The sequence below is a fragment of the Periophthalmus magnuspinnatus genome, chromosome 1 (genome assembly GCF_009829125.3).
Source record: "Periophthalmus magnuspinnatus isolate fPerMag1 chromosome 1, fPerMag1.2.pri, whole genome shotgun sequence".
NCBI classification, from domain to species: Eukaryota; Metazoa; Chordata; class Actinopteri; order Gobiiformes; family Gobiidae; genus Periophthalmus; species Periophthalmus magnuspinnatus.
Window position 1 is genome coordinate 34732692 of NC_047126.1, and position 274856 is coordinate 35007547.

The 274856-nt window shown below is 41.5% G+C and overlaps 11 protein-coding genes across 16 annotated transcripts in view; 4 read left to right on the forward strand and 7 right to left on the reverse strand.

Annotated features, from left to right (window-relative positions):
* The window catches only part of pkn1a (protein kinase N1a), a 74015-nt gene extending 50221 nt beyond the window's left edge, over positions 1 to 23794 (reverse strand). The window contains exon 1 of the mRNA XM_055224508.1: positions 22980 to 23794. Coding sequence (XP_055080483.1) covers positions 22980 to 23000 — 21 coding nt within the window. The 5' untranslated portion in view covers positions 23001 to 23794. The remainder of the gene's footprint in view (positions 1 to 22979) is intronic.
* Positions 23795 to 30674: 6880 nt separating this feature from the next.
* On the forward strand, positions 30675 to 36481 carry c1h19orf67 (chromosome 1 C19orf67 homolog). The gene is made up of 7 exons (XM_055221796.1): positions 30675 to 30813; positions 32276 to 32468; positions 33082 to 33193; positions 34976 to 35085; positions 35154 to 35321; positions 35397 to 35504; positions 36361 to 36481. The coding sequence occupies exons 1-7, from the start codon at positions 30675 to 30677 to the stop codon at positions 36479 to 36481; spliced, it is 951 nt and encodes a 316-aa protein (XP_055077771.1).
* Positions 36482 to 40405: 3924 nt separating this feature from the next.
* prr36a (proline rich 36a) lies at positions 40406 to 69839 on the reverse strand. The gene is made up of 6 exons (XM_055221802.1): positions 69691 to 69839; positions 52803 to 53433; positions 52629 to 52722; positions 46263 to 46462; positions 43278 to 45620; positions 40406 to 41652 (listed from the first exon to the last, which is right to left on the reverse strand). The coding sequence occupies exons 2-6, from the start codon at positions 53356 to 53358 to the stop codon at positions 40406 to 40408; spliced, it is 4440 nt and encodes a 1479-aa protein (XP_055077777.1). The 5' UTR covers positions 53359 to 53433; positions 69691 to 69839.
* Positions 69840 to 72889: 3050 nt separating this feature from the next.
* Positions 72890 to 96198, reverse strand: mcoln1a (mucolipin TRP cation channel 1a). The gene is made up of 14 exons (XM_033967203.2): positions 96044 to 96198; positions 87352 to 87638; positions 83641 to 83808; positions 83405 to 83561; positions 82282 to 82363; positions 82082 to 82178; positions 78892 to 78991; positions 78705 to 78811; positions 77890 to 78039; positions 77120 to 77221; positions 76399 to 76521; positions 75234 to 75440; positions 74732 to 74862; positions 72890 to 74650 (listed from the first exon to the last, which is right to left on the reverse strand). Exons 1-14 carry the CDS (start codon positions 96063 to 96065, stop codon positions 74614 to 74616), a joined length of 1770 nt encoding a protein of 589 aa, XP_033823094.1. The 5' UTR covers positions 96066 to 96198; the 3' UTR covers positions 72890 to 74613.
* Positions 96199 to 96287: 89 nt separating this feature from the next.
* trappc5 (trafficking protein particle complex subunit 5) lies at positions 96288 to 100445 on the reverse strand. The gene is made up of 2 exons (XM_033967215.2): positions 99993 to 100445; positions 96288 to 97847 (listed from the first exon to the last, which is right to left on the reverse strand). Exons 1-2 carry the CDS (start codon positions 100260 to 100262, stop codon positions 97551 to 97553), a joined length of 567 nt encoding a protein of 188 aa, XP_033823106.1. The 5' UTR covers positions 100263 to 100445; the 3' UTR covers positions 96288 to 97550.
* A 2206-nt stretch (positions 100446 to 102651) lies between these two features.
* Positions 102652 to 107491, forward strand: LOC117370595 (N-acetylmuramoyl-L-alanine amidase-like). Its single transcript, XM_033966058.2, has 4 exons — positions 102652 to 102842; positions 104189 to 105049; positions 105622 to 105832; positions 106363 to 107491. The coding sequence occupies exons 1-4, from the start codon at positions 102755 to 102757 to the stop codon at positions 106664 to 106666; spliced, it is 1464 nt and encodes a 487-aa protein (XP_033821949.2). The 5' UTR covers positions 102652 to 102754; the 3' UTR covers positions 106667 to 107491.
* Positions 107492 to 109823: 2332 nt separating this feature from the next.
* LOC117372374 (lysozyme g-like) lies at positions 109824 to 116814 on the forward strand. Of its 4 annotated transcripts, none has more exons than XM_033968172.2 (7): positions 109830 to 109959; positions 110213 to 110250; positions 111072 to 111099; positions 113031 to 113102; positions 113379 to 113575; positions 114989 to 115139; positions 116241 to 116814. In XM_033968172.2, exons 1-7 carry the CDS (start codon positions 109956 to 109958, stop codon positions 116375 to 116377), a joined length of 627 nt encoding a protein of 208 aa, XP_033824063.1. In that variant the 5' UTR covers positions 109830 to 109955; the 3' UTR covers positions 116378 to 116814. The 4 variants fall into 4 exon arrangements, with proteins under 4 accessions (XP_033824086.1, XP_033824063.1, XP_033824079.1 ...); XM_033968188.2 differs by lacking the exon at positions 109830 to 109959 and adding an exon at positions 111628 to 111771 and having other exon boundaries at positions 110212 to 110250; XM_055224620.1 differs by lacking the exons at positions 109830 to 109959; positions 110213 to 110250; positions 111072 to 111099 and adding exons at positions 111461 to 111499; positions 111628 to 111771.
* Positions 116815 to 117517: 703 nt separating this feature from the next.
* On the reverse strand, positions 117518 to 127906 carry LOC117370604 (zinc finger protein Gfi-1b-like). The gene is made up of 6 exons (XM_033966069.2): positions 127829 to 127906; positions 124081 to 124268; positions 121912 to 121994; positions 120041 to 120160; positions 119029 to 119194; positions 117518 to 117801 (listed from the first exon to the last, which is right to left on the reverse strand). Exons 2-6 carry the CDS (start codon positions 124262 to 124264, stop codon positions 117623 to 117625), a joined length of 732 nt encoding a protein of 243 aa, XP_033821960.2. The 5' UTR covers positions 124265 to 124268; positions 127829 to 127906; the 3' UTR covers positions 117518 to 117622.
* Positions 127907 to 132297: 4391 nt separating this feature from the next.
* Positions 132298 to 178186, reverse strand: evi5l (ecotropic viral integration site 5 like). 2 transcript variants are annotated; one of them, XM_033972157.2, is made up of 20 exons: positions 177872 to 178186; positions 162097 to 162413; positions 160556 to 160745; positions 158016 to 158240; positions 155871 to 155945; positions 155216 to 155341; positions 154481 to 154624; positions 153827 to 153916; positions 153591 to 153688; positions 153019 to 153079; positions 152862 to 152915; positions 149073 to 149105; positions 145765 to 145905; positions 140192 to 140308; positions 139330 to 139470; positions 138514 to 138672; positions 138251 to 138397; positions 138060 to 138155; positions 136726 to 136821; positions 132933 to 133226 (listed from the first exon to the last, which is right to left on the reverse strand). In XM_033972157.2, the coding sequence occupies exons 2-20, from the start codon at positions 162324 to 162326 to the stop codon at positions 132933 to 132935; spliced, it is 2517 nt and encodes an 838-aa protein (XP_033828048.1). In that variant the 5' UTR covers positions 162327 to 162413; positions 177872 to 178186. The 2 variants fall into 2 exon arrangements, with proteins under 2 accessions (XP_055080492.1, XP_033828048.1); XM_055224517.1 differs by lacking the exon at positions 149073 to 149105 and having other exon boundaries at positions 132298 to 133226.
* Positions 178187 to 180121: 1935 nt separating this feature from the next.
* Positions 180122 to 188634, forward strand: LOC117372230 (ATP-dependent RNA helicase DDX39A). 2 transcript variants are annotated; one of them, XM_033968000.2, is made up of 10 exons: positions 180122 to 180232; positions 180808 to 181009; positions 181105 to 181232; positions 181845 to 182121; positions 182495 to 182613; positions 186532 to 186663; positions 186759 to 186868; positions 187356 to 187500; positions 188140 to 188287; positions 188378 to 188634. In XM_033968000.2, the coding sequence occupies exons 2-10, from the start codon at positions 180808 to 180810 to the stop codon at positions 188392 to 188394; spliced, it is 1278 nt and encodes a 425-aa protein (XP_033823891.1). In that variant the 5' UTR covers positions 180122 to 180232; the 3' UTR covers positions 188395 to 188634. The 2 variants fall into 2 exon arrangements, with proteins under 2 accessions (XP_033823891.1, XP_055080549.1); XM_055224574.1 differs by lacking the exons at positions 180122 to 180232; positions 188378 to 188634 and having other exon boundaries at positions 188140 to 188362.
* A 42-nt stretch (positions 188635 to 188676) lies between these two features.
* LOC129456554 (CCN family member 1-like) lies at positions 188677 to 205383 on the reverse strand. Its single transcript, XM_055224586.1, has 6 exons — positions 205344 to 205383; positions 202086 to 202299; positions 197815 to 198062; positions 190841 to 190934; positions 190570 to 190763; positions 188677 to 189821 (listed from the first exon to the last, which is right to left on the reverse strand). Exons 1-6 carry the CDS (start codon positions 205365 to 205367, stop codon positions 189516 to 189518), a joined length of 1080 nt encoding a protein of 359 aa, XP_055080561.1. The 5' UTR covers positions 205368 to 205383; the 3' UTR covers positions 188677 to 189515.
* Positions 205384 to 274856: the final 69473 nt, after the last annotated feature.

Genomic DNA, 274856 nt, shown 5'->3' on the forward strand with positions numbered 1-274856 from the left:
TTTTTTTAATTTGCATTTTATGTGAATAAATAACAAAAAAAATGGTACATAAGTGTGAAGTAGAAATAAAATGATACATCATTTCCAGATTTAACAAATATAAAACTGAAAAGTGCCCCTCTAAGTCAACTGCTTTTTGCTGATTGCCCTGTAATTCGCACCATCCATCTTCCCATCAACTCTGACCAGCTTCCCTGTTCCAACTGAAGAAAAGCCCCCCCCACAGCATGATGCTGCCACCATTGTGTTGGACTGTGAGGATGGTGTGTTCAGAGTGATGTGCAGGATTAGTTTTCTTCCACATGTAGCATTTTGCTTTTAGGTCATAAAGTTCGATTTTGGTCTCATCAGACCAGAGCACCTTCTGCCACATGTTTGCTGTGTCCTCCAAATGACTTCTAGTGAACAGTAAAACGAGAGTTCTTATGGATAGTTTTCAACAATGGCTTTCTTCTTGCCATTCTTCCATAAAGATCAGATTTGTGTAGTGCACGACTAATAGTTGTCTCGTACCTGAGCTGTGGATCTCTGCAGCTCTTTCAGAGTCACCATGAGCCTCGTGGCTGCATCTCTGATGAGTGTCTTCTTGTTCGTTCAGTAAGTTTTAGTGGACGGCCATGTCTGGGTAGGTTTGCAGTTGTGCCATACTCTTTCCATTTCCGGATGATGGATTGAATAGTGCTCCTTGAGATGTTCAACACTTGGGAAATCTTTTTAGATCCAAGCTCCGCTTTAAACTTCACCAGAACTTTTTCTCTGACCTGTTTGGTGTGCTCCTTTGACTTCATTTTGTGGTTTGCTCGCCAACACTCTCTTAACAAACTTCTGTGGCACAGCTGCATTTATACCGAGACAAGATTACACACAGGTGGACTCTTTTTGATTGTTGATCTAATGACTAATCTTTTCAAAATCATCAGGCAACTTCTAAATGAGATTGGTTACATTCAAGTAAAAGGGAACTGAATACTTTTGCATGCTGCACTTTTAAGTTTTTTTTTTTTTTTTTTTAAACATTTGGAAATCTTGTAAAATATTTCCTTCCACTTCACACTTGTGTGCCATTTTCTGTTGCTCATTCACATAAAATGCTAAGAAAATGTATTTAAATTTGTGGTTGTCGTGACAATATGTGAAAAGGTTCCAGGGGGATAAATGCTTTTGCAAGCCACTGTATACAATCTACAGTCTGTGGTTAAACAGACACTTTGAGATGGGGATTAGGCTGCAAATGTAGATTTTTTTTACAATACATTTTTTTTCACAAACAGGGTAGGTTTAGAGTTAAAGCCAGGGTTAAGACTGGGGTTAGGACTGAGGGTTTGGACCATGGTTAGGATCAGGGTTAGAACCAGGGTTAGGACCAGGGTTAGGACCAGGGTTAGGACCAGGGTTAGGACCAGGGTTAGGACCAGGGTTAGGACCAGGGTTAGGACCAGGGTTAGGACCAGGGTTAAGACAAGGGTTAGGACCAGGGTTAAGTCCAGGGTTAGAACTGGGACAGGTTTGTTCAAAGTCTTGGCAAAAAGATCTGTAATTTTTAGACAACCTTAAAATGTGCTGTAATCACATCTGCCAATTATGAAATAAACTGTCCCCTGAGAAAACAAAGAACACAGCAGTTAGTTAGCTTTGATTGGCATATAATGCTAAGCCCCACCCCCGGACAAAATGCAGGGAATTTAAGGAGTTCCCAATCACAAGAGCTAACACAATGAGACTGTCCTCAGGGTGCCCAACGGGAGCTGACATCGCTGTAAACGTCATCACAACAAAGCCTCACATGCTGTCAGCGCCCTCTATGGCTAGCTGCACATCACACTAAGCAAGCAGCCCTTTTTTTTTTCATTTGTATCAAATGACTACGCAACGCTGCCAAATCCTACGAGTATCATCAATTAATAAAATAAAACTGGAGAAGGAAGTGCGTATGTCACAGTGGGCGCGTACCGGTGAACGTGAAAACGGGGGTAGATCGGCAAAATCGCGTTGTGAAAATAAGAGATATAAATAAAGATTACTCAAACATGAATCACTTCAAATACAACTTCAGAGGCTCAATAAGAAGAAACGGCTAGAACATGGTTAAAGATCTGAACAGAACAGTCTGCAGAACAGGTAAAAATAAATGAAATACATGTATCTTCCAGGTCGTTTTTCACAACTCCAGCTCAAGTTAAAATTGAACTGATCTGACCTGATGGAGAGAACAGAAAATAAAACCCAGTTTAATTCGTTTTTGATTGAAGCCATTTACAGAACTCAAAGTAGGAACAGGCAGGACGACGTTTGACAAAGGAATGCACTGCTGTCACCAAAGATCCAATGTGGAAACATTGAGCCGTTTTTAAACTAAACACAGCAGTCATCTATGGGAGCATCATGTCACATTCTCTCTATCTGCTGCCTGTGGTCAGCTCTTGTGATTCAGATCAGTGTGAGCGCCGCTTATTGACTTAAGAGATCTTCTAGACTTTAACTTATGCAACACTTGGTGCAAACAAGCTATATACAGTCATTATGAATTTGCCTCATAGGGTTTCATAACGGGATGAACCTAAAACCCATCACTATCTGTGAGAAGAGAACAAGACTGTATAAATGTATTTAAAAAATGTCTGACTGACTCAATATCTCACCGGTTTGATGAACTTTGATACAGGAACATTTAATAGAAGATCTCATGATTGTTTATGAGGAGAGAGGGAGGGGGAGTGAGAAAGAAGAGAGGAGAGAGGAGCATTGGGGAGAGGGGGAAGAGAAGAGGTGAAGAACTTTTAATCCAAGATGTCATGATTGTCTCCGTCTAAAAACTGGCCGCACTAGAACTGAAATGGAAGGAAAAGCTTTTGGTTTTTTTACTTCCCAAAAATGGAAACCATTTGAAGGACATGTCAAACTGGACAGAGCCACTGCAGCACTTTAATAATGTGGAGGTAAACATTTATAATCACAAATACAGAGAAATATCTTGATAAACAATAATACTGAAACCACTTAATGCCACTGATTAAGATGCAGCCAAAACAAGATAATCCTGTGAACATTTTAAATAGACTGTTTTATTAAAAGGGACATATTCACCCCTCCACAGCTCCACAATCTCCCCATTTTTACAAAGAAAAAGCTTTGATACATAACGATAAATTGATATAGAGATTATGGTGACAGCTATACAGCCGTATATGTTGTACAAGGAACACACACCTGAATAGTGTGTATTTGCATGTCACACGGGTTCACAAAAATGTGAGTTTCTAAAGTTTCTAATCCAATAGGCCCTGTGCACATTAGCAAGATAGCAAGCTCACTGTGTCTCAAAGCTCACAGCCACTTTTATTAAAATCAGAAAACATAAAATAAACAACTATTTAAATTAATTAAAGTAAAAAATACCCAATTGGTGAAGTATTCATTTTGTGTAGTGTTTTACATGTTGTCAGTGACATCCACCTGCAGCTCCCTGTCCACTGTCTGACCCTAACCCTTTAACCTCTGACCCACCTGCAACTCCCTGTCCACTGTCTGACCCTAATCCTCTAACCTCTGACCCACCTGCAACTCCCTGTCCACTGCCTCATCTTTAAATATTTATTCATTGTTATAAATACATTTTAGCATAACTCTGAAAAAACCTTATAGAAATAAAACTTGACAAGTAGTGACACCAACAGTGAGGTTGAGGGTGCCGTTGTGCACAGAGAATAGACTGTATATAAAAATGGACATAGCTAACCTGCTAGCCACCACGTTCCAAACAGGAAGTGATCGACTATTGAAAAACTGTGGTCCCTCTCTCTGTAACTGCTGCTATCAGACTCATCATTTTAGTCTTAAATGTTCGTATCAACTCGCTCTACATGATTCTGGGGTTTTTGTTACACTTTTGCGTCTGTAAATCAAGATATGAACATTGAACATTAATAACAGACAAATCAGGCACCTTCTTTCCCAGAGGTCACTCTCGCTAACATTAGCAACAGGTTTGATTGACAGCATTTCTAAGCACTCACTGCTAAATCAGTGGCCTGGGCGGGAACAGCCTCGCTCCGGATTGGCTCCATGGTTGCCATGATAATAGCAGCTGAAATTTCAAATATGGAACTCAGTTCTAAATTGGCCCCTATAACTGCAGGCCTCAATGAGCTTCTTTATACAGCCTGTGGCATACAGCCTATAGTGCAGGGGTGTCAAACACATTTTCACCGAGCAAAATGGCTGCTCTCAAAGGGCCAGATGTAAAATAAATCTAATAAATTTTATAACTTGTTAATTAACTGTTTCTGTATTTATTACTTATTCTAGTTACACATATTGCATATGCATTTGCCTAGATGTAAAAATATGGCTGTGTAACTGTGCATCTCATGATAAACTGAGATTTTAAGACCATCATACCTTTTAATTTACCCTGTCGAGGGCCACATAAAATGATGTGGAGGGCCACATTTGGCCCGCGGTCCTTGACTTTGACACATGTGCTATAGTGGAAAGGAAAAGGAAAAAAAAAAAAAGAACTGGCTCTTTTGAAATGATTCAACTATAACAGCTCTGAATGAAGGGCCAACACTGACCAAAGTCTCAGATCAGCCATTTCCTGCTTTTGGCAGAAGCACCTCCCACTTACCCTAATGTCATCTGTGTAACATGAGCTCTGGGCCATTCTAATGAGTTTGTGTGGAGGCTTTAATAACACTCAAAGTCTATTTATGTCATTAAGTCACGCCCGCTGAGAGTGACGCACACACTCAAACCACACGGATCAGATCTGACAAAGAGCTACTGTGCAGCAGGAAGCCGACACTGATCTGTTATGATGATATTTGACGAGACAACGCAATAAACCCAAATGTGTCACACATAACCGGACAGTGATCATTAGCAGGTATTAATAATCACTATAACAACTCAATTTATGAAAAGTAAAATTATGTTTTTAAGGCTTAATAATATCGCGTGTACCTTTTCTTTGCAGTAGAGAGGCATTTTGTTTTTGAGCTGTAGCTGGTTGAGTAATTAGCTTCTATGACACATTATAGACACTAACCATAGACTGAATATATAAACGGACACAGCTAACCTGCTAGCCGCCACGTTCCAAATAGGGATGGGACAATATTAAAATTTAGACTCACGATTATTGTGGCCAAAATAATTGTGATTATTGTGATGTTATCACGATAATTATTAACCTGTTAACGTTCCCCTACTTTACAACACTACAGCAAGGTACATATACTTCTGCGTCACCCACACATCTAATAAAAGCTACGGTGTTCGTCTTTCTGAATATGTAAACCATTTTCACCTGCAATCACCACAGTGCTGACAGGAAAGCCGTTTTTACAGAAAAGCCAAAAATATGGATTTGGACTTCACTTACCTTTGAGAGCTCTGGTTCTGTCAAACATCAACATATTCCCACAAAGTTGTCTCATTTGTTCCATACAGGTCCAGAGAACATAATCCAGTCAAAAAATTATGTCCACAAAATATGTTAAATCCATGTCCAATCTGCTGCAGAAAAGTATTCCAAATGCGAAATCTACTTTGTCACTTTTTTCATTTCTTTTGTCGGTTTCAGGCTTAATAAACTTCTGACAGCGCCAACTTGTTCCTCAGTGCTAAACACACGTCTTCTGAATGACACCAATGCTGGCCAATAAAGTGGGGATTATGAGTTACTGGAACCCCAGACAGCGAATCAGTGCTACAGATGACTGAAAGTTTACGCTCCACTCTCCCCCTTGTAGAATCAACCAATTACACACATTTAGTGATGTTTTCCTCTTAAAGCCTATGAGCAGCGGAACACGATGATGTATGGCATGCCATGGTTTTCCCTAAACAGGCGGAGCTTGACAAGTGCATAAACGAAGGCCATGTCCCAAATCGTCAAATGCACCGTTCGAAGTACTATTCAAAGTACTGTTCAAAGTATCCGGTCAAAAATGTGTACTCCTCAGCCTAGCTGCTGAAATGGGACAGCCCTTTCCCACTGGAAGTGACACAAGCGCCGTTTGACGAACACAAATGGTGCATTTAAGGGCATTTTGGTGAATTGGGACACGGCCGAAGCCGAGTGGATGAAGAAATCTGTGCATAATGGCGTATTCTACACACTGTTGTTTTGCGTTTAAAACATGACAAAACTGACATAACAAAGGAAGTACGTGATTGAGGACACTGTGGATGTTTGTACAAGTTATACTAAAGGCATCTTCGTGGCAAAGCGTGAAGATTCCACAGTGGACTCAGGAGTAGAGGACCTTATTTTTTGATGGACTGGATGTTGTTCTCGATCGGTAAGTGTGGTTTATTCTGCTACTGACATAATTGTAGGTAAAATATATTGTGTGTAATCGTTAGTATTACTTCTGTGCACATAATGCGCATTCCAACCATGCGCTCTGGCACATTTTTGTTTAGCTGTATGAATTAGACTTTGTCTATCGTTTGAAAGATGTTGTTTTATTCGGCAGTTTGCCTCATTGTAGGTAAAAATATAAGATGTGCACACATTAGCATTTCATCTGTGTGCACGGGTGAGGCACGCTCTGGCATGTTCCTGTGGAGAGTTAAGGATCAGACTTTGTTTATTGTTGATATCTGGCACAATATATTTCAGACAATGATAACTATTCTGCCCAATAGGCACAGAAGCAAAATGTCATTGCTATGACAGAGGCCCCCCTTGTGGGCAAACACCAGAACTAAAATCTAAACATTGTATTACATGAGGCTGTCTGGTGCCATAAAGGCGATTATAAACATGCGCAATGATCACAATTATTAAAAAATTCCATGAACGATTACTTGCAGACTTTTTTTTAATCGTGATTAGCGATATTATTGTATATCGTCCCAGGGCCGTGCTGCCAACTCCATTGGCTTCAATTCATTTTACAATGAAAAACTGTGTCCCCTCTCTCTGTAACTGCTGCTGTCAGACTTATCATTTTGGTCTTAAATGTTTGTATTAACCCTCTACATGATCCTGGGGGTTTTATTTCACTATTATGTCTGTAAATCAAGACATGAACGTTAATAACAGACAAATCAGGCACCTTCTTTCCCCGAGGTCACTCCTGTTAGCATAAGCAACAGGTTTGATTGATAGTGTTGCCAAGCGCCTACTCAATGCCAGATCAGCAGCGGGAGGGGCGTTACCTTCATCTACACAACAGAGCACTTCCTGTATTACAACATGACATCACAAGGTGGAACAGAGTGTTTTCCATTCAACTCAGCCTAAATATGCAGTATGTTTGTGTGTTATAAAACATGTGTGAATGACACAAAATACAACTGCAGGTCTGTTTGTGATGAGACACACCAACAGCCTACACTTGGAACGGGGATGAAATGTATTGTGTTTATAGAGCTAAGGCTCTATAAACACAATAGCCAATGTGCTGGGAACAGGCTTAGCAGCTGGAGCGAGACAGCAGAACAGAGAGAGGGCTCAGATAATGTGAAAGCAACACTCCATGTACACTCACAGTCAGAGTGCTCACAAAAGATGCTGGAAAATTGCCAAGTGTGTTTTGGGGTTTTTTTTTTACAGTAGAACATGAACCGAACCTTCTAACAATGAGACACTGCAGCAAACTTAGAACCGTACAGAGTTTAGGCATGCGACAGCACAAGCTTTAGAATCCTGTGAGCTTTAAGCCATGTTCTAATGTTATTACCTCTTGAAAAACAGACCTGGAGTGTTTTGTCACATTCACACATGTACTCCGTCTACATCTCCAAAGCTCAAAATGCTCTGTTCCACCCTGTGGTGTTATGAAGTGGTAGTTTAAGTTAACAGCTCATTTTACCTTTAGTTTAGTAGCAATTCAAGGTCTGAAATCATTAAAATGATTATAGTGAAGGTGTATGGAGTTTAAAACCACAGTGGAGCACTTCCTGTATTACCACATGATGAAATCACTATAACTGCTGCTGTCAGACTCGTCATTTTAGTCTTAAAATGTTAGGTATGAACCCGCTCTACATGATCCTGGGTTTTGTTTTGTTTTTTTGCCATTGTGTCTGTAAATCAAGATATGAACATTAAAAACAAACAACTCAGGACCACCCTTGAATCCACTAGCAATAGGTTTGATTGACAGCTTAGCTAAGCACCTACTCCCTGCTAAACCAGCGGTACGGGCGGGGATGGACGTTTACCTTTAACAGCCTCACTCTGGATTGGCTTTTTGGTTGCCAAGATACCCGCGGTCGGAATTCCAAATATGGAACTGAGCTCTAAATTGGCCTCTATAACTGCTAGCCTCGATGAGCTTCATTTGACTGTGGGTGACGTCACACTCAGTCCACTTCTGTTTATTTCTGTGCCACTTAAAACAACTTGAGCTGACCAAAGTGCTTCACATAAAATTGAATACAAAATAAACAGATAAAACAAAACATAGGAACAGAACAATAAGACATCAAGATCTTCTGTTTAGCTACTGTTAAATGCCAGGGTGGGTTTATAGATGTATATTCACTATGTTTGTAACTGAGAGAAGCGACACTCAACCAATGCTCTAATTTTCATTTTTTTCATTCATGCCATGTAAATCGTCGTCCGCGTTCCTCACACAGTCACCGCTCAAGTATGTTTGACCTTTAGAACACAATTAGAGGCATAACGACATCCTGCATATCTGGACCGTTTGGAAACAAGGCCAAGCTAAAACACCCCTCATCCGCCAAACACTAATGTGATTTTTACAGCCTTTTGAGTGTTTCATTGTGGGTTAACTAGGCTAGCACTTATCGGCATTAGTGCATTTAGGAAGCATGGCTAGCTGATCCCATTGTGATGATGCAAGGCTTTTTGTTCAGTCACTCTTTACCAGCTGACCACCTGCTGTGACCAAATCCACAGAGCTACAATTACACACAAGCGCATACAAGATATAGTAGAGAATTATTTTTTTTTTATCAATTTATTTTGACTAGATTTCTCAAGAAAGTCTTTTCCTTCAAAGTTATAGAAGTCAAAATTGTTAAATTACTGGTAAATTAAACTTAATTCTTTTATCTATGGCCATAAAAACTGCAGTAAATGCATTTCAGGGTCCTTTAAAAAGGTCCAATATAACACAAAACTGACTCTTCTGAGCTTTAAGTTATGTTCTAATGACATTCCCTTCTCAAAAACAGACCTGGAGTTGTGTTTTGTTCCATTCACACATGTTTGAGTAACACTATATTAGTCTGTCTACATCTCCAAACTTCAAAATGCTCTGTTCCACCTTGTGATGTCATGAAGTGGTAGTTTCCAGGTTAACAGCTTCTTTTACTTTTAGTTCGGTAGAAATGGGCAATTCCAGGTCTGAAATCATTCAAATGATTCAAATGGTGTATGGAGTTTAAAAACACACTGTAGCACTTCCTGTATCACCACATGATGACATCACAAGGTGGAACAGGTGTTTTCAGTCTGAGAGAAGAACTCAGCCTAAATATGCATGAATGAAACAAAACACAACTCCAGGTCTGTTTGTGATGAGGAAAAAACATTAGAACAGAGATCAGAGAATAGTGTAATACAAGCCCTTTAAAACAGTGAAATATGTGCTCTTTAAGCAAACATATAGCTGGGCACTGTGGCAGCTCTATCTTGTGTACATGGGTTTGTTACACTCCCAGAATCACACAGGGCTGAACTAAAAGAGAAAATGTGTTAGTTTTCAATCTTAAATACTTAAAAAAAAAAAAAAAAAAAAGCAGTGTAATGTTTGAGCAGTGATTAAAGCGGCGCTCACACACACAGTTAACCTAACCATGTTTAAACAACAGCACTGAGAGATGCGCTCAGATCAATGCACGAGTCCCGAGGGGCCCTGGACACTGCCATAATGAGGGGGGGGGTGGGGGTGGGGGCAGAGGTCAGTGTATGTCAGGGTGCAGTGCTGCTGGTGCTGACGAGCCGGCCCATGTGAACGCCAAAGTGAGCAATTAAAGCTCTTACAGCATCAACACACCAGAGCCATGGGAACTGCTATATATGCTATATACATGCTATATAAGTATATAAGTGGCTATTTATCTGGATCAGTTTTTTCTTTTTTTGTAAATAAATGCTGTTTTCAGTCTCTGCTCTGGTATCGAATGCCATAATATCGAAATGGTATTAGAGTTGAAAAGGCTGAATCGTGTGTCTCTAGCTCTCTGGTGTACAGTGGCCTCCTCAGAACTGAGTATCGTTGTGTCCTGATGGAGGAGGCAGGGTCCGGCTCAGGCTGGAATGCAGGAGAACACCAACATGAGGTCATGAGAATTATAGGACGTTTGTGGAGTGGAGGTGTGAAAGAGATAAAGAAATAGGGCAAAACCCACAGAGAAAAACGTCTGTTCCAAACAGCTGCTGGAGCGAAGAGGGGAGAGGAGGAGCGGAGAAGGGGAGAAGAGGAGCGAGGAGGAGGGGAGAAGGGGAGAAGAGGAGAGAGGAGGAGGGAAGAGGAAGGGAGAGGAGGGCAAAGGAGGAAGGAACAGAGGACGGGAGAGGAGATGGGGTGAAAAGTGGCAAGGAGGAACAAGGAGGAGGGGCGAGGAGAAGCGAAGAGGGGACGGACGAGGAGGAGCAAGGAGGCTCTTGCTGGATCAGATATGGGCTTCCAAACATCGATTCAGTCGACTTCCTGGTTGGACATATAAACTCTGACTCTGAACTTTTTTATTTATTTGCACAAACATTCTAAGTTGTTTTGTCGTTACTTGAGACAGAAATAACAGCTACATAACACATTTGGATCAGTTTCGTCTCTGCTCTGGTATCGATTGATATCGGGTATTGGCAGATGACTAAAGCTACAGTATCGGTATCGGCATGTGAAGAGCTGGATCGGCAGTGGGCTGTGGTGTGTGTGTGTGTGTGTGTGAACTGAGAGAGATCTGAACATGATCTTGGCAGAGTTGACCAAAGTGAGCCATTGTTGTGGTGTAGCTGGTGGCTCATCATCAAATTATCGGCCCCGCCCCCACCTCAACCAGACCGGGCCCATATGTGAACAGCACTGGAACAGGACCCCACCATGACATGACCTTTGTATCACTTACAATGACAAATGACAAGAAACAAGGCACAAAAAGATCATTCAAACTAGAGGCACTTGATGTATACAACACCATTCTGAAATACAGATGAAGATGACTGTTTTAAAGGGCCCATATTAGTTCTACAAGGTGTTCCACCTTGTGATGTCACCATGTGGTAATACAGGTGCTCCACTGTGTTTTTAAACTCCATACAACTTCAATAGAATCATTTCAACTTAAGGTAAAAGTAGCTGTTAACTTGAAAATTACCATTTCATGACATCACAAGGTAGAACAGAGCATTTTGAGGTTTGGAGATGTAGACAGACTAATGAAGTGTTACTCAAACATGTGTGAATGAAACAAAACACAACTCCAGGTCTGTTTTTGAAGAGGTAACAGAATTAGAACATGGCTTAAACCTCACAAGTGTCAGTTTTGTGTAATATAGGACCTTTAAGATTAGTCTGAAAATCTGCCTCTTATCCCTAACATTTAACACTAGACCGCCCCCTTCTACCTGGCATTTATCACTAGACCCACCTCTTCTCCCTGGCATTTAACACTAGCTACACTGGATATCTTGTTTTCTTGTTCTGTTCCTATGCATCCTTTTATCTGTTTATTTGCTTTGTGTTGACTTTTATGTGAAGCACTTTGATCAGCTCAAGTGGTTTTAAAAGTGCTGTAGAAATTGTATGGTATGATATGGACGGTGAAAGAAAGTTTTTTGTTTTGTTGTTTATTATTAACACACTCAGCATTTCATCCTCTGAACAGAAGTGATATTTAACTCATTTCTTAGGAAGTTAATTTGAATAAGTACTTCAACCGCAAACTAGATTATACAGGCAGGCTTTAGTACATTGATGCAATGCAAAGATCTGATCTGACTTATCTAGTTTCTGAAAACCCTTACTTAAAACATGAAACAAGAAATAGAGATAAAGAAAACAATAACATGCATATGGTCAACCAAATAAACGTTAGTCCATCATTAAAGGACATACATTATTTTACAAATTTACAGCAATGTACATATATTTCTGAGTCACCCACACAATCTACACATCAAATGAAAGCTAGCATTTTCACCTGCAATCACCACAGTGCTGACAGGAAAGCCATTTTTACAGAAAAGCCAAAAATGTGGATTTGGACTTTACTTACTTTTGAGAGTAATCCAGAGAGTATTCCAAACGTGAAATCTGCCCCATCACTTTTTTGCATTTCTTTTGTCAATTTCAGGCATAATAAACTTCTGACAGCAGCAACTTTGTTCCTCAGTGCTAAACAAACTTGTTAGATTGTGATAGACACAATTGACCAGTGTTGGCCAATAAGGTGGGGGTTGTGGGTTACTAGAGCCCCAGACAGCTACAGATGACTGAAAGTTTACGCCCCTCTCCCCTCTTGTAGAATCAGTTACATTGCACACGTTTGGTGATGTTTTCCCCTTACAACCAATGAGCAGCGGAACACAACGATGTATGGCATGCCATGCTTTTCCCTAAACAGACGGGGCTTGACCCAGAAATCTGTCCATAATGGGTGTGTAATTTTGCGCACTATTGTTTTGCAGCAGTTTTACGACAGTTTTAGGTTTTAGGACACTGTGGATGTTTGTACAAGTTATACTAGAGGCATCTCTGACCCAGAGCAGTTCGTGGAACCGAGTGAAGATCTCATGGTGGACTCAGGAGTAGAGGATGGATTGGATGCTGTTCCTGATCAGTAGGGGTGGATTATTCTGTTGTTGACAGAATTGTAGGTAAAATATATTGTGTGTAATTATTAGCATGGGTTCCGTGCACATTTGTGATTTTCCTTAGGCACATGGGGGCGTTGACCTATCAGATGCGCTCATCGGCTATTACGATGTTTTACACAAAACAAAGAAATGGTACAAGACTTTTCTTTTTTTTACCATTTTGTGGATACTGCCATTGTGAATGCCTTCAATCTCTATAAAGGACACTGTAGCTCAAAGGGTAAAATCCCTATGCATCAAAAGGCCTTTAGAGAAACTCTTGTCTTGGAGCTGGCAGAGGCAGGAGCCATCAGAACACAGAAGGTTTCGTCACAAAAAGTTTCGTCTTGTGTACATCAACCCAGGCAGTGACAAGACACACAGGGCAGGTTGAAGTGCAAGAAGTGACTTGCCAAAACTCTATATCCCTGTGCCTCCAGCAACAAAGAGGCTGCTATAATGACTGGCACACAGAAGGCCAGCTATAATCATGTACAGTGATTTTCACTTTGCAGTGTGTGGTGTGGATAAATACATTTACCCCTACCACTTGTTGTGACTATATTTTATATACAAATATACATTTTATATTGCGTTTTGATCTACTATATAAATATACATAGTAATAGAGCAGCTAGGTGGGCAGGTAGATTCCTCTCAGTGTAAGCTTTCAGTAGAGCCTCATTGATGTCTGGATTTACTCATAAAATGAGTGTAAAAACAAATTTTTATAGATATTGTCCTCAAATTTGAAATGTGAGTGGTCAACAATATTTTTAGTTGAAATATAGTGTATTTTTGTCCCTAGCTACCTACTGCAGCTTTCTGCGCCTTCATTTTAACAAAAAAAAAAAATACCCCAAACTTGTGTATTTACTACTGAGGGTTCAATAATGGTGATCATTTTAATTTGGAGAGGTCAGAACAAAGGCAATTTCACCAAAATGACCTGGAATTCTAAGGGGTTAATTCATGTTATAATGGTGTTCCCTCCTCAAAAACAAACTAATAATAAAGTGTTACTCAAACGTGTGAATGAAACAAAACACAGCTCCAGGTCCGACTACATCACCAAACCTCAAAATGCTCTGTTCCACCTTGTGATTTCATGGAGTGGTAGTTTTCAAGTTAACAGCTCCTTTTACCTTTAGTTCAGTAGAGATTGGAAATTTCAGGGATGAAATGATCAAAATGATTTTACTGAATGTGTACAGAGGTTAAAAACACAGTGGAGCACTTCCTGTATTACAACATGATGACATCACAAGGTGGAACAGTGTTTTCAGTTTGAGAGACGAATTCAGCCTAAATATTCAGGGTTTGTGTTAAACATGTGTGAATGAAACAAAACAACTCCAGGTCTGTTTTAGGGATGGGGCGATATTAAATTTTAGACTCGTGAATAACGATATTATCGCGATAATTATTTATCTGTATATTATTACCCTATATTATTAACCTGTTAACGTTGCTATGGCCCGGGCCTACTTTACAACTTTACAGCAATGTATATATACTTCTGCGTTACAGACAATCTACACATCAAATGAAAGCTACGGTGCTCGTCTTTCTGGATATGCAAACCATTTTCACCTCCAATCACCACAGTGCTGACAGGAAAGACATTTTTACAGAAAAGTCACAAAGTGTGAATCTGGACTTCACTTACCATTGAGCGCTCTGGTTCTGTCAAACATCAACATATTCATACAAAGTTGGTCTTATTTGTTCCGTAAAGGTCCAGAGAATATAATCCAGTCAAATTATGTCCACAAAATAAGATCCTCCATGTCCAATCTGCTGCAGGAAAGTACTCCAAATATGAAATCTGCTCCGTCACTTCTTTGCCTTTTTGTCGATTTCAGGCATAATAAACTTCTGACAGCACCAACTTTGTTCCCTAGTGCTAAACACACGCGTTAGCTTGTGATTGACACCAGTGTTGGCCAATAAGGTGGGGGTTGTGGGTTACAGAGCCTGCAGACAGCGAATCAGTGCTACAGATGACTGAAAGTTTACTCCCCACTCTTCCCCTTGTAGAATCAACCAATTACATTACACACATTTAGTGACATTTTCCCCTTACAGCCAATGAGCAGCGGGACAGGATGATGTATCAAGTGCCATGGTTTTCCGTAAACAGACGTACCCGGAAGAAAATGTGTACTCTTCAATGCCATGCTGTCGAAATGGATCAGTCCTTGTCGCGCCGGAAGTGACGCAAGTGCACGTCGACGAACACTTAGATCGACGCAATTAAGGCATTTTGGTGAATTGGGAAACGAGTGGATGCAGAAATCTGTGCATAACGGTGCATTTTATGCACTGTTGTTTTGCGTTTTAAACATGACGAAACGGACAAAACAAAGGGGGTATGTGATCGAGGACAATGTGGATGTTTGTACAAGTTATACTAGAGGCATCTCGGACCTGGAGCGGTTCATGGCAAAGAGTCAAGATCCCACAGTGGACTCAGGAGTAAAGGACCTTATTTTCTGATGGATTGGATGCTGTTCCCGATTGGTAAGTGTGGTTTATTCTGCTATTGACTTTATTGTAGGTAAAATATACTGTGTATAATCGTTAGCATTGCTTCTGTGCACATAGTGTGCATTCGGACCATGCGCTCTGGCACATTTGTGTTCAGCTGTATGAATTAGGCTTAATTTGTCTATTGTTTAAAAGGTGTTGTTTTATTCTGCAGTTTGCATTATTGTAGGTAAAAATATAAGATGTACACACATTAGCATCTCATCTATGCGCACGGGTGAGGTGTGCACTGGCACGTTCCTGTGGAGCTTTACGGATCAGACTTTGTTATTGTTGATATCTGGCAGAATATAGTTCAGACAGAGATAAGCACAGAAGCTACAAGTGTCATTGCTATGACAGAGTGGGCAAACACCAGAACTAACATCTAAACGTTGTATTGGAACTGGAAACATGAGGCAGTGTGGTGCCGTAAAGGCAATTATAATCGTGCACGATGATCGCAATTATTAAAAAATGCCACAAACGATTAATTACGGACCTTTTTTATCGCGATTAACGATATTATCATATATCTTCCCATCCCTAGTCTGTTTGTGATGTTGAAACTACATTTGAAGAGAGATCAGAGAAATGAGTTATATGGGCCCTTTAAAAAAAACAAAAAAAACCCACATTTTATATGAAAATTATTCACTTATTTTTTTCCACAAAACTCTTAAACTGAATTTATATATACATATGTATATATATATAATTCAAAATGAGGCCTGAATATAAACCTAAATATTTACACAACCTCAGCCTGTCACTATAATCACTATATCAACTTACCAAAACATTCTATGTATGAAACTAATTATATTTTTTGGGGGGGGGTCAATATTTATCATGTGGACTTTTTCTTTGCACTAATGGGATCTTTGGTAATATTTTCTCTATATGATCAAATTTGAGCCATAATCATGACAGGCCTACCACTGCACTGCCAGTCAAAAGTTTGGACACACATCTCATTCAATGTTTTTTTTTTTTTCTTTTACTTCTTTCCACATTGTAAATACAGAAGAAATATGAAGTAAAATATATGGAATTATGTAGTAAAGAAAAACATTTAATAACTATTCATATATATATATATATATATATATATATATATATATTTGTTTTTTTTTTATTCCAATCCTCAAATCTCTGCCCTTTACTTTGTCGAGAAAGAGTTATTTCATTTGTTTTCTTTACTACATAACTCCATACATTTGGTCCCTCCTGTATGTGTATAATAGATATTAGTAAAAATGAAGGAAAAACACACTGAATGAGATAGCGTGCCCAGAGGTTTTGCTGTAGTGTCCATGTTCTGGCCGCACATGCCCATTACATCACATTGTTGTGTTAAAGTCTGTCCCAGAGACTTAGGTCCAAAGCCTCCCGTTCATGGCGATTATTGTGGGCTCTAAGCAGCCACGGGGTGAAGCCAGCTGCGTGCATAGCTGTGCCGTTAAGTCATGGCGGCGGCTGTATGGGAAGGGCTCTGGCATGCGTTCCCCTGAGGTTCTGTCTTTGTGTGTCAGTTGTTATCTATGGACCCTGTAATGTCCGTGTTTGGAACTGTCTGCGGCAAAGGACATTTTGTTAGGGCACTGATGAATGAGCTGTATGCAGCGGTGGAAGAAGCACTCAATGTTTTTACTAGGGATGGGACGATAACCCCGTTTATCACAATAAACGATATTGTTTGAAAATAATCATTCGAGGGACATTGTATATAATTGATATAATTGCCAACAATGATGCATTTATACCTCCAGAATGTGTGTGTGTGGTAGGGATTGTAAATCTTGACCCGGGTTCCCAAATTTCTGTCGATGGCCCTGCTTATCCATAATGTTCTCCCCTAGGTAGTAGTTATTTTCACTGCTAATAAAGTACAATTAAAACTGCAAGCAGTGATAAAGGCCCTCACCACCCCTTGCGACCGCGGAGAACATTTATGACATTGTCATACTTGCATGGTTGAAAATAGAGGTATGTCTTTACTGACTTTTTTTGTTCAGTATGTCATGTGGAATATATGTACCAAACTTTTTTTTTTTCATCCTAGTTAACCAAAACCCATGTAATTCTATGACAAATGTTGGATGTTGCTATGGCAACATAATAGCAAATAGAGGTATGTTCTCACTGACTTTTTTTTCAGTATGGCAATACGGATGTACATGTCAAATTTCAAATGTTTGTGACAAAGTCATTTTTTTGGGTCCCATTCAAAATTTCAAGGGGGCCTGTAGAGCAATGTTTTGTATCAGGTATGTACATAGTATATCAATGCGTTCAACAAAATGTATGTTAATGCCGGGCAATGGAACACTGCATGTTTGTGTCACACACAATTGAGCACTTGAAAAAAAACTGCATTTTTGTTTACATGTTGGCACACCCACATTTTATGACTTGTTTCAAGTTTTCAATTATGTAATGTTAAAGAAAAATCAACTTAGATATTTTTAATAGATCTCGGTTGCTTTTTGTGATTTTTTCCGCCGGTCTCGTGACCGCTAGTGACTGAATGCAGTTTCTTACCATGTTATTTGGGTAAGAAACTGCATTCAGCATCATCACAGCACTCACGAGCTGAGCACTGGTTTTGTCACGCGCACGATACTGACCTTTAAACTGAGTAGGTCAGAGTTCACCTTAACTTATCTAAACTTCACGTGTAATTAAGATATTTTTAAGATATTTTCATTTTAAATCTATATAAATGCAAGGGTGATTTTTTTTTTTAAATCAACGCGACCTGGTGCCCGCGGTCCCTGTGTTGGTGACCCCTGGTGTAAAGTATATATGTAGTCTACAACAAAGTCCAGTACTCTGAATCCCATGTATTTCAATGACACATTTATTGTGTTGCCATGGTAACATAGTTGCAGATAGAGGTATGTACTCATTGGGTTTTTTGTTCAATGGCCGACTTCCTGCAGGGTTTAGGGTGGGGTCATAATATAATTTTTTACTTTTGTTGACATGTTCTATGATTGTACCAAATGTCATTCGTCTACAATGAAAAAGGTCTCTCATTGCCATAATGTATTTTTATTTTTGAGGTGGCACTACTGAGTCATTTTGAAATGTTTTTTTTTTTTTCTCATGAAAGTAATACATTTTTCGCCAATCTTGAATTTGAAAACGAAATGTGAGGAGGGCGCTAGAGAGTCATTTTGGGAGATAGAGCCAGGATTGGCATATCATTGTTTTCAGCTCACAAATCTGCATAAACGCTGTATATTTTGTAAATATTTTTTTGAAATGTTCCAAAAATTGGGATTTTGTTGAAAGTTCACCATGACAACACACGCAGTCATATTCAAAATATAATTGATAATTTTTAATTGCACATGGGTTTAGTAGATTTTGGCCAAATTTGAAATGTTTGTGATGAAAATTGTGCGAGGAGATATCCTAAATGCAAGATTGTGTGCTTTGACATTCCCGGGTTTGATCCAATATGGCCAACTTGCTGTACATTTTAGGGTGAGGCCATAATATTATTCTTGTCACGTACTTTTTCCTCGGGGCACTTCAGTGACAATCAGAGCTCATCCGAGTTTTAATTATTGATACCACTTACTGCGATGTCAGAGCGTGTTTACTATTTGATTTTTGCCATTTTCTAGGCTCTGGACGCGGTTTTAATGAGCCCCTCCCCGGGACGTTGTCCCAGGCTCGGGCCTAATTATATAAAAGTTGTTTAAACATGGAACTTATAACATTAAAATTATAATTATTCATATCCATAACATAACCATCAGCAACTTTAATCGTTATCATGATATAATCATTAATTGCAATTATTTTGGCCGTGATAATCATGACACTAAATTTCAATATCGTCCAACGCCTAGTTGTTGAGTAAAAGTACAGATAGAGGTCAAAAGTTACTCAAGTGAACTAAGTACCACATGAACAAGTCTACTTAAGTAAAAATATTTAAACATGTACTTTAAGATTAAAAAGTAAAAGTGTTTCACACAAGTGTTCAATTGTTTAAAGTGTAAATGTAGTGATATTGATTCAAAATGAGATATTTTTTGATCACATTAACAATACAAATACATTTTTTTCTTCTGAATTCTGTGTATTTATTTTTTGTCTTGCTCAAAGTCGAAGCTTAAACTCAAAAACTTGAGTCAGGATGTTTCCACGAACATGGTAAAAATAACACCTCAAATCATGTGAAAATTACTTTTTACTTTTCAGTCCTGTTCAAAAATGGAGTGGAGTAGAAAGTACAGATACTGCTCTAAAATGTACTCATATAAAAGTAGAAGGAGACTGAAACGGCATTTATTTCATTTAAACACAAACAGAAAACCAAAAATTATCTGAAAGCATTTTGGAACGGTTACTTATTTAAAGTAACAACAGAACAGCTTTGAAAAATACAAGTGTAATATTGTGAGACATTTTGGGTCAAATGGATCTCATCGAGGCTAGCAGTTATAGGGGCCAATTTGGAGCCACGTTCCACATTTGGAATTCCAACCGCGAGTATCATAACAACCAAAGAGCCAATCTGGAGTGGAGCTGTTAAAGATGATGCCACTTCCTTCTCACACCCTGCCAAATCATTGGTGCGGGCTTAGCAACACTGTCAATCAAACCTGTTGCTAATGCTAGTGGGAGCGACCTCGGGGAAAGAAGGAGACTGATTTGTCTGTTATTAATGTTTGTATCTTGATTTACAGACACAACAGTGAAATAAAAAAACAGGATCATGTAGAGTGGGTTAATACAAACATTTAAGACCAAAATGATGAGTCTGACAGCAGCAGTTACAGAGAGAGGGGCCAGAGTCAATGGAGCCGAAAGCGCACGCATGCTCACTTCATATTTAGAACATAAGAGCTAGGGTGTTAGCCATGTACATTAATATATAAAGTCCATGCTTAAAATACTACATCATGGCAAGTACAGCCTGGTGTGCGTATGTATAAAATCCATCTGCAAAACTAAACCAAAGTCAAGAAACACACAGATCTTGTAGTTCGTTTAGTCAGTGTTTGAAGTGTACATTTCTTGTGTAAATGTCTTAACTGGACTAGTCCCTCTCAAAACCTTGTCTGACATTTTGAACCAAGCAGAAACCAACAGCTTCGGTCAAAAGCCAGATCTCGAGCTCCTGTCCCTCCCTCCCTCCCTCCTCCGAGACCTCGTCTTTACTGAGCTCAGGCCTCTCGAGAATTGAACCAAAAAACTACATCATAGTGTGTCCGCATTTTTTCCAGGTTTCAAAGGGACAGTGCAGTGTCAACAGATGAGTGTTTCAGTGACATCCAGCCAGGGGTTAAAGTGAAGAGTAAAATGTAACAGCTAATACTAAAGAATGTTTTTGTTATGGCTAATATTTTTTTTAAGTTGGCTATTAGAACTTTAATTAAACTGCAGATCAGTCTGGGGGACCAGGTCTATAGCATAGACCTGGTGATTTTAAAATATGTATACATGTATATGTAACTTCTGCTGTTAGACTCATTTTGGTTTTAAATGTTCATATTAACCCGCTCTACATGATCCTTGGATTTTTATTTCACTATTGTGTCTGTAAATCAATATATGATCATTAATAACAGACAAATCAGTTGCCTGCTAGAGTTAGCAACAGGTTGGACTGACAGCATTGCTAAGCGCCCGGTTCCTGCCTAACTTTAGAATTAAAATCCATAAATATATGCTTACAAAAGTCGCAATAAAATGGAAGAAAACGTGACCAGCTCATTTAAAAGCATTTACCCCTGAATTAGACATCTAAGTAGTGCAGAGCCTCTAGTTAAGACATGAAACAGTTGTACAGTACAGTATGTAATATGCAAGCCTGTCAACAGGGACCCTTGGGCCCCTAAGAACCCACCCCCCTTCCCTCCCCCGATAGTATGTATTCAGTTTTCCCCATGTCAGTTTTAAGAGCAGATGCTAAAGCTAGGATTAGCTCTGTTTGGGTGGCAAACTAATCTCAGAGACAGGAAATTTGAAAGGTGTCTGATAGCACGCTGCATTCAAAAGGACTTAATTAAAAGCTGGTTTTGGTTTGTTTTTTAAGACAGGCACACACTTCAGCTCAGAGCTCCCTGGAAATGAAAAGATGAAGATGGAGGGTGAAATATCTGAAGCAACTGCTCAACACTGACGTCACAATTTGAGTACTGGGAAAAGTTTTGAAGCTGAACTTCTGAAACTAATACAACAAAAGCAAAAGAGTTACCTAAAATCCTCTGAGTAGTAAATGGTCAGTCACATTTTTATGTAGACACTCAAAACACTTTACATCAAGGAAACACTCACCCATTCACACCCATTCATACACAAGCATACGCAGACACCGGGGGTGAAGCGGGTTAAGTGTCTTGCCGAGGAACGCAACAACAACATTCATCTGTGGGAGCTGGAATTGCACCGCCAATCTGTGGTTCAGTGAATCTGACCACTCATCCAATGATGTTCATGTCGAGAGGATCGGGATTCGATCCGCTAACCTTCGGATAAGCTTGGCCAACCCTCTACCAGCTGAGCCCCTGTCGCCCTTGAGCACCTAGATATTTGGAGACAAAAGCTACCTCCTAATGAAATGTTAACATGAAATCTCAATATTACCCAAAATTGAAAATAACAAAAACCTAGGAATCACCCGTTTGGCACATGGGCGTAGTGTTCAGTGACAAATGCCTCTATTTAGCCTCCATATGCCAGAAACTAAAAACACAACGATGACGATTTAAGGCTTCACTACAAACAAGGCAGTCTGGCCCATAGTGGAGGACACAAGAGGAGAGTAAACCAGACCCAGGGGCCTTTACATTATTCATAAAAATATCCATTTCTAACTTGGACTCTCACAAGGTCCCGGGACTCTGGCTGAACAGTATTTTTTATCATAGTAAACTACATAAGCAGTGATGGGAAGTAACTGAAAATATACCAACAATACAAAATAGGCCTGTCTCGAGAACATATTTTTGAAGCACGGCATATCGCTACAGAGAAATATCAAAAATATCATAAAAGCTCAAATCTTATCACATTACAACAAAAATAAAACCCCAAATCTCCCAACTTTTATGGTGAGAGGCCTATGACAGAGTACAATTTTTTTTGTTATGTTATTCAAAATGTGTAATTATCTTTTTGTTTTGCTATGGCTCATATCTGGAAGACTGAGGGATTACGCAGACATTTTGAGTAACTGTATCCAGGTATAGTTACTCTTTCACTTTTCTAAAAAAGTAAGAATAATAAAAAAAAGTAAGAAAAGTAAAAAAAAAAAGTAAGAAAAGTAAGAATAATACAAAACACTGCTCTTATGATGACTTCTCGGGTGATTTTAACTTCTCTAAGAAATGCAGAACAAACAGTGAAATGAAGATAAAGCTGTTTTTAAATCCTATACTGCGTTTTTAGCCTATAATTTAGGTGCAACGCAATGTAAAAGTATTCCAAGTACTCGGAATGCAGTACTCTGACTGGCCCATGTATCAGAGGACATTAAAATGCAGGTGTTACTCTGTAACTACTTACATTTACAAAATATTATTCCCATCACTGCAAGCTATTGGGGCCACCCTGGAAGCAGTCTGAGATAAAACCCAGACGTGAACCCAATGGAAATGAGCCCAGTCAATGCAGGACAACTTCACCAACTTACTTGTATGGAGTCGTTAGCCATGGCTGTCCCAGGTGTCCCAAGGGTCTCCAAGGCTCCACAGAAGAAAAACCCAGGCAAGTGTACGCCTCTCCTCAGTCTGATCTTTTCTGTAAATATCCCAATTAAAATCCAGATTCAGTTACTCCTTCAATTCAGTTCGATTCAATTCAAACTTTTACCAAGATCCCAGGCACAAAGACGCACGCAGCCAAGAGGCAATCCACATTGTTGTGTTACCTGGAAAGAAAAAAAGACCAATCTGCTTTTTTTTCCTTTATGTTTTAACCAGAACACAGTGAAGCGAATAACCCAGCATTCACATTAAAGTCACGTTAAACAGGCGAGAATCATTTGCATCATAGCATCCGACGCCTTCCCGTGAGGCTCAGAGCATTGTTCGGCCATTCAACAGCTAGCAAACACCCAGACAGACGAACAAACGCGGTTCATCTGGCTCAAACATACTCAAAATATGGCGAGCAAAATAACAAAAATACAGCCTGTGTGTCCTCTCTTCTTCGTGTTTTTTTACATCCGTGTAACTTGAACACGCCTTGTCTGTTGTCCGTATCACATGCCACAAAAAGCCAACTGTCAGTCTGCCCCAGGAGCTTTGTTCACCGCTCAAACAAAAAAAAAAAGAGTCCGGGAAACGGGAAGTAAAGTGTCCAAAAAATAACAACCAAACACGGTCCCGGGACCAAAACTCTTCTTCTCGTGTTAAAACAGATGTGGAATGGTTCAACGTTCGGTGTGGACCAAACTGTGGCTAAGTGGAGCCGCAGCCGGAGCACACGCAGCACTTGTACACAGCCTCGAGGCGCGTACTCGGCCTGTGATTGGTCCGGAGCTGCGCGAGGAGGACGCGTCAGGATATGTCATGTGACTTGACACGAAGTACAACCGTGCTGTCAATAAAATCCACCAACTGTTGAATACGCACGAGCAACGTCTGGACACGCCCTTTCGTTCCATATGTGTTGTTTTTTGTTTTGTTTTTTTACTACTTCTACCTTTTATATACACACAGGAGACATCAAATATATAAAAGTAAGATATATGGAATTTAGAATTTACGAAAAAAGCTAAATAACTCTAAATTTTTTTATTCAAATCTTCAAAGCAGCCACCCTTTACTTTGTAGAATTGAACAAAAATTGAACAAAAAAATCGACTAAAATATTTAGTAGAACTTTCATATATTTTGATATCTTCTGTGTGTATATAAAATGTTGTAAAAAGGAATTAAAAAAAATAAATAAATAAATTTAAAAAGCGTTGAATGAGAGGGTCCAAACATGTTGTGTATGTCAACTCAGACATGCACACATTCTCTGAGCAATTATATAGAACTTTTGGTATTGAAAAATGAAAATGCCGATCCAGCCAAAATACACAGCCAAGTACATCATTCCACACAAATGGTCAAAGGAGCTAGGCCCTGGGTCTAGGGTCCACTCAGTTGAGCAATGTTTGGATAAACCAGCAGGGACAGAACTTCTTCTTTTGGGGTCACTGTGGGTAGCTTGGGTCTCTGATTTCTCATTTTAGCCTTTACCACATGGAGTATTGGCTGGAACAGAGACTGCATATGCTCCATTTAGGGGTGGAGAAAATAAAGGTGAAAGCCTGGGGTCTAGGAGTGTCTTTAAAACTGAAATCACATACATCCCACCAGAACCCCCACCCTGCACAGATACCTTGGCCTCAGCGTAGAAGCTTGGGTGGACAAGGTCAGATCTGGTGGGATCTCTGTGTACTGAAAGGTTTGGACCCATACATTAGGTTTATAGATACAGTTTATATTAACATCTTCATTCCCAATAGTTCAAATTACAGATGTGTAAGACTTTGACTAGACGTAAACTTAGAGACGAACAGAATTGCAGTGGTAGAAGGAGCAGAGTTTGTACTCAATTACAATTTTGGCTAGTAGATACTTACTGAATAGTACCATTATTGTGCATCTTATCACCCCCCTGTCATACTAAATCTTCTCTGCCCCTCACCCCTCCCTCACCTTATTCACCTCTGCTCACTGTCAAAGTCTTATCACCCCGGTCCCCACTGTCTCTCTTCAACATTAACTTTTTCCCCCTCACCTGAAGAACAAATTGTAATAACTTACATAGTGATTCCGTTTATTTTTCTTGAACAGTGGTCACTAGAGTTTTTCATTTTTTTGTGAAAATAAGGTGCAACAATGCAACAATATTGTAGCTCCTCCTCCACTGCAAAACAGACAACGTAAAAACATAGTTGAACTACTACTATGACAAAAGTACCATGGACTGACAGACTTTTATTAGACATAGGAAAGTAAGGGGAAAGTTTTGGGTGCGAGAGTTGCAGATCGGAGGTCTGTTAGGGAGAGATATTATTATATTGTTATATTATTATATTATCATGATATAATTCTACTTAAAATAGTAGAGATTCTTGTAACAACTGTCAGTGCTGCTTGTAACTCCACTAAAGCTGCATTTCAGCAGATTTGTAATTTTTTTTTTTTTTCAATTAATAATATAGGTATACAACATTTGTGGCATAACAGAACAGTTCCACAATTAAAAGTCAGAAAAGACAGATTATTATGAAGGAATACAGAACGAGAGAGGAAAAAAAAGAAAAAAAACAATAATAGGGGTTGTTCATAAGATTCCTCACATTTCATAAAGAACTTTGTCTTTTTTTCTCATCTATAAGTTTTATGGAAAACAAATATGCTATAAAACTTAAAAATGTAATAGAAGATTTGTAATTATCGCTTAAAAAAAAATGAAACATGGACGCATAACACATAAACAAGCATGGTTATACAATATAATGTAAACCCATATTCAAATGTGCCAAACAAATTGTCTTTGCTAAAAAGTAAAGATAAATGATGAATAAATACATTTTCTCCAATATTTGTGCCTCTATGAGTGGATTCAAATGAAGCAATTTACCAAATAATTATCCCAACAATACAATTAGACTTCAGTTTAACCAAACCTACATGCTGGTTAAATGGTTAAAGTGCCACAGTTGATGAGGCTTTGTACAATGCAAAGAAAGAGTAGTATGTTTTAAACTCATCTGTCAGTGATTTTATTTTAGCATTCAAATAAACTTTAAATTATTTTACGTTTAATTAGATCATGCTGAAATTTGAATAAACAATTCAAACCTTATCTTTATAATTATTTAAAATATTCCTCACTTTAAATTTAGGATATTTTAAATATAGATACATTTTTCATATGCAAACCTATTTACCCATTGAGGTGAAAACGAACAACTTGTCCATGCAAGTTGAAATAGATTTTTGAATAGATTTTAGTTTTGACTGAAGTGGATTTGAGATGGGTCTTTGGCCTGTTGTGTCTGGGTGGGTGTGGCCTGAGTGCAGTGGCTCTCTGGGTGCATCTCTCTCCAGCTCTGAACTGGAAGGTCATATGACCTGGACTGTCTCTGCTTCTGCTGTTGTCTAAAGACTGTCTAAACATGGCTGCTGTGTCACAGAAAAACATGAACTGAACTAAAACCAAGGAAAGTGCTTCAACAAGTGCTCTGCTGCTCCTCTAAGGTCCCATAAAACTGTCTCTGCTGCTGCGTTTGGGCTGTGTTTGCCTGGGCACGCATGACTTTAACCAAATTCAAAATTTAAAAGTGTATTTGTTTATTTTAAAACGTTTTGCTCCATTCCAGAAAACAACAGTACCCGGTTTTGAATCGATTTAGATATTTCCAAATAGAATAAATCCTTTCTATGAATGGTTTGAATGGTATGAATGTTGATCGGACAAAATAAAGTTTGTGTTGTTAAAAGGGGGAGGTTGCAGTTAGTATAACATAGAGCTAAACTGGACAACACTGACAAAGGATAGTTATTGATAAGGCAGTAATTATGACATCTAATACACCTTGATGCCTCTCAATGGATACAAAAGGGATTCACAACCAGCACTGCACAAAAAACCCAAGTGGAAATACTTGGAAAAAGGAAAAAAAAGAAAAGCACAACTGTGGTCATGGACATTCAGTGAAGCTGATAGACACTGGCAGGTTGTTGACCCTGTATGAGCTCAGTGTTTGGACTGACAGATATAACAAATATGTAACAAATATGTAACCAACAGGACTAATAAGTGTCAGGATAGACCACCTGACAACTGGCAGATTACCTATGGCTATATTTCACAGATGGGGGCCTCATCACTTGAGCAATGAATGGTAATAATGGTAATGGTAATAATAATAAATGTTAAATAAAAAAGAAAGATGTGTGTGTGTGTGTGTGTGTGCGTGTGTGTGTGTGGGTGTGTGTGTGTGTGTGTGTGTGTGTATATATATATATATATATATACACATACATATATACACACACACACACACACATATATATATATATATATATATATATATATATATATATATATATATATATAAATATACACATACACACACACACACATATAGTAATGTATAGGTGTTGTTAGGCGTGTTCTATCAACTGGATTCGATCAGTTCAAATCACAAAAATGTTTTCCCCTGACAAATACAATCTAATAAATAACTTTGGATCAGACCGGTGTCCCTAACAGCCTGCGTACGCAGGACTTAAGCCAGGCGCTCTGACTACCTGCCTCTCCCTTGACCCAAAGGTAAAATACAACATGAATATGCAAATATTATGTTGAGCAGGTTGACGCCTTGGTTCCTGCCTTTAAAGGGAACTGTTATAATGAATAAATGATTTTCAGTGCTAAACTTCATTAAACAGTATTCAGACGAATATATGAAATCAGTGTTTTGATATATACGCATAATGCACCTAAGAAGCTTTATTCAAACTAATATATGCTTTCAGTGTTTTGATATACATGCGTGATGCAGAAGAAGCTTTATTATTTGATATACCCTTTGGTGTATATGAATACATACGTAGTATGCAAGTATATATGTGTGTAAGTATGTTTTATGGTATAGGTGTGTGTATATGTATGCATTTGTTTTTGTTATTATACAAACAATAAAAATTTGATCACAAAAAAACCCCAAAAAACATTGTTTATGTTCACTCTTTGGTGACCAGTGTTGTACAGTCATACTCTGTTGTAACCAGCGGGGCGTAGGGACCAAAGGTGCGAGACTCACGAAATTTTAACAATGTCTTTATTCACAATAAGTGTTCATAGAAACCACAGTTCATTAATCCACAAAGCCGGGGAACGAGGGTGCTTCATAGCATAGTGTCCCAAATAACATAGTTCATAAATCCAGAGTAGAATAACATAGTTCAAAAATCCAGAGTAGCTGGGGAGCGTGGGTGCGGGTCCGTGAGTGCGGAGAGACACAAGTGCATGACAAGGTAAGACACAAGACCATACCAGGGCGGAGGTGCGGGTGCTGGGGGAGTCCGGAGCTGGTTCTCGGGCGGAGATCTGGAGCAGAGCAAAAAAGTTCCAATAAGACAAGAGTGTACAAAAAAGGATCAAAGTACTAAGCCATGAGCTTAATCACGTGAAACACGCGGACGTTCCGGCGCCGAGTGTCTGGTCCTGACTCCTCTTATCCACGGCGGGTGGTGTTGATTGCGTTGATGGGAAGCAGGTGCGCGCAGGAGGAGTCAGGACTCCGCCCAGCTCCAGAGACAGGCAGGTGAGGGAGGGGGGAGCGAGAACACAAGGACAGCAAAACAGGGATCACGACATACTCATAACACTAGTTGACCCTCTCCAAGAACTTTTAGACAAAATGAGGAAGCACTATGATCAAATGTTTTCTATCTCTGGAATCAATGACGTAATGACGTTGATGATTGGTTTTCTGACACATTTGGGAAATGGAAAACTTTCTTTATCTCGTTTTTCACCTCTCTTAACATTATTCCTCCTGCTTACATCATAGTTATGTCTGACTCTGTGACTGAAGACAATGAGTACAAGACTAACTTATGGTATTGTTTTGGAGGAAATGAATGTCTTTGATTTTCGGGTTGCTTTAGGGATACCATAATTATGTACAGTACTGTGGATTTATGAGGTGTCTTCAAAAGGTTGCTGGGAGCAGAACCACAAGATGTCTTTTCCTATTTAAGTCAGAAGGTAAACTCGTACTGCTCGAGAATGTGAGTACTGTAACAAATGGGTTTTTGGATCTTGTACTAAATAAATCCACATGCTTCAGGTCAGTAGAATTATGATTTTTGTGTTTGCTTATTGCGGTCTCCAGATTACAACGGATAATCTCTACATGGTGTGTTTAGTCTACTCATGAATGTATATGCTTTTGTTTTTATCCTTAGAATTATATTTCTTGTTTTAATTTTATGCTTGGAGGGTTTAGGACTTTATGTTATGTCTTTTGTTTTTATAATTTTTTTGGTTGTTTGATATTGTTTTTCCTTTCACTGTTTGTTCACACCATGTGGCATGATGTGAAGAGGGGGAACTTAATTACATTAAGAGTGTCTATAAACCCTGTGTGCACATCCCAGTGCTCTCCATCTATCCTTTCCGGAGAGTCTGTTGCTTCATTGTTCACTTTACCTGTGTGGAACTCATTAAACCCTTCTGACTTTATGTCTCAGTCTCTTGGCCCTCTTTGACTTTACACCAGAAACGAACATTCTTACAACACGCTAGGTCTAAGGGTGAACTGTGCCCGAGCCATGTTTTGCATCATTATTCAGGCTCCTAATGGCTGCTCTCACTCCTATTACCATACTGGCTATTAGCAAAGTGGTTATTAGCATACTAACTATTAGCAAAGCAGTTATTAGCATACTAGCTATTAGCAAAGCAGTTATTAGCATACTAGCTATTAGCAAAGCAGTTATTAGCATACTGGCTATTAGCAAAGCAGTTATTAGCATACTAGCTATTAGCAAAGCAGTTATTAGCATACTAACTATTAGCAAAGCAGTTATTAGCATACTAGCTATTAGCAAAGCAGTTATTAGCATACTAGCTATTAGCAAAGCAGTTATTAGCATACTGGCTATTAGCAAAGCAGTTATTAGCATACTAGCTATTAGCAAAGCAGTTATTAGCATACTGGCTATTAGCAAAGCAGTTATTAGCATACTAGCTATTAGCAAAGCAGTTATTAGCATACTGGCTATTAGCAAAGCAGTTATTAGCATACTAGCTATTAGCAAAGCAGTTATTAGCATACTAGCTATTAGCAAAGCAGTTATTAGCATACTGGCTAGCACTCTTGTTTTCTTTGTTGAGATTTAGGTCTAATAGATTCCAGTTCAAAGTTGGATTGTCTTTCGTAACAAAAATGACCTCTTTAACTCTCCTCTCACACCATTTCTTTTCTTTAAGAGCTGTACTTTACCAACATTAAACTGCACATTGCGCTAAACTGTGGCTAAATAAACTAACCAGCTCCGTGATCAAAAAATTCGAAATTAACCTTTGACACTTGGTGATGCGCATTGTCCTCTTTGTGCACTTTAGCCAAAGTTAGCCACTGCAAAGGAACTAAAGGAAGTCAGGCGGAGTTTAGGTAAGAGTGGTGTTTGCACAGGTTGTCTAATTGTGTTTTGTGCACCGATGACATTAACATTAACACTGAAGTGTGCGTCTGTTTTCTGGTCTACACACTGGTACACACACAGCAGTGATGGCGCACACAGATACTGGCGCACACAGAGCGGGGATGGCGCACACCTCAGATACTGGCGCACACAGAGCGGGGATGGCGCACACCTCAGATACTGGCGCACACAGAGCGGGGATGGCGCATACCTCAGACACGCCCGGACCAGAGCAAGAGATGCGCCAAAGCGAGTGTCCAGGACCTGAAGACTCGCGCTGTGCCGAAGAGGCGCACTCAGGTCAGAATAACGGCACTGCTCTCCTGTCATCATGACAACAACACACCAAAAAAGACCACACCAGCCATGTTTAGTGAGGAAAATATAAAAGTACAGCACTGGGCTTTTTGTAATGTGCACCAGAACACACAGGTCTCTTCATGATTTAAATGGACCGATGATAATCTTTTCATTGGTAGTGATGGGACGAATGTGTTTAGTTACAGAAAACTGAACACCTGCATTCAAATGTGCAGGGTGTCCACTAAGTCTCTACAATGTAAAACATTTATGACAAAGGTAACTGGTAAGATAATATCTTAATCAGACTTGTTCTGTTGTTTCTGTTTTCTTTTCTTTTCTTTTTTTTACCTATTTTAACACACCTCTCTTACAAGATCCCTGTTTTCCTCAGATGTTCTTGGTCCTCTTCTTTCTCTCTAACACTGTCCCTGTCTCCACAGACTTTGTTCTGTTGTTTTGTTGTGTCTGTGTGTCTGATCGTGCCCGTGCGTCTGATCATGTCTGATTGTGTCTGTGTGTCTGATTGTGTCTGTGTGTCTGATTGTGTCTGTGTGTCTGATTGTGTCTGATTGTGTCTGTGTGTCTGATCGTGTCTGTGTGTCTGATTGTGTCTGATTGTGTCTGTGTCTGATTGTGTCTGTGTCTGATTGTGTCTATGTGTCTGATTGTGTCTGTGTGTCTGATTGTGCCTGTGTGTCTGATTGTGCCTGTGTGTCTGATTGTGTCTGTGTGTCTGATTGTGTCTGTGTGTCTGATCGTGTCTGTGTGTCTGATTGTGTCTGATTGTGCCTGTGTGTCTGATTGTGCCTGTGTGTCTGATTGTGTCTGATTGTGTCTGTGTGTCTGATTGTGTCTGTGTGTCTGATTGTGTCTGTGTGTCTGATTGTGTCTGATTGTGTCTGTGTGTCTGATTGTGTCTGATTGTGTCTGTGTGTCTGATTGTGTCTGTGTGTCTGATTGTGTCTGTGTGTCTGATTGTGTCTGATTGTGTCTGATTGTGTCTGTGTGTCTGATTGTGTCTGATTGTGTCTGTGTGTCTGATTGTGCCTGTGTGTCTGATTGTGCCTGTGTGTCTGATTGTGCCTGTGTGTCTGATTGTGTCTGATTGTGTCTGTGTGTCTGATTGTGTCTGTGTGTCTGATTGTGTCTGTGCGTCTGATTGTGTCTGTGTGTCTGATTGTGTCTGTGCGTCTGATTGTGTCTGTGTGTCTGATTGTTTCTGTGTGTCTGATTGTGTCTGTGTGTCTGATTGTGTCTGTGTGTCTGATCGTGTCTGTGTGTCTGATTGTGCCTGTGTGTCTGATTGTGCCTGTGTGTCTGATTGTGTCTGATTGTGTCTGTGTGTCTGATTGTGTCTGTGTGTCTGATTGTGTCTGTGTGTCTGTCAAATAAACCGCGTTGTGGTTGTGATATAAACAAACACTTGAGGAGTTTACACTTGTATGTTTGTTTTCTCCAGCCGTGCCGTCCCTGTCAGTGCTGACTGCTGTGATGCTGGCGCCCCCGTGTGGTGACGACACAACCTCCAGCTGCCCTGGCGACACGTGCTGTCTGGAGGAGAGTGCGTCCGACCCCAGGCTGTCCTCAGTGAAGCAGCACATGCATTTCTTTATCAACAAAGCAGATGACCTCCACAAACAGCTCTCCAAAGGGTATGCTCACAGTTAAAGAGGCTGAAAAACATTTTAATAATTATTATTATAATTACAATTATAATCTTATTTCACTTAAAGGGCCCATATGACTCTTTCCTCTGATCTTTGTTCTAATGTTGTTTCCTCCTTACAAACAGTTGTGTTTTTTCTCATTCACACATGTTTAACACACAAACCCTGCATATTTAGGCTGAGTTCTTCTCTCAAACTGAAAACACTCTGTTGCACATTGTGATTTCAGTGTGTGGAATACAGGAAATGCTCTACTGTGTTTTTAAACTTCATACACATTCACTAGAATCATTTGGATCATTTCAGCCCTGGAAATGCCAGTCTCTACTGAACTAAAGGTAAAATGAGGTGTTAACTTGAAAACTACCATTTCGTGACATTACAAGGTGGAACAGAGCATTTTTAGCTTTGGAGATGTACAAACTAATCATAAAGAGTTACTCAAACATGTGTGAATGAAACAAAACACAACTCCAGGTCTATTTTTGAGGAGGAACAGCACTAGAACATGGATTACAGCTCATAAGAGTCAGTTTTGTGTAATATAGGACCTTTAATCAGACCCAAAGCATTGATGTGTTTGTATGTGTGTGTGTAGTGTTTCAAACAGAGAAGATAATACAGCGTTGTTGGCCAGTTTCCTGTTCACCTGCCAGCCGATCTTTAACTACCTCGCAGCAACAGCCCATGGCCCTGTGTCAGACTCAGTGGTATGTTTTTATTTTAAAACATAGAACATATAAAACATATGTGTTTGTATGTTTTTATGTAACATATCCTTTAAAACACATATCTCAGAATTATGTAAAAGTTTAAAAACAAATGTATTATGCCATTGAAGAAACAAATTGTCACAACATTCAGGGAACCAAAGATACAGACTCAGAGTAAGGTTTCATAGAGCTTATCAACAGGAGGATGTGAATGCTGGTTGGAGGAGCTGGGAGTAGGAAGCTGGTCAGAGGTGCAAGGTGGGTCCAAGAAACGGGATCTGGTGAAAAATGAGAAACACCAACTGAGTACTATGATCATAATCACAGAAAACAGACTGAGCCAAGCAGAAGTGTACCACAGAGGATACACTGACGATCTGCCAGCATGTCAAGGATGGTCCCTTTGTTCTCCAGAGGTGGATGCTCAATTGCTGATCAGCTGCAGGTGTGTAGTGGGCAGTACCAGAGTCTACTCTCAGCTCAAGGCACAGAAGGGAGGAAGGAAGACGGCACAGAAGGGAGGAAGGAAGGCAGCACAGAAAACACACGACTGGAATCTGGACACAAATCTTGTGTCCCATTGAATTACAGACAAAAAACTGTTCAAGCGTCTGTGTCTATACTGTTTTATGTAAATATAATAAACACAGACTGCAGCCTCTGCTTTAAACCTTTAGACTCTTTCACTCAGCACTTTGTTTCATAGCAGAAGATGAGTTTAAACCCATCACTGTTCACTCTATTCCTCTCTCCTCCTCTCTCCTTTTTCAAAGAAAAGAGAAAAGGAGGGGAGAGGTAGAGGAGAGAAGGAGGCAGGAGAGGGGAGGAAGAGAGAGAAAGAGGAGAGGAGGAGAGAGGAAGAAGAGAAGAGGCGGAGAAGAACTTTTAATCCAAGATGTCATGATTGTCTCTGTCTAAAAACTGGCCGCTCTAGAACTGAAATGGAAGAAAAAGCTTTTGGCTTTTTTACTTCCCAAAAATGGAATCCATCTGAAGGACATGTCAAACTGGACTGAGCCACTGCAGCACTTTAATAATGTGGAGATAAACATTTATAATCACACCTGCTCCTGTTTTTATCTTTTAAATGGACCTGTTCAGATGTTTGGTTTGTTTGTTTTTGTCTGTATTGTTCTGTAGTTTAAGGACTGGCTCAGAGGTTTTGCCAAATGATGCACATGCAGTTATTTTTCAGATATTTGCAAGTTAAAATTAAGTAAGTTATTATTATTTAACTAAAACAGATAACTGTCTTAATGGCCCCATATTATACTACTCTCTGATCTAATGCTGTTCCCTCCTCAAAAACAGACCTGGAGTTGTGTTTTGTTTCATTCACACATGTTTGAGTAACACTTTATTATTAGTCTGTCTACATCTCCAAAACTCAAAATATTCTGTTCCACCTTGTGATGTCATCATGTGGTAATACAGGAAGTGCTCCACTGTGTTTTTAAACTCCATACACCTTCACTAGAATCATTTGAATCACTTCAGTCCTGGAATTGCCAATCTCTTCTAAACTAAAGCTAAACGGAGCTGTTATCTTAAACTACCACTTCATGACATCACTTCAGGTGGAACAGAGCATTTTGAGCTTTGGAGATATAGACAAATTAATAATAAAGTGTTACTCAAACATGTATGAGTGAAACAAAACACAACTCCAGGTCTGTTTCTGAGGAGGTAACAGCATTAGAACATGGATTAATTGGATGGATTTCTGAAGCAGTAAAACTCAGTAACTATCTTTAACTAGTTTTAATTTGGTTTTTTTAGCGTTCTCAGCTTTTGGAGTGTTCTCAGATTCTCTGTAACAAACTGGAGAATTTGGTGTTGACATGTGCCGGCAGCCGTCTTGTGTCTCTGAATGAAGCGGAGCCTCAGAGGTAAACAGCTGCACATTCAACAAAATGAAACCACACAATGAACCAAATTATGTTCCATGTTTTCTCAGCATTTCCCATTTCCACATCGGCCAGTTCAGATTGAGCCCATTCAGCGTGACAATTTTTTGGTACTGTCGGCCCACTCCATTTCTGGCCCAGGCCGACACGGGATTCCACAAACGAATGCGGTGGAATGTGGGCCAGCTTGGTGAAACAGAAACAGATAACACTGAATTGTAAGGTGTTTGTTCCGTGAGTTTTGGTGGGATCTGAAGACATTTTTTTGCTTTTGGTTTTGCTTTTGTTTGTAGTTACTTCCTGTGTTGTGAAGATGTGGACACTCTGTCTGGAGGTGTGAGAATGTGGTCCATCGGTCAGTGGATCCAGGTCAGCCCTGAAACTGACGACATAGAAGAGTGGTAGGTGAAATTAGACTCAGACCATAGTCTGTGTGACGTCACTCACAGCGTTCAGCTCCAAATGAAGCTCAGCAAGGCTAGCAGTTATAGTTATAGTTATTTGGAGCAGAGTTCCATATTTTGAATTCAAACTGCGAGTATCATAGCAACCAAAGAGCCAATCCAGAGTAAGGCTATTGAAATTAGCTCCCTTTCCAGCCCACACCGCTGGTTTAGCAGGGAGCAGGCGCTTAGCAACGCTGTCAATCAAACCTGTTGTTAGTGCTAGCAAGAGTGATCTCTGGGAAAGAAGGCAGCTGATTTGTCTGTTATTAATGTTCATATCTTGATTTACAGACACAATAGTGAAATAAAAAACCCAGGACCATGTAGAGCGGGTTAATACGAACATTTAAGACCAAAATGATGAGTCTGACAGCAACAGTTACAGAGAGAGGGGACACAATTTTTACATAGAAAGTGAACTGTAGCCAGAGTTGATGGAGCTGGAAGTGCGCCCTTGATCACTTCCTGTTTGGAATGTAGCGGCTAGCAGGTTAGCTATGTACACCTATATACACTCTACGATTCAATGTTTATTTTTATTTTTACTACTTTCTAGATTTTATACACACAGAAGACATCAAATATATGAAGTAAGATATATGGAGGTATGTAGTAAAGAAACCAAAGTGAAATAACTCTACCAAATATTTTGACAAATCAAAGAGCGGAGACTTGGATTCCATATATCCTACTTCATATATTTGAGGTCTTCTGTGCGTTTAAAATGTAGAAAGTAGTAAAAATAAAGAAAAAATCATGGTTGTATGGATATTGCATTGATATGGGCACATCTGTTTGTTTTTGGCATTAGGATCCTGTGTGGGGTTCCTCAGGGCACATATCTGAAGCGCATGATTTTGGGGAGTGAGGAGCCGTCCTGTGGCGACGCTACTGATTGTCTACTGCAGCTGATAATGTTGGACCAGAAGTGAGACCAATTCAGCTCCTTTGACGACGGTTTTAAGAGATATTAATGTTTTGTTAATGTTTGTAGCTCTTGCATCTGCTGCAGTTTTGTTGAACCTTGTGAATTTGAGTTTTTACACCAAAAGTGATCGAAATTCATCTCTTATGGGGAAAAAAGTTCCAGTTTGTAATTTTAAATGTAAATAGATACCAGTTCGACAAAGCCTTTTACAGCATTTTTAAAAGTTTTATAGATATTAATGTTATGCTGTGAATTTAGCCATTTTCACACAAAAGAAGCCAACAAGCAGTATTAAAAACATTTTATTTACATTTTGTTTCTATTGAAATTACACAGAAAATGACACAACTGGAAATAAGCTGCCATGTTTTGGGTGAAAGTACCCTGCTCATTTTGAACAGTCAACATAGATCGATTAAGACACAAGCAGGCTTTAAACCACATTTTCAAAAAAATAAAATACTAAATGGAGGAGATACATTTCATAAAGGAAATCTAAAATCAACATCTATAATCATCTGGAGCTCAGTTCAGTAGACAAGACATAAAATGTGCTTCATGTTTAAAGCAAATCCATTCTCTCTCATTCCCAAATATAAACTCAATCTATTAAAACCAATTCTTCAGGTAGTACAAAACATTTAAGTAGAAAAAAAATATATTTCCCATAAACACCCAGGGCAGTCACAAAACGGTACATGGATTTAAACAAACAGTATCTGAGGGAAGGCTCGTCTGTGAGGTAACACAACGCATATATGAGTATTTAATACAGAGCTGCAGCTGGGACGGAGCTCTGAAGGATTTAAACAGGGAATGATGTGAGGAAGACTGAAGGAACAGAGTGAGAGAATGTTTGTGTTTAATATAGAGCTGCAGCTGGGACGAAGCTCTCGAGCATCTGTACAGGGAACAATGTGAGGAAGACTGAAGGAGCAGAGTGAGAGAGAGAGTGTGTGGGGGGGGGGTGTGTGTGTGAGAGAAAGTGAATGTGTGTGAAAGAAAATGAGTGTGTGTGTGAGAGAGAAAGTGAGTATGTGTGAGACAGTGAGTTTATGCAAAAGTGACAGTGTGTGCGCGTGCGAGTGTGTGTAGAGAGAGCACTGTGAGGAGCCCAGTGGTGGAAGTAGTACTTAATTTTAACACTCAAGTAAAAGTATTGAAGTACCCATTTAAAAATATACTTACAGAATAAAAAGTAAAATATTTCGAGGACATTTTGAGTCTTGTAAAGCTTCAAATGTGATTTTGAAAAAGATTTTAGCTGAATTTTGTTCAACAGAAAAAAACATTGATTCAGCCGTTTGTTTTTATTTATTTTTGTTTTGCTCAAATTCTGAATGTGTTCAAAATAAACCCTCAGCCTTTTCAGCAGGTCTCACACAATAATAAAAATACTTTTACTTTTCAGTCCAATTAAAAAATGTAGTGGAGTAGAAAGTACAGATACTGCTGTCAAATATACTCAAGTAAAAGTACTTTTACTTCATCACGTTCCACCACTGGAGTAGCCCAAAGGTTGCCAAGCCTAAAGTCAATGAAAACTGCACCTCTTAAAATATTACATAGTTTGATCAAAATGAGTGAACCAACAGAGTGAACCAAAGCATATGGAAATAAGAGAAAAAAACCCCCTCCAAAACAAACAGACACAGGCAGAACACACTCTATGCAATAAATACTTTAAAAAGCCGTCTGTGCATTCCCCATAGTTTTATTCACAGCAACATCGGTAATGTCCCAGAGTTTTCATATATGATAAATGTTTGCATTATAAATAATTTTAATAAGTTAAACCACTGGAGAATTCTGGTCTACTATGAGACAACGCCCCACTGGTCTGCTAACACGAGGACACGCCCCTCTGGTCTGCTAACATGAGGACACGCCCCTCTGGTCTGCTAACACGAGGACACGCCCCTCTGGTCTGCTAACACGAGGACACGCCCCTCTGGTCTGCTAACACGAGGACACGCCCCTCTGGTCTGCTAACACGAGGACACGCCCCTCTGGTCTGCTAGCACGAGACAAAGGGGAAACATTTATATGTGTGTTAGAACAGAGATGTTTAGTGCAATCGCTTCGCCGATAGTGGTTAACAGCACATAACAGTGTTTCAGTACAAAGACTTTAAGAAACTCTGGACCCCGGGTCATAAGAACAAGATGAAGGTGTAGTCATTTTGGCACAGACCCCGTTAACTATGTCAGTTAAGCCCCAAAGACACATCTGAAAACCAAACATGTCCATTTTTGTCTCTTGAGTAAAGCACGTGTGAGGCGATGGTTTCAGGTGAATGGGAAGTGAAACTGGACACTACCCACAATCCTCTCTATGGGTTTGGGGGCAGGAGAGCAGGATGGCCTAAGGTGCCGATTTACTGTGTAGTGGCAAGTAGAGATCGATTGATAAGGTTTTTTTTTTTCCCGATACCGATTGTTTAGAATCCAGAGAAATATGACCAATATGCTCTGCCGATATTTTTGGGCCAATTTTGATTATTTTCCCATTAAATTTACTACAAACTCACCCCAAGCCCTGTTTTACCACATATCTATAAGAGCCGTGTGTGACATTTAGTGCAATTAGCTCTTTGTATTTAAGTGTTAAAATAAAGCTTTGTGTGGATTTTTAGGCAGTAAGTAGACCACAACAAAATATTTATTGAGATTTAAGGCCGAGCCCATACACTAAAGTCAAATTATCAACTCAATATGCCAATATATCTGTCTACCTCTCGTGCCGAGACTCATTTCTGTGCTACAGTTCACACATTGGATGTTTACTTAACCTCAGGCACGAGAATAAAAGAGGTATCCAACTTGTATGGGGTATTAAAAGAGGAGGTATTTGACTTGTATGTGGTATTAAAGAGGGGGTTGACTTGTTGTGTTGGCAGTTAATATCCCATAGACCACCATGTTTCCTTTTATTATTTTAAAAATCCTATATTTGCCCCAAACACATATTTACATAATGTATAAGTTTCACTTTTCGTTATTTGATGCTCACCCTCCCCCTTCAGGACGATCACAACACAATCAGCTGCATCCCACTAATGAAACTAATGCACATCACATCGGGATTGTCCAGTTGCTGTGTAGTTTTGCATCATGTTTTTGTATATTTAGGGAGAAATGTCATGTGAGAGCATGGGTGACATAGGCTTGTGGGCGGAGCCTTGTATAGGATCTAACTGCTGACTGTAAGCACGGATCAAAAAAGATCGCTAAATTAGACACATGAATGATGTCAAAAACACACCTGAAGAGGTTTTAGATGACGGGACGACATTACAACATGGAAGAAAGCTTCAAAAATAACAGTTTGCATAATGCCCTCCATTTAAGAACGTGTGAGGAGGATGGAAGAGCTCCAAGTAAACGCTACAGGTGTTAAAGTATATGGTCCATTACTATCTCAAGTATACAGCAGAAACTAGAACACAGTCAAGTCAAAACACAGGAGTTCATTCATACAAGAGCCAATCACATCGTTTACACTGAAGGTCAGTGTCATCAGCTGGCCATTACCCTGTGAATGTGCTTCAGACCAGTGCAGAGGTTATGCAGATGACAGTTTTATTTGAAAAATGCCCCTCCTCATTCAGACTTCAGTGGCACTGAGGCAGAGCTATGGAGTTATGGGTAGAACAGCAGACAATGTGTTTTTCTTTGCTTTTAATTGGCTCATTTTTGTCCGTGGACCTGCCGTTTTCACCCCATTTATTTTGTTTCAGAGTCAGTTAAAGTAAATATTCGAGGACTAGACTGGTATCAATCTGTATAAAAAAAACAGATCAATCTGGATCTATAATTCCTCAGCACTGATCCTAATTTATACCTTTGCCACTAAAACTGCTCCAAAGCTTTGATGTCGTCTACATAACCTCTATACAGAACATGACAATATTCCACCATCACATTCATTAGTGATGTGTCTCCAGCTCCACCACCGTCCACTCCCCCTGAGAAGAGGCACCGCTTGTTTCAGGGGAGAAGCTGCTCACAGAGGTGACGGTGGCAGAGGGAGGGGTCAGGGGCGGGAGCATGCTGGGCCACAGGCTGCTCTCCAGAGGGCTCAGAGTCCCACCCGCTCCGCCGGGGAGGAGCAGCAGGGAGGAGCAGCCGTCCCCGTTCAACAGCAGAGTCTGATTGATCAGCTGATGCACAATGTCCACCTTCTTGCCCCACTCCAGCTCCAGCGGTGAAGGCTTCCTGGGGGACTGTGGGGGGGTGGAGGTGGAGGTAGAGGAGGCGTCCCCGTCATCGTCTCCATTCTGGGTGGGACTCTTCGGTCTCTGTTGGGTGCTCTGTGTTTCAGGAGGCTCGAAGCGCTCCCCTGTGACCAGGTTTAGCTCATTAACCATCTCTTCCTCACGTTTCGCCTCCTCTTCATCTTCGTCGTCACGTTCTAGAGCTTCATAGATGGTGCAGAGTCCAGAGGAGGGTGACAGCAGCAGGGGCGTTCCTTTACTGGACTCCTGTAGTTCTTGTTGCCACTGTATGATCTGCTGCCGCTGTTTGAGCTCCACCTGCTGCTGGTGCAGCTGAAGCTCCAGCACTTTCCTCTGTTGTTCTTGTTTTTTGGCCTCCTCCTCTTCCTCCCGTTGCCTCCTTTCCTGCTCTTCCTTATTTGTTTTTTTCCCCTCTTCCTCCCTCCTGATCATCTTTTCCCTCTCTTCCTTATCCTCCTTCCTCTTCATCTCCTGCTCCACCTTATTCCTCTTCTTCCTCTCTTCCTCCTCTTCCCTCCTCTTCCTCTCCTGAGCCTCCTTATTCCTCTTCATCTCTTCTTCTGTCTCATGCCTCTTCCTCTCATCCTCCTCCCTCTTCTTCTCCTGAGCCTCCTTATTCCTCTTTATTTCCTCTTCTGCCTCATCCTTCTTTTTCCTCTCCTCCTCCTCCTCCCTCCTCTTCCTCTCTTGCTCCGCCTCCTCAATGGGTCTGCTCTGTTGCTCACGGCGCTGTTGGAGTTCCTGCAGATGTCTTTGGTGCTGCTCAAGACGCCGCAGCTGTGGACTAAGGGACTGGCGTTTGGGGCTCCTTGGTGGCAGGTCGGTGCAGCTCAGCTTTGGTGACGCCAGCGTGGCATTGACCGGCTTGACGATGTCACAATAGGAGCGTGGGTAGGAGGAGTGGTCCCGGCGCTGTGGGTGGAGCAGCGCAGTGAAGCCTGTGACAAAGCAGGACACACGTTAAAACAGTGACTTTATAAAATAAGAGGCAAGCAGCAAAAGAACAGCAAAAAAAAAAAAGAGAAAGAGCAGGCAAAGAGGTAAACAAAGACATAAGCCCCAAACCTAAGACCAACGCATGTGCAAGACAAAACCAGAACTGTGGCCCGATGAAAAGTGACTGGGGTGGAGGTAAAAAGTGGGTTGGAAATATTAAGCAGAGAGCACTTTTGTGATCTGGTATTTAAAAGATGTGGAAAGAAACATTTGTGTGCAGCCAAGTTCCTGTATGTGCAACAGCTGTGACCAGTTTCAGGAGCGTTCTACAGCTGCCCGTGGAACCAGTGACACATGCACAAGCCCCGCCCCCTCTCCATGCACTAAACAGCACAACCAGAAGGACCACAGCCGGTTTAAAAGTCCAGTCGGAGAACCAAGCCGATCCCATCGAACTAGACAAACTCTTCCCAGATCAGATGGAAATCATTGTGCGATAGTGGCATGCAGAAGCTCAATTCACAATAAACAGGAGCAAATACTTAAAAGTGCAGTGGATACAAGCTCAGACAGAACAATGCCCAGTGACACAGGGACCGTCCAGGAGGAGCAGTAGTTATAGTTGCAGTTGTAGTAATAGTCGTGGTTGTAGCAGAAGCAATAGTAGCAGTACTAGTAATAGTAGCAGGAGCAGTTCTTGTAGCAGTAGTACCAGAAGTAATAGTCATGGTTGTAGTACTAGCAGCAGTACTAGTAGTAGCACTAGCAGTACTAGTAGCCGTAGTAGTAGCAGCTGTAGTAGCAGTAGGGGTCGATTGTGGCTCCATAATGAGCTCAAACTTGCTTTGTAAAGTTGAACCTAAAGATGAAGCTTCGAGTCCTTCCAGCGGCGCAGAGTTTGACGTTCTGCAGAGTTAAGCGCAGCTTCAGTGTCCAAATGGAAACAAAGCTTTATGGAGTAAAGAACATCACAACACTACAAGTCACAACGAACATGACAAACAGTGGAAAGTAATGTGGAGAAATAAATATACAGTAGAAAATACTCCATAGTAAAAATGTAATCTTTATTTAAAGGTTTTTTTTTTAAACATTCCATAAATTCAAAATGTATTAAACACATGTTAAGGTCAGAATTCATCAGGACAAAATGAAAGTGCTTAGGTTAAGAGCGATGCTTGTATTTGAACATGGCTCAAACCTTCAGTAAAATGTAGGATTAATACAGACAAAAAGCTTCAGCATGACAACATTGTGATAGCAGTAAGTGCACATCATCACACCACAATGACACAAAACGCCTCGCTGATGCCCACTCAGAACGTTCCACTGTTCTTTCAAGTGCATTTTAGAATCATTTAAAATTCCCATGCTGCAATAAACAACGAAACACCAGACACAAGCACACGATAAGTCATGAATATTGCACTACGCACATAAAGGAACTGGACCAACAACCTCTTGCTTTAGTTTTTATGACCCTATTTTGCTCTCTATTTTCCAACCCATTAACTTTTTAGAGGGGGGCCACCAAAAAAAGTCTAAAACACAGACATTCGGTACTACAAGAATGAGGAAATGGGGTTAAACAAGAGGGTGGAGCCAGCTAACATGAACTATACGTTACCTGCAAAATTCTCAGTCTTTTCACAAATAGCCGAATAGTAGGGAGGCTGGAGGTCATCTAGAGGAAGCATCTGCTCCTCTGCTCCACACTCTGATTGGGCAAAACCTTTCTCTGGAGTTGGCGTTTTGTTTTCTACAGCCTGCTCCGAGTCCTCATGGTCCTTCCCGCACTGGATGTAGGGCTGATCGGACAAACTGGGCGGAGCTGGAGGCAGGCGGGTCAGAGGCGGTTCTTTGGCTTCCTCGGGCAGTTCCTCCAGAGAGAAGGTGCCGGGACTCTTCACGCAGCTCTCGCCCGTGGACTGAGCGTTGGAGTTGGATGCCGAGGTGGTCGTGTCAAAGCCGTATGATACCTGCGAGGTAGCCGACGGAGGCGTGGCATCTTCGGCGGCACCACTGTCCTCCAGCTCCTCGTCCACTGTGGACAGGCAGCGGGCGCCATGGGGCTGCATGTTGATGTTGACCTTGCAGATGACCGGAGTCTCCAGGGAGTCGTCCAGCTGAGCCTCGCCCTCTGTGTCGCTGGCCTCGTCCTCCGTCACCGAAGAAGAGGAGGGGTTGGAGCCAGGGGCATGAGCAGAGGGCAGGAGCGCAGGCTCAGGCTGTGGAGAGGGCAGCGGCGCCGTCTCTTTAGGCTCTTCAGGAGAGCTGGCTGCACTGGTCATGGTTCTCAGTGGAGAAGATCCTGGGGCACAAGGAGCACAAGGGGCAACTCCTGACAGTGCGGGCTCTGCAGAACACATCTGCTCAGGAGTCTGTGCCTTGTTGCCAGAGAGAGTGTGTGGATCCTCTTGGTTTTCATTAGCTGCAGAGCCAAGTTCGAGCCAGGCCTGAGCCGATTCTTGTGTTGGGGTCTCAGAGTCTCCCTGACAGGGGTCAGTCAGAGGAGACTCTGCCTCAGGTGGAGGCTGCAGTACGACAGGATCTGCCCAGGGGTCAGAAAAGGGATTGGGCTGGTCCCATTGTGCAGCAGGAGCTGAGGGGAGCAAAGGAGGAGGGGGTGGGGGCTGAACCACTCTGTTCAGATTGTCCAGTCTTTCATCCTCAGCAAAGTCATCTTCGTCTGCGTTTCCGTAGCTCTCCAGGCCGCTCTCAGTCACGCCCTCACTGGCCATCTCCACATCTTCATCCTCATCATCATCTACATCATTGTCATGTCTCTGGGGTTCATCTGCCCGCTCTGATCCCACATCCATGTCCTCATCTTCATCGTCTTCATCATAGTTCACTGGGATCTCAGGGACCCTTTCAAAGTCAGGGGACCCAGCTGAGGCCCCCTCCATGTCCATGGCCCCCTTAAGACTGCCCTCCCCCAGATCATCCATACTCTCTGTGCCCTCCAGGAGCCCGGGCGCGCTGAGCTCCGAGGCGCCATGCGGACTCACACTCACCTCCTCAGAGTCCAGCTCAGACAGCAAGGCCCCGCCCACTCTCCAGGCTGATGCCCCGGCTGGACCTGCTGACCCAGGACGGGACTCCTCGGTGAGCTGCGTGGTCCCGCTCATTTCTGATATAGAAACTAACTGACTTCCCTCCTTCTCCTCCTCTTCCTCATCTTCGTTGAGGTTGTGGGTAGGAATCAGAGGGTGCTCATTTTCAGGAGCTAGCGTGGGCATCGGCGGGTGAGAAGTTTGAGTTTCCGTTACAGGGGAAGCCTTTTCAGGCTGTAAAGGTGGAGGTACTGCAGAGACCAGGGCTGCAGCTGGAGCAGGCTCGAGTGTGGACCCAGAGGGATCACAGGGTGGTTGCTGTAGCTCGATCTGAGGGGTCATTCTTAGACGACTTTTATCAGGAGCAGAAGATGTGGCATGTTCAGTTTCTGTCTCTAATACAACACATGGAGCAGAGATCACGCCAGCTTCCTCCACAGTCCCGGTGGCTTCAGAGGATGACTCCTTTGGTAACGCTTTAACAGGTTCTGCTTGTGTGTTCTGCACCACAGCTGCTCCTGCCGCTGCCGCCACTCCGGGCACTTTGGCCGCTCCGGCCACTCCGGCCTTATCTGAAGCTACTTTAGCTCCTTTGGCTGCTCCAGTTCGCTCTGGCCTCTTGCCGGCAATAAAGGGGGAGACTGCCTGAGTGGGCTTGCTTGCGAGTTTGGATCGGGGGGTGTTGGTGGCCGATGAAGCCCTGCTGACTGGGGAGCCAGGTGGGGTCGGGCCGAGTTGGGTCACTGCTGGGAGTCGAGCAGCAGCCACAACTGAGGTCTTTGTTGTGTTGGGCTTTGGTGGAAGTTTAGGATCGACCTTTGGCTTCATGTTTGCTGCCGGTTTGGAGACTTCTGCTTTTTTAGCTGAAGCCAGTGGTCCTTTTCTGGCCACAGCAGCAGCAGGCCGACTGACATCTGTTGAACAAGAAAAAAAAAAAAAAAACACATTAGATTTTTAATACGGGACCTTGCTCTAGATGTTCTCATTTATGAAGTGCAATGAACAGGGATGAACATGGATGAAGAGCGATGAAGAGCGATGGACAAGGATAGACACCAATCTTGGCACCAACCAGGCATTAAACGTTTCAGTTGTCTCTCAAGGAAAGATCACATCAAACATTGCATCAGCGTAAACGGTGTCACGATAGATTCTGAAGCTCCATATACCGCTACAGAAAAATATCGCGATAAATGATGATACTGAAACTACTTTAAGCCACCGTCACAATAATAATGCAAGATAACCCCAGTGAACAAGTTTTAAATAGACAAGATCATTAAAAAGACATGAGCTGCAGCAAATACACAGCAGAATGTGTCAGTAATTTACCATAGAAGTGACATATTCAACCCCCTTACAGCTCAAATCTTACCTTATTACATAAAAACACAAACCTGCCCACTTTTGCAAAGAAACTGTAAAAACGATTAATATTGACCCTAAAAATATCTTGTTCCAGCTCATACACTGAATGACCTATTATGTACACGTCACTATAATTACTATATCTAAAGTCTTGTATTCCGCACCAAAACAGAACAGTGAGTCTTTACCTTTCTTGGCAGGTCCAGCAGCTTTACTGGGTGGTGCTGCTGTGCTTCTGCCAGAGGGGGGCGCTGTGGCTGCTCTGGAGGCTGTAGTTCTCACAGTGCAGGGGGGCTTGGCCGTGGCTGTTGTTGCGGAGGGGGGCTTGGCCGCTGCTGCGGAGGGGGGCTTGGCCGCTGCTCGGGACATCGAGGGCGCTGTGGCAGCTCTGACAGAAAGAGCAAATATACATACTGTCAGAAAACTATCAGCTAGAGCTTTGGGACAGCTATCCAAAACAAAGGGTGTGGTTTTTCTGTGGTCCCCAAGATCCTGGAGGAAGCAGCTAAACAAAAAGAGAATGTATCATTTTACTGGGAAACAGGATTTTAAAGAGATGAGGGAAAGTAGTGAGGAAGTTTTCTGGCTCAGGTTCACGAGACCTCAAGTCTCACATATTTTAAATGCACATTACAAACGTCCTCAGATTACGCCATTTTCTGATCTCAGGTCTAATGATGAGTGATGAGGAAACATTAGAATAGAAGTTGTGTTTTGTTTCATTCACACATGTTTAACACACAAACCCTGCATATTTAGTCTGAGTTCCTCCCACCTTGTGATGTCATTTGGTGTTTTCAGTTTAAGGAACAGAGTAAAACAGGAAGTGCTCCACTGTGTTTTTAACTCCATACACCTTCACTAGAATCGGTCAGATGATTTCACCCTTGGAATTGCCAATATCTACTGAATTAAAGGTAAAATAAGCTTTTAACTTGAAAACTACCACTTAATGACGTCACAAGGTGTAACAAAGCATTTTATGTGCAAATATGTGTAAATGAAACAAAACACAACCCCAGGTCTGTTTTTGATGCTGTAACAGCATTAGAGCATGACTTGAAGCTCACAAGAGTAAATTTTTCATAATATAGGATCTTTGCTTAAGTGACCCATCTTTGCGTGTTAAATTTGTTCCTTACAGGTAGTAGTGTGTTGCTCTGGGGCTGTTTGCTTTTCTAGGACCTGAAAAGTTTGCCGGTTTAGAACAAAAGAGCAACTCTGACTGATCCAACAGCCTTCCTGCTCAGATGCCGCTCCCACATTACAATAACCATCACAATGCCCATTTGTTTCCCAGCACCGGCCATGACTCCACACAAGCTGAGGCCGCGTCAAATAGAACTAGAATAAATAGGTCTATATAAATAAATGGGACTGTATAAACTGATTGCGTGGGCAGAAATATCTGTCGGCCTAAATCCAGTTCATGATCGTAGCAGTGAGAAATCTGACAAACCAAATCAGATGAATATACTTTAATTCAATTTAATTCATTTTATTTTTGTAACGCCCAAAATCACAACAACAGTTGTCTCGAAGGGCGTTCATGTTTTGGTTGATGGGGGAAACCGGAGTACCCGGAGGAAACCCATCCAGACACGGGGAGAAACATGCAAAACTCCACACAGAAAGGCCTGGGCGACCCGGGATCGAACCAAACCTTCTTGCTGTGAGGCATGAGTGTTGCCACTCAGCCACCGTGCTGCCTACACACAAAAACAAACAGGAAAATCAAAGAACAGGAATAATCAGACAAAACAAGAAAAATCGGCCAGGCGAGGAGGAGGGAGGGGGGCGGAGGAGGGCCGAGGAGGGCCAGGCGAGGAGGAGGAGAGCTGGGCGAGGAGGAGAGGGAGGCGGGAAGGAGGAGAGGGTCCAGCTGTCAGCTGTTTATAGAGTGAATATTAAAAATTAGCCAGTAGTGAGGAACTGGAGGTCACGGGCCACTGCAAACCACACATCCACCATTTTATGATGATTCACAGATCATAATGGAACAGGAAATAGGCTTAAGAGGGCCCATAATGCCTGTGTACTGTGGTATTAAGCTTGATGCTTCAGTGAAAGGTGGATGGCTCATGTTTCATCCATCAGAGCCTGAAATCAATGTGCAGCAGAGTCCAGAGGGAGGAGCAGAGCATTACACAGGCATCCGAGGGACTTTGGTGACCTTTGCCCCCTGAGGACCTGTTGGGTCACTGAAGGGTAGACTTTATGTTTTGAACAATATACAATACAATCTGCTGCTTAAGCCTAATATTTGGCGGGTCACAAAATTATTTCAGGTCGCAAGCCAAAGTTCCCAGTTCTCCATCTGGCAATACCGATATCAGATATTTGATCTGCTGCTGTGGCCAATAACTGATAATTGCAGACAGGGACGTAGATAGGGAGGGGACAAAGGGGTGTCTTCCCTGTCCCCTCTTCCAATTTATTTATATTAGAGGGGGGCCCATGTGAGGCTTCTTACCCTGAGCCTTCAAATTTCTGTTGACGGACCTGTTTGCTGATACCAGTATTTCGCACTTAAAATCCTTAGTGAGGACAACAAATCTATCTTAAATTGTAGTAAAGATCTAACTCAATCTGTTCAAAGAAAAGGGCACAGAGAGAATTGAGAAGGCAAAAAAAAGATATATATATATATATATATCTGTGTTGAGTAATGATATTGGCTGCTACAGATATAGAAGAATCTGTATAGATATCAGCCAATATCAATGCCTCTAACGATGAGAACGACGAGAAAAATGGGAGAACCAGAACAACTCTTTGTTTGTTTTTTGAGCAGCTCCACACCAGCCGCTTTAGTCCGAGTGAGCAAATCATCCCCACGACACTGCGGGTCTAAAGAGAGAGGCCCAAAGACGTTTACTGTCATAGTGATGGACGCCGACAGCTAAAAATGCCAAGACTGCCAGGGCCGTCGCCTGCCAAGTCTTAAACATTTCAACCACTAGATCAAAAAAGTAATTAAAATGGGAAACTCTAAAGCTCAGGTCAGCAAGGAGGACACAGCAGTTTGAGAATCTACTGCAATATGTTATTTGTAATGTCTGGAGTGGTTTTATTTTGCTTTGTGTTGAACAAAATGTTAAAATATCTGCAGGGTGTGAACCTGAACTTTTGGCCGAATGCCAGTCATGGGATCATCACGGGAACACCAAACAGATCTGGAGTTGTGTTTTGTTTCATTCACATATGTTTAACACAAAAACCCTGCATATTTAGGCCAAGTTCTTCTCTGAAACTGGAAACACTCTGTAGCACTTCCTGTATTACCACATGATGACATCACAAGGTGGAACACTGTTTTTAAACTCCATACACCTTCACTAGAATCATTTGGATGATTTCAGCCCTGGAATTGCCAATCTCTACTGAACTAAAGGTAAAAGGAGGTTAACTTGAAAACTACCACTTCATGACATCACAAGGTGGAACAGAACACTGTGCGCTTTAATTCAGGATTACTCAAACATGAGTGAATGAAACAAAACAAAACAACTTCAAGTATGTTTTTAAGGAGGGAACAGCATTATAACATGGCTTAAACTTCACCACAATAAAGAACTTAAAAAACTGACTTGTGAAGTGACTCATCATTGCTTTGATTTATTTTCTCTGCAAAGTAAAATATCTTCAGACTTTAACAGAGATTTTAACATTTTGTGCAACGTGAAACTGTGTGTGAACCTGAACTTGGCTGAATGCCAGACATGTACACAGACAGAGAGGGGGGAGTGTGGGTGAAAGAGGGGCCCGGCTGACAGAGACTGATCGCTTGGTACATCGTTTAAATCACACATCAGTGAAGGAGACCCAAGGAGGGATAAATGTAAGAACTAAAACGTATCAACTTTTGTGACAACAGCAGGAAAGGGCGGGCGTTCTGGCTACTCATTTTGCCTTAAACGTCAATACTTTCCAATAGCTGAATCGTAAATTAGCTGGAACCTCATTAGCTTCTTCGAAAAGCTTGAGGAGATTTTGAGAGCGTTCTACAAGTGCAAGCATCGCCCTGTGTGTGTTTACTCCTCCCTGTGGGGCCGTTAGCATTAATAGTTGATGAGAAACTGATTTTTCCATTGGTTAGAGCACGACTTACCAACCCACGAGATGCAATTTGAACACGCTCGTTTATATGACCTTTATATGACCTGTGCAATGGTCAGTGTAGGGAGTGACTGAGATGCATCTTGAGAAAATGTGTTGTGAATAGTAATTTTGAGTAACTGAATACCACCAAATCAGTGAGTAACCGTTCCAGAATGCAGAGTTTTTCCATATCATAACCATCGACCACACTGCCAGAAGTGGAGTAAAGCAACGGGATTTCGGAACGTTTGAACATCTTTAAGCGGTGTCGTATTAAATTGTGCTTTATAGAAGTGGAACATTTAAGTCTAACACTAAATAACAAACAACAATAACTAATAAAAGGTTACACTTTCAGAATGTGATGTGGCTTAAGAGATAGATCGATATATCATTTGGCTGCAGAGGCGGCGCCAGACATTTTTGGTTGGAGTAGTAGTAAACAATAGTAATAATCCCTCTACCATGTTTGCTTTGCCATTTTAAACCAGTTTAAATTTGGCTACCCCCTATAGTGATTTATAAAAGCCAATATAGAATTCTTGTTTTATTGTAGCCTCATTTTGAAGGAGCTGCGGTCGCCATTTGAACATTTTTTGTTGAAATTAGATGTGCTATGAAAGTAGGGAAAAATCTTTGGGGGAACTATGGGAGAGCATTGGTCATTCTAAGGGAGGCTCGTGCCCCCTCAAGCCCCCCTTTCCCCTGGCACGGCCCCGTTTGGTATTTGTACTTTTTCAGCCTTAAATCTCTATCACAGGAGGACATTTATTTGGGTCAACCTGCCTTCTAAAGAGAAAGATAACTGCACAAAACGTGACTACACAGCTCACAGCAAAATTAATAAAAAAAATTAATAAATCAAATCAACCCTGCATATTGACCTAAAAATATGGGAAGAGCTTATCAGCCATCAGTTTCTCTGGATTTGGTATTGGCTATGAAAAAAAATCCATATTGGTCAATTTTTTATGTTTATATGCAATATTTGTCATTACATAATGACGAAAATTCAACTGAAGTCTAATCATAGTGAAGAGAAAGGAAATTTGACCCAATCCTGACAAAAGGACCGCTCTACATGTGAAGTAGTAACCTGCTCCCAGATCCATTATTGTTCAGTATAAAGTTGTGTGGTGCTTTTTTTTTTTTTTTAAAGGGGCGGGCTTTGGGGGAGGACAAAGGTCTAGTTCAGCCCATTAAGATCCTCTGTCTCAGGTTATTTCCACTGCCATGACTCACCCTCTTTAGCTGAAATCTGACTCAGTCCAAACTCTACAATGAGCATCATTATCACACACTTCCAAACTGATTGAGCAGCTCTTACATTTACACTGGTGAAAGGAAGAGGCATTCTACATACTGCACAAGAACAACCAAAGAAATCTATGGTCGACTGTTTTAACCATAAACTCTAAATATAAATGGACATAGCTAACCTGGTAGCCGTCACGTTCCAAATAAGGAGTGATGACTGGAGCCGGAAGCACTGGTTTCAATTCACTTTGTGTAAAAACTGTGTCCCCTTTCTCTGTAACTGCTGCTGTCAAACTTGTCATTTTGATCTTAAATGTTGCTCTACATGATCCTGGGGTTTTAATTTCACTGTTTTGTCTGTTATTAATGTTCATATCTTGATTTACAGACACATCAGGCGCTTTCTTTCCCTGAAGTTGCTCCCACTTGCATTAGCAAGAAGTTTGACTGACAGTGTTGCTAAGAGCCCGCTCCCTCCCTAAACCAGCAGTACAGGTGAGAGGGAAAGTTACTTTCAGCTTTGCTCCTGATTGGCATTGGTTACTATGATAAGTGTGGTCAGAATTCTAAATACAGAACTTGATCAGCTTTATTTGACTGGAGCTGAACGCTGTCAGTGGCGTCACTCCCTTAGTCCACTTCTTTATACGGTCTATGGTTTTATCACAACTGAAAAACTAAAAAAAAAAAAAAGCAGGAAAATGAATAATATTTGAACCAATTGTCATTTCAAAGACAGTGGTATAAAGTGTGTGTGTGTGTGTGGGGGGGGGGGTCCGTTCATATGAGTATATTTAGATGCCATAGTGAGCGCCAGCTTCAAGTCCATATTTTCCGTTCCGTTTTTTGTTTTTTCCTTCATGCCCGATGCCAATATGAAGTGTTTAGAATCCAGAGGCACCAATGGACGATCAAAATCGGACCGACAAAATCCAGCCAAAATATTGGCAGATCTGATTAAATTGACTACAAACTCCAACCTTTAAGAGAGCTGTGCAGTCACGTTTTCTTGTTGTATTTTCGCACTCAAGTTTTCAAATGAAGCTTTATTTGGATTCTTTAGGGGCAGTATGTCAGCCAAAACAAAATATCTGCCTGTGCTGGAGACTGAAGGCCAATTAGCCAATGTGCAAAAAAGTGCAAATATTGGTCAGCCAATACATCGGCCCATCTCTGGAAGTGCATCTGGTTCTTACCTGGCAGTCTTCATGGAAGCAGAAGGATCAGGTTTTGTCGAAGTGGAAGTTCCTGCTTTTGGAGCCGTGGATCCCGTTGGTCGAGCGACTGGACCTGCACAAAAACAAAACACAAAAACTTTATTAAGAATTGTTGCGTATCAAAAGACTTTCTATACATTTCATGAATCCCACCTGCAGGTTTGGGTTTCGACGTAGCCATGGTTTTCTTAAGAGCGGCACTGGCTGGTCTGGTTCCATTAGATGTTGCTGTGGCACCAGAGGCAGGTCCAGGAGGTTTCTTGTCAGGGATCTTGACTTGAGCCTTTGTTGTCAATGCACTTCCTGTAGAAACTGCCTGTGTTTTTTTGGGCGCTGCCGTGGTCCCTTGGGTGGGAGGCTTTTGGATGAGGGGCTTTTTGGCAGGGGCATTCCTTGACGCGACATTGTTCATAGGTTTGACATCAGCCCCCGGGCGCCGAGAGGTCATAGCGGCTCTTGATCCAGGCACAGACTCAGTCCTGGACAATGGAGCCTGTTTTTTTGTTGTTGTGGGTTTATGTTTACCTGCAGCTGCTGCAGCCTTTCCATTGGCAGCAGGTGTAGTCTTGGGGGCACCATTTCCTGTAGCTTCCTCTGGCGGTGCTGTACTCAGCTCAGTGGAGTTGTCATCTGGTGGGTTGGCGGGCTCAACTACGGCCGCAGCATCTGTGGGTTCTGTGGTCTCCATGGTAACCCCATCCAGTTTCATTCCCTGTCGTGAATGCCAATGTAGGGTACGTTTTCCAATGGATCTGGCCAATCAGAGCCGACTTCTGTTAATGTCCTGTGAAGAAAAAAATTCAGACCAATTTTTGAAAGTGAAATGGGCAACTGCACATGGAGCAATAGGCAAAAAAGTGTTTCAAGGGGGATTTTGGGGTAAAAATAGTCTTACGACAAAGAAAACCCCTCCTTGTATACGGGTCGCTGCTCAATAGATGACTCTGGAGGCAAGTTACATGAAGGAGCAGAGATGGGAAGCAGACTCATGGCCCAAGGACAGTACAAATAGTGAACATTTACGTTTTAAGAAGAGCCACACCAGTGTCTCCACATCTGGGACTGAAGCGGACTGCTCTGAATGGGTGACATTATTTCATTTTCAGACTTATTCAACTGGAAATAAATGTATATTAAAGTTCTCCGTACAGCAAAGTGTTCACTCGAGCTGTAACAAATATCTCAGTTGCACTAACTAGTCCATCGTAGCCTCCTCAACAGCACCCATAAAGTGTCATTATAAGCCACCTGCAGCCTTTTTTTTGTAATGAGTCCAGAGGGGGCAGTGTATAATGGTGTACAATATGATTTAAATAGTATCAACTTTATATAATCAGAACAAGAACCAAGCTTTAAGAGTGTTTACCTGAGCCACAACATCCTACACTGTCTATAAAGATCATCGGCCACGTCCACAGTGATGATACGCCAGAGATTTCATTTTAGTTGTAACCATCAACACAATATTAGGCAATAATAAGAACAGGGCAGTTGTTCAGTGTCACTGTGTTTCAGATGACATCACAATATTCTATAGGCCAATAATGTTGTTGACAATGTTAATTTTATCTGCCCCCATCTCTCTAAACAAGTCCAATTTTTGTTGTAGTACAGTAAGTTCTCAAGTCTAGTTGCTGATGTAAAGGAACAGGTTCAACCACAGACAAAAGAAGTGAGAGTGACATCATCCACAGCGTTCAGCTTCAAATGAAGCTCATCGAGGCTAGCAGTTCTAGAGCCCAATTTGGTGCAGAGTTCCATATTTGGAATTCCGACCATGAGTGTCATAGCAACCAAAGACCCAATCTGGAGTGAGGCTGTTAAAGGCAATGCCGCTTCTCACAATAAAGAAATAAAAACCGCAGGATCATGTAGAGCGGGTTAATATGAACATTTTAAGACCAAAATGACGAGTCTGACAGCAGCAGTTACAGAGAGGGGAATCAGTCGATGGAGCTGGAAATGCACCCATGATCACTTCCTGTTCGTAACGTGGCAACTAGCAGGTCAGCTACATCCATTTATACATACAGTCTACAGGTTCAACATTTGTGCATTTACTTTAGAACATTTCATGACAAAGTACAATGTAATTAATCGGAAAAAATGGGCCTTTCTAGAACCTGAAAAATAAAAACTAGATTTTTTTTGCACACACTGGACAATTCAGAGCAGGGAGGGTTAATCATCCAAACAGGGGAAGCTCTTTATGATTTCATATCAGCATATTACAAAAATGCAAACTGCCTTCAATTAAATTTGTATAAATATGTAACCCAGTTTTAACAGTTTAAACCTTAATTTCAAAGATTTAAAATGTTCAAACTCTCAATTATTAAAAACATGAATTAATCAAATTAGTTTGATTAGTGAAGTAGTTCTGGCCAATTAAAAGGGAAGAAAAAAACTGCAGGAGGACAATACAGAAATGATGTCATAGGTCAGAGTTCACAGAAACATCAAGATAATCTTAAGGCAAACTTTGTGTACTTTTGTGTTAAACATTAATGCTTCAAATAAGACCAATTCAGCAGGATTGTGAGTACAGACCGAGCGTGAGGTCAAAAGGTTAAATATCAAAACGTGCACAGAATATAACTTTTCCTTTCATTGTGCCCAGCTCCGTGTTATGAGCTTGTAACATTAAGGAAACAATAAGAACCTTTGAATGAACTCTCCCTCCATTTAAATTTAATGGAGCTTTGATTTGTTATTTTAGCTTCAAATCAATAAAAATGTGGAAGTTCAAATCCAACCTCAGGACTAGACATGGCCAGATTTTCAAAATTCAAAACTAGGACACACCCGAGTTGGGATGATTGTACGACTCTGGCTGTCAGACTCGTCATATTAACCTTCTACATGATCCTGGGGTTTTTATTTCACTATTGTGTCTGTAAATCAAGAAGAGAACATTAATAACAGACAAATCAGCCTCCTTCTTTCCTCGAGGTAACTCCCGCTAGCATTAGCAACAAGTTTGATTGACAGTGTTGCCAAGCATCCACTCTGCGCCTGCACCGCTGGTTTAGTAGGAAGGGGAGTTACCTTCAACAGTCTCGCTCCAGATTGGCTCTTTCGTTGCTATGATATGTGTGGTCAGAACTCTGCTCCAAATTTTCTGCTATAACCGTAAGCTTCATTTGGCTGAAGCCTGTTCATGGTGCCAGTACAAATCCCCGGGAATTAGCTGACATTCTGGTACAAAAACCTCATGCATTATCCAAAATAGCTCCAGAGTCATAACAATGGAATAATACATCTTTACAATCCCATTTGAGCACACACGCAGCTATATAGCACAGATGCAATCAAAAGAATCTTATTGTTCTGTTTTTTAATCCTAGATTCAGAGTCACAGCTCAAACACAGTAACCCCAGTCACGCGGTTGGACAAGCATTGTGGAGTAGACCATGGGTGACAAAAGCATCTATAGTTTGACAGTGAAAAGAGCCCTCTAAGAACCCATCACTGTAAGACTGCAAGACCATTGGAGGAGTCTGTCCACAAAACAAAGCAACCTAGTGCACATTCACTTGTATTCAAATATACTTGAAGCAACAGAAACTCCAACAGTGTGAGTCTTTAAAGGGCCCATTTTAGTTATGTCATCACAAACAAACATGTGTGAATGAAACAAAACTCCAGGTCTAACATACAAAATCTGAATATTTAGGTTCTTCTTTCAAACAGAAAACACTCTGCTCTACCTTATGATGTCATATGGTAATACAGGAAGTGCTCCACTGTGTTTTTAAACTTCATACACCTTCAATAGAATTATTTGAATGATTTCAGCCTTGGAATTGCCAATCTCTACTGAACTAAAGGTAAAAGGAGCTGTTAACTTGAAAACTACCACTTCATGACATCACAAGGTGGAACAGAGCATTTTGAGCTTTGGAGATGTAGACAGACTAATAAAGTGTTACTCAAACATGTGTGAATGAAAAAAAAAATAACTCCAGGTCTGTTTTTGAGGTGGGAACAGCATTAGAACATGGCTTAAAGCTAAAAGAGTCAGGTTTAAGTCTTGGCTCTGACCGGCATCTCCAGGCAGTTTGATTTCAGCTGCTCTGCGTCTCTCCAGCTCAGTGTCCAGACGTCACAGTGGTGCCGTCCGGTCAAAATGGGTCAGTTTTAAAGCTGCGTCTGACACACGCACAGGGATTTAGTGTGTTTGACAACAGCTTTAGAATGCATTGTGTACACCGCCTATCAGTGAGCTCGGGCTTAATGTGTGGAGCTAGATGTATTTAGAGCGCTGCTGTGAGGACACCGGTTTTCTAGAGCAACCACCACTTCATATCAGTCCTATTGTGCTTGTCTCTATAGTTCTCATCTTTGACCCTTGTGGATCATTATGTTCTAAATTTACACATTTTAAATCACAATATTAATCTAAAACGACTTAATGAAACAAGCCAGCTGATTTCATCGCCGCATGCTGATGGCGCCCCCTATGGATAGCTGCACATCACACTAGTGAGCAGCCCATTTTTTTCATTTGTACCAAAAGGACAACGTGACACTGAGGAATCCTACAAGTATCACAGATTAAGAAAATAAAACTGGAGAAGTGAGAATGTCACAGTGGGCGCGTACCTCTCAGTGGGCGCGAAAATGGGGTAGATGGGCAAAATGGCATCTTGAAAATAAGCAATTAAAGATTGGCCCTCTGAAGATGTATTTGGAGTTATTCGTGCATGTTTGAGCAATGAGAAGAAAATAACTAACATTGTTAAAAGTAAATTTTGCAGAATAGGTATGATTTAAAAGCTAAAAACATCAGAAAAAAATTATTTAATTTTAATATCTAAAAGTCAAACCGTATGAAACGTAGTAAATAATAGTAAATTTTTTTGGGGGAAAAAAAGGTAAAAACACAAGACTTGGAAACAAGATTTAAGAAGGAACATTTTGCACCAATCGTTTCTTAAATTATAATTTTAGATATTAGAACATTATGGTAAAAATGGCACCAAAAACACATGACGGGGATTAGCAGGGATCACTTTTGTCCTGAGAATGCAGCTGGTCAGAGTCTCCCTTCAGATGTGCATTGAATATCACAAACGCATCTGCCGCCTTCACATTCCAGAGCTGCAGACCTCCTCGGCCGCTCCACCAGCTGGTCCCATGCGTCTGCCGTTTTCATGAGTGAGAGAGCGAGGGTCAGAGACAGGCCAATGTGGACGCTGTGAACACGGCTCTGCTGCAAACTCCAGGCACAGCCATGTTCAAACACAAGCTGTAGTGAAGAGTACACAGCCATGCACAAGACTGTAATGAGGGGAGACATGATTAGGGCTTCCACGTTAGATCTAGGTTTTTCTGTTCCGATACGATGCAATATTTTGTTGATCTCTGAACTACTACTATGGCAGACATTTGAAGGGAGAGACTGAACATAACATAATTTCCTTTAAAACAAAACGGCATAAAGTAAAAAAAAAAAAAAGATTCTTAAGTGTTTTTACAAAGCTGTTTACAAAGTGCTGTTTGCAGATGATGTTCTCCTGATGGCTTCTTTGAGCCAGGACCTGCAGCAGGCACTGGGGCGGTTTGCAGCCGAGTGTGAAGCGGCTGGGATGTGATCTGCTCCTCCAAATCCAAAGCCATGGTTTTTGACCAGAAAAAGTTGGCTTGCCCTCTTTGGGTGGGTGGAGAGTCTTTGCCTCAAGTGGAGGAGTTCAAGTATCCTGGGGTCTTGTTCATGAGTGAGGGATGGATGGAGCAAGAGATTGACAAGTGGATTGGTACAGCGTCTGCAGTGATGCGGTCACTGTATCGATCGGTCTGCTGTGATGAAGAAGGAGTCGAGAGGCAAAACTCTCGATTTACCGGTCAATCTACGTTCCACCCTCACCTATAGTCACGAGCTTTGGGTAATGATCAAAAACGCGGATACAAGTGGCCAAAATGGGCTTCCTCTGCAGGGTGGCCGGGTGCTCCCTTAGAGATGGAGTGAGGAGCTCAGTCACACAGGAGGAGCTTTTTCGAAAAGATACTGTTAGGTGTGTTCATTAACATTTGAATTGAACTCTAAAAGGTTGATGACTTGAAAATAATGACTGTATAATGTTTGACAATTTGGCAAAATCTGAGAAAAATATAATTTGCATAATAATTTGGAACACAGTGTATAAACTCCAGTATTCCACAGAAACTCTGTGTTGTTCCATTTGAAAAATGCCCCTCAACAATCAGACAAAGTCACCGCATAACCTCTATAACCAATAAAGGAAGCAGACAGAGCAAACAGACCTGACCCAGTTTACGTGTGGGAGAGAGGAGCGGAGATGCTGCAGAAAAGGAATCCAAAACACCACCAAAACGACCCTGAAATGACCCCCTGGTGAGTCTCCGAGGGCCAGGCACGCTACAACAGACAATTCACACACTTGTTCCAAAGTGCGCCAACTAGTTTAAAAGGTTATTGCTGCTTTGGCAGTTAGCATCAGGATCCACAACCTGTGTCTCATGGGCTTTGAAAAGGGCCCATGTTACGCTGTTTTCTGACATTGCTTCCTCATCACAAACAGACCTGGAGTTGTGTTTTGTTGTTTCAGTCACACATGTCAGACTAACAAAGTGTTACTAAAACATGTGGGTTTTTTTTTATTTTTGAGGCAGTAACAGCATTCGAACATGGCTTAAATTTTACAAGAGTGAATTTTGTGTGATATAGGAGCTTTAAATTCAGTCATGTGGACAAGCTTGAGATGAATAGTGGGGCTTGTTTGTGCTCGGAAATGGAGCAGAGCAAAAGCAAAACATTTCTTTGGGGGGGAATTCCTTCTGTGTATATATCTTTAAAAAAAAAAAAACACACACACACACACAGAGCCAATAAGAATCTCATCAAGCTACACCCAAGTGACGAAAACGCTAAAATACTTAAGAACTGAACAGACAAAATGTGTTTATATAATAGGATTGTATATGCAAATGGACTTAGCTAACCTGCTAGCTGCCACATTCCAAATAGGACGTGATCATGGGCACACTTCTGGTGCCAATTCACTTTCTATTGAAAAACTGTGGCCCCTCTCTGTAACTGCTGCTGTCCGACTTGTCATTTTGGTCTTAAAATCTTAAAATGTTTGTATTAACCTGCTCTACATGATCGTGCCGCTAACTTTAGCAACATGTTTGACAGTGTTGCCAAACACCAGCTCCATGCTAAATTTATTATTTATTTATTTATTTGAAGGACAGTGTGCAGATACGTTAAAAAGATGGCTGCACCAGATTTAGCAAAATGCAAATTTCCATCTGTAGTCCTTAAAAAAGTAAACAAAATACATATAAAAAGTGCAATACAAAAGGCAATATACAAGTGTGCAAAATTTTCAATACATAGTGCAAACTACAAGTTATTAAAGTGCGAGACATATGCAACCAATATCAAAATAAACACAGTATAGTCGCTATCAGATGATACCCACGAGGGTAACATCTGATAACTCTGTACCTTATTGGTATTATAAATATAATCAGCTGTGTGGGCAGGAAGGGTCGTTACCTTCAACAGCTTTGCTCCTGATTGGCTCTTTGGTTGCTGTGATACTCTGTTCCACATTGGCCCCTACAACTGCTAGCTTCGATGAGCTTCATTTGACTGGAGATTTGACTGGTGACGTCACACTCACTTAGTCCACGTCTTTACACAGTCTCCAGTTTAGAATGATGTTCTCGTGTTGCCCATATAAGGCCGTGGCTGCAGCGGTCGGGCTCGTACTGAGTGACAAAGTGGAATTCTATCTGTGTTTGGATCAGAAACCCACAAATACAGAGCGTGTTTGTGAGCTGCTGAAGAAGAAGAGACTCAGTGGCTTTGACGAGCCCGCACACAAAAACATCTCCTGAGGGGTCCATGGAAAAAGCATCAGTGGGTTTAATAAAAGCCTGTCCTTAGAAATCTGCCAAACGTTACAATACATAAGATTTGATGTGTAGGGCGGTGAAGCATTTACTACAGAGGAATATCACCATAAATGATAATATTGAAACTACTTAAGCCAGTAAAATCCAAGTAAATCAGCCCTTTTGAGCTTGTGTCTCTATAGTTCTCATCTCTGACACCCGTGGATCATTATGTCATTATTTACCCATTTTAAATCACAATATTCATCTAAAACAACTTAAATCTCACAGATCAACCAAAATTATTAAGGCAGCCAAGCCATATTTTTTATTTTTACAGGGACAGTGCACATGCTTTTAACATATTTACATCTTTAAACTACAGATGTTTCACCATCTCATGTTATGATTCACTGTTTCACGTTATGACTGGGGTGTGTGTGTGTTCTGCCTCTTGGCCACGTTATCACTGAAAATAGGACGAAGAATAATTTTCTTTTTAATATTATTACTACTTGTATTTTATGCATTTATTAATGTATTAACAATAATATTTTTTTTTTAAATAATATATAGTAGTAGTAACAGTGGAAGTACACAAAAACTTCAACAGGCCAGTCAAAATGAGTTGCCCTGACCAAAAAAAACAAAAAAAGAACCAAAGTAACGCAAAATACTAACACAAAGACCATTGTTTACCACACAACACCCATCAAGGACAACGCTCCAGCAGAAGACGAGCAAACATGGAGATGATAGGAGCCCTTTAGGAAGAACACACAAGTTATGTAACGTACGAGATCTTTGGCAAGCTTCAAAAAACACTGCACTAAAACCAGAAAACAACAGGGGAAGAATCCAAAATGGAGTCACACTGGAGCATGTGGAACTGCTCTGTGGAAGCCAGCCGAATGGCATCTTTTCAACTAATTGCTCAACTTGGAAAATATGAGGGTATTGAGAAAACTGACTTGAAATCACCACAAAAGTAATTCAACACACACGAACTTCACAGGGACAGTTAGCACCAGGCTCCAAAAACAAGAGCTGGGTCGTCAAGAAAGATCCAGACAGAAACTGAGTAAAACTAGTATCCAAATTATTTGAGCATCAGAACAGAACAAAAAAAAAACCCAAAACATTTACAGGACAAAAAGGTGAAGTTCTCTGAAGTTTTAGAACAGTCTTGCTTTTTACCATGTTGTAGTTTTGCTAACATTATCATAACTAACAGAGCAAGAACTACAGGCTCTGTGCACAGTAACATGCTAGCTAGCTCACTATGTCTGAACGGTTACGCTAACTTTCATTAAAAGCGTAAAATATAAAACAATATAAACAAGCTATTAAAATTCTAATTAAGTCAAAACTAACACGATTGTTTTTAAATGCAGAATATTTCAGTTTGTGCCATCGTTTTGATATTCATTACGCCTCAGTATTAGCCTTAGCACTGTGTAGGCCTGTCACGATAATGACTACCGGTGTTTTGACTTATTGTTTGATATGTGAAAGTTCACATAATAAATATTGCCCCCAAAAAATCATTTTCTTTAAACTACTGGGACATTTTAAGTTATTTTTTGTCTATATGATCAGATTTGAGCTGTAAAACATTTAATTAACTTCACTAACTCAATACAGATACAAACAAATGACTAAAGCGTTTCTTTCTGCTGTTTATTTTTTAACAATATTGTACATTTACAGTCATGTGGTTTAAATCTGCTCTTTTTGTGTCAGTGGCATAAATTAATTTAAATATTATCGTTTATCTCCCCATCCACTGCCTCATCTTTAAATATTTATTCATTTTAGCATGACTTGGCAAAAACCTCCTAGCGTCACTACTTCCTGTTCAGGTTTATCTCTAACGGTGACACATGAACACAGTTGTCCAGTCCCAGATCTACAATTTCCAGTTCAGAGACTCAGAGACTTTCCTTTAGACATAAACAGCACAAAGACAATAGGAGTTTGTGTGAAGCTCGTTATCTGTGACCTTTAACCCCTTAACGATATGTCACATGACGTCTCATCTGTTCAGTGACACCAGAGAAGATTCTTTACTTCAGGTCAACTCTAATTCTAAAGACTCACACTCACTCCATTTTACTGTTGGACAAGAGCAGACTGGTCAAAAATGGGGAGTTCTGGTTTAGTCCTGGTTCAGATCTCCATAACTTTCTCTGGAGGGGGTGGAAGATGAAAGCAATCTGGTCAAAAATGAGGATTCCTGGTTTAGTCCCGGTTTAGATCAATTTGATCCCATCCAACAGTAAAAGGGGGAATATATCATCCCTCAGATTTTGACTGACAGAAGTGAATGAAAAGTGTCTATTCTTAACCATTTTATTTCTTTACACAAACCATTGATACCCGGGTGTGTCCCACTTTTGACTTGAAAATCTGCTGCCTCTAAACCACACGCTCCGGGCGACTGGCAAAATAAAAGGGGTCGCAATCTGTTTGGTATTGGCACTCCGTCTTATGTAATACAATTTTCCAGACACGAAAATACAAAAATACTGACGAAGCAACGGTAAGGCCCGCTACTTAAAATGAGCAAACAAAACTGGGGTACTCTCTCGGGCAAACAATAGACCTACCCACCCTCCCCCCAGACGCCATACCAACACTCCCTTTGAGCCCGGCCTTAGGCATAGCAGGGCTGGGGGTAACGGGGGTAACAGGGGGTAACGGGGGTGTTGTGGATTAAGTGGTGCGCGGGTGGGACGGAGAGGCAGCTGGTCTGTTTCCAGTGACCCAGAGAGAGCAGACACACACACACAGACTGAGGTGGGTTAATGATCAGTCGCCAGGGCAGCAAGGTCGTCGTGCACACAGCCCCATTTACACCTGAGACGCCTCTGGAAAAACACTGAAAGATACACACACACACACGTGCAAATTTATTGAACATTTCCTTCTATCTTGCTTTATATTCACCTTCTGTATGTATATAAAATGAAAAAAGTGACATTGTATTGTTTTGAAATTAAAAAATTGAAAAACTTAAGTCATTCCATCATGGCACTAATACCGATTCAGAGGGCATATTTATACTTTGCATCTGATGTCATCAACATGAAACTAACGGAAAGCACTGTTCTGTCTGAAGCTGTTACTCAAGTTACACTTTAATCTGAGCTTTGTTTCGATACAATCTGACCATAAAAAACTGCCTTAGCTGGAACGTCAACAGATGCTAACGTGCTGTTAAATAAGTCCCTCTCAAATAACATCAGTCACAAGCTAGCTAGCATTAACCGACAGTTTATTAGTGAGTCACTCAGCTTTTTGTTAAAAATAAAACTCCTAAAGAGGACCATGAACGCTTGGATTGATTACAGGTTCCTGAAAATGTCTGAAAAATAAATAGCGCCCTCTGTAGGTGATAGACTGGACATTCGGACACAGCCTCAGTGATGAATGAAAAACAAAATGGCAGAGCTGTGATCTCATGGTCGATACACGAGGAGCGCCCAAAAGTGAGCTCAGATACAGCACCGCATCTCCACCTCACAGAGCGCCTCCTCCCCACCTCACAGAGCGCCTCCTCCCCACCTCACAGAGCGCCTCCTCCACACCTCACAGAGCGCCTCCTCCACACCTCACAGAGCGCCTCCTCCTCCCCACCTCACAGAGCGCCTCCTCCTCCCCACCTCACAGAGCGCCTCCTCCTCCCCACCTCACAGAGCGCCTCCTCCTCCCCACCTCACAGAGCGCCTCCTCCTCCCCACCTCACAGCGCACCTCCTCCCCACCACACAGAGCGCCTCCTCTACACCACACAGAGCGCCTGCTTCCATGACTCACAGAGCGCCTCCTCCACACCTCACAGAGCGCCTCCTCCACACCTCACAGAGCTCCACGCCTCACACCACACGTCCCTCCATTTTAGAGCACCGCACCTCCACCTCACTGATCCCCAAACACACTGGGCTGACCTGGCTCCGTAGATAATAGGATGTGCGCAAAGTAAAGCAAACACAGCACACTCTACTAAAAACAAGACTCACAGCAAGGCCTGTCACGATGAGCACTACACCGACTTCAACACACGACATATGGAGCCATATATATATTATGAGTACTTTTCTTCTTTGGAGTAGTGGGGCAATTTTTGGCATTTCTTGCACTACGATGCAATGCGAACTGTAGAAAGTTGAATAAATAAGTTTTTATAGATACAGACCAACTACTAAAAACTGCTGAAGTGGTTCATTGGTATCAGGTATCGGCAAATACTTAAAGTCAAATTATTGATATCAAAACTGAAAAAGCTGGATCACTGCATCCCATAGACTGTCTATATAAATGGCCATAGCTATCCTGCTAGGTGCCATGTTCCAAACAGGAAGTGATCATGGGCATGGTTCGGCTCCACTGACTCAATTCATTTTCTGTGTAAAAAACTGTCCTCTCTCTGTATCTGCTGCTGTCAGACTCATTTTGGTCTTAAATGTTCGTATTAACCCGCTCTACATGATCCTGGGGTTTCTATTTCACTATTGTGTCTGTAAATCAAGATATGAACATTAATAACAGATCTCGATGAGCTTTATTTGACTGGAGCTGATGACGTTACACTTACTTAGTTCAGTTCTTTACGCAGTCTGTGGTGCCAATACATATATATATATTTTTTTTTTTTTTTTTTTTTTTATTAGTTGGTCTCTATCGAGGTCGACTGTTCTGTGTATTTGTTTTGGCAAATCTGAGACTCGTCTCTAAATTATTTATGTGAAGCCACAGTCATGGCAGACTCGAGCTCTTCTCCAAACAACAACTTGAAAAAGTGCAGAATTACACTCATTCATTTTGATTACAGAGTCATGTGCCACACAGCTCCATACGCCAACACACGGGAGCGGCAACGCACGGGAGCGGCAACGCACGGGAGCGGCGACACGTCCATTGCTCACCTCTTTAAACTACCCCCCCCAGAGGGAGGGGAGCAGCGAGGAGAGAGGAAGAGAGCAGAGCAGAAAGCCGAGAGAGCAAGCGAGCAGAGAGGAGAAAGAGAGAGCAAGAGAGAGGGCAGAGAGCAAAAAGATCAGAGGGTGGAGTCACACCCTCCACAGGGTTAAACCTCCATCACTCATTCATTGAGAGTTTTTATAAAGGACAAAATTAAAAAAAAAGTTTTGGCGTTTCCATAGAAACTCATTCAGCCAAAAATCACCATGACAACTGTATAAAAGGTTTATATTCCTTACATTGCCATTTACTGTCTCATTTTATTTACACATTTGACTTTAGACTTTAAACCTCTGCATCACAATCAGAGAACATATCTGGCGATAACGCAACCACAAAACACACAACTACCGAGAAGATACCGTTTTAAACAGTGCATCCCTGCACTGCTGTGGGTTCAAACAGGCTCTTATGCTTCAGTGTGATGCACGTGTTTGGGCTCCAGTATTTATGGAGAATTCAGCCCTGACAGCAACAACAACTGCAGACCACAGCCACTACCACCATCTGCCATCTTCTGTCGGACACAAGCGTTAAAAGATGCACCAACCAAAACAAGGTCACGTTCACGAGACGATGCCTTCAGCTGGATTTCATTTGTTTGAACATCAGAAAATCATTTGTCCACAGAGCAATGGTCTGCGGTCCATTTCCTAGTTGCCCTGATCTGTCCTTGAGGAAGAAGTGACCAGCTGTTTTGAAATATTCAGGCTTTGATTTAGTCTCTTAAAATGAACCCATGTAAGGTAGAAGACAGATATACAGCTATATATAAATGGACATCATTAGCCTGCTAGCTGCCGTGTTCCAAACAAGAAGTGATCATGGGCACAATTCCGACTCTGTCTCCAGTTCACTTTCTATGTAAAAACTGTCTCCTCTCTCTGTAAATGCTACTGTCAGACTCGTCATTTTGTTCTTAAATGTTCATATTAACCCGCTCTACATGATCCTGGAGTTTTTATTTCACTATTGTGTCTGTAAATCAAGATATGAACATTAATAACAGACAAATCAGGCACCTTCTTTCCCTGCGAATGTTAGCCACGCTGTCAATCAAAGCTGTTGCTAAGCACATCACACTCACTTAGTCCGCTTCTTTATAGAGTCTGTGGTCTGGTAATAATAAAATCCTAAACTCTAAGGCAGTGGTCCCAAACCACCGGGCTGGGGACCGGTACTGGTTCGTTCCGCATTTGCAACCAGGCCGCACAAAAACAGCAAATAATTTATCAGCGACCACATCTTCTCCTACGTAACTTTCACCCGACCCCCATGACACACTAATATGCTTGGCCGTAGACATAATGAAAATCCTGTTAGGAATCAGAAATTCGTTATTGTTGTATCCATGATACAATGGCAGGTATATTACATCTGTGCTAGTTATTCTCTTGTCCTCCGCGTCATACAAAAGTAGAGCCACAAGCTAGTGAAAATGAGCAAAAAACAAAAGTCTTTGGAGAGCTTTTTTGCAAAGGAGAAAAGGCCAACTGAGGAGCCTACAACCTCCAAGAAAAAGGAAGCTAAATTTAACAGACAACACCAGGAGTCCTACTTAAAATATGGGTTTGTCACTACAGGTGACTCTCACGCACAGAGTCCGCTCTGCCTATATACGAAGAAAAGCGAACGAGGCAATGAAACCTTCAAAACTGCTTTGGCACATTGAGACTAAGCACCTGGGATTAAAAGATAAGATTTAGAGTTTTTTGAAAGAAACAAATGTGAACAAGAAGGAAAGAAGAAACAAGTGCAGGGCTCACACTGATGCAGCGGTATGGTGAGTTGTATTTTTTTATGCACTTAACTTATTTTTGCCATATTTATCTGCCACGCGTAGAAGGCCGGTTCGTGAGGATAAAATCTATATTATTCTGGTCCGTGGTGCAAAAAAGGTTGGGGACCCCTGCTCTAAGGGATACTTTGAGGTTCATACTGCACAGGATCAGTGAGAAAGATATAAAACACAGCTTTTGTGGTGAGGCAGGTATGATTTCTCTTTCTCTAACTTGTGAAACACAAAACAGTGAAACAAAAGACTCATTTCCACTGGTTCAGTTTGGAGCGGATCGGTACAGGCTGCAAGTGTCTCTACTGTCTAAAGTGAAGCGTACCACCCCACCTGAGGGGGTGAAGCACTGCACCTGGAGGGTAGGAGCTCCGGAGAGTCTGACCTAGGAGGGTACGGGCTCCGGAGAGGGAGCTTTAGTGAAGGCGTGGCTACACAAGACACGAGGTAAAAGAGAGAACACAGACTCAAGATGACAAAAAGCAGATTTAAACAGAACATAATCATCTCTCACCAAACACTAACCTGATGCTGCATTTCCAGTGAGGTTCACTTTATGTGGGGCTGATGCATCGCAAAACAAAGGACGAATGGAACAGCTGTTTCCTGTTTATCGATGCACAGCACTTGCTTATAAAGATCAAACATGTCATTATTAGAACATGAGCCAAACCCAGACCGTTACATGATGAGAAGTTAAAATGTGGTGTAGAGCTGCAGAGAAATTAAATAAGTAGTTTTGTGTTTATGTTAGCGTTAGCCACATCTCATCACAAACTAAACGTCTTTGTGAATTGCTGAAATGGACCATATGTTTAAAAAATGAGTTAGATTTTATTTATTAAGTTAATATTAGACATGTTTGGGTGACGTCAGCGTCTCGTGGAGCAGAACCCTAGAAACGCAACTTGACTCAAAGGAGCTGCACCAAACTGACCCGATCCAAGGTCCCAAGCAAACCACGCCAGTGGAACAGAGGTAAACAGCTGTTTTAGTCCTATGCATAGACTCATTTACATGAGTATACTCGATTCCATGTAAAAGTATTCCAAGTACTCAGATGGCAGTAATCTGACTGTATTCTGTAACTAAATATATTTTAATACCGTATTCAGTATTCTGTGATTAAATATACTATTTCATCAAATGAGGAGGGCACAGGGTTCACAATTGAGTGACACTCAGGTGACAAACTCTACAGCAGCACTTCACACGTCTGAGGTTTAGCAATAGGGATTTACAATAAACTAGCACCAAACATAAGAAAAGAGGGAGGAAGAGGGGGAGGAAGTGAGAGGAAAACACTGGAGGAAAAGAGGGAGGGAGAAAGGGGGAGGCACAGAGGGAGAGAACACAGGAGGAAATGAGGATGAGAGAGGGAGAAAGGTGGAGAGACAGAGAGAGCAGAGAGAAAGAGAGGGAGAACTTTTCCACGCCCTCCATCCTCTCCACCACACCCCTGCTCCAAATGCTCCGATTATGTAACACAGACAGAGAGCCAAAACACAGGGATGATGATGGATAAACAGCATCCTCCTCTCACAGATCTGCACACACTGGGGTTTTTGTGACGCTCTGAGATACTGCTGGGACTAAAGACGATCTGAAAACAATGATGACGGGACCACAGCGACAGACATGGTTCAGAACGGCAGGGTTTCAAAAGTCAAAACTGAACGCACCAGCCACCCCTCCCACCCGGGTGTGTCTTTCTGCTCATTTTCAAGCCCCATGTTCTGTATTTGAGTCCTAGGGTTTTTGAATAAAACTGGAACAAATCGGTGTTTTGTATACATTTGCTGGGACAGGGGACACATGGCACCAAACCGGGCCTGTCCCGGGTCAATGGGGACGCCTGGTCACGTCTGGTCACTCTGCGCATGTCTCAGGAGCAGCAAACCAAAATAGGCTGGTAGACAAACAGGTACGTGCAATTCAATATGAATTATCTACACAAGAGAGCTAGGTTTCTTCAGTTATTTATGAAAGGTTTCTGGGGTGCTAAAACACTGGAGAAGTTGGAAAATAGCCGCGTAACATTATAAAAACGTCACAGTCCACGCGCAGTTGCTCCAGACGTGTTCAGTGTTTCATGTTCTAGATACGTTTAAGGGTTAATGACAGAAGCGATGCAAAGGGCAGACACTCCACAGCCCTGGAGCTGATAAATGTGGCACAGGGGCATGTCGGGCACCCGCTCCTTTTGGCGTATGTGACGTTTATCCCTGACGCACCGCCATCGCGCACAAAGGCGTGAAAACATAACACCAACATCCAGCAGGTTCCTCCCAGAAGACCGCGTTTGGTTAACTCAGAGACACATTCACACAGATGAACGATGCACCGCGCGGGTTACACCAAACTATTCTGCCACGAGCCGGAGGAAACTGCTCGTACCTTTTAGATATCCACGTCAAGATCTTCGCTTTTGGTCTGAAGAGTCCAGTGCAACGCCTCGATGTACGGAGCCACGGAGCCGTAGAGAATTCCGAGTGAAACAATGAGCCGCGCGCTGCAGCTGCGTCCCTGCTCCACGTTTGAGCCACACTGCCTCATGAAGGATGGGCGTGGGGGGAGCGACCCGGGGGGAGTGACCCGGGGGACGCAAGCTGTGAGACGGAGACGAAGCGTGGAGCTCCTAAAGAAAATGCAGATTAAAACCCCGCCCGCGGACCAATCAGGGCGCGCGCTCGGGTTTTATGCAAATACCACTGACGTCACATATAAAACCAAGCATCTCATGTTCCACAGAGGACCAAAGAGGACCATAGAGGACCAATGAGGACCACGGAGGACCACAGAGGACCACGGAGGACCACAGAGGACCACGGAGGACCACAGAGGACCAATGAGGACCACGGAGGACCACAGAGGACCACAGAGGACCAAAGAGGACCACGGAGGACCAAAGAGGACCACAGAGGACCACAGAGGACCAAAGAGGACCACAGAGGACCACAGAGGCACTGTGGGTGTGGGATTCACGGGGGTTAAAGGCATATTATCATTCTAAAAGACAGTTTAAACCTTTATGGCACAAGTTTGTTAAAAGCCAACTCATGAGAGCACTTTCAAAACTACAGAATATTGCCTATACAAAAATGACGTGGTAACAAATCACGTGGTCTGTATAAACGACGCGCCGGTTACGCACAGTGCTGCTGCGTTGTAATGAGTGCGCATGCGTGAAGAATGACGCCCTGGATCTAAACGATACTGAGGCTTTTATTTATTTATTTATTTATTTATACTGAGGCTGTGGACGTCCTGAAACAAACCAGTGGCGTCACATTTTTATCATTTTTATTTTGCTGCGTAACCGTGTTCCTCCTGATGCTGCTGCTCAGTGCTCAGGTTATGTAGATCAAGAATAAACATGTGTATATCATCTATAGATGAGCTGCAGCTGTGAGCGGAACAGTGGGATTCATGAGGAGAAAAGGCAAACAAAGAAACAAACAAAGAAACAGCATGAACGGGCTGAATCACTCTTTATGTAGGGCTGAGTCAATACACACAAAGGGAGTCAAAAGGAAGTGTGGGAAATAATAAAGCACACAATTAAAGATTTTGTGTAGCACAAGTTGAAGAGTGCATGAGAATGAGAGAGTGCATGAAAGTGAGAGTGTGGGAAAGTGCGTGAAAGTGAGAGAGTGCGTGAGCGAGAGAGTGTGAAAGAATGCTTGAGTGTGAGAGTGCGTGAAGGTGTGAGAGTGCAAAAAAATGCGTGAGTCTAAGAGAGTGCATGAGAGTGACAGAGCGAGAGTGTGTGTAAGAATGTGAGACAGTGCATGAGAGTGAGCGAGTGTGAAAGAATGCAGAGGGTGTGAGAGTGCATGAGACTGAGAGAGTGCATGAGACTGCGAGAAATGGGTGAGGGTGTGAGAGAGTGTGAGCGAGGGCATGAGACTATGTGTGAGAGTGCGAGAGAGAGAGTGTGAGAGAATGCGTGAGAGTGTGAGAGAGTGCGTGAGAGAGTGCGTGAGAATGTGAGTCAGTGCATGAGAGTGTGAGAGAAGGCGAGAGAGTGCGTGAGAGTGTGAGACAGTGCATGAGAACGTGAGAGAGTGCATGAGAGTGTGAGACAGTGCGTGAGAGTGTGAGGATGTATGAGAGTGTTAGACTGCATGAGAGAGTGTGCGTGGGGGGTGTGAGAGAGTGCATGACAGTGTGAGAGAGAGTGTGCATGGGGGGGTGAGAGAGTGCATGAGAGTGTGAGAGAGGGTAAGAGAGTGTGAGAGAGTGTGTAAGAGTGTGGGAGAGCACGTGAGATTCTGAGAATGTGAGAGTGCATGAGAATGTGAGACAGTGCGTGAGATTCTGAGAGAGTGCGTAAGAGTGTGAGACAATGTGTGAGAGTCTGTGAGACAGTGCATGAGAGTGTGAGACAGTGCATGAGAGTGTGAGAGAGTGCGTGAGGGTGGGAGACAGTGCATGAGAGTGTGAGACAATGTGTGAGAGTGTGAGACAGTGTATGAGAGTGTAAGAGAGTGTGTGAGAGTGTGAGACAGTGCGTGAGAGTGTGAGACAGTGTATGAGAGTGTGAGAGAGTGTAAGAGAGTATGAGAGAGTGCGTGAGAATGCATGAGTCATGGCCCAGCCCACATACTCCATTCAAACCAGCAGTTTCAGTATTTCCAACTGGCAACAAACTGAGTGCCAGAGGAAAAAAAAAAAAAATCCCTTAAAAATGCTTTTACCCTCGTTAAGTGCACCCACAAAACATTTATTGGCACTGGGCGTGTGATTCATCGAGGTGGAACAAGACAATGGCTGAAAATGTAGATTCTTGGTAGATTTTTGGTAGAAGTCGATTTTTTGGGTTTTCAACACAAATGAAAAACACCATCTCCATCCCTAAAGCCTTGAACTAAAAATGCACAGATCTCTCTTGTATAAACTGTCTCTAATGGCAACCTTCATTATATCACAAAGCCCAAACCCTCTCACATCCTCCCATCCATTTCAGTTCAGCCATAATGTGGTTTGACCCGCGAGAACCACACCACACTGAGGAGGAAGTGCTTTATACGATTAGAATAGACAGGAGCAGTCATAGAGTGATTATACACAAACACCTGACTCAGACTTATCCCACTCAGACAGGACTAACTCCGAGTTTGGAGTTAGACTCAGTTTGTTCACTTTGAGTTTAACTGATGAGAAATGCCACATTCAATGAATCCCAGAAAAGAGGATTCACCATGGCAACGGTAAACCTGAGGAGGCATTCAAATTTGATTTTAAAATGTGACGTTAAGTAAGTTTTGAGCTTTGGAGATGTAGACAGACTAATAATAAAGTGTTACTCAAACATGTGTGAATGAAACAAAACACAACTGCAGGTCTGTGTTTGAGGAGGGAACTGTAACAGAACATAACATATAGCTCACGAGAGTCAGTTTTGTATCATATAGGACCCTTATGTAAAAGTATTAAAGTACCTGCTTAAAAATGTATTTAAAGAGTAAGAAATATTTGTCATAGATTTTAAGTCTTATGAAGCTTCAAATGTAGTGATTTTGATAAAGATTTGAGCTGAATTTTGAGAAAACAGAAACAACTGGATCTTTTTTTTCTGTTTTTATTTGAATATTTTTGTTTTGCTCAAATTCTGAATGTATTAAAAACAAACCCTCAGCCTTTTCCGCAGGTCTCACACAATAATAAAAAATACTTTTACTTTTCAGTCCTGCTAAAAATGTGTGGAGTAGAACGATAATGTAAAAATACTTAAGTACACATTTTTAGATATCTGTACTTTACTTGTGTACAGTACTTTACTACTTTGACATTGTTACATTACATCATTGGTCACTGCTGTGTCTATCCAGTTCCAGAAGCAGGAAATGACCTCATCATTTTGGACCGTCTGGAACTGGCCACGAGACAGAACACAGCCGCAGAACGGGGCCCGGGGGCCGCGTGTCCAAACTACACAACACAGCACTGTCTTCATGCTAGTGATGTGATGCTCATGAAAGAGTCTGCTCTTTTGAACGGCTCCTTAATGTGAATAGTTGGATCTGGATTTCATTTTTTGAAATAGCCAAATTTTTTTTCTTTCTAATTTGTCTGCATTTTTACACTGATTAACACTGAACCAACACAAAGATCAGCACAAAGGCAGAGCAGGCGACAAGAGTGAGAGATGCACAAAAAAACACATGGCTTCATAATAACAATTTTAAAATTAGTATTGTAATGCAACGTTTTATTTTAATTCTGCATTCGAAGAGGCAAACTCACTCCCACTCTCAGTTTAAACCCATTTAAGCCTTGGCTGTGTCTCTCTGGGATCAGTTTGTAGATAAAATGAGTTCTCACATTGGCTTCTGTCATATAAATAAATAGTAAAAGAGCGTGTCTTTTGAAGATTCGGATCCTAAAAAAAGAGCCGAAAGTCCCATCACTGATCCATGCATCACCTCCTCTCTCTAACACAGGGTTATTAAGAGCGATAGTGTGCAGCAAGTAAACCAAACAGATACATGTGGAAGTGCGCCCCCTCCTGACTCTGGAAACATAGACTGTATTTAATAATCTGAATCATTCAGTACACACAGCACAAACAGTAAAATGATCCTTTCATTTGGCTTCAAGTAAAACTTCAAGTGCTGCATGAAAATAGAGTAGTCATGATATCAGGTACATAGCGCACATGTACAAATATATACGAGTAAAAACACTGTGTCCGGAAAACAAAGGCAGATCCACTACACAGCCTAAAAGCATTACTTAACCTATTTATAATCTATTATATTATTGGCACAACTCATATTAAAATGAGCATTGAAATCTTACAAAAAACAATAAACGATAATAAAAATGGAAAAATGTCAGGATCCCAGTCATGTCTGCATCACGCTGCTCTGCCCCACAGAAAAGTCATGAAACAGCGAGCTTAAAGTACATCAGCTTTTGTAGTGTCCTATTTATTTCCTGCAGGTTAGGAATCTCCAGAGGGAGCATTTACTTTGCTTTGGCAGTGATCACTTTGAATGGGATGACTTCATATTCTATTAAAATACATTGAGGTGTGCAGTTAAAAGTGCTGTTCAGAGCCATAACGCTCACATCCGGTTTGACACTGTTTCCGATGAAACATTTGAAAATACAATATACATGTTTCATCACATGTTTTATAAATGAATGAACTTTGAACCCTGTGTTTGTACATTAAAATGTGTTAAAACGTTCAGTTTAAGCAGCTGCTGTTTTAGTGATTTGGCCCATCTTACAGTGGCACATTCTGAAGCAATGTGTCCCTATGGCCACTAGAGGGAGGTAGTGACACGCCTGAGGTCACTGAGGTTGTTTTCAGTTCACCAAAAGGACATCTTCATATGTGGTGGTTCTGAGAAATATAAAGAAAATGCAAGATTTACAAGAATGAAACCAGGACGTATGTCGATCTGCTATCGTCCAGACATATCACCTGTCACAGCAGCAGAAGAACGAACATGGTGATGTTTCCAGACCCCTGAACTTCCCCGAGCTCGGAGCATCGGTGCACTCGGCTATAAAGGCATGTAGGTCTGTGATGTGGATGGGCTCCTGTGTTTGATGCTGGAATAACCAGAAAACAAAAAAAGATGAAAAAAATATTAAACAGACAAATAAGAAGTTCACACAGGGTTTTTACAATTTTGGTGGATTTTAAAGCTTTTTTTTTTTTTTTACCCAACTGCTCCAGTAGGTGGCAGTAAAAGTCTGTATTAATCTGATCCAATAAAACAGCAAAGCAAAGTGTGGAGACTTTCAAGGACAAACTATATATTTTCTAGGACATTTGGCATTTTCTTCCTCATTTTCCAGGCATTTTTCATGTCTGGAAAACAGGAAATTCTGGAAAACTGGTTTTCCAGAATTTCCAGGACTCATAGGAAACCCTGTCTTAATATTGTAAATACAGAAGTTCATTGCGGCTCAATGTGTACCTTGATGGTCTCGTATGCTCCTGTGATGAGAGCGATGAACAGAGACAGCACCATATAGATGAAGAGGGAGATGAAGGTGTAGAGATAGACCTGACTGAACAGCCACACGAGGGCGCTGCTGTCTCTCAGACCCGCAAATGTCACAAACATGTCGTCTCCGTTGATCAGGGAAAACAGACACTCAGACACCATAGACAACGAACGAAACTGAAAGTGAAACCACATTTACCATGATTAATAAGCAGTTATGGGACGAATACTTTGAAATGTATTTAGTTACAAAATACTGATATCCATTTTGTAACATGTTCTGTTACATGTACCAATCAGAGTACTTAAAATACTTTTACATGGAGTTGCATTTAAATTATAGAGTAAAGATGCAACATAGGATTAAAAACAGCTTTATGTTTGTTTCACTGTTTGTTCTGCGTTTCTTAATCACTGACTGGAGAAGAAAAATCTCACATGTACCACAAGCCTAAATTGCGTGATAGAGTGCGGCAGTGTATTCCTTTGATTTTAGAAAAGTAACTGTATTCTGAATACCACCATAGACTGTATATATAAATAGACTTAGCTAACCTGCTAGCCACCGCATCCCAAATAGGAAGTGATCATGGGAACGCATCCGGCTCCATCGATTCTGGCTCTAATTCACTTAACCTTGAAAAAATTTGTTCCTCTCTCTGTAACTGCTGTTGTCAGACATGTGATTTTGGTCTTAAATGTTCGTATTAACCTGCTCTACATGATCCTGGGGTTTTTATTTTGCCATTTTGCCCATAAATCTAGATATGACCAGTAATAACAGACAAATCAGGCGCCTTCTTTCCCTGAGGTCACTCCTGTTAGCGTTAGCAACAGGTTTGATTGACAGTGCTGCTAAGTGCCCGCTTCCTGCTAAACCAGCCGTGGAGGCTTAAAGGGGTGGTTCCTTCAACAGTGTGCTCTGGATTGGCTCTTTGGTTGCTAAGACACTCGCAGTAAGAGTTTCAAATATAGAATGCGGCTCCAGATTGTCCTTATAACTGCTAGCCTCGCTTCATTTAACTGGAACCGAACTCTGTGGGTGATGTCACACTCACTTAGTCCACTTCTTTATACAGTCTGTGGTCACCACCAAATGAAAGAGTAAATGTCCTAGACACAGTTGGTTCTTTACCTTTATGTGATAAGGTCCGAGGACGATCCAGCCACAGAAGCAATAACCGAGGTAGATGACGGCCACACAGCAGCAGAACCGTATGACGTTTGGAAAAGCAGCGCGAAGGGTCACAATCAGGATCTTTAATGGCAGAAACAGGAGTATCAGATATTTATATATGTATACTACCAGTCAAAAGTTTGGACATGCCCCCTCATTGTATTTTGTGTATTTTTACTACTTTCTACATTTTATATACACACATAGAAGACATCAAATATAAACCAGGACTAAACCAGGTCTAAACCAGGACTAAATTAGGACTAAACTAAGTCTAAACCGGTACTAAATCAGGAGTAAACCAGGGTTAAACTAGGTCTAAACCAGGACTAAACTAGGTCTTAACCAAAAATAGAATAGGACTAAACCAGGACTACACATGGACTAAACTAGGTCTCAACCAGGACTAAAGTAGGACTAAACCAGGACTAAACCAAGACTAAACCAGGACTAAACCAGGACTAAACCAGTTACTAAATAACTTTCAACAAAACAAAGGGTGGAGACTTTGAAGATTTCAACTTTTTTTCTCTGCTACATAACTCCACATATCTTTCTTTATATATTTGATGTCTTCTGTGTATAAAATGTAGAAAGTGGTAAAAAATAAAGAAAAGAAACATTGAAGGAGTGGGTGTGTTGAAATGACTAGAACTGTAATATAAAAACATGAACCTACATTGTACTTTTGGAAGAAGGTCAGGTACCGAATGACCCCGACCCACACAAGGAGAGTGGAGGTTCCCAGCAGAATTCCACAGAGGTCGTAAGTGGAGAAATTCTGCCAATAGATTTTATTTGTAATGAAATAAATCGTAAACTGTCACAATTTTTTACAGCACTTTTCCACCTTCAAGTCACTCAAAACGCTTTACATCAAGGAACCACTCACCCATTCACACACACATTCATACACCTACAGATCAGTGGACAAATGCTCAACCAACTGAGCCACTGTTGCCCAATAAAAAAGTATATTTAAAGGGCCCATATTACTCTATTCTCTGATCTTTGTTCTAATGTTGTTTCCTCGTCACAGACCTGGAGTTGTGTTTTGTTTCATTCACACATGTTTAACACACAAACCCTGCATATTTTAGAGTTCTTCTCTCATGCTCCACTGTGTTTTAAACTTCATACACCTTCACTAGAATAGTTTTGATCATTTCAGACCTGGAGTTACCAATCTCTACTGAACTAAAGGTAAAAGGAGCTGTTAACTTGAAAACTACCACTGCATAACATCACATGGTGGAACAGAGCATTTTGAGCTTTGAAAATGTAGACAGACTAATAATAAAGTGTTATTCAAACATGTGAATGTGTGAATGAAACAAAACACAACTCCAGACCTGTTTTTGAGGAGTGAACAGCATTAGAACATGACTTAAAGCTACAAGAGTCAGTTTTGTGTAAAATAGGACCTTTAAATATTAAGGTGACACTTACCTTCGACTCTATTCCAATTTTGATAAACGTGCCGATGAGGGTGAAGATGTCACTGATGATGAGGAGAATGTACCAGGTGTTAATGAACTCCAGACGGTCTGACCAGCACACCTTACGATCCATGCACTCTTTGAAAAACTGGACAAACTCCTGAATGAAATGACGGCAATAAGAAAAGTTATACATAGCAACCACAGACTGTATACAAAAGTGGATTGAGTGAGTGCAACGTCACCCACCGCTCCCGTCAAATGAAGCTCACTGAGGCTAGCACCTATAGCTGCCAATTTGGAGCAGAGTTCCATATTTGGAATTTCTACCGTATCATAGCAAACAAAGAGCCAATCAGGAGTGAGGCTGATGAAGGTAACGCCTTTTCCTGCCCGCACTGCTGATTTAGCAGGGAGCAGGCGCTTAACAACCCTGTCAATCAAACCTGTTGCTAACGCTAGCAGGAACGACCTCAGGGAAAGAAGGCGCCTGATTTGTCTGTTATTAATGTTCATATCTTGATTTACAGACACAATAGTAAAATAAAAAACCCACGATCATGTAGAGCGGGGTAATACGAACATTTAAGACCAAGATAACAAGTCTGACAGCAGAAGTTACAGAGAGGGGGGCCACAGTTTTCAGTAGAAAGTGAGCTGGAGCCGATGGAGCTGGAAGTGCGCCCATGATCACTTCCTATTCGGAACACGATGTTTAAAGCATTAGCTATAATCATTTATATAAACAGCCTACATCAACAACAGAAATACAAAAATTCAAAAAGCATACAAGTGTGCAAGGTTTGTCTGTACTGTGGTTCATACCTGCTGTAGGATAATCCCTCTTAATACGGAGCGGCCACACAGAAGCAGAGACAGCAAACACACTATAGCCACGATGACGTCAAACGCCACACGAGTGTAGTTCTCCGCTGTGAACAACATCAACATGTCCATCAAGTGTCGTCAGAGATTGTGAACTCGTGTGACTCTGTATGGACACTGAACCTACCCTGGCCTGAGACACTCGGGTCTTTACACTCTTTTATAGATGCGTCATTCTCCAGCCAAATCTTCACTTTGCCGCTGTGAGCTTTGTTGTCCAGGACTATCTGCAGGGTAAATGACACAAAAACATTGCTACTTTTAACACCAACTGACCGGTACATTTGTATTCTATTGTTTTAGTGTTTTTGTATGTCCATCCATCCATTTTCTTCTGCTTATCCAGAGCCGCGTCGCCGGGGGCAGTAGTCTAAGCAGGGACTCCCAGACTTCCCTCACCCCAGACACGTCCTCCAACTCCTCAGGTGGGATCCCAAGGCATTCCCAGGCCAGCCGAGAGACATAGTCCCTCCAGCGTGTCCTGGGTCTTCCCCGAGGCCTCCTCCTGGTGGGACATGCCCAGAACCTCTCCCTAGGGAGGCGTACAGGAGGCATTCTGAGCAGATACCCGAGCCATCTCAGCTGGCTCCTCTTGACATGTAGGAGTAGTGGCTCTACTCCGAGCTCCTCCCGTGTGACTGAGCTCCTCACCCTATCTCGAAGGGAGCGCCCAGACACCCTGCGGAGGAAGCCCATTTTGGCCACTTGTATCCGCGACCTTGTCCTTTCAGTCATTACCCAGAGCTCATGACCACAGGTGAGGGTAGGAACGTAGACTGACTGGTAAATCGAGAGACTCCTCACCCACCCGTAGAGGGCAAGCCGCCGTTTTCCGGAAAAAAATCATGGCCTTGGATTTGGAGGAACTGATTCTCATCCCAGCCGCTTCACATTCGGCTGCAAACCGCCCCAGTGCTGCAGGTCCTGGCTCGATGAAGCCATCAGGACAACATCATCTGCAAACAGCAGAGATGAAATCCCGTGGTTCCCGAACCAGACCCCCTCCGGCCCCTGACTGCGCCTAGAAATTCTGTCCATAAATATAATGAACAGAACCGGTGGAACAGGTCTGACTTACTGCGGCAACGCTCCTGCTCCGGTCATACAGGGACTGGACAGCTCTTAGCAAAGAGACCCTATACTCCCAGAGCACCCCCCCAAAGGACACCACAAAGGGACACGGTCGAATGTTTTCTCCAGATCCACAAAGAACATGCAGAGTGGTTGGGCAAACTCCCATGAGCTCTCAAGCACCCGATGGAGAGTGTATCTATAGTTCTCATCTCTGACTCCCATCTATCATTATGTTTTAATTTGCACATTTTAAATTGCAAAAAACATTAGCACAACTCGATATGTTATTAAGGTGTTAAAATAGCATAGTCGCAAGAGTAGCTCTGGACTATAATCTGCTGTTCACCTCCATCTCAAAAGCACTAACCACTCCTTTGAAGATAGATCTTAACCAAAGAAAAGAAATGGCTTGAGAAGGGAGTTAAAGAGACCGTTTTTGTTACGAAAAATAATGCAACTTTGAATGGGAATGAGATGCCTTAGGTGTCATTTATCTCCTTTTTGTAAATCCATTCTAGGACCTAAACCTAAACAAGGAAAACAATAATGCTAGCCAGTATGCCAATAGTCAGTAAGCTAATAGATGTGAGAGCACCCATTAAGGGCCTGACTCAGGTAACAAACCTAGGCAACAAACAGAAACTGTAAACAAACAGCCCTTAACGACCCTGCTATTGTTCTCATTGTTCTGGGTCTGAGGATGGAGTTGTAGATGGGGCAGAGATTATGTCTCAGCCCCCATTTCTGTTTAAGGAAGGATACTCAGCAATTTTCGACACATTTGACCTCAAATGTCCATACAGTCAGCCAAAATGTTCATACATTCCATGATACTTTCCCATATCACTTACTGTCTCACTGTCTGCTCTCACTCAACTTCTACAGCTCTAAAACCCATCCACTCTCTTTATAAATGGACTATCAAAACTCTCGATCGGAAACCACACTCTTATCACCACGGTCCAATCCTCCAAAAACACATTCTACTGAACTGGGAAAACATGGTCAAATATGCTCATCTCTGTCTCTGTGTATATAAAATCATTCATGGCTTGTCATCTCCTCCACTCACACAGTTTATTCACATCAGGACCTCTGACCACAAAAGAACCAGAGGGGCATCGAGAGGGGACTGCATCATCCCACTCAGAAAAAGTCTCTTTGGCCAAACCACCTTCTCTGTGAAAGCTGCCCATGACTGGAACACCACCCCCACCACAATTAGAAGTCTCCCCACTTACACCTAATTTAAATTACAGTTAAAGAAATAGTTAATTGAAAATCAATCTTGTCACCACTAACATCCACCTCTCGATGCTCCTGTCTCCATCCTGCCTCTGTTTGAGTTTTGTTGTATGTCTGTTTGTGTCTGTGTGTGTATGTAGACAACGGTATGTTGTGTTTGTGGCTGAATATGAATGTATGTGGCTGAATGTGGTTTTATGACTATAAGAATGGAGTTGTATGCGACTGTATGTAAGAATGATTTTAGAGTGTAAATAATAACCTTGTTTTTATTCTATTGTATTTTATTTCCTACAGGTTGACATTTTACACCTGTCCCGGGACTACGGATGAAAAATAGCCCTCGGGCTAATTCTGGCATATTTACATGCAAATGTTTATTAATGTGCATTGTCCCTGAAATAAAAAAAATAAAAAAAAACTCTTTCCTAACAAAAATTGCTTCTTTAATTCCTCTCTCAAACCATTTCTTTTCTCTGGCTAAGATCTGGACTTCACTATCTTCAAAGGAGGAGGGCTGAATAGGGTAGTCTCAGCTGAAACTGGAAACAAAAGCTGTTTACAGTTTCAGTGTAGTTAGCCCCTCCCCTTAGATAGATTTAAGGCAGTGGCCACCAGCATTCTGACCAGAACTGAAGAAGTGGCTTGGATGAGCAGTGAAACGTCTTCACTCCTACAACGATTTGTCCAGTTGACAGATTTAAACCGTTGTTTACTATGGATCAAACCGTTGTTTGCTATGGATCAAACCTGGACGACTGAGGGGCTACACAGATACCTGTCACAATAACACATTTGTAGTATGATAAATAATAATATTGAAAGTAAATGATTATCCCCCCCAAAAAATATTCTAAATGTACAATGTAGTTAGAAAAAAAACACGAGAAGCAAAACAATAGAACAATATTTTTGTCCTTTTTGTTATGAACATTTTAGGAAAATTAAGTAACGACCAAAAGATATGATTATTTATGTGGATTCAAAGACACACTCACAGTAATAGAAAAAGTGTAGCAGTCTGGGATCTCACTGTTGATGATGGTCTGGATGTTGATGGCCTTTAGTTGGAACTGGATCGTGACGTTAATGAGCCTGTCACGGGAGAAAGAGTCAAGACCCAGACAAGAAGAAAGCACTTTGTACAGACACATTTTAAAGCACACAGAAGTATGACTAAGTAGAAAAAAAAGCTTACTTGTGGAATTTAAGGGTGAAGTTCCTGTAGGTGTTCGTGAGAGGAACTGACGGGACTGCCAAAGGGTTCACTCCAACACAATCTGAACACACACAGATAGAACAGAAAGTGTGTGAGGATATATCCTATTTCTGTTTTTGATTTTTAAATGTCTCCATGTGTTGGCTCCTCCCTGTTTCTCTGAGTGTCTGTCTGCCCATGTTCAACTTTGACATCAGCAGAAAAACTAGAGGGGATCAGACACAGACTGTTTATATAAATATATATAGCTAACCTGCTAGCCGCTGCGTTCCAAATAGGAAGTGATCATGGGTGTACTTCCGGCTCCAATGAATCTGGCTCCAATTCACTTTCTATGTAAAAAACTGTGACCCCTCTCTCTGTAACTGCTACTGTCAGACTTGTCATTTTGGTCTTAAAATGTTCTTATTAACCCGCTCTATATGATCCTGGCATTTTTATTTCGCCATTGTGTCTGTAAATCAAGATATGAACATTAATAACAGACAAATCAGGAGCCTTCTTTCCCCTCCTGCTAGCATTACCAACAGGTTTGATTGATAGCGTTGCTAAGCACCCGCTCCCTGCTAAACCAGTGGTGTGAGCTGGAAGGGGGTGTTATCTTCAACAGCCTTGCTCTGGATTGGCTCTTTGGTTGCTATGATACTCGCTGTCTGAATTCCAAATATGAAACTCTACTCCAAATTGTCCCTATAGCTGCTAGCCTCTATGAGCTTCAGTTGTAGCTGAGCGTTGTGGGAAATTGGACTCTCGCTGTAGCTGGTCCCAGACTCTGGAACAGTCTCCCTCTTTTAAAATTTTTTTTACCAAAATGATTGCACAACGCTTCAAACCCTACAATTAAGGAAATAAAACTGGAGACGGAAGTACATACATCACGGTGGGTGTGTACGTTGTAGTTGGTGTGTATCGGTGGAGGTTAAACAGGGGTAGATCGACAAAATGGCATCTTGAAAATAAGCTATTAAAGATTACTCAAACATGAATCACTCCAAATACAACTTCAGAGGCCCAATGAAAATAAACAACTTGAACATGGATAAATACCCGAACCAAACAGTTTAAAGTTCAGACAAAATACCACATTACTTTGTGCATTTACCTGTGATGACGAGAGGGTCTATATCGAAAGTGTCATTGGTGGGATCTATGTGCCCCTTCTTGTAGTACTGCTGGCACAGGGACAGAGCACTGCCATTCACACCCACACCATACACGTAGGCATAGCGCCCTATTGTGGTCTCAGGCAAGGCCAAGTACTACAGGGAGAAAACAGAGCAGTTAAAAACACGCAAGCACTCCAAACATGTACTTTTGTGGTTTGTAATGAAGCCAAACCTGGTCCACGGTGTAAAACATGTGGTCATAGACGTCATTCTGAGTGTAAACTGCAAAGCCATCATCTGTTGACTCATCATAGTCTTTGAGGAACAGATTCTTGAAGGTCATCGTGTTTTCTTCTTTAAAAGTCACCACCACCTGGTTACTGAGGCCAAACAGCACCAACTGCAGGTAGAAAAAATAATAATTTTGTACATTGTGAAGCTGCACTTACTGGCCAAAAAAAAGTTGCCACCTGGATTTAACTAAGCAAATAGGTACGAGCCTCCTGCAGTTGGTCAGGTCTAGGTTCAGCAACAGTCTGTGCTCAAAGAATGAGGTCAGCTGACACCTGAATATACTGAATGACCAGGTTATTCCATCAATGGATTCTTTTCTTCCCTGATGTCACGGGCATATTCCAAGATGACAATGCCAGGATTCATCGGGCTCAAATTGTGAAAGAGTGGTTCAGGGAGTCCAGACCTTAACCCCATTGAGAATCTTTGGGATGTGCTGGAGAAGGCTTTGTGCAGCGGTCAGATTCTAACATCATCAATGCAACATCTTGGTGAAAATAAATAATAAAATAAATTTTGTGAGATTGCAGAAGCTTATCGAAAAAATGCCACAGCGAATGCATGCCATAATCAAAGCTAAAGGTGTAGTGTGTGACCTTCTTTTTGGTGATTACTTTTTTTTTGACCAGGCAGTGTATTTTAGTCACATTTTCATTTCTTCTAGAGCCCTGTATCAAAAAGCAGGTCAAACTAATGCAGAGTTTACTTCCTGACTCAGTTTGGTCACTTTAATTTAGCTGATGAGAAAAGCCACAATCAATGGATCCTGGAAATGAGTATTCACTATGGCAAAGGAGGCGTCCATCTTAGAGGTACAGGAAGTCTTATGACCGTGGACTGGTTAAATTCAGTTTTGAGAAGTAATACTTTAATGAATAATTATGATTAATTAAAACACATTATATTTTTACACTTTTGAAGCTCATTAAATACTATTTTTAAACTTTAAGTCATTTTGCACACCCTCAGCTAAAGTTCTTTTATATGTGACTATGTGGAGTGTAGTAACATAAACTATACTTTTATATGTGACATTAAATACATTTACTGAGTTCATATTAAGGCAAGAATTAACTCAATGAATAGGCCTGTTTGTTTGATATAAAGATGATAAACTCGACAAAACTTATATAAACAAAGAAATGTATTATAAATTACACATAAAAACAAAATGTATAAAAGTGGAAATAAATTCATCAGAGATGAGACTGTCCAATCAGAGCTCTCCTTCGGGAGCAGAGTCTGTCCAATCAGAGCTCTCCTTCAGGAGCAGAGACTGTCCAATCAGAGCTCTCCATCAGGAGAAGACTGTCCAATCAGAGCTTTCCTTCAGGAGCTGAGGCTGTCCAATTAGAGCTCTCCTTCAGGAGCAGAGACTGTCCAATCAGAGCTCTCCGTCAGGAGCAGAGACTGTCCAATCAGAGCTTTCCTTCAGGAGCTGAGGCTGTCCAATCAGAGCTCTCCTTCAGAAGCTGGTTAAACTTGGGGTTAAAGGAATAAACTCTGCTCTGGACCAGGTTAGGTTAACAGAGTGAGTTACCATGGTGACAGACTCTCTGTGAAATTGAAAACTCTGAGTTGAGTTGATCTCTTTTCAGGGATAACAAAGTCTGAGTTTTGGCTCTAGACTGTATATATAAATGGACATAGCTAACCTACTAGCCACTGTGTTACAAATAGCAAGTGATCATGGGCACACGTCCAGCTCCATCAACTCTGGCTCCAATTCACTTTCTATGTAAAAACCGTGTCCCCTCTCTCTGTAACTGCTGCTGTCAGACTTGTCATTTTTGTCTTAAATGTTCGTATTAACCCGCTCTACACAATCCTGGGTTTTTATTTCACTAATGTATCTGTAAATCAAGATATGACCATTAATAACAGGCAAATCAGGGGCCTTCTTTCCCTGAGGTCACAGCGTTGATTGACAGATTTGACTGACAGCGTTGCTAAGTGCCTGCTCCCTGCTAAAGCAGCTCCTGATTGGCTCTTTGGTTGCTATGATACTCGCGTTTGGTATATCAAATAAACTGCTAGCTTCGATGAGCTTCATGTGGAGCTGAACACTGTAGGTGACGTCACACTCACTTAGTCCGCTTCTTTATACAGACTATGGGCCTTGGTGAACGCAAATGCAGATTTATCACATACCAGTTCAGTCTTTACCACAGTATGTGTTAAAGATAAACAAGGCTGGTTTCAGTTTGGCCATAGTTGCGGCAGTTTGGTTTTTCGTCATTGGAATTTACCAACACTGATCACAGAGGAAGTGACTTTACTGCACATCTCATATGTAAACTGGGCCAGGGCCAATATTACAAAACATAATCAGCTAATCAATCAGAATCTTCTGTTAAAACTTGCTTTCACTATTTATTTTCTAGACATAAACAAAATAGATTTGCTGTCTTTGCTGTTTCCAGACCTCCAAAGTGTGAATTCTGCTCCACACCACATGCTTTTACTGAGAAATTACTGAGAATTAAAAACAGTAGTGATGGAAGACTCTTTTATGGAATCGCTATGGTTCATTTCAAAGAGCTGTTCAAAAGATTGACTCTATTTGTATTTATTTATATGACAGAAGACAATGTGAGAACTAATTTTATCTACAAATTAATCACAGAGAAAAAGATGACCCATAGAACAGATCAGAGAATAGTGTAATAACGTTTCCTCGTCACAAACAGACCTGGAGTTGTGTTTTGTTTCATTCACACATGTTTAACACGCAAACCCTGCATATTTTGGCTGAGTTCTTTTCCTAAACTAAAAAAACTCTGTTCCACCTTGTGATGTCATCATGTGGTAATACAGGAAGTGCTCCACTGTGTTTTTAAACTTCATACACCTTCATGACATCACAAGGTGTAACAGAGCATTTTGAGCTTTGAAGATGTAGACAGACTAATAATAAAATGTTACATGTGTAATGTGTAACATGTGTGAATGAAACAAAACACAACTCCAGGTGTGTTTTTGAGGAGGTAACAGCATTAGAACATGGCTTAAAGCTACAAGAGCGAAAGTTCAAATCATTATAGAGGCGGCATGTGGCCTAAACCAAAATATGGACCTGTGTCTAAAGTTAATTTTTTTGACATGAGGTTTGTAAACTCCAACCGCTGATGACAGTTATAGCGGTCAATTTGGAGCAGAGTTCCATATTTGGAATTCCGACCACGAGTATCATAGCAACTAAAGAGCCAATCGGGAGCGAGGCTGTTGAAGGTAATGCCCCTTCGCACCTGCACCTTTAGTTTAATAGGAGCAGGCATTTAGCAATGCTGTAAATTACAACTGTTAACACTAGAGGGGGCCACCATGGGGAAAGAAGGCACCTGATTTGTCTGTTATTAATGTTCAAATCTTGATTTACAGACACAATAGTGAAATAAAACCCCAGGATCATGTAGAGCGGGTTACTACAAACATTTTAAGTCCAAAATGACGAGTCTGACAGCAGCAGTTACAGAGAGAGGGGACACAGTTTTTACATAGAAAGTGAATTGGAGCCAAAGTCGATGGAGCTGGAAGTGCGTTCATGATCACTTCCTGTTTGGAACGAGGTGCCTACCAGGTTAGCTATGTCCATTTATATAAACAGTCAATAAATACCACTGACAGTCCTAGTCTGGGTGTTCTTTACCTGTGCAGTGACAATGCCAATTTTGAGAAGTTGTAGTACGAGTTTGTAAGGCTTGCGTCCCTTAGCGTGAAACTTATCACACGGGCTCATGAAGAAGTACTTGAGCTTCCTTCGGAGAGCCTCCTCTTTGTGGTCAGTTCCGACCCAGCACCCTGCCGACGGGGGGGCCAGTTGGTTTTTCACATGGTTTTGTCCATTTCCACTGCCATGCGTGTGGTGGGGGTCGTGTTCCCCACTGCTGTCTGTGGAGCCATAGTACGACACAGGGCAGGAGAGGCCTTCTCGTTCTGAAAGAGAAAGAACAACAAATGCTGAAGGAAGTGGCATCTCTTATCTTAACTCTATTAAAGGGCCCATATTACACTATTTTAAAGGGCCCACATTGCTAAAGGCCCATATTGCAACGTTTTAAAGGGCCCATATTACTCTATTTTAAAGGGGCCATATTATGCTGTTTTAAAGGGGCCATATTATGCTGTTTTAAAGGGCCCGTATTAAGTTATTTTAAAGGTCTCATTACACTGTTTTAAGGGTCCCATATTAGGTTGTTTTAAAGGGCCCATATTACTCTATTTTAAAGGGGCCATATTATGCTGTTTTAAAGGGCCCGTATTAAGTTATTTTAAAGGTCTCATTACACTGTTTTAAGGGTCCCATATTAGGTTGTTTTAAAGGGCCCATATTACTATGTTTTCTGATCTGTTCAAATGTTTCCTTGTCACAAACGATGTGTTTTGTTTCATTCACACATGTGTGACACAAACCCTGCATATTTAGAATGAGTTCTTCTCTTAAACTGAAAACCCTCTGTTCCACCTTGTGATGTCATCATGTGGTAATACAGGAAGTGCTCCACTGTGTTTTTAAACTCCATACACCTTCACCAGAATCATTTTGGATCATTTCAGCCCTGGAATTGCCAAAGTCTACTGAACTACAGGTAAAAGGACCTGTTAACTTGAAAACTACCACTTCATGACATCACAAGGTGGAACAGAGCATTTTGAGCTTTAGAGATGTAGACAAATAATAGTTTTACTCAAACATGTGTAAATGAACCAAAACACAATTCCAGGTCTGTTTTGAAGGAGGGAACAGCGTTAGAACAGGACTTAAATATAAGAGTCAGTTTTATGTAATATATTACTTTTACATTTGTGGCAAGTAAAATATTTAACTGAATTTCAAAGTAAAGCAAGAGTGATTCGACATTAGCACTGTCACCATGGAAGTTAACAGTTACTTCTTTTTAATTATTGTTTTCATTTGACCTAAAGTGACATGAGCAAAAGTTAAGGAAGTTTGAGTGTGTTCAGAGAGCAGTAGGTCACATGAGGCTCAAAATGCTCCGCTCATGGACAGGAAGCTCAAGTCCAGTTTTATGGTAAATGATTTGCCAACATCAACAAAGGACTTTCCAGATATTTTACAGTACTAATGTAGAAATGTACAACTTTCACAACAGTGCCACTATAAGAAGTATGTGTACCTCAGAACATCCTTTACCTGAACTGCCTGTTTACCTGATTAAAATGAGACCGATTTTGGTCACAGTAACAACACAAATCCATTTCTTCATTTTTGTCATGAATTTTGTGTATTTATTTTTGTTGAAGCTTGAACTCAAAAACTTGAGTCAGGATGTTTCCACAAATATGGTAAAAATAACTCCTCAAATCATATGAAAAGTACTTTTTACTTTTCAGTCCTGTGTAAAAATGTAGTGGAATGGAAAGTACAGATACTGCTCTCAAATGTATTGAAGTAAAAGTAAAACGTATTCACTGTAAAATGTACTTAAGTACAGTATAGATACCCAACATGCACAGTGCATGTTGTTCATTATATTTATGGACTGAATTTCTAGTCGCAGCCAGGGGCCAGAGGGGGTCCAGTTCGGGGATCATAGGATTTCATCGCTGCTGTTTGCTGATAATATTGTCCCGATGGCTTCTTCGAGCCAGGACCTGCACTGGCACTGGGACAGTTTGCAGCTGAGTGTGAAGCGGCTGGGATGAAAATCAGCTCCTCCAAATCCGAGGTCATGGTTCTCAACCGGAAGAAGGTGGCTAGCCCTCTCCGGATGAGTGAAGAGTCTTTGCCTCAGGTGGAGTTCAAGTACCTCGGGGTCTTGTTCACGAGTGAGGGAAGGATGGAGCGTGAGATTGACAGGCGGATCGGTGCAGCGTCTGCAGTGATGCGGTCGCTGTATCGGACCTTTGTGGTGAAGAAGGAGCTGAGCCAGAAGGTCAATCTTTGTTCCTACCCTCACCTATGGTCATGAGCTCTGGGTAATGACCGAAAGGACAAGATCGCGGATACAAGCCGTCAAAATGAGTTTCCTCTGCAGGGTGGCTGGGCGTTCCCGTAGAGATAGGGTGAGGAGCTCAGTCACACGGGAGGAGCTCGGAGTAGACCCGCTGCTCCTCCATGTCGAGAGGAGCCAGCTAAGGTGGCTTGGAGAGAGACCCGGGCTCACCTGCGCAGACATGCCCGGGCTCACCTGCGCAGACAGGCCCGGGCTCACCTGCACAGACAGGCCTGGGCTCACCTTTTCAGACAGACCCAGACTCACCTGCACAGACAGACCTGGGCTCATATGCGCAGACAGACCCAGGCTCATCTGCTCAGCTACGCAGACAGACCCAGGCTCACCTGCGCACACAGACTTGGACTCACCTGCACAGACAGACCCGGGCTCACCTGCGCAGACAGACCTGACTCACCTGCACAGACAGACCTGGGCTCACCTGCGCATACAGACCCGGGCTCACCTGCGCAGACAGACCCGGGCTAATCTGCGCAGACAGAGGCAGGAGGAGACTGACTCAAACTGCCTCATCAGACGAACGTGTCAAATAGGAGCTCTGCAGGGACATTCATACATACGTGATCTGAGCACTTCTTTGCCCAAAACCCTTCTACTCGAGGTCGGCCATGTTCACACCGAGTGGAGCCACTCTGGGATTTCCTCTTTGAAGCTCTATCGATGTTTATATTGTTGTTCTTTGTGTTGTTACCTTCCCAACGGTCTAATGCCTAAGTCACAGCCACATCAGCAAGTCTCTGCCCTGTAGCGTCTCAGCTCGGAGCTCATGAAGGAAATTCCAGGTCAGGCTTCAAAATGTTTGGTATGAAAAACATGTCAGTCATCTCTGCTCATATTTAATTATTTAATCAGTAATTTTGTATTTTTCTATATATAAGATCCTGTAGCAGAGGTCGGAGGTAAACCAAAGAAAAGCAAATATTTAAAGGGTTGTTTTGGAGATGTGAACAATTAGAATATGGATATCCACTCACCCACTCACAGACACTGGGGGTGAGGTGAGTTGAGTATCTAGCCTAAGAACACAACAAAAACATTCACAAATGGGAGCTGGAATCACACTGTCAACACTTATGTCAAGAGCAGGAATTGAACCACCAACCTTTATCTCAATAGGCAAACATTCTACCAACTGAGCCACTGTTGCCCTTAACCTTTGTACGTTCATTGTTTATGTGATATTTGAACTTTTACTGGCATATTTTAGCACAGCTCTGATGGATGACCTCATGACCTCGCCTTTTTAGATCTTCAGGCAGAAAAGCTACTCTACATCATAGACTGTTTAAATAGACATAGCTAACCCACTAGCGACCGCGTTCCAAACAGGAAGTGATCACAGTGCGTGCGGGAAGGGACGTTACCTTCATCAGCCTCGCTCTGGACTGGCTCCTTAGTTGCTATGATACTCGTGATTGGAATTCCAAATATGGAACTGGGCTCCAAATAAACCCCTATCACTGCTAGTCTCGATGACCTTCATTCATTCTATACAGGCTATGGCCCTAGAGTTAATGCTGTTCATTTTGGGTGTGTCACTCCTTTAAAAGCCCATCAGCAAGAAACTCACATTAGCCTTGTACCCAGTATTTACAGTATTCAGTACAGTATAGAGGTTAATTTCAACTCAAAAATATAGAGACACAATAAAAGTGGAAGTGAAAACCCTCATTTCCTTTCAGCGGTTTGACTGACAACTGGCTACAAATAAAAATTGGAAAGAATGATGAGGAACTGAATGTAGTGCAAAACAAAAGACAAAACAAGCAGGTGCAACACAAAGGTGTAATTAGCTCCAAATTGAGAAATGAGGCGTATTAGAAATCACATGTTACAGTATTTCCAGACTGCTGCTTCTCACTGATGGGACACAGGGGTGGCCATTTTGTGTTTGGGACAAGAAATTACAGAAATAAACACCAAGCCAGATTTAAGGTTACACTGAACTACAGATGAATATAGAAATATGGACTAAACCAGGACTAAACCAGGTCTAAACATGGACTAAACCAGGACTAGAGCAGAAGTAGACCAGGATTAGACCAGGACTAAACCAGGTCTAAACATGGACTAAACCAGGACTAGAGCAGATTTAGACCAGGATTAGACCAGGACTAAACCAGGTCTAAACCAGGACTAGAGCAGAAGTAGACCAGGATTAGACCAGGACTAAACCAGGTCTAAACCAGGACTAGAGCAGAAGTAGACCAGGATTAGACCAGGACTAAACATGAACTGAAAGAGGACTAAACCAGGACTAAACCAGGACTAAACCAGGACTAAACCAGGACTAAACCAGGACTAAACCAGGACTAAACACGAATTGAAACAGGACTAAACCAGGACTAAACATGAACTGAAACAGGACTAAACCAGGACTAGACCAGGACTATAGATGAATTTTGAAATATTACTTTATTAAGCTATGCATAATTGTAAGAGAAGTAAATGAACAAAGGCCTAACGACACGCCCTGAAGAGACAAACACCAAACACTGATGTCCTTCAAACATCCATATACACCTAAATGTGTTTTCGCACATTTCCATTGACCTTACTCGGCTCCGCCCACTTTTGCCTCCAAACGCTCCAAATGTGGTGGCATTTGCGGTTCAGCAGAAACCCATTCATTCCAATGGAGAATTTGGGAATGATTTGTGTAAAATGTTCTATGTTCTTGTCTCTGGAGGCTTTAAAACTGCTCTGGAGTCCCTAGAACTGATTTATGCAAAATAATACAACCTGAAAGACTATGGTGGCACCCATGGCAATGCAATAAGGCGAATAGGACTACTGGAATATCTTCTGATCATCAACAGCAAGTTTAATCATTAGGTTTTCCCTATTTCCCCAGCAGCAGCCTAGCAACCATCTTAACCAATCAGTGATCAGCACCTTCTCACTCTCACTCACTTAAACTGTCAGCAACTTTAATAATTATTGTGATATAATTGTTAATTGCACTTATTTTGGCCATGAGAATTGTGACACCAAATTTCAATATCGTCCCATGCCTAATCTGATCCAGAAAATTGTTCAGTATTGGCATTAATATCTGATACTAGTATATAATTAGGGATGGGATGATATGCAATAATATCACTAATCGCAATCAAAAAGGTCCGCAATTAATCGTTCATGGCATTTTTTAATAATCATCACACACTTTATAATCGCCTTTACGGCACCAGACTGCTTCATGTTTCCGGTTTCAATACAACATTTAGATGTTAGTTCTGGTGTTTGCCCACAATCATAGCAATGAAACCTATTAGCTTCTATGCTTATGGCTCATGGCTAGTGAGCAGGCAGTGGATCTGCATCCGGATGACGCCGCACATTTATATGGTCTACTCAAGTCTGATGTGTGGAATTATTATGGCTTTGAAAAACAAGCTCAACAAGATGAGCCACCAATCTGCAGAGACTGTCGGAAAAAAGTTGCGTCTCCGACGCCAAACACTAGCAACTTACGCGCACATTTACGCGCACATTTATGCGCACATTTATGCGCACATTTATGCGCACATTTACGAGACAACCATCCTGCATAGTTTGACAAACTTGAGCCGAAAATATCCATCGTAAAGTAACATACCATGTGAAATAAACTATTGAATGTAGTTTGTTTTAGTTTGTATTTGTCTGATGATTGTTTTGTACATGTTTGTGTCGACTGTAGCTGAACAGCATTTTGCACAGCTGATGGCTGCAATGCCAGCATATCCTTTATCATATCCTTTTTCAGGGGTTTTCTCAGGTTGGTTTATGTGTTTTTTATAGTCAAGAGTTATATAAATGACACATGTATTATAAATTCATTGTTAATTTCACCTGCAACAAAACAATAAAGGTGATCGCTCAGAGACCAGCAAATTGTATGGCAATTGATGTTTTAGTGACTTCTTTTTTTAAAAGTCACTGTAAAAAAAAACTTGTAAAAAAAAACTGTAAACCTTGGTTTAATAATTATCGTGATAATATCGTTAATCACGATTATTTTGGTCAAAATAATTGTGAGTCTAAATTCCATCCCTATATATGATATGTTTTTTTTTGTTAAAGGCTGATGCTGATTGTTTGGAATCCAGAGCCACTGATTGCCGATTAGCTCTAGGTGATATTTTTTAACTGGTATGTAGAGCATAAGATATATCTGAAATTCACTTTAAACTCAGCCCAAACTTCGTTTGTTTTGTGCAGTTATCCATTTGCACTACAGTGTTCAAATAAAACTTCATGTGTATGTATACTTTAGGCAGCAGATCAGCCAAAACAAAACATAGGCCTGTGCAGGATATTGAAGACTGATAACCAATAAATCCAAACTAATCCCTATTACTACAAGTGACAGTTTTCGACAGGAACGGCTGGTCTCCTCTTTGAAAGAATCAGGCTCTTCCAGTTCATGTCCTCCTTATAAATTCAAACACATAAGACCGAGACGTCTACCTGTCCATCACTCAAAAAAGCTGTAACCAGGATCTGTCAGCGTGTCACTATCAGCACGTCTCTATTAGCTGCAGGATCGGGGGCTACACAACACAAAAGGGAATGTCTAGAATGCAAACTTCAGTTCAGTTAAAGTTCATTTCTATAGCACATTTAAAACAACTTGTGCTGAAAAAAAACCCAAATATACAGATAAAATTATACACAGGAACAGAACAATAAAACACCAAGATGCCCTGTCTAGTGTTAAATGCCAGGAAGAAGAGGCAGGTTTTCAATCTAGTCTGAGGGCCTCAGGGAATGGCCCCTGCTGGTCCCCAGAGTCAGGACTGAGTCAGGACTAAACCAGGATTAAACCAGGTCTAAACCAGGCCTAAACTAGGACTCAACCAGGACTAAACATGAACTGAACCAGGACTGAACCAGGATTAAACACGGACTGAACCAGAACTAAACCAGGATTAAACCAGGTCTAAGCCAGGACTAAACCAGGTCTAAGCCAGGACTAAACCAGGTCTAAACCAGGACTAAACCAGGACTAAACCAGGACTAAACCAGGACTAAACCAGGTCTAAGCCAGGACTAAACCAGGACTAAACCAGGACTAAACATGGACTAAACATGAACTGAACCAGGACTGAACCAGGATTAAACACGGACTGAACCAGAACTAAACCAGGACTAAACCAGGATTAAACCAGGTCTAAGCCAGGACTAAACCAGGTCTAAACCAGGACTAAACCAGGACTAAACCAGGACTAAACCAGGACTAAACATGGACTAAACCAAGTCTAAACCAGGACTAAACATGGACTAAACCAGGTCTAAGCCAGGACTAAACCAGGTCTAAGCCAGGACTAAACCAGGTCTGGTATGGTATGGTATGGTATGGTATGCTTTTATTTGAAACAGGGACAGTGCACAACATTACATTGACCTTAAAAAAAAAAGGAGAGATGTTTGGTGCCAGGTTATAGCATAGATGCTAATTTCCACCTGTAGTCCCTGGACAGGCTGATGTTTAGTAAATAAGTTTGGTGTAGATGGATGAGAAACCTGTACATCTATGATACATACATCAAATACAGCACATCTCACATTCAAACATTCTGAACCAGGACTTAACATGGACTAAACCAGGACTAAACCAGGTCTAAGCCAGGACTAAACCAGGACTAAACCAGGACTAAACCAGGATGAACCAGGTCTGGGAACCTGGGAAAACAGCGTTTCAGCTTTATCCAGCTAAAACTTGGAACAGTCTTCTTGAAGATGTGAGACAGGTCTCTACTTTAACAATGTTTAAATCCAGGCTCAAACGGTTCTGTTTATGACTGAAAGGGTTTTATTCTGCCTCTTCTTCTTTAAAGCTAACATATACATGAACATGTAATCTCAAAGACAAACATATAAACGTGTAATAGTCACAAAGACAAACATATAAACATGTAATAGTCACAAAGACAAACATATAAACATGTAATAGTCACAAAGACAAACATAAACGTGTAATAGTCACAAAGACAAACATATTAAGGTGTGCAATTCTGATGATGTCTGCACACTCAGCGCTTTGTAAGAATGAGTGTTTATAAGTGCTGTCCCAGTTCTGATGAGAGCAGGTTTTGAATCAAACAGAGTCAAACAGAAATACAAGTCTCCCTCAAAACTAAAGTGGAAAGTCACATGTGTTTGTGTTGGCTTTAGTCAAACTACAAAGAACAATACATCGTAAAACGTCACCCACTCTTAAAGAGAGAACATGTTTGAACTCTTAAAAAGTATCGACTCTCTTCTCGTAAAAGACAAAAGAAATATCTGCCTTATCTTTGTCAACAAGTGGAGAGCTAACGGAGTTATGAGCGAAAGTACAAGCAGTCTTTAGACACGGGACTACACGGGAGTACATACCTTGAGGACCCTCTGACGCCATTGCGACACTTCAAAAACACAATAAATAAATCATAAATAGAGCTGTGCTGTTAAAAAGCACACTTCTTCTTTAGCGGCCCACAGACGCACAGTACTGCCTCAGGTTTCCCCTCTGACGTCACGTGTCGCACATCATGTGACCGCGCGGAGCAGGACGGTCATGTGACTTTACTGATCCCTGTGTGCGTCCTGTGCAGCCACGCGACACTCAGCTCGCATCTGTACAGGATTCAACTCAAGTTTATTTGAGTGTTTTTCAGTTTCAGAACGTGACAGATACAAAGCGTCAAACATGTCACCGAGAAATGAAAAACACGATATACATAATTAAATAAATAAACCAAGAAGCACATTTATGGGCAAACTTTAAATCTCATAGTGGCAATGACAGTGACAGTTTAATGAGCTCTCCTTACATTTCACAACTCCACATTTCCATTGTTGCAGTGTGGTCATTGTTGACACTTTCAAAGAACAGATTAAGAAATCTTATTTTCATACATTTAAACATATTTAACAGTGACACACAGATCAACTCTTTAACAGATACTGTCAGTAAACCATGGATTTTGTAAACTTTAGGTCACATGATGGGCCCCATGAAGCCTTGCACTCTCATTCAGGGCTTTATGACTTGACAGAAAACATGTTTGGACACGTTTGTGTAATTGACTTTAGACATCATCTATCTCCTATTTATAACTCCATCTTCAGACTCAAATCAAGACAAAGAAAACAATAGTGGTAGCCAGTATGCTAATAGCCACTATGCTAATAGGTGTAAGAGCACACATTAGGGTCATGTACGATTGTGCTAAGTATGAGTTACGCACAGTTCAGTTCAGTTTTTGGATGAGGAGCAACATGACTTCACTCCTACAATTTTTTGTCCAGTGACAGATTTGAATTTTTCTTTTACAATTGACCTTAAGGGTCCAATATTACACAAAACTAACTCTTTAAGCTTTAAGCCATGTTAGAAGGTTGTTACCTCACTCAAAAACACACCTGGAGTTGTGTTTTGTTTCATTGACACATTTTTGAGACTTATGAGCGCATTATTAATCTGTCTACATTTCTAAAGCTCAAAATGCTTTAGAAATGTAGACACATGATATGAAGTGGTAACTTTGATGTTCAGTAGCGATTGACATTCCAGGACTGAAATTATCTAAATGATTATAGTGAAGGTGTATGGAGTTTAAAAACACAGTGGAACACTTCCTGTACTGTATTGTTTTCTGTTTGAGAGAAGTACTCAGCCTAAATATACAGGGTTTGTGTGTTAAATATGTGTAAACGAAACAAAACACAACTCCAGGTCTGTTTGTGATGAGCAAACAACATTAGAACACAGATAAGAGAATAGAGAGATCTGGGCCTTTAACAAAAAAACAAATGGCAAATTCAGCTGAAGACAGCTGAAGAATTTTGCCTTTTCTACAGCATTTGCTCAAGTTGCTGGTTGGTGCGTTTTGACTCGTCTCTATCTGCCCTCCAGAGCTTTGTCCCTGGCGATGACCGCCTCGTCAAACTTGACCATGAGCGTGGTGCCCTTGTGCCAGTGGACAGTGACTTTAGCGGGGAAGCCACTGTTGGTGAGAATGGCCTCAACGATGCCTCCAGTGAAGGCGGCGCAGTTCAAAGTGCTGTTGTCTTTGGGAACAGAGATATATGTGTTCACAAGAGCCTCCTTCTCGATTATGTAGTAAGTCTTGTCGTCGTCATTGGCCTGCTCCAGTTTGTCGGCCTCTTTTCCAAACAGGGATCTCCAAACATTTACCTGTGAATATGTTTGGAGACTGAAGTGAGTCGTCAGGGAGGAAGGGTTTATTTCACATGATTATTTGTGTGTGTGTGTGTATGTGTGTGTGTATGTGGGTGAGGAGGGTCCTTCTTCTTAAATACCTTATAATAATACGATGACATGAACTGGCACAGCATAGAAGGGAAATAGCGCCCTCTACTGGTATGAAAGTAGTTTAACCACAGATCAAATTAAACCTGGCCCAAATACCGAATCGTTAAACTGCAATATCCCACTTTACGTACAACTAATCAGTGTTCTCTGGTTTATAGACTATTAATGTAAAAATTATATTGGTTACCTCTGTCTCTGTTATTACGTTTTAAGGCATATTTTGTTAAAGTTATGAAGTTACATATTACAATTGGGAAAAAAATCACCTTGAATGTTATATTTTTTCCTGTTGATATTCAAAGGGAAAGATTAATTCCTTACTTCATTCAATCTAAACAGAAATAAATGGCTGTGACAATGACACCTTGACTTTTCTTCTATTAAATAAAAAATAATAAAAAATAATGTACTTAACATACATGCAAAAACAGCGATGGAAGTACGGTCCCTGGTATAGGCCTGTCCCATTTCGGCAAGATGGCGGCTACACTGAGGAGTACATGTTTTCGGCCGGGTACTTCGAATGATGCATTTGGCAAATTCAGACATGGCCAATGTCTTTTCTGTAGAAGCAGCCATACTATGGAACAATGCCCTCTGCCTGTCAGATCCTCTTAGCCTGTAGAGCAGTTTAGTTTAAGACCGGCCTAAAAACCCACCTCTTCTCCCTGGCATTTGGTTCTAACTCAGCAGGACATCTTGGTGTTTTATTGTTTTATTGCCTATGTGTTGTATTTTATCTTTATGTGCTGTTGTACATATTTTCTCCCTTTAAGTATTTCATTTGATTTTTTTTAAGCATATCTTTTTAACTTTGTGCATGCCCTTATTTTTATTTGTATTTATTCAGTGTGTTTATGTTGCACTTTTTCACCGAATCAAGTTCCTAGTTTGTGAACTGTGTTCACAGACTATGGCAATAAAAGTCTTCTGATTCTGATTCTGATTTATCTGTTTTTGTTTGTTGTTATTGATGTGAAACACTTTGGGCATCTTCAGTTGTATTTTAAATGTGCTATAGAAATAAAATGTAATTGAACTAAATGGTAATAAAATTAGAATAAAGGTAATGGGATAGAAAAGCACATTGTGAATTTATAATATCTGCATGTATACTAAGGTTTGGACACGGCCTCTCATTCAATGTTTTTATTTTATATTTTTACTACTTCTACTATACTTTAAATACACACAGAATGCATCAAATATATGATGTAAGATATATGGAATTAAGTAGTAAAGAAAAAAGTTAAATAACTACTAAATATTTTACGACAAAGCAAAGGGTGACTACTTGGAACATTTGAATATAAAATTTTAAAATATGTATCAGAAAGTTATTTAACTTTTTCTTTGCTACATAATCCCATATATCTTACTTCATACATTTGATGGCTTCTGTATGTATATAAAATGTAGAAAGTAGTAAAAAGAAAGAAAAAAACACTGAATGACAGGGCCCAAATTTTTGACTGGTCGTCTATGCACAGAAGAAAGATATAGCCAAAAGTTGAGCTTGTGAGCTTTAAGTCATGTTACCTCCTCAAAAACAGACCTAGAGTTGTGTTTTGTTTCATTCACACATGTAAATAGCCATTTACTATTGGTCCCTCTACATCTCCAAAGCTCAAAATGCTCTGTTTCACCTTGTGATGTCATGAAGTGGTAGTTTTCGAGTTAATACCTCCTTTTACCTTTAGTTCAGAAGAGATTGGGAATTCCATGGCTGAAATTAACCAAATGATTCTAGTGAAGGTGTGTAGAGTTTAAAAACACAGCAGAATGCTTTCTGTATTGCCACATGATGACATCACAAGGTGAAACAGCATATTTTCAGTTGGAGAGAAGAAGTCTGCCTAAATATGCAGGTTTGTGTGTTACACTTGTGTGAATGAAACAAAACACAACTCCAGGTCCAGGTTTGTGATGAGGAAACAACATTAGAACAGAGATCAGAGAATCCCTTAATGTGAGTCCTTTAAATGTCAGAGGTTTGTGTGCCTTTACCTTAATAAACAGCAGGATATTTAACACTTTGGTCTCCCTCTTGCCGTTCTTCTCCCTCAGCACCAGCACGTCCAGCAGACTGGCCCCCACCCGCTGTCCCAGCTCGGACAGCTTGGCCTGGAGCTCGGTGACGGAGTAGACCCGGCTCTGACAATACTGCACCACCTCCGAGAAGAGCAGGCCGAAGGCGGACACGCTCACCTCGGTCCTGGGGCGAGACAGAGGCCTCTCCAGTATGGATGATTTACCTTTCGTGAAGCGAGTCTCCATCTTCTACCAACGACAAACAAAACAAAAGACACTCGTGCAACTGCAGTGTTGTTTAAAAGTATATAATATTAGATTTTCACCTTTGCATATCCCGCCGAGAAGATAGAAACACAAGCTATTTCACTTACTGTTTGTGTTGTTATACAGTTTCGTTTGTTTCCGGGTTTAGCTTGAAACGTCACTGGGCCACATGACATATGGCCACGTGATCGATGAGCCGGACCATCATTTTTATTATTTTAATAGAGCCATGGTTTTGTCCATTGACAATTGTCCATTAAATGACGCTAAACGAATTCCCTTTGATTATTACAATAAATAAATGTTTAATGTAAATTTCAGCTTTGTTGCCAAATTATTAGGATCAGGCCACTACCAGGTCATTCAGTATTTTGTTAAAAACAAACAAACAAACAAAAAAAAAAAAAAAAAAAACTGTGGCTCAAACCTGTGTCCCCTGCCCCAGCAAATTTATACAAAACCACTCACTTGTCCCAGGTGTTCCTATTTATGACCAATCTGATATAAACCACGTCTAAATCAGGTCTAAACCAGGTCTCTGCCAGCTCCAAACCAGGTGTAAACCAGGTCTAAACCAGGACTAAACCAGGACTAAACAGGTCTAGACCAGGACTAAACCAGGACTAAACAAGGTCTAAACCAGAACTAAACCAGGTCTAAACCAGGACTAAACCAGGTCTAAACCAGGTGATCCCTGCAAACAGTAAAAGGGGTAATATATTGTCATTTTTTAGCTAAAATACAGAACACAGAGATTGAAAATGAGCATAAGGCAAAAATGCCACCACCACCATGTCTCCCTCTCCCACCTGGAAAATAAAGACTCCTACACCAGGATACTCTTTACTGACTACAGCTCACAAACTCACCCACAAACTGTTATCACTTGGACTTCACCCCGTCCTTTGTGACTGGCTCTTGGACTTCCTGACTAGCAGGCCCCAGTCTCTCAAGATTGGAAACAAAACTTCAGCCAGCATCACCACAAACCCCACAGGGCTGTGTCCTCAGCCTCATCCTCTACACCCTGTTCACCCACGACTTGGTTGCATCCCACTCCAAGAATATCATTCTGAAGTTTGCTGATGACTCCGCTGTGATAGGTCGTATCACAGGCAGAGATGAGGTGGCCTACAGGAGGGAAGTGGACAGTCTGGTGACATGGTGTGGAGTCAACAACCTCACTCTCAACAGAGACAAGACTAAGGAGATGATTGTGCACATGAGGAAGGAGAGGAGACCTCATCAGCCGCTGTTTATCTGGGACCTTGAGGTGGAGAGAGTGAGCAGCTTTAGATACCTGGGGGTCCACATCACCGATGACCTCACCTGGACATTTAACACAACACAGGTGGTGAATAAGGCTCAACAGCGGCTGTACTTCCTGAGAAGACTGAGGAAATTTGCCCAAAATCCTCAGCAACTTCTACAGCTGAATCATTGAGTCCATCCTGACCACCTGCATTACTGTGGGGTACGGCAGTACTATGGTGAAGGACAGCAAACGCCTGCAGAGTGGTAGACTGCCTCCATCATCAAGGACCCCACCCATCCCCAGCATGGACTATTCACACTTCTGCCTCCAGGCTAGAGGTATAGAAGTGTAAAATGCAGGACAACCAGACTCAAGAACTCTTTCTTTTCAACAGCCATCAGACACTTGAATTGCCGAGCATAGACCCCCTCCTAGACATTGACTTACATCTTACATATGATAATTTGCACTATTATTTATTTGATTATTTTTTTATATGCTCTGTTTATCTTATTATTTATTTCATATCCTAGCTTTCAGGGGCCCCTAAGCTGAATTTGCCTCTGGGGCCCCCGACAGTGGCTCAGCTATTGGTGATTCACATTTGACAACATCATGACTCTGCTCTCATCACCTTGACCAGTTGTATTTATTTGACCAATATCAGACTGAAAACATCCAGAAGTCACAAGTCACAAGAACAGTGGTCAAACATGAAACAAAATGAAACAAAACACAACTCCAGGTCTGTTTTTCAGGAGGTAACAGCATTATAAAATGATTTCAAGTGCACAAGAGTCAGTTTTGTGTAATATAAGATTTTAAGATTAGCCTGAAAACCGTCCACTACTCCCTGGCATTTAACTCTAGCTTCACAGGATCTGTTGGTGTTTTGTTGTTCTTTTCTTGTGTATTGTGTTATCTGTATATTTGTTTTGTGCTGATTTTGATGTGATGTTTATGCTCAAGATGTACTATAGAAATAAACTTGAATTGCATTGACCTGAGTGAAACTGTGTAGGCTCGGAAACTTCAGCCTCTGGAGCATTGACAAATGGGTTTGTTTTGCTGACTTGAACTGAGGTCGAAAATCAATATTTGGACATTTTCACTGTGTACAAAGAGTAGGGAACGTTCACGTAGGCTGTTAATCTAACTAACTGACCTCAGCCTTTTGGGAATCTCAAAGGAACTTGATCTGTGAAGCAGTCGGTCTATGTTTTTCCACAGTATGGCTTCACTAGGGTCGTTGTGTTTTAGTCTGGCTTTGCTGGGCTATTTCACTGTCCACAGCAGACCTGCAGGTAAGTGTTGGCAAATAACTATCTGTAAGTATTTTTTAATGTTTAAATAAATACATTTCGGTTAACATGGGCCTAGCTAAAATATCTTCTGCTTCTTCTTTCTTTCACTGAAAATATTCCAAAAATAGCCTAGAGCTATAGGGTCTAGGCTGTGTTCTTTTAGTGTAGTATTTTATCCGTTAACTCAGACCTATCTCCCTACTCTCACTGAGCCTATAAAGTTGTTTTTGGAGTGACTCATGTTGGAGCAATTTTTAATCTCTTATTTTCAAGACGTCATTTTGTCAATCTACCCTCGTTTAACCTCCACCGGTACACGCCCACTACAATGTACACATCCACTGTAACGTACGTGGCCACTGTGATGTACACACCCATTGTGACGTATGCACTTCCTTCTCCAGTTTTATTCTCTTAATCTGTGATACTCGTAGGATTTGACAGTGTCGCATAGACATTTTGGTACAAATGAAAAAAATGTGATGCTCTAGTGTGATGTGCATCTGTCCAGAGGGGGTGCTGACAGTATGCTTATGGTGACGTCAACTCCCACTGGACACCGCAGTTTTCTAACGTGGAAGTAAAAGTAAAGTAAAAATAAATAAAAGTACAGATATTGAAAAAAATAAATAAATAAAAACTCAAACTGAATCAATGTTTTTTTCAAACTGTGTGTGTAATCCCTCAGTCGTCCAGAGCTGATCCATAGTAAAAGAAAAATTCAATCGGTCAACTGGATAAAAGTTTTAAAGTGAAGATGTTTGGCTGCTCATCCAAGATGCTTCTTCAGTTCTGGTCAGATTACAGCTGGACACTGTCTTATATCTGTCTGAAGCCAACGCACCTGTTTATTTACAGTTTCTGTTTGTTGGCTGAACTATACTAAGTGTGAACTGTGCCTGATTCATATTTAACATAATCGTTTTTTGATAATTATCGTTTTTCTAATGGCTGCTCTCACGCCTATTAGCATACTGTCTATTAGCATACTGTCTATTAGCATACTGTCTATTAGCATACTGTCTATTAGCATAATGGCTATTAGCATACTGGCTAGCCTCGTTGTTTTCCTTTGATGAGCGGCAAAACGTCTTTACTATTTTTATTTGTATATTTTGTTTTGCTCAAACTATGGACATGTTCAAAATAAACCCTCAGCCTTTTCAGCAGTTCTTAAACAATATATATATATTTTCAGATACTGTTCTCAAATCTAGTGAAGTAAAAGTAAAACGTACACACTGTAAAATGTACTCAAGTAAAGTACAGATACCCACATTTTATACTCCTCCTTTCACTTCGTTACGTTCTCTATACTATTCTATACTTCATGTCTTTTGTTTCAGTTGGCCATTTACGCAGCATGGACAGCTTCATTCGGGCTGTGCAGAAAGTGGAGGAGTCCAACCCTGGCCTATCTCCTCTGGCTTTGGCTCGAGCTCTGCGCAGAATTGCAGGTCACGATGACGCCATGACCGTTCACTTCTTGGGCACGTCTCACGTTCTAACCAACACCGCAGAGCTGGAGACTGCCATCCTCAATGCCTCATCCTTCAGCTTCTTTGACAAGGCCCTCCACCACATTGTGACGGACAACGGCGAGGAGAGGGGGGTGGTCCTGGCCCCCGATGGCACCACTGTGGCCCTAGCACCGCTGATGCTCGGGATAGAAGCTGGACTCAATACCTGGACAGAAGGGGGCGCTCCCGTTGGGCTGTTCCCTCTCACGCTGGGAAGGACTTTGGGATTGACTTTCCTCAGCCTCCAAGATTTCCCTGCGGAATATCGCTTGGGGCCTAACGGATGCTGGGATAATGTAGAGTACCCAAAGGTTTTCAAACTCTACCACACACCTACTTTAGCAACAGGGGCGGTCATAAGTGGAGGTATGGACGGTCTTATACTCGGGAAATATCTAAGTAACTTGCCTAAATCTGAAACTTTGCCCGCCTTAAGTGAGATTTTGAAAGGATACTACATTTTTGACCTACGGGAGGGGCGGAGTCTGGATGGTTTGACTGACAGAATAAGCCCGAAAAGAAGGGAGTTATCACGGCTGATCTTGGAGTCTGTCGATCTTCAAAATGAGGTGATGGAGACGCTGGCTTTGGTGTGGAAACTGGAGCGGACTGAGTGGATAGCCTTTGACACTGGGATTGGCCAAGCGGTAAAGGAGGGACTGAAACAGTTTGTGCGCAAGTACTGGGGTAAGAAATTTTACTGCACATAACTCCATTAGTAAAAATACGGTAAGTCCATAAGTCCATCTGCTGATTGTGAGAGTTCATTCTTCACTGTGATTGGTTAAATCCCCTGTCACTCAGACTCATGACAATCTGTAGCTACCCTGGTTTCTTCGTAAAAAGAACTTCATGCTCCTTAATGATGTTCATGTGCCAATATTTAATTTCTTTTCACACCTTCACACCATGAACACAATGAATACTAAAAAACTGATAAAGAAAATTTGCTTAACATTAAGACATATAATAACTTTTAAAATAAATACAAAAACAAACAATCTTTACCATGTTTGCCATCATGACCAGCGGTAGTTAAGTCTGGTATCTTTCTTTTTTTTTCTTGCTCCTCTTTTTACACTTTTCGTGCCTACTATTCTCTCTCTGTTTTTTTAACTTTCGGGGGAAACGTGCAAACATGTGCTCATTAAATCAATCATAAGACATAATTTACAAAATATAAACATCATAATTATTATAAATTAATAAATAATTATTATGTGCAGTATTTTAAAAAGTAACGCTTTTTCTGTGTTCAGACTGCCCTCAGATTATACCCCGGTGCCAATGGGGCGCAAAACCACACAACGGGACCCCAATCCCTCTGTCCCTGCCTCTGGATCAGCTGTTTGTCCATCACACCTACACGCCCTCCTCCGCCTGTCTAAGCTTCTCTGACTGCGCCCGGGACATGAGGTCCATGCAGCGCTTCCACCAGGAGGAGCGCGGCTGGGCTGACATAGGGTACAGGTAAACAACCACAACAATAACAACAAAACAGCAACAACAACCAGAACAACAACAGCAACAACCACAACAACAGCAACAACAACAATTACAACAACCACAACAACAACAATAACAAACCAACAATCACAACAAAAGTAACAAGTACAAAACAACAGAAACCACAACAATAGCAACAACAATAATAACCACAACAGCAGCCACAACAACAACAACAACAACAACAACGACAACAACCACAGTGACAACAACATCAACAAAAAACAGCAACCACATCAACAACGACCACAACAACAGTAGCTACAACCATCACCAACAACAACAACACCAACAACACCATAAACAACACCAACATGAACAACAACAACAACAGCTAGAACAACAACCATTTGTGGTGCTGGCTGGACAGGTAAAAGCAGCTTCTTGTTCTCGCTCTTGACCATTTTATTTCTGCAGATTTGACAGTGTCTTTGAAATAATTCAGTACTCCATGTAACATTTTTATAATATATGTTTGGTTTTGCTCGCTGCAGTTTTGTGGTGGGTTCAGATGGCTATGTGTATGAAGGCGCTGGCTGGAACACAGTGGGGAGGCATACCAGAGGTCAGAACAGTGTTGGATATGGTGTGGCCTTCATCGGGAACTACACTGCTGCTCTGCCCTCGCGCTACTCCATAGATCTGCTACGACACAAGTTGGTGCAGTGTGCTGTGGATGGAGGTCGGCTGGTCTCCAACTTTACCCTTAAAGGCCACAGACAAGCGGTCAGCTACACCACCTGTCCTGGAGACGCCCTCTTCTCTGAGATAAGTCGATGGGACAACTTTAGGGAATGAAAGGGAAATAATCATAATGTGTGATCTGAGATGCTAGAGAGACATCGATCCAGCTTCTTCTGTTTCGTCGATAATTTGGTGTTATGTATCTGCCGATCCCCAATATCAACCCATACTAGGGCTATTTTCAAACAGTGTATGGTAAAAAATATCCAAATGTGTTTTGTAACTACCGAACAGCTTCATAAAAGTTTAGTTAAAAGTTTAATATTATGAGATGGTACAGTGTGTGGAGGTAAAGAGCTATGTTTGAGTCAATTTGTCAAACCTGATAATGTTTTAGACGTGTTAGGTTTGGTTGAACTGTGTGATAGTGTTTAGAGACTTTCTGCATTACAAAGCTGCAGCTTTATTCTAAAGTGAACAGTGAGCCAAAGAGCTTCAGTTCTATAGACAAATAAAGAGCTAATCCTGCTAATGATAAAAGCAAAACTAAAAAAACACCTGTATCTTTTTCTTTGATTTGGACATACCAAACACATGCGCTGTCTCAAGTGTTATAACAAAACAGAAAGAGGGGCAGAGGTGGATCATAACGAAGTCAAAGTATCTGTACTTTACTTCAGTACATTTTACAGTGTATACTTTTTACTTTTTACTTCAGTATATTTGAAAGCAGTATCTGTATTTTCTACTCCACTACATTTTTTAACTAGACTGAAAAGTGAAAGTATTTTTTAATAGCGTGTGAGACCTGCTGAAGGGGCTGAGGGTTTATTTTTAACATGTTCAGAATTTGAACAAAACAAAAATATACAAATAAAAACAGAGAGAAAAACAATCAATTCAGTTGTTTCTGTTGAATAAAATTCAGCTCAAATCTTTATCAAGATCACTACATTTGAAGCTTTATAAGACTTTAACAGGTATTTTAATACTTTTACTTAAGTTGATTTTTTTTTCATCTGATACTGTTACTTGAGTATGTTTTTCTCTGGTACATGTACTTTTACTTCTACTTACTTACTTTTACTTTTACTTACTCAACAAAATGAAATACTTTTTCCACCACTGAACGGCTGTAGAACACAGACCAGTGAAGAGGAAAAAAGTCAGTCTGGATGGAAAATACTGGTGGAAAACAGAATCCGGATCATTACAGAAAATAGGTTGAATATGTTAAAATGCATTTTGCCTTTACAACAGCGAGAACCGTAAACACCGGCAGTGACACGTGATCAGAACACTTAAAAAAAAATAAATAAAAAATCAACTATACAATGGTATAAACAATAACACTGCAAGAGGCTTAAGCTTTTACATTCAGATTTACAGGGCATTATGTATTAAACAAATATAGGCAAAAAAACCCCAAAAACAACAATATTAGACAAGGCAAGTTTATCTGTACAGCACAGGTCCACGTGGTAATTCAAAATGCTTTACAGAATAAGAAAGACATTAAAATCACAATACAACAAATTAAAACATAAATAATCATCATAAAAGTAACAGTAAAAGAGAAGAGGCAGAATAAAACCCTTTCAGTCACATGCACAGATAAACAGAACCGTTTGAGCCTAGATTTAAACATTGTCAAAATAGAGGCATGTGTCATGTCTTCAGGAAGACTGTTCAAGGTTTAAAAGTCACATGAAGATTCATTATGTTTAGTCCCGGTTTAGTCCCGGTTTAGCCCCGGTTTAGCCCCGGTTTAGTCTTGTGTCTAGTCCTGGTTTAGTCCTGGTTTATCCCTAATTTAGTCCTGATTTAGTCCTGGTTTAGCCCTGGTTCAGTTCTGGTTTAGCCTTGGTTTAGTCCTGATTTAGTCCTGGGTTAGTCCCGGTTTAGTCCCAGTTCAGTCACGGTTCCGTCCCAACTTAGACCTGGTTCAGTCCCGGTTTAGACCCGGTTTAGTCCCGGTTTAGCTCTGGTTCAGTCCCGGTTTAGACCCGGTTTAGTCTTGTGTCTAGTCCTGGTTTAGTCCTGGTTTAGCCCTAATTTAGTCCTGATTTTAGTCTCTCTCTCTCTGGTTTAGCCCTCTCTCAGTCCTGGTTTAGCCCTGGTTTAGTCCTGGCTTAGTCCTGGTTCAGTCCTGGTTCAGTCCTGGTTTAGCCCTGGTGTAGTCTTGGTTTAGTCCTAGTTTAGTCCCGGGTCAGTCCCAGTTCAGTCCTGCGTCAGTTCGGGTTTAGACCTGGTTTAAACTTGGTTTAGCCCTGGTTTAGTCCTGGTTTAGTCATGGTGTAGTCCTGGTGTAGTCCCCGTTTAGTCCTGGTTCAGTCCTGGTTTAGTCCTCAGAGTGTGAGATGGTTCATGTGGCTCTAACATGTCGGAGATGTACTTTGGTGCTGGTCCAGGTTTGGGTGCAATAATTTAAAGAATTTGTATAGAAAGATACAAGGGAAAATACAACAAATTTGTGTTTCTGGCTACAAAATTTATAGCAGTGGATATAATATTTTGATTTTGATTTGGATTATGTTCACAACATACAGATGCCATGCTCAGCGAATGTCTCAGACCGTGGAGTGCAGAGGAAAAGGTGCTGGAGGAACCATCATGGAACAACAAGCCTCTGCACAGGATGTATCACTGGAACATAACTGAAGTGGCTAATATCAAGAAATCCTAACAATGGCTTGAGAAAGCTGGACTGAAGGACAGCACCACATAGGCAGTCATCCTGGCTGCACAGGAGCAGGCCTTGAGCACCAGAGCGATAGAGGCCCAGATCTACCACAACCAGACAAGACCCAAGGTGTAGGCTGTGCAAAGAGGCCCCTGAGACAGTCCAGCACATAACTGCAGGGTGTAAGATGCTGCAGGGAAAGCAAACGTGGAGCGGCATAACCAAGTGGTGGGCACAGTGTACAGAAATACAGTGAAGTTCATACTCTGCAGTGCATGCAGAGTATGAACTGGAAACAGTCCGTACTCTGCACAAAAATATTTCCTAGGCAAAAACCAAACATATTTCCAGTGAATGTCAATAAATACATTGTTCCAAACACAAATAGAAGCTGGTTTACTGATGGCTTCTCTTATAATAAGTTCTCTTATACATTTGTTATTTGTTTTAAAGCTCAAAAACGGCACAGAGTTACCAATAAACAGCTTCTCTTTAGATGGATCATCATTAGAGGTGACCTAATCAGAGCACACACACCCTGATCTGGAGTTCATGACTCATTTCTGCCTAAAACAGGAAACCGAAACTCAAAGTGAAAGTAAACTGTGGCTCGCTTTAGATGCCTATAAAAGTGCGTCTGTTCTGGGATAGCGCCAGAGTTTTGTGGCGCAGACAGCGAGGAGCACATCACACTGACTGAAATCATCACAGAAGAAGAGAATGGGTGAGCGGCATTTCGTACTTTATGATGGAGTAAAAATGTCACTTAAAACAAGAATAATTATGCGGCGTTACGAGAATGACACATCTTTTGGTATTTTCGTGCTTTTATTTTGGTAGTCAGATGATAACTGATGTTTTGTTTGGTTCCACTGGATCATTGATAGAGACGCACTCCTGGCTTAAGCAGAAGTGCGGCATGTTGGCTATTCGAGCCAGTTAAAGTAAAAATAAAGTTAATAAAGGTGTATTTTCAGGTAATTCTCCCTCCCAAGAGCATGGGTTAGCCAGCAAGGTATGTGTTTTGCAATTTTCATGTTTTTTATTTTATATCTTTTATTATTAAACCGTTCTAATTGTAAATTCTGTAATTCGACGGTGACATTGGTGACGTTGGTGGCGTTATTGGCGTTGGTGACGTTGGTGGCGTTCGTGGCTGTGGTGACGTTGTTGGCGTTGGTGACATTGGTGATGGTGGTGGTGACGTTGGTGGCGTTCGTGGCTGTGGTGATGTGTGGTGACACTTGTTTACACGTCTCTACACTTGTTTACACGTGTTTACATGTCTTTACACGTGTTTATACTCATTTAAAGTAATGGGAAAGTTCTTAAACTGAGCAAGACAGTGTTTAAAGAGTGCGAGAGAGAGTTTTTAAAGGGTGCAAATGAGTGGGTGAGAGAGTTGCAGATTGGGTGATTATTTATGTTTTGATTTGTGTGATTTTAATGTCTTTCTTATTCTGTAAAGCACTTTGAATTACCTTGTGTACGAATTGTGCTATACAAATAAACTTGCCTTGCCTTGCCTTTATGCATCTTTACACTTGTTTACACGTCTCTATACTTGTTTATACTCGTTTACATATCTTTACACGTGTTTACATGTCTTTACACTTGTTTACACTCATTTACACATCTTTACTCTTGTTTACACGTCTCTACACTTGTTTACTCTCGTTTACATGTCTTTACACTTGTTTACATTCGTTTACATGTCTTTACACTTGATAGATACATCATTGATAGAGACGCACCCCTGGCTTAAGCAGAAGTGCAGCATGTTGGCTATTCGAGCCAGTTAAACTAAACATAAAGTTAATAAAGGTGTATTTTCAGGTAATTCTCCCTCCCAAAAGTATGCAAGGTATGCTTTTTGCAATTTTCACATTTTTATTATTACAGTTATACAGTTCTAATTGTAAATTCTGTAAATTATTTTAATTTGATGGTGTCATTGGTGACGTGGGTGGTGTTGGTGGTGTTAGTGGCATTGGTGGTGCTGGTGATGTTGGTGACATTGGTGACGTTGGTGACTGTAATCGCTCGAATAGCAACCTTAGCGGTTCAATGAGGAACAGAGCAGAGCTGAGACAGCTTGTCCAGTGCAGACCCAAGTGCGTTTATTGAACACCAAAAACAAAAAATGTTTAAAAGAATCAGCATTGCAGTACCTGCTATACATGCAGCACCCTCTCTTAGCCAACTGAGGTTTGCTCCTTTTATAGAGCACCTCCCTAATTGGCTGAGTCCACTCTGTATTACAGGTAAGCTTTTCCAAATCCAATTCTATTGTTAAAAAAATAGCTCCAATCAAACAATGTAATCATTTATTCCATTAAGTTGTTAGGTAAAATAGAGCTGTTGAGATGTTTACTTTATTTTATTTTAACAGTGAACACTAATTAGGTTACCCCAAAAGCTAAAATATAGGACACCCCTCCTTGTTAGCACCCAGTGGTCTGCCCTGGAACATTCTTAAGGTGCTTCGGCTCCCCGGGGACTCGTTTGGCCGAAACATCTAAGGCAGACAACATGGGTAAGTAAAAATTCGCACAATTCAGTTATAATCAATTAACCGACACAACATTTATCAATAAAACATTTTAAACTTTTGTGTATATTGTCCTTTGTGCTAGTCTCAAAGATAGGCCCATGTAATGGACTAGCTACATTACAGAGACGTTGGTGGCATTCACGGCTGTAGTGATGTTGTTGGTGGCGTTGGTGGCGATGGTTGTGGTGACATTGGTGCCGGTGGTGATGTCAGTGGCGCTGGTGACATTGGTGGTGTTGTGATGTTGGTGGCATTGATGACGTTGGTGGTAATGGTGATGTTGGTGGCCAAGGTTGCATATTAAAATTCAAGATTGATTGATTGATCTTAAAGCTGGCTTGTACAATCAGTAAAAACAGTCTTTATTGACTGCACGGAGAGGTGGTGTGATAGATGAAATCAAAACCTACATACGATAGATGTAACTACGTCTTTACACTTGTTTACACATGTTTACACGTCTTTACACATGTTTACACGTCTTTACACATGTTTACATGTCTTTACACTTATTTACATGTCTTTACACTTGTTTACATGTCTTTACACTTGTTTACATGTCTTTACACTTGTTTACATGTCTTTACACTTGTTAACATGTCTTTACACTTGTTTACATGTCTTTACACTTGTTAACATGTCTTTACACTTGTTTACATGTCTTTACACTTGTTTACACGTCTTTACACTTGTTTACACATGTTTACACGTCTTTACACTTGTTTACACATGTTTACACGTCTTTACACATGTTTACACGTCTTTACACTTGTTTACACATGTTTACACGTCTTTACACTTGTTTACACGTCTTTACACTTCTTTACATGTCTTTGCACTTGTTTACATGTCTTTACACTTCTTTACACTTGTTTATGGAGCTGTGCTCAGGCAGTGGCAGCTCATGTTTACACAGTGCACATAGAGCATTCACAGATACAGGGAGTAACCGTGCTCTAGAGCCTGTGTGAACAGCGAGGACAGTGAGTGTCGATCCCGGGATCAGGGACTGAAACCAGCCTGAGCATTCAAAATTAAATCACTAATTTAATGTTGAAATGTTACGACTTTATTCACGTCACACACGTAAACCTTTGATAACACTATTAATAAAGTAATAATATTAATGTAATAATGAAGTGACTCTTGGGCTCCATCATAGTAGCCTACATAGATTGTGAAATGTCCTGTTATTTGTTTCAAATGCAGTAAATGTTGTGTATTTTTTCTTTTTTATAAAGACATCAGTATCATTAAAGATGCTAAAGGCGCGTCCCTGACAACAGCCAATCAGGACAACCTCGGATATGAAGGTACGTGTAATGAAGGTGAACAGTGACCACCTGGAAGTACATTTTACAGACATTCTAATTTATTTATACACTATAATTTTGCAGTTTATAAAGTTTCAGAAACAGATTTAATAATACATTTTTTAAATCAGCTGTTTTTAAATTTTAATAAACCACAGGTTTAGAACATGGCTCAGTAGCTCCTGGAAGCACAAATATTAGCATTTATACCGGTAATTTATCATTTTTGAATAATTTCACTTTAAGGAAAACTACACTTGTTGTTTTTTGCTGTAGGAAAGGATGCATCTCGACAACTGGCAATGACTGATTTGGAAAGAATGAGGACATACAAGAATATGATCACAGTCGTGGGACAGGAGCTTGGGATCGACCCAGCGCTCATCGCAGGGATCATCTCCAGAGAATCACGGGCTGGAAACGCTCTACAGAATGGCTGGGGAGATCATGGCAGAGCTTGGGGGCTGATGCAGGTGAATAACACATTTTATTTTTTCTTTCCAGAATTCTGAATCTTATTTGAACCAATCACAAACAAACAGACCATTTTGCAGTGTTTGTGGGCTTCACCTTCCTGTTGTAGGCGACATTTTGAATACTTTTCTCCAAAAAATAGGTTATGTGTTTAAATTTTTTATCTCTGAAAAAACATGTTTGAATTATTTTTATTCTATTCCGAACGCTTTAAAAACATCAGAGTATCTATTCTCCGAACTTAAAAACAAATGGGAAATTGTTCAAAAATTAAAGAAAATCTCTTTGCAAAGACCGTCCAAGACAGGATCATTAAAATGGAATCAAACATCAGCAGTAAACAAACTGATGACAGCCCAAGCATTTTCAATAACCTGTGATGAGTCATGTGATCTAAACGACAGTGAGCAGGCAGCTCTATTCTGCAGATGTGTGAACTCTGATGGGCTGCAGGAAGAACTGACTGAACTGATAAAGGGCCAAACGCAGGAACAGGACATTTGTGAGGCTGTAGTGAGTTTAAGTCAAAGAAACAAACACCACTCACCTTGTGTCAGTGTCTACAGATGGGCACCCAGTATAAGAGGCCCACAGAAGGGCTTTGTGAATTTACTACAAAAGTCACTGGATTGAGAGCTGCTGACATTTCACTGGATCATCTCCAAGAAGCATTGTTCACTCAAACATGTTCAAATGCCTGTGAGAAAGCTGCTCTCCCTAACAAACACAAATGGAGTGATATTGAAAACCTCCCCAAACCTGACAAACCTGTTTGTGAAACATGGAGTGCCATTCCTAACACGAACAATAGTATGCATTTGGAGTCCTGCCTGTCTGTGGATCCACATACTTAAGTGAACATAGCTGCATACTTCATTGTGTCATTTATTTCAAAGTAGGCCTACATGCGTGCCGCACCGCGCACACACTGCACCACTGTATTCTGTGGTTGTAATTGGAAAAAATAAAAAGATTTAAACTTTTAAACGTTTATAAGCTCCATTATTTTTTGTGGCTCCAGACTGTTTTTCTTTGGACATTTTGCCCCCTCTTTCTTTGGAAGAGGGGGCAAAATATCAGAATCAGCCTCACCAAAAGATCATCTCTGTGATTTCTTACCTGTAAACTCCGAGTGTTGAATTTAAGCTTTGAAAATATTTGTGCTGAATATTTAAAAGGTGAGTTTTCTATGAATAATAATAATTTTGAAAAAACAAACATTGAAATAAATTAAAGAAATTGAAATTCACAATGAGAGCAAAAACTTTTAAAATTTGAAGTTCAACAGTATTTAAAATTTTACAAAAATGTATCTTCCATATTTTAAACAGTTAAGTACCGATTTTTCATCATTCTGAAACCCGTGGATAAAACCCTTATCATTGATGTGTTAAATATTGCTGTTACTTTAGGTTGATGTGACTCCAAATGGAGGAGGACACACAAGGGTGGGAGATTGGGACAGTGTGGAGCATGTGCGTCAGGCCACAGGGATCCTCATCTATTTTATTGGACGCATTCGTGGGAAATTTCCAACCTGGACAGAAGCGCAGCATCTTAAAGGTGTGTTGAACTCACATAGTACAAAACATAAACATTACGCACCATAAATAATGGAGTTATCGTTCAGGACATGACAGATGGAACAATCACTCTGGGGTCAATGTTCACTGTGGGACATTTCTCTGCACTAATGGGAAAATTTTGGCCATTATCTGTTCTGTGATTTGAATTATGAACTTCTCTGTTTCATTATGAACTCAAACTACTGAAGTGTATGTATATTTAAAATATATGTTTAAATACTTTTTGGTAGGAATGCACCGATATCAATACCAGTATGGGGTATCAGTTCGATACCAGGCACCAGTACTCATACTCATCAATGGGCTGGACCCGTTCTACCAAGAGCCAATACCAAGAGCCGATACCACTGTATGAGCGCGGCGTCTTGGCGCTCACAGCTCATCTCAGCAGAGCACTGAGCTTTAATCACATGTGACTGTCACATGACATACACATATTTAGGACTCTTAAAAGTTTTTATAGTACAGCAGATATCAGCGCAGTGCTTGCCTTTACAATAGTAGCATGCTAACATGGCTAACTGGTGCTGGTGATTATTTGCTTGTACATGCAATTTAACTTATTGTAATTGACAAAGAAATGCTGTGACTGAACAGAGTGGGGTCAGAGCTCTTAAAACGCACACAGCATATCCAAGGTAAAAGACAGCACTCACTGTTTGCTAACAGTGGCTCATTAGCAGTTAGCTCGGAGCACAGTCTGCAAAGACGAAGTGGTAAATATTAAAGCCAGGAGCTTATCTGAATAAATGACATTGGAATTATACCAAACTACAGAGATTTCAGTAGAAGTTTAAATAACCTCTCAAATAAGTATTCTAAGATGAAAAAGTTGGCTGTACTATAAAGGTCCTATGAAATGAATTGGATTCACCAGTATAATTGAACTCTTGCACTCAAAAAGAAGTACTCATACTCGTGTTGGAGAAAGTGGTATCGGTACATCCCTAATTTTTGCTTTGTGGTTTGGTTTAAAAATTTTTTGTTTATCACCTGTATTTATATTAATATATCACACTTGAAGATTTGTTATCATGACAGGCCTAATTATGTTAATTTGTATTAAATGTGTCTGCAGGAGCAATTGCTGCATACAATATGGGAGACGGGAACGTCAAGAGCTATGAAGAGGTGGATAAATACACAACCGGTCAAGACTACTCCAACGATGTAGTGATCAGGGCTCAGTGGTTCAAAGAAAATCTTTTTTGTTAATGTGGATCAATCATAGACTGTATATATAAATTGACATAACTACTGCACTAGCCAGCGTGTTCCAAATAAAAAGTGAGCACATGCATGTTTCCGGCTCCATTGATTCACTTTACATTGAAAAATTGTGTCCCCTCTCTCTGTAACTGCTGCTTTCAGACTTGTCATTTTGGTCTTAAATGTTCGTATTAACCCACTCTACATGATCATGGTGTTTTTATTTCACTATTGTGTCTGTAAATCAAGATATGAACATTAATAACAGACAAATCAGACTCCTTTTCCTGAGGTGGCTCCCGTGAGTATAAACAGGTTTGATTGACAGCATTGCTAAGTGCCTGCTCCCTTCTCCAGATTGGCTCTTTGGTTGCTATGATACTCGTGGTCAGAATTCCAAATATGGGACTCTGTTCTAAATTGGCCCCTAAAACGGCTAACCTCGATGAGCTTCATTTGGAGCTGAACGCTGTGGGTGAAGTCACACTCACTTAGTCCACTTCTTTTTATACAGTGTGTGTTTTAGAACACTGTAGCCAGTGTTCTAAAACATTTAGAATAATATAATAGTTAAATGCACTACATCTGAAATCAATTTTTTGTTTAACACTATCAATTATATAAAAAATAACATTTAGGAAAAAACAATTGTTGGGTGTGTGTTGTATTGTCATATCATTATGTAACTGAATACATGTAATAATATGTATTCAGAATACTCGGAGTACATGTATTCTAGTAGTTTTTCATTTCAGTTCAGTTCATGTTTATTTATACAGCACGTTTAAAACAACCAAAGTGCTTCACATAAAAGCATTGGTGGAAGGTAACTAAGTAAAAGTAATAAAGTACTACTCAGCTCTACTCAAGTACATTTTACAGTGTATAGTTTTGACTTTTACTTCACTACATTTAAGAGCAGTATCTGTACTTCCTACTCCAATACATTTTTTAACTGGAAAAGTAAAAGTATTTTTATTATAGTGTGAGACCTGCTGAAAAGGCTGAGGGTTTATTTTTCACACGTTCAGAATTTGAGCAAAAATATATAAACGCGTGTGGTGAGGCGTGTGAGATATTTCCTTCTCTAATCAGTGTTAAAAAAAATGCAGAACAAACAGTGAAACAAAGCCCTATGTTGCATCTTTACTCTGTTTATTTCAAGGTATCCTTCATCACTACACTGAGTAGTCATGAGGACATCATCATGGCTGGCTGTTGCTGAGGGTGGCGCTGTGGGTGGAGAAGTGTTCATGTTTGGGTGCAGTAATAGTCCTGGTGGCGGCGCAGGTCCAGTTTGTGGGTGAAGCCATGGAGACAGAGGGGGCAATGGAACGTCCTGGCCTCCTTGTGTTTTCGGCAGTGTGTGATGAGATTAGAGCTCTGACTGAAGCTCCTCCCACAGACCTGACATGTGTGTGGCTTCTCTCCTACAAGAACAAGAACGCAGCAGCCAGTGTCAGTGACGGGTTTTAAAATGGCACTAAATCTATGAATGAAGCCAAAACATACAGCTGCTAAACCCATCACTACATGGAAAAATATTTTGGCAGATCGCCATCTGTCAGAAGAGAACAACACTGTATATGTGTCTCATACAAAGTGTCCCTGACCTGTGGGGTGCCCCAGTGGTCAATCCTGGGACCCCTGTGGTTCAATCTCTACATGCTGCTATTAGGCCAATTAATACTCAGCAATGATGTGTCCTACCACAACTCTGCAGATGACACTCAGATCTATTTCTCACTGCAGCAGGTGAATATGGACCAGTGGATTCACTCACTGCATCCAGCAGATCAGTGTGTGGATGCAAAACAACTGTCTTCAGCTAAACTCAGACAAGACTGAAATCATCATCTTTGGCCACAGAAACATAGAGAAAGTGTCAGCAGTCACCTCCAGTCTCAAATCAGGCTAGAAATCGAGGTAATAAGGACTCAGACTTGAACTTTAATAGCCACATCAAATCAATAACATCTACAGCTTTTTACCATCTAAAAACATTGCAAAAATTAAAAGTGTACTGTCAAAACCAGACTTCCTGGCCTGTCCTGTGCTCGGTTCTCTGCACTGGCTCCTGTGGCTCAGAGAATAAACTTTAAAATAGCTCTGTTTGTGTACAAGTACCGGCACCAGCACCAAAGAACATCTCCCATGTCTGTGGTTCGAGATTTCAGTCATGTTCTAATGCTGTTACCTCCTCAAAAACAGACCTGGAGTTGTGTTTTATTTCATTCACGCATTTGAATAACTCTTTATTATAAGTCTGTCTAGATCTCCAAAGTTCAAAATGCTCTGTTCCACCTTGTGATGTCATGAAGTGGTAGTTTTCAAGTTAACAGCTCCTTTTACCTTTAGTTCAGTAGAGATTGACAATTCCTGGGTTGAAATGATCCAAATTAATCTAGTGAAGGTATGGTATGGAGGTATGGAGTTAAAAAAAACAGTGGAGCACTTGACACATGACATCACTAGGTGGAACAGAGTTTTCTGTTTGAGAGAAGAATTCAGCCTAAATATGCAGGGTTTGTGTGTTAAACTTGTGTGAATGAAACAAAACACAACTCCAGGTCTGTTTGTGATGTGAAAACAACATTAGAACAGAGATCAGCTAAACGTGTCATATGGGCCCTTTAAACTTGAGTACAGTATCTCACCGGTGTGTATGAACGTGTGCTTCTTCATGTCGGACTTCTGGTGAAAGGTTTTGCCGCAGTACTGACAGGCAAATGGCCGCGTGTCCGAGTGAATGAGCAGGTGAGTGGACAGTGTGGACGAGCGCTTGAACGACTTCCCACACACACGACAAGGAAACGACCGCTCCTATAGCAACAGTAAAATACAAATACAAAAATAAGTACATCTTGTGAATAAAAGCCAAGTCACTCTGGCTGCAGACCTCCACACAGAAGACCGTAGACCGCACATATCCCCACCATTTTACATTATTTTACTTTATGAACCACTTGGTCACATTTTTATATAACAATTTGCCACCTTCAAGGCTCAAAGCACTTTACATCAAGGAACCACTCACCCATTCATACACACATTCATACACCAGTGTACACAGACACTGGGGGAGAGGAGGGTTAAGTGTCTTGCCCAAGGACACAACAACAGCGTTCATCTGTGGGAGCTGGAATCGAACTGCCAACTTGTGAGTCAATGGATCTAACCGCTCAATATGTAATGTTTGTGTCAAGAGCAGGATTCCAACTTCCAACCTCTAAGTGGAGTTCCATGTATGTGTATGGCAGAATGTTTAGCAGTTGTCCTGGTGACACAATGTGCACCTTAGCAAAACATGGCCCAAAAAAGTTAGTCTGAAAACTCAAGAAAAAAAATCTAAAATTGATTTAAGCAGCACATTTTCAAGAGCCAGTGATCAATCCGAGCGTTCATGGTCCTGTTTAGGAATTTGATTTTACACAACAGGTGAGAGTGAAAACTGTTGGCTAATGCTAGATCGCTTGTGTAATGTTATTTGAGATGGACTTGATTAACAGCACATTCCAACCAAGTCAGTTCTTTCTGGTCAGATTGTGTTAAAACAAAGCTCAGATTAAAGTGTAACAGAGCCTCAGACAGTGCAGTGCCTACAGTTTTAGCATCACACCCGCAATAAGCGTTGATGACATCAGCAAAATATCAATAGGCAATACTGACCTTTTTTCTAGACACAGACTGCTCACATTCAGATCGACTGGAGTTCATTTCAGATAAAAGCGTTCTCTTTGGGTGAGGCTGGCACATGTGAACACTCAGACTGGAGCTACAAGAAAACGTCTGCAAAAAATAAACAAATAAATAAATAAATATCAGGTGAATAAATTAACATGGGGAAATCATGGACCTACAGTGATGTGAACGTAGAGTGCGATTTACACATTAACTCTCTCTGAAAATCATAGAGAGCCTCTACAAAAAAGCTTTAAAAACACTGGACAAAAAACCATTGTCACATCACCACTGCCATATTCTGTACAAATATAAAGTACTGTATTTTCAAAACATGATCAATCTAAAATCAGCATGTTTGATCTATAAAGTTCTGCACTCTCTCGCTCCTCCACCAATAAAAGAATTTATCAAGAGTGAAGAAAACACACAAAGAACCACACAACCCTCCGCCAGAGGAGATATGGTCACACCCCACAGACGTACCACCTTTGGTCAGATGGTCCTGTCTGTCCGAGGTGGGAACCTGTGGAATAGCCTCCCTTTAACTCTGAGGGAGTGCCCAACATATGATTCATTTAAGGCTCAACTGAAAAACTGGCTCTGGGCAAACCAAACTTGCACACACTAAGTGCCAGGCTGTTTATTATATATTGTGTATCCTTTATGGACCGTTTTTGTATTGTATGCTGCATGTGGGTCTGGATAATGAGCTGAGTGAATGTTAGTGGAGTTTTGTGCAAAGTGACTAAGATTGTAAGATTGTATGGTTGGAAAATTGTATTTAAGGCCTGATCATTGTTTAATGTAAATTTTATTGTTGTTGTATTTTTGATCCCTGTGACGCTGACCCGTGGGACGCGGATGCAAATTAGCCGTATGGCTACAATCCGGCATGTTTACATTCGTGCTTTTGTCATGTATGTTCATTAACATGCACTGTCCCAATCAAATAAACAAATACTGCAACTTATTTCAATCGCAGACATGTAGAAATGTTCATTCAGTCTGCTTACATGTCTTAGTGTTTTGGTCTTCTTTAGATTCTTTTTCCAGACCAACATATAGTTTAGTTTATGTAAACTAGGACGAGGGACCTGTTTAACTCTCACACATCTGGGATACTATCCTGAAGAAGTTGGACTGCAGGACTGTCGTCCTGCCTCCACTGTAGAAAGGCAGTGGCAAAACCTGTTTAAATCAGCTGACTGGACACGCCACAGTAACATCATGTGACTGCTCTGAAGAAGAGACAGCTGACTGCAGTGCATTGCATTTTAAATGCAGTCCGATGCCCCTGTTTGCATGACCACCATAGATTGTATATATAAATGGACATAGCTAACCTGCTGGCCAGCGTGTTCCAAACAGGAAGTGATCATGTGCGTGCTTCAGGTCCATAGACTCTGGCTCCAATTCACTTTATGTGTAAAAACTGTGTCCCCTCTCTCTGTAACTGCTGCTGTCAGACTCGTCATTTTGGACTTACATGTTCGTATTAACCTACCCTACATGATCGTGGGGTTTTTATTTAACCATTGTGTCCATAACTTTAGATATGAACAGTAATAAGAGACAAATCAGCTGCCTTCTTTCCCAGAGGTTGCGTTAGAAACACGTTTGATTGACAATGCCCCGGATTGGCTCTTTGGTTGCTATGATAATCGCGGTCGGAATTCTACATATGGAACTGTGGTCCAAATTGGCCCCTATAACTTCTAGCCTCGATGAGCTTCATTTGGAGCTGAACGCTGTGATGATGTCACACTCACTCAGTCCACTTCTTTCTGTGGTTACCACAGGAGCAGAGTTTGATATTTTTTGTGTAATGATACTGTATAAACGAGGCAAATATTTACTTTCTCACAGAGGGGGCACTGTGCTCTGGTGTGCTTAAGGAAGCTGTGACTCCTTATCTCCCCCAGTCCATCTTGCAGTCTCTCTGTAATGAAAACACACAATCAAGACACAATCAAAAGTCTGGACACATGCAAGCCTGTAACACTGAAGAAAATATAAACGATAATATTCAAACTAATTTACGCCACTGACACAAAAACCCAGAAGCAGATTTAAACCACAAGAACTACTATAAATCTACAGTATTATTAAAAATCATAAGCTGCGATAAATGAACAGCAAAATGAAACACTTTAGTCGTTAGTTTGCATCTCTAATGAGCCAGAGTTCTTTATGCAAACTTTGTACAGCTTAATTCTCATCATACAGCCAAAAAAAACCCTCAACCTGCAAAAATGTCTGTGTAATCCCTCAGTCATCCAGCTTCTTCTGTTCATGCGAGAAATATTGACTCAAAAAATATATAGTTCCATGTTTCATATACAGAACAATGACTCGTTTTAGTGATTATAGTGACAGTCCTGGACACAGCCTCTCATTCAATGTTTATTTCTTTATTTTTATTTCTAATTTTTACTATTTTCTACATATTATACACACACAGAAATATCTGATATGTGAGGTAAGACATATGGAGTTATGTAGCCAAGAAAAATGAACTAACTCAACTTTTACTTCATATTTTATATTCTAATGCTAAAATAAAGAGGACACTGGCACATTGTATTTCTGAAGTCAGGTGCGTTGGAGAGGACGTGTGTAATCCTTGTCAACATTAAAACTAGAAAGACTCCCACACTCAGTCTTGCAAAAAAAAAAATTAGCTTTATTTACGGTGGAGGAGCAGCTATGCCTTCATTAGGCAAAAGAGCTGAGGCTGTGGAGCCTTAAACAGGTGTGATTGGACCACAGACTGTGTAAAGAAGAGGACGAAGTGAGTGTGACACCACCCAGCGTTCAGCCCCAGATGAAGCTCGCTGACTCTAACAGTTATAGGGACAATTGGGAGCAGAGTTTCGTGTTTGGAATTCCAATCACGAGTATCATAGCAACCAAAGAGCCACTCAGGAGCGAGGCTGTTGAAGGTAATGCCCCTTCCCGCCTACTTAGCCTAGCTTAACAACACTGTCAATCAAATCTGTTGCTAACGCTAGTGAGAGTGACCTCAAGGAAAGAAGGTGCCTGATTTGTCTGTTATTAATGTTCATATCTTGAGTTACAGACACAATAGTGAAATACACGGGCCAAAAAAAATGTTGCCACCTGCCATCCATCAATGGATTTTTTCTTCCCTGATGTCACGGGCATATTCCAAGATGACAATGCCAGGATTCATCGGGCTCAAATTGTGACAGAGTGGTTCAGGAGCATGAGACATCATTTTCACACATGGAGTGTCCACCACAGAGTCCAGACCTTAACCCCATTGAGAATCTTTGGGATGTGTTGGAGAAGGCTTTGTGCAGCGGTCAGACACTAACATCATCAATGCAAGATTTTGGTGAAAAATTAATGCAACACTGGATGGAAATAAATCTTGTGACATTGTAGAAGCTTATTGAAACAATGCCAAAGTGAATGTGTGTCGTAATCAAAGCTAAACGCGGAACAACCAAATATTAGTGTGTGACCTTTTTTTTTGTTGGCGACTTTTTTTTTTGGCCAGGCAGTGTATGTTGATTTACAGACACAATAGTAAAATAAAAAACCCAAAATCATATACAGCGGGTTAATACAAACCTTCAAGACCAAAATGACGAGTCTGATAGCAGCAGTTACAGAGAGAGAACACATGAGTCGAGTGAGCCAGAAGTGTGCCCACGATCACTCCCTGTTTGGAGCATGCAGCTAGCAGGTTAGCTATGTCCATTTATATAAACAGTCTATGGGCTGGAGTCACAGAATGCATGATGAAAAACATGCACATACAATAAATAAGTGGCACATGTAGCTGTGCAAATGGATCACATTATATATATACACATAGAGGTAATTCAAAATATTCAAATCCTTTGCTTTGTCAAAACATATTTAGTGGCCCTAGAGTTATTTCACTTAGCGGCATAATTCCATACGTCTTACTTCATATATTTGATGTCTTTGTACATATATAAAAAGAATAAAGATAGAAAGTAGTCAAAATAAATAGCGCAACACGACCATCTTACCTTCACACTGGGGCAGATTCTCAGTGAGGTCCACACTTTTTTTTTGGGCTGGTGGGTGGAGCTTAGCGCTGTCGTCCCCGGGGTCTGTGGCACAGGTGGGCGGGTCCCAGCCTCCTCGCCACATTCTGACGGAGGGGCCGGTGAGACGCACACCTCCCCTTTTCACCAAGAATGAACGTGGCATTGGGCTGAAGGAGACACAAACACATGCAAATGTCAGAGCTGGAGTAAGTACTTCTGTTACTTAAGTAAAAGTACACACACTGGACCAAAAAAAATACTCAAGTAAAAGAAGTAAAAGTATCACATGAAAAATCTACTTAAGTAAAAGTATTAAAGTACCTGTTTAAAAATGTACTTAAAGAGTAAAAAGTAAAAGTATTTTGTGCAGATTTTGAGTCTTATAAAGCTTCAAATGTAGTTTGAATGTTTTTTCTATTGGTTTTTATTTGTATATTTTTGTTTTGCTCAAATTCTAAACGTGTTAAAAATCTTCAGCCTTTTACTTTTTACAGTATACACTGTAAAATGTACTTAAGTAAAGTACATATACCTAAAATGTTTACTTGAGTACAGTACTTTACTACTTTGACTTTGTTACGCTCCACCACTGTATTTAGCACAGGCTAAGACCTGACCTCAAATGCATTTTAAACACAGTGCTATTATGGTTTGTCCCAGCAGAGGGCGCTGACGTGTCCAGATCAGACCTACAGTTCACAGGGGCATTCTACTCGAGTACTGAACTCTTTTTTGAAAATATCTGTAAATACATTTAGACTGGCTTCATTGAGCCAGGACCTGCAGCAGGCACTGGTGCACTTTGCAGCCAAGAGTAAAGCAGCTGGGATGAGAATCAGCTCCTCCAAATCCGCGGTCATGGTTCTCAACTTGAAAAAGGTGGTTTGCCCTCTCCGGGTGGGTGAAGAGTCCTTGCCTCAAGTGGAGGAGTTCAAGTACCTCGGTGTCTTGTTCACGAGTGAGGGAAGGATGGAGCGTGAGATTGACAGGCGGATTGGTGCAGCGTCTGCAGTGATACGATCACTGTATCGGTCCATTGTGGTAAAGAAGGAGCTGAATCGAAAGGCGAAGGTCTCAATTTACCGATCAATCTAAGTTCCTACCCTCACCTATGGTCATGAGCTCTGGGTAATGACTGAAAGGACAAGATCGCAGATTCAAGTGGTCGAAATGGGTTTCCTCTGCAGGGTGGCTAGGCGCTCCCTTGGAGATAGGGTGTGGAGCTCAGTCCCATGGGAGGAACTCGGAGTAGAGCCGTTGCTCCTACATGTTGAGAGGAGTCAGTTGAGGTGGCTCGGGCATCTGTTCAGGCTGCCTACTGGACGTCTCCCTAGGGAGGTGTTCCGGGCATGTCCCACTGGGAGAAGGCTCCGGGGAAGACCCAGGACATGCTGGAGGCACTATGTCTCTGGCCTGGGAACACCTTAGGGTCCCACCGGAAGAGCTGGACATGGGGTGAGGGAACTCTGGAGGAGTCCCTGCTTACACTGCTGCCCCCGTGACCTGGCCCCAGATAAGCGAAAGAAAATGGATGGATAGACACATTTAGATTTTATATTGCAGCGGGTTTCATTTTCTTGTTATCTGCAACGTTTTCAGAAGTAACAATATTTTCTTTTGGATTGTTAATGTCCATGACAACAATCACAATTTGTCACCATTCTGAAACTCCAGAGCGATAGCAGCCCCGTCAGACGTACAGTTTGTGAAGACAATGACACTTTTGCACGTTCACTTTACTGAATCATTACAAAGTAACAGTAGTACTTTGTAAAGTACTGTACTGTACATTTAAACAGTATACAGTTATATACAGTTTTTACTTCGGTACATTTTAGAGCAGTATCTTTACTTTCTACTCCACTACATTTATGAACTGGAAAAGTAAAAGGCTGCTGAAAAGGCTGAGGGTTTATTTTTAACATGTTCAGAATTTGAAGAAACAAAAATATACAAAAACAGAAAAAAAAGACTGATTCAGGTGTTTCTGTTGACCAAATTTCAGCTCAAATCTTTATCAAAATCACCACATTTGAAGCTTTCTAAGACTCAAAACCTGCAAGAAATACTTTAACCTTTTACTCTTTAAGTAGATTTTTAAACAGGTACTTTAATACCTTTACTTAAGTAGATTTTTCATGTGATACTTTTACTTGAGTATTTTTTTTGCTCCGGTGACTGTACTTTTACTCAAGTAAAAGAAGTGAGTACTTCTGCCCTCTCTGCTCACGTGTTTCTGTGATTTTCTTGTTTTAAACTGATGCTGCAGATCTCTTTTTTTATTCTTGTTATCATTGGCCCCATTAGTAACCGTGAACATGGATTAACGTAGGAATAAAACAGAACTGAACCAGGACATGAACCGGGACATGAACCGGGACATGAACCAGGACTGAACCAGGACTGAACCAGGACTACACCAGGCACGAGCTTCTAACACGTTAAACTTTAATCTGCAAATGTTTCACTGTCTCATGTTACGATCAATTCTTTCACATTATGACTCTCGGGGATGGATGAAATACTCCATTTTGTTGTGTAAATGTTGTGATATTGATTCAAAATGGGACATATTTTGGTCACAGTAACAATATGAAGCAATTTCTTAACTTTTCTTCTGAATTTTGTGTATGTATTTTTGTTTTGTGCCAAGCCGAAGCTTGAACTCAAAAAGTTCAGTCAGGATGTTTCCACAAACATGGTAAAAATAACTCCTCAAATCATATGAAAAGTACTTAAAAGTACATAAAATAAATAAGTACATAAATAAATAAAATGAAAATGTAGTCGAGTTATTTCACTTTTTTCTTTGTTACATACGTTCTTATATCTCCATAAATCTTACTTAGACCTTACTTCATATGTTCAGTGATGGGAAGAATACTTTGAAAATGTATTTAGTTACTGACTCTGGGTACTCCGAACACACACACACACACACACACACACACACACACACACACACACGCACACACACTATAAGAGCTGTGTTTTATATTTTTCTCACTAATACTGTGTCTTTCAAAGCCAAAATTGAGTGAAGTACCTCCATGTATTTCTTTGATTTTAGAAAAGTAACTGTAATCTGGATATTAGTGCCATATGAACCATGTCACACACTGAGGACTAAACCAGGAGTAAACAAGGTCTAAACCAGGACTAAACCAGGGCTAAACCAGAGCTAAACCAGGACTAAACCAGGACTAAACCAGGATGAACCAGGACTAAATCAGCACTAAACACAGGGAATCAGCATTTCAGTTTTGTGCAGTTAAAACCTGGAACAGTCTTCCTGAAGATGTGAGACCAGGCTCAGATGGTTCTATTTAGCTGTGCATGTGACTGAAATGGTTTTATTCTCCCTCTTCTCTTTTAATGTTACTTTTATGATGATTATTTATGTTTTGATTTGTTGTGATTTTAATGTATTTCTTATTCTGTAAAGCACTTTCAGTTACATTGTGGACCTGTTGTTTGTACAAAATACACTTGACTTGCCTTGAATATCACCAAATGAAAGAGTAACTGTAGTATTCTGCATTTAAGTTACATGTATTCAGTTACTTCCCAACACTGCATATATGTGATGTCTTCTGTGTGCATAGAAAATGTATATAGCAGTAGAAATACAGTGAAAAGACGTGTCCAAAGTATGGCCGGTCGTGTAAATGTGTCTATAATGAAGCAGATGTTGTGGAGATGTTGCTGTATAGAAAAGCCCGCTCACCTGCCGCGTGCTGTCGTCGCTCGTCCCGGTTTACGCTGGACGTGTCGGGGCTCGTGCGCTGTTCAGACACGGTGCGCACGCGAGCATGGGGAAGTGTGCCACAGATCAACAACACGGCGACCACGCAGTTTCCTCACTCAAACCCACTGAGACTGTGAGCACACATCAGAGCGCACATCTGCCCCAAAACAGCACATTTAACGCAAAGAAGGCCTGTCAACATAAGCACTATACAGACTTACTGTTCAGCAGCCCATGTGAAAGCTGCAACTATGTGGGGCAGAATTGACCGTGGACACATTTTCTATGCACTACTAGTACATTTTTGTTTTTTTTGTTTTTTTGGATAGAGGATAAGATTTGAGCTGTAAAAAGTTGAATCAATAACCTCTATGACTCATTTAGCTGTTTATTTATGATTTTTTAAACTATATTGTAGATTTTGAATATTTTTTGTGGTTTAAATCTGCTCTTGTGTTATTGTGTCATTGGTAGTTGATGTGGGGATGTGGAGATGAAGCTGGAAACCCCTGGAGCTCAGATATGAACAAGTTCCTGTGTTTTTGCCGCCTGCCGCCATTTTGATTCTGGTTGCTAACGTAAACAAACGTAAACTCCAAAAGGGACATGCCTTAAATGCTCAGATATCAGTATTTCACCTGTTTATGATTTTTTAAACAATATTGTAGTTTTTGAATAATTTTTATGATTTAAATCTGCTCTTGGATTATTGTGTAAGTGGTTGGCTGTAAATCAGGTTTATTTATTGTCTTTTTAAGATAATTCATCAATACATCACACTTCAGAATGTAAAAAACAGACTTAAGGACACGGGCTGAAGAAGTATGTTAAAAACTTTTGTGTCGACACCCGTATTGACACATAACAGTTACAAAAGAGACCACTAAAACTAATGCAACGGTTCATCTGAAATGACCAATACTCTGAAATAGAAACGAGGTGTGTGAACAAGTTCAACTTTGCCCACCGCAAAATCTGCACTTTCATATATGTAGTTTAAGGCTATAACTAAAAACAGTGACATTTTGTGGACTGAAGAAGGAAAAAAGTTTAAAATATTATCAGACATGAGTGGTCCGACCAGTGGTTCAGTTTGTAATTTATATGAAAAGTGTCTTTGAAAAAGTCACTACTATTTAAATTTGAGAATTTGCCAGAAAATAGACTACATATTTTATAAACAGATCAAATTTTACAGAAAAATCATATACTGTGTAAAGAAGTGGACTTAGTGAGTGTGACGTTACCCACAGCGTTTGGCTCCTGTCAAATGAAGCTCATTGAGGATATATATATATATATATATATATATATATATATATATATATATATATATATATATATATATATATATATATATATATATATATATATATATATATATATATATATATATATATATATATATATATATATACACACACACACACACACACACACCCACACACACACCCCACACACACACACACCTCTCTATGGCCACAACCAATGACTCAATTTGTAATTTATATGAAATGATGAAATGCGTTTTATCTTTGGAAAAAATGTCACACTAAACATTGATTTGACAAAACAATATTTCATTTTTTTTTTACTACTTTGAGAATTTGAAGAAGAGACTACATATATTATAAACAGATCAAATTCGACGTAAGGATTGATCAAATAGGTCACACACAGTCCAGTGTTTGCAAAGGTGCAATGCAAAGTTTATTTAGTCTCATTCATAGGATAAGGAACACTGAAATGTACTTCCCCCTATCACACCGGAATTAATATAATCTTTTATGTAATTAATATTTGGACTTTGACAACATTAGCTCAAGATAAAACAATGGTCTGCTTATTTAATCTGATGATGAGGAAGTGTGTGGCTCTTCTGTCAAAGCCCTCACCAAACACTGTAAAAATCTACTCCTATGGCACATCTTGTAATGGCATTAACGTTTGGAAAATAAGACATACACAGGTCCTCCATCGTGGTCAAAAGTGTGCGAGACAGAGGAAGGAATAGAGCACCAGAACAGAACTGCCGAGTAAAACATGAAAAAAACAACAACAAATGAACAGACTTACAGTAGATACGTGAGATCTGCGTGAGAATGTGTGAATGATTTGAATACCATAACAATACAGTGATGTGTGGAGATGAAGTTGGAAACCCCTGGTGCGAGCTCAGATATGAACTAGTTGTTTTTTTTGTTTGCCACCTGCCAACATATTGGGTCTGGTTGCTAACGTAAACAAACGTAAACTCAGACAGAAACCTGCCCAGATATCAGTATTACAAACCAATTTTTAGGTAAACATCATCCTTCCGGTGTTAGATGAATAACTTCTTGTCCTGTTAACATCTGTGAAAAGCCAACTAAAAACAATTAGCTAAAACCGATATGGCGCCGAAAGCCCCGATATCCCTGTGTAATCTGCACTGACTGAAATCGACCTGCAGCACTACCCACTCCATAGAACTTGAATAACATCAGAAACAGTGTCAGAGAAATATATTTTCACATCACATCCATAGACTGTATAAAGAAGTGGACTAAGTGAGTGTGACGTCACCCACAGCGTTCAGCTCCAGTCAAATGAAGCTCATCAAGGCCAGCAGTTATAGGGGCGAGTTTGGAATTCCAACCGCGAGTATCATAGCCACCAAAGAGCCAATCCGGAGCGAGCCTGTTGATGGCAAAGCCCCTTCTCACCCACACCACTGATTTAGCAGGGAGCAAGCGCTTAGCAACACTGTTAATCAAACCTGCTGCTAACGCTACTACGAGAGACCTCGGGGAAAGAAGGCGCTTGATTTGTCTGTTATTAATGTTTAATGTTTTTGATTTACAGACACAATAATGAAATAAAAACTCCAGGATCATGTAGAGTGGGTTAATATGAACATTTAAAACCAAAATGACGAGTCTGACAGCAACAGTTACAGAGAGAGGGGACGCAGTTTTTCAGTAGAGAGTGAATTGGAGCCAGAGTTGATGGAACCAGAAGTGCGCCAATGATCACTTCCTGTTTGGAATGCGGTGGCTAGCAGCTTAGCTATGTCCATTTATATATACAGCCTATGGTCACATCCCAGTCACAACATAAGCCATATATCTATAAAAATGTTTTTATGATGATAATATCATATTGTATATAGTATAGTACTGATATGTGAATGCTCATTTCTTAATATAACTTTATGATGAACTGACAAAATACTTAATGCTCCACGGGGCAACCTGCACAATTTAACATTTTAAAACTTATATTATACAGTACAAGTGTTCTCTCGTGTTTTGGGATTACAATAAACAAATGTACATTTTGAATCCATCTATCCATCTTCTGCTCATACGAGGCTGGGTCACTAGGGCAGCAGTCTGAGGAGGGACTCACAGACTCCCCTCACCTCACACACTTGTTTCATTTGCAAATAAACTAAATTTGAAAAACATTTTAAAACATTTTTCTGTATCTTTAACTCACACAATGATTTTTTTTGGTAGTTTAAGACTTAAAATTTATCTGTAAATGGTCATATTTTTATATAGCGCTTTTCCATATTCCAGTTACTCAAAGCACTTTACGTCAATGAACCACTCATCCATTCATACACCAGTGTACACAGACATTGGGATAAGTGTTGCCCAAGGATACACCGTCAGTATTAATCTGTGGGAGCTGATCACATCGCCAATCTGTGGGTTGTTGGATTTGACCGCTCAACCAATGATGTTGAGCTTGAGATATGACCCTCCAACCTTTGGATCAGTGGACAAATGCTGTACCAACTGAGCCACTGCCGCCCTTTAAATAATATTTTACGTGGCAAAGGGCACAGTTGAAAATTTAAAAATGAAATATATTATCTTATGCAACTGTTCTCTAGTGTTTTGGGCTCACAATTATTAGAACATTTTTCAAATAAAAATTTGAAAACTGTTAAAAAAATGTTTCTATATCTTTAACTCACGCACCATTAATGTTTCAATACGATTATTCTTCAGTAGTTTAAGACTTAAAATTGACCTGTAAACAAGTTCATGTTGATGTTTGCATTATGACACATAACACACCATAGCAGCACATCTCCGGTCCCTCGTCCGCTGGCCCAGTAAACAGGGCTGTCGTTGGCACAAACAACGGGTCCAAAACGTAAAAATAAAAATGAAAATCTGTACACTTGAGTAACCCTGTACAAATTAATATTAAACAAAATAAATCAAAATAAATTACAACATATAAATAAAACAATCAAAACTAATTTGGCAACAGTTTGCTTCTTCTTCTGACCAAAAGCCGTTTCTCACAACACATCTCAGTTTAGATCTTTGTTCAAATTTAAATCCCATTATTATTATTATTATTATTATTATTATTAAAAGTCTCGATGATCTTGATGAGTTTTTTTGGTGGAAATGTAGATTTTTTTTTGTTTCTTTTTTCCGAAGGCAGTGATGAAAAGTGAGAATGAAATCGTTCAAAAATAGTCCAATGAGCTAAGGTGAGCCACGCGATGTTCAGTTCACCAGTCTCATTCGTTCCTGTTTGATATTAACCTCCTCATCACAGGTTCAGGTCTGACGTTTGACGAAACGCAGTGAGCAGCAGCTAAATTCGGATATGTTTTCTACTAAAGAGCATTTTCGGGTGGAGGTCGGCGAGAGCAGAAATACGGGGCTGTCTAGTGGCTCTTTTAGTTCACACAAAACCGCACAGTATAGACTCATCACAGGATCCAACAGCTGAGATAATGCGTTGTTTCATTAAAGACCCATATTACACTACTCTCTGGTCTCTGTTCTAATGTTGTTTCCTCATCACAAACAGACCTGGAGTTGTGTTTTGTTTCATTCACACATGTTTAACACACAAACCTTTAGGCTGAATTCTTCTTTCAAGCTGAAAATGACATCACAAGGTGGAACAGAGCATTTTGAGCTTTGGAGATATAGACAGACTAATAATAAAGTATTACTCAAACATGTGTGAATGAAACAAAACACAGCTCCATGTCTGTTTTTGAGGAGGGAACAGCATTACAACACGACTTAAAACTCACGAGTCCATTTTGTGTAATATAGGGCCTTTAATTCACTCCGTCCATGGTCTCCGCACACACCATGGTGCCGTAGATCTGCTGAGGATTGGGTTGCGGCCGCTCTTCTGCCTCGCTGTCGGTGCTGCCCTCGCTGTCCAGGGTGCCCGTTGGGTGACACTGGCCTGACAGGGAGGGGTACAGGGCGTTGGGGGGCAGAGGGCTGGGCAGGAGGTCATCGTCCGAGCTCAGGTAGTCCCCCTCCGCAGACGTGGGGCTGGTCAGGTCCTGGTAGTTGGTGGTGCCGCTGCCAGAGGTCGACTTGTGCCCACGCAATATTCGAATCTGCGGAAGCAAAGTGTTCAGATGAGTGTTCCAGAGCCTTTTGGGTGTGTCTTAGCACTTATTAAAAAGCCTGTATTACACTGTTTTCTGATCCATGTTACCTCCTCAAAAACATACCTAGAGTTGTGTTTTATTCCATTCAAACATGTTTGAGTAATCCTGCATTGCAAAAGACAAAATTTAAATCTGTCAACTGGACAAATCATTGTAGGAGTGAAGACGTCCAGTTCACAGATCTTAAATTTCGTCTTTTGCTATGGATCAGACCTGAACAACTGAGGGATTACACAGACATAAGCCTGCATTATTAGTGTGTCTACATCTCCAAAACTCAAAATGCTCTGTTCCACCTTGTGATGTCATGAAGTGGTAGTTTTCAAGTTAACAGGTCCTTTGACCTTTAGTTCAGTAGAGACTGGTAATTTCAGGGCTGAAATGATCCAAATGATTCTAGTGAAGTTGTATGGAGTTTAAAACACAGTGGGGCACTTCCTGTATTGCCACATGATGACATCACAAAGTGGAGTAGTTTGAGAGAAGAACTCAGTCTAAATATGCAGGGCTTGTGTGTTAAACATGTGTGAATGAAACAAAACGCAACTCCAGGTCGAAAAAAAAATGTATTAAGTCCCGTCATCTTTACTATGAATTTGGAGATAAAGCTAGCAAGCCCATCAACTAAAACAGGCTTCAGCCTCAAGGCTCATTATTAAAATTGATACACCACAAGGTTCTACACACAATGTCAAAAAACATTAATGATAGTTTTGAGGATTTTTACTTGTCTCTCTACACCTCTGAGCATGATATGCAGCCTGACTTTGACTGCCTCTTTTCCCATTTAAATCTACCCCAACTCAGTGATCTTGAAGCTCCAGTAACGGTTGAGGAATTGGGAATTGCCATCAAGTTCTTACAGTCTGGTAAGAGTCCTGGACCAGATGGGTTTCCACACAAATTTTTTAAAAAGGTTTCCCATCAATTAATTCCACACCTCTTGAACATGTACAATGAGTCTTTTGATGTGGCCCTCGACAGGGTAAATTAAAAGATACGATGGTCTTAAAATGTCATTTTATCAGGAGATGCGCAGTTACACAGCCATATTTTTACATCCAGCCAAATGCCTGCACAATATTTGTAACTTGAATAAGTAATAAATACAGAAAAGTAGTTAGATTTATTTTACATCTGACCCTTTGAGAGCAGTCATTTTACTAATGTGGCCCTGGGTGAAAATGTGTTTGACACTCTTGCCTTAGACCTTCATCCAGTGACGGCTCTCTTTGGAGTCATGTTGAATCCTTATCACCTGACTAAATACCAACAAGACTTTGTACTGTACACTCCTCGCTCGTAGACTAGTTTTATTAAACTGGAAAAATGCACTGCCTCCATCGCACTCACAGTGGATTAAAGACATACTATATTTTATGAAAACGGAAAAGATCAGGCACACTCTTAATGGACGTTCCAATAGTTGTTTTTTTTAATCCTTTCTTAAATATGTAAAAGAAAAATTTTATATAATAATTTGATACAAGCCCTTTAATCATTACAGCTTTTACTACATTGTAGTTCTTTTGTTTTACAGCTGGGGATGTGTTGGATTTGTGTAATTATTATAAACCTATTTTGTTTCTTTTTATTGCTTTATTAGTTTTTTTGTTTATTTTTGTTTTGTTTTCTTTAGTTTACTCTTACTTGCTTACTATTTAGTTTTATTTTGTTTTTGTGCTTTTAGGGTTTTCTGTGTGGGAGGGTTGGGTTCTATGTTGTGTTCATGTATGACTTTTGTCATAATGCCTCTTTGTTTAATGCAAAAATATTTATAAATAAAGTGTTAAAAAACAAACAAACACACAACTCCAGGTCTGTTTGTGATGCGGAAACAATATTAGAACAAATCAGAAAACAGCATAACATGGGTCCTTTAAAGGTGTACTGTGTAACTTTTCTTGTTGGGAAGGGTTCTCCATGGAGATATTAACACAGCATTAACAGCGAGTGCCAATGGTGAGTGATGGCATTTTCTCCTCTAAAAGCTTCAAACACTAAAACTAAAATGTGACGGGGTTGCTGCAGTTTAGGAACAATCAAAAAAGTCACAACTCTGAGAAATATTTAGTTTGTAGCTGATTCTAAAACAAGAAAAATCAGGTCAACAGTAGGAAACCAATTAAGAGTGAAACCACAGAGATCAATTGTGGCGTCCTTTAACTCCTCCTGTCATCAGTTAACAGGCTAGCTAAGCTCTGCGCAGTCACAGCAACAACAAAAAAACTACTTTCAGTTTCTCTTTTGCCATATAAAACTAATTTTAGCAAAAAAAATGACATTGAAAAAGCAAAAGAAGCACATTTAGTTCTTCAAAATATCAAGGGGCATTTTTCAAATAAAATGATGTCAGCGCATAACCTCTACAGATGTCCGCTTTGCTAAATGTGCTAGCTGTGGGTTACTTTAAAATGGTGTTGAGTTCTGTGGTTTGTGTTCACACAGGTGCAGGAGAGCCTGAACACACCACAGAGGCATTCATGACAAATCTCAGAGGTTTAATTTCCCCCCCATCGCACACTTTAACTCTAAAAGGTGAGGACGCCGTGGTCGCACTCTGACTTCTCTGCTCCGCTTGAGGCACAAATGTAAAAATACGCAGCTTGTTTCTTTGGTCGCCATGGTGAGCAGTGACTGACAGGCTCCACCACAATAAACATCTGTGTGACTCACAGCAAAAGCGGATGACGTCGCACTCTCTACTGAGATTTGTATGTATGGTTTCTAACCTTGTCTGCACTCACGCAAGTTTCGGGCAATTTCGTCAAATAAAAACGTAAAACAATCAGTCACGCACTGCAACTCTCTGAATGAACGAACAAAGGTTTAGAAGTGAAGAGTTAAATGAGGAAAACTCAAAATAAGATTAGTCTGGAATGAAATGTGTCTGGAATGAAATGTGGTGAAATGCTTATTATTATCATTACTATTACTATTACTATAATAATAATAATAATAATAATAATAATAATAATAATAATAATAATAATAATAATTATTATTATTATTATTATTATTATTATTATTATTATTATTATTATTATTATCTGACAGCGATGTTCAATGTTCTCATATGTCACATCCATAGACAGATGTATATATAAATGGATGTATCTAACCTGCTAGCTGCCACGTTCCAAATTGGAAATGAACATGTGCGCGCTTCCGGATCCATTGACTCATCATTTTGGTCTTAAATGTTCATATTAACCTGCTCTACATGATCCTGGGGATTTTATTTTGTTATTGTGTCTGTAACACAAGATATGAACTTTAATAACAGACAAATCAGGTCCTTCTTTCCCCGAGGTCTTTCCTGCTAGTGTTAGCAACAGGTTTGATTGACAGCGTTGCTAAGTGCCTGCTCTCTGCTAAACCATCGGAGCTGGACGCTGTGGGTTACATCACTTAGTCCACTTCTTTATGCAGTCTAGGGTCACACCTCGTTTTTGAGTTCCGTGATCTGGTCCCGGAGCTGGTTGATGTACTGTCTGGAGTCAGAGTGGTTGAGCTGACCCTGGATCAGACCTTCTTCTTTCTGCAAAATGAAAATAAACACAAAAAAAATAATAAATACATATGTAACAGGTTAATAGTCACATGACCTCTAAACTAAAGAAAGCAGGGCTGTGTGACTCTGGTCATGTGACTCTGGGTCTAACTGAAATAAGTCTAGTCTAAACTCTGATAAAAGTTGATTTGTGTCATAAGAATAAGTCTTAAGAATAATCTCACAAGTTTTTGTGAAGATGGATCGGACATAAATTAACTAGATTTCTTACATTTTTGTCGTGACGTGGAAATTCTTGCTTTATTAACAGCTCGAGCTAAAGCGGCTAAGCTCTACACAGCAGTGTTTGTTTTTTTTCCAGTTTTTTATTCATAATCAGATCCACAGTGTGATGAGCCAGCACCTCGATCTGCTTCATTCAGTCATGTTGTGTCCAGTTAAAGACCTGTGACCTCTCTGTCCGCTGTTGTTTTTCCGACTCTTGCAATGCATCATGGTCTATATTGACTACTCTAGTGACCAGCATTGGAGACTACTTTACAAGCTGCATTGCGGGAGATTTTGAGTACACTCCTTTTTCACCTTTTTCAACTTGACATTCGGACAACATTAAAAATGGCGTGACCCATAAACAGTGCCCTCTGTAGGCGATAGGGTGGATGTTCAGACACAGCCTATATATTATCGAATTTCACCAAATCAGTCATTTTGTTGTTGTTATTTTTTGATCGTGTAGCTGTGATGCTGTGAGAGTTTGTTTTGGTGTTGCCATAGAAACGTGCCCTCAAAGCAGTGCGCCTTCAGACACGCTCATTTTGGATCCAAACCACATTGGTTTTGTGTTTTTCTTTTTTTTGGCAAATAGTGAATTTCTTTTGCAATCAATAGGAAAAACGTGTCTTGTCTCTCGTCTGAGAATCTACACCTGTCCAACACAACTGCACCTATATCTCCAACACAACTGCACCTATATCTCCAACACAACTGCACCTATATCTCCAACACAACTGCACCTGTATCTCCAACACAACTGCACCTGTATCTCCAACACAACTGCACCTGTACCTCCAACACAACTGCGCCTGTACCTCCAACATTACTACACCTGTCCAACACAACTACACCTGTATCTCCAACTGCACCTGTATCTCCAACACAACTGCACCTGTATCTCCAACTGCACCTGTATCTCCAACACAACTGCACCTGTATCTCCAACTGTGCCTGTATCTCCAACATCACTACAACTCTCCAACACAACTCACCTGTATCTCCAGCTCGGCAATCTTCTGCCGGAGCTCGGCCATGGCGGCCATGCTGTCGGCCTCTCTCAGCCTCACCGCCATCACTTCCTCTTTACTCTGAAGGATTAAAAAGACAGAAGAGTTTGAGCTTCACACACTGTACACTGAGTGTGCCCTACAATAATCCTTCACTTTGTCCTTTGACCCCAGACCTTGCAGTCCAACTCCGCCTGTTTCCTCTTCATCTCACTGAGCTGCGTCTGGAGAGCTTTGTTCTGATTGGACGCCATCTGGAGCCGGTCCTGGAGGGCCGAGCGCTCCTGCTCATGGCGACCAATCTGTTTGCCGTGGATCTGACTCTGCAAAAGGCAAGGCAAGTTTATTTGTACAGCACACATATAGACACACATCCACAGACACATATATGCAGACACACACACATACAAACACACAGACACACACTGTTGTGTCATACCTGGCTTTCCAGCTGTAGCACCTTGAGCCTGACCTCCCGGAGCTCGGCCTGGGCCTGGGCCTCTCTCAGACGGATGCTCATCAGTTTGTCCTGCAGCTCATTCATGGCGTTCTTCTTTGGAGACTCTTTCCAATGGCTGCTCCCGCGGGACATGTGGAGCTGAGGGACACATGGGGAACATGAGAACATAAGGACATAAAGTATGGACGGCTATATTTATACTTATATTACTGCTCTATTAACCTGCTCTCTCCCTATGTCTCAGTCTGCCTCTCTCTCTCTGTATCTTTCTCTCTCTCGATATCTCTCTCTCTCTCTCGATATCTCTCTCTCTCTCGATATCTCTCTCTCTCTCTCGATATCTCTCTCTCTCTCTCTGTATCTTTCTCTCTCTCGATATCTCTCTCTCTGTATCTTTCTCTCTCTCGATATCTCTCTCTCTCTCTCTCTCACTCGATATCTCTCTCTCTCTCTCTCTCACTCGATATCTCTCTCTCTCTCTCTCATATATATATATATATATATATATATATATATATATATATATATATATATATATATATATATATATATATATATATATAAATAAAATATATGAAGCAAGATGTATGAAGTTATGTAGGAAAAAAACCCTTCATATATTACTTCATATATTTGATAAGTTCTGTTTGTATATAAAATGTAAAACTAAAAAACAAAACAAAAAACAAAACACTGAATGAGAGGGCATGTCCAGACGTCTGACGTGTCGTGTATATTTATTTATATATTTATAACTGGACTGTTGATCCTTCTATGAGTGATGTAATGTGTCACCTGCCAGCGCTGGTTCAGGTCTGTCACTGTGTCCTGCATTTCTCTGAATGAACTCAGTGTCTCCAGCTCTCTCAGCTTCATCTGTTTCACCTCTTCCTGCAGAGCGGCCATGTTGTTCTCATCGGGCAGACAGCTGTTCTTCTATGCAAAAACATCAGCACAGATTTAACAACCGCAGTTTACTGTGTAATATATTCTACAAGAAATAAGCAACGTTGTCTTCACAAACAGGAATCATTTTAAAAAAGAGAAATAATGAGAGAATGCCTCAAGGAGACAGAGCAATGGCCTCCGCACATCGCTTGAGGTCAGGGGAGGGCGGTGTGGGTCAGACTGTATATATGACATCTAACTAGGAAGTGATCATGGGTGTGTTTTTGGCTCCAATTCACTTTTGATGTAAAAACTCTCTCTGTAATTGCTGCTGTCAGACTCATCATTTTGGTCTTAAATGTTCGTATTAACCCTCTACATGATCCTGTTTTTTTTTTTTATTTCACTATTGTGTCTGTAAATCAAGATATGAACATAAGTCTAATTAATAAGTCTGACTGACAGCATTGCTAAGCGCCCGCTCCCTGCTAAACCAGTGGTGTGGGTGAGAAGGGGCGTTATCTACAACAGCCTTGCTCTGGATTGGCTCTTTGGTTGCTATGAGACTCATGGTTTGAATGTGAATGTTTTGTCTTTTATGAGGAGTGGGGAGGGACTGGAAGTGTATATGCTTTTCTCCATCGATCCCCTTTTCAACTCTACCAGAGAGTGGGATTTGAACTGTCAACCTTCGGAACGGAGAAAAAATGCTCTACCAGCTGAGCCACTGTCACCCCACAGCATATACTGCAGAGTAATGCGCCGTTACCTTCTCCAGGTCAAGGATTTTGTCCTGCATCTCCTTCAGAGCCCCCAACAGCTCAGCCTCGTGTAGGCGCGACTGCTCCAGCTGCGCCTGCAAGTCGCTCACAAACTCCTCTGTGTACTGAAACAAAATCAGAATCATCATACTCCTCTGTGTACTGAAACAAAATCAAAATAATCATACACCTCTGTGTACTGAAACATAATCAGAATCATCATACTCCTCTGTGTACTGAAACAAAATCCTGCTCCTGAAGAGTGCAGACGCAAACCTTGCTTTCTCCCGTTGCTTCCTTCTTTACTGTGCTTTTTAATCATTTTACCTCTTCCAGTGCTGGAAGATTTGGTTAGTTATGATTCTTTTTTAAGTAAACCAGGACTTTAAACCATTTTAAAATGTTTTCACAAAATTTCTGACAAGCCAGTGACATGTCTGGGGGACGAAACCGAAGGAATTCTCTCACACCTGAGCAGAGTGAGAGTGCTGACGAATAAAATCCTCCATGCTCTAAGGCACCGGCCTGAATAGGGTCCTGGGCCAGTGAGAGAAAAGAGGAAGGAGGGAAGCATCCCTGCTAACGCCAGCCAGAGATCAAGCCAATGTGTCGGCACCACCCAGAGAACAAGTCACCAGCACCATCACCTTCCCAAGTAAAGGGAAGATGATGGTCATATCAAATCAGTAACATCTGCAGCTTTTTACCACCTAAAAACCATTGCGAAAATCAAAGGTATACTATCAAAGCCAGACTTAGAGAGACTTATCCATGCATTTGTCTCCAGTAGGTTAGACTACTGTAATGTCCTGCTCACTGGCCTCTCCAAACGAGCCTTAACACAGCTGCAGTACATCCAGAACACTGCTGCTCTGGTCCTGACTAGAACCAGGAAGTACGAGCACATAAGTCCTCTTCTCAGGTCTCTACCTGTAGCTCAGACAATAGACTCTAAAGCAGCTCTGCTTGTGTATAAGTCTTTCCATGGCCTAGCACCAAAGTACATCTCTGACATGTTAGTGCCATATGAACCATTTCATACTCCGAGGACTTCAGGGGACCGGCCTCCTACTGGTGCCCAGAGTCAGGACTAAACATGGGGAATCAGTTTTCAGTTTTATGCAGGTAAAACCTAGAACAATCTTCCTGAAGATGTGAGACAGACCTCTACTTTGACAATGTTTAAATCCAGGCTCAAAACGGTTCTGTTTAGCTGTGCATACGACTGAAAGGTTTTTATTCTGCACTTTTCTATTTTAATGTAAATTTTATGATGATTATTTGTGATTATTCGTGTTTTGATTTGTGTGATTTTAATGCCTTTCTTATTCTGTAAAGCACTTTGAATTACTTTGTGTACGAATTGTACTATACAAATATACTTGCCTTGCCTTGCCTCTGTGTACTGAACCATAACCAGAATAATCATAATTAGAAGAAGAAGCAGAAGAAAAAGCAGGAGGAGGAAGAGGAGGGGTAGAAGAAGAAGCAGAAGGGGAGAGGACTAAGAAGAATAAGGAGACAAAGAAGGAGAAGAAAAAGAAGAAGTAAAAAAAGAGGAAGAAGTAGAAGAAGAAGTCTATTCATTTCATTTCATTTTCTAGGTAAACACAACAGTCTGAACTGAAAGAGTTTGAATGAAGTGTGAAGCAGGTAAAAGGGAAACAGCGTCTGAGTTGTGAAAATGTGAGAAGCCACAGACTCAGCGTGACTCCACCACTTCAAAGTGAAAGTGCAGAGCTGTAAAGTGGAAAAATACCATCACATTAAACCCAAACACTGCACAGACAGTGGCCGAGCGCATAGCGTGAGGACCGGCGTTTCAGGTTAGTCATCTGGCTCTGTCAGAGATGATGAGCGTGATGAGAAGAACCAGGAGAAAGGTCACGTTTAAACAGAGCAAGCCTCAGTGATAGTTCAAGTGTTCAAACGCATGTGTTAAAGTCATCATAAAGAACAAATATGACTATTAATGTGTTAAAGTCATCATAAAGAACAAATATGACTATTAATGTGTTAAAGTCATCATAAAGAACAAATATGACTATTAATGTGTTAAAGTCATCATAAAGAACAAATATGACTATTAATGTGTTAAAGTCATCATAAAGAACAAATATGACTATTAATGTGTTAAAGTCATCATAAAGAACAAATATGACTATTAATGTGTTAAAGTCATCATAAAGAACAAATATGACTATTAATGTGTCAAAGTCATCATAAAGAATAAATATGACTATTAATGTGTCAAAGTCATCATAAAGAATAAATATGACTATTAATGTGTCAAAGTCATCTATTACGGCCCTAGGCCGCAAGTTCTTTTTAATGTTTATATTTGTACACTATGATTTGCGTGGGTATCCCTGAATTTGTCTACCTTTTCCATAACCCTGGCTGAGTGAGCCCTTGGCCGTGATTGGAGGATGGTTTTCCAGCCTGGCCAATCCTAGGGCCCACCATCAACTACTCCCAACTACTTAAGAAGATTCGGGACACCTGTTTGGGGCTGCTGGCCTGGAGTGGCCAGTATGCCAATTCGTATGTCTCTCTTGTGGACAAGTCACTACAGAGGTAGGGACTTTGTGTTGTGAGGTACTTTGTCAGTATGGACTCTGTTCGTCAACATTTTGTTTCGTTATTCTAGAATGTGTGTTTTAGTTAACTTTACCTTTTTTGTTTTTGTTTAAACTCTTGCAAGGTACCCTTTGTTTCAATATTTTTAGACCTCTTTTGTTTAGTTTACCCTTAACATCCCTATACATTAAATTACTTCTTAATTAACAATTTTCCATCTTGGTTTCTTTTGTTACTTCCATGTCCCCACACAAGCCGGGTCGTAACATCATCATAAAGAACAAATACGACTATTATACTTATTATTACTTTTACCAGCAGTGTCTGTGTCGTTTCTGCTGATTCACTTCAAACTGTGGATCAGCTGCACTTTACACAGACACAGACAGAACAAGTACGATTATATTTAATGTAACAGCAGTAACTCTTGTACTCTTGAGGAGGAGAGGTCCGTGCACTCATTTCATTTAATTTTCAGACAGAAGCACCATCAGCCTCTCTGACCACCACCAGCATTTACACACACACACGCAACTTTCAGATTAAGCAATATGGGTGAAGTTTCTTGCCTAAGGACACAATGACCACTAGTGCCCCTCTGTGGCAACTGGTCTTCCCAACAGTTCTCCCATCAAAGTACTAACCTGTCTCTGGCATCTGACGAGAACAGGCTTTGACAACGCCAGATAAGTCACAAACGAACGTTATGGCTAATGCTAATGCTAATATTTAAGTAGTACGTCTTTGTCAAAATCCCAGTCTGTCTTGTGTTTTGTGTTGTTTTCCCCCCTCCCTTCTGTGTCAGAGCCTGGAGCTGGGTGGAGATTCAGGCTCCTCCTATGCACACCTGCAACTAATCTCTAATTAACCTGCACCTGGGGAGGACAAAGGGACCGAGAACCTGACTCAGATCAGATGTGTATCCACAGTGGTACAGCTCTGCTTGGCTCAGTCTCATGTTTTACACTTATTACTTTTGACAAAGTTGGACATTTTTTGCTCCTTGTCAGATCCCGCTCCCTGGACCCGCTCAGCTCCTCTGCACCCGACCGAGATCTCCACGAACGGTACGAACCTCACAGAGTGCTATCGACCTCCTGCCCAGCACTCCCTTGTCCTCCACTCGTCTATATAATCTCTACAAACTCGAACAAGAGAGTATGGAACAATATATCTGGGACTCTCTTGCTGCCCATCCTCTTCACCCCTATGAGCTGGATTCTTCATTGACAAGAAGGACAAAACATTACGGCCATGTATCAACTTTAGGGGCCTCAATAATATCACCATTAAAAACAAATATCCATTGCCATTCATTGATTCCACCTTCACACCACTTCACAGGGCCACCATCTTTACCAAACTAGACCTCAGAAACGCTTATCTTCTGGTGCGCATAAGGGAAGGGGAGGAATGGAAAACTGCATTTAAAACTCCTCTGGGACATTTCGAGTACCTAGTGATGCCCTTTGGGTTAACCAAAGCTGTATTGTTGTTCCCCTCACTAAACTCCCCTCCCCTCCAAACAGTTTTGCTGGACCTCAGAAGCCCAGTCTGCCTTTGAGAAACTGAAGGATCTAATCACCTCTGCCCCGATGTTACATCAACCTGATCCCTCCCGCCAATTCCTCGTTGAGGTGGATGCCTCAGACACAGGTGTTGGGGCAGTCCTCTCCCAAAGGTTTGAACCACACAATCGGTTATATCCTTGTGCCTTTTTCTCTTGTTGCCTTTCACCAGCTGAGTGCAATTATGATGTGGGGAATAGAGAACTGTTGGCAGTCAAGCTTGCCCTGGAAGAGTGGCGCCACTGGTTGGAAGGGGCAGGGCATCCTTTCCTGGTTTGGACAGATCACAAGAACCTAGCTTACATTCAGTCAGCTAAACGTTTAAATTCCCGTCAAGCCCGCTGGTCACTATTTTTCAGTAGATTCAACTTCATACTCACTTATCGCCCAGGATCCCACAACATCAAGCCTTGTGCCAGTTCTTCCAGGAGGACACGCTCTCTGGAGCCCATCATATCCCCTACCTGTGTGGTCGCGACACCAGGACTTATGTGTTGGTGTGTGCCAGGGGCAAATCGATCCACTCGCCACCTTCCGGTCTGTTTCAGTCGCTGCCAGTTCCGAAACGCCCTTGGTCTCATGTGGCAGTAGACTTTGTGACTGGCCTTCCCCCATCTCAAGGCAACAATGTCATTCTCACAATTGTTCACCGGTTCTCTAAAGCAGCCCATTTCGTCACCCTACCAAAACTCCCGATCGCCAAGGAGACCACATAACCAACCACGTGTTTCGACTGGGAATCCCACTGGATATTGTGTCTGACTGAGGAACGCAATTCACATCCCAAGTTTGACATTCCTTCTGTGAGGGCCTGGGCACATCGGTGAGTCTTACCTCTGGCTTTTACCTCCAGACGAATGGACAAACTGAGTGGGCCAACCAAGACCTAGAGACTGCGCTACACTGTGTTGTCTCATCCAATCCCTCTACCTGGAGCACATTTTTGCCATGGATGGAATACTCCCACAACTCCTTGGTGAGTTCTGCTACTGGTCTATCCCCTTTTCAAGCCTCTCTAGGTTACCAGCCTCCACTCTTCCCATCTGAGGAGAAGGACCTGGCAGTGCCCTCAGTTCAACTTCACCTCCGACTCTGCCACAGGGAGAAGAACTAGGGCTCGTTATGACTTATCTTGTCTTATCTTCTTCTTTTAATGTTTTTTTGGAATGACCAATGAAGAACCGTGATTATTTATGTTAGTAACACAAGGAAAAGCTATATAATTAACTCAACTGGATTTTGTTCTTTGTTTTTCTCAAAACATTCCATCCAACGTTTCATTCCAGTTGACCATATAATACTCAGAGGGCTGCCCCTGCTGTCACTTGACCTCCAGACTCCGCCCCCTGGCCTGAACCATTCGAGGGGAGGTTTCAGTTGGGTTCAGAAGAATAAAATGGTGTGAGTGAATGCTTTTGCTTTCGCAGCGTTACCTTCTGCTGCTGTAGCTCTCTGATCGTGTCCTGGGCTCGCTCCAGGCTCTCGCTGGCAGCCGTGCACTGCTGCCGTACCACCGCCAGCTCCCGTTTAATGACGTAGTTCTCCTCGGCCTCCTGCGCCCGCGTCACCTGACCCTGCAGGGCAACAGCTTTCAGACAGGGGCACTTACAAATACATGGATGAATGGGTTTAGTGCGAGGGCTGCAAACAGTACACAATAGACAGAGGTGGGTAGTACTCAGTTACATTTACTCTAATAACTTTTAAAAGAAATTGTACTTTTTCTACAAGTGACAAAAGCTTTGTCGACGATATGAAATGGTTTGAACGTTTGTGTTTCTTGCAGCTCCTTCAGAACTGATTTACTTCGGCTCATCTTGATATGTCCGTTTGAAAATATCAGATTTTGTGCATTATTTCATGATTTGTCCTTCACATTCAGTTCAAATTATAAATGTCATGCCCCACAGTTACTCTTTAAGTAACTCTAAAGCCAGCCAAAAACTACAGGATTTTTCAGTCTTAAACAAGGAGACTACAGACTCGCCGAGAATCGACTGAAATTTTTAGACTGCAGCGGGATATGGCAGTGAACAGACCGCACACCACAAGCTGACACTCATGAGCGCACTTGGTGTCAGCTATTTCCTGTCTACAGTAAAATGACTCTGAGATGCTAAAGTGTTCCAAAGATCAGAGCGTTGCACTTCTACTGTAGATACAAGTCCACTGTGTTATTATTATTATTATTAATAAAATATGGTGCAGTGGTTCAGATAAACAAACAGGAAGTAGAGTCGCTATCGCTAATCTGCAGCAGCTTCAGCCTGCTCCTCTCTGTGTGGATGTAAACACACACTCTTGCCTTTTTACTTTTAAAGAAGACTTCAAACTGGATCACAGCGCCGCCTTGGGTGATTATTTGCAGAGGTCACATTCTAATATGGAGGGGAAGGCTGCAGTTTAACTGCACAACTTTACAGAGCTGAGTCATAAAGTCATCTTAAAATCTTTTTTGCAGTTTCCAGAGTTTATATCTTGCGCCTCTGTGTCCGCCACTCTGTCCGCCACTCTGTCCGCCACTCTGTCCGCCACTCTGTCCGCCACTCTGTACGCCACTCTGTACGCCACTCTGTACGCCACTCTGTACGCCACTCTGTACGCCACTCTGTACGCCACTCTGTACGCCACTCTGTCCGCCACTCTGTCCGCCACTAACGTTGTGTTTTGTGGTTACGATATGACACCACATACACAATGAGCACATGATGTCGGAGAGAAGCAGACCAGGTCCTACATAGGTCACATGATCCTGTAGTGTGAGGCGGGGTTTAGTTGAATACTTTTTACTCTTACTTGAGTAAATACTTGGATTACTTTGTACGTCTACTTGAGCAATATTACTTAAGTACAGTTTTTGTCGACTCTACCCACCTCTGACAGTAAGACTTAATTTAAAGGTTCACAATGTGACTTTTCTGGTGGAGGAGATTGCCACCCACTTCCATTCAAAGTTGTTACTGCTTCACCTGGATTGCCCGCAGTATGTCATTAAACACATTCAACTTTGCATTCATTCAATTACAAGTTATTCAATTTGCTGTAATACCTTGAAAAAAACATGCCTTCTTCCAGCCTCGCTTAAAGCCACACTGCGGAACATTCCAGGCAAACATCCTCTACCAGAAAAGTTACATACTGCACCTTTAATAAACCTTTAAAATAATTAATTGATTTATTTCAGCGGTTCAATTCAAATATGAGTGTGTTTGGTTTTTTGGCTTTTATGTGACACACTTTGGTCAGCTAAAGTTGTTTTAAATGTGCTGGAGAAATAAACTGAATAACTATATTTTACATTTTTAGACCAACTGTAGTTAATAAATATTTAAAGTGTCTCTTCAAAACATCCAGACAAAAGTTTGGACACGCCCTCTCATTCAGTATTTTGTTTTCTTTATATTTACTACTTTCTACCATAGACTGTTTTCATAAATGGACATAGCTAACCTGCTAGCCGCTGTGTTCTAAACAGGAAGTGATCAGGAGCGTACTTCGGGCCTCATCGACTTAACTTTTTATTGAAAAACAGTGGCCCCTGTCTCTGTCAGACTCGTCATTTTGGTCTTAAATGTTCATATTAACTACATGATCCTGGGTTTTTTATTTCAATATTGTTTCTGTAAATCAACATACACTCCCTGGCCGAAAAAAAAGTCGCCACCAAAAAAAAAAAAAAGGTCACACACACTTGCATTAATTTTTCACCAAGATGTTGCATTGATGATGTTAGAGTCTGACCACTGCACAAAGCCTTCTCCAGCACATCCCAAAGACTCTCAATGGGGTTAAGGTCTGGACTCTGTGGTGGACACTCCATGTGTGAAAATGATGTCTCATGCTCCTGAACCACTCTGTCACAATTTGAGCCCAATGAATCCTGGCATTGTCATCTTGGAATATGCCCGTGACATCAGGGAAGAAAAAATCCATTGATGGAATAACCTGGACATTCAGTATATTCAGGTGTCAGCTGACCTCATTTTTTGAGCACAGACTGTTGCTGAACCTAGATCTGACTCATACCTATAGGCTCGTACATATTTGCTTAGTTAAATCCAGGTGGCAACATTTTTTTTGGCCAGTGTATTTCACTATTGTGTCTGTAACTCAAGATATGAACATTAATAACAGACAAATCAGGCACCTTCTTTCCTTGAGGTCACTCCCGCTAGCGTTAGCAACAGGTTTGATTGACAGCACGGCTAAGGGAAAGGGCATTACCTTCAACAGCTTCACTCTGAATTAAGTCTTTGGTTGCTATGATACCCTAAATTGTCCCCTATAACTGCTGGCGTCGGTGAGCTTCATTTGACTGGAGCTAAACGCTGTGGGTGACGTCACACTCACTCTGTCCATGTCTTTATACAGACTATGGATTCTATTTGACATCTTCTGCATATAAAATGTAGTAAAAAGATAAAATGGAATGAGAGGCTGTGTCTAAACTTTTGATTGGTCGTGTATATTTCCCATTTGCATTTAACTTTGAATTGAACAACAAAAATATTTACAAAATCTAACTTTTAATGTGAAAAAAGTTAACACTTTATGAGGTTGCAAAACTGTTCCATGCCACATGCGGGAGCTATAGAGCCTCATCGCATCATCAGTTCTGACATCACCATGCAGTTGTTTTTTTCAGACGAGGTGGTTCATGCACTGACAGGAGTTCAAAAGTCATCAGACAAAATGCAGGGGTCAAAGGTAAAGGAGAGGACAGTGGATAGTAGTACTGTACCTGGATCAGTCTGTCTGCCAGAGCAGCACTCTCCTATAATGCAACCCAGAGGAACGAGAGAAAGAGAGAAAGAAAGAGAAGAGGAGGGGTAGAAACGGTGTGAAGAAAGGAAAAATCACCGGAAAGAGACACAGCAGAACTGGCTTTGTGCAAAATGGCGTCCAGCCTGGTCCAGTCAGAGGGACAGTCGGCTTGAACATTTGACGTAATGTAATTTCTATGACGTTTCAATCAATAAATCCAGACAGCTCAGAGAGTGGCTTAGTTGGTAGAGCATTTGTCCATTGATATGAAGGTTGGCAGTTTGAATCCTACTCTTGACATAAATGGAGTTAATGTGAGCAGGGCCGTGCCTCCACCTGCTCCTCTCCAGTGAAGCACAACTCATCTCAGCCACACCTCTAATTACCCACAAGCCCCTCCCACCCAGTGTCAGGGAGGGGGGTCCTGAATCAGCTGGGCTAACCGCCTGAGCCCCCATCCTGAGTCTCTATCCAGTAATCAGTAAATATCTTTATGGTATACCATTGTTGTAATGTGGTCTTATTTTATGCAACATGGACTCTCGTGAGTTTCAAGTCATGTTCTAACGCTGTTCCCTCCTCAAAAACAGACCAGGAGTTGTGTTTTGTTTAGACAATTTACACATGTTTGAGTAATAGTTTATTATTAGTCTGTCTACATCTCCAAAGCTCAAAATGCTTTGTTCCACCTTGTGATGTCATGAAGTGGTAGTTTTCAAGTTAACAGCTCCTTTTAGTTCAGTATAGATTGGCAATTCCAGGGCTGAAATCATCTAAATGATTCTAGTGAAGGTGTATGAAGTTTATAAACACAGTGGAGCACTTCCTGTATTACCAGATGATGACATCACAAGGTGGAACAGAGTGTTTTCAGTCTGAGAGAAGAACTAAATATGCAGGCTTTGTGTGTTAAACATGTGTGAATGAAACAAAACACAACTCCAGGTCTGTTTGTGATCAGCACAGTGTACTGTGGGTCCTTTAATACACCACTCACTGAAATAATCTACACCTAAATATATTTGGCTCGCCCTTACAACAAATGTAATTTTGTTGTTGTGTTACATTTAATGTGTTAATAGAAATTAGTATTAGCATTAGCATTAGCACTGACACACAAGGAAAAAGCAGAAGTGTCCTCTCGTTTTAACATGTTGTCAGTGACATCCACCTGCAGCTCCCTGTCCATTGTCTGACCCTAACCTCTGACCCCTGACCCACCTGCAGCTCCCTGCCCACTGTCTGACCCTAACCCCCTAACCTCTGACCCCTGACCCACCTGCAGCTCCCTGCCCACTGTCTGACCCTAACCCCCTAACCTCTGACCCCTAACCCAGCTCCCTGTCGACCTCTGATCTCTAGCCCCGCTCCCTGTCCACTGTCTGATCCTAACCTCTGACTTCTAGCCCAGCTCTCTGTCTACCGTCTGACCCTAATCCCTTAACCGCTGACCCTTAGCCCAGCTAGCTGTCCACTGTCTGATCTGTCTGGATTTGTTGATTTTAGCGTGGCTCTGCTAAATCCTCATGCACATTACATTATGTTCAATGTTTGAGCTGACTGTCCCTCTGATTGGGACGAGGCAGACACCGCTGACCACAGAGCCAACTGGGAAAGATGAAGAAAAGAGACATTTTAAAGAGCCTGTTGCAGTGTTACAGAAACAATAAAAGGATTATTCATTTATAAACTATCTTTGCTGTAAATGAAAATCCAAGTAACATTAGCGCACACCTAAACGTCCAAGGAAAGAGGTGGAGAGCTCATATTCCACAGGGTGTCCATAAAGTCTCATTCCAAAGGCAAGTGATAAGACATATTCATTACATTTGCTCTATTGTACTCAGTGGTTATAAAAGTTTGTAATCACTCTGGGGTCAGCATGTCCATGAATTCCTCAGACATTTCCAGACCGTTTGAAGGGATGGACCAAACCAGTTTTCCAGATGTCACAGCACTGGGTTTCTTTCTATGGAGCTGTGTTCAGACATTACTGAACTAAAGCAAAAGATAAAGATGCCACTGAACCATTGATGAGGCTCTACTACAGCGAACACGGCAAGAAATCTAGTCTCATCGCAATGTGACCAATGGAACCCATATAGAGGTGTGTTAAATGAGGTCAAACACTTTGGAAACCCCCTGAAAACCCATCTCTGTTTTTGTTTGGTAAAGTGTGTTGGCCGTCACTGTCTGTTAGAAGAGAACAGCACTGTATGAAGTTTATTCATAAGGGACTACAGTGGTCCGCCGCTATATCGCGGTTCACCTTTCGCGGTCTCGAAGTTTTTTTGTGTGTGCAATTTTTCAGATTTTTCTTTTGTGCAATTTTTCATGCTTTTTTACAGTGTAAGAACATGCATTGTGTTCTGCATCCTGATTGGCTGTACAGTACAGAATGCATTCACCCAAATTTACATACACACATGTGAACAAAATTGTTGGTACCCGGCTAATGAAAGAAAAAACTCACAATGGTCACAGGAATAACTTGAATATGTCACATAAATAAATAAATAAAAATTCTACGAAATTTAACCAATGAAAGTCAGACATTGCTTTTCAACTATATTTCAACAGAATTATTTAAAAAACCCTTAACTTTATATTTTGTTGCACAACCATTTGAGGCAATCAATGCAATCAAATGATTCCTGTAACTGTCAATGAGACAACAGAGCCTGCTGCATGTTTCAAAGTAGGGACAATGTTCTTTTCTTGATATGCTTCATTTACAAAAACATTTAATACCAGGTCACATGACCGCATAAGGCTAAGGATGAGCCGCACCAGAACTGAGATGGGAAAGAGGCTTGTAGCTGTTTTACTTTGCAAAAATGGAACACACTCCAAAGCAAAAAGCAAAACTGGAGACGCTGGTGACACAAATTACTTAATAATGTGGTAATGAACTTTTATACACACTGTTCCTGTTTTTAATGTTTTGTATGGACTTATATACAGGCATGGGATGATATTGAAAATTTTGTGTCACGATTGTCATGGCCAAAATTATTGCAATTAACGATTATATCACGATAATTGTTAAAGTTGTTGACAGTTTAAAATGTTATGGATTCATTGTTAATGGATAATTTTAATCTTATGAATAAGTTCCATGTTTAAAGAGCTGTCATAGTATTGTATTTCAGTGGAAAAAAAACAACAGGATTTAGCAGAGAATATTCTGGATGAGCAGGGTGGTCAACTGAAATGTGGGGGCCCGGGGCAAGAGGTCTCACATGGCCCCCCTCTAATACAGATTAATAGGAAGAAAGTCCAATTCTGGGCCCCTAAACCCTTGGGACAACAGATCTTTTTGTCCCCCTCTGTCAACTATCCTGTGCATGATTCGATTTTTGCTGCACATTCTGGTGGTACAATGGTGATTGGTGATTATCACGGTATAAAATGCTCCATGAACAATTATTGTTGACCGTTTTATCACAATAAACAATATTATTGTTTATTGTCCCATCCCTAGAACACAAACACCTGCTACTGTTTTTAATGTTTTATATGAACTTATACTTTATATGAACGTATACTTGTGTGTTTTGTTAGTTTTTCTGTTTGTATTTTAAACAGGGCTCAAGTGGGGGTCACTGGGTTCCCCTTTATAAATAAAGAGAAAGAAAGAGTACAACAGAACAAGTCTGATGAACATATTTGATCAACTGCTTTTGAAAGTGTTTTAAATTGCACAGTAACTTGATGGACTCCATTGCATTAATACAAAATGTCATTAAAAGATCAGATGTTTTACCTTTTCCAGTGTTTCGATTCTCTGCTTCAGGAGACGATTCTCCGTGCGTAAACGCTGACGGAAAGGACAAACGTGATGAGTGTGACTCTCGTGGTAGTGTTAATAATAATATTAATAATAATTATAATAATATAATGTCATTATAAAGGCTGCTTACCTTTATCTCGATTTGTTCCTCCATTTCTTTGTTCTTTATAGTGGTATATTCTTTCTCCAACCTGAGAACAGAGCAGTCAGTTCTTTTACTCAAGTAAAAGTAACAATACCAGAGCAAAAAATACTCAAGTAAAAGTAGTATCACCTGTAGCACCTGTTTAAAAATGTACTTAAAGAGTAAAAAGTAAGTGTTTCGTGTAGATTTTGAGTCAAATGTGGTGATTTTAATAAAGATTTGAGCTGAATTTTGTTCAACAGAAACAACTGAGTCAATGTATCTGTAGCATCTACTTAGCAACGCTGTCAATCAATCCTGTTGCCAACACTAGCAGGAGCAACCTTAAGGAAAAAAGGTGCCTGATTTGTCTGTTATTAATGTTCATATCTCAATTTACAGACACAATAGTGAAATCAGAATCATGTAGAGTGGGTTAATATCAATATTAACCAAGGTTAGCCATGTCCATTTATATAAACAGTCTACGTTTGCATCACTGGAACTGAGTCGGTCTAGTCTATTTTCTGACAGTATTTGATGTTACAGTTGCATCAGTTCTAAGAAAACGTTCATACTTCTTCATTCTCTTGGGGTTGTATTTGACCTGGTAGGCCCTGAGGATCAGCTTGTCAGGGCAGCTGTCAAACTGGTGTGGGATCACTTTTTGGAAATGCTGCATAAACACAACAAGCATATATTTTTGTGATATAAACAGAGACTGTATTTTAAAGATTAAAACACATAACACAAGTGAATTTATATAGCACATTTAAAACAACTTCAGCTGACCAAACACGCTTCTGACTCTCACCTGGGACATTCCCTCCATGTCCAGCTGAATGAGGTCAGTCTGGTTGTACTGTAGAATGGCCAGGCCAACTCGGAAAATTATCTCCAGGCCCTATGGGTAAATTACACAGACCAGTTTTGATTCAATATTACACTTTATTATTAGTCTGTCTACATCTCCAAACTTCAAATTGCTCAATTCCACCTTGTGATGTCATGAAGTGGTAGTTTTCAAGTTAACAGCTCCTTTTACCTTTAGTTCAGTAGAGATTGGAAATTCCAGGACTGAAATGATCCAAATGATTCTAGTGAAAGTGTGTGGAGTTTAAAAACACAGTGGAGCACTTCCTGTGTTACCAGATTATGACATCACAAGGTGGAACAGAGTGTTTTCAGTTTGAGAGAAGAACCCAGCCTAAATATGCAGGGTTTGTGTGTTAAACATGTGTGAATGAAACAAAACACAATTCCAGGTCTGTTTGTGACAAGGAAACGACAATAGAACAGAGCTCAGAGAATAGTGTAATATGAGCCTTTAAAACAGTGTACTACGGGCCTTTAATAACACCACTGTCTGAGTTGAGAAAATTATAACATAGATCAGAAAATAGTGTAATATTGGCCCATTAAATAATAAAAAAATGCATTCTGTAAACCAACCACAGACTGCACTTACCTCATACATGAAAATATCAAAAATGCGCGTCGCCACAGGAAGAGGGAGGAAGGTGAGGAAGAGGGTCAGAAACCATGACGACGCGTACATGGACGTGTGGAAACTCTGGGACTTAAAGTGTATGTTTAGTTCTGGGAGCTGCTCCTGTGGTGAATACAGATGGTTTAACGTCAGCATTGGGTTTAACCTCCTGAGACCCGAGCTCTTGCATGACATGCTTTATTAATTTCTCTTTGTTATTTGGGCTGATCGGGACCAGATGAGTGCAAATACAAAGAATGACCTTTTTACATTATATAGTTTCTGAGAAAAAAATATCTACCGGTAAATCAAATGTCCTCATATGTGGACATTTTAATCATTTTGATAATAAATAGGTTTTGCAAATTATTATTCAAATGTTTTAAGACCCTGAAAACAGCAACATTTGTCCTGAATGTAAAAACAAAATGTGAAACAACAATTGTGCCTCTTGGAACAATGTGTCTCCTGTGAAGAGCTGCTGACAGGAGCAGGAAGAAAAACAAAAATAAAATAAAATATTCTAAACATTCTAAACTGTTAAAAAATGAATACATGTAATATATTTGCATTGTTGTTGTTCTTGTATGCTGTTATTCTTCTTCTAAAAATTAGCATTGTGGCCTAGACAACCCAAAATGTAAAGACAGTTTAAGTGTCATGACAGCAGTGCCCCCTTGTGGACGAACGGCACGCTGCAGCTCCCAGTTTTACCTGCAGTAGATACTCAAACTGGTAGATGCACAGGCCCAGTTCAGCCATGCTGGGTTTGAACAACTCCCTCAGACGATACTCCTGCATCAGACGCACAGACACGCAAAACGCTTCCTCCTCGGGCATCTGCAGGAGATAAAACACAGATTTTTTTCTATGTCTCCTGACTAATACAATACAGTCTGAAACCTAAAGTCCAGTTAGCTAATTAGTTTGAACATTTATTTCAAACCTGCAAATATAATTCACATGACATAACAGCACTGCAATGTATTTCTGTGATTTTAGTAAAGTAAATGTACTCTGAATATCACCAAATGAGAAAATCGTAAATGGTCCCATTTTTATACAGCATTTCCACTTTCAAGGCTCAAAGCACTTTACATCAATGAGGATTCAAATCAGTGGGCAAACGCTCTACCAACTGAAGTAATTGTACAGTAATACAGAAATCAGTTTTTCAGGAATGTAATCAGTTACTTCCCAACTCTGCTTTGTACTACTGGGGTATGTTTTGGTATTTTTTTGTACTGCAATGTGATGCAAGCTGTAGATGGTCGAATAAATAACTTTTTGTGACTCATTATAGAAACAAACCAACCACAAAAACACTCCTGACGTGTCTGATTCTGTTCTGAGACAACTGTTCACTTACTTGCATCAGCAGCAGCCCCACAATGAACGCACTGCCCTGACAATAGCCCACCTCTCGATCAACGAGGGAGTACGCCTGTGAAAAACAAACACATAAAACAGATATTTAGACCACAGACTGTGTAAAGATGTGGACTGAGTGAGTGTGACATCACCCACAGCGTTCAGCTCCAAATAAAACTCGAGGCTAGCAGTTCTAGGGACAATATAGGGAGCAGAGTTACATATTTGGAATTCTGACCACATGCAACCAAAGAGCCAATCAGGAGCGAGGCTGTTGAAGTTCCCGCCTGCACCACTGGTTTAGCAACGCTGTTAATCAAACCTGTTGCTAACACTAGCGGGAGTAACTTTGGGGAAAAAAGGTGCCTGATTTGTCTGTTATTAATGTTCATATCTTGATTTACAGACACAATAGTGAAATAAAAAAAAACAGGATCATGTAGAGCAGGGGTGTCCAAACTTTTCTCATGAAGGGCCACATATAAAATCACAGACAAAGCCGAGGGCCGATTGAGGGCCATAGACTGGTCGCCAGTACAGTGAATACTTCAAATCTGTGTTATTATTACAAGTTAGACTGAACCACTAGACCTTTATTCATGTTTACATCCTCAATGGAACACATTAAATATTTGATAAGGGCTTGTTAAAGTAGATTTTCAGAAATATATAGTAAAAAGTACTGTTTAAAGTAAAATAGGCCAATTCACCTGGAAACTTGAGGGCCAAGAAAAATTGGTCTGAGGGCCGCATTTGGCCCCCGGGCCGCAGTTTGGACATGCCTGATGTAGAGGGTTAATACGAACATTTAAGACCAAAATGAGAGAGAGGGGCCACAGTTTTTACATAGAAAGTGAGTTGGAACCAGAGTCGATAGAGCTGGAAGTACGCCCGTGATCATTTCCTATTTGCAACGCGGCAGCTAGCACGTTAGCTACGTCCATTTATATAAACAGTCTCTGGTTTAGACACATCTGTGTTCCTCAAACAGATGAGACCAGAGGTTGCTCATATCCTGAGGAGCAGAAAACAGGAGTCATTTTGGGGAGTTCTGCTTTAGATTTTAGGCAGATTTCCTTTGACCAGAGCTAAAACACTGATCTTATTAGCAGAGTCTGAAATACGCAGACCTGGATCATTATAATTCAGACTCAAAATGTCTCAGTGATTTGGAAACAAAAAAAACATTTAAACAGAAAATTACTATTCTTGTTGTTGTTCAGTTCTTCTCAATCTTTATATTAATTTGTATATTTTGTTTATTTTATATCCTTATATCTATCTGAGGGGGCGGTGATATAAGGCAGTGTCCAGTAATCTGACCAGAACTGAAGAAGTGGCTTGGACGAATGACCTAACGTCTTCACTTCTACAACGCTTTGTCCAGTTACAGATTTTATATTATTTTGCTATGGATCAGACCTGGGCGACTGAGGGACACACAGACATCATTTATATGTCCAACCAGGATATCGACTGAACCAGCATTTGGAAGCCGATATATCTGACCCAGCATTTTTTTTCACTATAGTGGTCCCTCGCTATATTGCGGTTGACCCTTCGCTGCCTCGCTGTTTCTTGGATTTTTCCAGTGCAATTCTACAATCTCTTTTACAGTGTATAAACGTGCATTGTGTTCTGCGTCCCGACCGGCCAAGGCACTGCAGACCACAGTCAATCCATCTCCTCTGTGCCACATTTTATGCAAAAGACAGAATGTTTGGGAGTTTAATTCATATGTAATAATGCTGCAAATTTACAGAGTGTTGATATTTTGTTATCAATGTTGTTTTATGTTTACATGAAGATTTAATATTTGATTTATATACATACGCTACATTTATTTTATTGCATCAATGAGATCAAAAGAGCACACACTTGGGAAACGTGCTGAGTTGAGGCGGCGCATAAAGACGGAGCCAAATAGTTTTCTTACCGTATTATTGTTTATTTTTGAGACTTGGTTTGATTACTTCTGTAAAAAAAGATTTTGCAAAACTGTGAATTAAAATTTTGTAACTCTCTTTTTACATCGGAGTCCAGTGGAAGTTATTTTCATACATAAGTTACATAAGTAACACCAATGGACAACACAAAACCAGATCTGAACCCGCACAGAATGTGTTCAGCCAAATTTACACACCTTCATGACGTTGAACAGGACTTCCTGACCCAGACTGTCCTGGCCTTTGAAGAACTCATGCTCTGGATACGTGCGAGCAATATCTCTGCGGATCAGTTTCTCACATGGAGACGACATCTTGAGCAGCTCAGAGTACTGGTTCTTCACTGGCATGTCCGTGGCATTACCCAGCAACTGCCACACGATGGCGCGGAAATGGTGAGGGATGCCCTTCCTGATCAGCTCCTATGAACGTCAAAGAGAGCGAGAGGGACACAGAATGGACTCTTGTGAGATTTAAGTCATTTTCACAGGTTTGAGTAACACTCTATTATTAATCTGTCTACATCTCCAAAGCTCAAAATGCTCTGTTCCTCCTTGTGATGTCATGAAGTGGTAGTTTTCAAATTAACAGCTCCTCTTACCTTTACTTCAGTAGAGATTGGAAATTTCAGGGCTGAAATTATCCAAATGATTCTAGTGAAGGTGTATGGAGTTTAAACACACAGTGGAGCACTTCCTGTATCACCACATTATGACATCTCTAACTAAATATCAAAATACATGAAATCCACAAGGCTCTTGAACAAGCTCACGTCATCACATCCTCACGTCCCCACATCCTCACGTCCCCACGTCCCCACGTCCCCACGTCCCCACGTCCCCACGTCCCCACGTCCTCACGTCCTCACGTCCTCACGTCCCCACGTCCTCACGTCCTCACGTCCCCACGTCCCCACGTCCTCATGTCCTCACCCAAATGGTACATTTAAAATTATACATTGGACTGATCCTTGTTCTAAAACTAAAATAGTCTTTTTCATGTTTTTCAATTTTTCCATTTATCTTGACACATTCATTGTTTCATCATTCCCCCCTCTAGTATTAGCAGTAGTAGTAGTAGTAGCAGCAATAGCAGCAGCAGCAGTAGCAGTAGTAGTAATAGTAGTAGTAGTAATAGTAGTAGCAGTAGTAGTAGTAGGAGTAGTATTTGTAGCAGTAGTAGTAGTAGTAGTAGTAGTAGCAACAGTACTAGCAGCAGTAGTAGTAGCAGTAGTAGTAGAAGCAGTTGTAGCAGCAATAGTAGTAGTGATAGTAGTAGTAGTAATAGTAGTAGTAGTAATAGTAGTAGTAGCAGTAGTAGTAGTAGTAGTAGTAGCAGTAGTAGTAGTAGCAGTTGTAGCAGCAATAGTAGTAGTAGTAGTAGTAGTAGTAATAATAGTAGTAGTAGTAGAAGTAGTAGTAGTAGCAGTAGTAGTAGTAGCAGTAGTAGCAGCAGCAGTAGTAGTAGCAGCAGTTGTAGCAGCAATAGTAGTAGTAGTAGTAGCAGTAGTAGTAGCAGTAGTAGCAGTAGTAGTAGCCTAGTATGAAAGTGATGTGTGCGTGAATGATTTGTGGTGGTCGGAAGGGCCGATGGCACAGATTGGCAGTCTCGCTTCCATCTGCAGCTGTGGCTACAGTAGTAGTTTACCATCACTAAGTGTGAATGAATGGATAATGACTATAGTGTAGCGCTTTGACAAGCCTGTAAAGCGCATTACAAGTGTAAGACATTACTATTATTATTATTAGTAGTAACAGAAGTAGCAGTAGTGGTAGCAGAAGTAGTAGTGGTAGTAGCAGAAGTAGTAGTAGTAGTAGTAGTAGTAGCAGTAGCTATCCATGGGGTTTCAAAATGTTGAGAACTTGGGACTGCTGCCATAGCGATTAACAATTGAAACTAATCTCCTGCACGGGGAAAAAGTCCTCAACATTCACACACACACATTTATGTAAGTTTTCAGATTCTGGAACGTGATGATGTCATACTCCCAGATGGGGGCGCAAGAACCAGTTTCCTCAATTGACTACTACACTGTACTTTTACCATGAAATATACAAAAGGTAAACACACACACAAATGTTGAACCTGATCATTTCTATGAGTGGCTGAACCTGAGAACTCACTGTGTTACAACTGAAATGTGCATTTTAGCAAAATTCATTTTATCTGCAGCAGTCTGTGTTAAATAAGATGGGCCTATAGAACATGATGATGTTATCTTAAACCCAGTGATAGAGGTTACGCAATGACATCGTTTTATTTGAAAAATGCACCTCAACATTCTGAATTGTGACACTATGGTCAGAACAACAGACTAAATGTGTTTTGTCTATGGAGCGAGTTTATTTTTAGCTCAAATTATATTTATACAAGCAAAATGCAAACTGTTTAACAACGCTGTCAATCAAGCCTGTTGCTAATGCTTGCAGGAGTAACCTTGGGTAAAGAAGGTAGCTGATTTGTCTGTTATTAATGTTCTTATCTTGATTTACAGACACAATAGTGAAATAAAAACACCAGGATCATGGAATTGTCGATGGAGCAGGAAGTGCACCTATGATCACTTTCTATTTTGAACACGGTGGCTAGCAGGTTAGCCATGTCCATTTATGTAAACAGTCTATGGTCACGGCTCATCATTGACCCTCATATAATTGTTGTGTTGCCGTCAGCCTGACTTCTGACCTCTGTACCTGCAGGTGTTATAGTTCAGCAAAAAGCTTCACCAGTGACTTGCCTTTAGGAGCTTGTCTTTCTTGCGTCTCCACTCCTCCCACTCGTTGACTATGCGTCCCCACAGGATCCAGGTGTCCTCCTCCAGATGGGACAGGTTTGAGGAGGCTGAGGAGCTGGACACGAGGGAGGAGCCGCTGTTGCGTCGCGAGCCGCTCATGGACCGCATGGATTTGGAGTCAGCTTCTAACAACCTAAGAAGAGACAGCAAGATTAATATGATTTTTTAAAATGGCTTATTCTGCAAACTGGACTTTTCAGATGTTTAACCATGGTCTAGTATATATACACACACACAACATTAGAGATTTGGCCTGTAACATGTAGCAAAGCATGAATATGCAAGGCTCAACTGTTTTCCAAATGCATTTATTAAATTAATTAATTTATTCAATTTCAGTTAAATAAACACAGCAGAAAAAAGTTTGAACAAGGTTTACCCTTAACTATTTCAATAATAATAATATAATTTGGTCATGTTCAGTGGGCTGGATTAATAACCCTCAACGGCCATGTGGGGCCCCCGGGCCGTAGTTTCTCCATGTCTGGTCATGTCTGGTCTAGTCGTTTCTTCTCATTGAGCTTCTGAAGTTTTATTTGGAGTTGTGTTTAAGTAATCTTTAATTGACTATTTTCAAGTCGCCATTTTGCTGATCTACCTCCGTTAAACCTCCACTGGCACATGCCCACTGTAACACACGCACACTGTGACACGCCCACTGTGACACATCCACTGTGACACGCCCACTGTGACACATCCACTGTGACACAGGCCCACTGTGACACATCCACTGTGACACACGCCCACTGTGATATACATGCCCACTGTGATATACATGCCCACTGTGATATACATGCCCACTGTGACACGGCCATTGTTACCTACGCGCCCACTGTGACATACACACTTCCTTCTCCAGTTTTATTTTCTTAATTGGTGATACTCATATGATTTGACAGTGTCGCATAGTCATTTTGGTATAAATGAAAAAAATGTGCTGCTATACTGTGATGTGCAGCCCTCCATAGGGGGCGCCAACAGCATGCAGACCTTTGTTGTGATAACGTTTACGGCGATGTCAGCTCCCATTGGATGCCGCAGTTTTCTAACAAGGAAGTCAGTGGACTTGTTTCTTTTATTAAGTTGTTTTTAGATGAATATTGTGCCTTAAAATATGTAAATTATAACAAAATGATTCCCAGGGGTCACAGATGAGAACCATAGAGACACAAGCATAAGGCTCATATCAGTCATTAATATTTTATTGTATCCTTTTCGCAAACCTTTGTGCCAATTTTGCTCTACCTCCAGGGCTATTACCAACTCCAATCCTTCATATTGGGGAGTGTTCGCACTTGTTCTGGTTTAGTCCTTCTCTGGGACCAGTTTGAGTTCTAATGCAGCTTTGGTTTGGTCCTGTTCTAGTCATGGTTTAGTCCCAGTTTAGTCCCAGTTTGGATTGAGATTGTGCAAATGTGAACACACCCGTCGATGACCATTTATTCACTTACAGCTCCTTGTTACACATTCCAGATGCGAAATACCTGTTTTGCTCCTCCAATTTGGCCAGCAACTCTAGCTCGTCTGGACTGAGGTTCTCGGAGTCTGCAGGAGACACGGCTGGAGCTGAGAGCACAGCATCATGGGAAGATGAGTCAGGGCTGAGCACGGGGCTGCCTGTGGAGGGGTCAGGGTCCATGCTTGCGGGGGAGGACGGGCACTCCAGCTGAGCCATTGAACCGTCTTTCTCAGGGCTGTTACTGGCAATAGACATGGTTCACTCTCACTGTCCTCTGGCCCTGCTATTTCCTGATCAACCAGCAGGGGGCCTCAGAGCCAATTAGATCAAAGCGCTTCTAACCTGGTGAGCACAAGAACATAAACAAACAAAAACATTAAGTTGTATAAATATACTTAATAACTATATATATTACACAAAAAGCAAGCAAAAAAAAATTGCACTGTTGTCATAGCAATTAACAGTTCTACCTAAAATATGACCTCTTTCGAATGGTCAGAAGTGTTCAAATGTCACCTCTAAACAGGAAGCTGAGACCCATGAATAGCTTATTGTACTTATCCATGAACATAAAGGTGGAACTACACATTTGCCCAGTTTTCAGACGTCATCGTTGACATTTCCCATAGACATGAAACTTGTTTGTAACTAGCATCTTTAGCCAATTATCAAGAGAATAATTATTAGGCTGATCCACAGTACAATACGAGCAGCGTGTCCCTCCCAGCTCACATAGCTGCTGTGAAGGAGTGGTCCTTCACTGGTGAGGTCATCATGAATCACTGGCAGCTTTTCCCTCTGAGAGCCCATTTAAAAAACAATCCAATCTTGCGTGAGGACAGCAGCTCAGTTGGTAGAGGGTTTGCCCACTGATCAGCAGGTTGGTGGTTTGAATCCCACTCTCGACATGAACATCGTTGGTTGAGCGGTCAGATGCACTCACCATAGCTTGTGTAAAGAGGTGGACTAAGTGAGTGTGAGGATAGCAGTTATAGGGCAACTGCAAGTATCATAGCAACCAAAGAGCCAATGCTGTCAATCAAACCTGTTGCTAATGCTAGCGCTGTTATTAATGTTCATATCTTGATTTACAAACACAATAGTAACATAAAAACCTCAGGATCATGTAGAGGGTTAATATGAACATTTAAGACCAAAATGACGAGTCTGACAGCAACAGTTATAGAGAAAGAGGACACAGTTATTTTTACATAGAAAGTGAATTGGAGCCAGAGTCGATGGAGTTAAAAGTGCACCCATCACTTCCTGTTTGGAACACGGTGTGTGCTAGCAGATTAGCTATGTCCATTTATATACAGTCTATGGCACTGACCCAGATGTAGATGGTGTGATCTTACCTCCCACAGATGAATGCTGTTGTTGTGTCCTTGGGCAAGACACTTAACCACCTTGCCCCAGTGTCTGTGCACACTGGTGTGTAAATGTGTGTGTGAATGTGCGAGTGGTCTCTTGATGTAAAGCGCTTTGAGCCTTGATAGTGGAAAAGTGCTGTACAAAACGTGCCCATAACATTAAGTTGTTCTGTGATAATAAAGGCAGGGGGCGCTGCAACATGTCTATCGACCTGTTACGCCACACATCAGATGGGACTGAATTTCTGACTGATTTAATTCATAATTTTCCAATATTACAGCAAAAGTAACAGATATGTGTGTAGACGTTGAACCTTTTTATTTGGCAGTATCCAGCAGCCCCTCACGAGCCACATCTCCATAAAGCAGGAGGCTAAATATAGATCTATACTGCTGTTAGCTTCCAGATGTGAGGCAGGTTTTGTGGGGGCTTATGCTGCGTCATACAATTGCACAAGTTGCCATGCTGCTGCGTCCACTGCTGTGTCCGAGAACAATTCAAAACACTGCAGACCTTTATGCAAATGGACACGGCTTTGACCATCCAGCCATGTTCCTCCTCTTATCTGGAGCCATGTCACAGGGGCAGCAGTTTAAGCAAGGACTCCCAGACTTCCCTCACCCCACACACGTCCCCAGACACTTCCTCCAGCTTCTGGGGTCCCACATTTGGGGTCCCACTGAAGAAGCTGGAGGAAGTGTCTGGGGTAGGGGAGGTCTGGAACCCCAAATGGTCACATTTTTATACAGTACATTCAAAGCACTTTACCTCAAGGAACCAGTCACCCATTCATACACCCCCCCCCCCCCCCACACACACACACACACTTACCCACCTTGCCCCCAGTGGGCACAGACACTGGGGGCGAGGTGGTTAAGTGTCTTGCCCAAGGACATGAATCAGTGGACAAACGTTCTACCAACTGAGCTATTGTTGCCCCAAGGTGCTTAGAGGCCTACAGCTCATAATTTTTAACAATACTGTAAATTTATAATAGTTTTTGTGATTTAAATCTGCTCTTGAGTTTTTGTGTCAGTGGCATATTTATTTCAGCAATATATTGAACTTCAAACTGTGTTATCGTGACTAGGCATGGGACGATATTGAAATGTGGTGTCATGATTCTCATGGCCAAAATAACTGCGATTAACAATTATGTCACAAAAATTATTAAAGCTGCTAAAAATATTTTGGATATGAATAATTACAATTTTAATATTAAGAATAGGTTCCATCATTATCCCTATTGGTAGATGCTATCGTCGCCAATAGAGCATGGTTGTGGACTTTTCATTACTGTAACTTCGCAACCAATTATACTTCATGTAAATTCAAACGGCAGCGGCATGGGGCTGTTTAAATATTTTACTGTCATTACAGTAATCTGCTTATGTCGCCCTCGAAGATGACCAATCAGAGCGCAGGTGCCGCGGAGATTTTCCCAGTCAGTCGATTTTTACGATCATATAAAATGTCCCGCAAACAATTATTGTCGACCCTTTTTATCACGATAAATGATATTATTCTCATCCCTAATCATGACAGGCCTACGTCCAGGAGGCATCCAGAACACTTGCCCGAGCCGCCTCAGCTGCTTCTCTCCACATAGAGCAGCAGTGGCTGCCTTACGAAAGTCAACCACAACAAAACAAAATGAGCAGGGGCAAAAGCTCTGGTCTGAACAACGAGATCATTCATTCAACCGGACCAATCAAAAGAGCCATTAAGGAGCCAGTGGAACCAACCACATCTGTAAACACACTCCAGCTTCACAACAGCTCAACTTTCAGATGATAAACACTAACAGCGAACTGGATTTCAAAGAGCAGTTTCAGCGTGACTGCATGTGAACGCAATGTGACCACAAACAGAGACAAGAAAACAACTTCACATTTGAAATTCATCTGACTAAAGTCAAATATATACCGTCTATGCTAGCAGGTTAGCTATGTCCATTTATATAAACAGTCTATAGTAAGAACTCATAAATAGTAGTCGTGAGTATATGTTCCTTTGTAACACTGGTCACAGAATTACACAGGAAGGGTCAGGTGACGTGAATGAAAGCAAATGGATAGACCATTCACAGTAATCACTATATCGACTTATTGTTCAGTATATAAAACTGGAACTATATGTTTTGAGGCTCAATATTTATTACGAGCACTTTTTCTTTGTAAAAATATTTTTTTGTATTTTGAGTATTTCTATTGTAATAAGACAGGATGAGCTGTCCCTTTTATGGCTTATTATTATTATTGGCACATTCTGCTGTTTATCTGTTGCAGCCCACGTCTTTTAATGACAGTCTATTTAAAATGTTCACTGGGATTATCTTGTTTTATTTGCATCTTAATCAGTGGCATTAAGTAGTTTAAGTATTATCGTTTATGGGAGTATTTCTCTGTAGTGATACATTTCGTGCTTGAAAATGTGTTAATGTGATGCCTCTTCTCATAATAACAGTGACAGGGTTTCTCTGTCGTTAGCTGCGCCGCTGTAGCCCGAGTTTACTGTAAAACTCTGAGTCATAAGAGACCAGAGAGAGAGAGGCCCAAACAGAAGGACACTGTGAAGGTCTATGACAGAGCACAACACTCTGCTGAGCCCACAGCTGATCACAGAGTGACACACGCTCACGCTAATGCTCCTGCTCACGCTAACGCTCGCCCTGACGCTCACCCTGACGCTCACCCTCACCGTCACGCTCACCCCCACGCTCACCCTCACGCTCACCCCCACGCTCACCCTCACGCTCACCCCCACGCTCACGCTCACCCCCACGCTCACGCTCACCCCCACGCTCACGCTCACCCCCACCCTCACGCTCACCCTCACGCTCACCCTCATGCTCGCGCCGCACTCTCTGTTATTTACTGCTGTGAAGGGATTATGAAGGTCACTGTGAGACAATGGACAGCATGGTGGAAAGAAGTACTCCATTTTAAAAGTACAGAGCAACTTAATAGTAAAAGTAAAACTAATAAATTACCTGTTTAAAAATATACTTTAAGAATAAAAAGTTAAAGTATTTTTGACAGATTTTGAGTCTAATAAAGCATCACAAGTGGCGATTTTGATTAAAAAAATTGAGCTGGAGTTTGTGCCGGATGTTTTTACTTCTAAAGCTTTGTTTTGCTCAAATTATGAAGTTGATTAAAAATAAACCCTCAGCCTTTTCAGCAGGTCTCAAATAGTAAAAAAAAAAAAAAAAAAAAAAAAAAAAATCACTTTTCAGTCCTGTTCAAAAATGTAGTGGAGTAGAAAGTACAGGTACTGCTCTTAAATGTACTGAAGTAAAAGTAAAAGTCTTTACAGTAAAATTTACTTAAGTACTTTACTACTCTTACATTTCACCACTTCTGTGGTGTGCTGATTCTCAGCGCCACTGCCAAAACTTTGAGTTGCATATATGTAAAAGTTATTTCATGACAAATGTAAATCATTTACTGCAGTCAGATCTGAATTTGAATTTCATTAGGACCAGGCATGATGCCAACAAATTTTCCTGTGACACAATTTGTCCTTTTATGCCTCAGGAAATTTAATGCACGACCACAGACTGTGTAAAGAAGTGACTGAATGAGTGCAACGTCACCCACAGCGTTCAGCTCCAAATGAAGCTCATCGAGGCAGGCATAGGGACAATTGGGCAGAGTTTCATAGTTGGAATTCTGAGCACGAGTGTCATAGTAACAAAAGAGCCCATCTGGAGCGAGGCTATTGAAGGTAACGCCCCTTTCCACCCATTGGTTTAGCAGGGAACCAACCTTAGCAACGCTGTCAGTCAAACCTGTTGCTAACACTAGCAGGAGTGACCTCAGGGAAAGAAGGTGCCTGATTTGTCTGTTATTAATGTTCATATCTTGATTTACAGACACAATAGTGAAATAAAAAGAGCAGGTTAATACGAACATTTAAGAGCAAAATGAGGAGTCTGATAGCAGCAGTTACAGAGAGAGGGGACAGTTTTTACATAAAAAGTTCATTGGAGCCAGAGTCGATGGAGCTGAAAGCACACCCATGATCACCTCCTGTTTGGAATGCGATGGCTAGCAGGTTAGCTATGTCCATTTATATATACAGTCTATGTGCAAGAGAAGCAAAATAAGTCTGAACACTGAGCTGTATATGTGGGATGCAGCTGAAAAATTGACCAATTATCTTCAGTCTCTGGTTTTGCACAGTGTCCACAGACATGTGAGTAAACCAGAGTCTGAGTGAGGTCAGGACAAAAATGACCACAATGAATACCTCTTGCCTTTGTGAGGCTAACGTGATGGACAGACAGTGTTTGAATGAGAAAAATGCTAAAACCTGTCTGTAAATGTTAAGAAGTTTAAAACAGCTCTGTTCTTCAGACTGTTCTGTTCAGACTTTTATCCATGTTCTAGTCGTTTCTTCTCATTGAGCCTCTGAAGTTGTATTTGGAGTGATTCATGTTTGAGTAATTTTATAAAACTATTTTCAAGAAGCCATTTTGTCGATTTACCACCGTTTAACCTCCAGCGGTACACGCCCAATGTGACACGCCCACTGTGATGTACATGCCCACTGTGACATACACACTTCCTTCTCCAGTTTTATTTTCTTAATACTTGTAGGATGCTGCAGCGTCGCATAGTCATTTTGGTACAAATGAAAAAAAAAAGTGCTGCTCCAGTGTGATGTGCAATTATCCATAGGGGGCGCCATGCAGTGCTTTGTTGTGATGATGTTTACGATGACGTCAGCTCCCATTGGACACCGCAGTTTTATAACGCGGAAGTCAGTGGACTTGTTTCTTTTATTAAGTGGTTTTAGATGAATATTGTGATTTAAAAAGTGTAAATTATAACAAAATGATCCACAGGGGTCAGAAATGAGAACTATAGAGACTTAAACACAATAGGGAGGATTACACTAAGAAACTAACTACAAAAGTGCAGAATACTGTACTGTACACCACAGTTTGGATGATTGCCACACATGTTGTGTAGCAATCAACCATGATGTTTTAATTATATTAATATATCTCTAATTCCATCTCCGTTTGGCAATATAAACTCTTATAAGCTGAACATAGGAACACTCTGCAGACATCACTACACTATGTTAATGTTTACGTCTTCTCTGCGCTCTCTGATGCTCCATCCATAACAGAGATTCACTCAGCCGAAGCACGAGCAGCTAACCCCACTAACCCCGCTGACCCCGCTAACGTCACTAACTCATGATTCAATGTTTGTCTACAGTGTGTGGACAGAGCATTTCCACAGCCTTCGCCTCACGCATGCAGCCCTTGTGACTACAACTGCTGTAGAAACATGTTTGGTACTGTAAGACTTTCTTCAGTGTTAAAGCTCGGAAGAATTGGTTTTGTGTGATAGTGGACCTTTAAACACGTGTTTAAGTCATGCTTTTAGTGTTGTTCCCTCCTCTAAAACAGACCTGGAGTTGTGTTTTGTTTCATTCACACATGGTTGAGTAACACTTTATTATTAGTCTGTCTACATCTCCAAAGCTCAAAATGCTCTGTTCCACCTTGTGATGTCAGGAAGTGGTAGTTTTCAAGTTAACAACCCCTTTTACCTTTAGTTCAGTAGAGATTGACCACTCCAGGGCTGAAATCATCCAAATGATTCTAGTGAAGGTGTGTGAAGTTTAAAAAACACAATGGAGCACTTCCTGTATTACCACATGATGACATCACAAGGTGGAACAGAGTGTTTTCAGTTTGAGAGAAGAACTCAGCCTAAATCTGCAGGTTTGTGTGTTAAACATGTGTGAATGAGACAAAACAAAACTCCAGGTCTGTTTGTGATGAGGAAATAACATGAACAGAGCTCAGAGAATAGTGCCATATGGGCCATTTAACCTCCTGAGACCCGAGCTTTAATCAAATAAAATAATAAAAAAATAAGTAAATAAAAAATAAAATAAAAATACAATAAAAATAATAATAAAAACAAATAAAAAATAAAATAATTAAATAAAAATAATTAAAAAAATAAAATAAAATAAAAATAAACAAAGAAATTAATATTCTAAACTCTTAGAAATATTCAAAATTGAACATGTTCTTGTTGCTGTTTTTCTAAAAATTTGCGCTGTGGCCTAAACAATCCAAAATGTGTTGTCCACAGATGAGGACACCAGGTCTCAGGAGGTTAAAGCTGCACTGTGTAACTTTTCAGGTGGGGTCTGCTTGTTTCCTTCCTTTAACTTCCCCGGCTGCAGTATGATTTAGTGCTAATCTCAAAACGGGATTAAATGGAGCGGCACACATAAAAGGGATTTGTAAATGTATTCCAGAGTAATAACTAGCTCTAAGTATTGATACTTTGTAGCTGATGTCATCAACTTTCCCTGGAGGTGTGATGCTAACTGTAGGCACTGCTCTGTCTGAGGCTTGGTTACTCATATTAGACGCTAATCTGAGTTTTGTTTCAACATAATCAGACCAGAAAGAACTTACTTTGCTGAACTACAACAGGTGAGCTGATTTGTCCTGTTAAACATCTCCCTCACTAATAACATTAGTCACAAGCTAGCTAGCATTAGCCAACGTGCTCTTTAAATTCATTTTGTGTTTTTCCCTGAGTTTTCTGACAATCTTCAAACCTTTTTTGTAGTTTTTGCTAACGTCTGCTAACCTTGATAACTGCTGAACATTCTGTCATAGGCATACATGTAGAACACCCCAGCATGATGTGACTGCAAAGTCTCAATAAGTATATAGTGTTAACGAAATGTAATAATTAACTTGGTGAACTAACTGTTTGGTGCATCAAAGTTAGAATTAGCAAAAGGTCATGCAAATAGGTCCATAAGAGATTTATTTAGCTCAACCAGGACTAAACCCAGACTAAACCAGGTCTAAACCAAGTCTACACCAGGATTAAACCAGGATTAAACCAGGTCTAACCAGGACTGAACCACATCTAAACCAGGACTAAACCAGGTCCAAACCAGGACTAAACCAGGTCTAAACCAAGACTAAACCAAGACTAAACCAGGTCTAAACCAGGACTAAACCAGGACTAAACCAGGACTAAACCAGGACTAAACCAGGACTAAACCAGGTCTAAACCAGGACCAAATCAGGTCCAAACCAGGACTAAACAAGGACTAAAACAGGACTAAAACAGAACTAAACCAGGTCTAAACCAGAACTAAAGCAGGATTAAACCAGGACTAAAACATGGTGATAGCTGTGTATATGACTGAAAGGGTTTTATTCTGCCCTCTTCTCTTTTAATGTTACTTTTATGATGATTATTTATGTTTTGATTTGTTGTATTGTGATTTTAAGGTCTCTGTTATTCTGTAAAACACTTTATTACTGTGGACCAATAAACTTGCCTGGACCAGGCCGTTCCCATGTCACAACTGTGAGGTTAATAATCCTCCAGAGACTTTTGTGCTTGTAAATTATTTTTAAAAGGCTCCATTCCAAAAACAAACTCTGTCTTGGGCATTTTCCTACAGAAATATTCACTGGGTTGTCTCTTACGTTATGTTACAGTATGTGTTTGAGCCGTGGGAACACATCTACCCCGACCTGCACAAACATGGGAGGATGTATCATGTTCCTATTAATATTTGTTCCTCCCTGTGGCTGAGGCGTACATGTATTTCACATTTCAGTAACGGCGCCGCGAAGCACAGATCCAGTTACAAATGTGAAACCGACAAGAACAATGGAGTAAGGAGGGACAGAGAGGAGGGTCAGCAGTTGTGTCTGTGTGCATGTGTCGCTTTTGTGTAATACAGGACCTTTAAAGGTAAAACATAATTTACAAACAGGTGCAGTGGTCAGTTTATTTTACATTTATATAACTAGAGGTGACTTAAAACTACACACAGTGCTGTACCAGGCTGAATGCTCCATCTCTGACAATGCAATGTAAAAGTCTGAATCTGAAAATACAAGATTGTTACTTCAACGAGACCACACTGAAAGACAACGCTACTTTAACCAACAATAAATGGAAATGAACCTGTACTTCTGTTTACTAACACTAGTACATCCTGGTCACTCATGCAGCGTACGGGGTTGCTACTATTTTAGACCCAATTTCTGCATCTATGGACCACAACCACAAAACTAAACTTCCCTTACGTGACGTTCTGTAATCTGTTTCCTTATTGTAAATTCAGTTTCATGTGCGTTCACTTTCTGCATTCTGCTTCAGGGTCGTTAGTTATAGAGTATCTGCACAATATGTCATACTCTGGGATATTTCCATGGGTGGTGCCAGATATTTTTGGTTGGAGGCGCTATGGGGGGGGGGCTAAGTACTTCCATGTAGTGATTTATAAAACCTAAAATTAGGCCTGATTAAGTCATTTGAATAGGCGACGTGTGTCGGCTTGTTTGATACTAGCAGTGGCAGAGGCATTAGTGTGGAGTGAATAATGTAAAGATCTTTGTGTTGTGTGTACTAGGACCAAAAAAGAACCAAGGAAGTACTTCAGACATGCATCCTGTGCTCAGGTCTCTACACTAGCACGTTAGCTACAGTGGGGTAAAAAAGTATTTAGTCAGCCACCAATTGTGCAAGTTCTCCCACTTGAGAGAGCCCTGTAATTTCCGTCATAGATACACTTAAACTATGAGAGACAGAATGAAAAAAAAAAAAATCCAGAAAGTCACAATGTCTTGATTTTTTAAAAATCCATTTGCAAATTATGGTGGAAAATAAGTATTTGGTCAATAACAAAAGTTTATGTCAATACTGTGTTATATACCCTTTGTTGGCAATGACTAGGTCAAACATTTCCTGTAAGTCTCCACAAGGTTTTCACACACTGTTGCTGGTAGTTTGACCCATTCCTCCTGCAGATCTCCTCTGGAGCAGTGATGTTTTGGGGCTGTCGCTGGGCAACGTAGACTTTCAACTCCCTCCAAAGACTTTTCTATGGGAGTGAGATCTGGAGACTGGTTAGGCCACTCCAAGACCCTGAAATGCTTCTTACAAAGCCACTCCTTTGTTTCTCCGGTGGTGTGTTTGGGATCCTTGTCATGCTGAAAGACCCAGCCACGTTTCATCTTCAATGTCCTTGCTGATGGAAAGAGGTTTTCACTCAAAATCTCACGATACATGGGCCTATTCATTCTTTACACGGATCAGTCGTCCTGGTCCCTTTGCAGAAAAACAGCCCCAAAGCATGATGTTTCCACCCCCATGCTTCACAGTAGGTATGGTGTTCTTTGGATGAAACTCAGCATTCTTTCTCCTCCAAATGCGAGAAGTTGAGTTTTCACCAAAAAGTATACCGATTTCATCTGACCAAATGATATTCTCCCAGTCCTCTTCTGGATGCTCCAAATGTTCTCTAGCAAACTTCAGAGGGGCCTGGACATGTACTGGCTTAAGCAGGGGAACATTTGAGGGTTTGAGTCCCTGTCGGCGTAGTGTGTTATTGATAGTTGCCTTTGTTACTTTGGTCCCAGCTCTCTGCAGGTCATTCACGAGGTACCCCCGTGTGGTTCTGGGATTTTTGCTCACCTGTTCTTGTGATCATTTTGACCCCACGGGGTGAGGTCTTGCGTGGAGCCCCAGATCAAGAGATTATCAGTCTTGTATGTCTTCCATTTTCTAATAATTGCTCCCACTGTGAATTTCTTCACACCAACCTGCTTACCTATTGCAGATTCAGTCTTTGGGGCCTGGTGCAGGTCTACAATTTTGTTTGTGGTGTCCCTTGATAGCTCTTTGGTCTTGGCCATAGTGGAGTTTGGAGTCTGACTGTCTGAGGTTGTGGACAGGTGTCTTTTACACTGATAAACCAAAAAGCTGTTATATTTATAATAATTTATCGACCTCCTGGTCCATATGCCGAGTTCCTGACAGAGTTTTCTGACTTCATTTCAAGTTTAGTTTTGAATTGGGAAAGGATTGTTATAGTTGGAGATTTCAACATTCATGTAGATAACGGCAGTGATTGCCTCAGTAATGCTTTTGGCGTGCTCCTGGATGGGATCGGTTTCACCCAGAGTGTGAATAAGCCGACTCACTGTCACAATCACACTCTAGATCTCATTCTAACCTACAGTATTGAGATTAATGATCTAATTGTCCTTCCTCAAAACCCTATACTCTCTGACCATTTCTTAATTACCTTTCAATTTATACTAAAAGACTATCCAGCCCCGCAGAAAAAACTATAATGAAAAGAACATTATCAGGTAAATCGGTTACAGAGTTTAAAGAAATTATTGAGCCATTACTGAAAGATATGTCATGTGACAATGACAATAATTTGAATCCAATTGTCACTGATCAATTGGTTGACAGAACAATGCTCACCTTAAAATCTGCTCTCGATGTTGTAGCTCCGCTAAAACAGAAAAGCATTAAACCAAGACCTCCGGCTCCATGGTACACGTTACAGCTCAGGACACTCAAACAACATGTAAGACGCACAGAGAAGCTTTGGCGCCGCTCGCGCTCTGAGCAGTCTCTGAAGGCATGGAAGCTCTGCCTGCTCACTTATAAGGCCGCTCTGCGGAAAGCCCGAACTAGATACTATTCAAATCTAATAGAAGTAAACAAAAATAACCCCAGATTTCTGTTCAGCACTGTAGCCAGGCTGACAAACTCCCACACTGCTAATGAGTCTCTTATCCCCTCGAACATTAGTTGTGATGACTTTCTTCACTTCTTCGATTACAAAATCACAACCATTAGAGACAAAATTAACAAAGCTACTCCAAAAATCAGCTCTGAGCAAATCCAGTCTGTAATGCCAATATCCCATATGGACCCTCTAATAATATTAGATGAATTTACTCCTGTTGATGAGGTGGAGATTACCTCAGTCATCATGTCGTCAAAACCATCAACGTGTATGCTCGACCCTATTCCAATCAGACTCCTCAAAGAAGCCCTCCCCCTAATAATAGATTCTATCTGTAAGATAATGAATATGTTGTTAGAAAATGGCTACGTTCCTCAGTCCTTTAAGTATGCTGTGATTAAACCCCTTTTGAAAAAACCTAACCTAAATCCTGATGAACTAACTATAGACCTATCTCTAATCTTCCCTTCCTCTCAAAAATTCTAGAATGAGTGGTGGTGAAACAGCTCTGCCGCCACCTGCAGGACAATAATATATTTGAAAATTTTCAATCTGGATTCAGAGCTCACCACAGCACAGAGACTGTACTGCTTAAAGTAACAAATGACTTACTACTAGCTGCTGATAACGGGCTGGCTTCAGTCCTGGTCCTACTGGACCTCAGTGCAGCGTTTGACACCATTGATCACAACATTCTACTGCAGAGGTTAGAATGTGACATTGGAATCAGAGGGACCGCCCTCAAATGGTTTAAATCCTATCTATCAGATAGGTACCAGTTTGTTAGTATAAACCAGTGCACCTCTCCCTGTTCTAAAGTAGCCTGTGGTGTTCCACAAGTATCTGTGCTTGGTCCAATCCTATTTACTCTGTATATGTTGCCATTGGGTAACATTATCAGAAAACATGGCATTAATTTTCACTGCTATGCTGATGACACTCAGCTGTACTTAAATCCTGAAAAAAGAGAGGCCATTGTCGTTGGTCCCAAAGGTCAAAGAGATTCTCTGTCGGACCAGATAATCTCACTCGACAATGTGAGTATAGCTTCTAGCCCTACTGTAAAAAATCTTGGAGTCCTATTGGATCAAAATCTCTCATTCACAGCCCATATAAACCAAGCTTGTAAAACCGCATACTTTCACCTGCGAAATATAACGAAAATTAAAAATATTTTACCTAAAAACGATGCTGAAAAACTCATCCATCCATTTGTTACTTCCAGACTTGATTACTGTAATTTTCTGCTCGCCGCCTGCCCCAAAAGTACTATAAGGAGCCTCCAGTTGGTCCAAAATGCAGCGGCCAGAGTCCTAACAGGACCTAAAAGAAGAGACCACATCAGTCCTGCACTAAAATATCTGCACTGGCTTCCTGTCGAGCTTAGAATCAAATTCAAAGTCCTCCTCCTGACATACAAAGCCCTAAACGGTATGGCCCCATCCTATCTGCAAGATGTTATTGTCCCGTACCAGCCAAACAGAGCACTCCGCTCTCAGAATGCAGGACTATTAGTGATTCCTAGAGTGTCCAAAAGTACAGTGGGAGGGAGAGCATTCAGTTACCAAGCTCCTGTGCTATGGAATCAACTCCCTGCTGATGTTAAACAGGCCCCCACAGTCTCTGTATTTAAGACCAGGCTTAAAACCTTCCTCTTCAATATAGCTTATGACCAGGTTACATAGTGAGGGAGTTAGGGAGAGACATTAAAACCCAGGATAAGATAGGCTGCAGTAGGAGATAACTAGCTGGGGGAAGTATGGCAACCAGAGCACTATCCTCTTCTTTTTAATCTTCTTTTTATTTTCTCATCAGCAATGCTATTCACATGTTGTCCCCTGTCCCACTCCCCCTGTGGAGTGTAACTCTTTCAGAAGCCCTGATGACAGCTGGACCCTCTCCTCCTCCCCGCCTGGCCCTCCTCCACCCGCCTCCCTCTCCTCCTCGCCCGGCTCTCCTCCTCCTCGACTGGCCGTTTTTTCTTGTTTTGTCTGATTTTTCCTGTTGTTTGATTTTCCTATTTGTTTTTGTGTGTATATCACGGTGGCTGAGTGGCAACACTCATGCCTCACAGCAAGAGGTTTTGGTTCGATCCCCGGGTCGCCCAGGCCTTTCTGTGTGGAGTTTTTCATGTTTCTCCCTGTGTCTGGATGGGTTTCCTCCGGGTACTCCAGTTTCCCCCATCAACCAAAACATGAATGCCCTTCGAGACAACTGTTGTTGTGATTTTGGGCGTTACAAAAATAAAATGAATTGAATTGAATAACGAGTTCAAACAGGTGCCATTAATACAGGTAACTAATAATTAATTAACTGTTTCTGTATTTATTGCTTATTCAAGTACAAATATTGAATATGCATTTGCCTAGATGTAAAAATATGGCTGTGTAACTGCGTATTTCCTGATAAAATGACATTTTAAGACCATCATACCTTTTAATTTACCCTGTCGAGGGCCACATAAAATGATGTGGAGGGCCGCATTTGGCCCGCGGGCCTTGAGTTTGACACATGTGATATAAACAGTCTATGCATGCACCACTGAAGAAAGTTCCAACTTTGTGAAGTCTGTTCATTGACAATGGCAATAAACCATTCAGCTGTGAACAGAGATGAGACTCACTGTTTCAGCTGTGAACACAGAGATGAGACTCACTGTTTCAGCTGTGAACACAGAGATGAGACTCACTGTTTCAGCTGTGAACACAGAGATGAGACTCACTGTTGCAGCTGTGAACACAGAGATGAGACACACTGTTTCAGCTGTGAACACAGAGATGAGACTCACTGTTTCAGCTGTGAACACAGAGATGAGACTCACTGTTTCAGCTGTGAACACAGAGATGAGACTCACTGTTTCAGCTGTGAACACAGAGATGAGACACTGTTTCAGCTGTGAGCACTGAGATGAGACTTTCTGTTTCAGCTGTAAACAGAGGTGAGACTCACTGTTTCAGCTGTGAGCACTGAGATGAGACTGTTTCAGCTGTGAGCACTGAGATGAGACTGTTTCAGCTGTGAGAACTGAGATGAGACTGTTTCAGCTGTGAGAACTGAGATGAGACTCACTGTTTCAGCTGTGAGCACTGAGATGACAGTGGGGTTGTCTATCATTATATCAGTGGAGGTTCAATAAAATGGTCAAACGAGGTGACCATGTATCAGATGCTGCTTCTGCTTCCTCTGCTCTGATGGATCTCCGTCTTGAGTGGATTACCCTCAAACGTGAGCATAATCTCATCACACGTTTAATGAGGAGATGACATCCAAACACGACTATAAGTCGTTTGGGGTTTGGGGACTAAATGAGGCTGAGTGCCAGAGCATGTAGACGTTGTTTTAACTGTGGAGAAAAAATAATAGGCTCATTAAAAGCTGTTGTTTATGATTCTGATTGGACACGTCTTCTCCGCAGAGCTACAGGTCACAGACGCTTAAAGAGCTACAGCTCAAACAAACCAGCTGTCAGATTTATGAATAAACCTGTATAAAAACCACGCGCCTCTCTCACGTTCGAGCAAACCTCGTGCTATAGTCACGGTGACGCGCTCGGATCACTCCTCTCGCGCGTACCAGGCCCAACACGCGCTCTGCACGCGCCTCTCTTCCATCAACAGCGTGCGTGTGTCACATCACTCCCTTATCAGTGAAATGCTCCACGTGTGTCGCGACAGTAAACGGAAATAGAACCAACTACAGGCTGTCACGTGTCTGACAGGGCGCGTGCGCTTCCCCCTTTGCGATAAATGCGGCTGTGGCATACAGGCCTCTGGAAAGAGCACGAAGCTACAGCCCCACTCAACATCACTGCTCCTCCACATCACACCGATCTGCTGTAGGCCGCAGACGCACAGACTTACCAGCTCCTCCTGTTCATGCTCCTAAAGCTGTGCCCGTCACGCTCCCTTCAGCATCCAGGGTCAAGATGTTTGGAATCGGCTACTTAAAATCTTAATGTTCCACCGAGGAGCTTTTCAGAGACCGTCCAGCGCTGTGCCATCCTCAAGCCTCCTCCTCCTCGAGCCTCCTCCTCGAGCCTCCTCCGAGCGCACCGCTCCGCAGGCGCAGAGAGACGCGGTGTCTACGGGAAAACAGACACAACCTGCACAGAGACGGACGCTGGTACCGCGTACGAGCACAATGACGCTTACATGGCCACATCAATCATTACAAATAAATCACAGAATGGCTGGCGTTCAGAGGCTTCTCTCGAGCTCGAGGCGGGGCGCACCAATCGCAGGGCACAGCACCTCATGACAAGCAGTACTTTGACCAATGAGGTACAGCTATGCAAAAGAAAGACAAGACTGAGGGCCAATCAGCGGGGAGCTTTATTCTGTGAGGAGGCGGGCTGTACAGGTGCCACAGGCCAAGAGGCAGCAACAGAGGAGTTAGTCCATCTCAGATGAATAAAAACAAGCAGCAGCTGACGGCACGTGCATTAATGACCCACCTTTACCTACTATCTATCTATCTATCTATCTATCTATCTATCTATCTATCTATCTATCTATCTATCTATCTATCTATCTATCTATCTATCTATCTATCTATCTATCTATCTATCTATCTATCTATCTATCTATCTATCTATCTATCTATCTATCTATCTATCTATCTATCTATCTATCTATCTATCTATCTATCTATCTATTCATTTGTGTATTTATTATAAATAACTATAAATCGCTGAGATGTTCCCATCATCCATAAGGGTATCTACATCCCTCTAGCTATGCAAAAGAGCGAGTAATTTAATATAAACTTGATTTTCATGGTGGACGAAAATGACAGCGGCCGTGTCCCAAATCGCCAAACTGGCCTTAGAATCACCATTGGAAGTGTGCGTCGAAGGGCAGTTATGAAATTTCCGGCGCGACAAGGGCTGTCCCAATTCAATGCACCCTACTGAATGCGGCCGACAAACCTGCCCTTCCCTTTTCACTGTTTCCATGGAGATCGGACGTGGCCGAAGCGTGCATCCGTGCATACTTCACGCACTTCTATATCCCATCATGCACCGCAACTACGCAAAAAAGAGAAGAAAATGGAGTCCGCTGCGCAATACACATTCAAATGTTCGTACTGGTTTACCTCATCTACAACAGTGCGACATGAAACTGTTAAATCTGAATAAAGATAAGTACAGGCCGTGTGTTTGATGATTAAAAAGGAGGAGAGTTACATGGAATAAAGGAATGTGCAGTTATTGCTAGACAATAAGAAGACATTATTATCATGAGAAATTATTACTGCAATAAGAATAATGTAAGAATGTTTGTTTTTATTGTAAGCATCAAAGACCAAGAGAGACTGAAACATAAAGTCATTAAAAATAACGTACGTAATGTACGTATCGTACGCTCAAAGACAGCGGTGGAAGTGCGGTCCGTGGTGTAGGCCTGTCCCACTTTAGCAAGATGGAGGCTACACTGAGGAGGGTAGATTCTCGACTGGAAGCTTGAAACCACACTTTGAGAAGTACCTCGAAGGGTCCCTTCAAAAGGTGCATTTGGCGAATTGAGACACGGCCGTTTCATGCACACATTCTCTATAATCCTGACTCGACGCCGCCCCCAAGTGGACACAAATCATAACACTTATCCTAAGATTTGCACGAATTCATTAAAAAAAAACAAAAACAAAAAAAAGTCATATGCACAGACCACAAAGTTCGTGTTAATAGATGAATATTGTACATGTACATGTTATGTAATAAATGTAAACCATGTGATATTATGATTATTTAATATTACAGAATTATTAAATTAAATTATAATCTAAAACTATAATAATATAGAGTATAAAACGTTAGGATGTTACAGAACCATTTTATTATGTGATAGAACCCTGTTAATATGTGATAGAACCCATAGAGGAGACTGGTGACTGGTGGTGCCTTCAGCTACTGTAAAAAGCCATGGTAAAAAGACGACTAAGCTTTCTGAATGTAATCTGTAATACCTATATTTAACAAACAAGCTATATTTACTATATTATGTAAAAGGAAATATATCATAAAAGTAAATAAATATGAAATGTATAAAATGATTTTACCCAAACAGGATGTACATTTATTTTACTAAAACTGTACTTTTTTTTCCCGTGTTGTCTTTGACTGCAGCGCGCGTGCTTCCGCTCAGTCCGTGTAAAACTCTCAGAGCCGTAAAAAGTAACATCTTTTGTAATATCTTTAGTAATTTCTTTCGCACCATCTCAAGGTAAGCCTGTCAAGATGTGTCTGGTTTTATCCATTACCTTCACCGCGCCCTGTTTGGTTATGATCTCTCTAGTTTGAACTGTTTTATTTTGACCCTCGCGGTGCCCTGTAGCTAGCTTTAAGCTAACCGCTGCACCGGGGCCAATGCTCCTGGTTTGCATATGTTTCATATTTAAGTTTAAATACGGCCCAGGCCAATGCATTTTTGACTCCTGACCTGTTTATAAGATATACACAAATACAGTGAAGTTTCGTGTTTTTCTGTAACTGTTGGAGGAGCTGATGGAGGCTCCTGTGAGTTTCATGTTTGAGTGAATCTTTTACTACAGACTCGGCTGTTGTTGATCCAGGGTCGAAGCATCATCCATATTACACATTCATTTCATTCAGATTAATTCAGCAGATTAATGATCGCACGTATCCATTTTTATTCTAATTTTTTATATTTAAGGTGGTATGGTTTTTTGATTTGATTGGGGTGTTTTTGATTTAGGTGTGGTATTTTTTATTTGAGTGGGGTGTTTTTTTTTATTTGACTGGGGCTTCTTTTATTTGAGTGTAGTGTTCTTTTTACAGATGTCTGAGAACGACGTTGATAATGAACTTTTGGACTATGAGGAGGATGACGAGCCTCAGGTAGTCGTAGAAACCATCCCAGCCAAGAAGGAGGTGAAGGGGTCGTATGTGTCCATCCACAGCTCCGGGTTCAGAGACTTTCTTCTGAAACCAGAGCTGCTGCGAGCGATTGTCGACTGTGGATTTGAACACCCCTCAGAGGGTAAATATCATTAATACTTACAAATGGATGGCACCACACTAGTGTAATATTATATACTCAGAAATGCTGAATCAACTTTGTTTTCTCCCTGACAGTCCAACATGAGTGCATACCTCAGGCAATTTTGGGCATGGATATTTTATGTCAGGCCAAGTCGGGTATGGGAAAAACAGCTGTGTTTGTACTTGCTACACTGCAGCAGCTGGAGCCAGTGGAGGGTCAGGTGAGTAGAACCACAGACTGTTTAAAGAAGTGAACTGAGGCAGTCTGATGTCACCCACGACGTTCAGCTCCAGTCAAATAAACTCATCGAGGCTAGCAGTTAGGGGGGCCAATTTGGAGCAGAGTTACATATTTGGAATTATGACCACGAATATCATAGCAACCAAAGAGCCAATCTGGAGCAGGGAGTGGGTGCTTGGCAACGTGGTCAATCAGACCTGTGGCTAACACTAGTGGGAGCGACCTTGGGGAAAGAAGACGCCTGATTTATCTGTTATTAATGTTCATATCTTACAGACACAATAGTGAAATAAAAACCCCAGGATCATGTAGAGCAGGTTAATACAATCATTTAAGACCAAAATGACGAGTCTGACAGCAGCATTATGGAGAGAAATAAAATTTTCTAATGTAAAGTGAATTGAAGCCAGAGTCGATGGAGCTGGAAGCGTCCCATGATCACTTCCTATTTAGAATGCGGCAGCTAGCAGGTTAGATATGTCCATTTATAAATAGTCTATTAGTAGGACTTTTTGTTTTTCTTTTATTGGAAATGTAATTTAACTGCCCTGGCCTCTGCCTTTTTATATAACAAGTGCTTTTGTGTTCTCAGGTGTCTGTCCTTGTGATGTGCCACACTCGAGAGCTGGCCTTCCAGATCAGCAAAGAATACGAGCGTTTCTCCAAATACATGCCCACTGTGAAGGTATCTGTGTTTTTTGGTGGTCTGGCAATCAAGAAAGATGAGGACGTGTTGAAGAAGAACTGCCCTCACATTGTTGTCGGAACGCCAGGCCGAATCCTTGCTCTCGTTCGCAACAGGACCCTGAACCTGAAGAACGTCAAACACTTCGTGCTGGATGAGTGCGATAAGATGCTGGAGGCTCTGGGTTAGTGAGCACAAAGAGACAGTGATGTTTTATTGGTGGTTTTCAGATGGGAGCTCTAGAGCCAGATTTATCAATTTATTACCTTGTACTTTGCCATTAAATATCCAAAAGGCAAATTCCCAAATATTGGACCCATAGACTGTATATATAAATGGACACCACATTCCAAATAGGACGTGAGCATGTTTCCAACACTTCAGGCTCTGGCTTCAATTCACGTCACTTTAGAAAACTATTCCCTCTCTCTGTAACTGCTGCTGTCAGACTTGTCATTTTGGTCTTAAATGTTTGTATTCACCAGCTGTACATGATCCTGGGGTTTTTATTTCACCATTGTGTCTTTGCTGATTTGTTTTGATTTATTTTAAACCAGATATGAGGAGTGATGTCCAGGAAATCTTCAGACTGACCCCACATGAGAAACAGGTGATGATGTTCAGTGCCACCCTGAGCAAAGAGATCCGTCCTGTGTGCCGCAAGTTTATGCAAGATGTAAGTAACTTTACATTCCAGATTGAGTGTGTGATTTTACTCCTAGCCATATTTATCAATATCTCCAGTGCTTCAACTGATGGAGCAATATCGGTTTTTAGGGGTGTCCAAACTATGGCCAAATGCGGCCCTCAGACCAATTTTTAGTGGCCCTCAGGCCTCAAGTTGAACTGGCCCAGTTGATCAAAATCTGAATCAAAATTGATCAAATTTAAGTAATCCTACCAAGATAACCTAAACAACATCACATCACATTGCATTGTCCTACTGACCTAATATTAATATTTCAAGCCTTATGAGTAGTATGAAGTCAAAACTATGTTAACCCTTTAAGGACTGAGCACACGATGGGCCAGTATAGCTCATCTAGACTTTTATTCATTTTTTAGCCATAAAAATCATGTTGAACAAAGTATCAGAATTTACTGCATTTTTTCACACAACTACTTCCATTTTACACATCCATCCGTATTTTTTCTTTTACGCATCGAATAAATGAGTGTGAAAGTCCCCGCAGCCCCGCACTCTCATTCGTCACCTTCGAGGGACAACAGAGGCAGATTACCGTAAAGATGGTAAAATATTTAGATAGCCTTGTGCCTCCGCTTTGAGACGCCGTTTGAATTTACATGGGAGCACGACTGGTTGCAGAGTAACGCTGCTGGAAAGTTCGCAACTGCGCTCTATCGGCGATGATAGGATCCAACGCTATAGGGTTAAATGCACCCATCTGAATTAGCCACTGTATTGACCACTGGCCCTCCGTGTTGAATATTTTTCAAGATATGGCCCCTGGTGAAAAAACTTTGGGCACCCCTGGCCTATAATGATTGTTTAGAATCCAGAGAAAGAGGAGCAGTGTAGTCACATTTTGTGCAGCTATCTCTTCATGTTAAAGTGTTAATATAAAGACTTGTGTGTATTTTTTAGACAGCACATCAACCAAAACAAAAAGTCAAAATTTACGGCTGTAGCTACTTTTACCGCTCTACCAGCAGGTGTAGAGGCCCGTTTAAGCTTTGCCCATTTGTGTCCGTGTCATAAATGGCCATCACAGTGTGCCAGAGTGATCCTCCTGAGCACTTAAATGCAAGACCAGTCAAACCAGTTGCATCTGCTACTGGCCAGGAGAATGTACAGTGGCTTGTAAAAGTATTCATCCCCCTGGAACTTTTTCACATATTGTCATGTCACAACCACAAATTTAAATACATCTTCTTGCCATTTTGCATTGTTCATTCACATAAAATGCTAAGTGTGAAGTGGAAGGAAATATTTTACAAGATTTCCAATTTAAAAAAAACAAAAAAAACTTAAAAGTGCAGCATGCAAAAGTATTAAGTTCCCTTTTTCTTGAATGCAACCAACTGCTTTTAGAAGTTGCCTGATGATTTTGTAAAGATTGAATATTGACCTAATGACTGAAAAGAGTCCACCTGTGTGTAATCTTGTCTCAGTATAAATGCAGCTGTGCTGTGAAGGCCACAGAACTTTGTTAAGAGAGTGTTGGGGAGCAAACCACAAAATGAAGTCAAAGGAGCACACCAAACAGGTCAGAAAAAGTTGTGGTGAAGTTTAAAGCGGATCTTGCATCTAAAAAGATTTCCCCAAGCGTTGAACATCTCAAGGAGCACTGTTCAATCCATCATCCAGAAATGGAAAGAGTATGGCACAACTGCAAACCTACCCAGACATGGCCGTCCATCAAAACTTACAGAACTAACAGGAAGACACTCATCAGGGATGCAGTCAGGAGGCCCATGGTGACTCTGGAAGAGCTGCAGAGATCCACAGCTCAGGTGGGGAAATCTGTTCACAGGACAAGTATTAGTCGTGCACTACCAAAATCTGATCTTTATGGAAGAATGGCAAGAAGAAAGCCATTGTTGAAAAACATCCATAAGAAGTCTCGTTTTACTGTTCGCTAGAAGTCATTTTTGAGGACACAGCAAACATGTGGCAGAAGGTGCTCTGGTCTGATGAGACCAAAATCGAACTTTATGACCTAAAAGGAACACACCATCCTCACAGTCAAACACAGTGGAGGCAGCATCATGCTGTGGGGGGTGCTTTTCTTCAGCTGGAACAGGGAAGATGGATGGAGCTAAATGCAGGGCAATCGTGGAAGAAAACCTGTTAGCGTCTGCAAAAGACTTGAGACTGGGGCGGAGGTTCACCTTCCAGCAGGACAACGATCCTAAACATAAAGCCAAAGCGACAATAGACTGGTTTAAAGCAAAACATATTCATGTGTTAGAATGGCCCAGTCAAAGTCCGGATCTAAATCTAATTAAGAATCTGTTGCAAGATCTGAACACTGCAGTTCACAAACTGTCTCCAAACTCTAACAGAGCTTGAACTGTTGAGCCGATTCCTTGTTCATTTGTGCTGGATGCACTCTGAGCCAAGAAATGAAAGGACTGAGCAAGAGGGTGATGCAGGCTCAGGTCATTAAAGGTCCATATTACACTGTTTTAAAGGGCCCATACTACACTATTCTCTGATCTGTTCTAATGTTGTTTCCTTGTTCCAAACAGACCTGGAGTTGTGTTTTGTTTCATTCACACATGTTTAACACACAAACACTGCATATTTAGACTAAGTGTTTCTCTCACTCTGTTCCCCCTTTTGATGTCATTATGTGGTAATACAGGAAGCACAGGTGCTCCACTGTTTTTTAAACTCCATACACCTACACTAGACTCATTTGGATGATTTCAGTCCTGGAATTTCCAATCTACTGAACTAACAGTTAAAGGAGCTGTTAACTTAAAATATACCACTTCATGACAAGGTGGAACAGAGCATTTTGAACCTTGGGGATGTAGAAAGACTAATAATAAAGTGTTACTCAAACATGTGTGAATGAAACAAAACACAACTCCAGGTCTGTTTTTGAGGAGGGAACAGCATTAGAACATGAATTAAAGCTACAAGAGTCAATTTTGTGTGATATAGGACCTTTTAAAGCAAATTACAGCCTATTATACATTAATATGAAAATCACTGTTAAATAAATTCAGTGCCTTCGCCACCTGCAGTGAGCTCCTCGGGACCAGGCCTGTCACGTTAACACATTTTTAAGTTCAATATATCGTTGAAGTAAATACAGATGACAGTATTAAAACTCATTTATGCCACTGGCACAAAAACCCAAGAGCAGATTTAAACTACAAAAACTATTTTAAATGTACAATATTGTTCAAAATTATGAGCTGCAAGAAATAAACAGCAGAATGAAACACCTTAGTCATTTTTTGGGTCTGTCAGACAAGCTATTAATTCAAACTTTTATGGCTCAAATCTGATCATATAGAGAAAAAATAACCACAAAATTCTCAGTAGTGCAAAGAAAAAGTAACAAATATTGTTAAAAAATATATTGTTTCAACTTTTATACATAGAATGATAAGATATCTTTAACTGCTGCTGCCAGACTCGTCATTTTGGTCTTAAATGTTTGTATTAACCCACTCTACGTGATCCTGGGGTTTTTATTTCACTATAGTGTCTGTAAATCAAAATATGAACATTAATAACAGACATATCAGACACCTTTGCCTGACGAGGCTCCCACTAACATTAGCAACAGGGTTTGATTGTCAGTGTTGCTAAGTCTTGCTCTGGATTGTCTTTGGTTGCTATAAAATTTGTGCTCGAAATTCCAAATGTGGAACTCCGCTCCAAATTGGCTGCTGTAACTGCTAGGCTCGATGAGCTTCATTTGGAGCTGAACGCTGTGGATGACATCACAGTCACTCATTCCACGTCTTTACACAGTCTGTGGTCTTAAGACTTGAAACACTCCACTGTGGGGCAGTGTGGGGAGACATTTTCCTGTACGCTCTGTTCAGTCTTATTTGTTGAACTGTGACCCATTCGTATCATTGAAGGTCTAATATTTCCCCTCTTGTTTAGCCTATGGAGGTGTTTGTGGACGATGAGACCAAGTTGACACTTCATGGGTTGCAGCAGTACTACTGTAAACTCAAAGACAATGAAAAGAACCGCAAGCTGTTTGACCTGCTGGATGTGCTCGAGTTCAACCAAGTATGTACTGTATACACTTTGATATATGAATCTCACATTCACATTTTATTTATTTACCATCATCAAAGTATCGCTTGACTCTTTGTGTTGTTTAGGTGGTGATTTTTGTGAAGTCGGTGCATCGCTGTGTGGCTTTATCACAGCTTTTGGTTGAACAGAACTTTCCTGCCATAGCTATTCACAGAGGCATGGCCCAGGAAGAACGGTGTGTGTTTGTCTGCATGTCTGTCTGTGTGTGTGTGTGTCTGTCTCTGTGTGTCTCTGTATGTGCGTCTGCGTGCCGCTCTGTGTGCGTGTCTCTGTGTCTGTCTGTCTCTGTGTCTGTCTCTCATTGTGTTTGTCTGCACATCTGTCTCTCTGTCTGCGTGTCTGTGTGTGTTTGTCTGCCTGTGTGTGTCTGCGTCTGTCTCTGTGTCTCTGTGTGTGTGTCTGTCTCTGTGTGTCTGTGTGCGTCTGCATGTGTCTCTGCATCTGTGTGTCTGTGTGTGCGTCTGTGCTTCTGCGTGCGTGTGTCTCTGAGTGTGTGTGTCTGCCTGTCTGTCTTTCTGTGTGCATCTGCGTGTGTGTATTTCTACCTCTGTCTCTGTGTGTGTCTGTCTCTGTGTGTCTTTCTCTGTTTTTTTTGGGGGGGGTTTGACAGTAGAGCAGTTTAGATGGATCTTTTTAAACAAACATCTCCTTTCCTCTCAAAGGTTGTCCCGGTACCAGCAGTTTAAAGATTTCCAGCGGCGAATTCTGGTGGCGACAAATCTGTTTGGACGAGGCATGGACATCGAGCGAGTCAACATCGTGTTCAACTATGACATGCCCGAGGACTCGGACACCTATCTGCACAGAGTGAGTTTATCACCAACAGGACCTGTCAGGAGTTTGGACGTGCCCCCTTATTGTTTTTTTTCTTTATTTTTACTACCTTATACATCTTGTACACACACAGAAGACATCAGATATATGAAACAAGATATATGGAACTATCTAGTAAAGAAAAAGTTCAAATATCTCTACTAAATATTTTTCGACAAAACAAAAGGAGGAGACTTTGAGGATTTGAACACAAAAACGGGGTGTGTCCAAACATCGTGTATGTTTAAACAGCACCAGTCAAAAGTTTGGTCATGCTCCCTCTTTGTTTTTTGTTTTGTTTTTTTACTACTTTATAAACACACACAGAAGATATCAGATATATGAAGTAAGATATATGGGATTATGTAATAAAGACAAAACTTTAAATCTATAATTTTCTATTAAAATTGACAAAGCGAAGGGAGGAGACTTTGAGGAAAAATATTATATTATAGTATTGGTTATATAACTTTTTCCCTTATCTACATAATTCCATATATCCTGCTTCATATATTTGATATTTTCTGTTTGTATAAATAATAAAAAAAATACATTGACTGAGAGGGGGGCATGGCCAAACATTTGCCTGTGTCTAATGAATATTTCCACTGTGATGTAACTGTCAACGTGTAGGTGGCCCGCGCCGGACGCTTCGGCACCAAAGGCCTGGCCGTCACATTCGTGTCAGACGAAACTGACGCCAAGACTTTGAACGAGGTCCAGGATCGTTTTGAGGTCAATGTGCCGGAGCTTCCAGAGGAGATTGATATTTCGTCTTACAGTGAGTTCTTCATGGAGACGCTTCATGCAGGTTTCATTCACTGAGCCCCGTGTAAAATGTTTTCAAACTGATCTTTCTTTTCTTTTCCAGTTGAGCAGTCCAGATGAGGATCTTGTGTGGGGCCTCGTGTGTCCAGGCGAGGGCCTCGTGTGTCGACCCTTACGGTCTTTGATGTTTCTGTATTTTTAGGGAGGACATAAAGGGCCTACATTCACAATAATACTTGAGCCATATTTGTTAGAAAGTTCATAATGATAATTTATTTTATCACGTATCAGCCTGTTTTATTGTTTTTCATGTTGAAACCATGGATATATAGTTTTTGGTTAAATAAAGCTTTTATACCTTCGTTACTTTTGCCTCTTAAATTCAATGGAAGGGGGGGGTCACTCTCTTCCAGCTGCAGAAAATGTAATCTATAAAATTAAAGCTGTTTAATCAAAGTCAGACAAAACTACAGGTTTTATCCTGGTCAGGCACAAGACACATTTGATTTTGGTCCAATTTCTTCCTCTTCAGTTGTATACATGATCATACCTCCTGCTAGCATTCAGGATTCACAGTGCTGTCATAAAGTATTGCAGAGACGCATTCATTAAGCCAAAATACAACTCAGTTATTCTACTCGATGCAGCAGTCAGAGCTGCCTCGTCGTATACTGTAGTAATACTCCACAGTATACTACAGCAATACTATAGTACTGTAGTATTGCTGTAGTACTATAGAACTGTATTACTGTAGTGTTACTGTAGTAGTATTGTATTACTGTAGTAGTACTGTAGTATTACAGTTGTATTACTGTAGTATTACTGTAGTACTGCATTACAGTATGGACACCTCCCTAGGAAGGTGTTCCGGGCATTTTCCCACCGGGAGGAGGCCCCAGGAAAGACCCAGGACACGCTGGAGGTGGAAGGTGTAAGTCTGGGTTCCTGCTTAGACTGCTGCCCCAGCGACCTGGCCCCGGATGAGTGGAAGAAAATGGATGGATGTTTTACAGTAGATACCAGTCCACGCTGCACTGATGGAGCAGATCTGTGCTTTGCTGTGGCTCTGACTTGTCCCGGGGAGATGACCTCACAGTTTCAGTGTGTTTAGTGTCAATACTTCAGAGGTTCAGATCTGTCCCGTTGTCTGTTCATTTTCCCATGAGGCCTTTGGGCTGAATAATACCAGGATCTCTGAAGCCAGGTGCACTAAATAGTCTTGTTTCCAGGAATCACCAAACCTAGTCGATGAACTTGTGTGTGTCGCCGTACATCCAATGTTGTGGAGGCAAAGCCACCTCATTGAGATGACCACAGTCAGTGCTGCATTTACACGACTGTACAAACATGGCGGACTTGTGGAAGCTCTGTCCACTGGGACAGACAAAACTCACTGGGATGGTGCGTGTTTTTTGAGGTGAGCAGCAGCGTCCATCTGCGCATACACTGCAGTAGTTTGGGCGATAGAGTCTGAGACTTACACACTCCCCATAGGACAGACGAAGCGCTCCTGGGGCCTTTTGGGTCGGTGAACATTTTTGGACTTTCTGTGGAGAAATAAGGATTCTGATGAGCTGACTGCTGTATTTGTACAACTGTTTAACAATCATCGTTTACATGAGAAAACTGCAGATACAACAGTTTGGAAAGTCCTCTTGTTCAGTGTCATTCACGGAGATGGCTCACTACCAGCTGATCCCCTGGTGTCTGCAGGTTAAATATAGCAGACTCTTCTGTCCTCGGGACAGTTGCTGAGCAGGAATGCTCAGGGTCAGGACTATATTTAACAAGGCGCCTGGCTGCACCAGCTCATCTGAGTGTAGCAGGGCTCTTTTCCCACTGCACGAGCACTTCCCAAACCACACAGAGGATCATCATTCCTTAAATCAGGGATTAGGACAGCTCCGGAGACTGGGGAGTGTTTACACAGGGCCAGACATAATAATTCATTTGAGTTTCGATCCTTTTCAAGAGGACTTATGCTGCTGTATACAAAATAACAATATCAAAAGAATAAAGCAGTTATGGGGATTCACTAATACCTCCACTTCAGCAGTGCCAGTGTGGAGGTGGCATTACCTCTGTGGGAACAGTGAGGCTGCGACACTGGCTGTGACAGGGCTTTACCTTTGCTGGGACAGGGAGGCTGTGGCGGAGGCTGTGGCGGAGGCTGTGACAGGGGCTGTGACAGGGGCTGTGACAGGGGCTGTGACAGGGGCTGTGACAGGGGCTGTGACAGGGGCTGTGACAGGGGCTGTGACAGGGGCTGTGACAGGGGCTGTGACAGGGCCTTACCTTTTTAGGCACCAGGAGGCTGTGGCAGGGCCGTATGGTGCATATTCTGGTCTCTTTCTGCAGTTTGCACTCAGTGTTTTTGTTGGAGATTCGGGAGGAGATGCCTGTCCCACAGCTCCTGGAGCACTGGGACCAGCTGGTAGTCTGTACGGGACAGGTATTCTCCTTCATCCTCCTCAACATAACATTTTTCCCTGAATAAAACAATCACACAAGTGTTCAAATGGGATTATTTTCAAATTGCACTGAAGGTTCCTAGTTTGTTTCATACCCGGCAGGTGGCGAAGTCCGTACTGGTTTTCCCAGCCTTCCTTCAGGTCATTGGACAGCTTCGGTCTGGGAAGGTGCTGTTTCAGAGGAGTCACCTGTCACAACAAGAGAATAAACAAAGGAGTAGGCTGTGTGTGGGACACTTCTCTAAGTAACAAAAAATGCATCAGAACTTCTATAACTGCTGTTCATAATATTGCTTTTATACAGCACCTTTTGAACCCTCAGAGAAGATTTACAGTGAATTATTTATTTGTTCCACATGTGGTGGAGGCTCGTACTGTAGCCACAGCTGCCCCAAGGCTGACTGACAAAAGTGAGGCTGCCAATGAGCCCCTCTGATCCCCACCAACACACACCACATTCATAAATGGTAAATGGTCACATTTTTATAATGCGCTTTTCCACCTTCAAGGCCTCAAAGCGTATTTACATCACCCATTCACCCACACATTCATGCAGCAATGTACACAGACAGTGTCTTGCCCAAGGACACAACAACAGCATTCATCTATGGGAGCTGGAATCACACTGCCAACCTGTGTGTCACTGGATCTGAACACTCAACCAGTGATGTTTTAAGAGTGAAATTCAAATCTACCAACTGAGCCACTGTGTGACAAAGTGGGCCTTTGTCCCTTTTTAATAGTATTATGATTTGGTTTGCACATCTTTGTTCATTTTCAATAACTTCAATACCCAACAAAATATAACTATCCCGGGTTTGTTTTGTTATCAGTTTAAAGCACCACACATTTGTTAGTTAAATATATTTTATTTAGTTAAATGCGTCTATTCAGTTCAGTCAATCATCTTACCTGTATCTCCACATGGTCCAGACAAAGAGGGGGCGTGCCCTATGTCGGCCATTTTATAGGCTAGAGTGGGGTCGTGGGCCGGACCATGTGGAGGGGGAAAAACTGGCTTAAGTTTATTTATTTCTTTGTGTTAATGTTTTGTATATTTTCATTTCTGGAATTAAGTGTTTATATTGTGTTTAGTTAAACACTTTTGGTAAAGGACTTGGGCCCGAGAGCTGTTTTATGCAATATAGTGTTTATGATACTCCCACCGCCCCTGGACAAGAAATGGAGTAGACCGGGGGAGGGGCTTCCAGTACAGGGAAGTATATTAGTCTGGCCAATTAGCCAGATAGGGAACACCTGTGTAGCCAGAGTACACGTGGCTTTTGTTTCAGTTGCTTAAGTTTGGTTGCTTAGTTTTTTGTTGAGCACCGTTAATTTTTGTACATATGTATTATTTTTGTTTGTCCACGGTGTACCACTGCACGGGTAATAAATGTGTTTAATGGGACTTCTTTTGAGTCTGCCTCCTATTTTGATCACTCGGGCCAGCTTCCTCACATTTGGTGGCAGTGGTGGGATCCAGGCCAGTAGGAGGCAGTGAAGATGAAGTCCACAAGACAGAACCCAAAGAAGTCTTGTGCTGAGGCTGGAACAGATCCACCAGACGACCAGGAGGTGGCAGTTGGTGGCGAACCAGAACCCCAGGTTAACAGTGTGGATCAGCTATCAGGTCTACTACATCGCCTCATGCAACAACAAAATGAGCAATGGACTACAATGCGCAGAGACATTTTTAACCTCCAACGAGAAATGCAACAAAGTCGTGTGACGCAAATGGATGGACCTGATGAACTGAGAGCAGAGGAGCTTCCAACCCAGAGCTCTCATTTTGACCAAAGTCATTCCAGGCAATCCAGCACCATGAGAAACAGCAACTGGAAAGGCCCAAAAATGCAACCCTACACTGATGGTGAGGACATTGAACATTACTTGTGCACCTTTGAACGAATTGCACATGCATGCCAGTGGTCAAATGATGAGTGGGCTCTTCGTCTTGCACCGCTCTTAACTGGCAAAGCACGTTCAGCGTACGTTGCTATGGACATTGACGATACTATGAACTATTACAAAGTGAAACGTGCTGTTTTGCAAAAGTTTGAGATCAGCACGGAGACTTACCGACTGAGGTTTCGTTCAACGGAGCCGGGAGAAGAGGAGACGCCGCAGGAGCTACAGGTTCGTCTGAAGGAGCTGTACAATAAATGGATGGACCCAAAGTCCAAAACCAAAGAGCAAATTGGAGATACAATCATCCTGGAGCAGTTCCTTAGAGTTCTGAGTCCAGAACTACGCACGTGGATTAAGGAAAGAGACCCAAAGACTTCCAAAGAGGCAGCGGACATGGCCGAAGCTTTCCTTGCTGCACGCCGCCCCTCGAAGACACTACTTGCCCCAAGGACTCACCAACCCACCCCAATGGGTAAGACATTTGCCCCTGAACCTAGACCCAGACACTTTAGACCTAGTGCTCCCTTACATGCACCTAGACCAGACAGCAGGAGTAGAGACACTTATGCTTGTCATTTATGTGGTCAAATAGGACATCTCAAAGCACAGTGTCCCAGGGCTAATAGCAGGGCTAGTAAAAACTACATGTGTAGTGTATCCACCTTACCTGCTAATGTAGACAGTCGGGAGGGTCATCAGGAGGAGCTCACTATGGGGGTGGTGATAGATGACAAACCTTGTATTGCCTTATTAGATTCAGGAAGTGATCGTACTCTGGTCAGACAGGACAGTTTGCCTAAGGATGTAATTTTTTGTGGAGGGACCGTAGATATTGTGTGTATCCATGGTGACAGGGTACGCTATCCCCTTGCAGAAATAAGTGTTCAAGTGGAAAGCCAGTCTTTTACACTTGCTGTAGGCGTGCTAGAACAGCTGCCTTACCAAGTTGTATTAGGCCTGGATGTTCCGGTCCTTCCTGAGCTAATAGCCAATCAATCTAACGTAGCCAAGGTAAATGCTAGTTTAATGGCAGTTACTAGATCACAAACTCATCAGAAAGTAAGTAGTCAGAGAACAGGATGGGAGGACTTACCTTTCGCTAATTCAGACATGTCAAATACTAATAATGGCAAAATCAAGAAGAGTAAGAGACAAAAGAGGCAAGAAAAAGTCAAAGGGACTAAAGTGCAGGAAAATATAGAAACACCAATTGAGGCAGATTTGTTTTCCATCTGTAGTGACGTGGCAAAATTACAAAAACAAGATCCAACGTTAGCTAATTTGTTCAGTAAATGTGTGTCAGACACGACAAAAGTGACAACGCGAGGGAGTGAAGTTTTTGTGATTAAGGGTGATAGACTTTACAGACGAAGTGAGGTGGGGGACCAATTAGTAGTCCCACAATCATTGAGACCCACTATCCTTAATCTTAGTCATTCAGTTCCATGGGCAGGACATTTAGGCCAAGCTAAAACATTTTCTAGAATGGTGCCTAGGTTTTATTGGCCCCGGCAGTATGCAGACACTGTAAAGTACTGTCAGTCATGCCCAGAGTGTCAGTTAACAGCCCCAAACAAAAAGGGAGATAGGGCGCCCCTTATTAGCATGCCCATCATTGACACCCCTTTTTCTCGTATTGCCATGGACATTGTTGGCCCACTGGAGCGGAGCAGTGCGGGACATCGGTATATCCTAGTGGTGTTGGATTATGCCACTAGGTATCCGGAGGCATTTCCACTGAAGAAGATCAAAGCACGCCAGATCGTCACCTGCCTCATTCAGCTCTTCTCCAGAGTGGGCATCCCCAGAGAGATCATCACCGACCAAGGCACCAACTTCACTTCTACATTGCTGAAACAAGTCTACAACCTCCTGGGAATTCAAGGCATAAAGACAAGTCCATACCATCCACAGACTGATGGGCTTGTTGAGCGCTTCAATAAGACTCTCAAATCTATGCTGAGAAAGTTTGTGGCTGAGTCGGGAGCAGATTGGAACCAGTGGCTGCCGTTCCTATTGTTTGCTTACCGAGAAGTCCCTCAAACATCTACTGGATTTTCACCATTTCAGCTTCTCTATGGACATTCTGTTCGAGGGCCCTTGGATGTCCTAAAAGAAGCCTGGGAGGGGCCAACGCCAGAGCAGGGATGTAATGAACTTTCATATGTACTGAAAATGAGAGATAGATTGGAGCAGTTCAAAGAGCTTGCTTGTGACAACTTGACACAAGCACAAGAGAGACAAAAACACAGTTATGACAAGGTCTCCAGAAGAAGAGCATTCCAGGTGGGCCAGAAAGTCTTGCTTTTATTGCCAACATCCGAGAGTGGTCTTTTAGCTAAATGGCAAGGCCCATATGAGATCCGAAAAAAAACTGGTCCAGTCACCTATGAACTGTTTATGCCGGAACGTCGTAAGAAGGCTCAAATATTTCATGTTAATCTACTTAAGGAGTGGGTGGACCGGTCAGACCAGCTCTCTTTAATGGCACGTGCAGTCACAGATGAGGAGGAGGTCCAGGAGCAGTACTTCCCTTCACCAGCAGAGGCACCAGTGTTCCCTGATGTAAGTCATCTGAGTGCTGAGCAGCAACAGAACCTTCAAATTTACATGACAAATGAACTTTTTAGTGTGAAACCTGGATACACTCACCTCATCCAGCACCAGATCCGCCTACGCTCACCAGAACAGCAGCCCATTAGAGACACTACCTGTCGCATTCCAGCTAAGCTTATCCCACAGTTAAAGACAGAAGTAGCGGACATGCTGGAGATGGGAATTATTGAACCATCGCGCAGTGAGTGGTGCAGCCCGGTAGTCTTGGTTCCCAAAAAGGAAGATCCAAAGCTCAGATTCTGTGTGAACTTTTCTAAATTGAATGCGGTGTCTGCATTTGACCCCTACCCAATGCCAAGGGTAGATGAACTGATCGAGCGGCTGGGTCATGCAAGTTATTTGACAACCTTAGACCTCTGCAAGGGGTATTGGCAAGTGCCCCTGGATAAAGCCTCAAGAGATCTGACGACCTTCCGGGTGCCCAGCGGCCTCTTCAGGTTCCGAATGATGCCCTTTGGTCTACACGGAGCGCCGGCCACATTCCAACGGCTCGTTGACGAGGTGCTAAGAGGAGCTGAGGACTACGCTGCTGCTTACATTGATGACATCGTCATCTTCAGCCAGTCCTGGGAGGAGCACCTACGCCATCTGTCTGATGTTTTCAGGCGGATCCAAGAGGCAGGTCTTGTTATCAACGCCCAGAAGTGCCACATCGCCAAGCCTGAGGTGCAGTACTTGGGCTATGTGATCGGAGCTGGGGGTATTCATCCTCAGGTCAGTAAAGTTGAAGCAATTTCTGCTACCCCATTGCCTAACACCAAGAGAAGGCTGAGATCCTTCTTGGGTGTAGTGGGATGGTACCGACGCCTGATCCCAGACTTTGCAACTAGGTCCGCCCCTTTATCTGACATGACTTGTAAAAATAGCCCAGTACAGGTTAAATGGACTCCAGAGACTGTACGTGCTTTTAATGACTTGAAAGACTGCTTGTGTCAACAACCCGTTTTGCAGTGTCCAGACTTTGAACTGCCCTTTACTGTACAGACTGATGCTTCAGGTGTGGGGCTGGGGGCGGTGTTGCTGCAAGGGGAGGAGGGTAACCAACTTCCAGTTCAGTATATCAGCCGGAAACTTTTTCCAAGAGAGAAAAAGTATTCAACTATTGAGAAGGAGGCTCTCGCCATTAAATGGGCTTTGGACACTCTGAGATACTATCTTATCGGTAAAGACTTTGTTTTAGAAACTGACCATCGTGCATTGCAATGGATTCATAATATGAAGGACACTAATGCTCGTATTACTCGATGGTATTTGTCTCTGCAGCCATTTTGTTTTAAGGTCCAGTACAAACCAGGGCATAAAAATGTTGTTGCTGATTTTCTGTCCCGTGACTCTGACGGGTAACGGGCTTATGGGGGGGGGTGTGTGACAAAGTGGGCCTTTGTCCCTTTTTAATAGTATTATGATTTGGTTTGCACATCTTTGTTCATTTTCAATAACTTCAATACCCAACAAAATATAACTATCCCGGGTTTGTTTTGTTATCAGTTTAAAGCACCACACATTTGTTAGTTAAATATATTTTATTTAGTTAAATGCGTCTATTCAGTTCAGTCAATCATCTTACCTGTATCTCCACATGGTCCAGACAAAGAGGGGGCGTGCCCTATGTCGGCCATTTTATAGGCTAGAGTGGGGTCGTGGGCCGGACCATGTGGAGGGGGAAAAACTGGCTTAAGTTTATTTATTTCTTTGTGTTAATGTTTTGTATATTTTCATTTCTGGAATTAAGTGTTTATATTGTGTTTAGTTAAACACTTTTGGTAAAGGACTTGGGCCCGAGAGCTGTTTTATGCAATATAGTGTTTATGATACTCCCACCGCCCCTGGACAAGAAATGGAGTAGACCGGGGGAGGGGCTTCCAGTACAGGGAAGTATATTAGTCTGGCCAATTAGCCAGATAGGGAACACCTGTGTAGCCAGAGTACACGTGGCTTTTGTTTCAGTTGCTTAAGTTTGGTTGCTTAGTTTTTTGTTGAGCACCGTTAATTTTTGTACATATGTATTATTTTTGTTTGTCCACGGTGTACCACTGCACGGGTAATAAATGTGTTTAATGGGACTTCTTTTGAGTCTGCCTCCTATTTTGATCACTCGGGCCAGCTTCTTCACACACTGTCACCCAAGCTAGACAACAGTTTATCCACTGTCCCCCTTCATCAGGGTGTGGACATTAAAAGAGCAAGATGGCTGCCAGGCCTTGTTTATACTGACAGGTCACATGATCTGGTCACATGACAAAACAAAAATCATTAGACTTTATAAGCCTCATCATATTTAAAGCAAGAGGTGGTAATTTTACTTTTGATTTTTTGAAAACAACTTTGTTAAAATACAAGTTTAATATCAGGAGGCGTTTCAGGCCAACACCAGCCAGTCGTCTTATTACACCAGTTTATCGACCAAAATGGGATATCGACTGAACCGATATCTTAGAATCAATATCTGATCCACCAAAATGTTCAATATCAGCGCCGTTCTCTGACACCAGTATTGTATTGGTGCATCACTACTATTTTTATCTGGTGCAGTGACGTTACCCACCTTCTTTTTCCATGAGAGATGCCAGGTTCTCTTGTGGCAGTGGACGAAGGGGCAGCACTTCCCAGGGGTCTTGATGAGACTGGGGAGGGGGCAGGTGGGGGAGGGAGGGGGCAGCTTGTTTATGCACAGCGGAGCACAGCCCACGGCGCCATCCAAGCAAGTGCACTGGTGTTTACAGCCAACTCGAAAACTCTCCCCATTCTGGTACATCCTGCCGTTATACTCACATGTGCGGCCCTCGCTTTTGGCTAAAACGATAAACAGAGTTTAAAGTAAAAACTACTTTTATTTACTTATCTTTACTATATCTTAAGTATAATGAGATTATATATATATATATATATATATATATATATATAAATTTTTTTCCAAATTTTGTCTTTTTTTTCAGCTTAAAATTTTACGTACGTTTACATTTTAGCAACCATGTTTTACACTGGGCCCAAAACTCCTCCAATGTACATTGAAATTATTGACAAATAAAAATATAAGAGAACACTTTAATTTTGTTGAAACAAGGTTTAAATAAAATATTGGGATTAAAAAAAATGTGTTTCTTGTAAATTATGCCGAACACCTGTTCAAAATTCTCCTAGTGTGATGTCATCAATGTGGGACTCTCTAAAATACAACTCCTGTTTCCTGTGATTTTCAACATATTTTTCAGCTCAGCTTTTCTTCACAAACAGGCTCTGTGCTTGTTATTTTTAAAAAATCGTGATCTGTGCACAGCAGCACGCTAGCTAGCTCACTGTGTCTCAAAGCTAACAGTCACTTATATTAAAATCAGAAAACATAAAATAAACAACCTATTAAAATTGAAATTAATTAAAATAAAGACTAAATAATAATTATTATTATTGCACATGCGCACCCCCCCCACACACACACACAGTGAGGCAAAAAAGTAGTCAAAAACCAATTGTGCAAGTTCTCCCACTTAAAAAGAGGGAAGAGGCCTGTAATTTTCATCATAGGTTCAGTTCAACTATGAGAGACAGAATGGGGGGAAAGAATACAGAAAATCACATTGTAGGATTTTAATGAAGTCATTGGTAGATTCCTCGGTAAAATAAGTATTTGGTCATCTACAAGCAAGCAAGATTTCTGTCTCTCACAGACCTCCTCCTTCTTCTTTAAGAGGCTCTGTCCTCCACTCGTTACCTGTATTAATGGCACCTGTTTGAACTCGTTATCAGTGTAAAAGACACCTGTCCACAACCTCAAACAGTCAGACTCCAAACTCCACTATGGCCAAGACAAAAGAGCTATCAAGGGACACCAGCAACAAAATTGTAGACCTGTACCAGGCTGGGAATCTGCAATAGGTGAGCAGCTTGGTGTGAAGAAATCAACTGTGGGAGCAATTATTAGAAAATGGAAGATATACAAGACTATTAATAATCTCCCTCGATCTGGGGCTCCACACAAGATCTTACCCCTTGGGGTCAAAATGACACAAGAATGATGAGCAAAAATCCCAGAACCACACGGGGGGACCTCGTGAATGACCTGCAGAGAGCTGGGACCAAAGTAACAAAGGCAACTATCAATAACACACTACGCCACCAGGGACTCAAATCCTCAAATGTTCCCCTGCTTAAGCCAGTACATGTCCAGACCCGTCTGAAGTTTGCTAGAGAACATTTGGATGATCCAGAAGAGGATTGGGAGAATGTCATATGGTCAGATGAAACCAAAATAGAACTATTTGATAAATCCTCAACTTGTCGTGTTTGGAGAAGAAAGCATGGGGGTGGAAACATCATGCTCTGGGGCTGTTTTTCTGCAAAGGGACCTGGGCGACTGATCCATGTAAAGGAATGAATGAATGTGACCATGTATCGTGAGATTTTGAGTGAAAACCTCCTTCCATTAGCAAGGACATTGAAGATGAAACGTGGCTGAGTCTTTCAACATGACAATGACACATGACAAACACACCACCCGGGCAACAAAGGAGTGGCTTTGTAAGAAGCATTTCAAGGTCCTGGAGTGGCCTAGCCAGTCTCCAGATCTCAACCCGGCTGAAAATCTTTGGAGGGAGTTGAAAGTCCTTGTTGTCCAGTGACAGTCCCAAAACATCACTGCTCCAGAGGAGATCTGCAGGAGGAATGGACCAAACTACCAGCAACAGTGTGTGAAAACCTTGTGGAGACTTACAGAAAATGTTTGACCTCTGTCATTGCCAAAAAAGGGATTGATTCTTTAAAGATCCATCCATCCATTTTCTTCCACTTATCCAGGGCCGGGTCACGGGGGCAGCAGTCTAAGCAGGGACTCCCCTCACCCTGGACATGTCCTCCAGCTCCTCCGGTGGGACCCCAAGGTGTTCCCAGGCCAGCCAAGAGACATAGTCCCTCCAGCATGTCCTGGGTCTTCCCCGGGGCCTCCTCCCGGTGGGACATGCCCAGAACACCTCCCTAGGGAGGCGTCCAGGAGGCATCCTGAGCAGATGCCCAAGCCACCTCAACTGGTTCCTCTCGATGTGTAGGAGCAGCAGCTCTACTCCAAGCTCCTCCCGTGTGGCCGAGCTCCTCACCCTATTTCTAAGGGTGCGCCCAGCCACCCTACGGAGGAATCCCATTTTGGCTGCTTGTATCCGCATTCTTGTCCTTTCTTTGAAAATCAGACAATGTGATTTTTCTTGATAGTTGAAGTGAACCTATGATAAAAATGACAGGCTCTCTCGTCTTTTAAAGTGGGAGAACCTATACAGTTGGTGGATGACTAAATACTTTTTTGCCCCACTATAAATGTAAATTTCAGGTGTCTATACTTTACTTAAGCACAGTACTAGTTTTATGTTCCAGCACTGACAAAAGGGCAGATCTATGATAAGATGTTTGTTTCGTGTAAATGTGACACACCTCGAGCCTCTTTCAAAGACGACTAGCTTCAAGTGAAAAGAAAGAGTCTCAGATTTCAGTTTGTGCTTTAAACCCTAAGTACACATCCCATTCACACATCCACAACACACACCAAAACATGTTTGTACAACCAAAAGACTGTGCTGGGCCCAAGGAAAGAAGAATCACCAATACATTTATCAAAGGACTGTCGCCTTAACACAGTTTGAAGTCCAATATATTGCTGAAGTAAATATAGACGATTAACGATGATAATGAAACTCATTTACACCACTGACACAAAAACCCAAGAGCAGATTTAAACCACAAAAACTATTCTAAATGTACAATATTGTTCAAAATCATAAGCAGTGATAAACAAACAGCAGAATGAAACACCTTAGTGGTTAGTTTACATCTGTAATGAGTCAGACAAGTTATCAATTCAGAATTTTACTGCTTAAATCTAATCATTTGGCCAAAGAATAACCCAAAAATTCTCAGTAGTGCAAAGAAAAAGTAACATGATTAATACTGACCCCAAAAATATATAGTTCCAATTTCATATATAGAACGATAAATTGATACAATGATTATAGGGACAGGCCTTGTTTACCAAAGCATTTTACTACTGCAAGTACTACTACACTGCTTTGACAAATACTATAAGTTACTACTGGTATTAATGCCAGCATTAGGATATAACCGAGTACATGCACCGAGAATACAACTACTTTACTAAATAAAAAAGTATGGAGCTCATCATTCACCACTCCATGGGTGAGAGTCTTCTGAAAGTTCCCTTCCCAAAAAAAAAACTTTCAAAACTTTCAAAAGCTGATTCGGGCATAATCAGCCACTAATTAATGACAACAAGTCCTATAGTTTCATTTAAATCCGTTAATAAAAATTTATAAGCCACAAAGTCAATACAACAGCAGAATCTTACATTTTGAAATGGCCTTTTTGGGAATAAAACAACCTTGTTATGGAGATTAGTTAGCACATAGCTGGTTAGCATGTCTATCTATTAAAATAACGGTTAGGTTAGGTTATATTTGAATTCTTCAAATGGGAAAAATCTATGTGAAATTGACTTCCAGAGCCTGAGCAGATGTCACTGTTGAACTCCAGACATGACTGTACTTCATCATGTCATTTTGGCTTTGAACTGCACAGTATTACTGAGAAAAATACAAAACACAGCTCTGATTTTACATCACTAATTGAGCATAAATGAATGTATAAGAAATAAGGCAATAAAAATACATATATATAATATATTTAATATAGTGCATAGTGTTAAAGTATTGTAAGTATTCAGAATACAGTACTCTGGCCCATGTAAAAGAACACGAAACAAAATACATTTTAAAGCAGTATTCAGTATTTTGTATTGTTCCCATCAGTGCAGCCTCTCACCTGTGCAGACGCCTTCAGCCATGGTCACGTCGTTGCCATAGTTACACTCCAGGCCTTTGTGGTGGTCGCAGGGCTTGAGTGGGCCACAGTCCTGGTTGAGCTGAGCTGCACATACCTTACAACAGCCGCACCCATTGGACACAGCGCTCACACCCGCGGGGCACAGCACCGGCTCCCCGGGACACGGGCATCGGGCCGAGCAGCTGCCAGTCACCTGGAGGGCAGAAGGGAAAATCAGCATTCAGATAAAGATTGGACGCATTCACACTAGGGCACATCCACTCTAGGGCTCACTCACACTAGGGCACATCCACTCTAGGACTCACTCACACTAGGGCACATCCACTCTAGGGCTCACTCACACTAGGGCACATCCACTCTAGGGCTCACTCACACTAGGGCACATCCACTCTAGGGCTCACTCACACTAGGGCACATCCATTCTAGGACTCACTCACACTAGGGCACATCCACTCTAGGGCTCACTCACACTAGGGCACATCCACTCTAGGACTCACACTAGGGCACATCCACTCTAGGGCTCACTCACACTAGGGCACATCCACTCTAGGGCTCACTCACACTAGGGCACATCCACTCTAGGGCTCACTCACACTAGGGCACATCCACTCTAGGGCTCACTCACACTAGGGCACATCCACTCTAGGACGCATTCACACTAGGGCACATCCACTCTAGGGCTCACTCACACTAGGGCACATCCACTCTAGGGCTCACTCACACTAGGGCACATCCACTCTAGGACGCATTCACACTAGGGCACATCCACTCTAGGACTCACTCACACTATGGCACATCCACTCTAGGGCTCACTCACACTAGGGCACATCCACTCTAGGGCTCACTCACACTAGGGCACATTCACTCTAGGACTCACTCACACTAGGGCACATTCACACTAGGACTCACTACACTAGGGTGGATACGAGGGTGCACTCATACTAGGGCTCACTCACATTAGGTCACACTCTTCACACCTTTCACACTAGGGAGCACACTAGGGCGCACACTAGGACAGATTCACACTAGGACTCACACTAGGGTGCATTCACACTAGGTCTCATTCACAGTAGGGTCCACATGAGGGTGCACTCACACTAGGGCTCACTCACACTAGGTCACACTCAAACTAGGACTCCTGCACTAGGGCGCACATTAGGAAGCACTCACACTAGGGCTCACTCACATTAGGGTGCACACTAGGGTGCACTCACACTAGGGCGCACTCACACTAGAGCGCATTTACACTAGAACTCACACTCACTCACACTAGAACTCACACTAGGGCTCATTCACACTAGAGCACAATCATACTAGGGTGCATTCACAAAAGGCTGTGCTCACACTAGGGCGTACTCACACTAGGATTCACTCACAGTAGGGCACTTCACACTAGGGCGCATTCACACTAAGCTGCATTCACACTAGGACTCGCTCATGCTAGTGAGCACTTACACTAGGGTGCACTCACATTAGGGCACATTCACACTAGGGCACATTCAAACTAGGGCGAATTCACACTAGGACTCACTCACGCTAGGACGCACTCACACAGGGATCCATTCACACTAGAGCACACTCACACTAGGGCACGCTCACCCTAGGGCACGCTCACACTAGGACTCACACTTGGGCGCATATACACTAGAGCGCACACTAGGGCTCACTCACACTAGGGCGCATTCACACTAGGGCTCATCCACACTTGGGCACTTTCACACTAGGGCTTTGGACACGTGCTGTGCTCAAGCTGATCACTAACGCTGACGCTTTTTTGCAGAGAAAATAACACCAGCCGCAATGAAATATGTCTTAAACAATGAGTCAGATATGAGTCCTGCTGTGAGACTCCTCTGTGAATTTATGGATTAAACAACAGCGAGGAGCATCGAGGAGAAACGAGGACAACAGGAGACGAGAACGAGGAACTTGTGTCTGTCACAATCCAACTGAAGCTGAGCATGGATTAGACGTGAGTTTGGAGCAGAGTTCATTCACTTTTTTCTCTTCTCTTCCTCTCCGCACACCTCACAGGGCTCATAAACATAAATCACGTGAGCGCGTACACGAGCAGTTAAAGTGTTCATTATAGGGCAAATCTATGGAGAGGCGAGCCCATTCACAGTGATCTGTCATTGAATAAATTCTATATAAGATACAGAAGTATAATACCATACCGTGGCATATTCGCAATGCAAGAAAATCTCAATGGAGACGAGTAGGGAAATCCCCTCTGGACAGTTATGTAGTATACCTCTGGACAGTTATGTAGTATACCTCTGGACAGTTATGTAGTATACCTCTGGACAGTTATGTAGTATACCTCTGGACAGTTATGTAGTATACATTTACCAGTACACTTTATGAACTGTAGTAATTTACAATATAAAAAAGGTTGTGCAATTTTAAATGACAGCCTTGAATGTCCAGACAACTACAGTGTCCAAAGGGACAACAACGCCACAGCGTCCACAGAGCCGCAGTGTCCACAGGGCCACAGTGTCTACAGAGCCGCAGTGTCCACAGGGCCGCAGCGTCCACAAAGCCACAGCGTCCACAGAGCCAGAGTCACAGTGTCCACAGAGACACAGTGTCCACAGAGACACAGTGTCCACAGAGCCAGAGTCACAGTGTCCACAGAGACACAATGTCCACAGATTCACAGCGTTCACAGAGCCACAGCGTCCACAGAGACACAGCGTCCACAGAGCCAGAGTCACTTACACCGTCCACAGAGACACAGCGTCCACAGAGCCACAGCGTCCACAGAGCCACAGCGTCCACAGAGACACAGCGTCCACAGAGACACAGTGTTCACAGAGCCACAGTGACCACAGAGCCACAGTGACCACAGAATCACAGTGTCCACAGAGCCACAGTGTCTCAGCATTCAGAGAGTCACAGTGTCCACAGAGTCACAGTGTCCACAGTGTCCACAGTGTCACAATGTCCACAGAGCCACAGTGACTACAGTGTCCACAGTGTCACAGCATCCACAATGTCACAGCGTCCACAGTATCACAGTGTCCACAGAGTCACAGTGTCCACAGAGTCACAGCATCCACAGAGTCACAGTGTCCACAGACTCACAAAGCACAGATATGAAGAAACATGAAGAAACACAGTGACTAGCAACGACAACACAATTAAGGAAACTCTTATTATTTTGTACAAAGAGTACACACACGCACACACATCAACTTAGCCTTAAACATAAAATAAATGTCCACGTCTTACCTGTGTGATGACGGCTGTTGTCATAGTTACATAGATCCAAAACATGTCTCACTTTGGGATAATAAATAAATAGTGAATATGATATGTGCCTATTTTTGCATCTTTGGCACCTGAAGTTCTGGGCTCTCGTTCTGAATCCTGGTTTCACTCTTGACTTGCAAAACATCCAAATCCATTTTTATACCCCCGAAGAGCACATAGAGATCACGCCCCTTTCCATTCCCCCAACCAACCACAATGCAGGCATTCCAAGTGGGCAGGGCTTTAGCTCCAGGACACAGCACTGATTGGCCGGAGCTGTTTGGGATAAATGCAGCCATTCATAAAAATGTGCAGATGTGCTGTGTGTTTCTTTGATGGGCTAAACATTTAAATCTGACAGGCTGATTCCTGCCTTTGTGGCTCGCGCCGCTTTGCTAACACAGAGTAAATATATTCATCTGCTTGAACATGCACACAGCTTAGCGTTTCAAACACAGACACACACTTCAGGGAAAAGGGAGTGGAGGGTTTACAGACAAATGAAGGTGCAAAGGCTCAATGTGTTCTTAATGTAAAATGACTCTCCGTGCTGACCCACCCACAAAAACAACCTGGGACAGTTTCAAGCATTTCCAACCTGGCTTTGGTAAAAGATTAAACCCATATATATTTTTATTTTTCAAAGGTGGGGTTGTTATTCTCCCCAGTCACCACCACCTGTGTAACCCGACCCCCGTCCCCCGCTGTCCTCTGTCCCCCCACTGTCCTCCGTTCCCCCACTGTCCCCCACAGCACGATGCCTTAAGCAGGACTCCACAATATGAGTCTGAGCAGCTCAGACAAATGTTTACTGGTTTGTGGGTCTAGAGTTTATTACTCAAGTAAAAGTAGAGATGCAGAGGTAAAAAGTTACTCAAATAAAAGTAGAACTATCACAGGAAAAACTTAAGTAAACGTATTTAAGTACCTGTTTAAAAATGTACTTTAAGAGTAAAAAGTAAAAGTATTTCAGTCTAAATGTAGTGATATTGATCAAAAATTAGACATATTTTGATGACAGTGAAAATATGAAGCAATTTCTTAACTTTTCTTTTTGTGTATTTATTTTTGTTGAAACTTGAACTCGAAAATTTGAGTCAGGATGTTTCCATGAACATGGGAAAAATAACCCCTCAAATCATATGAAAAGTACTTTTTACTTTTCAGTCCAGTTCAAAAATGTAGTGGACTAGAAAGTCCAGATACCTGCTCTCAAATGTATTGAAGTAAAAGTAAAAAGTATCCACTGTAAAATGTACTGTAGTAAAGATATAAAAAAACAAAACAAAGAAACTGTACTTTAAAGGGCCCATATCAAACTATTCTCTGATCTCTATTCTAATGTTGTTTCTTCATCACAAACAGACCTGGAGTTTCATTCACACATGTTTAACACACAAATCCTGCATATTTAGACTGAGTTCTTCTCTCAAACTGAAAACACTCTGTTCCACCTTGTGATGTCATCATGTGGAACAGGAAGTGCTCCACTGTGTTTTTAAACTCCATTCACCTTCACTAGAATCATTTGAATCATTTCAGACCTGGAATTGCCATTCTCATCTGAACTAAAGGTAAAAGGAGTTGTTAAGTTGAACACCACCACTTCATGACATCACAAGGTGCAACAGAGCCTTTTGAGCTTTGGTCTGGTTGGAGGTCTGGCTGGAGGTGTGGTTGGAGGTCTGGCTGGAGATCTGGCTCGGGGTCTGCATGGAAGTGTAGTTGGAGGTCTGGAGGTCTGGCTGGAGGTCTTGTTGGGGGTCTGACTGGAGGTCTGGTTGGAGGTCTGGCTGGGGGTCTGGTTGGGGGTCTGGCTGGAGGTCTGGTTGCAGGTCTGGCTGGAGGTCTGGCTGGGGGTGTGCCTGGAGGCCTGGTTGGAGGTGTGCTGGAGGTCTGGCTGGAGGCCTGGTTGGAGGTCTGGCTGGAGGCCTGGTTGGAGGTCTGGCTGGAGGCCTGGTTGGAGGTCTGGCTGGAGGTCTGGTTGGAGGTCTGGCTGGAGCTGTGGTTGGAGGTCTGTCTGGAAGTCTGTGTGGAGGTGCTGGCTGGAGGTCAGGCTGGAAATCTGATTGGTGGTCTGGCTGGGGGTCTGGCTGGAGGTCTGGTTGGAGGTCTTGAAGTCTGGCTGGAGGTCTGGTTGGAGGAAGTCTGCCTGGAGGTCTGGCTGGAAGTCTGGCTGGAGGTCTGGTTAGGGGTCTCGCTGGAGGTCTGGTTGGAGGTCTGTCTGGAGGTGTGGCTGGAGGTCAGGTTAGAGGTCTGGAGGTTTAGCTGGAGGTATGGCTGGAGGTCCAGTTGGAGGTCAGGTTGAAGGTCTGGTTGGAGGTCTGGCTGGAGGGCTGACTGGGGGTCTGGCTGAAGGTCTGGTTGAAGGTCTGGCTGGAGGTCTGGTTAGAGGTCTTGAGGTCTGACTGGAAGTCTGGCTGGAGGTCTGGTTGGAGGTCTGGCTGGAGATCTGGCTAGAGGTCTGGATGTCTGGTTGGGGGTCTGTTTTTGGGGTCTGAAGGTCTGACTGTACGTTTGGTTGGAGGTCTGGATGTCTGGTTGGAGTTCTGGATGTCTGGTTGGAGGTCTGGTTGGGCGTCTGTCTGGAGGTCTGGTTGGGTCAGAGTCACATGGTGCTGACATAGAAACTGGAAGGCACGAGTGTAGCACCAAATTCTGGCCCCTTGTTAAAAGATAATTTTGAGGATGCTGCACTACATCTTGTCAAAACAAAACTATACAAATAAAAACTGAAAAAAATCGATTAATTCAATTGTTTCTGTTGAACAAAATTCAGCTCAAATCTTTATCAAAGTCACCATATTTGAAGCTTTATAAGAATCAAAACCTGTGAGAAATACTTTTACTTTTTACTCTTTAAGGTCATTTTTAAACCGGTACTTTAATACTTTTACTCAAGTAGATTTTTCATGTGATACTTTTACTTTTACTTAAGTGTTTTTTTGCTCCAGTATCTGTACTTTTACTTAAATACATTTTTCATGTGATACTTTTACTCAAGTAGATTTTTCATGTGATACTTTTACTTTAGTGTTTTTTTGCTCCAGTATCTGTACTTTTACTTAAGTTGATATTTCATGTGATACTTTTACTTAAGTAGATTTTTCATGGGATACTTTTACTTGAGTGTTTTTTTGCTCCTGTGTCTGTACTTGTACTGCAGTACCAGCGTTGTGTACTTGCTCCGCCCCTGACCTGGTGCATGGCGTTTTCATGCAGAACCTTTCAGTCTCAGCTGTAGTGAGTTTGAACTGTGGCATCTGTGGAGGTGTCAGTCACAGCTCTAATGGCGCGAGACAGGACACAGTCATGGCCCATCTATTTTAATCCTCTGCAGTAACAGTACACACACTTTTACCCCACACTACTGCCACTACTGCGAAACAGTACACAACCGCAAACACACTGCAAACCAGCCGAGGGACAAGTACTCTACTCTGTTACTTAAGTAAAAGTACAGATACCAGAGCAAGAAAATACTCATGTAAAAGTAAAAGTATCGAATGAATATATCTCCTTAAGTAAACGTTTTAAAAGTACCTGTTTAAAAATGTACTTAAAGAGTAAAAGAAAAAAGTATTTCATGCAGGTTTTGAGTGTTATACTGCTGCAAATATGTTGATTTTGATAAAGACTTGAGCTTAATTTAGTTTTTTTAATCTGTTTTTATTTGTATAATTTTACTCAAACAAACTCAGCAGGTCTCAGATAATAATAAAAATACTTTTACTTTTCAGTCCAGTTCAAAATGTAGTGGAGTAGAAAATACAGATACTGCTCTCACATGTAAATGAAGTAAAAGTAAAAAGTACACAGTGTAAAATGTACTTAAGGATAGTACAGATACCTAAGCTTTATACTTAAGTACAGTCTTTTATTATGTTACCTCTGCTCCAAACACAAAGGTCAGGCCCATTTTTACCAAACAACACAAATTACATGTTTAATTTCAGCAACTAAACATGAAACACTGAGCTCAAAGGGACAAAGAGAGGGTTTACAGACATGATCTATGGAGCTGGACACAAGACCAGAGAAGGGTACAGCTATTTTTAGTTTAAAAAAATGTTAGATGTGATGCCAAGTTGTTTATGTTAGAATTTATTTCTCAAAACGATTGATCAGTCAGAAAGTGGAATGAGCGTCACATGAGTCCGTGAGTTTGGGTTGAGTTCATAGACTGTTTATATAAATGGACAGAGCTAACCTGTGATGGGCATGGGATCATGGGCGCACTTCCAGCTCCATCGACTCTGACTTTGTCCCCTTTTTCTGTAACTGCTGCTGTCAGACTCGTAATTTTGGTGCTAAATGTTCGTATTAACCCGCTCTACGTGATCCTGAGTTTTTTTATTTCACTATTGTGTCTGTAAATCAAGATATGAACATTAATAACAGACAAATCAGGCGCCTTCTTTCCCTGAGGTCACTCCCGTTAGTGTTGCTAACCACTCCCTGCTAAACCACTGTTGTGGTTGGGAAGGGGCGTTAGCTTCAACGGCCTCGCTCCAAATTGGTTCTTTGGTTGCTATGATACTCATGGCCGTAATTCCAAATATGGACCTCTGCTCCAAATTGGCCGCTATAACTGCTAGCCTCGATGAGCTTCATTTGGAGCTGGTGCTGTGGGTGACGTCACACTCACTTAGTCCACTTAATATGGTCTATCGTTGGGTAATATCCTTAAATCCAGTTGTTTTAAACCTAAAATGCTTCTCTCTGATCTGATTGGTCACTATCTAAACCCCATCACCTGCAGCCAATCAGGACTCAGTTCTAGTGCTAGTGAATTTTGGTGGTTTTGAACTTCCACATGAGGCCTGTCCATAAACTGACAACGAGATAAATGTGTGTTTGTCATTTATATGCAAGAACACTTATTTTGTCGACACTTGACGTGTGTAGGGGCTTTACAGTCAGTGATGCAACTCTCTGTCGCTCTGATGTGGGAGTGGCACACATTACCTGGGCTTATGACTCTCACACAGGATTATAGTCAAGTCTGACAGATAGTGAAGCCACTATAGCTCTGTTACTGCTGTGCTGCCTAAGGAGATCAGGAGGATCTAGGCCTGTGCAGCCAAAGAAGCTTTAAAGCTCATTAAAGCTTCAACCATTTGGCTGTGTTCTGTTAAACAACCACCAGAAGGTGCACAAAGTCAGTCAGAAAACAAACAAACATGGAGGCGCTCACAGCAGGTTTAAGATTGCATCTGCTGGAAAAGAGAATTTATTTATTTTGCAGCTGGTTATAGTAACTTTTTAAAATGTTTAACTTTCACTGTCGAGCTGTGTTCACTACTGCCCCCAGTGGTCAGCTCATGTACAGCTCCGTTGCATAAGATTCCACATGTTCTGAAGAGATGGACTGAAACATGGACAGAACACCGCAGAGGCTGGACCATGGACTGTATATATAAATGGACATAGCTAACCTGCTAGCTGCCGCGTTCCAAACAGGCAGTGATCATGGGCACACTTCTGGCTCCATCGACTCCAATTCACTTTATATGTAAAAACTATGTCCCCTCTCTCTGTAAGTGCTGCTGTCAGACTCATCCTTTTGGTCTTAAATGTTCATATTAACCCGTTCTACATGATCCTGGAGTTTTTATTTAGTTACCTCAACAGCCTTGCTCTGATTTGGCTTTTTGGCTCTCTGGTTGCTATGATACTCGTGGTCAGAATTCTAAATATGGAACTCTGCTCTAAATTGTCCCTATAACTGCTAGCCTTGGTGAGCTTCATTTGGAGCTGAACGTTGTGCGTAACGTCACACTCACTTAGTCCACTTCTTTACACAGTCTGTGGTTCTGAGTGAAATGACTTCTTCTGTTTGAATGTGCTGGTGTGATTGAATAAGTTTCTTCAGTGGAAAAAATAGACCTCCTTTGAAGCTGTGTTGAGAGAAAAAGGAAGCTAACACAAACGTAAAACACTATCAAGGATCATGGCATTAGAAAGACACTGTGATGTGCTAATTTAACTCCATAAATCCCCCAGTGTGTGACTACAGTGTGGACAGCACCAGAGCTCTGTGAAACGACACAGGGGAACATAACAAGCTGCAGTTTGTTACAGCTCCCTCTGGTGGATGAGCAAATGTGAAATATGCTTATGACGATTATTTTAAAGTGCCCATGTTACTCTATTCTCTGATCCGTACTAATACTGTTTCCTCGTCACAAACAGACCTGGAGTTGTGTTTTGTTTCATTCACACATGTTTAACGCACAAACCCTTCTCTCAAACTGAAAACACTCTGTTCCACCTTGTGATGTCATCATGTGGTAATACAGGAAGCTGTGTGTTGTCCACTGTATTTTTAAACTTCATACACCGTCACTAGAATCATTTGGATCATTTCAGACCTGGAGTTACCAATCTCTACTGAACTAAAGGTAAAAGGAGCTGCTAACTTGAAAACTGCCACTTCATGACATCACAAGGTGGAACAGAGCATTTTGAGCTTTGGAGATGTAAGTTGTATTTAAGTTTTATTCTTGTGAATTATCTGTGGTTTTACAGTTAGTCTATACAGTCTTGAGTTTTAAGGACATAAGTCTACACCAAAAATGTATATATCTCTTTTCACCAGCAGAGGGTTCCAGGCACTGTATGACCGCTTCACTACAGGCTCAATATGCATCAAACTCAAAGCAAAGTTACCGATTTAGAACATTTTGCAGGTTTTTGTATTGAAACAAAACGTACATACACACACATACACACACGTGCGCGCACACGCACGCACACACACACGCCCCTCCCCCCCCCCACACACACACCCACACACACACACCCACACACACACACGTGGTTTTATTATCAGCCCATGTCATGTTGTGACGGTTCTTGCCTGATCAGATGTTATGCATGATAATTTCTTTCATTATATTTTTAATTTTAAATGTTGCCGAATTCCTCACTTAGAATCTTTTTTACTCTGAAAAAAAACCCTAAAATAAAACATGTTTAAAAAACATTAAAAAATTTTTAAAAAAAATAAAAAATTCAAAATTCAATTCAAAATAATATTTCATAAATATATTTTCAAGCCCTAAAATTCACAGCAAAGATCCACAGTGACAAGGCACGATCAGTTGATCATGTGACTGAGGAGGCTGTTTCCTATTGGTAGTTTTCTGATGATGTCATACTCCCAGATGGGGGTGCAAGAGCCAGATTTCCCTGTTGATTATACTGTACTTTGTCATGAAATATCCAAACAGTAAAAGCACAAATGTTGAATCTGGTATTGATTATTGACTCTGTATTCATTAATGTTGGCCGATAGAATACTATAAGCATGTTGCATTTGGCCTTTCTCTTCCATTGGGGGGCTTATAGTTAAGCACTCAAAGAGATGAGGTTTTGATGAGGCTAATTCTGACCAATCAGATCGGTTCTCTCCTTCATTCCCTGGTTGATCCTAAGTTGGATCAACTCACTCAGGGTTAATTGCTTAGACCTTGGATTCTTGGATTTTTGCTGTGAACATTTTCACTGGAAATTTCACACTTTGAATTTTGACTTTGTTGAATTCGTGCTAAATGTTTCACAGTGTGAACAGCATTAGAACTCTGTGAAATGACACAAGGGAACATAACTGGAACTGACTGCAGTTTGTTACAGCTCCTCTGGTGGATGAGCAAATGTGCAATATATTTATGACGAGCATCTTAAAGGGCCCATATTACACTGTTTTAAAGTGCCCATACTACACTGTTTTAAAGGGCCCACATTACACTGTTTTAAAGGCCCATATTACTCTATTCTCTGATCTGTTCTAATGTTGTTTCCTCATCACAAACAGACCTGGAGTTTTGTTTCATTCACACATGTTTCACACACAAACCCTGCATATTTAGAGTTCTTCTCTCAATCTGAAAACACTCTGTTCCACCTTGTGATGTCATCATGTCATAATACAGAAAGTGCTCCACTGTGTTTATAAACTCTACACACCTTCGCTAGAATCATTTGAATCATTTCAATCATGGAGTTGCCAATCTCTACTGAACTAAAGGTAAAAGGAGCTGTTAACTTGAAAACTACCACTTCATGACATCACAAGGTGGAACAGATCATTTTGAGCTTTGGAGATGTTACAGACTAATAATAAAGTGTTATTCAAACGTGCGAATGAAACGTAACACAACTTCAGGTCTGTTTTTGAGGACAGAAGAGCATTAGAACATGACTCAATATTTCAAAGGAGAATTTAGAATTTCTTAACACTTTGAAAATGTATCTTTAAAATTTCATCAACCGAAATCCAAAGTGAGGAATTTAACGGCATTTAAAATTCAAAATGTGATTAAACAAATTATCTTCCAATGAAAGGAAAAGGAAATGCCACAAGGAAAGAGGCTGGTCCCAGGTGAACGTCTGTATTCAGAACAGATGCTCATCCTTAGTGAACAGAGGAGGCGCCAAAGATCACCACGACTTTGAGCTTTTACAGAAATTAATTTCCTAAACATTTATTCTACTGTAAAGAAGTATAAAGCCGATTGACTTGGGACTAGACTTTACTTTAGTCATTTTTCACATATTAACCACATCCTTGAGTTAAATCCAACACATGGTCCAAGCAGCAGGCCCGTCAACAGGAATTTGGGGGCCCGGGGCATGAAAACCCACAGGGTCAGTTATATATTAACTGTCCCAGAATACAAGGTAAGTGTTTAGAATACATATTTATGTACATGTATTCAGTACTTGGCAACACTGCTGACAATTAGCCTACCCCACTGTTCTTTGGACCACACCATAGACTATATAAATGGATATAGCTAATCTCCTGGCTCCATCCACTCTGGCTCCAATTCACTTTCTATTGAAAAACTGTGTCCCCTCTCTCTGTACCTGCTGCTGTCAGACTCGTCATTTTGGTCTTAAATGTTTGTATTAACATGCTCTTCATGATCCTGGGGTTTTTATTTCACTATTGTGTCTGTAAATCAAGATATTCAGGCCAGGACTCATGCCAGGATTCAGGCCAGGACTCGTAATGACTGACGGGAGGACTAAAGATTCAGACTTATGTAAAAATTCAACAAAATTTATAGACAGGCACGGAAATGTGAATGAAAGTAGACAGAGCAGACAGTTGCGAGCAGCGCCGTATGCAGTAGTCTTGGAGCAGGTTGCAGGATCCTGAAAAGTCCTGAAAACAGGGCCTGAGGTCCATGGAGGGCGAGGAGCAGGGCGAGAAGCAGAAGACATGAGAAGGTCCCTGGACGGGAGACTGTGTCCAGTGAAGCTACAATGGTCCAGGCGAGGGGCAGAAGACACAATGAGGTCTCTGGATGGAAAGCTGTGTCCAGTGGAGCTACAACGGTCCAGATGAGGGTGAGAGGACACAAGGAGGTCCTTGGATGGAAGACTGTGTCCAGCGCAACTACAACGGTCCAAGTGAGGAGCAGAAGACACAATCAGGTCCCTGGACGGTAAGCTAGGGCTAGCGAAGCTACAATGGTCCAGGCAAGAGGCAGAGGATGCAATGAGGTCCCTGGACCTCTAAGTATAAGGACATCTGAGTATAAGTCGCACCCCCTGGCCAAACTATGAAAAGAAAACAAAACCCCCAGCAATTTGTAGTCTGGAAAATACGGTAACTGTAATGTAATGGCTCCTCTCTCACTCTGGAGCAGCCCCTCTCTCACTCTGGAGCGGCTCCCCTCTCACTCTGGAGTGGCCCCTCTCTCACTCTGGAGCGGCTCCCCTCTCACTCTGGAGTGGCCCCTCTCTCACTCTGGAGCGGCTCCTCTCTCACTCTGGAGCGGCCCCTCTCTCACTCTGGAGCGGCCCCTCTCTCTCTCTGGAGCAGCTCTTCTCTCTCTCTCTCTCTGGAGCAGCTGTTCTCTTTCTCTCTCTCTCTCTGGAGCGACTCCTCTCTCACTCTGGAGCAGCCCCTCTCTCACTCTGGAGCGGCCCCTCTCTCTCTCTGGAGCAGCTCTTCTCTCTCTCTCTCTCTGGGGCGACTCCTCTCTCACTCTGGAGCGGCCCCTCTCTCACTCTGGAGCAGCTCTTCTCTCTCTCTCTCTCTGGAGCAGCCCTTCTCTCACTCTGGAGCAGCTCTTCTCTCTCTTTCTCTCTGGAGCGGCCCCTCTCTCTCTCTGGAGCAGCTCTTCTCTCTCTCTCTCTTGCTCTGGAGCGGCCCTCTCTCTCTCTGGAGCAACTCCTCTCTCTCTCTGGAGCAGCTCTTCTCTCTCTCTCTCTGGAGCGGCCCCTCTCTCACTCTGGAGCAGCCCTTCTCTCACTCTGGGGCAGCCCGTCTCTCACTCTGGAGCGGCCCCTCACTCTGGAGCGGCCCCTCTCTCTCTCTGGAGCAGCTCTTCTCTCTCTCTCTCTCTGGAGCGGCCCCTCTCTCTCTCTGGAGCAGCCCCTCTCTCTCTCTGGAGCAGCTGTTCTCTCTCTCTCTCTCTTGCACTGGAGCGGCCCTCTCTCTCTCTGGAGCAACTCCTCTCTCTCACTCTGGAGCAGCTCTTCTCTCTCTCTCTCTGAAGCGGCCCCTCTCTCTCTCTGGAGCAGCTCTTCTCTCTCTCTCTCTCTGGAGCGGCCCCTCTCTCTCTCTGGAGCAGCTCTTCTCTCTCTCTCTCTGGAGCAACTCCCCTCTCTCTCTGGAGCAGCTCTTCTCTCTCTCTCTCTGGAGCGGCCCCTCTCTCACTCTGGAGCAGCCCCTCTCTCACTCTGGAGCGGCTCCTCTCTCACTCTGGAGCGGGTCCTCTCTCACTCTGGAGCAGCCCTTCTCTCACTCTGGAGCGGCCCCTCTCTCACTCTGGAGCGGCTCCTCTCTCACTCTGGAGCGGCTCCTCTCTCTCTGGAGCAGCTCTTCTCTCTCTCTCACTCTGGAGCGGCTCCTCTCTCACTCTGGAGCAGCCCTTCTCTCACTCTGGAGCGGCCCCTCTCTCTTTCTGGAGCGACTCCTCTCTCACTCTGGAGCAGCCCCTCTCTCACTCTGGAGCAGCCCTTCTCTCACTCTGGAGCGGCCCCTCTCTCTCTCTGGAGCGGCCCCTCTCTCACTCTGGAGCGGCTCCTCTCGCACTCTGGAGCAGCCCTTCTCTCACTCTGGAGCGGCTCTTCACTCTCTCTGGAGCAGCACTTCTCTCTCTCTCTCTCTGGAGCAGCCCCTCTCTCACTCTGGAGCAGCCCCTCTCTCACTCTGGAGCGGCTCCTCTCTCACTCTGGAGCAGCCCTTCTCTCACTCTGGAGCGGCTCCTCTCTCACTCTGGAGCGGCCTCTCTCTCTCTGGAGCAGCTCTTCTCTCTCTCTCACTCTGGAGCGGCTCCTCTCTCACTCTGGAGCAGCCCTTCTCTCACTCTGGAGCGGCCCCTCTCTCACTCTGGAGCGGCTCCTCTCTCACTCTGGAGCGGCCCCTCTCTCACTCTGGAGCAGCTCTTCTCTCTCTTTCTCTCTGGAGCGGCCCCTCTCTCTCTCTAGAGCAGCTCCTCTCTCTCTCTCTCTCACTCTGGAGCGGCCCTCTCTCTCTCTGGAGCAGCTCTTCTCTCTCTCTCTCTCTGGAGCAACTCCTCTCTCTCTCTGGAGCAGCTTTTCTCTCTCTCTCACTCTGGAGCGGCCCCTCTCTCTCTCTGGAGCAGCTCTTCTCTCTCTCTCTGGAGCAACTCCTCTCTCACTCTGGAGCAGCCCTTCTCTCACTCTGGAGCGGCTCCTCTCTCTCTGGAGCAGCTCCTCTCTCTCTCTCTCTGGAGTGGCCCCTCTCTCTCTCTGGAGCAGCTCTTCTCTCTCTCTCTCTAGAGCAACTCCTCTCTCTCTCTGGAGCAGCTCTTCTCTCTCTCTCTCTCTGGAGCTGCCCCTCTCTCACTCTGGAGCGGCTCCTCTCTCACTCTGGAGTGGCCCCTCTCTCTCTCTGGAGCAGCTGTTCTCTCTCTCTCTCTCTGGGGCGACTCCTCTCTCACTCTGGAGCGGCCCCTCTCTCACTCTGGAGCAGCCCCTCTCTCACTCTGGAGTGGCTCCTCTCTCACTCTGGAGCGGCCCCTCTCTCACTCTGGAGCAGCTCTTCTCTCTCTCTCTCTTGCTCTGGAGCGGCCCTCTCTCTCTCTGGAGCAGCTCTTCTCTCTCTCTCTCTCTCTGGAGCAACTCCTCTCTCTCTCTGGAGCAGCTCTTCTCTCTCTCTCACTCTGGAGCGGCCCCTCTCTCTCTCTGGAGCAGCTCTTCTCTCTCTCTCTCTGGAGCAACTCCTCTCTCACTCTGGAGCGGCTCCTCTCTCTCTGGAGCAGCTCCTCTCTCTCTCTCTCTCTCTCTGGAGCAGCTCTTCTCTCTCTCTCTCTGGAGCAACTCCTCTCTCACTGTGGAACGGCTCCTCTCTCACTCTGGAGCAGTTCCTCTCTCTCAGTGGAGCAGGGTGAGTATGATGTGAACACATCTGATCTCAGGCCGACCTACACAGTAAAAGTAAAATTGCTTTAGGCAAAGAAGCGCTCGAATTTGTATGAATATTGCTGCAGAGCTGCTGCTTGACACGTTCATCTGTTGAGGCCATTTGGATCAAATTAATATTAGCGACAGTCTTCACCTTCCTCTATCTGTGCAAGTGAGTCTGGGTCTGTCTGCGCAGGTGAGCCTGGGTCTGTCTGCGCAGATGAACTTGGGTCTGTCTGCGCAAGTGAGCCTTGGTCTGTCTGCGCAAGTGAGCCTGGGTCTGTCTGCGCAGATGAACCCGGGTCTGTCTGCGCAGGTGAGCCTGGGTCTGTCTGCGCAGGGCTCTGTCTCTTGAAGCATGGAGATAAGTTCTCTGATGAGCTGATGGACTCTCACGTGGCTCCTGGTGATTGGGATGAATAATGCTGAGTGTAAGTGAACAAGACCGACCCAAAAGAGAAGTAAACACAACTGAATCTCGAGCCAGTGGGGGGCGCTACACAAAGCCATTAACATGTGTGAATATGACCTAAGAAAACAAAGTCAGTCTCAAACACAGAGCCACAGTAATGACAGAAACAAGAGACACAATTTACTCAGAATAGAAACAGTCATTTACTTAGGATAGAAACGAGCTCATTTAGAACAAACAAAAATTTGTAAAATTTGTATTCAAGTATAAGTACCACTACTTATTGAAATACACATGAAAAATATTACTCAAAATACTAGCTACTAGTTACTTTTTAACAGATTTTTGCAGCACTTTAGATCAGTTTTTTTTTTATATGAATTAAACAGTTTAAAGAATTTTGTAGTTTCAAACCACAGTCCACATATTCTGTACTCTAAAAAAATATAGAAAAGGGGAAAAGCTGACAGCTTGGGGCATAACAACGACTATAACCAGGACCGAGAGCAGCACTGCGGTGCCCCCTCAGACTCAAAAAACATCAACAAACTTGAATTATTATATACATTCAAAAGTAACTACTGACAAAATGACCTTGGCACAGAAAACATGTATGAGACACACAGTTTTTACGTCTTCCTATTGCCCAACCTTTATGAAACCTGTGAAACCAAAGTCCTAAGAGTCGGTCCAGCCTCACAGCAACGATATGCCCGATTACCCCACACTCAACTGCAACAGAGGACTGATCATTTGCGAGCTTTTCTCACAGATGAAGTAGTGTTCCTCTTCACAGTCCCTGCTCTCCGACGCTCCCTGTGAGTTTAAGGCCCCGCAGCGGTCACGGGCTGGACACTGACCCACCTCACGTGTTTCAGATGTCAGAGGGGCTCCATTGACCCACAGCCACTGGTCACCAAGGAACCGAAGCCCGGTCCACACCAGGCTGACCTCTTCTTCCCTCATATGTGACAAGGCAGGTGACTTATCTCTCATTGGACCAACAAGGTCTTTGCCATAAAGTCTGCAATACTCCAGAGCCTTCTCCCATGTCAACGCTATCTTCACCACAGGAACCCCAATGCAGTAAAAATGTTGTTCAGAACTTTCTTGCAAGTCATTCCATTTTTTGTTATCTTTAATATGTACTTTGTTTTCCATACCCCCATAGTTGCTTGGTTCCCCGAGGTCCCAGTTTTGGTAGGTCATCAACCCTTCTCCAGACCACCTCCATATCGACGAGTTGGCAGGATCTCTGTAAAGCCCGATCCATCCTGCGGTGGGGTAAATTCCAACAGAATTTAGAAGACGGTCGTTCTCAGAAGCATTGTCCAAATACGCCAAGTCAGTGTAAAAGGTTCTACAGAAGGTCTGAGCTGCAGTCCAAGTAAGTTTTGTTTCATGGACAAAATGGTAATCCCCAACAATTACTTCAAAAGCAGTGCACAAAACCATTGTAAATATAGCACTGGCCATGATGGGGGACATGCTGTGTTTAGCCACCACAAACAAACTCCTAATATTGGTATGGATTTGAATGTGAATGCAAAACTGTTCATTTCCCAAACAAATCAGTTTAGGTAAATTAACAGAGATTAATTGCTATGACTTTGGCTTGAGCTAAAGTTATGTGTTAATCTTTGTTTACATTATTTTAGTCCATTTTCACCAAAGGAAATGGACTAAACAAAACCACAGTGACTGCTGTCCCTGGGTATAGAAAGAAATTTCACATTCATTTTTCCCTGAGACTTTCCAAAAAACGTTTGAAAGCTCAGAGCTAATCAGCTCTGTGGTATCTCATGACCACAAATCTGTTTCTGAATTTATAAATCACAAAGATAGTACAATTTTTCAACAAATCTTGCTGTTTGGACTTCAAACAACTGCATTATGGAGATTTGTTAGCACGTAGCTGGTTAGCCTCCACAATGCCCTTGGACTATAGACTGTATACATAAATGCACATAGCTGACCTGCTAGCCGCCGTGTTCCAAATAGGAAATGATCATGGGCACGCTCCAATTCACTTAACAATGAAAAACTGTGTCCCCTCTCTCTGTACCTGTTGCTGTCAGACTCGTCATTTTGGTTTTAAATGTTCGTATTAACCCTCTCTACCTGATCCTTGGGTTTTTTATTTCACTATTGTGTCTGAAAATCAAGATATGAACATTAATAACAGACAAATCAGGTGCCTTCTTTCCCTGAGGTCGCACCTGCTAGCGTTAGCAACAGGTTTGATTGACAGTGTTGCTAAGTGCCTGCTCCCTGCTAAACCAGAGGTGCGGATGGAAAGACGTGTTAACTTCAACAGCCTTGCTCGTGGTCAAAATTCCAAATATGGAACTCCAAATTTGTCCCTATAACTGCTAGCCTTGATGAGCTTCATTTGACTGGAGCTGGACATCACCCATGTCACACTCTCATGGTTTGGTATTGTATTTGAAAGTCTGAAGTATAAATGCCTTGTTAAACCAGATTATTTCAAAAATAATACAGGAACAGCTGTGTCATATCACACTGATTCACTATAAATATTTAAGGGATTGGTGTATCCAACAAATAAAAACCTCTTGATGAGCACTTACAGTATTTGCAAAGCTCTGTGGAGTAAGGCCAGATGGCTCGGTGGCCCGTTTCAAGGACATGCAAATACTTTTCAAGGACATGCAAAACGGGCTAAACTGGTGCCACCACATTCATAAGCACACCTTCTCCTGCTTTCCTGCTTATAATGTTTTAAATGGACACAGTTATTATTGGGCTCTTTATGTATAAAATAAATGAAATGGAAAAATGAAATACCATAATATTGCAATGGTTAAACTCATTTGAATTGAAAAATGAATGAAAATGCTTTTATCACATCCAGAATCCCAAGTAAACACATGGAAACAGTAATGACTGATGAACAGCTTTTTGCTCTGGTATCTGTACTTTTATTTAATTAACAATATTGAGTTCCACCATTGGTAAATAGTCACTTTCCGTATCAGATATGCCTCTGTAAAGACCATCACTAACTCAACTCAGGCAAACACAGTTTGGACAAAACTACACTATGGAGCTCCACGTTTACGGCAACCCATTGGGCCCCCATTTTATTAAGTCTTTTTAGATGAATATTAAGATTTAAAATGCGCAAATTATGATGTAATGATCCACAAGTGTCATAGATTATAACTATAGAGCACACACAATAAATATTCTTTTAGGCTCGGCACTGTGGGTTCACATCCTGACCTTAAATGCTGACTGGATGTCTCTACCCCTCACCCCCATTTCATAGCAGGGAACCGCCCTGTCCAAGCCTTGAGGTAAAAATAAACAAATAAATAAATAAAATATAGCTTTAATGTGTATTGTTATATCAATTCCTCAAAAAGACTACAGTGGCCATTATGAGCCTTGGTTTATGTGAGAATAAAAACACACAGACTTTTTTTTTCAAAGGAGTGACCCTACAATGCTTTCCTATGTATTTATCCAAACCAAAAGCCAAAACATTTCTCAAAAACTTGACCCTCTGCACAAATCCTTCGGCTGTTCTGTCCAAAACGTGTACACACAAAAAATATGAGTTGGACAAGTGGGAGAAAAACAACTGTCATTGTCATTCACAACTGAAGTAGAGTTCCTCCTTACAATCCCAGCTCTTTAACAGCCCCTCAGAGTTCAACGCTCCGCAGCGGTCATGAACTGGACATTGACTGAGCTCGTGCCTTTCAGACTCTAGAGGGGTTCCGGTGATCCACTGCCACTGGTCTCCAAAGAAACGGAGTCCAGTCCACACCAGTCTGACCCCTTCTCTCCGCATTTGGTCCTTGATTTGGAGACGTTCGTTGTCCCATGTTAATCTGGTGAGGTTTTTACTGTTGGTTTTGCAGTACTCCAACGCGCTCTCCCAGGATAAGGTCATCTTCACTATGAGCTCAGTGCAGTAAAAAGGCTGTTTCACAGTTTCTATGATATCATTCCACTTTCCACTAGTGTACATTTCCACTGCCCATTGTTGATCTTGGTAATAGTTTGGTTGGCCCGTAGCCCAGTTTGTGTACGTTACCAACCCCGCAGCAGACCACCTCCACTCCTCTCTTGCCCTGTCTGCTAAATACAGGCCGATCCACACTTTGGTTAGGTTTGAACCAGCAGACAGAAGAATTTGGTCCTGATCGCTTTGGGAGTTGATGATAGCAATATCAGTGTGATGGCGTCTGCAGTGCTCCTGAGAGTCAGGCCAAATTTTATTTTCCTGGATATAAAGATATTTTCCCATAACTGCTCCGATAAAAGTAGAGAGGAATATTGAAAAAAATGTTGCTGATTCCATTGCTCTGTGATGATGTGGCTTGTGTGACTCTTCATCCAAATGCTCTGTGCAAAGATTTAGGTACAAGGTAATGTTTAAGCATTGGATTTCCTCATGCAAAGAAAGCCAAATTCACCACTAAGGACAAAAACAAATCAATGGAAATTTACATGAAGCATAATAGTTCTCAGTGTCGCCTGCATAGTTGTGGCAGGACACATTATTGCTGCAGATTAACTAGCCTAATGGCAGCATGAAGAGACTGAACAAAAGGGGTCCCAAGATTTATCTATGGGGCAGCCCACAGGCCAGGGACATTTTAACTGCGACACATTTCCAATTTCAACAAAGTACTCCCTGTTTTCTAGCTAGGACTTGAGCCAGTTAAGTAAAGTAGCAGAGATGTTATAGTTTAACCCTATAGATGTTATAGTTTACCCTCTGAAGTTGTATTTGGAGTGATTCATGTTTGAGTAATCTTCAGTTGTTCATTTACAAGACACCATTTTGCCGATCAACCCCCAGGTGACTCAAGGTAGCTTTAACAATGTTTGAAAAATACCCAGGATGAAAAAATGACACTTGTCGGACTTTAAAATATATCATTAAAATATATTAAGAGACTAAAAATGGAGCAGGTAAAATAGTTCCTGGGTGGACAAAACGCAAACGTAGACCTGTCACAATGACACATTTTGAAGTGTAATTGAGATAAATATAGAAGATAAATTTTAATATTGAAACTAAAACATAAACAGAAATATCCCTATAAAGTATTCTAAATGGACAAAATGGTTCAAATGCAAAAAAGTAGTTTGTGTCTAAAATGAGCCATACAAGTTCATAATTCTTTACCATATTCTTTATGAAAAAGTGGACTAAGTGAGTGTGATGTCACTCACAACGTTTGGCTCCAGTCAAATGAAGCTCATCGAGGCTGGCAGTTATAGGGGCCAATTTGGAGCTGAGTTCCATATTTGGAATTACGACCGCGAGTATCATAGCAACTAAAGAGCCAATCCGAAGTGAAATTGTTGAAGGTAACGTCCTTTCCTGCCCACACCACTGTCTTAGCAGGGAGTTGGTGTTTAGCAAAGCTGTCAATCAAAGCAGTTGCTAACACTAGGAGTAGCAACCCTGGGGAAAGAACGTGCCTGATTGGTCTCTTATTAATGTTATTGTTACAAACACAATAGTGAAATAAAAAAAACAGGATCATATAGAGCAGGTTCATTCGAACATTTTAAGGCCAAAATAACGAGTCTGACAGCAGCAGTTACAGAAAGAGGGGACACAGTTTTTCAATAGAAAGTGAGTAGGAGCCAAAGTTGGAGCCGGAAGTGCACCCATGATCACTTCCTATTTGGAATGTAGTGGCTAGCAGGTTAGCTATGTCCATTTATATATACAGTATATGGGCTTTGCCACTGGGCCTATTTTGGTCCAACTTCCACTGGCACAGGAAGTTGGTGACAAGTGATTAAAAACAAAAGAGCGCCCCCTGCTGCCCACCACATAAGCCTGAACAAACAATCATATATTTGTTGGAAAAAGTGTTTCGAATATGTGCAAATAAGTGCAAGAGAATTAATATTTTGCAGTGACGTCACGGTGGGGGTGTTCTACACGTACCTCTCCTGATGGAATCTTCAGCAGTTACCATGGTGGCACAACGCACATATTAGCAAACACTGCTAAATAAGTTTTAAGATTGTCTGAAAACCCAAGAAAAAATACAAAATGGAACAGCACATTAAACAGCACTTTTTCAGGAGCCTGGGTTTCAGATGACATCACAACATTCCACAGGCCAATCATATTTGACATAGACGGGGGCAGATAAAATAAATACTATTAAAATGCAGATTTCAGTTGTAACCGAATAAGTTCTTGGGTCTAGTCCCAATAGAAGTTATCAGGAGGATAGGAGTTTGATTTTCAACAGAAAAGGTGAGAGTGACTGAAAAACTGTTAGCTAATGCTAGCTAGCTTGTGACTGTAATGATATGTGTGAGAGACTTGTTTAACAGCTTAAATCAGGTCACCTGTTGTAGTTCCAACTAAGTCAGTTCTTTCTGGTCAGATTGTGTTAAAATAAAGCTCTATCAGAGCTTCAGACAGAGCAGTGTCTACAGTTAGCATCACACCCCCCGAGAATGTTGATGACATCAGCTGCAAATATCAACTTTCCATGGCCGTGTCCCAATTCACCAAATGCACCCTTTGAAGGGTCCCTTCGAAGTACTCTTCAAAGTGTAGTTTGAAGCTTCCGGTCAAGAATCTGCCCTCCTCAGTGTAGCCTCCATCTTGCTGAAGTGGGACAGGCCTACACCACGGACCGCACTTCCACCGCTGTCTTTGAGCGTACGATATGTACATTACGTACGTTATTTTTAATTATTTATTATTTAATAGAAGAAAAGTCAAGATGTCGTCGTTACAGCCGTTTCTGAATATCAATAGGCAAATATAACGTTTGAGGTGATTTTTTTTACTCAATTGTAGCTACTTCATAACTTTAACAAAATATACCTTGTGAAAACGTAATAACAGAGACAGAGGTAACAATATAATTTTTACATTCATAGTCTATAAACCAGAGAACACTGATTAGTTGTACATATAGTGGGATATTGCAGTTTAATGGTTCGGTATTTTGGCCAGTGGCTACACCACTTTAATAACAGTAGAGGGCACTGTTTCCCTTCTATGCCGTGCCAGTTCTTTCCATCTGATTATTATAAGGTATTTTCTAGCAATGCAGCGCTACATCAAGCTAGTGTCTTGATTTACTAACACTAAGGTAAATGACACGTGCCCACGAGGGGCGCAGACCTATGGAATGTACCGGAACACATGAATTTTGTGCACGTCTCTGGACTCTCTTCTGTCCTTTCTGGAGAGTCCGTTGCTTCATTGTTCACATTACCTGTGTGGAACTCATTAAACCTTCTGACTTTATGTTTCTCTTGGTCTTTGATGCTTACAATAGAAACGAACATTCTTACATTATTCTTATTGCAGTAATAATTTCTCATGATAATAATGTCTCTTATTGTGTAGCAATAACTGCACATTCCTTTATTCCATGTAACTCCCCTCCTTTTTAATCATCAAACACACGGCCTGTACTTATCTTTATTCAGATTTAACAGTTTCATGTCGCTCTGTTGTAGATGAGGTAAACCAGTACGAACATTTGAACGTGTATTGCGCAGCGGACTCCATTTTCTTCTCTTTTTTGCACAGCCGCAGTGCATGACGGGATATAGAAGGGCGTGAAGTGTGCACGGATGCAGGCTTCGGTTACGTCCGATCTCCATGGAAACGGTGCAAAGGGAAGGGCAGGTTTTTGGCCGCATTCAGTAGGGTGGGTTGAAATGGGACAGCCCTTGTCGCCCCGGAAATTACGTAACTGCCCTTCGAACCGCCCTTCCAATGGTGATTCTAAGGCCAGGTGGGCAAATTGGGACACGGCCCATGTGTTAAAGTTGTGGCTCATCACCTGGAATCGTGTCCCAAATTGACTAAACTATCAGTGAAAAGTTTGGACTTTTTCAGTTATGTTTCTTCTTTATTTCTATGATTATTTCCACTGTAGATTCTCACTGAAGCATCAAAACTATGAATGGGCACACGTGGAGTATACAAACAAAAAAATACACTCAAAATAACTCCAAATTGGTTTTGCATAAAAAATAAATAAAAAAAATATAGTAACTAAAATTTTTGAAGGTTTTGGCATTGTCCCCAAACGGTGGTGGTGTTTTCTCAGAGCACACCATTTACTGTATTGTAAGTCCACATGTAGAGGCCAAAGGTCGAATCTGTGGTGCTGGTTGTGATCAAGTCCTGGGGTCTAAACATGGCCCATTTGCTCAATGGCAAATGTCGCCAGTTTAGGCTTTAATGGCTAGATACATCCCCGCCCATGGACCATATGTAGTTGAGCAAACCCCCCATGAAACTTTGAGCGATTAGAGCGAGCGGAGTGGGCGCGAAGGAGGCAAGGGAATAATAAATAAATGACCCCATTATAAATGCTAATGTTTGTGCTCATTCACATCCCTCTCATGCTTGTTCATGTCATACCACGTGACCACTCAATCAGAGCTTGAGCTTAGCTAGAGCGGACAAGAACGTAGCCAAAACTAATGATTTAAAAGCATTTTTTAAGACAAGAAACTTTGAGCATATAACAGATTTTGAGCCGATAAAAAGTTTATGATCTGAAAATAGGTCAAAATAGCCACAAAATTGGACCTTTGTGAAAGTTGTAAGGGCCCTGTCAATCCCTGTTAGTCCCTGTCAGCCCCTGTCAGGCACACAAAAGCAGTTACATTGCGCTCTATGAGAAAAATCTTTTCTGGGCAAGATTTTTTTGTTGTAGTACTAATGAGTGGCCACTAATCCAACTTGCGACAGTTCTAAGCATCCATCCATTTTCGTCAGCTTATCCGGGGCCGGGTCGTGGGGGGCAGCAGTCTAAACAGGGACTCGCAGACCTCCCTCACCCCAGACATGTCTTCCTGTTCCTCCAGAGGACCTCAAGGCATTTCCAGGCCTCCAGTGTGTCCTAGGTCTTCCCCGGGGCCTCCTCCCACGCTATTCAGTTATATGCAGAATCAGAATCCTTTTATTGCCATCGTTTGTGAACACAGTTCACAAACTAGGAACTTACTTCAGTGATAAAGTGCAACATAAAAATACAAAAATAAAATACAAATACAAATAAGGGCATGCACAAAGTTAAAAATATATGCTTAAAAAATCAAATAAAAATACTTAAAGGTAGAAAATATATACAACAGCAGCATCAGAACAACAGTGCAAACATGACTTATTAAAGTGACTGGTGTTATAAAGTGTCCAGTTTTGTGCAGATATTATAAAGTGTTCATGAGACAAACGGCAGAGGGGAAGAAACTGTTCTTATGACAAGAGGTTCTGGTCCCAATGGACCGTAGCCTCCTGCCAGAGGGAAGTGGCTCAAATAGTCCATGTCCAGGGTGAGAAGTGTCAGCTGCTATACGGACTGCTCCCCCCGAGTCCTGGAGACGTACAGGTCCTGTAGCGATGGAAGGCTGCAGCCAATCACCTTCTCAGCAGAGGTACAATGCGCTGCAGTCTCTGTCTATCCCTGGCAGTGGCCCCAGCAAACCACACAGTGATGGAGGAGGTGAGGATGGACTCAATGATGGCTGTGTAAAAATGCACCATCATCTGGACCGGCAGCTTACGTTTCCTCAGCTGCCGCAGGTGGAACATCCTGTGCTGGGCTTTCTTGATAAGGGAGCTGATGGTCGGCTCCCACTTGAGATCCTGGGTGAGGCAGGTGCCCAGGAAACGGAAAGAGTCCACAGTGATGATGGGGGAGTTCGTCAGGGTGAGGGGAGGCAGGGGGGCTGTGACTTTTCTGAAGTCCATGATCATCTCCACTGTCTTCTGGGCGTTAAGCTTCAGGTTGTTGCTGCTGCACCAGGACACCAGCCGGTCCACCTGTCTCCTGTAGGCAGACTCATCGCCGTCCGAGATGAGTCCGATGAGGGTGGTGTCATCCGCAAACTTAACCAGTTTGACGGAGTCGTGGCTGGAGGTGCAGCAGTTGGTGTACAGGGAGAAGAGCAGGGGAGAAAGTACACAGCCCTGTGGAGATCCTATGCTGATAGTCCGAGTGTCCCAGACATTCTTCCCCAGCCGTACGCGCTGTCTCCTGTCCGTCAGGAAGTCAGAGATCCATCTGCAGGTGGAGTCAGGCACATTGAAATGAGCGAGCTTGTTCTGGAGCAGAGCAGGGAGGATGGTGTTGAACGCAGAGCTGAAGTCCACAAACAGGATCCTGGCGTAGATTCCCGGGGAGTCCAGATGCTGGAGGATGAAGTGAAGGGCCAGGTTGATGGCATCGTCTACAGAATGATTGGCTCTGTAGGCAAACTGCAGAGGGTCCAGGAGAGGGGAGGTGAAGGACTTGAGGTGGTGCAGGACCAGGCGCTCAAATGACTTCATGACCACAGACGTCAGCGCCACAGGTCTGTAGTCATTAAGTCCAGTGATCCTGGGCTTCTTGGGGACAGGAACGATGGTGGACAGCTTGAAGCAGGCTGGGACGTGACATGACTCCAGGGAGGTGTTAAAGATGTCCGTGAAGACGGGAGCCAGTTCCTCAGCCCAGTGTGAAAGGAGAGACACCATCTGGTCCCGGGGCCTTACAGGGGTTCTGCTTCCTGAAAAGCTTAGTCACGTCCTGCTCCAAAACTGTAAGGGCAGTGGGGGAGGAGGGGGGGGGAGGAGGGGGGGTCTGAGGTGGGTTTGGAGGTAATGTCCATGATGGTGAGGGAGGAGGGGGAGGGGTGTGAGACTTCAAACCTTGCATAAAATGCATGTTTAACTTTTCTGCTAGTTGTCTGAGTAGACCCTCAGTCGTCCAGGTTTGATCCATGGCAAACAACAAAGTTAAATCTGTCAACTGGACAAATCTTGTAGGAGTGAAGACGTTTCGCTGCTCATCCAAGCCGCTTCTTCAGTGCTGGTCAGAATGCTGATGGCCACTGCCTTTAAATCTATCTGGGGGGAGGGGCTAACTTCACTGAAACTGTAAACAGCTATTGTCTCCAGTTTCAGCTGAAACTACCCTATTCAGCCCTTAATAACACTGCCATTGTTCTCATTGTTCTGGGTCTGAGGATGGAGTTGTAGATAGATACAACTCCATCCTCAGACCCAGAACAATGAGAAGGTGACGTGTCAGTTTGGTCAGTTTGCAAATTCATCTGCAAATTTATATAAATTGTCATCTGTGGGTGTTGCCAATAGCTAAAGAGACTTATTTGTCTTATCTTTAGACCATGTTCTACTGTTCTTTAATCTTCTCTCACCTCTGAGCACAACACTTGAGCTGCACATGCACAGAGTACAAATTCTAATTTTACTGGTTATTTCCCTGCTCTAGGACTGTTTGCAGGTGGGTCAGAGGTCAGAGATTATGGGGTTAGGGTCAGATAGGGGACAGGGAGCTGTGGGTGGGTCAGAGGTTAGAGGGATAGGGTCAGACAGTGGACATTGATCTGCGGGTGTGTTAGGGGTCAGAGGTCAGAGGAATAGGGTCAGACAGTGTTCAGGGAGCTGCAGGTAGATGTCACTGACAGCATGTTTAACACTACACAAATAGAATCAAAACTTCACCAGAGAAACTTCTGTGTTCAGAAAGGCATGTTTGTGTCTCAATGCTAATGCTTACGCAAATGCTAATTTGAAGGCATAATACATTTTAAAACAGCACCACAAACTGAAGTATTCTACATAAAAAAATACCTGGGCAGTCTTAATTTTAATTCATTTGAATTTCAATAGGTTGTTTATTTCATGTTTTCTGATTTTAATAAAAGTGACTGTTAGCTTTGAGATACAGTGAGCTTATTCTGAGCTTGGGTCTATGTTTTTGACTCAGGAATAGAAGTGTTTTCCCCAAGACTTCCATCAAAATCCAGGCACCAAAGAATGAACAAAATTGCCCTGGTCAGAACTTACGTCTGACTGAGACTGTGCTCTGTGATATGGACAGATTTATGCAAAATTATTTTCATAGTTGCAAAACAATAGAAGCATATGACATGGCTTTTCTTATGGATGTTGTGATGTTTTGGAGGAAAAACTGTTCCAAGGATCAGTCGGTTGAACTGAGGGTAAATTGAAAGAAAAGGGGGGTAGGAGGGTAAATTCACAAAAATAAATTTGCCTTAATTTTGTTTTAGTCCATGCTAAATTGTTTCAGTATTTTTTTTTGCGTGAGTCCCAAGATGGTAAATTGCCCTTTTTTTCAGTAACAATGTATACAAGTATTACATTTTAAATGGTTTCATAACATGGATGGCTATGCTATGGGAGATCTATATAAAATCAACATGTATTAAAGAAAGATTTTTAGAACCAGAGACACATTATTTCATTTCAACAAACAATAGTATTAATGATACAGCTAGTATTATTATTTAGATGATTAATTATTATTATTATTATTAAACCATCAATGGAGGGGGCAGAATGTCTGGATCCTTGACTAGCCTTTATGCTATCTGGTGCGCCAAGCATAACTAAGTAGCAGCTTGTTTATAGCTGATATCTCTTCTCCTTCCAGATAATGACATAGCTACATCACTGGAGTGTAGTCTCTGATTGGTTGACGCTGAACGTCAAACGGCAAACATTCAGCTTTTTCAACTCTGGCATCTGACGCTTTAAACACGTGAATGCTCAAGACATGCCAGATCAACGCCAGATTTGCGCCACTCTGACACTTGAAAATGCACTTCAGAAACGCAGGGAGGCCACCATAAACTTTGCACGTAAACTGAAAATCCTTGATGCTCCAGTCAGATGCCCGGTGTATTTATGGTCTAGTAGTGCATTTTGACCATAGACTGTATACAAAAGTGGACTTAGTGAGGTGGATGCCACCCATATTTGGCTCCAGTCAAAAGAAGCTCATTGAGGCTAGCAGTTATAGGGGCCAATTTGGAGCTGAGTTCCATATTTGAAATTCCTACCGTGAGTATGATAGCAAGCAAAGAAGCCTGATTTGTCTTTTATTAATGTTTATATCTTGATTTATGAACACAATAGTGAAATAATAATAAAAAAACAAAATCATGTAGAGTAGGTTAATAAAAACATTTTAAGAACAAAGAGAGAGAGAGGGGCAACCGTTCTTCAATTTAAAGTTTGTTGAGCTAGCTACGTCCATTTATAAATACAGTCTATGATATGGCCTCTATTAAGCTGACCACATGAATGAACTGAACTCTGGAGGTTGTGGGTTACATGAATTGAACTAGCCGGTGCTTTATAAATGGTCATTCACTTGTGTTGGTGCTGTCTAACTGTCTGTCTTGTTTGACCACTTAATATTTAACATATGGTACCAGTCTGAAGCAACATACAGTCTCTGTCCACTCTCTCTATGAGGCGTCTCTAGTCTTTTGGTCCTAACCCAATGATCTGTGCTTTTGTTGTAGTATATTGCCAACTACCACTACTACTGTTATACCCGCCAGGTAACTACAGCCCATTCATTACCATAATGTAAACTGACTTGTTCCTACTGTCAGTACTCCTTGTCCTACATATGTTGTCACTGCACCTCAAATGTGTCAGTTGCAGTTGAAATATAGTTCATCCTGACAGTTCCAGGCCTCCAACTCCCCATCTCCCTTCAGAACTGCACAGCGATTCTTCACTGGACAGTTGTCCAGAGCCCCTCTGCTTCTCCAGATCCACTCTGGGTTTGAGTCTCCCTTGACCGATAGCCAGCGGTCACCAAGAAAACGCAGGTTCACCCACATGCGTCCATTGCTGTCTTTGGGGAGCATTCTTATGGTCAGCAGAAACTCTGTGTCAGAAGAGAAACTACCAAGAGTTGTATTTAATCGTCGGCAGTACTCCAGAGCCTCCTCCCATGACATCTTCATCTTCAGCAGGGGTAACTCAACGCAGTAAAATGGGTACGTGGCTGAATCTGTATTATCGTTCCATTTCCCATTGTTTTTAATGTGTGCCTTTGTCTCCTCAATGTGATCTGGTTGATTGTCATCCCATTTCTCAAATGTCACGTGTCCTCCTCCAGACCACTGCCAGAGAGATGCGTTTTCTGAATCTCGATGAAGACCGATCCAGCCTTCCTTGTTGCCTTGTCCTGCATTTAAAATTCTCTCGTGATCCTCCTCACTATAAGCAAAGGAAAGATCAGTATGATGAGTTCTGCAGTAATTTTGAGCTTGGGTCCATGTTTTCAACAGAGAAATATAAATGTTTTTCCCAAGAATTCCATCAAAGTCCACGCACAAAAGAAATAACAAAATTGCACCTGTCATGGTCAGAACTTGTGTCTGACTGAGGCTGTGCTCTGTGATATGGACAGATTTATGCAAAATGATTTTCATGAATATGACTTGCAAAACAATTGAAGCATATGGCATGACGTTTCTTATGGACGTTGTTATGGTTTCAAGAAAAAAATGTGGAGGACAACTGAGGACAACTTCACTTAAAAAAATAAATGACTTTGTTTTAATTCATGCAAAATTATTTCAGTATTTGTGTTTAATGATTGAAAGTGCCAAGGTGGTAAATTGCCCTATTTTCATAACTGTTCAGGTAAAAATGTCTACAAGTATTCAATTTTAAATGATTTCATAACACGGATGGCTATGCTATGTGAGATCTATATAAAATCAAACCAAACAATCTATTAAAGAAAGATTTGTGGAACCAAAGACACATTACTTCATTTAACAAACAGCAATATTAATGTCATTTAACACGTAACACGCCCACAGACTGTATAAGGAAGTGGACTAAGCGAGTGCGACGTCACCCACAGCGCTCAGCTCCAGTCAAATGAAGCTCATCAAGGCCAGCAGTTATAGGAGCCAATTTGGAGCCAAGTCCCATATTTGGAATTCTGATCACAAGTATCATAGCAACTAAAGAGCCAATCTGTAGTGAGACTGTTGAAGGTAACTGCTGGTTTAGCAGGGACTGGGATCTTAGCAAAGCTGTCAAAAAGCTGTTGCTAATGCTAGCACTAGCAACCTCAAGGAAAGAAGTTGCCTGATTGGTCTTATATTAACTGCAGAATCATGTAGAGTGGGTTAATATAAATATAGACCAAAATTACAAGTCTGACAGCAGCAGGTACAGAGAGAGGGGACACAGTTTTTACACATAAAGTGAATTGGAGCCAGAGTCGGAGATGGAAGCGCGCCCATGCTCTCTTCTTATTTGGAATGTGGTGGCTACCAAGTTACCGTAAATTTCGGACTACAGAGCCCACCTGATTATAAGCCGCACCAGCTAAATTTGAAGAGAAAATCAATTTTGTACATATATAAGCCGCCCCTGAATATAAGCCGCAGGTTTTCATATTGTAACATGAGACATTTACACAGAAAGACGGTGCACCGACACCTGCCTGAAAATTGGCACCAACACGACATCAACACGGGATGAACACACCTGCAGGTTTAGAAAATAAAACTGCACCAACACGGAAAATCTGCTTTTATTTCCTCTAAAAACTTTTGTCGTCTTTTTACATTGTCCAAGTTGGATTCATTGATGCTGAGCTCACGTGCAGTGGCTCTATTTCAGGGGTCGGCAACCTGCGGCTCCGGAGCCTTATACTGCGGCTCTGCGTGGCTTGGGAAAATAAATTTTAAGTATTTAATTGAAGTGTATTTTATTTGTGTTAGCTCTTTTTTGTTGTAGTTTAAATTGGAAGATTATTAAAATAAAATAATATTTTCTTATTTATCGTTGCTCAAAATAAGCGTCACACTCACGGAACAATGTTCAAAACAAACACGTCTCACAGACACAGCTCACAGTCCTGCGTAAAGAGCCCTGATTTTCAGACGCTGTGCGCACAGGGGTCAGGAGCAACTTTGGCCCGTCCCTAATGACACACTAATAAGCTCGTCCGTAGATGTATCATGAAAATCCTGCTGGAAATCGCCACAGAAATCTATTTGATGTAGTAGCAAGTATATTATCTGCTCTTGTCTCCGCGATGACGTTTCACGTATAACACATCAGACACATCGCTCAAAAGTAGAGCCACAAGCGAGTGAAAATGAGCCAAAACAAAAGTCTTTGGAGAGCTTTTAACAAAGGGGAAAAGGACAACTGAGGAGCCAGAAGAGGAGACTACGACCTCCCAGAAAAACAAAGATAAATTTAACAGACAATACCTACTTAAAATCTGGGTTTGTCGCTACAGGTGACTCAGGCGCAGAGTCCGCTCTGCGTAATATGCGGGAAAAGCAAATGAGGCAATGAAACCTTCAAAACTGCTTTGGCACATGGAGAATAAGCACCTGGGATTAAACGATACGCTTTTAGAGTTTTTTTTTTTTTTTTGAAAGAAACTGCGGAGCAGAGTAGACATAATCACATAATCAGTGCAGAGCTCACACTGATGCAGCGGTTTGGTGAGTTGTATTTTTTTATGCACTTAAGTTATTTTTGCCATATTTATCTGCCATGTGTAGAAGGCTTGTCCGTGAAAATAAAACCTACATTATTCCGTTACATTATTATTATTATTATTATACACAGTGTTATCTTCATTTTAGATGTCAAAAAGTATTTGCGGCTCCCAGTGTTTAATTTTACGTGGAAAGTGGGTCCAAATGGCTCTTTGCGTGTTAAAGGCCGACCCCTGCTCTATTTCCTTCTTTATCTTAAAAACTGCATCATATCCATTTCATGATGCGCAAAATGATCGTTCAAAATCAAAACTATTGAATTCTTCAGAGCAGAATCTTTCCCCACGTCTGTCTCACTTTTACGTTTACAGCTAGAGAGCGCCCCCCCCAGGGGCCGTTATCCAGTAAAAATTCCATAAATAAGCCGCACTACTGTATAGGCCGCAGGGTTCAAAGCGTGGAAAAAAAGTAGCGGCTTATAATCCGAAATTTACGGTAGTTACAGTGGGGCAAAAAGTATTTAGTCAGCCATCAATTGTACAAGTTCTCCCAAAAGATGAGAGAGGCCTGTAATTTTCATCATAGGTTCACTTCAACTATGACAGACAGAATGGGGGGAAGAATCCAGGAAATCACAATGTAGGATTTTTAATGAATTCAGTGGTAAATTCCTTTAAAAATAAAGGACTATTAAAAATAAATATTTGGTCACCTTTAAACAAGCAAGATTTCTGTCTCTCACAGACCTGTAACTTCTTTAAGAGGCTCCTCTGTCCTCCACTCGTTACCTGTATTAATGGCACCTGTTTGAATTCGTTATCAGTGTAAAAGACACCTGTCCACAACCTCAGACAGTCAGACTCCAACTCCATTATGGCCAAGACCAAAGAGCTATGAAGGGACACCAGCAACAAAATTGCAGATCTGCACCAGGCTGGGAAGACTGAATCTGCAACAGGTGAGCAGCTTGGTGTGAAGAAATCAACTGTGGGAGCAATTATTAGAAAATGGAAGATATACAAGACTATTAATAATCTTCCTCAATCTGGGGTCTCACCCCGTGGTATCAAAATGATCACAAGAACGGTCAGCAAAAACCCCAGAACCACACGGAGGGACCAAGTAAATGACCTTCTGAGAGCTGGGACCAAAGTAACAAAGGCTACCATCAATAACACACTACGCCACCAGGGACTCAAATCCTGCAGTGCCAGACGTGTCCCCCTGCTTAAGCCAGTACATGTTCAGGCCCCTCTGAAGTTTGCTAGAAAGCCTTTGGATGATCCAGAAGAGGTTTGGGAGAATGTCATATGGTCAGATGAAACCAAAATATAACTTTTTGGTAAAAAAAACCTCAACTTGTCGTGTTTGGAGGAGAAAGAATGCTAAGTTGCATCCAAAGAACACCATACATACTGTGAAGCATGGGGGTGGAAACGTCATGCTTTGGGGCTGTTTTTCCACTGATCCATGTAAAGGAAAGAATGAATGTGACCATGTATCGTGAGATTTACATCAGCAAGGGCACTGAAGATGAAACGTGGTTGTGTCTTTCAACATGACAATGATCCCAAATACACTGCACAGGCAATGAAGGAGTAGGGAGTTGAAAGTCAGCGTTGCCCAGTGACAGCCCCAAAACATCACTGGTCTAGAGGAGATCTGCAGGAGGAATGGGTCAAACTAACAGTAACAGTGTGAAAACCTTGTGGAGACTTACAGGAAATGTTTGACCCCTGTCATTGCCAATAAAGTATACGTAACAAAGTATTGAGATGAACTTTTGTTATTGACCAAATACTTATTTTCCACCATAATTTGCAAATAAATTCTTTACAAACCAGGCAATATGATTTTCTGTGATTTTCTTGGAACAGAGGCTGACGTAGGTAAATCTAGAATCTGTTCATCTTTTGATCCAGCTGAATATTTAAGCCAATGCCCAACCCTCTATACAAAGAATCCGATCATCACATAGATAATGTTAAAGACTGGTTTCTGAAACAATTTCTGAAAACAGGTCTAATCATAGACAGACAGAGACTTACTCATATGGAAAATAATGTGAGTCTGCAAGTCTTCTTCAGTTTTGAACTGAACTGAACTGAAGAAGCGGCTTGGATGAGCAGCGAAATGTCTTCACTCCTACAACGATTTGTCCAGTTGACAGATTTAACTTCGTTGTTTGCTATGGATCAGACCTGGACAACTGAGGGTCTACACAGACACAATGTTCTACTGTTCTTTAGTCTTTGCAAAAGATCCTTCAAACACACCAACCTTTGACCAGGATGTGATGACCCCAACATTCAAAGATGATCTGAGCACAACACTTGAGCTGCACATGCAACTTTATTGGTCATTTCCCTGCTCTAGGTTTGTTTGGACTTGCTGCTAAAACACTTCTGTGATCCTCTTGACTATTGGCAAAGGAGAGATCAGTATGACGACTTCTGCAGTAATTGACTCTGTGCACAATAGTGCCCTCAGCCTCACTGTTAGCGTCACTACTTCCTGTCCAGTTTTATCTCTATGAGGTTTTTGCTGAGCCACAATGAATGAATAATAGGCAGTGGACAGTGAGCTGTGGGTAGATGTCACTGACAACATGCTAAACACTACACAAATAAAATCAAAACTTCACCAGAGAGACTTCTTTGTTTAGAAAGAGGCATGTTTGTGTCTCAGTGCTAATGCTAACGCTAATTTGGAGGCATAATAAATATTAAAACAACACCACAAACTAAAGAATTCTACATATAAATATAACTGGGTAGTCTTTGTTTTAATTCATTTTTATTTTAATAGGGTTGTTTATTTTATGTTTACTGATTTTAATAAAAGTGACTGTTAGCTTTGAGACACAGTGAACTAGCTAGCATGCTGCTGTGCACAGAGCCTATTCTGAGTTTGGGTCCATGTTTTCAACTCAGGAATATAAATGTTTTCCCCAGGAATTCCATGAAAAATCCAAGCACCAAAAACAGAACAGAATTGCCATGGTCAGAACTTACGTCTGACTGAGACTGTGCTCTGTGATATGAGCAGATTTATGCAGTATTTAGAGTATGACTTGCAAAACAATAGAAGCATATGACATGGCTTTTCTTATGGATGTTGTGATGTTGATGAAAAACTGTCCCAAGGATCAGTCGGCTGAACTGAGGACAACTTGATTGAAGAAAATAAATTTGCCTTCACTTTGTTTTAGTTCAGTGTTTTTATTTACGTATAATGATTGGAAGTGCTAAGATGGTAAATTGCTCTTTTATTTCATAACTGTTCAAGTAACAGTGTGTACAAGTATTGAGTTTTAAATGGTTTCATAACACAGATGGCTATGCTATGTGAGATCTATATAAAATCAAACAAAACAATTTATTAAAGAAAGATTTTTGGAACCAGAGACACATTATTTCACATGACAAATGTGAAGTAATGTGTCTCTGTCCTTTTTCTCTGCGACAGTCGCACTTTACATGAAGCCACACACCTTTTCTTTGCGACAGCCGTGCACTTTACGCTAAGCCCCTCCCCTTTTCTCTGTGACAATCGTGCAAATCATGCTAAGCCCCACCCCTTTTTCTCTGCGACAGTCATGCACTTTGTTGTATATTCACGCTAAGCACCACCCCTTTTCTCTGTGACAGTCATGTGACTCATGCTAACACTGTTCTTTGATATCATTAGCCTTAAGCCCCACCCTTTTTCCCCCTCTGTGACAGTCGTGGAATTCACATTAAGCTCCACCCCTTGCTCTGTGACAGTCATGTGATTTATGCTACGCCTGTCCTTTGTCTGTCACATCTCATTCGCCCGCCCTCCTTATGGTTCATCCTAAGTCCCGCCATGTAGTCATGTGGTTCACGCTGTTTCTGTGCGACAGTCGTGCAAATCATACTAAGCCCCCACCCCTTTTTCACTGCTTTAGAATCACCATTGGAAGTGTGCGTCGAAGGGCAGTTATGAAATTTCCGACGCGACAAGGGCTGTCCCATTTCAACCCACCGTACTGAATGCGCCCGACAAACCTGCCCTTCCCTTTCCACCATTTCCATGGAGATCGGACGTGGCCGAAGCGTGCATCCGTGCACACTTCACGCACCTCTATATCCCATCATGCACCGCGACTACGCAAAAAAGAGAAGAAAATGGAGTCCACTGCGCAATACACATTCAAATGTTCGTACTGGTTTACCTCATCTACAACAGTGCGACATGAAACTGTTAAATCTGAATAAAGATAAGTACAGGCCGTGTGTTTGATGATTAAAAAGGAGGAGAGTTACATGGAATAAAGGAATGTGCAGTTATTGCTAGACAATAAGAGACATTATTATCATGAGAAATTATTACTGCAATAAGAATAATGTGAGAATGTTCGTTTTTATTGTAAGCATCAAAGACCAAGAGAAACATAAAGTCAGAAGGTTTAATGAGTTCCACACAGGTAATGTGAACAATGAAGCAACGGACTCTCCAGAAAGGACAGAAGAGAGTCCAGAGACGTGCACAAAATCTTCATGAGTTCCGGTACATTCCATAGGTCTGCGCCTGGTGGGCACGAGTCATTTACCTTACTGTTAGTAAATCAAGATTCTAGTTTGATGTAGCGCTGCACTGCTAGAAAAAACCTTACAATAATAAGATGAAAAGAACTGGCATAGAAGGGAAACAGTGCCCTCTACTGTTATTAAAGTGGTGTAGCCACTGGCCAAAATACCGAATCGTTAAACTGCAATATCCCACTATATGTACAACTAATCAGTGTTCTCTGGTTTATAGACTATGAATGTAAAAATGATACTGTTACCTCTGTCTCTGTTATTACGTTTTCACAAGGTATATTTTGTTAAAGTTATGAAGTAGCTACAAATGAGAAAAAAATCACCTTGAACGTTATATTTGCCTATTGATATTCAATAAAAAAAAAAAGAAACGGCTGTGACGACAACATCTTGACTTTTTAAATAATAAATAATTAATCTTGACTTTTTAAATAATAAATAATTAAAAATAACGTACATAATGTATGTATCGTACGCTCAAAGACAGCGGTGGAAGTGCGGTCCGTTTTGTCTTTTGAGTTAGCAATGTGATGGATTCAAAATATATACTCAAGTTATATTATGTTATCTCACTGTTCATTTTAAACGTACTGTAATGTAATGTTCACTCTTTATTTAGTCATTATATTCAACTATGTAAACTATGTAATCTGCACTAATGTTTGTTCTTGAGTCTTGCAGAAAATGTCTTTTGAAAGTGCAGGATCCCACGGGAAGGTCACTGTGAAACCTAAAACAGAAACATCATGGGAGGATGTTTTGTGACCTTCTGGAAATGCAAAACAGAATATATATCTCTGTGAATTTCGTCATATGTTTTTACACTGCTTGCAAAGTATATGCCCCCCCCCCCCCCTAGTTGTGTATGTGTAACTAGGGTTTCCTAACTTTAATAAAAGAGGTGAAAGACGGTCTGGGCCCCCAGAGAGGGTGGTGATTTGTAACTGGGGTTTTTTGCCTCTCCGCTCTTTCTCCTCAATATTGAGACAAAATAATCTCTCTTGTCTTCTCTTCTCTTTTGAACTCTAATATAGGTTGTGAACCTATTACAATGTCATAGGAGTCAAGATCAAAGGTGCGTCAGGATCTGAAGAGATGGGCACTAAGGGTCTTGCGTTGATAACACTGGGTTAAAAAAAAAACATTTTTGAAAGTTGTCTGTGTTTTTTCAACTGAATTAGGACCATTTTGCACCGCTGAATCCAAAAATGATCCCCATTTTTCTCAGTCTGGTCAGGTTTTTATGCTAATTTGATTTTGAAAAATTAGATCTTCTGACTAAATTGATTACAATTTTGTGACATTATCAGTTGATTTTCTTTAATATTTCTCATCCAAAAATGTTTTAGGAGATAAAAAATAGTTTTCTAACAGAATGTATTAATTAAATGTTATGTTAATTGATAAAGGTAAGTACATGTAAATTGGAACGTTACGTTATCATTGTGCAAAATTCAGGACATGAACTTCTGTTTTTATGAACCCCTTGAATGCTCAGCAGCAGGGATGTCTCTCTTCAGAGTCCAATGGTAATCAGCCATCATGACTGCATCCCAGCGTCCCTGATACCTGGTCTCCATCTCTTTTATGTCCTGATGGAATCTCTCCACCTGCTCATCACTCAGTGATCCCAGATTCTCAGGAAACCTGAACATTTAGCTCCTTTTGGGAAAAAGGATGTGGAGGATCATCATTAAAACCACACTGGAGGAATCTTTGTCACTGATGTCAGGAACTTCTACAAAGACAGGTACTGGAATTTCATCATAGTGAGCTACAGGACGACGTGCTGATTCACGGTTAGGATACTTGAGGCTGCTTCGGTTCTTTCTGTTGATCCCAGTCACATCAATAGCCCAGAAGTAGCTCTTGATGTCGGCTCTCTCCAAACCATGGGAATTCCAAACTTCAGACAACTCTTATTGGCCTTCAGTCCACTGACGCAGATACTCGGTGCATGACTTGCATACCATGTGTGGCGCCCAAGCTTCATCTTGGTCACCAAATTTAATACCAAAATAAGCATGGTAAGCACGCACACACAAACAACAATTAGTCATAAGTTAGCACATGCAAAATCTTCAGAATTTGTTTATAGTGAGAAATATAACAGAATTTTGCATCATATGACGTGAAAATACTCACACATGTAAACAAAATCGTCCAAAAACAAATATGTAGCTTAGTTTAGAACGTTGACCTGATTGAGCAAAACCAATGTGATTTTTGGATTCAGCACATCAAAATTATCCTAAATCAGCAAAAAAATCTTAGACAATAAATTTAGTGTTGACCAGTGTAATAGCTGTGACTTCAGCCAGCAGTGTTGTCAGGACCTCGTGAGTAAGTAATGGATTACCTGCTTGTAAGAGCATAGAGTCAAGGATGCGCCGTGCGATTCCTATCATACGCTCCCATGTGCCTCCCATGTGAGATGAGTGAGGAGGGTTGAACACCTAGGAATGGTCTAGTATTTACTATTAATATTTAACCTAAAGTAGATTTGTGTGCCCACTGATAATTTATTGACCGAAACCCATAGATCCCTGTGTCCATACAGACCAGGTTCTCATTCCTCTAGGGCAGGGGTGTCCAAACTTTTCTCATTAAGGGCCATATATAAAAACACAGACAAAGCTGAGGGCTGATTGAGGGCCATAGACTGGTCACCAGTACAGTGAATACTTCAAATCTGTGTTATTATTACAAGTTAGACTGAACCATTAGACCTTTATTCTTGGTTACATCCTGAATGGGACAAATTCAATATTTGAAATATTAAATATTTATCGCCTTGGTAGATTTTCAGAAATTTACAGTAAAAAGTGCTGTTTAAGGTAACAACACAATTCACCTGGAAGCTTGAGGGCCAAGAAAAATAGGTCTGAAATTGGTCTGTGGCCATGCTTCCAGGGTGTGCGTTGCGGTGTGCGAGCACCATTAGATGTTTTGTTTTCCCAGTCTCTTTGTGAATGATGCAGACCAGGCTGAGAGAGTGGCTTTAGTGTATTTATTACATAAAACCCCTCAACTGAGACGATCGGCTCGGCTGAGGCGTGTCTGACTAGCCTTTATGCTAGCTGGTGCGCCCAGCATAATTACGTTGCTACTAGTTTGTAGCATATGTCTTTCTCCTTCTTCCAGATAATCACATAGCTACATCACTGGAGGTTAGTCTCTGATTAGTTGACGCGGATTCAATCACCAAATGTTCAGCTTTTTCAACTCTGGCATCTGTTGTTTTAAAAGTGTGAACGCTTAAGACATTATTGTACTATTAGAGCATTTTGACCATAGACTATATGAAGAAGTGGACTAAGTGAGTGTGATGTCATTCACAGCATTGGGCTCCAGTCAAATGAAGCTCATCGAGGGCAGCAGTTATTGGGGCCAATTTGGAGCTGAGTTCTATACTTGAAATTCCAACTGTGAGTATCATAGCAACCAAAGAGCCAATTCGAAGCCAGGCTGTTGAATATAACGGCATTAACGCTATCAATCAAATTTGTTGCTAATGCTAGCAGGAGAGACCTCGGGGAAAGATGCCTGATTTGTCAGTTATTAATGTTCATATCTTGATTCATGGATGCAATAGCAAAATAAAAACAATACCAGGATCATGCAGAGCTGGTTAATATGAACATTTTAAGAACAAAGAGAGAGAGGGGCAACAGTTTTTCATTGTGAAGTGAAGCGGGTTAGCTACGTCCATTTACAGTCTATAATTTGGACTCTATTAAGCTGATCACCTGCAAGAACTGAACTGTGGGGGTTCTGGGTTATGTGAATTGAACTAGCCGGTGCTTTATAAATGGTCATTCACTTGTGTTGGTGCTGTCTAACTGTCTGTCTTCTTTGGCCACTTAACATTTAACATATGGTACCAGTCTGAAGCAACATACAGTCTCTGTCCACTCACTCCACGAGGCGTCTCTAGTCTTTTGGTCCTAACCCAATGATATGTGCTTTTGTTGTAGTTTATCTCCAACTACTATGATGACTACTGCTACTGCTACGGTCAATAGCTATTATACTTATTATAACTACAGCCCATTCCCTACCATAATATAAACTGACTTGTTCCTACTGTTAGTACTCCATGTCCTACATATGTTGTCACTGCATCTCAAATGTGTCAGTTGCACTTGACAGTCCCAGGCCTCCAACTCCCCATGTCCTTTCAGAACTGCACAGTGAATCTTCATTGGAGACTCATCCAGATCCACTCTGGTTTAAGTCTCTATTGACCAACAGCCAGTGGTCACCAAGGTTCACCAACATGTGTCCATTGCTGTCTTTAGGGAGCATTCTTCCTCCCTACCAAGAGTTGAATTTGATCGTCGGCAGTACTCCAGAGCCTCCTCCCATGACATCTTCATCTTCAGCAGAGGTAGCTCAATGCAGTAAAATGGGTACTTGGCTGAATCTGTATTACTATCCCATTTCCCATTGATTTTACCGTGTACCTTTGTTTACGTTATATTATCTGGTTGATTGTTATCCCAGTTCTCAAATGTCATCCGTCCTCCTCCAGAGCACAGCCAGAGAAATGCGTTTTCTGAATCTCGATGAAGACCGATCCAGCCTTCCTTGTTGTTTGGATTTGCATTTAAAATACTCTCATGATCCTCCTCACTATAAGCAAAGGAAAGATCAGTATGATGAGTTCTGCATAAATTTTGAGCTTGGGTCCATGTTTTCGACAGAGAAATATAAATGTTTTTTCCAAGAATTCCATAAAAATCCATGAACAAAAGAAATAACAAAATTGCACCTGTCATGGTCAGAACTTGTGTCTGACTGAGGCTGTGCTCTGTGATATGGACAGATTTATGCAAAATGATTTTCATGAATATGACTTGGAAAACAATAGAAGCATATGGCATGGCTTTTCTTATAGACGTCCTGATGCTTGTTGTCCCCTGTGTCACAATATACCACTGTGAACTGTGAAAGTATCCACACCTAATCAAAACTATAATTTGAGCACGTATCAATACTGAAAAAGAACAAAAACTAAATAAAGATAAAACAGGATTGGTTTTCATCTATAACAGAACCAGATTAAGATGAGATGATAAAATACAGAAAGTACAATTTTTTGTGCAATAGTGTAACGTAGGCTGGCCGTTAGCGGTAGGAGGTGTGACAGAAGACAGCAGCACGGGTGTGGTCCACAATTTTTTTATTTCTTTCTCCCATCAATTATTAAAGTGCCAGGTGCATTGTGCAAATGGAGGTCAGAGGAGCAGCATCATCTCCAGCAGCAGAACATGGTTTGATGGTTGCAGGCGCCTTTTATCCTGTTCCTCTAACTGGACTATACTACTATTAATTACTAGGGGTATTTAAAAACTAGCCTTAGCTCTTTAAAACTCAAACCTCCATACAACCCAATAAACCCATAACCCAAATCAACATTATACATATTAAAATACATAAACCCTAAAACCAAACACCAAATGTACTTAAAACCCATAAACCATTTAAAAATGCCCAACATGTCTCCCCTACACCTCCCCCACCTTGGTCCTGCCCCGGAACCTTTTTAAGGGAGCTTGTTTCCCTGGGGATCTCTTTGACACCTGGACACAAGGACAAGGAGGTGGTAAGTTAAAACATTTTAAAACACTTTCACTAAAAACACTACAAATTACAGAACACACCAACACTTCAAACATTCTCAACAAACATTGCACTAATATTGCACATATCCAATGTATTAATTAGCTGTTAATTTTGTCCTCTTTCCCCTCCAGGACACGCAGCTTCAATTAAAATGCCACTGTGCCACCAGATCTAAAACTGTGTAAAATCAGACAAATTAAATAAACATTTTTAAATCCTTTTGTGCAATTCTTTTTTTTTACAGTGCAAATAATGCTTAAAGTGCTGTGTGCTATTAAAGTGTATGTGCAATTTAAAGTGCATGTAGTGAAAGGTGCTATTAATCTAGTAACAAACTTGGCTGTTTGTTACAAATAGTATGTCAAACTGAATCTGAAATGTTAGTATTGTGGAAATAGTAGTGGCATGACTGTGCAGTGTTTTGTATAACTACCTAAACATTTTTAGGTAACATTTTTAAATCTTTACCACTGGCCAAACTGCTACGTTGAAAACATTACATGAACCAAAAGTCAATGCATGCTATATACAACACATGTTATTTATATAATTATTTATTAGAGACATAAACATTTAACATGTAACGCACCCATAGACGCTATAAAGAAGTGGACTAAGTGAGTATGACATCACCCACAGCGTTCAGCTCCAAATGAAGCTCATTGAGGCTAGCAGCATTCCATATTTGGAATTCTGACCATGAGTATCATAGTAACCAAAGAGCCAATCAAGATCACACTTCTTTATTCAATTTTAAAAGTAAATATTGAACACAGCATTGCAATAAACAACATAAACAGCACTATGAAAGAACAAGGTGCAACTAGATGTTAATCAGGTTATATACATTCAAAAGGCAGTGAGGAGCTAAGATGGATAATAGCAAATTTTTCATTTTAGTTTGTAACATAGTGTAACTAAACTTTTACTTTTTACTCATTCACAGATGAAGTAGAGCTCCTCCTTACAGTCCCTGGTCTCATACAGTCCCTGTGAGTTTAACGTTGCACAGCGGTTGTGGACTGGACACTGATCCAGCGTGTCAGACTCAAGAGGAGCTCCACTGACCCACTGCCACTGGTCTCCAAGGAAACGAAGTCCAATCCACACCAGGTTGACCTCTTCTTTATCGTGTGAAGCCAGGACGGGTTTGTCCCATGTAAGACCAGTTCAGTTTTGCAGTGCTCCAGAGCATTCTCCCATGACATGTTAATCTTCACCACAGAAAGTTTAATGCAGTAAAATGTTAAGTAGTCGCCTTGAGGATAATCATTCCATTTTCCATTTGGACTTCATGATTACAACACTTTGCCTGTTCCAATGGTTGCTTGGTTGCTTATTTGACAAATTTTGATATCTCATTTTCCTTCTGACCACCCCCACAGCGACATGTTCACAGGATCTCAGTGCAGACCAATCCATCCAGTCAGGTCCTGATTTTCTACAGCCACAAGACTTCATGATCTTGTTGACCACTGCGAGATCACTGTATTTGGTTTGACAGACTCTGGGCCACACGCCAAGTCTGGGATTCCAGTACATGAATATATTTTCCAACAGGTCCTTTAAAAAGTTAAGGTTAAAGTTAAGATGTTTTTTGCCAAAGGCTTTGTTCCTATTGTAGCCTTGTCTCCTGTCTTAATATGAGAATGACATAAGGTGACGTGTCAGTTTTGTCTATATACGATTTCTCATGTAAATTCATATGGAAATTTATATAAATCATTGTCTCTGGGTGTTGCCAATTGCAAAGGGTACAATTTCAAATTTTTCTGATAATTTCCCTGCTCTAGGACTATTTGCTGCTAAAACACTACTGTGATCGTCCCGACTATTGTCAAAGTAGAGATCAGTATGATGAGTTCTGCAGTAATTCTGAGCTTGAATCCATGTTTTCAAATCAGGAATACAAACGTTTTCCCCAACAATTCCATCAAAATCCACAGACAAAAGAAATAAAATGCCATAGGACTTCCTGTGAGGACATGACAGCAGCTGAATAGTGAGTAGGTAGAAACACCTCAGCATTTTGTTGAAATTTGCCTAAATGAAATATGAAGCCAATATATATATATATATATATTTCTTAAATGGTTCTGTTGAAAAAGAGGAGTATCAATACAAAGAAAAAGTTTGTGGAAGACTAAGAATACTCAAGGTCTAAAAATGGATCAGTTCTGTGCCACTTCAGCCCCACCTGACTCCACCATTGACTCAATTGATATTACCAAGGTTGGCAAAGTTAAGTATCTAGAAGACACCAAAGCTGACGCTGGTGACTGTGTGCGGACGCAAATCTGACGATTACCAAGGGTGGATCCAGTTCTAAACAAGATCAACACCTCACTAAGGAATGGGACAAACTTCATTTGTCACTGTAGTGTACAGTTCAAGCTATAAAGATGGTGGTAGTTCCCAAACCTAATTACTTGTTCAGTATGATACCTCTTAACATTCCACCAGCTACTTTTAAAACTCAATTTGTCTGTGCAAAAAAAGCCCAGGGTGATTTATAAACACTGCAGGATCAAAATGAGTATGAAGCCACACACCTGCCAAATATAAAACTCTGTAAGGAATCATTGAAATATACTTAAATTGCTTCTATTCGAGGTGAAAGAACAGAGACACTGACATGGTTAAGTCTAGAAGCTGAAATCTGCTTAGTTTTTGATCCAGCAGAATACTTAAGCCAATACCGAACCCTGTATACAAAGAATCCGATGATCACATAGAAAAAAACTAAACAAAACATGACTTTGCCTCAGACAGTCATTTTCTTGCATTAATGGGTCTTAGTTGATGTTAGGAGGTGAAGTTTTAAATATTGCCCCATGCTAACTTGTTAAATTGAGCCATATGGTGTGCATTTTACCACTTTGCAGGTATAAATTGTGTAGTCTTGGTTCTGTGTGATGCTAAAACCCATGGACACATGCTTATATACAGCTGTGTTTCCATTGCTATACATACAGTATGTGGGTACAGAAATACAGACTCACGTTCTATTTGTATAAACGCACACATGTGTTTCTCTATCTGCAGTAATATTTATGTAGATGGGCAGATCTATGTCTTGGTTGGCCGATATATTGGGTTGATATGTGCACTTTTTTGATTTATTCATTATCAGGTACTATATTACACAGAATTTAGTAAGCTTTAAGTCAGTGGTCGGCAACGTCCGGCCCGCGGGAAAATGTTGGCCCTTTTATTTGGCCCGCCAGAGGATTTTGGACTTTTTCCCGGCATTGATTCTTTAATACTGTCATGATCCGCTCCGTCTGCTCCACGTTTTTACTCCTGTCCTGCTCCTTCCCTCCCTCACCTGCCAGATCTGGGCTGAGCTCCTGGCTCCTCCTGCGCACCTGCAGCTCATCAGCGCAATCACCACCACCTGCTGTGTATAAGAGGAGCCAGGACCAGACACTCAGGGCGAGATCATCTGCGTTTCTACACCCTGTTCAGTGCCGGTTCATCTTCGTTTCATCCTCATCCCGTTCGGTGCCGGATCGTATGTGCGTCTCCACCCAGCTTGCTGGAACGTCTCAGCTCCAGCGCTCCCGGCTCAGCTCCGACCCTGCTTCCACCCTGCTTCCCAGCCCTGGTACTGTCTGTTTTATCTCTGCATTCCGCGACCCCGGACCCTGGTTAGCACTCTGCGTCCTGCCCTGGTGCTGCCCGCATCGTCATCTCCGCTGCGCTCCACGTTCCGCTCCTAGATCCTGGTCCGTGCCTCACCTCCTGCTCACCGCCGGATCAACCCTCGAACTGCACCATTTGTCATTTCTTTAATAAATACTGTAAATATTCCCCGAGTCTGCATCCTTTGGTCCGCTACACCCACCGTTACGACAAATACCAAGTTATGTGGGCACTGCTACGGGCATTCCTCTGCCCATGATGTGCATGTAACACAACATTAAAAGCAAACAATGAACTGGTGTGTACATACACCTTAACCAGTCAAAATCGTGGCTGTTTTTGGACATCTGATGAGGCAAGTGTGCAGACTGCGCGCAGCTCAAGGAATGTGCACCAGTTACACTATAGCCTTCCTGCACTTCTGTGGTTAGTTATTCAAAATTCCCTATTTTATTAAAATAAATCACTTAATCACAAAACTGTCAAAATACTCAGTTTGAAGATTTCTTTTAACCGGGGTGGGGACTTGCTTTTTGTCCGCATGTCAGGTTTTATTGTTCTGGACCTTTGCTCATGTTTGACACAACATAAATCCACTTCACGATCCTTGCTGCACTTGGCATCATCCAAGTCCTACAGCTCTCCCACAGTCGTGCGTAAAGGTGCAGGTCATTACGGCACCAAATGCGGAGTAAGGAAGCCCGTTAGTGCGGAATTACGCACGACTAAAAGCCTGTCGTAGTTTAACCTTCGAGGCAGAGCTAAATCGCAGCGATGGTCACAAGAAGACAGCGTGAGAAAAGAATTTTGATGGAGAGATTTGACGATAAGCAATAATTACGCAGCTTCCTGGTTCAAGTAACCGTCTTAGAAAGATTTTATCCTTGTTTAACATTTTAACCACAAAAGTATTAGTTTCAATTAATATCATGAGACAAAGACCTGAATAAATGAGGTGAAAACTTAAAGTGAAAAGTTTTTCATAGCTCTACCTGATACTGTGCGCCTTTAGCATCCATATTACCATGTTCAACAAAGGCATAATTCTTACCAAAACCACAATAAAAGGAGCAAAAGCTTTTGCCCAAGGATTTTTTAATTGGCTGTTTTAGGTGAGTTAAAATGGATGTAATTCGTATTTATGTATTTATAAATATATATAAGCCAATACCTTTACCATCTGGCCCGCCACCTGTGGGCGCTGAAAAAAATTGGCCCGAAGCCAAGCGAAGTTGCCGACCCCTGCTATAGAGAAACACCACAATAAACAATAAAATTAAAATTACTTTACGCCACTGATTAATATGTAAATAGTGCGAGATAATCCCTGTGGACATTTTAAATAGACTGTTTCATTAAAAGACCTGAACTGGGACAGATAAACAGCAGAATGTGTCAATAATTAGCCAATCTTATCTTATTCCAACAAAAATAAAACCCAAATTCTTCCAACTTTTGCAAAGAAAATGTCCTCACGATAAATACTGAGAGGACCTCAGTATTTATCGTTTAGAATTTTGATTTTCAACAAAAAGGTGAGGTGGGTAATGCTAGCTAGGTTGTAACTGTAATGCTATTTGAGAGGGACTTGTTTAACTGCACAAATCAGCTCTTTGTGGTCAGACTGAGATAAAATAAAGCACAGATTAAAGTGTAATAAAGCCTCAGACAGAGCAGTGCTTCCCATTAGCATCACACCCCCGTTGACGACATCAGCTGCAAAGTATCAATGAACAGCCCAGTCTCTGTCTCAACCACAAATCCCTTTAACAGCCTCCAAACAGCAGCTCCAGTGCAGCATTTACAAAGAAAACTGCAATTGGAAGTCTGGATGAGGCTGGGATTTGGCCTGGGGTTTGAGTAATATTTAATCGCTCATTTTCAAGACGCCATTTTGTCGATCTACCCCTGTTTGCACCTTCATCGGTACATGCCCACTGTGACACGCCCACTGTGACACGCCCACTGTGAGAGCTTGGGATTGTACCGTCACACATTATAATGCAACCTTTGTGGTTCACATTATAACGTGCAATGTTAAATTCAACCAGAAGTAAGTTAAAAAGTATTCCGTTTTGCTGATGTATTTCTTTTGGTGTCTTTACTTTTGTACACAAAGGTAAAGTCTTTAATGTTTGTTTCAAGATTTCTTACTGAGCAGGTGGAAGTCTTTGGACATTTTTTCCAAATGAGTTGAATGTTTTCTTTGCCAGTGAAATGTTAAAAAAAAGTATAAAAAGTCCATGAAAAGCAGATATATGTATATGTACATGTATATGAATGCACTTATATGCACCAGTCCATCCTCACATCCTTGTCATGACACTTCAAGTATTTTCTGAAGCTATAGGCAAAGCCAAAATCTTAAAGTATAAGATTTATCAAAGGACCCACCCACAGGACCACTCACTGTGGTGAATAATCAGGGTGCTCTGAATGCATAAGGTAAGTGGAGATTAACTTTGGAAGATGATAAAAAATCAGGTACAGCATCATTACTTTCATTTCCATGTCACATGACCTGCTGTAATGAGCCATTCCTCTGTATGTATCACTTTGCATTATGTCTTTTCTCCATTTGAGATCTATCTGGATGAAAATGGATTTGCAAAAAAGTCCTATTCACAGTGTTGACTGCATAATGTAAGGCAGACAACACGCAAGAGCAAAGAAAACATATGGTCAGACCATGATGCTGGTCTGTTTGCGTTACATTTGCTTCTGTGGTTAATGCAAATGCATTATCCTCCTTTGCCACATTGGCACCACCCATTCCCAGGTCTATTCAGGAATTTCATTTGGTTTTGCATGTGGAAATCCACGTCACGCCCTGTAACCGAGTGTTATTGTTATTACTAAAATAATTATATTTAATTTATGATGAGGCTGTTGCTGTCAGACTCGTCATTTTGGTCTTAAATGTTCGTATTAACCCTCTACATGATCCTGGGGATTTTATTTCTTTATTGTGTCTGTAAATCAAGATATGAACATTAATAACAGACAAATCAGGCGCCTTCTTTCCCCGAGGTCGCTCCTGCTAGCATTAGCAACAGATTTGTTTGACAGTGTTGCTCAGCGCCTGCTCCCTGCTAAACCAGCGGTGTGAGTGGGAAGGGGCATTACATTCAACAACCTCTCTCCAGATTGGCTCTTCTGTTCCTATGATACTCACGGTCAGAATTCCAAATATGGAATTGGGCTCCAGATTAGCCGCTATAACTGCTAGCCTCGGCGACCTTGATTAGACAGAAGCTGAACGCTGTGGGTTATACAGCCTATGGGTGTGTTACATGTTAAATGTTCATGTCTCTATTAAATAATTATACAAATTACGTGTGTTGTATATAGCATACTTCGACTTTCACTGTGTTGGTTCATGTAAAGTTTTCAACGTAGCAGTTTGGCCATCGGTAAAGATTTCAAAAAGTTTTAGGTAGCATGTTATGATATGATAATGCAAAACACTGCACAGTCATGCCACTACTGTTTCCACAACAGTAACATTCAGATTCAGTTTGACATAATACTATTGCACAAAAAAACTGTACTTTCTATATGTTACTGTCTCTTAAACTGGCTCTACTAGAGATGAAAACTCAATCCTGTTTTTATTTAGTTTTTGTTCTTTTTCAGTATTGATACGTGCTCAAATTATAGTTTTGATTAGGTGTGGATACTTTCACAGTTCACAGTGGTATATTGTGACACAGGGGACAACAAGCATCAGGACGTCTATAAGAAAAGCCATGCCATATGCTTCTATTGTTTTCCAAGTCATATTCATGAAAATCATTTTGCATAAATCTGTCCATATCACAGAGCACAGCCTCAGTCAGACACAAGTTCTGACCATGACAGGTGCAATTTTTTTTTTTTTTTTTTTTGTGCAGGGATTTTGATGGAATTCTTGGAAAAAAGTTTTTTATATATCTATGCTGAAAACATGGACTGAAGCTCAGTATGACTGCAGAACTCATCGTACTGATCTCTTCTTTGCCCATAGTGAGGAGGATCATGAGAGTTTTTTTTAAAAGCAAGACAAGGCAACAATGAATATTGGATCGGTCTTCATCGAGATACAGACAACACATCCCTCTGGTTGTGGTCTGGAGGAGGTCACATGACATTTGAGAACTGCGATAGCAATCAACCAGATCATATTGAGGAGACAAAGGTACACGTTCAGCCCAGTGGAAAATGGAATGATAAAACAGATTCAACCAAGTACCTATTTTACTGCGTTGAGTTACCCCTGCTGAAGATGAAGATGTCATGGGAGGAGGCTCTGGAGTACTGCCGACGATTAAATACCACTCTTGGTAGTTTCTCTTCTGACACAGAGTTTCTGCCGTAAGAATGCTCCCCAAAGACAGCAATGGACGCATGTGGGTGAACCTGCGTTTTCTCGGTGACTGCTGGCTGAGAGTGGATCTGGAGAAGCAGAGGGGCTCTGGATGAATGTCCAATGAAGAACCGCTGTGCAGTTCTGAAGGGAGATGGGGAGTTGGAGGCCTGGGACTGTGAGGATGAACTGTATTTTAACTGCAACTGACACATTTGAGGTACAGTGACAACATATGTAGGAGATGGAGTACTGACGGTAAGGACAGTTTATATTATGGTAGAGAATGGCCTGTAGTTAGCTAGCTGGAATAATAGTTATTGACTGCAGCAGTAGCAGTCGTAGTAGTACTTTGCGATATACTACGACAAAAGCGCAGACTGTTGGGCTGGGACCAAAAGACTAGAGACGCCTCGTACAGAGAGTGGACAGAGACTGTATGCTGCTTCAAAGTGGTACCATATATTAAATATTAAGTGGTCAAACAACACAGACAGTTAGACAGCACCAACACAAGTGAAAGACCATTTATAAACATATAACCCACAACCCCCACAGTTCAGTTCATTCATGTGATCAGCTTAATAGAGTCCAAATTATAGACTATATTTATAAATGGATGTAGTTAATCCATTAACCGCCACTTTCCAAACAGGAAGTGATCATGGGCACACTGTGGGAGACATTTCTTTATACTGTCTGCAGTCCAAATATGTAGTCCATAAATACATTGAGGTAGACGGTTGTATCAAAATGAACGAAAAGGTGAGGTGTGAGGCAAAAGAGCTTGCCTACAGTGAGCTGCCTACCCAGCCCGAGCAAGTGCAGTTTCAATGTAGATAAAAGTCTTCAGAGTAATGCTGTGTGATGCACATCTAAGCTATCCTGTGTTTCCTTTCAAGCAAGGAGCGAATCTGGCATTGACCTCAACCAATCAGAGACTATCCTCCAGTGATGTAGCAACGTCATTATCCAGAAAAAGGAGAAAGACATCAGCTACAAACTAGCAGCAGCTTAATTATGCTGGGTGCACCAGCCAACATAAAGGCTAGTCACAGACCTACACACGGCGCCGCTGAGCTGATCCCCTCTATGGATGAGTTTTATGTAATAAATACACTAAACCACTCTCTCAACCTAGTCTGTATCGTTTACAAAGAGACTAGGAAAACAAAACATCTAAAGGCACTTGCACACGCCAAAGGACACCATGGACACACATCGAAGCCCTCTGCCCTCAAATGCAAAGGCATTCAACTAAAGACGTCCAGCGCATTTTTGACACTGTGGTCTGAATGCAGCATAAGGTTCGAGAATTATTCTATAGCTCGCCATCGAGGAATGAGAACCTGGTCTATACTGACAGAGAGGTCTATGAGTTTCAATTTAAATGATATCAATATCAATAATACTGCCGTTTGTCATGTGAAATAATGTGTCTCTGGTTCCAAAAATCTTTCTTTAATAAATTGTTTGGTTTGATTTTATATAGATCTCACATAACATAGCCATCCGTGTTATGTAACCATTTAAAATGTTATACTTGTATACATTGTTACCTGAACAGTTATGAAATAAAAGAGCAATTCACCTTCTTGGCACTTCCAATCATTATATGCAAATAAAAACACTGAAATAATTTTGCATTAATTAAAACAAAGTGAAGGCAAATGTATTTTTTCTTGAATCAAGTTGTCCTCAGTTCAGCCGACTGATCCTTGGAACAGTTTTTCCTCCAAAACATCACAACGTCATCAGAAACGTCATGCCATATGCTTCTATAGTTTTGCAAGTCATACTAATGAAAATAATTTTGCATAAGCCTTAACACAGCTGCAGTACATCCAGAACACTGCTGCTCGGGTCCTGACTAGAACCAGGAAGTACGAGCACATAAGTCCTCTGCTCAGGTCTCTTCCTGTGGCTCAGACAATAGACTTTAAAGCAGCTCTGCTTGTGTATAAGTCTTTTCATGGCCTAGCACCAAAATACATCTCTGACATGTTAGTGCCATATGAACCATCTCATACTCCGAGGACTTCAGGAACCGGCCTCCTGCTGGTGCCCAGAGTCAGGACTAAACATGGGGAATCAGCATTTTTAAGTTTTATGCAGCTAAAGCCTGGAACAGTCTTCCTGAAGATGTGAGACAGGCCTCTACTTTGACAATGTTTAAATCCAGGCTCAAAACAGTTCTGTTTAGCTGTGCATACGACTGAAAGGTTTTTATGCACTTTTCTATTTTAATGGTAAATTTATGATGATTATTTGTGATTATTTATGTTTTGATTTGTGTGATTTTAATGTCTTTCTTATTCTGTAAAGCATTTTGAATTACCTTGTGTACGAATTGTGCTGTACAAATAAACTTGCCTTGCCTTGCCATAAATCTGCTCATATCACAGAGCACAGTCTCAGTCAGACGCAAGTTCTGACCATGGCAATTTTGTTCATTCTTTTGTGCAGGACTGTGCATGAGATGACAGTGTCGGGGTTATCACATCCTGGTCAAAGGTCGGTGTGTTCGAAGATTTTTTGCAAAGACTGAAGAAGAGTAGAACATTCTCTAAAGCTAAGTCAACTTACATTAATATTACACTTAAAACTAATCTCTTTAGCCATTGGCAACTCCCACAGACGACGATTTATACAAATTTCCATATGAATTTGCATGAGGAATTGTATATAGACAAAACTGACACGTCACCGTATGTCATTCTCTTATTAAGACAGGAGACAAGGCTACATTAGGAACAATGACTATGGCAAAAAACATCTTCATAACCATATTTTTAGGACTTTTTAAAGGACCTGTTGGAAAATATATTCATGTAGATATGTCCCAGACTTGGAGTGAGGCCCAGAGTTACTGTCAAACCAAATACAGTGATCTTGCAGTGGTCAACAGTCAAAAAGATCATGAACTTCTCGTGGCTGTAAAAACACAGGACCTGAGTGGATGGATTGGTCTACATCGAGATGATGTGAACGTGTCGCTGTGGAAGTGGTCAGGAGAAGGAAAGATGAGATATCAAAACTGGGCAAAGGACCAACCAAACAACTATGAGGGTAGGCAAAACGTTGTGCGAATGATGTCCAGTGGAAAATGGAATGATTATCCTCAAGGCTATTACTTAACATTTTACTGCATTAAACTTTCGGTGGTGAAGATTAACATGTCGTGGGAGAATGCTCTGGAGCACTGCAAAACTGAACAATTCACTGGTCTTACATTCGACAAACCCGTCCTAGCTTCAAACGAAATGGAGAAAGAAGAGGTCAGCCTGGTGTGGATTGGACTTCGTTTCCTTGGAGACCAGTGGCAGTGGGTCAGTGGAGCTCCTCTTGAGTCTGACACACTGGATCAGTGCCCAGTCCACAACCGCTGTGCAACGTTAAACTCACAGGGACTGTATGAGACCAGGGACTGTAAGGAGGAGCTCTACTTCATCTGTGAATGAGTAAAAAGTAAAAGTTTATTTACGCTGTATCACAAACTAAAATGAGTCTAGTCACAAGTAAAGTTCACTATTATCCATCTTAACTCCTCACTGCCTTTTAAATGTAGATTACTTGATTAAGATGAACTTGCACCTTGTTCTTACATACTGCTGTTTATTCTGTTTATTGCACTGCTGTGTTCAACATTTACTATTTAAATTAAATAAAGAAGTGTATCTGTATCAAGAAGAAATATGTCATGATTGTTTTTGTGTCACGCTCATGAAAATCATTTGGCATAAATCTGCCCATATCACTGAGCACAGTCTCAGTCAGAGGCAAGAGGCCTTTCCCAAATGACTTCCCTCTCCTTTCCCTATGACCATTCCTTAGTAAGGTGTTGATCTTGTTTACAACTTGATAACTGTCACATCGGCGTATTTCTTCCTGTACATCCTGCACTCGGCAAGTCCTCACTATCGCTCTTGTGAGGCAAACAGTCACCAGCATCAACTTTGGTGTCTTCTAGATACTTAGCTTTGCTAACTTTGGTAACATCTATTGAGTCTATGGTGGCAGGTGGGGCTGAAGTGGCCGAGACCTGATCCATTTTTAGACCTCGAGTGTTCTTGGTCTTCCACAAACTTTTTCTCGGCATTGGTACTCCTCTTTTTCAACAGAACCACTTAGGAAATATATTGGCTTCATATTTCATTTAGGTAAATTTGAACAAATTGCTGAAGTGTTTCTACCTACTCACTATTCAGCTGCTGTCATGCTGTCATGCTGTCATAAAAGGTGCAATTTTATTATTTCATTTGTCTGTGGATTTTGACGGAATTCTTGGGAAAAACGTTTCTATTCCTGAGTTGAAAACATGGATTCAAGCTCGGAATTACTGCAGAACTCGTTATACTGATCTCTCCTTTGCCAATAATCAGGATGGTCACAGTAGTGTTTTAGCAGCAAGTACAAACAGTCCTAGAGCAGGGAAATAACCAGTAAAATTTGAAATTGTACCCTGTGCATGTGCAGTTCAAGTGTTGTGTTCGGAGATTAAAGATTTGGGGTCATCACATCCTGGTCAAAGGTCGGTGTGTTTGAGGAAAGAAAAATAAAGAAAACTAGAGCATTCTCTACAGATAAGGAAACAAACTTTAATTTCACACTTAGTTTTTTTAGCCATTGGCAACACCCACAGACAAAGATTTATATAAATTTCCATAGGATTTTGCATGGGGAAACGTATGTAGACAAAACTGACACGTCACTTTATGTCAGGAGACAGGAGACAAGGCTACATTAGGAACAATGGCTTTGGCAAAAACTATCTTCATAACCATATTTCTAGGACATTTTAAAGGACCTCTTGGAAAATATATTCATGTACAGGAGTCCCAGACTTGGAGTGTGGCCCAGAGTCACTGTCAAACCCACTACAGCGATCTCGCAGTGGTCAACAGTCAAAAAGATCATGATCTTCTCATGGCTGGAGAAAATCAGGACTTGACTGGATGGATTGGTCTACATCGAGATGATGTGAACGTGTCGCTATGGAGATGGTCAGGAGAAGGAAAGATGAGGTATCAAAACTGGGCAAAAGACCAACCAAACAACAAAGACGGCAAGCAAAGCGTTGTGCAGATGTGGTCCGATGGAAAATGGAATGATATTTCTCCAGGCTTTGACTTAACATTTTACTGCATTAAACTTTCGGTGGTGAAGATTAACATGTCATGGGAGGAAGCTCTGGAGCACTGCAAAACTGAACAATTCACTGGTCTTTCATGCGACAAACCCATCCTAGCTTCAAATGAAATGGAGAAAGAAGAGGTCAGCCTGGTGTGGATTGGACTTCGTTTCCTTGGAGACCAGTGGCAGTGGGTCAGTGGAGCTCCTCTTGAGTCTGACACACTGGATCAGTGTCCAGTCCACAACCGCTGTGCAACGTTAAACTCACAGGGACTGTATGAGACCAGGGACTGTAAGGAGGAGCTCTACTTCATCTGTGAATGAGTGAAAAGTAAAACTTTAGTTACGCTGTATCACAAACTAAAATGAGTCTAGTCATAAAAAAAGTTCACTATTATCCATCTTAGCTCCTCACTGCCTTTTGGATGTAGATTACCTGATTAACATTGAGTTGCACCTTGTTCCTTCACACTATTACTACCACTTTATTCTGTTTATTGCACTGCTGTGTTCAAGATGAACTTTTTTAATTAAATAAAGAAGTGTATCTGTATCAAGAAGAAATATGTCTTGATTGTGTTTGTTTTTCTGTCACGCTCATGAAAATCATTTGGCATAAATCTGCCCATATCACTGAGCACCATCTCAGTCAGAGGCAAGAGGCCTTTCCCAAACAGCTTTCTTCCAACATGAGGAAGGTGTGACCCTTAAACATGTGTGCGTAACACTGGAGAGCACCCCCACGTGCAACACGCACCAAACTAGTTTAGAAATGTAAACATTGTAATTTAGGCATTTAGTAAGGTCATCTATCATCGAGAGGAGCCAGCTCAGGTGGCTCAGGCATCTGTTCCGCATGCCTCCTGGACACCTCCCTGAAGAGGTGTTTCAGGCACCTCCCACTGGGAGGAGGCCCTGGGACAGAAACAGGACATGCTGGAGGGACAATGTCTTGTGATCCCCACTGAAGAGCTTGATGAAGTTTGTATGGAAAGAGAAGTCTGGGCCTTCTTGCTCAGACTGCTGCCCCTGTGACGTGGATAAAGAGGGAGAACATGGATAGATGGTGAGGTCTTCTAAGCATTAATAAATGAAAGGGAAAATGCTTCTGAGATCAGATGTGCACTTATTTGAGTCTGAAGCAAGACAAATGTGTTTTTACTCACGGAGAAGATGTGAGACGAGGCAGCTCTGGACCTGCACTACAGTGCTCTGTGCTTTCATGGTAAAGGGGCGTGTCACATTTGTTTGAACGAGAATCACCGGTGAAGATTTGGACCATATGCTGACACAGGTGTAAAAGGAATATTTGTGATTATTCATGGAGTTCATGTTATATTTTAACACTGCAAATATAATATATACACAGCACAAGTACTACTAAAACAACCCTGAAGGTAGCATTAATACACCAATAAACTCAAGAAGTTGGAGCAATTGTAATGCGTCTGAAAGCAGAGTGAATGACGGGACCGCCAAAGGGGACTTCATTTTGAGCTTTGGAGGTGTAGACAGACTAATAATATAGAGTGTTACTCAAACATGTGAATGAAACAAAACAGAACTCCAGGAATATTTTTGAGGGAACAGCATTAGAACATGACTTAAAGCAGGGGTCGGCAACTTCGCTTGGCTTCGGGCCAATTTTTTTCAGCGCCCACAGGTGGCGGGCCAGATGGTAAAGGTATTGGCTTATATATATTTATAAATACATAAATACGAATTACATCCATTTTAACTCACCTAAAACAGCCAATTAAAAAATCCTTGGGCAAAAGCTTTTGCTCCTTTTATTGTGGTTTTGGTAAGAATTATGCCTTTGTTGAACATGGTAATATGGATGCTAAAGGCGCACAGTATCAGGTAGAGCTATGAAAAACTTTTCACTTTAAGTTTTCACCTCATTTATTCAGGTCTTTGTCTCATGATATTAATTGAAACTAATACTTTTGTGGTTAAAATGTTAAACAAGGATAAAATCTTTCTAAGACGGTTACTTGAACCAGGAAGCTGCGTAATTATTGCTTATCGTCAAATCTCTCCATCAAAATTCTTTTCTCACGCTGTCTTCTTGTGACCATCGCTGCGATTTAGCTCTGCCTCGAAGGTTAAACTACGACAGGCTTTTAGTCGTGCGTAATTCCGCACTAACGGGCTTCCTTACTCCGCATTTGGTGCCGTAATGACCTGCACCTTTACGCACGACTGTGGGAGAGCTGTAGGACTTGGATGATGCCAAGTGCAGCAAGGATCGTGAAGTGGATTTATGTTGTGTCAAACATGAGCAAAGGTCCAGAACAATAAAACCTGACATGCGGACAAAAAGCAAGTCCCCACCCCGGTTAAAAGAAATCTTCAAACTGAGTATTTTGACAGTTTTGTGATTAAGTGATTTATTTTAATAAAATAGGGAATTTTGAATAACTAACCACAGAAGTGCAGGAAGGCTATAGTGTAACTGGTGCACATTCCTTGAGCTGCGCGCAGTCTGCACACTTGCCTCATCAGATGTCCAAAAACAGCCACGATTTTGACTGGTGAAGGTGTATGTACACACCAGTTCATTGTTTGCTTTTAATGTTGTGTTACATGCACATCATGGGCAGAGGAATGCCCGTAGCAGTGCCCACATAACTTGGTATTTGTCGTAACGGTGGGTGTAGCGGACCAAAGGATGCAGACTCGGGGAATATTTACAGTATTTATTAAAGAAATGACAAATGGTGCAGTTCGAGGGTTGATCCGGCGGTGAGCAGGAGGTGAGGCACGGACCAGGATCCAGGAGCGGAACGTGGAGCGCAGCGGAGATGACGATGCGGGCAGCACCAGGGCAGGACGCAGAGTGCTAACCAGGGTCCGGGGTCGCGGAATGCAGAGATAAAACAGACAGTACCAGGGCTGGGAAGCAGGGTGGAAGCAGGGTCGGAGCTGAGCCGGGAGCGCTGGAGCTGAGACGTTCCAGCAAGCTGGGTGGAGACGCACATACGATCCGGCACCGAACGGGATGAGGATGAAACGAAGATGAACCGGCACTGAACAGGGTGTAGAAACGCAGATGATCTCGCCCTGAGTGTCTGGTCCTGGCTCCTCTTATACACAGCAGGTGGTGGTGATTGCGCTGATGAGCTGCAGGTGCGCAGGAGGAGCCAGGAGCTCAGCCCAGATCTGGCAGGTGAGGGAGGGAAGGAGCAGGACAGGAGTAAAAACGTGGAGCAGACGGAGCGGATCATGACAGTATTAAAGAATCAATGCCGGGAAAAAGTCCAAAATCCTCTGGCGGGCCAAAAAAAAATTGGCAAAGGGGCCAACATTTTCCCGCGGGCCGGACGTTGCCGACCACTGCTCTATAGTGATATGTTGTGCTTAAGAATGTGTTATCGAGACAGGCCTATGCATAACAAAATAAAGCTGTTTATAATTATATATCATGTTTTTTACTGGTTTGTCCTGGTTTAGTCCTCTTTAGTCCTGGTTTGTCCTGGTTTATCCCTGGTTTAGTCCTGGTTTAGTCCTGGTTTAGACCTGGTTTAGTCCTGGTTTGTCCTGGTTTAGTCCTGGTTAAGTGCTGGTATAGTCCTGGTTTAGTCCTGGTTTGTACTGGTTTGTCCTTGTTTAGTCCTGGTTAAGCCCTGGTATAGTCCTGGTTTAGTCCTGATTTAGAACTGGTTTGTCCTGGTTTAGTCCTGGTTTAGTCCTGGTTTAGTCCTGGTTTAGATCTGGTTTAGTCCTGGTTTGTCCTGGTTTAGTCCTGGTTTAGTCCTGGTTTGTCCTGGTTAAGCCCTGGTATAGTCCTGGTTTAGTCCTGGTTTAGACCTGGTTTAGGTCTGGTTCAGTCCTGGTTTAGACCTGGTTTAGTCCTAGTTTAATCCTGGTTCAGTCCTTGTTTAGTCTCTGCTTTAGTCCTGGTTTAGTCCTGGATTAAAGTTGGTTTAGTCTCTGGTTTAGTCCTGGTTCAGTCCTGATTCAGTCCTGGTTTAGTCTCTGGTTTAGTCCTGGTTTAGACCTGGTTTAGTCCTGGTTCAGGCCTGGTTTAGTCTCTGGTTTAGTCCTGGTTTAGTCTCTGTTTTAGTCCTGGTTTAGTCCTGGTTTAGTCCTGGTTTAGTCCTGGTTTAGTCTATTTTTATGTATTTATTCATTTATAGTGGACAGTGCATGTTGACCAACAATAACTGCTTAACATGCCAGAATTAGCCAAAAGGCTAGTTTTCATCTGTTGTCTGTTGCCATGATGTACAGATGGCTCCTTATAAAAACATTTGCAAACGTGGTTAAAAAGTAGAAAAGCATTAAGTCTTAAGAAGTGAATCATAGCGAAGAAAAATAATTAAAACAGACAGGTTATTAAGAACAGCATGCAATTAATAACAGTAAAAGATTATGTTAAAAAAGTACACTACTGTCTCACTAGCAGCAGGTGAATATGGACCAGTGGATTCACTCTGCCACTGCCTCCAACAGATCAGTGTGTGGATGCAGAACAACTTTCTCCAGCTAAACTCAGACAAGACTGAAGTCATCATCTTTGGCCCACAGAAACATAGAGAAAGTGTTAGCAGTCACCTCCAGTCTCTTTCTCTAAAACCTTCAAATCAGGCTAGAAATCTAGGGGTAACAATGGACTCAAACTTGAACTTTAACAGCCACATCAAATCAATAACATCTGCAGCTTTTTTATCACCTAAAAAACATTGCAAAAATCAAAGGTATACTGTCAAAGCCAGACTTAGAGAGACTTATCCATGCATTTGTCTCCAGTAGGTTAGACTACTATAACGTCCTGCTCACTGGCCTCTCCAAACGAGCCTTAACACAGCTGCAGTACATCCAGAACACTGCTGCTTGGGTCCTGACTAGAACCAGGAAGTACGAGCACATAAGTCCTGTGCTCAGGTCTCTGCACTGGCTTCCTGTAGCTCAGAGAATAGACTTTAAAGCAGCTCTGCTTGTGTATAAGTCTCTCCATGGCCTAGGTCCAAAGTATATCTCCGACATGTTAGTGCCATATGAACCATCTCGCAATTTGAGGACTTCAGGGACCGGCCTCCTGCTGGTGCCCAGAGTCAGGACTAAACATGGGGAATCAGCATTTAAGTTTTATGCAGCTAAAACCTGGAACAATCTTCCTGAAGATGTGAGACAGGCCTCTACTTTGACAATGTTTAAATCCAGGCTCAAAACAGTTCTGTTTAGCTGTGCATACAACTGAAAGGTTTTTATTCTGCACTCTTCTCTTTTAATGTTAATTTTATGATGATTATTTGTGATTATTTATGTTTTGATTTGTGTGATTTTAATGTCTTTCTTATTCTGTAAAGCACTTTGAATTACCTTGTGTACGAATTGTGCTGTACAAATAAACTTGCCTTGCCTTGCCACAAGAAAATAAACAAAGGGGCAATAAAAGATTTGTTAAAGCAGAATTACAGAGAAGCACATGCAAAGGACAAACACTAGATGGCAGCAGCAGGAGTTTGGTGTTGACAGGTCTGATTTGTTAAAAGCCAACGTTTACATTGAGCCTTAAAGGAGCTGTATGTGGAGCTCTCCCTGATAATTGTAGGGATGCTGTTCCACCCTTTAGAAGCTCTAACAGAATAGGCTGATTGACCAAATGAGTGTCTGTTTATACAGTGTTTGTAGTGGTCTGAGTGTGGTATGGTTGGCCTGGGACAAGCTCGTCATCAGTAAGTCAGGTGCGAGAAAATCATGGAGTGCATGTAAATATTGGCTGCTTGGGTGGACATAGAATTTCGGATGAATCTGAAATTTGATAAATTGAATTTGACCCTTTTGCTGGTTTGTTTAACATGTGACTTAAAATTAATATATGAATCGATTACGATGCCAAAGTACTTATATTCTTCAACCAATTGTAGTTTTTCACCAGATACAAATATGTCAGTGTTTGTGGTGGAGTTGACACTTTTAGTAAAGTACATGCCAACTGTTTTGGACATGTTTAGTTGAAGGCAACACTGATTCAACCATTTGGTGACTTTGATGATAGCATCTGTAAGTTTGATAGCAACTTCTACTTCTAACTATCTTATGGTTGACAGTATCAAATGCTTTTTTAAATCCAATAAAATGGCACCAACAACACTGTTAATGTCAAGTAGAGATTTAAGGTTTTCAATAAAATAACAGCTGATTCTGTTGAGTGATTTGTTCTGAATCCAAATTGTAGCAGATGAAGATAGTGAGTATTATTGAGGTGGTCCCTGATCTGTTCTGATACCCATTTCTCGAGGCAAAATGCTTATGGGTCTGTAGTTAGAAACAGATTGTGGATCCCCTGATTTAAAAATTGGGGAGACTATAGCTGATTTCCACACATTCGGGAACTCGTTTTGGTTTATGGACTGATTCATCAGTCTTGTAATGGGCCAGGTTAAGGAAGAGCTAAGATCTTTTAACATTATTGTGTCGATCCCAAATATATCTTTAGATTTTGAAGACTTAAGTGATTTAATTATGGTTTTAACATTTTGCTCCGATGCACAAGCAAAGTTTAGGCAAGGCTCTGATAATGAGGCTGTGTATAATGGTATGAGAGGTTGAGAGAAGCTCTGTGCGATAGTTGCAACAGAGTCAGTAAAATGGTTGTTAAATGCTGCAGCAACATCTGTGGGAGTGGTTATTTGTTTATATGATTTCCATGCAGTGAGAGTTCTATAGATTTCCTTTCTTTATGTTCTTCACCCATTAACTTTTTTAACTGTTCCCATATTAATTTAGAATTTCCATTTGCTTTATTTATTACAGTCAAGAAATAGTCTGCCCTAGACTTTCTGAACATGGTGGTCACTTTATTTCTTAATGTCGTAAAATTATATTTATCTTGAGATAATTTTGTTTTAGTAGCTCTCTTCAGTGCAAGATCACGTTCTTTCATAAATTTTAAGATATCAGCATTAATCCATGGTAAGCTTCTCTTTTTGTTTCCATTTCTAAAAATGCAAGTAAAGTCCTTGATTACTTGTTGAACTGTACCTGAGAGTACTTTATTTCCCTCATGTAATTCTTTCCCTGCAAGCAGAGTGCTCCAATTTAAAGTATTTATTGTATTTTTAAAGTTGTTCTGTTCATTATTGGGTATTCGAAATGATCCTTGCTTTTTAACATTTAGCCTAGGAGCACCAAATCCTTTATTTGTCAGTTTTCTTGTCACCAGAACTAGATTATGGTCAGAGAGTCCTGTACAAAATACATTTTCATGCAAGTATTCAGTATTCTGTAGCTAAATATATTTTCAAAGTACTCCTCCCATGACTGCGTATATCGGATTCCCCTTCAGCATGAACACCTCAACATGAAGTATTACCTTGTGTAATAAACATGTAAACAAATATTGGTTGTACAAATCATCTCTCATTGGTTTACACAGAGGCAGTGATGTATGTGTTGTGTTTCCATTGGTGTCATTTCCAGCATCAGCAGCTCTGCAGAGGCCTGCTGCCCGCTGACTGGGACAGAGCAGAGTAATGGAGTGGACAATGAGTCTGGACACTCATCTCTCCCCCAATGGACTCCAGAAAAACTCCACTAAAGTCTGCAAACCTTCACTCTGCCGTCCGTACTAAGCTTAGATATACTCACCTCGGTAAACTGTTCATTCACTTCCAAACTAAAGACATCAAGTGCCTGAAGTGTAAACTATGTGCTTTTTCTCTTTTAAAGCTGCCACAAAAAACAAAAAAACAAAAACAGAGGTCAGCTCTTCTGCAGCCCAACATAACTGTTACGTCATAAAATCTTTCCTCTTGTGGTATCTGTGTGTTATGTTGTGTGTGTGGTTGAATCCTGCTCCATTTCCCATGGAGTCCTGTCTGCGTGAGTCCTCACTGTGGGTTGGATGACAGTTTTCCCACCTGGCCAGTGGTAAATGGTAAACAGTCACATTTCTATACAGTGCTATTCCACCTTCAAGTCACTCAAAGAACCACTCCTGAATCAGCTGGGCTAACCACCTGAGCCCCCATCCTGAATATATACGGTCAGTAAATCAGTAAATATCTTTATCGTATACTGTTGTTGTGGTGTGGTCCTTGTTAGTGAAACTGCAGTAAACACTGAGAGGGTCCAACAGGCAGGCTCACATAAAGAGGACCCATAGAACGCACACAATTTACACAGAAATATGCAGCATTAAAAATCTGTTCTTTTTGGTTCATCGTAGCATTTTTCATGTCTATGTTTTGTTCTTGCAGAGAATGACGTCAGGTTATTTATTTATTTATTGTAAAATTTTGATTGCTGGAACTGTATGTAGCCCGCACTTGTACAAGTACTTACTGAACCTGGTTTGTTTCTGAACCTACAGACACACTGACGTTTTCTTTTTCTCAGTAAATGGAAAGACCTCGGCTCAGAACCTCTGCAACTCAAATCCCTCTCTGTTATGACTAAAAGCTATGTTTGATTTGTACATTACTTTGTATGTGGGAACACAGATGGGTAGAGGGTATATGACTTCTATGGAGTATTAAAGAGGGGATATTTGACTTTTATGGGGTATTAAAGATGAGGTTGTTATAAAGAGAGAAAAAGGTGACCATATTCCTATTTATATCAGAGGGGGACCCATGTAAGGCTTTTTGAGCTGGGCCCCCAAATTTATGCCGGGCCTGGGTGAAGAATATATCATGATTTGCAAAAATATGGAGCTCAAATGTCCAGTGCACATCAGAGGCAGTGAGTGATGTAATCTGTCACTGCTCTCTCTCTCGGCACTACCATCACCCTTCTCTCTCTGGCGAGGACGAGAGGGTATGATATGGGTCACCCCCCTCTCCCCCTCGCTCCCCCCCGTCCCCCTTGCTGCCGCCATCAGGAGCCAGGAGATGAACTGCTCTGTCACTGTCGCACTCGGCCACATGAGCTGTCAGCGCCACTAATAAAGACCAGCGTCCCCTCTCCGAAAACCGAGAAAACAGCCCGAGAACACACCTCCCTCTGCAGGAATGGAGTCGCTAAGAAAGACAAATCACAATACAACAAATCAAAACATAAATAATCATCATAAAAGTAACATTAAAAGAGAAGAGGCAGAATAAAACCCTTTCAGTCACATGCACAGATAAACAGAACTGTTTGAGTCTGGATTTAAACATTGTCAATGTAGAGGCCTGTCTCACATCTTCAGGAAGACTGTTCCAGGTTTTAACTGCACAAAACTGAAACCCTGGTTTATACCTGGTTTAGTCCTGGTTTAGTCCTGGTTTAGCCCTGGTTTAGTCCTGGTTTAGTCCTGGTTTAGTCCTGGTTTAGCCCTGGTTTAGTCCTGGTTTAGTTCTGTTTTAGTCCTGGTTTAGTCCTGGTTTAGTCCTGGTTTGGTCCTGGTTTGGTCCTGGTCTAGTCCTGTTTTAATCCTGGTCTAGTCCTGGTTTACTCCTCAGAGTGTGAGATGGTTCTTGTGGCTCATGTGGGGGATGTTCTTTGGTGCTGGTCCATGGGAGACTTGTTCATAAGCAGAGCTACTTTAAAGTCTATTCTCTGAGCCACAGGAGCCAGAGACCTGAGCACAGGACACATGTGTGAAGTACTTCCTGGTTCTAGACCTGAGCACAGGACACATGTGTGAAGTACTTCCTGGTTCTAGACCTGAGCACAGGACACATGTGTGAAGTACTTCCTGGTTCTAGTCAGGACCCGAGCAGTCCTAGATGTACTGAGGCTGTTTTAAGGCTCCTTTGGAGAGGCCAGTGTTTACTGTTCTTTTAGCATGGGTTACGTTTTGTTGTGGATTCATTGTGTCTCCTCTCTACCTCTCTCTGCTCCTCTCTCTCCTCTGCTCCTCTCTGCTTGGTGTGGGTTCTGGCACAATAGCCCTGATGCTCGGAAAATAAACAACCAGGAGAAATTCAGCATGTTTCCTCACACCAGAACACTACAGTATATATAGTTTATTTACTAGGCTAGAACAGCGCCCTCTGCCTGTCAGATCCTCTTAGTCTTTAACGCAGTTTAAGACTAAACTAAAACCCACCTCTTCTCTTTGGTATTTAACACTAGGTAGACGGGATATCTGGGTGTTTTATTGTTCTGTTCTTGTGTCTCGTGTAATTTGTATATTTGTTTTGTTGTTGACTTTTATGTGAAACACTCGAGTTGTTTTAAATGTGCTACAGAAATAAACTTGGACTGACCTGAATAGTACATATATAGTGAAGTGTTATAAAGCTATTGTGTGCACTTCTCTTATTTGCCAGTAGAGGGAGACACACACCTTATGCAAAAGTTAATATGAAAATGATGAGGCACAGTTTATGTAAAAGCATATATGTATTATTAGCCATAAAAAGCAAACTAACTTTGTGTCCGAGTCCCAAAATGTTCCAAAAGTTTGTAAAAGGGATAACCTTGGAACATTTCATTCTCTACAGATGTGTGCTGTCTCTAAATTTGCAATAATTCAAAAGTAAAAACATGTTTACTGTGTATCCCTCATTATGGTGACATATATAACAGAGATGGCACCATCTGAAGCTGTTGGAGCTGTGTGTTCTGGTCCTGGAGCTGTTGGAGCTGTGTGTTCTGGTCCTGGAGCTGTTGGAGCTGTGTGTTCTGGTCCTGGAGCTGTTGGAGCTGTGTGTTCTGGTTCTGGAGCTGTTGGAGCTGTGTGTTCTGGTCCTGGAGCTGTTGGAGTTGTGTGTACTGGTCCTGGAGCTGTTGGAGCTGTGTGTTCTGGTCCTGGAGCTGTTGGAGTTGTGTGTACTGGTCCTGGAGCTGTTGGAGCTGTGTGTTCTGGTCCTGGAGCTGTTGGAGCTGTGTGTTCTAGTTCTGTAGCTGAGTGTTCTGGTTCTGGAGCTGTTGGAGCTGTGTGTTCTGGTTCTGGAGCTGTTGGAGCTGTGTGTTCTAGTTCTGTAGCTGTGTGTTCTGGTCCTGGAGCTGTTGGAGCTGAGTGTTCTTGTTCTGGAGCTGTTGGAGCTGAGTGTTCTGGTCCTGGAGCTGTTGGAGCTGTGTGTTCTGGTTCTGTAGCTGAGTGTTCTGGTTCTGGAGCTGTTGGAGTTGTGTGTTCTAGTTCTGTAGCTGAGTGTTCTGGTTCTGGAGCTGTTGGAGCTGTGTGTTCTAGTTCTGTAGCTGAGTGTTCTGGTTCTGGAGCTGTTGGAGCTGAGTGTTCTGGTCCTGGAGCTGTTGGAGCTGTGTGTTCTGGTCCTGGAGCTGTTGGAGCTATGTGTTCTGGTTCTGGAGCTGTTGGAGCTGTGTGTTCTAGTTCTGTAGCTGAGTGTTCTAGTTCTGGAGCTGTTGGAGCTGTGTGTTCTAGTTCTGTAGCTGAGTGTTCTGGTTCTGGAGCTGTTGGAGCTGTGTGTTCTGGTCCTGGAGCTGTTGGAGCTGAGTGTTCTGGTCCTGGAGCTGTTGGAGCTGAGTGTTCTTGTTCTGGAGCTGTTGGAGCTGTGTGTTCTGGTCCTGGAGCTGTTGGAGCTGAGTGTTCTTGTTCTGGAGCTGTTGGAGCTGAGTGTTCTGGTCCTGGAGCTGTTGGAGCTGTGTGTTCTGGTTCTGTAGCTGAGTGTTCTGGTTCTGGAGCTGTTGGAGTTGTGTGTTCTAGTTCTGTAGCTGAGTGTTCTGGTTCTGGAGCTGTTGGAGCTGTGTGTTCTAGTTCTGTAGCTGAGTGTTCTGGTTCTGGAGCTGTTGGAGCTGAGTGTTCTGGTCCTGGAGCTGTTGGAGCTGTGTGTTCTGGTCCTGGAGCTGTTGGAGCTATGTGTTCTGGTTCTGGAGCTGTTGGAGCTGTGTGTTCTAGTTCTGTAGCTGAGTGTTCTAGTTCTGGAGCTGTTGGAGCTGTGTGTTCTAGTTCTGTAGCTGAGTGTTCTGGTTCTGGAGCTGTTGGAGCTGTGTGTTCTGGTTCTGGAGCTGTTGGAGCTGTGTGTTCTGGTTCTGGAGCTGTTGGAGCTGTGTGTTCTAGTTCTGTAGCTGTGTGTTCTGGTCCTGGAGCTGTTGGAGCTGAGTGTTCTGGTCCTGGAGCTGTTGGAGCTGTGTGTTCTGGTTCTGTAGCTGAGTGTTCTGGTTCTGGAGCTGTTGGAGCTGTGTGTTCTAGTTCTGTAGCTGAGTGTTCTGGTTCTGGAGCTGTTGGAGCTGTGTGTTCTAGTTCTGTAGCTGAGTGTTCTGGTTCTGGAGCTGTTGGAGCTGAGTGTTCTGGTCCTGGAGCTGTTGGAGCTGTGTGTTCTGGTCCTGGAGCTGTTGGAGCTATGTGTTCTGGTTCTGGAGCTGTTGGAGCTGTGTGTTCTAGTTCTGTAGCTGAGTGTTCTAGTTCTGGAGCTGTTGGAGCTGTGTGTTCTAGTTCTGTAGCTGAGTGTTCTGGTTCTGGAGCTGTTGGAGCTGTGTGTTCTGGTTCTGGAGCTGTTGGAGCTGTGTGTTCTAGTTCTGTAGCTGTGTGTTCTGGTCCTGGAGCTGTTGGAGCTGAGTGTTCTTGTTCTGGAGCTGTTGGAGCTGAGTGTTCTGGTCCTGGAGCTGTTGGAGCTGTGTGTTCTGGTTCTGTAGCTGAGTGTTCTGGTTCTGGAGCTGTTGGAGCTGAGTGTTCTGGTCCTGGAGCTGTTGGAGCTGTGTGTTCTGGTTCTGGAGCTGTTGGAGCTGTGTGTTCTAGTTCTGTAGCTGTGTGTTCTGGTTCTGGAGCTGTTGGAGCTGTGTGTTCTGGTCCTGGAGCTGTTGGAGCTGTGTGTTCTGGTTCTGGAGCTGTTGGAGCTCTGTTTATGTGAGGTTGAGTGCACTTTATATCACTTAACTCAGACTGTGTGTGAACAGGGTAAAGGTCTGAGAGGCTTTTAGCACACTCCAGGGTGAGACACTCCAGAGTGAGACACTCCAGGATGAGATGGGCTTTGAACATGTTTTTGAGTGAGTGTAAGTTCTCTGAAAGTAGAGCCTGTGGTCTGACACAGTGACAGACAGTGGCAAGTTACTGGGTTTACAGGATAATAAATGCCCCAAATAATGAAAAGTAACCATGGCTACAATTTCATCACAAGCAAATTAGATTTTTGTTAATCAATGTGATAATATGAGTGTGTTGAAACCACAGACTCTATTTATAAACGGACATAGCTAACGCACTAGCTGGCACGTTGGAAACAGAAAGTGATCCCGGGCGCTCTTCCGGCTCCATTGACTCTGGCTCCAGTTCACTTTCTGTGTAAAAGCTGTGTCCCCTCTCTCTGTAACTGCTGCTGTCAGACTCATCATTTTGTTCGTATTAACCCATTTTTATTTCACTATTGTGTCTGTAAATCAAGATATGGACATTAATAACAGACAAATGAGGCGCCTTCTGTCCCAGCATGAGCTTCATTTGAGTGGAGCCGAACTCTATGGGTGACGTCACACTCACTTCTTTACACAGTCTGTGGTTAAAGCAAACTGAGTCATCATCAGGACATTTTTAGAAGAAATGAGTTGATTTAGAGAATAGAGTTTTACATGTGCATTATGTTATGTTTAAAAAGCATTAAAACAGGTAATATATTTAACCCATCATTACACAAAGGTCTCCAGCATAGAGCAGCAAAGTGAACCTCCCAGGGGGAAGGTAGGGCCCGGCACAAACAGGGCCACAAACAGGTGCACAAATATAGGTCCAATCAGGGACTCTGGAATTCATTTCACCTTTGTTATAGGTGATATTTTGAGGACTTTTCACCATTTCAAAAATATAATATTTTACTTTGAAACTGATAAATGCTCTGGCTTTCATCATTACAAACCCCCTGCTGTCACAACAACAGTTATCAGATGTTTTAGGAGTTTATTCACAGCAAAAACAAAATTAAAATACAACAACCAACATTTATAAGCATAGAAATATTTAAAGATGAGAGTGTAAAATGTCCTGAGCTGCTCCCAAACCGTGTTTGACATCATACACATGCAGTTTCATGTTTTTGTGCCTAAACGCAGACTTTACATATGCCTTTTTAATCACCTTGCATGAGGGCGCAATTTTGCAGAAAAACATGTCTAGAAAACAGTGAGTTAAAGCCAGAATGTTGCTGTGAGCACTGAACAAGACTGAATCAGCAGCTGTTTGATCACAGAGCCTGGAGTGGCGGGGTTGTTGTCTTACACAAATGCAGAGGAGTCAACGGGGGCGGACAACAGGGTCTGTTGCTCTGGGTCTCAGGGTCTTATGGTGCGTTCACATCGGGGCGTCAAGGACGTCGAGTTTACATACAAAGTCTGTGGTTGAACGTGCGTCTTGGGCATTCAGGCATCAGACGCTCTGTCCACGTGTTCAAAAGTTGAAAAAGCTGAATTCTTATGCTCCAGTGACAAAGTGACGTCATTATCTGGAACAAGTAGAAAGACATCAATCACATACAGCAACTTAATTCTGCTGGGTGCACCGACCGCATAAAGGCTCAGACCCAGACATGCCTCCGCAGAGCTGATCGCCTCAGTTGATGGGTTTTATGTAATAAATACACTAAAGCCACTCTCTCAACCTGGGCTGCATCATTCACAAAGACACAGGGAAAATATAACATCCAAAGGCACAGTTTGCAACGGACGCTCTGGGGTCCAGGGCGTCCGTGACGCCTTTACATTTGCAGGCGTCTCTAAAGCTAAGATAAATCCGGTACAAATCATCTTTTCTTTTGTGAGATTAATGAATTTGTACATGGTCTCTGACGGATAAAGAATAAAGATAAATATTAATTTGTATTAGAGGGGGGCCCAAATGAGTCTTCTTGCCCTGGGCCCCCAAAAATATGTGTTGATAGGCCTGCACATAGGCCTTATAAACAAGTGTGAAGGTGTCAGATTTGTAACATTATTGGCTAGAAGACTTATCTTATTGAATTGGAAACAAATAAAACAAAAAAACAAAAAAACAAACACACTCCAATTTACATTAATCTATTGTGTGACATAATGAAACATGTCCAACTAGAAAAAAAATAATTTGAACTGAGAGGGAAAGTGGACATTTTTCACTTGACATAGGATGTGTTTCTGGAGTACTTTGACAAACAGGTGAAAATGTAAGTATAGAGTATGTTAACTGAACCCCGCCGCCCCTCCCTCCTTTATTTTTATTTATTTGCTACATTGTTTTAAATTAATTTTAGTATATATCTGCTGTCTTATTTATGTAATTACTTTGTATATTGAGTTCACAATACTACTACTACTAATACCACTACTACTACTACTACTACTACTACTACTACTGCTACTACTACTACCACTACTACCACTACTAATAATAATAATAATTAAGAAAAAAACCCCACAACAACCCAAAAAACAAACAAACAAAAAAAAAAAATAGTGTGAAAGTGAAGTGTCTCAGGGTGCTACAGCCAGATTTAATCTAAAATGAACATAGTTATTTTCATTCTTTTGACAGAGCCTGAGAACAGAGTTTATGCAGAAAACAGAAGAGGCTGTGATTGCCAGGTGCTGCCTTCAATGCACATGATTAACCTTGCACCTGCAGAGGCGCTAACCGCTAATCGTATGCTACAGGTGAGCAGTGTGGACGCGTCTCAGACTCACACAAGACATCAGGGCTCGTGCAGTGTCACGTTTATGTAGAGTCCCACTAAACAATATGTTTCTTCTTCTTCTAATAATTATACTAGAGAGAATTTGAAGAAGCCACTCCTCCTTTGAAAACAATTGTCTCCAAGTGTTTAAATATATTTCACTCTGACACCTTTATATTTTTATATAGCACTTTTCCACCTTAAAGACATTTACATCAAGGAAAAACTTACCTATTCACACACACATTCACACACCAGTGTAACCATACACTAGGGGTGAGGGGGTTAAGTGTCTTGCCCAAGGACGCAACAACAGCATTCATCTGTGGGAGCTGGAATCGCACCACCAACCTGTGAGTCTATGGATCTGACCACTCAACCAGTGATGTTTATGTTGAGAGCGGGAGACTCGAACCACCAACCTTCGGATCAGTGGGTAAAAGCTTTACCAAATGAGCCACTGTCACCCCTTTTAAAGAATTTTACAACTATATTTTACTCTCCAACTGTTACATCACTATGTTTTTGTTGCCAGTGTGGATGTCTGGTTCTGAAGTCTTTTCCAGAGCCTTCCACAGACGTATATGTGCGGACAATATACACATGTAATACACTGCTTAAGGGAAGATCATTTTGTAAAATGTTAGCAGAGCTTCAAACCACATAATATTGTATAAAATATGTGATTATTAAAGTGTGGGACGCTCATACAGCATGGATGAAACAAAGAGCAGCTGATGAAAGAAACGCCAAGGATAGAATGAACCTTAATGTGAGTAAGTTTCAAAGTCAGATACAACAGAGATATTTCTGTTTGAGAGTTCCAGGGGTCAGTCGTACAGGTCAGAAAGTCACATCAAATTGTGTCGTACCGTCCTGCCCTACTAAACAGTTAATATTGAAATTTTTTCCTGTAGATTTTAAACCTCTTGGTGCCCTTTTCAATGCTCGTTATTTCACACCTGTATTGTTGCGATCCTCTCCAGCTGGAGGCTGCATATCGCTGTTGTCATATTTGTCAAATTTGCGGTGGATCTTGTTGGCAGTCCAAGGTCCTCTTTCATCTCATTATTGTATAGATGCCACCAAGTTAAAACAAGAAAAACAGAGATGATTAAGAAAAAATAAACAAGTTCAGGTACGGTAAATGGAAAACAAGTGTATGGTCTATACAGTGTTCCCTGATTTATCGCGGAGGTTACATTCTAAAAATAACCCACAACAGGCGAAATCCATGAAGTAGTCAGCTTTATTATTTTTTTTTACAATTATTATATGTTTTAAGGCTGTAAAACCCCACACACTTTATACACTTTTCTCTGACATTAACTCAGGCATTAACATTTTCTCACATTTCTCTCTTGTTTAAACACTCTCAAAGTTCAAACTTTTGTAGATTATATCCCCCTTCCTCACTTTAAATTTGTTGTTCACGTGCCTCTGCTCCAGCAGTGTCTGCAGAGAAACACTTAAGTCCAAAGTGTTTCTGAAATTTGTCGGTGCAGAACATTTCATCGATATTGAGGGTTTTGTTGGGGAGAAAACCTGCAAACCTACAACACACTGTGATCTAACATTTATGTAAATTTGTCTGAACAC

Excerpts from the sequence above, each read along its gene's own strand:
- LOC129456554 (XM_055224586.1), bottom strand. The coding sequence starts at position 205,367 with ATGACAACAGCCGTCATCACACAG. Across the intron at positions 202,300-205,343 it reads CAACAGCCGTCATCACACAG|GTGACTGGCAGCTGCTCGGC; the intron begins GTAAGACGTGGA and ends TCTGCCCTCCAG. Across the intron at positions 190,764-190,840 it reads CGGACTTCGCCACCTGCCGG|GGAAAAATGTTATGTTGAGG; the intron begins GTATGAAACAAA and ends TGTTTTATTCAG.
- prr36a (XM_055221802.1), bottom strand. The coding sequence starts at position 53,358 with ATGAAACTGGATGGGGTTACCATGGAGACCACAGAACCCACAGATGCT. Across the intron at positions 45,621-46,262 it reads TGCTGGACCTGCCAAGAAAG|ATGTCAGTCGGCCTGCTGCT; the intron begins GTAAAGACTCAC and ends CTTGTTCAACAG. Across the intron at positions 41,653-43,277 it reads AAAGACTGAGAATTTTGCAG|GCTTCACTGCGCTGCTCCAC; the intron begins GTAACGTATAGT and ends GCTTTGTCACAG.
- LOC117372374 (XM_033968172.2), top strand. Across the intron at positions 110,251-111,071 it reads AGCATGGGTTAGCCAGCAAG|GTAATTCTCCCTCCCAAAAG; the intron begins GTATGTGTTTTG and ends GTGTATTTTCAG. Across the intron at positions 115,140-116,240 it reads AGAAGCGCAGCATCTTAAAG|GAGCAATTGCTGCATACAAT; the intron begins GTGTGTTGAACT and ends ATGTGTCTGCAG.
- c1h19orf67 (XM_055221796.1), top strand. The coding sequence starts at position 30,675 with ATGGCGCACACCTCAGATACTGGCGCACACAGAGCGGGGATGGCGCAT. Across the intron at positions 32,469-33,081 it reads CACAAACAGCTCTCCAAAGG|TGTTTCAAACAGAGAAGATA; the intron begins GTATGCTCACAG and ends GTGTGTGTGTAG. Across the intron at positions 35,322-35,396 it reads GAAACAGATAACACTGAATT|TTACTTCCTGTGTTGTGAAG; the intron begins GTAAGGTGTTTG and ends TTTTGTTTGTAG.
- LOC117370595 (XM_033966058.2), top strand. The coding sequence starts at position 102,755 with ATGTTTTTCCACAGTATGGCTTCACTAGGGTCGTTGTGTTTTAGTCTG. Across the intron at positions 105,050-105,621 it reads GTTTGTGCGCAAGTACTGGG|ACTGCCCTCAGATTATACCC; the intron begins GTAAGAAATTTT and ends TTCTGTGTTCAG. Across the intron at positions 105,833-106,362 it reads TGGGCTGACATAGGGTACAG|TTTTGTGGTGGGTTCAGATG; the intron begins GTAAACAACCAC and ends TGCTCGCTGCAG.
- LOC117372230 (XM_055224574.1), top strand. The coding sequence starts at position 180,808 with ATGTCTGAGAACGACGTTGATAATGAACTTTTGGACTATGAGGAGGAT. Across the intron at positions 181,010-181,104 it reads ATTTGAACACCCCTCAGAGG|TCCAACATGAGTGCATACCT; the intron begins GTAAATATCATT and ends TCTCCCTGACAG. Across the intron at positions 181,233-181,844 it reads TGGAGCCAGTGGAGGGTCAG|GTGTCTGTCCTTGTGATGTG; the intron begins GTGAGTAGAACC and ends TTGTGTTCTCAG.
- mcoln1a (XM_033967203.2), bottom strand. The coding sequence starts at position 96,065 with ATGGCGTCAGAGGGTCCTCAAG. Across the intron at positions 77,222-77,889 it reads AAATTGGAATAGAGTCGAAG|AATTTCTCCACTTACGACCT; the intron begins GTAAGTGTCACC and ends ATCTATTGGCAG. Across the intron at positions 75,441-76,398 it reads TCGGACCTTATCACATAAAG|TTTCGTTCGTTGTCTATGGT; the intron begins GTAAAGAACCAA and ends TTTCACTTTCAG.
- LOC117370604 (XM_033966069.2), bottom strand. The coding sequence starts at position 124,264 with ATGCCACGTTCATTCTTGGTGAAAAGGGGAGGTGTGCGTCTCACCGGC. Across the intron at positions 120,161-121,911 it reads AGTGCCCCCTCTGTGAGAAA|ACGTTTTCTTGTAGCTCCAG; the intron begins GTAAATATTTGC and ends TATTTTTTGCAG. Across the intron at positions 119,195-120,040 it reads AGTCTGTGTCTAGAAAAAAG|GAGCGGTCGTTTCCTTGTCG; the intron begins GTCAGTATTGCC and ends CTGTTGCTATAG.
- trappc5 (XM_033967215.2), bottom strand. The coding sequence starts at position 100,262 with ATGGAGACTCGCTTCACGAAAGGTAAATCATCCATACTGGAGAGGCCT. Across the intron at positions 97,848-99,992 it reads ATATCCTGCTGTTTATTAAG|GTAAATGTTTGGAGATCCCT; the intron begins GTAAAGGCACAC and ends ACATATTCACAG.
- evi5l (XM_033972157.2), bottom strand. The coding sequence starts at position 162,326 with ATGTCTATTGCCAGTAACAGCCCTGAGAAAGACGGTTCAATGGCTCAG. Across the intron at positions 145,906-149,072 it reads TGGCAGACAGACTGATCCAG|GGTCAGGTGACGCGGGCGCA; the intron begins GTACAGTACTAC and ends GTTGCCCTGCAG. Across the intron at positions 140,309-145,764 it reads GAGAGCTACAGCAGCAGAAG|TACACAGAGGAGTTTGTGAG; the intron begins GTAACGCTGCGA and ends ATTTTGTTTCAG.